The 288,358-nt window shown below is 42.3% G+C and overlaps 3 protein-coding genes and 1 long non-coding RNA gene across 8 annotated transcripts; 1 reads left to right on the top strand and 3 right to left on the bottom strand.

Moving 5' to 3' along the window:
• Nucleotides 1-7,621: 7,621 nt before the first annotated feature.
• On the bottom strand, nt 7,622-116,696 carry DGKQ (diacylglycerol kinase theta). The gene is made up of 23 exons (XM_037373287.1): nt 116,455-116,696; nt 90,161-90,240; nt 79,452-79,551; nt 74,002-74,087; nt 73,148-73,273; nt 70,937-71,090; nt 66,410-66,478; nt 51,105-51,205; nt 49,381-49,604; nt 48,468-48,558; nt 41,678-41,732; nt 40,481-40,542; nt 40,072-40,222; nt 39,172-39,210; nt 37,396-37,511; nt 30,739-30,890; nt 29,232-29,380; nt 28,462-28,643; nt 26,905-27,005; nt 21,662-21,808; nt 19,915-20,026; nt 16,483-16,635; nt 7,622-15,348 (listed from the first exon to the last, which is right to left on the bottom strand). The coding sequence occupies exons 1-23, from the start codon at nt 116,648-116,650 to the stop codon at nt 15,250-15,252; spliced, it is 2,745 nt and encodes a 914-aa protein (XP_037229184.1). The 5' UTR covers nt 116,651-116,696; the 3' UTR covers nt 7,622-15,249.
• Nucleotides 116,697-122,426: 5,730 nt separating this feature from the next.
• On the bottom strand, nt 122,427-136,108 carry LOC119141820. 3 transcript variants are annotated; one of them, XR_005102044.1, is made up of 8 exons: nt 135,880-136,108; nt 129,249-129,434; nt 129,072-129,161; nt 125,817-125,887; nt 125,363-125,548; nt 125,080-125,241; nt 123,698-123,751; nt 122,427-123,201 (listed from the first exon to the last, which is right to left on the bottom strand). It is a non-coding gene; the product is annotated as an uncharacterized LOC119141820 (long non-coding RNA). The 3 variants fall into 3 exon arrangements; XR_005102046.1 differs by lacking the exon at nt 125,363-125,548 and having other exon boundaries at nt 135,880-136,107; XR_005102045.1 differs by lacking the exons at nt 122,427-123,201; nt 123,698-123,751; nt 125,080-125,241; nt 125,363-125,548; nt 125,817-125,887 and adding an exon at nt 128,148-128,294 and having other exon boundaries at nt 135,880-136,100.
• A 242-nt stretch (nt 136,109-136,350) lies between these two features.
• On the top strand, nt 136,351-176,062 carry ACO1 (aconitase 1). 3 transcript variants are annotated; one of them, XM_037374584.1, is made up of 21 exons: nt 136,351-136,369; nt 147,809-147,929; nt 149,675-149,843; nt 154,051-154,188; nt 156,126-156,195; nt 156,313-156,496; nt 159,819-159,958; nt 161,028-161,199; nt 161,669-161,769; nt 162,798-162,914; nt 164,159-164,318; nt 167,552-167,687; nt 168,200-168,284; nt 168,540-168,696; nt 169,235-169,359; nt 169,629-169,733; nt 170,407-170,549; nt 172,197-172,344; nt 172,752-172,874; nt 173,882-174,067; nt 175,345-176,062. In XM_037374584.1, exons 2-21 carry the CDS (start codon nt 147,833-147,835, stop codon nt 175,456-175,458), a joined length of 2,670 nt encoding a protein of 889 aa, XP_037230481.1. In that variant the 5' UTR covers nt 136,351-136,369; nt 147,809-147,832; the 3' UTR covers nt 175,459-176,062. The 3 variants fall into 3 exon arrangements, with proteins under 3 accessions (XP_037230481.1, XP_037230479.1, XP_037230480.1); XM_037374582.1 differs by lacking the exon at nt 136,351-136,369 and adding an exon at nt 136,860-136,965; XM_037374583.1 differs by lacking the exon at nt 136,351-136,369 and adding an exon at nt 137,379-137,542.
• A 3,923-nt stretch (nt 176,063-179,985) lies between these two features.
• DDX58 (DExD/H-box helicase 58) lies at nt 179,986-196,585 on the bottom strand. The gene is given in 25 exon segments (XM_037373808.1): nt 179,986-180,061; nt 180,063-180,246; nt 180,249-180,431; nt 180,981-181,304; nt 182,238-182,432; nt 182,435-182,512; nt 183,201-183,281; nt 183,284-183,317; nt 184,600-184,748; nt 185,597-185,732; nt 186,046-186,107; nt 186,110-186,202; nt 188,365-188,466; nt 188,870-189,035; nt 189,761-189,820; nt 189,823-189,988; nt 189,990-190,024; nt 190,906-190,983; nt 190,986-191,056; nt 192,050-192,076; nt 192,079-192,156; nt 192,990-193,028; nt 193,031-193,114; nt 194,914-195,064; nt 196,412-196,585. Coding segments are annotated over 25 exon segments (2,733 nt in total). The 5' UTR covers nt 196,493-196,585.
• Nucleotides 196,586-288,358: the final 91,773 nt, after the last annotated feature.

Below are 288,358 nucleotides of genomic sequence, written 5' to 3' on the forward strand. Positions count from 1 at the left end.
TGTCCGTGTGCTGGGAGCCAGCAGCTGCCTGACCGTGTTTGGGTGAATGGAGATGAGGGCCGGAGCTGCAGTTTTGCTGGGTTAGCGGTACATGCTGGTTTTCAGCCCGCTTTGAGCCTGTCTAATCCAGGCGGCTTACCCGAGTGCTGCCCCATCATTTGTCCTTCTGTGTTGTTTTCGGCTGCCCTGGGCCATCAGCTGATGGTGGTGGGAAAGTGTTTGCTGTTCCCTCATTGTGGCTGCGCTAAGTCCGCTGGAGCTGCTGTGATTGTGGTGGTAATCCTGTGCAGGTCACCGGGCTGGGTTGGAAGTCAGCCTTGCGCTGAATGGAAATGGCAGTGGTGTGCCGCTTGTGCAGCGGCGTGGCTGTGAAGCGGCACCGAGCAGAGTGACACTTTAATCCTGCCGTGGTGCCCGCTCTTTCTGGAAGACCCGCAGAGAGCAGGCGTGTCCTGGCCCAGGCGCCGGCGTGAGTCCTGCTTGCGTCAGGGGTACAGGTGCCAGGATGGGGGAGATGAGGATGCGCTCAGAGCGCTCGTGAGGGCAGCAGCCACTTCAGCTTTGCGGGAGTGCCTGGGAGCATAGCGTGACACTGCCGGCTGCTGGCCCTGCCTCATAAGCTTCGTGCCGCTCAGCAAAGCGCCCTTTGCTACGGCAGTGCTCTGGTGGTCACGCCTTTTGGGACGTTGCCCAGCGTGCTGGTGCTGGTGGAGTGGGCAGGTGCCCCTGGGGTGGAGGAGGCGGCGGAGGGAGCCTTGGAGCTGCTGGGTGGATGTGCTGGGGCTTTGCACTGGGGCAGGGCTCCTCACGAGGACAGGAGATGCTCCTTGTGTCCCTGGGCAGCTGGGCTGTGGCTGAGCAGCAGCTGTTTGGATGTGCCCTGGCAGAAATTTGGAGGAGTCGAGAGGCAGGTGGTGATGGTGGCAGGAGCCGGTGGCTGTGAAGCTGAGGTGGGTGAGAGGAGAGCAGTGGCAGGAGCAGCGAGAACGCCGGAGCTGCTGGCAGCAGCCGTGTGAGGAGCGGAGGGTTTGGAGGTAGAGGCCAGGGAAGGGAGACGTGCTGCGTGTGTGAGGTGAGGAGGGCGAGGCCGGGGTCCAGCAGGAGTGGGGAGACTCGAGGTGGGGCTCTGTCCGCACCACGCTCCTAACGCCGTGAGCGTGGGCTGAGCTCAGCCCTGCTCTTGTGCTCCTGAGCAAGCTGGGTGGAGCTGCGGTGGAAAGGCGTCGCCAGCTCTGCTGCCTGTGTTGTGGAGGAGGCTGCTGCAGCAGAGGAGCCCAAGCCATCTTGCTGTGACAGAGGCGTGGGAGCAGGTGTGCGCAGGCCTTCCCTTTTCTGTATGTGCAGATGAGTCGGGTCTTTTGAAGTGGCACTTCCCCAAAAGGCAGACATCCTTTGTCCCTCGACAGGCAGAGCAAGGAGAGCACTCCTAGTTCTTTCTGGGTTAGCTGCTGGAAGCCCAGAAGGGGTTTTGTAGTACTTGGAGCTTTTGCATGCTCAAGAGAAAATTAGGTAGATGCCAGCCCTATTCTGGCTCTTCCATCTGAGCGTGCTCCACCTTGTGTTGTCATCTTTGTAGCTCTGGCAGCTTCCCCTGAGCCCCTTTCACGTAACAGCATTCTCTTGCTTTTGCTTCTGGTGTCTGTTGCAGCCCCACTTGGGAGGAGAAGCTGCAGGCTAGGTGTGCTTTGGCTCGGATAGTTCTGGAGGAGGATGTGTCTAGTGTGTAACAAAGGGTCCAAATCAAAGAGGACCATATTCTATTTCAATGCAACTAAGTGCTACCCACAGACATAAGGGTTCTAGAAGTGCTTGGACATTGCAGAAGTCTAACTTAAGTGTGTATGTATCACTAATACCTGTTTTGTTGAGGAGCATGCTACAGCAGAGAAGGCCAAGCCATCCAGGTATGCAGGAGAAATTCGTTCTGCAGGTCCTTCAACCTCAGGTCCTATGAGCTCAGGCTCCTGTGAGCCAAGTAGTGTTGGATCCAGTCCTCAGCCCATGCAGACCCTGCCCTACCAGCGACCCCGTCCGTGCACCCAGGGGCTTGCCCATCAGTCTGTTGAGGGCTTTGTCCCACCTCCTACCAAGCCAAGGCCTTTTGGTGGCCCCCAGGTCTGGCTCGGGATGGTGGCATCACTGTCCACCACCAAGCCCCTGTGCAGAATGCCTCGGGGCCTGGTCTTTACCCATGCTGGGCTGTAAACTTCAGGTTCCTACTTGAATAGGAGAGCTCTGCACCCTGTTCCTGAAGGCAGGCAGACCTTTGCCACCAAGGTTGCCCCCACACTCAGCACCCTGGGATGTGGCCCTGCAACAGTGCTGGGCTTTGTTCCCCACTGCTGGGTGCTGAGGCTTGGTCCTAGGCTGCGCAGCGCCATGCCCCCCCTGCGCTGCCCATGGCAGGGCCCGGCCCCTGCTGGCTGCTCCCCAGCTTGCCCCCAGCCCACACCGGGCCTGGCTGCTGCGCCATGCCTTGGCTGCCCTGCACCCCTTTGCAGGCAGGTTTCAGAGAGACAGACTCCCCATGACAAATTTCCCCCCCAGCGGGCTGGGTCCCTGGTGCCCTTCCTCTGTGGGGCCACTGGGAACAGGTGGGCCACCCCCAGGGCACAGCTTGCCAGTGCTTCCCCAGCATGCATGCCCCCCTCCAGAGGGGAATGGCACCTGTAAAGCAGCACCCCACACCCTCCTGCAGTGCTGCGTGCTGCTCTGGGGGCTGGACCACCCCGCTGCCCAATGAGACCCAGCAATGTCTGCTGGTGATGCACTACTCAGCAGCAACAGTCTTTGGCAGGGCCAGGACAAAACAGGAGCCTCTGGGCACACTGCTGTAGGAAAAGGCTTAGCTTTCTGTCTCCACCAAGGCACAGCCCTAGGACCTGCTTTCTTCTTAGGGTGGGATCAGAAGCAGCTCCTCAGTCCATGCTCTCCACCCTGCAGCATGGCACGGCACCACCGCTGCTCCCAGCACAAGCAGTGGGTGTCTGGGTTCAATGACATGTCCTGGTGTAGGGAAGCACCCCATGGCAAGAATGGAGACAGTTGCCATGGAGAAGACAGCATGAGGGACCATCACAGAAAGCTCTGGAGACCCTGGGAGAGCAGACTCAGAAACCTGTGCCCTCAGCACCCTACCTTACTGCCTTTTTTTTTCTCCCCAAACTGGTAACTTTAGAGGAGGATGACTTTAAAAAACAGAACAACCTTTTTTTTTTTTTTTAATACACGAACCAAACAGTTATAGCATAAGCATCTTTGCATAACTACAGTACACCATTTCTCTTACAATATTTTTCAACCTGCAGCAGTAGCACATGCAGGGGCTGGGTGGCGTTTTCTGAGAGCCTTTCCTGGTTCAGTGGAAGGTTTTGCTATCCTCAGTCAGAAAGTAAGAGGGCAGCAACCTCCAGGTTAACAGTGAGTACAGTTAACGAGACTGCAAATCATAAAGCTACGCCCGTCAGCAAACGGCCTTGTTTGTATGTAAAAAAGGCTTGGCAGAACTAAGGTCCCTGTTTTCGTAGTGTGGTACTTGAATGACACTGCTTCGTTTTGTCCCAACACTCAGCACAAAACTTGGCAGACACCTGGGAGGATATTTGTAATTAACAGAAATTAAAGCAGCTCCCTCTAACTAGCAGTTATAACTGAGACTTTGACCAGGTTTTAGCAGGCTGCAGTTTAAAGTGTATGACCAGAACTGCTGACACACCACAGTTACAAATTTAAAGAGGCTGAAAAAAAATCCACACAATGTTTGCTTACAACCCAAAGAAGCCTAAAGAACTGTTAAATGTTTCTAAAGAAGAGCAAATAAGGCAAGCCATTGTACAGAGCAGTGACACAGGAGTGATGACAAGCCCTGGGAAGGGAACGGCAGATGAGGCGTTAGGAGGAGGATGGAGGTACCAGCAGGAGTCAAAGGTTGGGAAGCTGAGGTGGAAGAGTGCCAAAGAAAAGGTGTCTTCTTGTCTACTGAAGCAGTCTCTTTGCCTGTAACAGGGCTGATGGAGGCTTTTCAGTTCTGGCATTTCCTAGGTGATGTCTCTTTCTGCACCTTTGTTGCAGATGTGTTGAGACTCTGTCAGACAGCCCCCTCAGCATCCAGAAGTTTCCTTTGGACAGGAGATGTCAGGGTGCAGTGGTGGGGATTGTGGCTTATAATATTGACAGTGACAGGAGACTTGCTACCAGCTCTGCTCCTTGTTTTGCAGAGGAGGCTGCTGCAGCACATGAGGGGACACCAAGCCATCCTGTTGTGGCAGAGAAATGTGGAAGCGAGACCTTTGATGCAAGGGTGCGTAGTGGCCCATGTGTCTGGATTAATTTGTTCTGTAGTTGCTTGTGCTTTGGGAATTGCAGGAGGGAAAGCTGCTTTGAGCCAGGAGGTCCTGACCTCAAAAGTGTGTGCAGATGAGCGGAGCTGTGAGGAGCATTCCCAGAAATCCTGGGCTCACGCCAGCCTCCGCAGGCAGCTGGAACAGACTCAAAGGCACTGTTCCCACAGTGGTGCAAGCACTTGCCTGTGAGAGTGGCTGCTTGTGGTAAATTATTAATTTGATTCACAGCACAAGTTGGCTGAGGGAAGCCCTGGAGGTGACAAAGCTTGTCCCTACCCCATTTCCCAGTCTGGGGTGAGATGCTGGCTGCGTGCAGTTTCTCCGAGTGTATTTTCTGACACCTGCCCTGACCCCCCTCATATTAAAAGGGCCCGTGCTAAGTCAGTAGGCTCCTGGTCAGAGGACTTGTCTGGCCAGACTCTGCCTGATCTTTGCAGGCTGTTCTGCTGCCTTATCCAACTGTCTATAACAGTTTCGTTGTTGTTTTTCCTCCCTCTCTCTGTGATCCTCTAGCAGACTTTTAGGCTGAATTTCTTGGTTAAGAAGTGTGAGAGACAGGTTCTGGATAGACCTAGAGTATGGTGCCAGCTACAAGAGAGGCCTGCGAAAACGGGGGGAGATGGAGAGACAGAGATTCATTCAGTAGTGAACTTTGAGCCCAGTTAGTTGGTGAGAAGGCACAGGGTTGCCCCATTTGCATTATTTATGTTGATGTGCTTGCTTGTGTGTGGGTGTCTGCAAAGGCATTGCTCTATGTTGACCTTGATCTGTTTGCAAGAGGCTGGTCCTGCGAATGAGGAAACGCAGATGCTGCCGCTAGTTCCAGTATTTGCTCATTCAGCACCAGCAGGATGAATCCTCAGTGTCCACCAGTTGTCCACAACAAGAAAGCATCTGTTTTAGGGGCCAGAGCTGTCATCTGATGACCAATTTGATGTCCAAAATGGCTCCAGCTGCTTTTCAATCCTTGTGACATAATTACTTGTCTGAAAGTTTTTTGCTTTAGCTGTACTTCAAAGTGTGTTTGTCCAACTGGTGACTAAATCCACTTGGAAGTCAAATGGGGATTTACCATGGCCAAACCATCTTTCCCATTCTTGGACACCAGTTCCCAACGATGGGAATGTGGCATGGCCAGATTGCAAGGCACAACCCTACACAAGCAGGCAGGGTGGGACTGCTGGAAATCATGCTGCCTGCAAACCAGATCCTTGTTGTTGTGTCAGCTCAGAGGAGGGCAGGAGTAAAATCCGCTGGCAGACCATCATCAAAATACCCAGAACATCATGGCATCTTGTGTGTTGAACTGTGTAATCATTATCCTTCACTGAAGCCTATGCTGCCTCCCCCTGAAATGGCAGGTAATTTGACCTGGTACCTTTTCTGCCTGCAGGCCACTTCAGGTGTACTCCATGCAGTTTAACATGGGGTGCCACCCTCTGGATACCCAAACACTCTCTTGTCCCCCAGATCCCTGGAACAGTGAATTTCTGTGTCATCTGGAGCCCCAGCTAGGAGGCTTCCCCACTTGCATTTCTTTCCTTGTCCTCTTTCCTTTTGGCAGTCAGAGCATGCTCATTTAGGCTTGGGCACGGGTTTTGAGGCCTCCCTGCACACAGGTAGGACTGAGGATGTGCCTTTATGCTCACTAAGCAACTTTACTTAAGAAGCCTCGCAGGACACCTGCATGCCAGCATACGTCTGCTGGCTGCATCCTATGGGTGGGCTGGAGTGTCATGCCCACAGCTTCAAAGAAATCTGTCAGGTGTGATGCAAGAGCCTCTAGCAGTGCTCTAAGACGGAGGTTTCATCACCACCTGCTTCTTCCCAGTTACTGGAAATTAGATCACACTCCCTTCCTTTTTCAGGACTGTGTAAGAGGATGAGTTTTTGGTCATGTCTCCTGAAGAACAAAGTTCACCTAGCTCTCTGCATGGTGCTATCTTAGAGATGCACCAGAAGCCCACCTGCAGCATTTGGAAGGATTTCACCACATTCAGCACCCACAGAGATTACCCAGGTCCTCCAGGTACATGTGTTTTACTGACAGGGCAGCCTGGCCAGCTCCTGTAATCGCCTATTTGAAATAGGTGATGTGTAAAATGTGTAAAAGCTGAAAATAAGTGCATATAATGTAAAGAGCAGCATTCTTTAATGTGCCTCACCACCACTAGGACTTGAAGAAAGAGTTAAGTGGAAAACGCTACTTTGCAAAGGGCGATTTTTCCTCCATTTTTAAGGCAAGCTAGTAGTCATAAAGCTTGGTTAAATCATGAACCCTTCAGGGCCAGGAGTTTTGTGGGTTCTTTTTTATTCCTGTACATGAAGGTCAGTAATTTTGTTTGCTTTCTCGCTTTTCCCAGAACACTAGTCCTGATCTGAGTTTTTCTACGTATGTTTTTAAAATGTGATGGTAGCTGCTTCACAGCTTGTTGATTTGCAGCCCAGCAAGGAACAATAAGGTTTACCCTGAGATGCTATGGCAAAACCAAGCTCCTCCCTGTTCTGCAATCAATTGTTTAACACAGCCGGGAGAAATACTGGCTCCACGCCAGAGGAAGAGTTAGTACAGCAGGGACATCCTAAGTGGAGCTGTCAAACTGATGGACCCCATCAGCCATGACAGGCAGGTCAGGAGCTGACAGGTCTTGACCTCCAGGGAAGGGTGGGCTGTCCACCCACAGCGGAGCAGTTTCTGTCTGGGCTCTGCTCCCTGGAGAACCCTTCCTCTTGCGCCAGCTGAATTCCTGGAAGCCAAGCAGGTCTGTGGGGTCTGGCCCTTGAGTTGTGCAGACCAGGTCCACCACCGCTCACCCCAGCCAAGCAAAACGGCTTGCATGGGCTTGTTCCCCACCGCCTGGAAACACCAGGTGATGTATTTCTAGAGGAGTGCAAATAGGGCAAGCAATCATACAAAACGACCTTGGAAGGTCTGGCTCATCATGAAAGTAACGCACAAACCCAAAATGATTAATACACTATGGTGCTATCCACAGAAGGCTTTACCAGTTACACCAAGTGCTACTCCCAGAAATAAGGGTTCTAGAAGTGCTTGAATGTTGCTGGGGTCAAACAGCATGTAGGTGTCATCTTTTAGAAACCAAACCCTACAAAATACCCCTGCTACAGCATAAGCCAGCCTTTACAGAGTAGGACCCCACCTCAAACAGCAAGGCTACAGAATACCTATAAAAGTAGTGCCCTGCTGAAACAAAGTACGTTTGTCTCTGCAGAAGTGTATTTCACTGTTTTTAAAACATGACTAGTTCACGAACATCCAGGGTAGAAGAGATGTTGTATTTTTCACAGACAAATTCTAGTTACAGATCTCTGAAACTTGTAAATAATACTTAGAATACAGAATTTCAAATCAGTGCAAAATGTACAATCAAACACAAAACACATATTGCAAAATATATACAGAATTGTTCTAAGAACATAACCCAAGGACAAACAGATGTTTAAATATGAGAGAACAGTCCATCTTTTATAAATTACCTTTTTTTTTTTAAAAAAAAACCAATTAGTACACTAGGCATGTTATTTCTAGACAAGTTACCACAGCATAGTGACGTGTCTCATTTACAAGACAGACACTGAGAAACAAGTTACATCATTAAAAGCCTGTTTCTGAGACCAATCCACAAGTAAACGCGTGATAATAATTACTGGTTTGAGACACACAATGTGGAAACAGTTTTCAACCACTTTAATGCTTATACTTAGGCTTTTTTTTCTGAGAATTATTAGGCTGATGCACAAAGAATAAGCACTGGAAAATTAACTGTTCAATGGTCAGTTTACCTTAGTATTTTGGGCCACGATGATTTATTACCAATGTATTAGAACATCCACAAGAAATGCTGTAAGACATCTTAAGAGTATCTTGAATTAAAATAGCATTCATAAAACTGCTTGAAGTTGGATGATTTAAACAACCAGAGGTGAAAGACACAGTTATTTAAGCAATAGCTAAGCTGTAATTTGAGAAGACTTAAGATGTCATGGGTGGTTCCTAAGTAGAAGGGACACTGAAATCTGTAGTGAATTGCAAACTCTGTGATGCTTTGCATTCAAAGCAGAGATGCTCCCTTCCAATAATCAGAACTTGGAGCGTCAAGGTATTGATTGCTACTATCTACACCATTGCTAATTAAACTATTCCAAGGATAACTTGCTTTTGGCATGGTCAGAAAGCTGGAGTTATACAGCTATTGCTATGCTACTGATCCCCAAAATTTTGCTTTAAAATAGCAGGGAAGGCTGTATAAGCACCTAAAATTACACAATAAATACTCAGTATTATTCAAGCACCTCTTGCTACCCAATTTGGCAAGACCAGCAGCACAAAGGGATGCCACGGCGAGGCAAGCTGTTAACTGACACAGGCACATGTTGATTTGCGCCTTCTTGCCTTCAGAATGCAAAAGGACTAATACGTGGCACACCCTGTGGACAGTGAGAGGGGACAGTAAGTGCCCAGCAGTCACCAGATTTGTAACTTTTCCCACAGTCAAGCACATGGGCGGGCTTCTCTAATCTTTAACCTGCACTAGTTTCTATGGGGAAAAAGTTCTGCCTTCTACAGCTGATGTTTCTATTAGGAGTTGCTGCCAGAGGTGTAATATGGGATATGCACAATATAAATGAAGCCACATCTTCTGAAATCAAGTTGTCTCCTAAATAACACAGCTGAGCTGACCCCAGTGACATGGTAAAATGGGTGTGTTGCTAGGAGAGCTCAGAGGGATAACTACACCAGTAATGGTGCCCTATTTAAAAATACTTTGCTTTGGGATACATCTTTAATATCTACATACATTTATTTCAAGACTTCAACCCAACTTTTTCAACAACACCGATCTGCTTATAAAACATTCTCATAAATTATCTTCACAAAAAATAAAGTCAATCCTTTGGAAAACATGTTCAATACGACACTTGTATCAGTAGAAATTCTGTCCAACAGGTCCATGGCAGAGAAGTCATCATCCTCATTTAAATCCCTCCAAAGGGAGATAACCAGGTATCTAAACCAGAAGGCCACTATTTCGTTGTCATGGGAAGCAGAAACAATGCTTCCAAAAAACGGAAAGAGTGCAGTTTCAACTGACATGTATGAGTTTACAATCAATAGTCACCAACCTGTAAACATTGAAACTGCCAGTCTAACTGCAGGTCAAGATTAATAATTTGCATTGATTCCACTGCATTCTACACATACAATGGCTACACTGTTAAAAACATACATTAAATAGCAAAAGGAACAAAGGCTTTGAGCTGGATCTCTCCTACCAGCCAAGTGTCAAATCAGTAAATGTTGACATTATAAATAAAACTTGAAAATTACTTTTAAGCATTATAAAATCAGTCTAATAAACCTAAATCTTAGAATAGCAGCCAATTTTTAATTGTTTAAAAATACATATGTGAACTTTCAGTCAGTCAGCTACAAATACACACTGTGATGGGAAGAAGATACCTTCTCTCATTCCCAAGCAGGCTTTCAAGGAAAACACAGTATTAGAGATGGATGGGAATCAAGGAACCCTGCACTCAGAGAAACTCCTAAACAGCTGCATTCTACAAACTTGTTTTCACTGTTACCTGAAAGTGCATTTTTGTATCTGTAGAATCATCCCCATATTTACAAAAAAGTACAAACATTGCAATTTTGCCACACCCTAAGCCTACCTAACCTGCATTTTCTGTTAAGTGCAAAAAGTCTATGAACTGATACATGCACTGGTGCATGGAAGATCAAAGCCTGAAAATGAGGCAATGCTGTCACCATGAATCCAAGGTGTTCAGTAGCTGCCGAGGCTTTGCTGCACAGCTGCTAAATGGCTGAAGTAGAAGCTGAAGTAGAAATTAACGAACAGTCAGAGTGGTATTTTAGAGCAGGGTCTCCATTCCCCTGCTCTTCACACACATTCACCACCACGTACTCATGCCCTTGTTACCAGTTTCAGTATAAAGGCTGGGCCCAAAGCGCAGCAAGGCAGCCTGTCAGAAAATGCAGTTACTGTGAAGGATGAAGGAAGAGGTATGAGGTACGGACTGGAAGAATATACTGCCAGGTCTCTCAAATGCACAACTCTTAACGTATCCCCAGTTTCAGTGCCGGTGTATGGACCTGTGGCTATGCAACACAGGGCACACCTGCTCGCATAGTCAGCACATTACAGAATACCTACGCAGCTAAATCTATTGTGCTGGCAACATAAGTAATTTTTAAGTGTCACAACAGCTCCTTTTACCTTCTCCCACAAAATGAGGCTTCATTCAATGACAGATTTACAAACAGACTGCTGCAGAGTAATGGACACGCATAAATGCTTAGTGATTCCAAACAGTTCTTATTCAAAACAAGAACATTATTTGCTCTTTAAAGAAATGCAATCTGTACAATACTTACAAGAGGGTAACTGTGAAGATTTTCTTCACTGAAAAACATTCTATAACAATTCATTTAGTTTTGTTCCTTACTTAAGTCTTGCAGCGGACTATGCTACAGCTTCTAGTTTTCCAAATGCTACGGTAGCCATTGCCATTGATTTTAGACACACAAAGACTTGATTAAAATCTGGAAAGAGCAAGAGTTCAAATTGTGCACATGCAGTGACTGTACTCTAAGTGCAGTTGTGCTTTCACTATATTGCCATCATGTCTTGTGGAAGAGCACATGCCCATTAGAAGCATCTGCTGGGAAGCTCAGTGGGATCAGTACAAAAGCAAGCTCTGCCTCCTCTCCAAAGCTGATGATAGATCCAAAAGTGAGTGCTATCAGAATGCTGTAACACTGTAAAAGCTGTACAACTAGGCACTGTGACGGGAAATATCATAAGGCCTATTTTTAACAGCATATGTATATAAACACACACATATATACACATATATGAACAAAAGGTTCTTGGCATTTAAACTACACAAATCAAGTATAAAAGCCATGGGTAAAAAGCAGCAAATTTTCTGAAGTAGTACCTGTCATCTCACGGATGAGCTTTTGCATTTCAGTTCTCTTGAGACAGAGGTAATGTGTTTCAACCATCAAAACAGATTTTAACCCACTGACCACCTTCTCTCTTCTGCAGGAGTGGGGTATTGGAAATGAACCATAATTTTCAGGACCCCTCTCTCCCCCATGTTGGCAAAGCAGAGTAGGACACTAGTAGAAGGTCAGGAGTGTGTAATTCAGCAGGGAGACGCTAGCTGTGCCTGCCATGGTTTATAGACAAGGTAAAAAGGCGAGGCAGTGGAGAGAGGATGGAGTGTGCTCAGGACAGCAATGAGCCTCCATCTCTGCCCTGTCCACACCGGTTCAGTGTTCTGGATGTTGATTAACGCCTGTCTTGACAGAACAGAGCCTCTTCCCCAATGCTCTTGTTACTGAATTATTAATAGCACTTGGCTGTGTGACCACTAGATTCTCGCACAAGGTTACTTAAAGACTCAGTGCTGAGAATCACTTATCTGCCCACTATCATGTGAATTGTCATGCATTGTTTTGTTCAACGTAAAGGATAAGTCAAAATGCTTTGTATTAATTGCAAAGAGTTTTCTCTTTAAGGAAGTCTTACATACTATGAAATAAAATACTAGGCCTTCTCAGAGACCATGTATGATGAAAAAATAAAAAAAACCCATAACATAATAATAATAATAAAAAGAAGTCTTGTTATACTGGTCATTACAGTACCTGAAACTGAAACATCTTAACAGAGGGGTTAAATATTGAGTTTCTCCTTTTTAAAACTTTACAGGACCTTTCCTATCTCAACTGCCTAGGAATCTGTTCCGTCTTCAAAACACACCAAGCATTATTTTATGATGCGTAGAGACATTAAACGCCAAGTGTGTTTTTCTTAAGATACATTTTCATTCCAGTGTGGCACTCATCTGCTCAAAAAACATGTGGAAGCTGGTTTCTGGGAAAGAAGAAAAGGGAAAGAAAAAAGAAAACTCAAAGCTTTCCTGTCCTCCCCCAGGATCCCCTCTGGCAGTTGTGAGAACACATTCGTCCTTCTGTGTCACTTGTTGCCACGACGCTATCCTGTCAGTACGCTATCACTGTACACAGGCTGGTCCAGTGTTCCAGAGACGGAAAATCACCATGGAAGGATACACCACAGTAAGGGGCCCTCTGATTAAAATACTGTGACTCAAGAGTCTCGTGTTATTTCAGATACCAGGCACTGAGCAAAGGGAGAGACAGCCAGGCCCTTAAAGAGCCAAGAACACGAACCACGGTCAGCTGCATGCTGCAGAACTATCTACGTCTGGAAAAACAGTAAGACAGGTTTATTTACTTGGGCTTCACAAGACGGGTCAGTACCAGCAAGCTTGGAGCCCACGCATATTTTCTGTAACAAAAAGTCAAGTTTTCCTCTCCATTACTGAATCAGCAACTGGAAAGACCATGCATTCTTTTTGCTGCCCTGAGGACACAAAGCAGCTTCTCTGGCTTTCTGGGCAATTGTAAGCAGCAATCTGTTTCAGATTTCCTCTCTAATTAGCGAGCTTCATCCTGAGAGGGCATACCCTGAAATACAACTTCACTCTTACTAGTTGTAATGCTGGTACTAGGATGTCAGAAAAGCTCCAGCTGATCCTTCAAGACCAGGTTCTGAAGCAGAGACAACACTGTGTTTAATGATCAGGAGATGAGGATTTTAGGTCTGTACTACCCACACCATCTCCTTCATAGCATGAATCTAGTTCGCATGTTGAATAAAAAGGCAAGTTGTAGTCCACATGGTGGTAGCTGAAGAACAACCCTAAAATTAAATTAACAATTTAAACAATAAAACAGGCTCCATTGAAAACAGGAGTCAGTCCTCCAAATACATCTCTACCAGAACACTAAGAACAGAAGGAATCACTAGACAGGAAGGAGAGGCTGTGGGCAGCTGCCATTTTTGCATGGCTCTTTTGTCAGTTTACAGCTTTAGCTGTATCATTCTGTTGCTATAGATTGCTATATTCTTGTAGCACCCACATTCACGCCCTTGTCTGCACTGTGACTGGAAAGTAGAAAGCACAAGTGATGATCAGATTTGCTGAAGTTGGCACAGTGCTTAAGAGTACAGACTGACCAACAAGACCCAACAAGAAGCGCCTCAGAACGTAACTGGCTCCAATAGAATATGGCTTTGGCATATACACTGAAGTCCCCTGCAGCAGCTGGAGCTGTTTTCCTAGATACTGAGTGACAGCAATGCTCCTCAAGCTGTCACTTGAGTGATGAATTCGTGCCATCCATAGCTGAATTAGTTATTACCATGCAACAGAGGACAAGCTAGCCCACTGGCTAGCTAAGTGGGCTCCCAACAACACAGCTTAAGTAGCTCCAAGCAGCAGATGCACACGAGTGGCAAAATGCTGCAGGCCCCCTGCACAACTAGCTCAGAGGGGCCCCTTGTGTACGATGTTGACCTGAGGCGAAAGGTTCAGTCACTGGAGAACCAGTGGTGAGATGAGACAGCAGAGATGTGAGTGAAGATCAACACAGCTATGGCCACGGGCAGTAGACGCGTGCAGTGCATGACAGGAGCAGCATGTCTGCTCGAGCACCAGCCTCTAGCAGTAAGCTCTGAAATAGGTACTGGACCCCCACATCTTCAGCAGATGGGTAAGCACAGAGAGGTGACCTCAGTCTCACAGGAGGTGACAGAGGAACAGCCTCTGAAGAGCACACACTCATCCAAGTGAGAAAAGACAGCCACTGTGCCCCTGTGCCCACACCTGATGACACCACCCACCAAGGACCTGGGAAGGCTGGCCAGGTACATGAGTTTTCATGACAGCTATCACATTCCATTATCTGAAGCCTACAGAATATCACATGCACGCTACAGGCTTCAATACCTCCTAAGGCTCCTCAGTGAAGCTATGCTGTACTTCAGCTCTAACATATGACTGTGCTAATTTACTTAACACTAAGGTATTTCTTTTACCCTAATTAGCGATGATTTTTTTAGTCCTTGAGCTTGAATAACAGTCCAACTGTCACAAATTAATGAAAATGAAACAGCACAAGTAAAGACAAGAAGAGAGGCCTGCTGTCAAAGATAATGGTTTCAGTGATAGAAAAAATCAGTATAATGTAATACTGCCTTGAGTATTCTTGTTCCTTTTTTAAATTAGAGTGGTAGCTGCTGAAATTCAAATAGCTTTTAAAACAGGCTTTGACTGAATAATGCAGGAGAAACTAAGCTGCAGTTGAGAACTTGCTGTACAAGCTACTTCCCCTTCATTCATACTGTCCAAACACTGCTGAAGCGAACTCTCTGAAGTATTTCGACTCAATTGTTCTAGTACTTTATCTCTTCCCCGTGCATGGGACTCCTTTTACAGAAATCTTCTCTCCTGGGTTTTGTATTTTTCTCTTTACAGTAGCGCTGTTTCAGCTGTGCTATTTGGACTGATCCAAGGAGTTCTCAGCAGCTCATTCTTTGCATTTTTTTGGTTGGGAGGGTACTGCGAGCATTAATTTAAAGGAACACATTTTCATTTATGGCACAATGCACCAAAAATTATCTACGGAATGATTTTCTTTAAGAAACAGCTGGGAAAAGAGGAAGAGTCTTTGTGAAGGTAGATGCAGAAATCTCAGCATCTTGGAATCTCTGTTTGGCCTCATTTTCTATAAACATGAAAAACCTGGGAAATGGCTTATGGAAAAGCAACCCAAAGGAAACATTTCAGATGAGACAAGTACATAATAGTTATTTGTAATAATGAGGCACTGTCTTTGAAAGATGAAGTAGAACCCAGTCCTGTCAAAATGTAATGAAAGGCACGCTCATGAGCAACCCTCTTCACTAGTCGTCTGCACTCCGTTTTACCGAACCATCTTCGTATCTACAGTAGGTGTGCTGCATTATTTCTGAACACAGGTCTCCACTTAGCGTCCTCCTTCAGAGACTGACATGCTATCCACTCTCATTTCTCTCAGGCTTCCAGTTTTTTTCTGTTTCTGCTTGGATTTTTTCAACATATGGACCTAAAATGGAAAGTTTTAAAAGTGAATACTGAAATACCTGTAGTCACCTATAAGCAGATCTAAGAGAACTAACTAATACACAAGTAAAATGTTGGAACTGCAACAGAAAAACATTTAAATACGCAACTATCTGAAGGACCTATTTCCTTATAAAGCTATAGGATTAATTGGTTTTTTACATAAACATACATACACATGTATGTGTATGTGTAAGGATATATATGTGTGTGCATATATGTTTATGTACACAAATATACATACACATATATACAGATAACACTATTAGTCACTAACCTGATAGAAAGATAGAAATATTTCTCACTGGAAGGAGAAATCAGGTTTGTTCTCTCTCTCTTTCTCTTTTCCTCACTTTCTTTCAGGAAAAAACCAAAGTTTAACATATTCCAAAATATTTGAGGGATGACCCTCTTTTTCACCCATTTTTCCTCTGCAAGGGCCATCGTTCTGGTAGCCCTCCCAGCAGGGCTATGCATTCTCCAAGACTGCCTGCAGCAACAAATTTGTGTGAGTTAAAAAGGCATCCTTACAGTAGCAGGCAAATGTGTAGACCGGTGTGCACCAGAGTCAACTACTACAAAATGTTTATTTCACAATTTTGATGTCAGTAGAGAAGTTAAATTCTTAGGTAGCTGATGCTCTTTTCCTTCTACATATACATTGAAATATCAAGGAAAACCACACACTGATCACTCCCAGCTATCTTATTCTCAGCACTTTCTCCTCCATGATTCAGCTTTCTCCTTTGCTGCTCTCTGACAGACCTTCCCTCCTCCAGCACTGCCAGCAGACTGCTTCCTACCTGGTGCACTGCAGTACTGCCATGGCCCTCATAACTGTGACCTACCTAAAGATCTCAATACAGGGGAAAAAATTAAGTCAATAAGCTGAAACTCGGGGACTACTACTTTAAACACAAGCGTCATCTGAGCCAGTGGAGTGGGCCCTCAAACCATTCTCTGTAGAAACTGCTACATATTTATCCAACAGCTACCACACTGTGCCAACCAACTCTTTTAAAGTGAAGCATCAGAACACAACGGACAAGCAAGATAGTATGATCATATCCACTGGAGAAACAAAATCAACTTGCTAAGAGAAACCTACAGCCAGTACCTTTGGTCCTGCAGCAGAAATAATAATCTGGCCAGGGGCCTGAATCCAGGGCTCTCCATCAACTTGAACTGGAATTGGTTTTAGCAGTGTTACACGAAAGTATGAGCCTTGGGCTATGCGGATTCCTGATCGAAAACCACCTTGGACTTGACCCTGTGAGGAAGTAAAGACCATGATATCAATCAACCCAATCAACAAGAATCACAAATATTAGCTGCATTAAAACTGAGTGGATAGAATTTTAGTCTCATCTGACATTTTAAGTTTCAAGTAAAAGAATAGGCAAAATCAAAAAATAAAGGCAAAAAAATGCCTTTACTGATGCAGCATTAATTATTTAAGTTAGCACATGAAGAACAATTCAGATAACCCTGCAGGCTGCCAGAAGCAAAATACACAGTTTTGCACACTGAAATCATCTGCACACTCAGGTTGGCCAAGAAGCATGCACACACAAAGGTCTTGTTTGCTTTTACCTCTCCCCTCCATAATGAAGTAAACACATTTTCAAAACAACAAACTATACACAGAGAGTTCGGCACATGTGAAACTCAGAAGTCTATCAGAGTGTTTTGCTAAACTCAACTCCACATACATACATATAAACTAAACTACATATGCATATACTTGGCTACAACTAATGGCTAAGTATTAATTGTAGAAAGTGAAGCAAAGTGACCTTTGCTGCTACACATTCTCATAGGGAATGCATACAGACACCAAACACGGTGGTAAAAACCTTAAAAGAAGATCACAAAACCAGAGCATGAGTTTGTTAACATCTATCTTCCAAAGCAATGGGTACACTCCTTGTTCCTTGTAACTTCACAAAAATTTTAAGGATCTCTACCAAACCACTTCTTCTAATGCAGTGCTTTATATTTGTCTTCTTTAAAAGACCTAAATTACAAAATGGTAAAGTGGGCCAACACCAAAGATTGAGCTGCAGTTTCAAGCACCCACCTTTCAATTTTTGATGGTTGTATGAATTAGTTGTCTCTAGTTACCTGACCACATACACTTTTTCAGCAGCAGATTTCTTAAAATAGTGAGAGAAACATTAAGACAATCACAGAATCATGGAATCATTAGGTTGGAAAAGACCTTCAAGATCATCAAGTCCAGCTGTTAGCCCAGCACAGCCAAGTCCATCACTAAACCACATCCCTAAGCACCGCATCTACATGTTTCTTAAATACCCCCAGGGATGGTGATTCCACCACCTCCCTGGGCAGCCTGTTCCAATGCTTCACCACACTTTCAGTGAAGAAAGTTTTCCTAATCTCCAATCTAAACCTCCCCTGGCGCAACTTGCAGCCGTTTCCTCTTGTCCTGTCACTTGTTACCTGGGAGAAGAGACCAACCCCCACCTGCCCACAGCCTCCTGTCAGGCAGCTGCAGAGAGCAGCAAGGTCCCCCCTGAGCCTCCAGACTAAACACCCCCAGCCCCCTCAGCGGCTCCCCACAAGACCTGTGCCCCAGCCCCTTCCCCAGCCCCGCTGCCCGTCTCTGGACACGCTGCAGCCCCTCTACGTCCCTCTTGCAGAGAGGGGCCCAGACCTGAACACAGGGTTCGAGGGGCGGCCTCAGCAGTGCCCAGTGCAGGGGGACGGTCACTGCCCTGGTCCTGCTGGCCACACTGCTGGGGACACCAGCCAGGGTGCTGCTGGCCGCCTGGGCCCCCTGGGCACACTGCTGGCTCCTGCCCAGCCGGCCGTCACCCAGCACCCCCAGGCCCTTTCCCACCAGGCCCTTTCCAGCCGCTCTGCCCCAGCCTGTAGCGCTGCGTGGGGCTGGTGTGACCCAAGGGCAGGACCCGGCACTGAGCCCTGCTGAACCTCACACGACTGGCCTGGGCCCATCGCTCCAGCCTGCCCAGGTCCCTCTGCAGAGCCTCCTGCCCTCAGGCGGGTCAACACTCCCCCCAGCTTGGTGTCATCTGCAAACTGGCTGAGGGTGCACTCGATCCCCTCGTCCAGATTGTTGATAAAGGTATTAAACAGGGCTGGCCCCAATGCTGAGCCCAGGGGAACACCACTTGTGACCGGCCACCAGCTGGATGTAACTCCGTTCACCACCACGCTTTGGGCTTGGCTGTCCAGCCAGCTTTTAACCCAGTGCAGAGCACACCCACCCAAGTCCTGAACAGTCAGTTTTTCCAGGAGAATGCTGTGGGAGACAGTGTGAAAGGCTTTAATAAGGTCCAGTTAAAAAACATCCACAGCCCTTCCCTCATCCATTAGGAGAGTCATCTTCTGGCAGAAGGAGATCAGGTTTGTCAAGCAGGACCTGCCTTTCATAACCCCATGCTGGCTGGGCCTGACCCCCCTGTTGTCCTGCATGTGCTGCATGATGGCACTGAGGATGATGGTGCTTCACTATCCTTCCCCAGCACCAAGGTCAGCCCTTCTTTTAAGATGGGTGTCACGCTGGCTAACCTCCAGCCTTCTGGGACCTCCCCAGTTAGCCAGGGCTGCTGATAAATTATGGAGTGACTTGGCGAGCTCCTCCGCCGGCTCTCTCCGTATCCTTGGCATATATAACCTGCCATCCCACAGCACTGTGTTGCTAACAGCAGGCCATTGTAAAAACAGGTAATACATGGAAGAATTGAAGTTGCACAAACTGAGTCATAATATTCCTTGCAGAGCTGGCATACCATCTGCTTCACGTACCGTTCAGATCAAGAACATCTACCATCAGATTCTCAGAGACAGGTGTCGGAAAGCCTGTGGCAGATGATTATAAAGCCATCCACCTGGAAGGAATGTCTGCTCTGATGAGGTGATGAGGTATGACAAGATTTTTTGAAAACACACTAAGTGAAGAGTGCGTGGTTTTGTAATGTAAAATAAAATCTTGTTCTTATCCCACGAACGGTTTTGTTTTGACACCATGATACTTGTTGTGAGAAAGCTAGTGTATTCTGTAGTACATATATATGTGCATTTCATCTGTATGTATACATGCATGTTTCTGGCCTCGGTTCAAAGCCTACACAAGCCACAAAGCATTCGCCTATGCCCTTTTAAGAAGTTCTTCGTATTGCTATTACTACTTGTTACCCAACCACAAGTTTCTTCTGTTTCCATTCCATCTGTCATAGTCTGGCACCTTAATATGGACCTTCAGGACAGGCCAATGAACAGGCAACAAGAAGGCACTGCAGTCCATGAGCAGGCACACCAGCTGCAGTTAAACCCCTCACATCTGAATGCTTTCTTCAGAGAAAGCCAACACTGCCCATAAATTCTGTTTATGGTCTATAACCACTTCTGTGTGATGCAACAAGTACCTGAATAAATCATGGTATAACCGTAACATGGAGGCATACTTTTTAGGACTAGGCACTTGCAATGCACTGTCTGTTACAAAATAAACTACTCCGAGAAAATGTATGTTTCCTCTGTTCTTACTGGAATGCCAACTTACCATGTGAACGACGCCAGTCACACCAACAACTTCCAGCAGGCCATCATCAATGCGCGGTTTCTCAAAGCGGCTATCACTCTCAGACCCCCAGAGATCAGCTCCAGACCCCCAGCTGCATAAAGAGCACACCACAGTGACTGCCTGCAGATGTGCCATCTGCCACAGGGCACCCAGCCCAGTACCCTGCTAGGGGTGGCTCGTTTGCCAGACTTCAAAAGCTAGACATTGCTCCCCACCAGCTGGAGGAGACAACACAGCTTTCCTGCGCTGTAGAAGCAGCAAGTGTTTTCCTAAGATTTGGAAGACTTCTGACCAGATCTTTTAGGAGTGAAAGAAGGAGTCAGGTAAGTAGTTTCCACGTGGAAGAAAAAGAACAGGCAAGAGGAAAGTAACTTCAAAGAGCTTTAGTTTGATGGGAAATACAGGCTACAGCTACGCTAACCCTTAACTTCCAAGACTTAAGAACTTAACACAGATCTTACTGGTCTTGACAATACTCACGGAAGCTACTGAGGAGAAACTAAAGCTGAAACAACTAGCAAGTTTTTATTCTTGTACCTGACCAAACTCACTTGCAGTTAGGCAGGTACTCCTGCACTTCAGTCCTCTGAAATGCTTCTCTCGACTTAACACCATGTTGCTTTTCGTGAAGTATCAGCCCTTCTTACTCAAATAATTTGCTTATTGTTTTAGTGCATTGACTTCTCAGTACTAATCGTGATCTTTTCTTCTCCATAGTTCTCATGTGCAACGTATACTTGTGTGTATGTGCATGTGCACATACCTGCGTGTACATGTAAATATATATATTTGAATAAAAAGTTGGAACATTTTCAGAATAAAATGGAAAGATATACAGGTAGTTTAAGGTAAGAGTGTACTTGAAATGTATGGCAGCACTAATTACCTGCTGGTTCTGTGCAAACAGAAAACCTGCCTCTACCAACAGCACACCTAAAGGAAGCCAGATTTCCTGCAGATTTGCCTTCCTTTCCTCCACAGCAGTAACTCTAGCTCCCTGCAGGTTTCAGGACAGCCCCTAGAACCCTGTAGAAGGTATGTGAGCGGTGGGTTTTCCACAGCTACCTGGGTAGCATCATCAGCTCCACATATACTGACCAGATGGCTGTAGTACCTAGACAGTGTTTGACAGTTGAATCCTGACTGGCTTTCACTGCAGAAACTGCTTAGATGCCTGGTCTCTAGCATGCCAGAAAGTGTGTGCAAGCTGATCATCTTTGATCCTTCTACAAGTCACAGAGAAATCCAGTGGACCGTTCAAACAGTCTGGGGGAGGTAGAAAATGGTAGTGGAGAGAAGCCACAGGCCTACAACCATGCCTAAAAAGTCATGTTTCACTAAAAAACTGGTCCAAAAGAAGTCTGAAGACCTTTAGTGAGGAAATCATTCCAAATTGCTGTTAGAACACAGAAGAAGTAGCAAATGTGGGGGGTTTGCCCTGGGAAAACAAGACAGTACTACTTTTATGTGGAGTAAGCTTGTGACTTTCAAAGGATCAGAACGCTGATGTCAAAATAGTATTAAGAGCTATCTCCTTAGCTGCAGCTGCAAAGCCAGTGAGTCACACTGTAATCAAAAAAACCTAGTAACAACCATCTATTAATATAGATCATTTAACATTTTATCTAGCCATTTGGCATTTGATACTTAAATACCAAGCAGCATTTCCACACATAAAGCCACATATACATATTCATCCACACAGGCTCCTTCCTCTCCTTGTTACCTGGGTATATTAATAAAAATGAGTCCTTCTATACTTGGTAATTCCACCTCGTGCTGGTCCACTTGAAGCTTTATGTCTTTGTGAAGATTTCTGGTATGACTTATCTTCTGCAGCCCAACTTTCACATAAACTCCTTTGTTGTGAAACCTAGGAGCAGACACACATCCTGTAACTAAAAGGTAAAGCCCAGCCCAGCACTCTTCCTCATATATATACCAGTACTGTCCTCTAGCAGGTAATTACGTTTGAAGAGTTTTTCAATTAAATGCTCTCCAAATTCTTCCTAATTTTACTGCAGAAACGAGGCACAAGCTACAGACTGCTACTTTATATACTTTTTGCTTAAGGGATGATTCGTGCTGTCCAGGCATGTGGAGATCTGTGAAATTTTATTACAGAAACATCATCCCTTCTTATAGCATTACCTCAATGCAATGCCTCTTTGAAATGTAAACTTCTCCACTGAAAACCTGTATTTTTAATTAAGACCTAGAGGTCTTCAGGAAACATTTTAAAATGTTTTCTCATGCAAATCTAGAATAATTGAGGCACAAAACCTTTGCAAGGCTTTGCTTTACCTATTTGAAATACACTCAGCTGCAGAAACTTAAAACACACTTAGTAATGTTAACCTGTGACAGAGCTCTAACACTTCGAATTTTAAAGTAAAAAAAGAGAAAGATTTCATGGCAACCCTAGAAATGTCAAAATATTTTAAGAATAACACAAACAAATGTTAGTTAAACACAGTAAATTCTTCTAGAATGTAAATCTTTGGATACATGACCTTCAGGGCAACCTTAAAATAAGAAGTGTAATTTCCATTATTTGACCCTAGTAGCACATGGGTGTCATTGGAATCCAACCCTGAAAAATCTCTCTAGGATTACATGTAAATCCTGTAGACATTCAACTAGGGAAAGACAGTCAGTTTAGCATGTGGGTTATAGTCAACTCTTCAGACAGACTGTTCAGGTCTTTTGAATTATTACATTGGGAATTATTAGTCCTACATGCTAATAGTTTAAACAGCACTGAATTAAAGGTATCTTATGTAACACCATTTAATATAGGTTTCTACTCCAGACAAGATGTATCTATACTAAGACAGGTTTTGTCTACTTCGGATACAACTGAAAAATAACACAAAATTGGTGGGAAACACAATACTTCTAAATATTCCCAAGAAGTACTAATTTTTGTTGCATGAAGAAGGAAGCCTGTAGAAACTGAAAGAATACAACTGCAGACACAGTCCTGAATTATGTGACTCCTAAGAGACACTTATGGACCACTGAGGTCCACAAGATCCAGAAACGTTGGGTAACAGCACCCCACACAACGAAGGGTAAATCTGTCAGAGATTAAATCCCATCACTCCTGTCCTGCATACATATTCCACTCCATTTCTGTATTATTAGGACATTAAGACTAAATAATAATGTTACCATGCCAATTTGTACCCAGTGGTTTTGAAGGTGACAGAAATACTTTATGATTAAAATGGTCAGCCAAGTTGGAAGGGTCATCTTCACACATCAGTCACTAGAGACAATCATTACCCCTCTTAGCACATCTACATGTGGGACACAATCTGGGGAGAAAGTGCCAGTGGAAGGCACTTCTAGCAGCAGCCAATAACGCACTAGCTTGCCACTTGGGCAGAAAGAATACGCATCTCCTAAAACAAACCCTTGGTTAGACACATTTTGCAGACAGTAGTTTCACCACAGTTAATTAGCAAGGTGGGAAGGAGGAAGCTGTCCTCGGAGCAGTGTCCAACACCTTATCTGTGCTGAAAGAAATCAAGGTTTATATTAGGTGAGACCCACATTGCAGTCACTGCTGTAAATGACACTGATGGAGATAAGAGAGGAGGGCAGGGCATTACATGCAGCTCATCCACCCCCACGGAGCCACCTAGTCCTTGCATCAGATTGGCTCTAACACTCGCATCATTATGTTATCCCATAACCATCTGGAAGGCTCTCTAGAGTACAGATATGGAAGTAACATCCTACTGCTCAGATGAGTATGAGGGAACCACACAGCTCAGGAATCACCCTTTGGTTTGTTTTTCTACAAAAAGATGCACTACAAGCATAGCCAACACTCATATACTACCTGATGCCCCACTGTCTACACCCATAAAGCTACATACACCCTTTCTGAGGGGCATTCAGAAGGCTGAACTAATTCTTCAGTTTAGCAAATTTAATATCTCAGAATAGATGAAGTTAAAATGTAATCCTCTACAGGGCCAGTTTAATGAATTATGAAAATAAACAATTTTAAGTATTGCATGCCTGTATTTATCCTTGCTAGAGCAAATTGCAAAACACCTGTTACTTTTAAAAAGTCCCATGAACAAGGCTCCATAGACTCAGGGAGACACCACAGCATCAACATACACCGTTGGTTTAATTATCTCTGTGGCTGTTGTCTGAGCATCAAGCACCTCAGGTGGCCAGAGGAAGCAAGGAAGGCTTGCTTGTCCTGCTGCTAACGACCAGAAGAAGCAAGTAACTGCTTTCCAGGCTTTCATGAATACAAAATAAAGAAGCCAGTCCTCAAGAGCTGTAAAGACATGAAGTAAGCTGATGCAGAAAGCCATACTTTTCACAGCTCTTGCCAACTGCTGCACACCTAGAAGGGTAGGTTGGGGGAACTCTTTTTTGAAGGTGAGAGGTAAGAAATCTGCGTGCCAGGCCTTTTTAAATGAACTGCGATTTCCCATGAGCACTAATAAACAGAGAGGTAACGTCCCTCAGCAGCACATCTCTCAGAACTGCAGCACATAGCACGGAAAGCTATCAAGCGGAACAAAATGACCGCCTGCGGTCTAGTCCTGCAATTCAACAAGCCCACCACTGGGTGGGAAACCACCACTGCAGAAGAGCTCTGACCAATAATTGGCATCCGATGGGGTGCATTTATTAGGGTGATTTTACCGTCTGGGAAAAAACTTTACCAGGTTCACATACAGAGGACCCAAAATGGAAAAAAAAATGAGTTAGATGGTGGCCATTGTAGTATTTTAAAACCCACAACTGACAAATTGAACCAATACTTTCAAAACTTTCCCCAAGCAAGAGACAGAACGGTTCTGTATCTTTGTAAAACAATTCCAAACTTGTTTTAAATCATGCAGAATATTCTTTCTGCCTAACCTTACATCCAGGAGACTGCCTGCCATAGCAGTCTCCTTCTAATTTTGGATGGCACAAACAAGATGTGGTCTCTTCTGTAACAGGCAACCCTAAAGACTGCTCCAGGATCCCACGGGAATACAAGAATGAAGACAGATGCCCTGATCCTTCAAGTTTTGCACTAAGAAACAAATTCACATAGCTTTACAACAATGTAAAACCATCACTGCCACAACACACACTATTCGTATCTGCCCTGTGATGCAAGTTCAGCACTGAATGCCCTGGAGGCATGTCATCACTGCACTGTGAGCTGCTAGCCAAAGGTAAAGAGTCCTGAGCAAGTGGAGAGATGCTACAGTGTGAGGCCAGAGAGCACACAGCTCTTAGGACATCTACCAGCTTAAGGTCTTGATTCAGAAGAGCACCCAAGCCCATTTTTCTTTCAAGGACTATCTGCAATTTCTGTTGCCACAACCTGAAACTTCCCATTCTGCACTCAGGAGCTGCCAGTTTACAGGCCAGCAGCTGCTGCATCTGGCATTAAGTAGCCATCCTTCTTAGCTAATTTACTGAAAATAATTTAAAAAGTGCTACTTGCTGGCAAGAGTGTCTACTTGCATATCCTGGGAAAGGGTAAAGCCAGGAATTTTAACAATCATGGTCACAGACAGTCAAAGGCAACAATCATGTGTCAGTACCTCAGTACCAATTCATTATTTCATGTTCCTTTTCCAGATCTTGAATCACAGAAATATACAGTCCTTCAGATTCACAAAGAAAATAATAGTCTTCTCTTCTTTCCCACATGCCCTTCAAGACACCCTGCTGGCTTGGTGTCCAAACAGGCACATAAAAGGACCAAGCCATTGCCCAGTGCACTGCAGGTGCTGAACACCGTGAACTGACTGAGATGAAGATTCAAGGGATGAAAATCACACAGGGCAATAAAAGGCAAAGTATAACCCTTAAATACAGTGGTAATAAGAAAGGATACATTTTTTACAATGCTGCAGCTTTACCAAGTCAGAGTAGTATATTTTAAAGGAAGAATGAACTCTTACATTATATTAATTGCACAAGTAAATCTAGAACAGTTTTATACACTAGAATAGGCATTGCTATATGCAAACTTACTGCACAGGTTTACTACCTATGATGTTTTCAGTCCAGTGGATTGAAAATACAAACGAGTGCCTAACAGTAACTTATGTAGCAAAACCAGTATCCTGTACTATTTCATTTTGAAAAAAAAAACATTAGCAATGCCTGTAAAGATAGACAGCACACTGCACAATAGGTGGGATAACACATTGTTACGCCCATAACCGGTCAGAGAATATTTTTAATAGTTAGAATTTGAATAGAACATAGTTGTAGCTGTCTGTAACTCCCTCTGGCAACTGAAGAAACAATTTAGAAGACATTTACTCAGAAACATAGGAGAAAGCAGACAAAACCAGTGTCTACAAGGAATTACTACCCATTAATTACACAAATGTGTTTCTTGTTCTCATAATTTTCAGTGTTTATGGGAAGAAGAAAAAGTACTATTATGGATTGATCTGCATGCCACGAAGGAGGAAGGTCTCTCTCCACACCTTTTTAATCATGCAGTCTTACTTGAGATACAGAGATTTTTTTTATCCCTATTACCAGCACACAGAGGCTACCACAGCATAAGCAAGGGTGGGAAAGGGATGAAGAGGTTCTGAACAGTATGTTTATTGCTCATGTAGCAGCACTGCCCCCCTCCTGCTAAAGGCTTTGAATAAAAGATATGACTGCTACCTCAAAACGTCAATGAACTCAACATTGGAGTTATTGGGACATAAGTATACTGAATAATAACGACAGGGCTTCCAAAAACTGCTTTGGTGCTCTCTTGGTAAGGAAAAAAACCCCAAAACCAAAAAACCAAATACAACCCCCAAATTCTGCGTCTATGAGTACCTGGCTAACAGAATTGCTCCCTGTGTCAGCTCTGACTCAAGCAATATTGTTTGTAGATACCCGTAGCATTTCAAGATTACCAGCCATAGTGTAAGTTGTGCAATGCCACACAGTTGCCCTTCCTTGTTTCCCCAGGATTACCTGCTGTTAAATTTCCCTGGTTCTTCTTCTCTAGCATGATGAAAGTCCAAGCTCAACTCTGCATCGATGCCAAGACCACAGTAATTGTTCATCTGTACAATCTGACAAAAAAAAATTTGTATTATTTCCTCCTTACATTTATAAATGAATAGGTTCTGAAGTTTTTCAACAAAAGCAAGCTTTGCAGATGATCCTTTCAAGTCACTTGCACCTTGACAGATTCTGGAAAAATTTTCCAGAAACACTACACTAAAAATAAAGCTGTACGGACAACTGCTGACATATGTAGTAATTACTTCCAAAGTCTTCGAAATTTAATCTTAATTGCAAGTAATAAGCATAATAAAACATAAGTAAAAACAAATGCAGAAATAAAACCAACACAACTTCTCAAAGCAATCCTATGCAATAACTATACAAGTTGCTGAACACTAACACCACTATTATTTTTGACATCAGCCATGGATTTATCATGACATCACAGACACTTCCCCTTACTTTGGAAGGTGACCAGCTTACACCATATGAGTGAAGAACCCAACTTCACTCACTCAGCTGCATTTTAAATAGCTCGCTATACACCAGTCTCAAGTTTCTACAGATTTCAACCATTTCTGCAGTTAATTCTTCCTTTGCATGCCAGTCCATTCCACAGCTTTTCTATCCTAGTCCTTGAGTCTCCCACCCTTCACCTTTAAAAAGCAGATCAGGCACTCAAGGCAAATCAACGCCTGCCTCCATCAAGTGAAAAATAGCTGGAACTTGAGCAACTTAAATCTTCCAATTAACAAATAACACCTAGGATTTTCCAGCAACTGGACTAAAATCTTAAACAATTCTACCATTATTACAGTTTCCTAATTTCTTTTTGCTACTCCCTCATCCAATAACTTTGTTTTGTCTGAAGAGAAACAGAACCAAGACTTACACAAAGCTCTGAAGTCACCATCTACAACTAACATTTTTATTTTCCTTAAGAGAAGCAAGTAATACAAGCCAAGGGACAGGGACTTTCACACAAAAAATAAAATGGATGCTAAAATAAAACAGATGCCACATATATAGACAAACAATGGCAGTAAGATGACAGAAGGATTACTTGCTGTATATGCTAGCAACTCCTAGTCATTTTTTAAACTGTTGAAGTCAAGATGAGAGTACTTTTTTGGGGTGAGGGGTTGTGTTTTGGTCAACACTTCAGCTCCACTAGTGTTCTGAAAAGTGTTTGGCGTTCCTTCAAAAGCTTTTCTTATTTGACAAATAAATTTATTTCCAGCTTAAGCAAATACGTATGCCATTGCCACTTTATAATCCTCCACCAGATACTTTTTGTCAAACAGCTATGCAGTCTGTTCTGCAGCCCACCAGTCCTATCAAAACTGAAGCACTAGACACAGAGGTATGCTGTATTCACTAAAGAATAGCTCAGTAAGGCCCAGGCTCAAAGGCAGGTGAGCAATAAAAGATTAAACTATGATTAAAGATTATCTATCCTCTTTGTGATTTTCACTAGAACAGCAGTTCCTAAGAATTAAACCCAAATAGTGCTCAGCTCACCTTTGGAGGCTCAGGTTCTGCAATGCCATTCTCTGCACCTTCAGCTGGCTCTTCTGCATCCAAAAGGATAGTCCAGCGATCCATAAGAACGTCATCCGCCTCATCCACGGAAACCAAAATCGAGTAGGGGTCTTCCCCACTGTAGCCAGCTCCCCAGCGCAAGACTCTCCCTAAGTCATTACCTGGACAACAATGAAGAACCCCAAAATGCAACTGCATTTGACAGCCTAGCTAAAAGCATCAAACAATGCATCAGCCCTGACTTACAAATCAAACTGCATTAGCTCCAAACGAGTCATGGAAGTAGTTAGATTGGAGTGAAAAGTTAACAAGCAGAAAGAATACCTAAGCATTGTAGTGGTCGCACCTGTGCTTAGTATCACATATAGATACACTGTCTCATCTCAAAAGTTTTCACAAGAAGGGATGGAAAAACCTGTTATGGAGTTGAGAGTCAGGGAGCAGCTGAGTTCACTGGTTTGCAGCAACGGCAGATGCATCTGTGGTTGTCAAGGGGAGAATATTTTGCCCTCTCCAGCTCCTGGACACTCGCAAATACCCATACCAACACCACTGCAGCTTGGTTTTCCTTCAGAAAGTGTGACTGACATTTCCTTGAAAAGCTCATCCTGCATTTGCAATCCAACACCAGCCAGAACTGAGTTACAGTATCTCTATTGCAAGTGAGCTGTTTGTCGGACAGGTAAATAAATATAAACCTTCTGAAGGACTTCTACCCTCAGAAGAATGGTGCTTGCTGTAATTCTCACCTGTTCCTAAAGGTAAGATGGCAACTGAGGGCTCTGAGCATGCCAACTTGTGCCTGATCTCTTCCAGTGCACCAAGGACCCAGCCAACAGTGCCATCCCCTCCACACACCAACACTCGGAAGGAGGGGACTTTAGAGAATGTGTGAAACCTTGAGAAACAAAGCAAAGAGAAAAATAAATGTTATAATGTACTACAGGAAAAGCAAAGCCTCTTAATATGCTATTTAAGTAACATATTATTATTGGATTCCCGACACCCCACCCCGCCTTTACCACCGTTTTCAGCATGAACTTCAACAAAGTGAATCGAAAAATAGGAACTTTTAGATAAAGCTGTCTAAAAAGAGTGAAAACCACATGCTTCTGAGAATCTTCACAGCTAGAGTTAAATCATTAATCACTTCCTTTTCCACTAAAGACACAGAGATCTAACTATTCATCATTCCAATGTGAAGACCTGTAACTCTGAATCCTATTGGAGGTGTTGATTAGTTGTGGTTGTGGTTTTTTTACTTAGTGATGGGACTCATATTTTCTTCTGCATAGTACTATTTTCCTGGTCGCTCTTAACTTTTGTGCCTTTTCATCCTACATACCGAGTTATCCGGCAAAGGAATTTTTACTTCCCAATGCACAAGAAGTAATGAACAAGTGGAAGCATTTTGCTATAAAGCTACAGAAGAATTCCAAGGGCAAAACTAAATGAATGAATTACTGAAGTTGCAGCTTGAGCTGCATTAGAAAGGCAACAGAATTAAACAGTTCTAACAAGAAATCTAGTTTCTGCAGCTTGTTTTCCTTGCATCCTGCATAAGCTGTGTTTCTTCCAAGAAAGCTCTTGTTTTGGAGAGCTGTTATGTCAGTCCTTTGTTAAAGCAGTGCTGAAGGAATGAGGCTACTCTGAGTAGGCTACAACCACCACTTTCAGTTTTATGAAGCTGGTAAGAAAGCAGTGTTGATTAAATCAAGGGATCAGTTCCTGCCTCCCTACAAGCGCATTGTGTTCTTCTGTTCCTTATATTTAGGTATGTTGCAGCTGTGATCAGGCAGGCCTTGTTAATTCTGCAATTGTGGCCATGTTTCAAGAGTCAAGATAGAAAATTTTATACTTTTAGTTCCCAGGATACATCAGAGGAAATAAAAGCAAAAATGAGCCCTCATTGGGCAATGTGACATTTCTCTTTCCTCCCCATTAGATTACAAAATATTTTTAACAATTATTAAACCTGTTTTATTGCAAGGTGCATATGACTTTCCCAAGACTGGGCTCCATTAGACTTAACACAATTATACACATCAGGAACTACTCTATTCTCTTTTCTTTAGAGAACCCAAAATTTACATTTGTTTTCATAAGGAACCAGTCAGAAGGAGGGATCCACTGCGCTGGTCTGCAGACACAGAACAGAAGCAATTTACATCTTTGTAACAAGTGAACCTGACCCATTCTTTCAAAAAACAACAAAACAACATAAATAAAACCAGATTTTTAAAAAATATGACTTACCCAGGCAGTGGGCCACCATTCGTAAGTTCAAAGACTTGATGTGGGTTTAGCAGCTTTCTAAAACTGTACAGCAGATCCCGACCTTTTAGACCTCCACTTTTTGGATTCACAAATACAAGAAGTGGGCAGCAGTTCTGTGGTATCTTGGAAGCCTGAAAGAAGACAAGAAAAAGGATTATCCAAAACCATGACTAGCCAGAAAATTATTACTGCATCTCAGATGTATTTCCTGATGTTTCAGATGTATTTCCTGATGTTTCTTTGATGCTTAGTAAAAAAAACCCAGATTCAATAAATAAAAAGAGTCAATGTCCAAACAGTGGACACATTAGCTGCTGATCTTGTTTTTCTGGGAACTGAAGTTTCCTCAACCCACTCCAACTACATAGTTGAGCCTAATGTTAAAAACAAAGGTACTACAAGTAGTCCTTCCTACACATTTTCAGTGAACAGTCTATGCCAAAGACTAGTGTGAGGGATAAGGTACATTCCAGAGTCATGTACAAGTCAAACACTTTCCTTGCAAAGACAGAACTTCCCCCAATACCAATTAAAACACCTGTCTTAAGTCTTGTGGTCATCTTAGACCACGTGTTAATTTAGAGGGACAAACCATTTCAAAGCGAGGGTGTTCAGGGTAGACACTGGCGTGCCCCTCCCCATGAAATAAGATGCTGAAAGCTTCTTTTAAAAATATGTATTTAAAAATTTTAATCCGGAGGATCTGGTGCCCATACCTTACAATCCTCACACCTCTACTGAAGCTGCTGATGAAAGGGCTCTCAAAGCACAGCTGTGCTGCAGGGGAGCCTGATAACCATCCAGAAACCACTCAAAAGGAAGTCACTCCACATGGCAGATGAGGGATTTCCTGGGGTACTCCATGGCCTGTGTGGGAACGGTACCTGCAGCCTCACTGGAGGTCAAAACTTCCAGCCACCAGAAGCACTCCCTCAGGACTGGTTTCCAGCCAGCCAGGCCATAAATCATGCCATAAAATGATCTGTAAATGCTTCTAGAAAGATCAGAAAACACCAGCACACCTTTCATCCATCCTTCCACAGTGCTGTGGGGCAGGTATGTGCCAGAAAAGTCCATCAGGCATTTCAACAAGTGAGCTTCAAAACTGAAATGTTTGCCACAGTCCCTAGGTCATGGTAATTTGGATTTACAAATTGGACAGCATTCAGGGAACAACAACTTGTCATGCAGCTGACAGGATGGATTCAGGGAACACAGCAACAGTGCTAAATATAAGTCAATTTAGACAAGAATGATTCAGGGGGTGGTGAGGCAGCAGCATGACCGCAGCATGCAAACATGTAGAGAGATACCAACAGCTAGAGAGGGGAGGAGGCAGCATCCGGGGAGCCTGTTGGCCACTGTCTTATAAGCGACCAACAGAGCACGCGAACTAAGGTAAAGAATGGAGAAATCAGGACAAATTAATGAGTAGGTCTGTGGGGAAGCAAACTAGAGTCTGATGTTGAGATACCCCACACCATCATCTACCTGTGAGCTGATCTGGATGCTTAAAAATAAATGATTGTTTGGGGCTTCTCAGTATTTGAGAGATTTCCTGAAATTTTGCTTTCCTAAAAGAGCTGGGTGCTAATCCTCTGCAAGTCACACCCTGCCAGATGTGTCAAGGTACCCACAAACACATAAAAATCCTTCTCCTCTGTGTCACTGCCTGCACGAGAAATGCCCTCTGCCATCCAGCGTGACTTGCAGGCATAAACAGAAAACACACCGTGCAGAACACTAAGCAGGTAAGAAGGCTGGTGGAGCAGGTACACATTTCTCTTCACGCCCCTTCCTTCCTGGTCCTCTGGATTCTACCAGGGACATTCAGATTGAAAATATGTATGTTTTCTCTAACAAAAATGAGAAACAGGGCCTGTTTTGGCTGACAGAGACAGAATAGACTCAAAATTTTGTTTTGCTGGAAAGGTTTCACTGCTGGCAGAACAACTAGGCTGGCGAGACAGAGGCTGCAAAGCTGTCCATGCAGCTTTCTCCAGAGGAATCACCTTCAAACTATACTGTGGTGACTGCTAGGTCAAAATACTTCTCACCTCCACATTCACACTTTCTTGGAAAAGGGGAAGCAACTACTCAAAGTGTGCCCAAGCACAACAAAGGTAATACAATTATTTCTGTTAAGCACATGGAAAGGATATTTGTAGCCAGCAAAGGAAGTTGAAGGGAAACAATGCATGCCACTGTCACAAAAGGGAAGGACTTCTTGAGTTGTAAGGTCAACAGCTCAAGGATCTACATATCCCAACAAGAGAAGTGGATTTCCTCCCTTTGAGCCATCACAAGCATTAACAAAAATAGTAAGCAGAGCTCTGGCTTTTCCAGAAGTAAAGCCCTTCTTGTTACTCCATCAGTTCCTGCACCATCATGTGCCATACCCCATTATGAACGGGCCCTTGAAAATCCCACAAGCGATGACAGGCAGAGCAGCTCTGAAAGGAGGCACCATGTCCCATGGGGTAACAGGGCAAACTATTCCCTTCCTGCACTACTTGTTCCAGCTTCTACTCTGTCTTACCTTCCCATTTCCCATTTCTTCCTCTTCAAAGCTTTTTTACTACCTAAATTTCACCTCCCGTCATTTCGGCTTTCTGAACAATACAGGCTATCTGAAAGCTCAGGCTTGTTACAATGCCTGGAAACTTGTCAGGTTTAAAAAAAAGGTGGGAAGGGGATAATAGAAAAAAAATAAATCAGTTCTGCAGCTCAAAGTAAACAAAAACTTTTTCAAAAAGGAATGAAAGAAAAGAAACCAGCCCAACATTCATATTAAACAAATACTTTACTTGAATATGGACAAGAACATTTGATTACCTTTTCTTCTTAAGGAAATTAGTTTCTAAAAATATTGAGTTTGGACATTTAGAAGTGACATGTTGAACACATGTTCAACATATTTATATTACTTGCTTTTACAGGGAAGTTCTAATGCACTGGGTTTAAAACCAAGTAACTAAAATAGTTCACAAGGAACTTCAGGGTATCACATTAATTTCTGAGATGTGGTTAGCTCCAAGGCATTCAAAAGCACAGCTGTGTTTTGGAAAGCCATTTGAGACCTTACCCAACTAAATATATATTGTTGCCAATATGTACTTCCAGTTTCTACAAAACTGCCATCTAAATTCCCTAATTGTCAATTGTCAACATTGTACAAAAAATAAAAGTGAAACATTTACCCTGAATGCTGCTAAGACTCACAAGCAGCTGCCGAGAATGCCTGGATCTAACAAAATATCTCTCTCTAGTGTAAACTGAGCAGTCCTACCACACAAACCCACGTCTGTTCAAGTATCTTCTGAAGTAAATCCCTCACTATACCTGTTTAGACATAAAGAGACCTATGCAGAATAAATAGAAGTATTCTAGAAAGTGCTTAGCCTCACAGTTGGTTTGCTTCCCATCATCATGCTTCATTAAACCTAAAGGATTAAGAAACACTGCTGAATCTCTAGATAAAGGCTAGCTGGTAAGGAAACAATTATTTTTCACTAGGGGTTAAAAATTCTACGGCAGCTTGTACAGAAGCGCAGGGCTGCTGTGTTGCTTTCTGGAAAGTACACACTCCGTTAAAATTACAGACAGACAGAAGGGTCACACTCTTATGCCACAGAATTTTTTTTTAATCCCTTAATAAAGCCCCAGTGGTGACATATAAATGAGCTTGTTACTGGGCAGAAGGGGATGTGTGACTCACAGACTGAGGACTCCCTCCCCCTCTAGCCCTGGCTTCAGTGCTGTGCTTGAGGAGCAAAATCTGCAGAGGGGTTTTGTGTTGGCTGGTGTTAAGGAAGGGGTTTTTTGTTGGCTGGTGCTCAGGAAGGCATTTATTGTTTCTTAGAGACAGCTGAAGGAGGCCATGTGATTTAGACACTCTGACAGTCACTGTGAATTGCTTAATTTGTCAGGATTAGCACAACGCAGCTTCAGGCTGGGGCAAGATATCTATCATCCCCGCTAATCCCCTTTCTGTTGAGTGTACTGTGTAATCACATCTCACAACAGAGGAGAAGACAATGTTCTGTGCCACAGGCCTGCCAGCATGACAACCACGGTGCATCTTCCAGGGTGGTGGGCTGTCTCCAGGAACTGCAGATATCTCTAAGTGACAAGTAAAATTCAGTAATTGCAGGCAGGCTGCCTGCAGCATCTCCCATGTGCAAGGCCCCATGATGCCCCAAGCACAAACGTCCTCCACCGTGGCCAGAAAAGCCATTGCATCTGATGAGGAATGGTGTGCAAGATGTCTCAATGCAACTGGAGCAGCAGCTGGCTCAATGCAGCAGGAGCTCAAGCTTTTTCTTTACTATTTTGGGGGATTGTGGCAGCAGAAGAAATGTGCAAAGTAACCTTTAATGGTATTTTGGCTAAAAGGGTCACTAAACTATCATGCTTTTAAGTTGGACTCATTTGTGTGATGAAGTAGTGAAATGAATGAAATGGAAAAGTTTCACCCATTTGGGAAACCTCCACATCTTTTTCTACTGCTCTTAAGGAACCTAAATACAGTACATCAGAGGGCACTCCACTGCTAAGTGGCATTAGTGATAATACCACAAAAAAGTGTCACTTTCATGCTGATATTTGCCTCATACAATCCTCTGCTAATTTCCTTGTTTCCGGTACTGCAAAAGGTGTTCTTTGTTTTATCACCCATTCTTTTTCTAAGACTACACATGATCCTCTCATTCCCCATTTCTTTGTATTTCACCCACAAGAGGAATGTCAAACACAGCATAAATTTCACGTTGTGTTCAGTTCCTGTATAAGTATTTCCTGGTGCTGTAAATGGTTGCATATTTAACTATAAACAAAGACTAATAGCATCATAGGATAAAAGGATAATTTAGGTCGGAAAGTACCTCAACAGGTCATATAGTCCAACTGCTACCCAAAGTAGGGGCAACAATCACTCATTAGGTTACTTTGGGTAATAGTGAATGGTGTAAGCTGGTGGCCAAAGCCCATAAGAACAACACTTGAAATATTATTTCAGTTAAATCCTGGCTCATTTCAGTGAGAGGACCAAATATAAACAATGCACTCTGAAATGGAAATAAAATGTATGTGTGCATGTACAGCCCCTCTCTCCTTCTTACATACTAGAAATTCATCCCCAGCAGTCCTTGAACTGGAGTTTCTAAAAAATATCCTGCATCAGATAACAAATAGCACTATCCCTATTCTCCTGGCATCAAAAAGTTAACTACAAACATATCCGTTATCAGAAAACCAGACACATGTAATCAACAGAGTGGAGTATATTCAGCTTCACACACTGTTCACCAAATCTAGGCTCATAATGGATTTGCCTAAACCACCAAAAACAAGCATCCAAAAGCCATCCCATCTCCATGCTGCCCTCTGTTTCTGGTAACAGAAACTCTCAAGTCTAGTTTGGAGAAGGAGGGACCTTGGTTTCTAAGCTTCTCACAAAACATAATAACTATGTATGCATAAGAACTAGACTCTCAATTTTTGGGGAGGGAGGATAGTTTTTAATCTGGTCAGGTTCACGTAAGCACTGCCACTAGTATCTGCTCATATAAAAAAAATAATTTTGCCTTCAGAAAACTTTGATAAGCATAGGACTCTTGAAATGGGAAAATCAGGCATGTAAGTATGCAACTATGGTTACTGAACTTGAGACCTTCCCATCAAAAGTTGTTTCATAGCTCCCACTCATTATGTATTCTTTTAAGTTTTAAAGGTTCTGTGAAGTTTTAAGAAGTCAAACCAAGACCCTCACTTCATTGCCGTAACACAACTCCAGAAAGACAGTAATTGCAAGATGCACAACAGCTCAGCACAGAGTAACTACGGCTACACTCTTGAACAGAACCTGCATCATACTGGTTAAAAATCAATTTGCTCAGTGAACCATCTCCCTCTTTCCACCCTGAATTTGCTTTGTTAATATGAAACCTATTACTAAACCAACTGATTCACAGGAAAGTGATTTGAATCCATAAAAATTAATAAATCAGAATCAAGCCTGAATTTATGAAAGGATTCTTCCACTCTTTCAAAAGACTATTCTCCTCTGAAATCGACAATGCAGCATTTAAACAAGGTCAAACTCCCTCTGCTACAGAATGGGGGATAGGTACTTCATGCTACATAGATGCTACATAGATAGATGCTACAGAAAGGAAGATACTGTAAATGTGAAGATTAGCAGTAGTACTCTACCTCATGGTTAATACGGAAACATGTTTAGTCCCCAAAACAAAGTTGTTGTAAGCATTTTAAGATATGCCGGCTAAAACTAAAACCTCACCTAACTTCTTGACCATTGAAAGAAATAAAGAGAAAAAAAAATATTTGTTTTTGTCCCTGTTATAGCTGTATAGCTATGTAGTTGTGTAGTTGTATAGTTACTCCTGAAAACTCAACAGTAGCAGGACAAGTGACAGCTCACAGAAGTATATCATATACATGAAGTGCAGGCTCTGAAGTAGTACTTTTTCCCCATCACACTACTTACAGATACTTCGCATTTTATTCAAAGGCTCCTTTGAATAAAATGTATTTTCATTTACTTACTACAGAAAAGGTCCTAAGGTAGTTGTTTTTCTTTTAAAGACAAATTTTAAGTTCAAACCCATCTCTTACCCTAACTTCAGGAATCACCACAGTGTTCAGAGGCTTGTCATTGACAGTTGTATCTTTAACTAGCATATATATTCTTTCAGCTTCAGAAAAGCATGAAATTTCGAGTACAACAGCACCTGTAAAGAGGCATCAGAAATATTTTTTACATTTTCTATTATTAGGAAATCAGTATCATCATATCACAGCACAAGTTCACTCAGTTTACTCAGGACATTATTCAGTAAAAGTTACTCTGCAACACTTGCAGTTGCTGGTTATTAGGGAATTGGACTGTTTTGCTCTTTAAGGCTTCCTTCATACCCCTAAACTCACCCCAGATTTTTGTTAAAGCAAAGCAGTTTGAGGACAAGAACTGCAGAACAGACCTGATGCATATTTAAAGACTTCCTTTGGGCTTCAGAAGTATGGCCTATTCCCATACTCTTTTATCGTAACTAACAGGCTGTTCTCATCATGTAAAACTGACAAGGGTGTCAGGTTTCTTTTTGTTTCTCATTATTAAAATTCCAGTAGTTTCATTCATTGACAATATCTCAATAAGAATTATTACAAGCAAAGATTTGGCTTGAGAATCAGTTTAAGATCTTTAAGTCAGCTTAGGTCCTGTGTGGGGAAGCTGCGGAAGAAGGGAAGACAGAAGGGAGAAATAAAAGAAAAAAAAATACTGAGAAGTTAGTCTAAAGTAAGATACTTAGTGAGGAGGAAAACAGGGCAGGACAAGATCAAAGTGCACAATGGACAGCATATGAGATGTAAGCTGGTAACACCATCTGGCTGCAACCAAAAGTGAGAGTCAGGAAGTTAACAGAAACATGAAAATACTCAGAATGCGAAAAAACACAATGAACAACAGAAATCACACACAAGCAGAACCACCTAAAAAACATACGCAGGTAAACTTGGTTAACTGAAGCTGTGACATGAGAAGACTGTCACAAAACCAACTATTTTCCATTGACAAATATGAAAAGGAGAAAGCATATCTGAAAGCTTTATGGTTTTCCTTAGGAAAAGTCAGTATTAACTAGCCATGTGGAGATTGCATCAGTGTTCACATGGATGCTACAGAGAGATTCATTTAGCAGTCATGTGAAAGTTGAGCCTATCTGAAACAAATCAGATATGGACACTTAAATGTACACAAGATACATTTCACGCTTTTAACTTTTCCCAAACACAGATCTCCACCTGACCACTGCATTAAAGCTACACAGAGCCACTGCTGCTCTGGGTCTCAGAAGCCTCATGGCTTCTCCGACCTGCCTGAAATAAAATTTGTACAGCAAAAGCAAAGCAACAGCTCGAAGGATGAATGCAGAGATGAGCATACTGATTTTCTTCAGACTCCCCGCCACTGAACCCCCACTTAGCACGGTGCTAGGAAACAGTGACTGTGAAACAATCCATTGAGTTCAAAACCAGCACCAAATGTTACTATTTTAGAAGTCAAAATAAAGAGCAAGCACCTGAAAGGTTTTTAACCATTCAGTGGTGTTAAAACTATTCAGTTCAAAAGCAACTTTAAAACTCATTTTTACAATGAAATACTGCAGCCTTTTGGTACACCAGGCATGAAGCCAGCCTTCTTTTTTTTTTTTTTTTTTTAATAAGGTAACACTAATCCACTGCTCTTTATAAATACAACATGTTACATTTTACCTGAAGCGCTTTTTCTTATGCAGTAAGACTAACCTACTCTGAGCTTAGGGCCTCTAGTATTAGGCTGCAGTTTTGAAAATAGACATTGTTTGCAAGACTAGAAATCTGAATGCTTACCTTGCGCTTGATAAACATGACTCACAGATACTACATTTGCTGCAAAGAGTGAAAATATAAACACATAAAACCTTGGGTACATTTAGAGTAAATATTTAAAATATTTTTAAAGTTACATAAATATAATGTAAATAAATATTAAAAGTTACACAAATACAGGGAGAACCTCCAGCTAACACTTTCCCACTCCTAAGTTTACTTTGCAAGTTCGAAAAGCTAAACTGACTTTCATGAACAGTGACTATGACTTCTTTCTGACATTTAAAATTTAATTCCTCTTGAAGTTACATAAACGATTGGGAAAAATGCTTCATTTCCTGAAACAAAGTGTGACGCATTCCTGACACTGTTTATAGAACACACTGGTTGAAAGAAGATTATGCAAAATCAATTAGACTTCTTAGAAAAAGAATAATTAATTCTTTTCATTGAGTACTTGCCCATATGTGTGTGCACACTGCTCATACTTCTCTGTGACTAGGCACAGAGCTCATCAACAACATGAAGGAGAGCCCACGCAAAAAATGTCAGATGTTAAGAAAGGCAAGGAACACTCATGCACAGGGAATTAAACCACACTGCCATAATCTGAATGGTGTAAGGTATGTACTGTTCACTTCTAAAAAGTGATGTTTTTTCACTAAAAACAATAAATGGTGTGGTTACATATAACTCAAGTAATGTAATAATAATTCTGTGAATAATGAGCTGTCACATCTCTGATGTAACCACCAGCATGTTAAAATCGGTAGTAAAGTCCCCTGTTGAGAGTACAATGCAGACTGATTTTTCAAATAAGGCAGAAAACGTTAAGAAAAAAATAATAAAAAGGAGTTATACATGCTACTACATTTTATTCTGTACAAGTGAATATATCCCAAAATGCACCTGTTTACTTACTTTTGATAGCTAACTCATCCTTGAGAATATTTGTGTATTCTTCAGGGGAAAGCTGAGGTGGAAGGCCACCAACAAATAAATTTACTCGCACAATGGATTTACTGTTTTCCACAATGTAAAATCTTGTTTGATTCATCTGACGTATTGACGTCTACCAAAACAAAGAAAAATAAATGAAGTGACATTTGGCAAAAAGATGCTATGAAACAAAATCCCAAACAGTTCTGAACTTAGCAATCACGTCCTCTACACCTAGAGAATATTATGAACAGAAACAAAATTCAGTCCAAGTATTTAGCTTCTCAACAGATGACCCAGCTACAAGGGTAACTGATTACTTGCTTTTTCTGTAAGAAAGGGGACTGCCTATTGCTTTTTAAAAAGGGTCATGTTTCTTTTTCAGCTTTACCTTTCTGATGTCCTTGAGTCTGTTAAGAATCAGCTCCTGATTGTCCAAGACCATGCGCTGAACTAGAGACAGCAAAAACATTAACCATGTTTGAAAGCACTGTAAGTTATTATCGGGTTCAATTAAATAAAAAACAATATAAAAAAATTAGGGAAAAATCACAACTCTGCATACAACGAACATTTACATAAAGGACAATGCAGACCTGAACTACTACTGTTTATTCAACAGAAAAAACACATATGTGCTTTGCACAGTCTGATTTTATTCACAGTTATTAAAACACCACCCTCCCTTAAAAAAAGGCAGAAACAACTCAAAGCCACACAAAAGACAAGAAGTACTTCAGGAACAACCTAACTGTTTGACATAAGACTTTAAAACTACATTCCCTGACAACTACAGTAATAACGAACTTCTGTATTTTATTAAAATATTAAAACAATCGTAACAACTTCTAGCTAAAGTGAAGTTATAAATGATGCTTTAGAACAGAGTACCAGAAACTAACCAAGGTAAGACATTCACAAGGCTACAATAACCTTATAAAACAACTTAGTGGTAATGCTCACAAAGAAAGCGAAGTATCATGCCAGGATTTGAACTACAAAGATATTTACTCAGGTGTGGCCAGGGCATCATCAGACTACTTCAGTGGCTTTATTTATCTCTCCATGCAGCCTTACAAATAACGAAGCACAAAGGAATGTGAACTTGGAGAACACCAGCTCAGTTCCTGCAGGACCACAGACTTGTTGAGCAATGCTAGACTGTGTATTTCTGTACTTGGACTATCTCAGGACTCAAATTTGCTCTTTTGGGGGCAGTGTTAGGGGGGAAAGAGGAGAGAAGGAAGGGAGCCAGCTGAACTTTACAATTAATCTTTACTAAATAACTGCAGCTAAGAAAACTATGTCAGTTAAAGGCAGCTCCCCAAAACAGGGCTCTTTGCCGAAGTTTCAATACTCACCAGAAACCACTAATAAACATTTATATGATGATGAAGAAAGAGAAGGAAACCATATTTCCACAGGACACACAAGAACGAAAAGAAGCAACATCACTTCTGATCAAGTATTTTCAACATGATGGTGAAGTTTCATTTGTGAAGGCATTTATTCTAAAAAATTGACTATGACCACGTTAAAAGGGGGAAAAAGAGCTAGATGTGTCTTTGGCCAATGCTCCTTCACTTACCTTGCTTACTGCCCATAAGCACTTCCACCAATATGAAATTCTGGAGGCGCTCGGTCTGCCAAAAGATACAACATATAAATGTAGTTTCTGAATGAAATATAATTTTGCCAGATGTTTACATTAATGTTATATTATACGCTATGCACACAGAGCATGGAAAAGTAAATGTTTTTACATCAACTATGATGTTATTCCTTCTAAGCCACTCCTCCCGAGCCAGGAATAATCTTAAACACTGAGCCTACCCCCACATGGCGTCAGGCTCCTGTGCCCTTAACTACACTGGCATCCTTGAGCCCCATGGTGAAGTGGCACCTGTAAAGCACAGGTAACTCTACTCCCCTTCAGTGACCAGCAGCTCAACTAGGGTATTTCCAGAGTGTCTTTCCAGAGACAGCATGCACGACTGGGAATGAACCTGGTCTTTGAGAAGATGGCCCAGGAACCAGGCTTGGCAAAAGCAGGCTGACCGGTCCTCATCTCCTGGGGCACTCCACGAGCACTGATGGAACAAACCCCTCTTCACATGTGCCACAGTCCCTTCTCCAAACGAGAGTGCCAGGGACCACCCGAGATCCCTTGCAGACAGATGAGGAAAGCTGGCACAGCTAAAAGTTGAGCCATTTACTAGGACTGCTACAACCCTGGAAACGTGACACTCAGGACTGAGGAAGTCTCTTAATTTTTGGCCTCGAGACTCAGTGGGCAGATGATCTTGCTTTACATGTCATGAACCGGAGTGTTAAAAGCCTCACCTGCTAACATTTGCTTTGCCTGAAATTTCATGAGTGTGACTTGGAGAGGATCTTCAGCACAGACAAACTCTGGATATTAAAAAGAAATTTCCTGTATCTATCTTCATACAGAAGAAGGAGGAAGCCCTTTAAAAAACTATCAGTATCAGAGAAATTGCAATTGAGCCAGTGAATTCAGTCTCTTACAGTGTAAAACTAGCTTCCCAAATACAAAGATGCGAAGATCTTTCCCAGAGTACCTATCCTGTTTGACTGCGGCTTTTTCCAGATGAGACAAAGACTCCAGACAAGGTTTTCAAAGTTTTGTTAAAAGGTCTGCAGCATTTGGGGGAAAAGACTGAAATCAAATGCTAGAACCATACTACGGCGGAAAATTAGCTCCATGCATTAGATAGCTGTGTACACCTAGACAGAGATCTGCAATTATCACCTACTGCAGACAGTCCACATGCATGTTCCTAAATACCCTGTATATAACAGGTGGTGGTTGCCCTGTGTGAGCATGGCTGTTCCCTGGAACAGCTGAAGTGTGCTGATCTGCTGGTGTGCTGACGAGCCCCAACTGCTGAATGAAACGTGCACGCTGCAGCTTCATGCCTCCACACCTGTGTGGCTGCCTAAGACTGCCAGTGTTTTGGCACACTTGCAAATTCTAACGTGTTTCCTAAAAGTCATGCTATCTTGGCAGCAACTGTATGAAAGACAGGCAAACTGAAAGGGGATCATCTTCCAGGGAAAACATGCATCCACAAGATTACAAGATGTACACAGTAATTTCCAATGAGGTGGGAAGGAAGGCAGATGGTAAAGAACACGGGTGCTGTTCAGCCTTGAGAACTACAAAGATACTGCTCACCGCTGTAAGGAGACAATTCATGCAGCAAAAGCTCAATTAGAGTTCAAGCTGGCCAGGACTGTGAAGAACAATAGAAGGGGGTTTTTAAAATATGTTACCAACAAAAGGCAAATGAGAAATAACGTTGGTGTGTTGCTTGACAAGGTCAGTCACCTCACAAATAGGGATGCAGACAAAGTGGCAACATTTAATGCCTTCTTTTGCCTCTGTCTTTAATACCAACAATGGGCCCTGGGACCACCAAAGCCCTGTGTTGGAAGACTGTGACTGGGGGGATGACAAACTCCTAGTCAACCCTGACCTTGTTCAAGACTTCCTGCTCCAGCTGGTTGTGCATACATCTATGGAGCCTGATGGGATTCATCCCAGAGTACTGAAAAAGCTGGCTGATGCTACGGCAGGACCTCTCTCTGTTATTTTTCAGGGGTCCTGGGAGTCTGGACAGGTCCAAGTCAACTGGAATCTGGCAAGTGTAGACCCAGTTTTCAAGAACGGTAAGAAGGAAGACCCTGGTAGTTACAGGCCTGTCAGTTTCACTTCAGTGCCTGGTAAAATTATGGAGAAGGTTATTCTGGGAATTACTGAAAAACATTTGAGAGACAATGCAGTCATTGGTCGCTGCATGGGTTCACAAGGGGAACGTTCCACATAACCAACTTCCTTTTACGCCAAGGCCACCCACCTAATCGACCAAGGGAAGCCAGTGGATATGGTGGTTTTGGATTTTAGCAAAGCTTTTGATACCATCTCTCACAGCATCCTTCTGGATAAAAATTCCAGCACACAGCTAGTTAAATCCACAACACGTTGGGTGAGCAACTGGCTCAGAAGGTCAAAGACTGGCAGCCAGTCACCAGCAGGGTCCCCAAGGACTCAATTTTACAGCCAGTGCTCTTTAATGCCTTTATAAATGCTCTGGACACAGGAACTGAATTTGCATTAAGGAAGTTTGCCGGTGACACTAAACTAGGAGGAGCTGTGGACTCCTTGAGGGTAGGGAGGCCTTAGAGAGATGTGGATAGGCTATCACCAACTGTATGAACTTTAACAAGAGAAAGTGCTGGATTCTCCACCTGAGATGGAGTAATCCTGGTTATAAATACACACTAGGGAATTACAGGCTGGAGACCAGCCTGTGGAAAGAAATCTGAGGGTTTGGGTTGATGGCAAGTTGAATATGAGTCAACAGTATGTCCTGACAACCAAAAGGACCAGCTGTCCTGGGGGGCATCAAGCCCAGCACAGCTAGATGGTCTAGGGAGGTGATTGTCCCGCTCTACACTGCACTGGTACAGCCCCACCTTGAGTCCTGAGTGCAGTTTTGGGTGCCTCAGTATACAGAGGACATAAAACTATTAGTGCACCCAGAGGAAGGCAACCAAAATGGTAAAAGGCTTCAAGCGCAAGACTTAGGAGGAGCAGCTGAGGTCACTCTGTCTGTTCAGCCTGGAGAAGAGGAGGCTGAGGGGTGACTTCACTGCACCCTACAGCTTCCTCTAGGGGGGCAGCGGAGGGGAGGTGCTGATCTGCTCCCTCTGGGGACCAGAGGTAGGACTCGAGGAAAAGGAATGAAGCTGCGTCGGGGAAAGTTCACATGAGACATTAGGAAAAGGTTTGTCACTGAGGGCATGCTTGGGCACTGGAACAGGCTCTGCAGGGAAGTGGTCACGGCATCAAGCCTGTCAGAGTTCAAGGAGCATCTGGACAATGCCCTTAGTCACACAGTTCAGTTTTAGGTAGTCCTGCAAGGAGTGGGCAGTGGGACTCAATGATCCTTATGGCTCCCTTCCAACTTGAGATTCTGTGATTTTATGTTTTCCTATGCAGAGCAGCGTGAAGAAGTAGAAGACAAGCACAATCGTCCTTAACAGTGAATGCCAGTTTCCCAACAAGGTAAAATGTGCCCCTGTTGAAGGGCTCACCGAGAAAGCTTTAAACTGGATTGGAAGGGGGAAGGGAGTAAAACCAAGCTCATCAGAAATGAGCCTGGGGGTGGCATGCCAGGGCTGCAGGAGAGATCGATAGCACAGCTGAAGTCTATCTATGCCAATGCCCAAAGCATGGGCAACAAACAGGAGAGGCTGGAAGCCACTGTGCAGCAGGAAGACTATGACATTATCGCTGTCACAGAAACACGGTGGGATTACTTTCATGACTGGAGTGCTGCAGTGGGCGGCTGCAAACTCTTCAGAAGGGCCAGGCAAGGGAGGAGAGGCGGTGGGGTAGCTCTGTGTGTCAGGGAAAGTTTCGACTGCCTAGAGCTGAATGATGGTGACAGTAGGGTTGAGTGGTTATGGGTAAGGATCAGGGGAAGGGCCAACAAGGTGGATACCCTGGTGGGAGTCTGTTATAGACCACCCAACCAGCATGAAGAGGCAGACAAAACATTCTACAAGCAGCTGGGAGAAGTCTCATGACCACTAGCCCTTGTTCTTGTGGGGGACTTCAACCTACCAGGTGTCTGCTAGAAACAACAGAGCAGAGAGGAAACAGTCTGCGGGGTTCCTGGGGTGTGTGGAAGACAACTTACTGGCATAGCTGGGCAGGGAGCCAGCCAGGGAGATGCCCCGCTGGACCTGCTGTTTGTGAACAGGGAAGGACTGGTGGGCAATGTGGTGGTCAGAGGACATCTTGGGCATAGCGATCATGAGATGCTGAGAGTTTTCAATTCTCAGAGAAGGAGGGGGGGGGTCAGCAGAACCGTTACCTTGGACTTCTGGAGGGCCAGCTTTGGCCCATTTAAGAACCCGGTTGACAGAGTCCCTTCAAAGATAGTTCTGAAGGGCCAAGAGGTCCAGGAAGGCTGGACATTCTTCAAGACTGAAGTCTTAAAGGCGCAGGATCAGCCATCTCCATGTGCTGACAGCCAAGGCAGTGGGGGAGAAGGCCGGCCTGGCTGAACAGAGAGCTTTGGCTGGGACTCAGGGAGGGAAGAGAGAGTTTAACATCTCTGGAAGAAGGAGCAGGCAACTGTGGAGGACTGTAAGGAAACTGTGGAGAACTACAAGGAAGTCACAAGGTTGTACAGCCAGAAGATCAGAGAGGCGAAAGCCCAGCTAGAGCTCAGGCTGGCCACTGCTGTAAAAGATGTCAAAAAGTGTTTTTACAAATACATTAGAAACAAAAGGAGGGCCAAGGATGATCTTCATCCTTTATTTGATGGGGGGAAGGAGGGGGAGGGGAGGAACACTGCCACAAAGGGTGAGGGGAAGGCTGCAGTACTTGATGCTTTCTTTGCCTCAGGCTTTAATAGCAAGACCAGGTTTCCTCCAGGTACTCAGCCCCCTGAGCTGGAAGACAGGGATGAGGAGAAGCAGAATAAAGTCGCCACAGCCTAAGAGCAAACAGTTAGTGACCTGCTGCTCCACTCAGACATGCACAGGTCTATGGGGCTGGGTGGGATCCACCTGAGGGTACTGAGGAAGCTGGTGGAGGAGCTCGCCAAGTCACTCCGTCATTTATCAGTAGCCCTGGCTAACTGGGGAGGTCCCAGAAGGCTGGAGGTTAGATAACATGATGACCACCTACAAGGAGGATCTGGGAAACCACAGGCCTGTCAGGCTGACCTTGGTGCTGGGGAAGGATAGTGAAGCACCATCATCCTCAGTGCCATCATGCAGCACATGCAGGACAACAGGGGGGTCAGGCCCAGCCAGCATGGGGTTATGAAAGGCAGGTCCTGCTTGACAAACCTGATCTCCTTCTGCCAGAAGATGACTCTCCTAATGGATGAGGGAAGGGCTGTGGATGTTTTTTAACTGGACCTTATTAAAGCCTTTCACACTGTCTCCCACAGCATTCTCCTGGAAAAACTGACTGTTCAGGACTTGGGTGGGTGTGCTCTGCACTGGGTTAAAAGCTGGCTGGACAGCCAAGCCCAAAGCGTGGTGGTGAACGGAGTTACATCCAGCTGGTGGCCGGTCACAAGTGGTGTTCCCCTGGGCTCAGCATTGGGGCCAGCCCTGTTTAATACCTTTATCAACGATCTGGACGAGGGGATTGAGTGCACCCTCAGTCAGCTTGCAGATGACACCAAGCTGGGGGGAGTGTTGACCCGCCTGAGGGCAGGAGGCTCTGCAGAGGGACCTGGTCAGGCTGGAGCGATGGGCCCAGGCCAGTTGTGTGAGGTTCAGCAGGGCTCAGTGCCGGGTCCTGCCCTTGGGTCACACCAGCCCCACGCAGCGCTACAGGCTGGGGCAGAGCGGCTGGAAAGGGCCTGGTGGGAAAGGGCCTGGGGGTGCTGGGTGACGGCCGGCTGGGCAGGAGCCAGCAGTGTGCCCAGGGGGCCCAGGCGGCCAGCAGCACCCTGGCTGGTGTCCCCAGCAGTGTGGCCAGCAGGACCAGGGCAGTGACCGTCCCCCTGCACTGGGCACTGCTGAGGCCGCCCCTCGAACCCTGTGTTCAGGTCTGGGCCCCTCTCTGCAAGGGGGACGTAGAGGGGCTGCAGCGTGTCCAGAGACGGGCAGCGGGGCTGGGGAAGGGGCTGGGGCACAGGTCTTGTGGGGAGCCGCTGAGGGGGCTGCGGGTGTTTAGTCTGGAGGCTCAGGGGGGACCTTGCTGCTCTCTACAGCTGCCTGACAGGAGGCTGTGGGCAGGTGGGGGTTGGTCTCTTCTCCCAGGTAACAAGTGACAGGACAAGAGGAAACGGCTGCAAGTTGCAGCAGGGGAGGTTTAGACTGGAGATTAGGAAAACTTTCTTCACTGTAAAGCATGTTGAAGCATTGGAACAGGCTGCCCAGGGAGGTGGTTGAGTCACCATCCCTAGAGGTGTTCAAATTATGTGTAGACATGGTACTTACAGCCATGGTTTAGTGGGACTTGGCAGTGCTAGGTTTGTAGTGGGACTCAATGATCTTAAAGGTCTTTTCCAACCTAAATGATTCTATAGGCAGTGTAGTTACCTCAAGACACAACCAACCAGAAAAAATATCCTGCATGCCAATAATCATTGTGGTCATACATGTAAATCTGCTTGACCCAGAAAAATGGATGGTAACTTCCAGTACAGAGCAACCAGGTCTACCATCAAGACTACAGAAAGTTTTGAGCATCATAACAGTTAGAAGAGATCATCTATCATGAGTGGACTGACCATAATTTTTCTGAAAAGAAAAACATACACAACCCACTTCAGGGTCACTCAGGTGTTACATGGACATGCTTATGATCTTTTGTTTACCTGCCTTCCAAGTAACGGAAGCACTTCTTTGATTACAGTCTGTGTACTGCTATCTTTATTTACTCGTAGAGAAACATATGCCATTCCCACCCTAAAGAGAAAAGAAATACTTATTTTAGGACAATCATTTGACCTATCCTGTGTGTACCTAACTTGGGAATTTTCTATGGGGGTAGGCAGAAATTTGTATTAGTTGAAGAAAGCTGTTCACTGAAGATGATGGCAGATGCAGTATTAGCCCCACACATGAGCAAAGACTTTCATTTCAGGAAACTGGTCATTAAAATTGCAGCACTGCAAATTATTTTCTCCATATACACAGAATTACCTGCACATCTTTCATAAAATTTGGCAATGTGGCTGCATTAGTACAGTGGAAAAATGTTTGAATTTAATCCCACTGCTCTTAAGAGATGAATAGGTCACCAACCAGTCTTGTTTCCACTGCTAAATATGCTTAAAATGTATATTGTCTCACTGGTATATGAAGCAGATTTTTTTTTTCTTAATTTTGTCCTCCTAGTCTCACATCAGAAGTTATACTGAATTCTTCCTACTTACTACGTCTTCCAAAAAACCATCAAGCTTTCAAGTGACGTGTATGTCAGAATTTGTTTACAGATGCAGTTAATGTAACTTTGCATCTTCTTGCCCAAACACACAATATAAATGTGTAAGTTATGCACAGAACATGTTGCACGAAAAGAAACCCATGAGCATGTTTCCAGGCATGCAAATGAATAACGTGTATTAGTCATTCAGAAAAATAAACAGAAGAACGCTGAAATACAGAAGAAACCACATTCTCCGTTATACTTCTGCAACCTCATTAACTGAAACACACCAGGCTAGACAACAGAGGACAAATGTAGTCAAGCAGGGTAACTTCATGATAAAGGAGGAAAACACTCACTTCAGCCAAGCAGGATAAATTCTGATCACTTCCTCATCTTTTGGTTTGGCTCTGATAATCCAAGCTTCAGGAACAGATTCTCGGAATACTGAGCCGAAGTTGCTGTCCTCAGCAGCATCGTTCCTGTTGATAACATCATCAGACAGCAGCGCCTGCTGCGTAAAGGTCTGAAGCTCGTATTCCTGCTGGTCATCATTTATGTAGTATGCCCTCAAAGCAGCCTCCTACAACACAGCAAGATAAATTAACATTTTCTTGAAAAGATATCATTAATACTTGTATAGCCACAGACATCTATCAATACGTCTACTTATGGAACCAACCTTTAACACGTTTTAAGCACAGAATAGTGGAGAAACAGCAGTGGCAAAAAAAAAACCAACCAAGAGCGAAGTTTTGAAAACAAATTTTAGCGGAAGATACACAACGAAAACTTGTGGTGTCAATGAATCTGAACACAGCCCACGGTATTTCTGTCAAATGAAAGTCATTTTAACACCATAGATGAAATGTAAAAATTCAGCACCAATAAAACTACACACACTGCATGCAAAATTTACTCCACAAGGAAATCCACAAATTATACTTCAATGTGCCCAGCTCTGTGTATTGAATCTTCTTGCACTAAGGGTTTGCTGAAAATTAGTGAACTTCTCAGCCACAAGGTTGCCCTGAACCCACACACCTGTGAAGAGGAAAGGGCTGTCCTTGGCAGATGCAAGCAGTCACAGGAATTTTAACATCCATTACTGGCCCATGCCTGCAGCACCTCTGCTAACACAGACACTGTAGTGGATACAGCCCAGTAAGTCACTTTTGAGAACTGGTATTAATCTGCCCTGGTATTCTAAGTAGCAGCCTGAAAAAATGTGCTTGAAAGGCAAGTAGCACTCCTAAATAAAAGTGTTTTCAGCACTGTACACACTTTTCCTTGAAGATCTTTGACATGCAGAACCATTTTCAAAACTCCTGTTCATTTTGAGTAATCACAATAGAAATCTTAATGAGCCGTAGGTTTAAACTGTTAAAATTCTGATGGAATAACTTCTCCATGCTCCTGTGCCAAGTCCTTTATGACTCTGAGTCCTCACCATGTTCAATTTTACTGTGCACCGCCCCACACTCCCTCTGGGCTTCATTTCTGCACAGCATGGGGGCTCTGCCCAGCCCTGTAAATTAAGGTCTGTACAGAACATTTGGTTTAGTACTAAGTCATGCTTCCACCTCAGATGGAGGACTGGAAAAGCTAGGGAGCGGTTACTATATGACCAACAATTTATTACTCTCACAGCCAAGGAGCAGAGGTAACTATGGCATTCTTCAGTCTTCAAAGCTGATTAACTGAAGTGCAATAGCAGGGGCTGTCCAGGATAAACATCAAACCACTAAACACAACAGAAGAGGAGCAAGATCTAAGGAGCTGATTATCCAGTATTGCTCATATCAGTAAAATCAGACTTCATTGTCACACAGGGAAGGAGAATGACTGCTTAACATGCGATGCGCTGTGGTCTTCTGTTATGCTATAGATACGTAGGCCACCACTTCTTCAGATGCTTTAAAATAACAGCACTACACGAAGAAGTTAAATTACACTGTAACATTATAGCCCTTTACAGATTTGTTGAGTCACATTTGTAAAACTGTTAGCTTTCAACTATTGTAATACACAATCATATGTGCCTTCATCACACTGGAATATTGATCTTCACCGGTTATCTTACCACAACTTCTTCATTTTTTGCAATCCTTGGAACTGAAATCAGTCGAAATTGATTGCGTTTCACTGCATCATTCCCATCAAATATCTTTAATGTTTGTTTACCTGAATGAAAACAATTATTGTATTTCAATAACACACCCCTCAAATCACAAAGCTACCTGAATAGGAAGTGTATAATGGAGCTATTAAAGAATTACTTTTAACCCACAGAAATGTATCTTCATCATAAGCTTTGAGGCAGAGTCTTTGCATTTTAATTTTGTTACTGTTTATTTAAAACAGGGGTACATTTGCTGAGGAAAGTGGGAGGAGTATTTCAAGCATAGTTTTATCCTGCCTTTTGACTTAACTTTTTATACATAACTATACTGCTTGTATTATCACTTCTTCGATCCCAGCATTCCAGTCTCCATTTATTACTGGCGAGTTCAACCACCTGAAAACCAAGACAGAGTGCCATCACCTTCAGAACAGCTCCCAAAGCCCTGCCAGTTCTGACAGCACCCCTCTGAAGAAAGTCCTTCCAAGTACCAGGTTAATTGTAAGGGCAAGAGTAGAAAATACAGGAAGAACAGAAAAACTAGAAGCCAGAAGGTACAGCAACTGAAGGGCTCCAACCCTTTGCCGTGTTTCATTTCACTAAAGCCTTACCAAGTCCGTGCTCAAATCTCTGAAAGGGTGAAGAGTTAAGGATTTCAGGTTCACCTTTCACAAAGATGAGTGAAAACTCAGTCAGGTACTGTCCACTGTCTGACCAAGTTTCTGCCTTATTTAAGTGGCTGTTTTAAGAGCAAAGTCAAGTGTAACCAAATTCTCATAGAACAGTCAGTCTTTGAGACGTTCTAAGAACAAGTGAACATTATTAGTCCAATATATGAGTCCTTACTGTCTATGGAAAGGAATCAAGTTAATCCAGACCAAAAAGGACATTCCATCAAGACAAACCTTGTGTCCTCTCCTGACCACATCTTCAGAAGAGACGTGATGAGCTGTTCAGTTTTGCAGGTTCTTTCATGTCCTCCCCAGAGAGTCCATGCTTCACAACAGATTATGACTCTCTTCACAGGGAGAATCTGCCCTTTTTATTGCAGTGTTGGGCTGAGCTGTTAACAAAAGTCACTCTATATAGCACAATGTTACAGATTCTGACCTCATAACAAACCTGTATGCCTGCATCCATCACAAAGTAATAAAACCTACAGAAGCTATCACTTGCAGACCTGAGATATTAGTAATACTAATTGAAAGCCACATAAACCAGCTGTAACATCGACACAACTGGTTAATCCTGCAGTCTGTTAATACACATTGTAAAAGAGAAAGACATCACATGCTGGAATCTACTTCCATCTTTCTCTGACAGCTTGGAAATACTTTGTAGTACAGCTGAAAGTACTGAAAGCCTTTTGGCCTCAAGTAATTTTGACGTTTAGGTTTGAAGAACCACATGAGCAAACTACCATTGGAGAAGTGAAAAATCAAACCACTCCTAACTGTTGGCTGAAAAAAACCAAGCTAGAAACAGAGGCAGAAATGTGCATCATTGGGTATCTTGATTCTGCAGCGACAGATTACAAAACTGCAGAAAGTAATTGCTTTACAAGGACACTTCAGTGATGCTCTGCTAGCCTTCCAGAGCCACCTGAAACTCAGGTACATCAAGTCTGCTCCACCTATTCCTGTTTCAGTATGTGTTCTTCACTTCAAAGGCAGACACTGTGCATAACTAAAGATTCATCCAATACCATGTTGGAAAACAGCCTTTTTTTAAAGAGACTCTAACTCTCAAAGAAAAATTGTGCTACTTTCATTCTTGTTACCTTGATTTCTCACTATTTTGAGATGTGACAGCTATACTTTTTCATTCTCAACTTGTCCACTTCTTAAGGCCTTTCCTTATTAACAATTCTACTGGGCATGGTACAATGTGTGAGTGAGGACATTCACATTAGGTAACATAAAGATCGAATTGCAGATCAAAGCAATTACCAGTACAGCCTCCCATCCTACTCCAATTCCTCTTAGTCTCCCACAGGACAACAGTTACTATAAAGCTATAAAGCTTTGCTCTTCTTTTGCGTTTATGAAACTACGGTAAACCCTGTATGAAGAAAGAATCTCTTATGTTGAGACCCTGAGGACAGAGCAGGGTTGAAGGTGGTCCATTCCACGTGCCTCCACATTATGAACAGGGAAATGCCAGTTAGCCAGGAGCATAAGGAAAGCTCTGGGACTTTTCTATGGAAACAGTCACAGCCGGGCACGTCTCAGAAGTGTCTGTGCACAGCTGCCCACAACACGGGGCACAAACAGGAGACACTAGAGGTCTGCATGCCATTCCAGGCTGCAGTCTCATCACGCAGAGCTGTTGTGACAGCTCACACCACTGGTGTGCTGCCATGGATAGACACAGGCTGCTGAGGAGTGAGGGGCTGGAACAGTGAGGAGCAGGAGTTTCTGTGAGCCCCTCCACCGTGAGGGCAGTGGAGGCGCTTGGAGCTCTGCCTTGGGAAGGATGGTGAGACAGCCAGAGCTCAGCGTTTATGGGCAGTGGGCAGGCCAGCGTACGGGCCCCATGGCGTCTGGCTGTCACAAACGCCTTAGTTGGGAAGAAGTGGTAGGTAAAGCAGATGCTGCTGCCTTGTGACGACTGCAAGAAGCCTCATGTGCAGGCCCTGGGTCCTCAGAGAGGACTTGAGCCGGTGCCGTAGCTGCTGGGGGGAGAAGAGAGCCAAGCATGAGCAACCCAGGTTGTTTCTGGGGTGTGCTGGTGACGGCATGCCGAGGCAAGTGATGAGCCCATGAGGGGAGATGCTCTGCTGGACCTGATTCTTACGAGGGAAGAACTAGTTGGAGAGCTAAAGGCTGGGGACAGCCCTGGCTGCAGCGGCCATGAGATGGTGGTGTTTGGGAGCCTGAAAGGAGGGGAATAAGGCAAAGAGCGGTATCAACAAGTAGGTGTCAGGGGAAGAGACTCTGGCCTGCTCAGGAGCCTGCTTGGAAGACTCCTGTGGGATAGAGTCGTGGAGAGAAGCGTGGTCCGCGAGAGGTAGTGGATTTTCAAGGACTGCCTCCTCCAGTGTCAAGAATGGTCCATCCCAACAATCAGGGAAGAAAAGCAAAGGTGCTAGGAGCGCTGCACGGATGAACAGGAGCTCCTGACAAAACGCAGCCGTGACAAGGAAGCAGGCATGAGGCAGGAGCAGGGAGAAGTGACCTGGGAGGAATACAGAGATGCTGCTCAAAGCAGCATGCGTGGGCTTAAGAAAGACCGCCTTTATTACTGGCGAGTTCAACCACCTGAAAACCAAGACAGAGTGCCATCGGCTTCAGAACAGCTCCCAAAGCCCTGCCGGTTCTGAGAGCACCCTTCCAAAGCAAGTCCTTCAAGCACCTGGCTAACTGTATGGGCCAGAGTAGAAAATACAGGAAGAGCAGAAAAACTAGAAGCCAGAAGGTACAGCAGATGGAGAACTCCAACGCTTTGCTGTGTTTCATTTCACTAAAGCCTTACCAAGTCCGTGCTCAGTCCATGGAGCACAGGTTGCGGCACAGACGTCTCTGAAAGGGTGAAGAGTTCAGGATCTCATGTTCACCTTTCACAAAGATGAGTGAAGCCTCGGTCAGGTACAGGCCGCTGTCTGGCCAAGTTTCTCTCTCCTTTCAGTGACTATTTAAAAGCAGCATTGCTGGAGACACGCATGGATGAAGAGGGAGCTCCTGACATTACCATCAGAAGCAGGCGCACAAGAGGCAGAAGCAGAGGTGGGTGAGGTGGAAGGAGTACAGAGGCACCATCCCACCGTGCAGGGGTGGGCTGAGGAAAGCTAAAGCCCACAGGGAGCTGCTTGTGGCAAGGGACGTGAAGGACAACAAAAGGGTTTCTCCAGGTGCGCCATCAGCAAAAGGGTGACTAGGGAACATGGGGGTCTGCTGAGGACTAGCAACGGGGACCTGGTCTTAAAGGACGTGGAGGAGGCTGAGGCTCTGGTTGCCACCTTTGCCTTGATCTTTGCTGTTAGGAGCAGCCAGCAGCAATGCCAAGGCTCCTGAAGACCAGTGGGGAAGTGCGGGGCAAGGAAGACTTGCCCTCAGCGGTGGAGGATTAGGCTAGGGAACATTTAAACCAGCAAGCCCACGGGTCTGCTGCAATGCACCCGGGGGTGCTGAGGGAGCTGCCTGATGTTGTTGCAAGACCACTTTCCATTACCTTTGCAAGGTCATGGTGGTTTGTGCGAGGTTCCCGAGGAGTGGAAGAAAGCAGGCCTTACCTTCGGGAAGGGTGGGAAGGAGGCTCTGAAGAGCCGCAGGCTGGTCAGCCTGAGCTCTGTCTCTGGCGAATGTGATTGAGCAACTAATCCTGGAAACCCATTTTTAAACATATTGAGGAGTGGCAGTTGTCAGCACAGACCTATCAAGGGAAATCATACCTAACTGATACGGTAGCTTTCTATGATGAGACAGCTGGCTGTGAGTGGATAAGGAAAGAGCACTGGATGGTTGTTTTATTTACTTTAGTAAGGCTTTTGACACTGCCTCCCTTAACAGCTTCATAGACAAATGGATGAAGTACAGAGTTGGTTAGTAGAGAGGTGGACTGAAAACTGGCTGTACTGCTCAAATGGTTGTCCACAGAAGTATGTAGTCCGGCTGTAGGCCAGTCACCCATGGAATACTCTTCCAGGTCTTTACAGGGGCCAGTATTGTTTAGCTTCTTCACTGATGACCTAGATGATGAGACAGAGTACATCCTCAGTGTTTGCAGAGGACTCAAGACCGGGAGGAGTGCTTGATAGATATGTGCGCTGCCATACAGAGGGACCTCAACGGCTGGAGAAATGCAGCACCAGGAACCTCACAAATTTCAACACAGTGAAATGCCAAGCCCTGCACCTGGACAGATATAACCCAGGCAGCAGTCTGACTGGCTGTAAAGCAGCTTGTCAGACACACCCTGCGGGTCCTAGTGGACACCATGTTGACCATAAGCCAGCAACATAGCAAAGGTGACAAACAGCATCCTGGACTGCATTAGTAACAGCATTGCCAGTAGGCTGACAGAGATGATTATTTACCTCTACTTTGCCTTTCTAAGACCTCATTGGTAGAGTTGTGCCCAGTCCTGGGCTCTTCAGTACAAGAAAGGCATGGATGTACTGAAGCTAAGGCAAGGAGTGCACATGAAGATGATGATGGGACTGGAACATCTCCCATATGAGGAGAGGCTGAGAGAGCGGGGAGTGTTCATGCTGAAGAATGAAGGGCTGGGGTTGGGGTGGGTTCTTATCCATGTGTATAATTAATTGATGGGAGGGTGTACAGGTGAACAGACAAGAGGAAATGGGCACAAATCGAAACACAAGAAATTACATTTAAACCTAAGAAAAAACTTACTGTGAGAGTGGAACAGGTCGTCTAGGCAGGGTTGTGAAGTCTCCCTACTGGGAGATATTCAAAACCCAACTGGATGCGACCTTGAACAAACTACTCTGATTGACCCTGCTTGAGCAGGGCATTGGCCTAGATAAATCTCCACACTGCCCTTAGTACAAGGGATGCTTGTACTAAGAAAGAGACAAACAGAATAAGTAAGATCCCAATAGTCTGGGTTGGAAGGGACCTTCAAAGATCACCTAGTCCAAACACCCTGACATGGACATCTTTCACTAGATCCGGTTGCTCAAAGCCCCATCCAACAGGACCTTGAACACTTCCAGGGATGGTGCATCCACAACTTCCCTGGCCAACCTGTTCCAGTGTCTCACCTCTCATTGTAAAAATTACTTTTTTATGTCCAATCTAAATATACTCCCCTTCGTTTTAAAATGCTTGCCCCTTGTCCTGTCACTACAGGCCCTGGTAAGAAGTCTCTCTACATCTTCCTTATATACCTCCTTTAGATACTGAATGGTTGCAACATAAGGTCTCCCTGAAGCCTTCTCTTCTCCAGGCTGAACAACCCCAACTCTCTCAGCCTTTCCTCACAGGAGAGGTGCTCTAATCCTCTGGTAATTTTTGTGGCTGTCCTCCGGACCTGCTCCAACAGGTCCACGCCTTTCCTGTGCTCAGGACTCCAGAGCTGGATGCAGGACTCCAGGTGGAGTCTCACCGGAGCAGAGCAGAGGGGCAGAATCACCTCCCTCAACCTGCTGGCCACGCTTCTTTTTGTACAGGCCAGGACATGGTTGGTTTTCTGGGCTATGAGTGCACATTGCCAGCGCGTGTCCATTTTTTCACCCACCAGTATCCCCAAGTTTTTCTTGACAGGGCTGCTCTCAATCCCTTCATCCCCCAGCCTGTACTGACACTGTGGCTTGCCCTGACCCAGGTGCAGGACCTTGCAGTTGTCCTTGCTGAACCTCATGAAGTTCACATGGGCTCCCTCCTCAGTCCTGTCAAGGTCCCTCTGGATGGCATCCCTTCCCTCCAGTGAATCAACCGCATCACTCAGCTTGGTGGCATCTGCAAACTTGCTGATGGTGCACTCAATCCCACTGTCTCTGTAACAGTACTGGTCCCAGTACAGACCCCTGAGGATCATCACTGGTCCCCATCTGGACATTATGCTGTTGACATAATCCCACTGTTGACAATCCCACTGTCTGTCACTGATGATGATAGTACATAGCAGTGGTCCCAGTGCGGACCCTTGAGGGACACCACTTGTTACTGGTTTCCACTTGGACGTTGATGTGAAAGCACAAAGGGTTAAGCAGGAAGCAAAAGAACTAAAAGCCTAGATGAAAGTCCAATTGAAGAAGAAAAAACCCCCGCCTTTCTAAATTATATCTGCAACATGATAGGGCTTTGGGCTTCTGGTTTTGCATGTTTATTTCTGGCTCCTTTCATGAATGATGACCTTTGGAAACAGAGCTCTAATTTCCTCTTTCCTATATGACTATTCCTTAAGTACTCATTTGAAAGAGTAGTTAGCTGAAACCTTTTACACCTGTTTAAGAAAAAAAATCTACAGAATTTCCATATGCAACATACACTCTTTACAACAATGGAGAGTGAATTATTCTACTGGAGAAGGGAGCTTGGGGTATATGATACAATACATTGGGACTTTTCAAGCAGTTTTGTTTTTTTTAATAAGAAAAACAATATTACCAGGTTGATTTGGCTTTTCAGTTTTTAAGTTATTCAGTTAGTGACTGTGTCTGTTGTCAATTTTATTTCAGTCACAATAGAAGGAACATTTGAATATCATCAACTCTCACTTCTAAAGTATCCTTGAAACTCTACTGCCATTACATGGAGACTATAGCACACATCAGAAAGTGATCCACAGCTTTAAATCGTGCTGGATTAGTGTCAGGAAAAGTGAAATTTTACAGAACAGATTTCTGTCAGAGTGATCTCCATGGTGACTTTAGCATAGACAAATTTTAACCAAAAGACACACTGTGTCTTGGATGACTTCTTTAGGGCTGACACAACTTGAGAAAACACAGCAAACGCTGATTACTGACAGCACAGTTGATGTTCTGAGTAGAAACTTTCATAACATTATCAAAATCTCCACTGTTTTCTCTAGCAATCCAGAGGGCAGACAAACATCTGAGAATAAAAACATTCATCCAAGTTTTAGTACTTGTTTTCATTCGAACTGCCTTTGTAGTCTGCTAGCTGGACTGAGAGAATCCCTAGCAATTTTAACCACAGATTTTTTTAATGAGCTCTCCACTTCGTATGATCAGCCAAAAGTTGGCTTGACTCCTAAAATAAACTGGTTTGCAAGGAGGAGTTAAGACCTACAGACCAGTAGTAATGTCCTAAGCCCAAGTACATTCCTTAGCTAAATACACAGTATGCTCTAGTCCTGCTTTCCTTAAGGTTAATATGATAATCTGTCACACAAAACAAGCTTAATTTATCAGTGTTTATCACTGTCCTCCTCACAGGGGTCAATTCTACCGCAACCTGATGAGACATGGCTTTCTTGCACATGAGTGTCTGGGGACACATTAACAAAAGAAGAAACAGCTATTTTCTTGACCACAACCAGTCAGGCAGAAAACCACTTCCCAGCTGATTTAAGTATATATCTGTAACATGAAAGTTAAAGGCTGTCTTATGCCAGTCTGATTTGTTGAACTAGCCTTGGAAAGAAGCTCAACTATAATAAATTTTAAAGTTAAAGAAAGCTCTTTCTCCCTCCTGTTCCAATTTTTAAATATTAAAAAATGATTCAATTATAGAAGGGAAGTTCACATACAACTAGTTAGTATAAAAAAAATCTTGCTAACATGCAACATATGCACATACCATATGTTAGTATTCAAATGAGTTACTATTTGATCCATAATACTGATATGTCACTGCCAAATGCCTTTTATCTTTTCCTGTTGGATCAGACTACACAGTATCAGGACTTTCTCCTGAAAAACACATTACTTTTTTTCTTATTATGGCATACTGAGTTGAAAAAAACCCCGTTCTTCATGCTTATGCTTTTCAAGAAGAAAACAACTACAAAAATGTCAACTCCAGGCATAATTTACCAAACTATGGAATCTGATTTCAGAAGCTAAGATACCCAGTTTTCCTGGGAAAAGGATAAACAGCATTTGAGGAGTCCAAAGTTCATGCCCTTTGACTTCCAAATCCCTACAGACAGGGCATAGCTTCTGAAAAGACTTATGTGCAGCTTGTGGCAGAGAGAGGAAAATGATGTAGTCCTAAATATTTTTGCCACTGAAGAAAGCTAGAAGCCTACACCAAACATACTGGTGGAATTTACTCTTAAAAAGACTAAATTCTAGCAACATCATTTAGCAAGAACCATTCTTCCCAGCAAAACCTGTGCTATCCACATGCTTTCTGCTCTTTCCCTAGTCACCGCTACTTCAAATTACAACAGTGTGGACTGGTAAACTTTCGTTATCCACAACCTACAAAGCAGCAATAAAGCAGCTAAGAGTTGTGGTTTGTTGGTTTGTGTTTGTTTTTTTTTAAAAAAATTTGTCTTGAAGACAGCCTTTCAGAACCCCAGATTCTTCCTTTCTCCAGCTGTTTCTCTTCTAGGAGAGCCATTTGCAAGTGTGTCACTTCTCTGGAGCTGTTTTCATGAGCAGCTGAAATCCCCCTAGTTCCAAGATAGTTCTGAATTATGAAGCTGTGTTAATAGCCATCCTCCCATATGGTAGCCACCTCTTCACCCTCCTCCTGCAGGGTGGTTTTTAGATCTCCAAGCATGTGCCGTATGTATCACCACTTAATCTGGTTTCACCTGCTTCTCTCTCTAGCTTTAGAGCTCCAAATCCATTGAAATCATGTTTCACAGGAACATGTGACATGCTTAGTTATCTGTAAGCAGTTTTAGCACAGTACAATGACTCTTTTCATGAAGGCTGAACATTTTCCTAAGTGCCTTTAGAGGAAAAACCCCTCGAATGCGCACACGCTGTCTTTGCTTCTTCCTGAAAACAGTTTGCGCCTTGCAGAATTACAGTGAAGGTCTCCTCTGCACTGTCAGCAGGTTTGGGACAAGACATAAGCAAACACTAAATCAATGATTTGGGTCTGTCTAATACAAAACCACTTCACGTGCCCTACCCAGCAGGTGAACAGCTACCTGAGCAGAGGACTGCCAGGCCAAAAGAGTGGCTGTGGAAGGACGTACTGTGAAAAGTATGTTTGCTGACAGCACAGCAGCCCCTGTTTCTCTCCTCATACAGACTCCTCTCAAACCTCCTTCAGGGAGGGGTTTCTCTGGACGGCTACATTTTGCCCTGCAGAAAAAGGGCTGAATCAGATGGTTCACATGCAGCCTGTGAATGCTGTGAGACACTCACAGGGCAGAGACATTCCCAGGTCAGGGCTGGGCCCTTCCCTTCACTTGTCCCTGTCTGACAACCGCATTGCACATACACACAGCCAGAAAGTATGATGAGCCCTCAATGCACCTTCTGAAACACGTCTGCACACATTTCCAGTAGGCTACTATGGAGAAGCTGTACCAAAGCATTGAGACCAGCAGGATATTAATGCAAAGAGAAGGCATAATCACAAAAACAACCCAGAAAGCATGGATCTCCATGTCATTCTTAAGTATTTACAGTTAAATTTTTTATCTGATAAGCCTTGTCATAAGGACTTCTAAGGCAGGGAATAAATTAACACTAGCTAATAACATTTGTGAATATATCTCCATAGTTTTCTGGCAATGATGCTACAGAACTACAAGAAGATTTTTTCAGTCTTTCTTCTTGAAGAGATTTTCCATAAAATATCTTTAAATTTTCAGGAAGTAGTCAAGAAGAAGTGCTTGTCTTCCCTGAAACAGACATCTAGAGCAGCCAACATTTTGACTACCAACTGGTATGAGACATCAAGGATGAGGGGGGAAGGGATTCAGGGAACAAGAAAGGGACAGGCAGATGGAAAGGCAACCAAGCCAAAGAAGCAGCAACATTGGGGACCAAATGTGTTTGGGGAAGGAGGGGAACTGGGAGACAGGTTGGGGAGGAGCATAAAAAACTTGGTGAGAAGTGAGAACAATAGTGGGCAACATCAAGTGTCAGAAAAGGCAGATGAGTAAGGTTGAGGGAAGAAGAGGAAAAGAAGTTATGCACAATGGGGAAAGTGAAGGAAAAGAAATGTGTGATTTTTCTGAACACTCATTTTTCTTTCCCAGAAGTTACAGGCAATTCAGCCAAGAAAAGGAAGTATGTAACCTCTTCCAGCACTTAAGCCACTAGTTCATTCAACACAGTTGAGTATAACCCTTTTTTAAAAAGTATCTTCAAACGCAGGTGAAACAAACTGCCTTGGGAGAAAAAATATTTTCAGCATGACACACTGAAAAAAAAAAAAAGCTACAGCAATTCAACTTGTAAATGAGTATCGCTTGAAGTACCACTAACAGAAGCTTTTATGAGGAAAGAAGTTGAGACATGGAGAAGCAACAGCCCTCAACCACTATGATGGATAAGCTTTATATCGAGTAAAAGCTGCCTAGGCCTCACTATACAGTAGTCAAGTACCCTCAGCTTTTATTGATTCCTGGCAAGGATTTAGGCCAGAATCTAATGTCTTCTCACATTTCCAGATCCCTGCAGACTGACACACAAGTAAGAGCTCTTAATAACTCATTTCTTATTTCAGGAATTACTGAGATAGCTCCTCTGTGATTCATTTGTTGCATATATACATTCAAACAATGCCCCCCTCCTCCATCTTCATATTACCATGAAATAATAGATTTTCAAAAATTTGCCTTTGAATTCTCAAGCTTGAGAGATTACATCTGTGGTTGCATCTTAGCCAAAACCAATGAATTCTGTCTCCAGGGAAGAAGAAGAATCTCTGCTGGTCGAAACCTAGCTCAGCATCGCATCTCAAAAAGGACAGAAAATGCAAACCCTTGAAAGGCACCCCTAAGGAGAACTTTTAATCCACTCCTTTACCGCCACCCTGTCCTGGTTTCAGCTCGGGTAGAGTTAATTTGCTTCTCAGTAACTGGTGCAGTGCTGTGTTTTGGATTTGGTGTGAGAACAATGCTGACAGCACACTGCTAGGACTTTTTAGTTCCTTGGGCCCTGCCAGCGAGAGGGCTGGAGGGGCACGGGAAACTGGGAGGGGACACAGCCAGGGCAGGTGACCTGAACTAGCCAAAGGGATATTCCATACCATATGACGCCATGCTGAGTATATAAACCAGGGGAAGAAGAAGGAAGGAGGGGGCATTATGGCGTTTCTCTCCCTGAGTAACTGTTATGTGTGACGGGGCTGTACACCTGCCTGCCCATGGGAGTGGTGAATGGATTACTCGCTTTGCTTTGCTTGCATGCGTGGATTTTGCTTTACCTATTAAATTGTTCTTATCTCAGCCCTCGAGTTTTACATTCCTTTCCGACTCTCCACCCCATCCCTCTGGGTGAGGTGGAGTGAGCAAGCAGCTGCGTGGTGTTTGGGAGCCAGCTGGGGTTAAACCATGACACACATCCAGCTACTGGAGGTCTGTCAATATAGAGCAGTTTTATCAACTATATATTCCCAGAATGACCAATAATTATTTTGGTATGAAAATGGACTTTGGGACTCAACTCTTCACCCAAGCAATACAATTAACTACATTAATGACAGCATCCACATGATGTTTATCCTACTATCCCTGTAACAGTCAGTTCTCAAGTTCATGGTTCACTGTGTAGACAAGTCCTTAGAAGCTGGATCGTGTTCTCAGGCACAAGGATTTATAGTCTTTTTCTAAACCTGCTCTGCACATCTGCTAAATCTGTCATCTCAAAAAAAGTAGGATTGTTCTTATGATCATTTTAGCCTTTTGGCTTCAGTATCTTCGTATGCTAAATTTCATGGTTGACTTAACATATTCAAGTTCCCAAAATTAAGATTTAAATCTTCAAAGTTTACACTTCACTCAACAAGGCTTCTACAATAGCAAAGAAACAAAAGGCAATGCAGACCACTAATTCAAATCTTCCAGCGTTAATCTATAGACTTTGCATTCCTTCCTACTGGCTTCATTCCTACAGAAAACCAGGTCTTTACAAGTCAGTATTATTCAACTTGTTCTGACTTGTTTTCATTGTTTTAAAAAATATGCATCTGCAAAATGTGGAGAGCTGGAATTAAGAAAAGGTACAATATTCTGGAATATAATTTAATTCAGATACTCCTGAGGGAGAGCATGGTAATATCCCAAAAGATATGGTAGAGGTACTGAGTCAATACACATAAGCTAATGAGCAGCTTGCTCTTGACCCATATCACACAATGGTATTATCTAGAGACAAGTGGAAGAGGTCCAGCACGCTATTAACTGTGCCTCTGTCATGTTTAATTTGATACATTACGATTTCCCACACACAAAGAAGCACAGAAGCACAACAGCTGGTGGGTGAACTCCTGTTAAGAGAAGTTATCAAAGAAGCCATGCCCTGCCCTGATGCAAGGGCATCAGCCCCACAGGCTGGGGGAGGCACCCAGCAGGTATGTTCACAGGAGAAGCTCTGTGGGTCACTTCACCAGCTCAGGAGGGCACTTTAGGTTGTGGTACTCTACAAGATGCATGGAAAAAGCACTCTGAGATTGTGCAAGATTTTTAGGGGATGTTTCAGGGAGAAACAAAGGCAGGGGAAGGGAGGAATCAAGGTGGTTTGAGGAGGAACAAGGATGGGAAAATAAGAGGTATAAGAAGATACAAGAAGCTGGTCACGTGTAAAGATGTTGCTGGGCAGTGCGCCTGCCTGGCCACGCCCTGCACCTGATCAGCACAGTCAGTCTCATTAAATGCTATTTTTAACTCTCTTATGCCTGCAGTTTCCACTCTTTTGCATGCAAATGGGCTCCTAAGTACAGCAACTGAAGCAGGACCACATGTCACCATGACCCATGTTGTCCACAGTACCAGCAACCAGAGTGACAGCCGTTGTGTGAGCACCAGCAAACATCAGGCTGGACTCAATGGCATGCAATGTAAATGGCCTGGGAGCCACATGTACACGTGCCTGAGTGAGACACCAAGCAGAGGTGACTACTGGAGGGACAAGGAGGTCCAGGATGACTGTTGGAGATTCTGATGGCTGGGGGTCCACTGGGAGACCTGGTGGTGTGTGTCTGTGTGGGCGCATATATCTATGCACACACACATGCACACAGCTACACATGCATGTATATATATACATAAATATATATGTATCAGAACACATGTATGTATACACACACACACTCCCACTAATAGACCTTCATCCTGCTCAGCCACAGAGGGGACAGGTTGCTGCAGCAACTTCACCTCTACTGGGGTACCAGATTTGGAGACCCCTAACACCATTAAACTAAAGCGTTCAAAATTCATCTTGTGTGTGTGTGCGCGCACGTTTGTTTGTTTGTTTTGTTTTTAAAGAGACATTAGAATCATTCCCTACCTATTGAACTTTCTAAATCTGCAAAGTTACTGGGCTTTACAGTGACTTCTGTTTTGTGAAAATGTGTCAAAAGGAAGCAATTTGTTGTAATGCCACTGTTCTATTTAGAAACCAAGTAACAATTCCTTACACTAGCCTTGAAAATGTACCATCTACTGCTGCTTTCTCCACTTCACAGATGGACACTGTGTATGAACAAAAGATGTATTAGAGGCTGCATCTTGCCTTCAATTTTCCTATCTTTTTTCCTTCTTTTGAGAAGGCTGTCTAAAGCTGAACTGTCCTGTACCAGTACTTTCAAACAATCCAGATGAAATATCTGGATACATAATTTGCTCTCTTTGACAGCCATGAGCAAGCGAAATAGCCTTAGCTGATAAAGCATAGAAGTCCTGACACTCAGGCACTTATGTCACTTAAAACACTGGAAAAACTGAAAGTTTCTTAGATAAACTGCAGTTCGTCAGAGCCTGGTCCCACAAGGGAACATGGTGGTGGTTCATAACTTACTGTCATAAGAGACACCAGCTTCAAATCTTAAGAAGTGAAGTAAGACCATGCTTGAGATCACTTCCCTAACCATGTTAATTATTTATTGTGCTGAATTTTTGAAAATCCAAACAGCATTTGCACAATTATCCTCTTAATTGTGTAAGAACTTTAGGCTTAATAAAATAAAATAATAAAAAAAAAACCAGGAAAAGTCATATTTATTAATTTGAAATTTCATTCTTTACAACAACCCATGCAGCTATATTAGGCAACAAGTACCATGTTTTTCTAGTAACTATTATGGATATAGGGGGTGGGTTGCCCTTAAACTGTGGTTGGCCTCATCTTCTGAAAAGTAAGGGTTTGGCTAATAACAACCCCAGAAAACTCCACACACTAAGAATCTAACAGCATAAAAAGCAACCAGCCTGGCTCAATCCTGACACACAGGAATACATACACTTTTATTGCAACATGCCCAAGAAAAAAACCCAAACAACAAAAAAAACCAAACCCACCCCACCCCCCAAATCACCTGGTGTCTTCAGTAAGATTTGGATCTAGCTACCTTAAAAGAAAAAGGCTTTGAAAAGACATGTCTGCCTTTCAAACTGGTTGCTTACCTATGGGTTGTTAACACTGTGTTTTCTGTCCTTCCATTACCAAATTGAGAGAAATCATGTGTTTTACAGGGTAATGAATGGATTGTCACTTGTACCAATCTACCAGTGGAAAACAGTAACGAGATACTTGCAAGACCCTGGATAAATATATTGGACCAAAACTTTGGATAGCAAACTGATACCGAGCATAAGAAAAATAGCCATTTACTACTTTTTCATAAGGCAAAGCAAATTAAGATTATATGAATAAAGACTGGAATGGGTGTGTATTCACCACTTACTAAAACTCTGCTTACTTGAATCTGTCGAAATTTGGATATCTTTGGCTGATGCCTGTATTGACCCATCAACATCGTCATCTTCATCTGTGAAAACAGAAACATTTAAGAAAGGTTTTTTGTTAATTTGAAATAGGGTGTGGAAGTGGGAGGGAAGCATTTTTCATTTAAGGATGGTTTCATCAAAGAAGCTAACACAAAACAAGCCAGTCAAAAAAGCATACTTTCCTCTTCTGCCTATTTTATGATAATAATTCATACTATAAAAACAGCATTAAAAAAGTAAACCTGCACTGTCATGTAGCTATAGTGAAAGTGTACCTGAAGCCCTTCTACTATTAGCTTTAATACTGCATCTACTGCATTTCATCCCTTTCTTAAGTTGCAAGGTTTGCTTATGAATTAAGTATATACAGTTTCCATTATGTTTTATATCACCAAATCAGTTCAGGAATTGCAGTAACAGCTTCCCATCAGAATTACGGGTGTTATAGAAACAACTTCCATAAATGAAAAATAGATCTGCTGACACCCAAAGAGAAAGAAATTACTGCACTCCACAAGAGGACTTTGAGAGCTGCTCACTGCTCTCACTAAAACCTAGGAGCTAACATGTCAGATAATGTAAATGTCACCCTGTAAAATCACACATAACATACTTAGAAAATACTAAATTAAATGCTACTAACATTTACTTCTGTGAAGATAACATCCTGACTGCATTGTCACTCCTGACACACAGGTCCATACAGAAAGACTGGTGCAAATTTAACCATGATACATTTTTCTTCTCTAAGGGTAGTAGTAGCATGCAACATAAGCCAACCCCGTGGGCTGATCGTGTAATAGTATTCATACTCCCACCCACTGAAACTCCCAGTCAGTTCTGACTGGGATGCAAAGCTCCTTAAATATATAAATCAGGCAACACCTTTTAAAAACTACACCTTGCAGTTGAGGGAGAAAGCATGAAATCAATGCACAGAATAAGAGAGAAAAAATAAAATAAAATCAGTAAAGACAGATCTTCAGAGCAAAAGAGGTACTAGGGAAGTCAGAATCCTTACTGAGAAAAACCTTGCAAGAAGCATAATCGCAGCATGTCAACAAGGGTCCTTAGCAGGAGTCCTAAACTGGAAATACCAGGTAACAAGGATTATTTGGGTAATACTTGAACTGACTACAAGAAAGACGAACAATAATATTTCTGGGTTGGGGTTTTTGAAATATAAAACAAGGGTTGAAATACCTTCCCTGTTACAGTTGACAAACAGGTTAAGCTGCAAACTGGAAAGAAATGTAGACAATATGGTCTTGAAATGCCCTGAAATAAATGGAAGCTGAATGCCTTCACAAATTCTACTTCAGACAAAAACAAATTAAAAAAAAAGTAAATACAACGACAAGAAATGAAAGAATTCCTGATTGCTCCCAACTGCCCCCTTTTTCTAAGTTTAGATGGAAAGAAACTGACATTTTTTATTACTCTTTCCCCCTCAGTCCGGATAGTAGGGAAATCTACACTACACTAACAGCATCTTGAAACTATTCCAGTGAAGCTCAAAGACTTCTTTTGAAATACACTAAAACAGGAGTCAGTTGGAGGAAAAGGAGATAACTCCACCATTTCTTCCCCTGGTAGTCCATGAGTTTTGAAAAGCCACCTTCAGCAGAGAGATGTTAACTACATGTTGGCCATGAAGCTTAGCATTTACTCAGTGGCAAAAGCTAATCAGAACAAATGCTTCCCAGCAGGTCAACGATGATGTGCTCATTCTCTGTCTAGGACAAGTAAACTGATACTTCCCAACTATCAGCTTGGGGAGAGCTGTGCCTGCAGCAATTAACTTATCCAGATGACTGGCAACATTTCTTTGGTTCCACAAACCAGTCTTTTCACAATCTGAGAGACACCCCTTGTCAGCTGTGGCAACAGAAGAGCAGCCTCTGTGCATGCCACCGTGTGAAGACTTCTGAACAAGTGTGCTTGCAAGATGCATCCCACAGGAGTGGCCAGAAGTGCTACCTGTCTTCCAACAAAGCTGAAGTGCTCCTTGCTTCCCTAATGTGCATGCAATCTTCAGCGAGGTCTGCCACCCAGAGTCTCTGCCTCCCCCTGGAAAAGCAGCAGCAACTCCCAGGACAGCTCCCCCAAGCTGCTCCGTGGTCAGAGTTGCTTCAAACAGGTCCTGAAGTGTGTCAGGGAGCTGCTGGACCGATGACATGTCTTGGTAACTTCCAGCACATGCCAGGAGCTAGCGGGTTTTTGAAAGAAAATGCAGGTCGGTTCTGTGAACATGGGTGAGCTCCCTCGACATCACAGGATGATGTGAGAATCAGTTTAAGGCAATTGCTGGCTTTGCCTTCAAGGAATAATCTGCGCAGAGGGAAAGACATGCCTAGTGATGGCATTCAGTGCCTTTGGCAGGGACCTGCAGACAGTTGATCCCCAGCAGATGGCTGAAAGCAGCAAAACTTCAGCAACAGGTCTAAAAAAAAAACCTTGATAGGATGTGAGTGGTGTAACAAGGACCCACACATGAAGGCACCAGGCTTGTACCTGAACATCAATGACCTAAGTGCTAAAAATGTCACATACCATCATTGGCTAAGGAAAACCAGAACAAAAAGCCTTATGCACAGCAAACTGTGGGGCAGGTACCACACCACAGATATTCTCCATGCCTTATGCTGAGCCACAACTGTGGCTCATTGACCATGAAAAAAGGAAGATGCCATGTGCTGCGGCAGCTATCAAGTTCAAAGGTACACCTGGGACCAGCAGCAGAAGGGGAGCACCCCCATGGCTTGGCTGGTGCTCCCCCAGGTGTCAGCAGCCCCTCTACCCTGGGAGGCTGCTGCCCACCACACAACAGAAAGCTAAGCCCAAGGAGGAGAAATTTTCACAGACCAGCAGAAAAGAGATCTGGTGTTAGAAAAGAGATTTTTCAGGATATTGCGGTATTTTATCTGGATGTATGCAGGCTGAGCACTACAAAAATACATCCTGCCTTTCCAAATGTGGGGCGTTTTCTTTGGGTTTGTTTATTTTTTTTCATCTCACATTAAAGCACTGGAAAGGGTCTAAGTATTTTCCCTTTGCCATGCATCTGTTTCTGACTGACCTGCACTGCATTCTCTCAATTCAAAGGACAAGACACACATTTAAAATAAAGGAATGCAAAAAATATTATTTCAAAAAAACTTGAGTATATGTAACACAAACTCATACACTTAGCATGTGGCCTAAGACCTTAAATGGAAAACCTCTACCATCACCTGAAATAATGAAGGAAGAGACTAGAAGGTGAAGCTATAACCTTTGATTCCTTCACTCAAGGTGCTCTGTGTTTAATTTTACTTAGAGGTGATTTAAAAGCCTGACATATTAAAAGAACACACTGCTGTTTAAAAAACAAACTTAGTTAACGTCAGAAAAGACTTACACGACGAGGCTATTTAGAAGGTTTGTGATTAACTTCTGTTCATAATACAACTTTATCTTCGCTTAAGTCTTTGGGGAACCTGTAGAATACCTAACAATAGACCTGAACCAAGATTCTTGAGTCTCCCAGCAAAACGAAGCTTATCCATATAGTTTATTTCTGGGTTTTCTTATGTTGGGAGCATTAAAAACTCAATGACTTTGACGTACGTGCAGTACTTCACCTTCCCCAAACAACAAGCATATTCATTAAAAAGAAAAACAACTCACTGAACAAACCCAACCAATGAAAGCAACATAACACCTCCCCTCCCCCTTCAACTTCTATTGGTCACTTCAGCGTATCTAGGTTATGTACACTTAGGGTCATGCAGTTTATGCAGCAGCAGGACTACTGCCATAGCTTCTGCATGTGAGAATGCACGGATCCTGCTACCAGCCAACCACCTTCACCAAAACCAAACGTGCATGTTCAAAGCAGAAAGTTCAAGAACAACCTGTCAGGCTGAGAAAAGTGCAGTTGCAAATATTTAACTTCCACAGTGTACTTTTAATTTACTTTCCTACTTTCAAGCACCAAAAGAAAGGCGTTATAAGAACATCATAATCAAAATATAAATTTGAAAATACTTCAGCAGCTTAAAAAATTCTCTTGTTCCTAAAGAGCTGTTAAGCAAACATACACTCTAGATGGCAGCAGAACATTACTCTGTTAAATATAAATACATGGTTTCCTTTCAGTATAGAAATCTTAAAAAGGGCTAATGCTTAATCAAAGAGGCAAAGAAAAAACAATGTGTACCAGCAAGTGTTTGTTGCAATGGTAACACTAATAATACACATTTTTGGATTTTAGGTTTTCACTTTCTGCATGCTTACTATTTAAAGAACAGTTTTCAAATTGCCCTGTACAAGTAAACAGAATTTTTAGCATTTTGCACAGTGTGCGTTTAAAAATCTTTATCCTGTCCCAGAAATAGCAAGAAGTTACAGTGTTGCCACAAAAGCAGTGAAAACTGGGAATTGTATATATCAGTGATTTACAGTGCTAGGGTAAACATGATCATCAATTAGCTGCATTCAACTGTCAAAGTTTTTACCTGATTCTGTTTGCAAATTTTCTGATATTCGAAAACAATGCAGTTTGCTGAAGTTGCGAGAAAATAACTGCACACAGCTTGGAGGAAGAATCATATTTCTTAACCTTCCAAAAGTACATTCTGGTGTGACAATTACGTAGCAAGCAGCATGAGCCTATAAATAGAAGCATCAATTAAGGACTTAATGAGACACAAAGAAAGCAAATCTGTTTATAACAAAATATGCACTAGAATTGCAAAACCCAGGCTAGGGCATATATAGACCTTTTGTAAATCACTTTCATGAAGTGAGTGACCCATTTTTCACTTTAGATTGTCTTTTGTTCCATTCAGCTTTTATATAACCAATAATCGAAAGTCTTAATGTGAAGAAACTCCAAGTACTGTAAACTTGCTCTATTAAAAACTAAAGTTTTTTATATAGCTATCTGAGGAAGTTTGAAGTTTTGGTCTCAAACCCTGGATCTTCCATTCTATATGGTTATTTACTGAGGGAGGTGGGAAAGGTAGGCAGGTGTCCTGTTTCAGCTGGGATAGGGTTAATTTTCTTCTTATTAGCTGGTGCAGTGCTGTGTTTTGGCTCTGATGTGAGAACAATGCTGACAGCACACTGATGGTTTGAGTTGTTGCTGGGTGATGTTTATACCAAGTCAAGGACTTTTCAGTTCCTTGGGCCCTGCCAGTGAGAGGGCTGGGGGGGAGACAGGACACAGGAAACTGGGAGGGGACACGGGAAACTGGGAGGGGACACAGCCAGGGCAGGTGACCCAAACTGGCCAAAGGGATATTCCATACCATATGACGCCATGCTGAGTATATAAACTGGGGGAAGAAGAAGGAAGGGGGGGACATCTGGCATTATGGCGTTTGTCTTCCCAAGTAACCATTATGAGTGATGGAGCCCGGCTTCCCTGGGGATGGCCGAACACCTGCCTGCCCGTGGGGAGTGGTGAATGGATTCCTTGCTCTGCTTTGCTTGGGTGCCTGGCTTTTGCTTTACCTATTAAATTGTTCTTATCTCAGCCCTTGAGTTTTACATTCCTTTCCAATCCTCCTTGCCATCCGTCTGGGTCAGGGGGAGTGAGCAAGTGGCTGCGTGGTGCTGGGCTGCCGGCCGGGGTTAAACCACGACAGCAGGTTATAATAAACAGCTTGAAAACAGCAATATCCTCTTGCAGATTCAGTGATAACACTGTTAGGAGTTTTTATTCCAAAGCATAACTAACTATTTTCTGCCTTCATACTTGCAAGAGATCTTCCAGCATTATTTCATACACGTACCTTTGAATGTGTGGCCATATAGCACATTACATTTTTTAGACTGTCCTCAAAGACAACCCTTCCCACCTCAGAAATTATGAATCATATTAAAAATACAAAATCCACAATATTTAAAAAGATATTATTCATCATACCTGAAACACTGAATAACCTCCGTTTCATTTAAAATTATTATTACACAGTTTATTACATTTATTACAGTTCCTATTTTATTACTTTTCATTTTACAAAATTTACCTATTTTATACTTAATCTTCACCCCATCTAGTGCTGCTTTGCACTTTCTTCATATTTCAACAAGAGGTAGCATTAAACGGATGGACCAATTGTTATCTACGCAGCAGACTGTGTATCGGTATGTGAAAAGCTGTGGCTTTCATGAGGATTATTTAAGCATACCATTATGTTGCATTGGAATTCAACATGCATCATGTGAACAGAAAAGACAGAAGCCAATAATGATAGCTTAAAAAAAAACCCAGAACATACAGGTTAAGAATTATTCTACACTGAAAGAAGGATAAGCATATTGGAATGGTAAATCTTTGACCTTGCAGAATTCATACGACATGAAAGAAATTCTGATTTCACATAGGAAAAGTAACTGCAGGCTTCTAAGCAGAAATCTATAATGATTAGTCCCTGACAAATTTTAATTCTATTGTATTTACATAAAACTTAACTGTGATTTTGAGAATTGCTCCTTTTAAAGACTAATGGGGGGACTTAGAAAATCAGATTTTCCATGTAACTCAAGTACATATTTATATAAGTACATAAATGAAGTGTATTTATGAAGTGTATATAAAGTATATTTATGAAGTGTACAAATATTTTATATAAAATGTTTAAATAAGCATGTGCATATCTCTCTCTCTCTATATATATATATATATGGTTCCCACAATTATACACAACAGCACAACATACCAGGATGCCACACCATTCACATCTCATGCCAGACAGCACCTCAGAAGAGCCACAAGTTTTTTTGCAAACTTCACAACGAGCACTTGAAGAAAGGTTTCCCTCCCTCCAGTGGTGGTGGTAAGTGTCCTGGAGGAACACATCAAGACTTGGTGTTACACAAAACATAGAGAGGCATCCTCAACCTAACGTACAATCAGCAATTCAAACAGCTCTGGGGAAACAGCAACACAGACTAGGACATAAAGTATTTTCTTACTTTATACAAACTGAACAATCTTGTATTTCACAGAAAGAAGTTTATTAAACTGCCAAAAATAGTTTAATATTTTTAAATATTCTTTTTCTTCACAGTCCACTAAAAACTGTTTATTCTTTATTTAAACAATTATCCTGAACAGGTTAGTATTATGCATATATTTTACAGCAAGAAGGTGGGCAGTCTTGCCTCAGACAGACTGCAGGAAGCCTGAGGAATATGACAATGTTTGCCAGGGATGGAATGCAGCAAACAGCTCAACATATATGGGGGGTGGGGGAAGAGTTCCATGCCAGCTTCTGCAATGCAAGTTTTTAGATAAGATGCTTAATTATTATTTTTTTTAATTAGGACATTATATACATTACACAGACTTTTCAGCACTGCTACAATAAGCATCGTACGTCAGAATTTAAGTTCATTTTGCTATCTGTGATGCATTCTGAAGCCACATTTCCTTTGCCTGCCAATAAGCAACAAAAATACTTTGACAAATGGCAGCATGTGAAAGAAAGGCCAAGGCTCCTCCCCCTCCTCTAGCCAATTTTCACACTGAAAATGCACGACCACTTTCTGCTGCAGAGGCATTCACACTTACGTGGTCCTGGTGCCCATCCTGGTGACACTGTCTGCAGTCACTGCAAGCAAACAGGATACAGTCTGTGTGCACGTGTAGCTCACATACTAAAAGCATGAAAACAAGAAAACTTCTTTAAGCTAGAAACCCCGGGGTGTTTTTGCTTCCCTTCCCTCCCTCCCTCCCTCAGTCCTCCACTACCTTTTCACACCATGCTTTCTTTCCTTCATGCTCTTTTTTGTTCAAAGACAGGCAATGAAGGAAGTTTATCAGCATTGTCCTGTGTGTTGCTCCATTTCCTTTGCGTTAAACTGATGCCACAAGTATTAGGAAAGACTAAGCTCATTTTGCTCATAAGCACTTGCTGTATTTCCTTCAATACAGCAAGTTAAATTTGCAACAACTGTTTGGCTTATTACAGCTTTGTCTCACAGTTCCACAGGAACCACTGCCTACTCCCATATAATCATGCCCGAAAGTCTTACTTCGATTTAACCAAATCCAAAAAAAGCTGAATGTTAGAAGCATTAACAGAAAGTTCTCCTGCATCCAAATACCACCAAGTCTTGAGTGTAAAGTAATGGTCTTCCTGAAGCAATACTCCATTCCCTTTACAAAACCTTTTGCAAAGCATACTGCAGAGGAAGCGGGCACAAGAGTGGGTGCAAAACAGCTGATGCTTTTCTGCTGGACAGCACCTCTGTCCATCCATGGGGCTGTCAGAAGCAGGAGTCAAGAGACAAGACCCCAGCCCCAGCAAAGTAGGAGGGGGGCACTCCCACCAGAACAGCAGCAAGGCAAGTAGCACACCCCTCCTGATGGCAGCCAGGAGCCTTGTCTCGCTCACAGTCCCACAGGAGCCCGGGAGCCACAGCAGAGATCAGATCAGCCACCAACCCACGTGGCACAGCTGCACCAGCATGAACTCGCTGGTGTTTGCAAAGTGATAATGACACACGCTGACATCAGAACATGCAAAATGACCGGAGGACATAATTCCTGGGAAGACTGCAACAGCCAGAAAGCATGTTTTACTCAGGAAATAAATACTTTTTATTGCCAAATGACACTCAATGGATTTAATTTTAAACCTGACCAGAATAAACCAGTATGTTAATCTCAACGATTTGTCCAAGGTGTGTCTGCATATGGCAAATCACCATTTCATTGTCAGGAAAAGGAAAATAATAATTTTTTCAGCACACCCTCCTAAGTAAACTTAACATTGTCTTCCAAAATACCTGTTCTATACTGCAGCTGGAAGAAGTTTTAGTGAAGCCTATGAAGTTTTAGGCAAGTTTGGTTTTGAATAAAGTACCTTCATTATTTAAAAGCTGACTTGAAGTATCAGAAGTGAAAGAAAACAGAACCTACAAAAAACAACCAAACAAAAAAAAAAGCCACCCAGCTAAATTATTATGCTGCAAAGGATCATTCATTAAAAAAAACAAAACCAACTAAAATATCTCAATACTTAGCTTCACTACTGCAAGAGTTCAGAAAGTTCTCTATGGACGTCAGACAGAGATGGATGAAAAAGATCCTCCTCTAGCTGCTTTTTACAGACTTGTGTATACAAATACTCTGGGAAGGCATCTGATTTTTTTTAGAGTAAATGAAAGAAAGAAGCAAGCATCAAATTCCTCAAATACTTTTTTTCTGGTTTTGTTTTGTTGAACAGGTTACTGTTCCAAGGACATCACAAAAAACTGAAGACTGTAACCTGAAGATTGGAAGGTGGCAACTGTGCATGTTACCTACATGACATGAAAGTATCTTGTAAACAGTATTTAATTATATAGAGAAACCACCTTATTTTAAAATCAGTCTCTGGTCTCTAGGAAAGGTGATCAGAACTAATCCCACAGAAGACCATGATCTACCACCACACCAAAGCAAAGCCTCTTTTAACAGGGCTAAGTCAACCACAAGCTTTTACATACAATGCCCCACACCATACGTCTTCACTGAGCTCAAGAACTTTTAGATGAGGGGTGACATGGTCCCTCCTCCACTCACACTTCTCCATATCCATAGATACAACAGGAATATTTTACAGTGTTGCCAATTCAGCTACCACTCAAGTTAGATGCTTTGAGTCATATCCTCACTAATGGTAAAAGTTTCTGTAGACCATATTACAGCTTGAAGGAATGTCCTGGTTTCAGCTGGGATAGAGTTAGTTTTTTTCTCGGCAGCTGGTGCAGTGCTGTGCTTTGGCTCTGATGTGAGAACAATGCTGACAGCACACTGATGGTTTTAGTTTTGCATTTACACTAAGCCAAAAACTTTTCAGTTTCTCAGGCCCTGTCAGCGAGAGGGCTGGAGGGGCACAGGAAACTGGGAGGGGACACAGCCAGGACAGGTGACCCAAACTAGCCAAAGGGATATTCCATACCATATGATGCCATGCTGAGTATAAAGGGGGGGACACCTGGCATTATGGTGTTTGTCTTCCCGAGTAACCATTACACGTGACGGAGCCCAGCTTCCCTGGGGATGGCCGAACACCTGCCTGCCCATGGGGAGTGGTGAATGGATTCCTTGCTTTGCTTTGCTTGCGTGGGTGGCTTTTGCTTTACCTATTAAATTGTTCTTACCTCAACCTTCGAGTTTTACATTCCTTTCTGATCCTTCTCACCATCCCTCTGGGTGAGAGGGGGTGAGCAAGCAGCTGTGTGGTGCTGCGTTGCCAGCCAGGGTGAAACCACAACAAGGAATTAACAACATGTTGGGGTTTTTATCATTAATTCTGCTAACACAGGCACATACTGCTATTTGCTATACATGTATGTATATATGTAAGAACAAGACATTTTTTTTCCCCCTTGGTTTAATTCACATCTGCTGCTTCTAACACCAAATCCAACTCAGTAAGAAAATGCGCGCATGTGAAGGACAGGAGCTGTCACAGGAGTTAAACCCTTAAAATAGCTATCCCACTGATAGAAATGTTAAAGCTTTTTATATGTTAAGATAAGTCAAATCAGAGCACCTACAAAAAGAAGTTTCATCTTTATCAGCCTTTCCATAACCCTCACAATTCTTTAACTTTTAACAGAACAGTGGTCTTCTGTTCAAGCTAGTCATTAAAGTGCTGAGAACTCCTTCATTATTGCCAAAAAACCAAGTTGGTTCATTTCAAATACATAAACTTGGCAGAATAATCTTTAAAACATTAACTGCCTCCCTCTCCAGTAAAATTGCTGCTCCTGGTTGATGTTTAATAAGAAACTTTTGTAAAGGATCCAATGCTAAAAACATGTTTGGGTTACTCCCTTTCTTCTTTTTTTCTTTGCAGTCCTTCTTCTTGTAAAAAAAAAGGGAAAGCAACTCCCACCATCATGAGTCTGAGTTCATCTGTTACCCAGTGAATTCTACAGCAAAAATAGCTGTCCAAAGCTATTAATAATTATCAGCAGAATTTGGAGGCCAAGCGTTGTCATTTTTTCCAGTAAGTGTTATGTACTTATCTCACCAGAGTTTAATATACATGCATGCTCATTTCTGACCACAGATGCCCCATCATGCGCCCACAGCGTTTAGTAATTTTCTATCTCCTGTCAAGGAAAATTTATTTTAATGTAAGAAAGTCCAACAGAGACTCCTGAAGAGTCCAAAACAAATTATTTGAATTATTTTAAAAGTACATCTAATGATGTTAATAATTTGCTTAGAGAAGTTAACTTCATCTTAACCCTCTTTTCTACCTGAATTACGGTAAAGATTCAGGAAAAGTTCTTTAAATTTCAGTATTCAGTAGAGAACATCATAATTAACAGTAGAATTGTACTATTAAGCTCAGTTATTAGAAGGAATCAAAAAAAAGCAAGGAAGTTCAACAATTCCATCTGGATTGAAAAGCCCTACAGCTTAAAACAGCTAGCTTCTAAAACAAATTCTGAAAGTATTTTTGAAGAGTAAAGGAAGAATCTTGTGCATTTTATGAACCTCAGCTGGAAAAGTATCAGAGAAACAAGTTGTAGACTCACTGGTATTCAGAAAACTGGATAGCAAACAAGTCACTCCACAGAAAAGAAGAAAACAATTTAATCCATGCAAGGAACGTCATTCAGAACCTTCACTGAACCAGAAAAAAAATATGTCTGGGCATTTGTAATACCTAAATATAACATTCAATTTCACATGTTTCTTGTTTAAAAACACTTAAATGGAAACATCTGAAAAAATAAATATTCCCTTGCATTGGGTACAATGCTAACACAGTAGAATTAAGAGAGTAAGAAAATGAAAGCAAAATTTAGAAAGCTTCAACTAAAATCACTAAAGTAATTTTCAAGAGTTAGGAGGACATAGCTAGCAAAAATTTTCTTTCCAAATTCTCTCTCATGCCACACAGGTTCTGAGGCTTATTAAGATAGATCATCAGAGACAACTCTGTGGTATCTGTAGCTCTTTGACCATCCCACCCACACGGTAACTATATTAAGCGACAGATTTCCACTAGTCAGAAGAACATAGTTTAGATTCATTATGGAACTCAGAAGACCAAAGCAGAAACAAAAAACACTGCACCATTGTAAGTCTAAATGCCCTGATCAAAAAGAAATGTTTCCCACACACAGAGGTGATCGTATTAAATAAGACATTATCTTTAGCATAACAGCAATTTTGAAAGCATCTCAAATCCCTACAGAAGTGATTCTTCTCTCAGTAGACCCTATCTTTTTTTTGAAAGTCCACAGGTAATATTCCTTTAAAATACTGAATTCTATTCAACCTCACAACATCAACTGAACAACTACCTGATATTCAAGACAGGGGAGACAAGGGAGAATTAAGCAGCTGCCCCATGTCAAAAATCAGTCAAGTACTTATGCTAACACATATTCCAAATAAAAATTCTGGTGTTTGGTTGATTTATTTAATTAATGTTTTTTCAGAGGATCCATGTCAGAACATTCAGAGCAGTATTATTTTGACAAATAATATTTTCAAATATCTTTCCATTCAAGGCACTCATTGCCACTACAAGCAATAGCTATCTGAGACCAGTAACACAGAAAAGTTATATTCCATTCTTTTGTAGAAAGGGGGAGGTTTTAGAAACGTGAATACCTGATGATTCTCTGTATTAACAGCTCCCATTGGAAACAGAAATAAATTACCTCAACAGGAGGAGTCTTTCTTTCGCCATAATAGCTTCTCATTCTTTGCATATCTCAGGCATGACTTCATTACACACGATCAACATCACAGACTTGCTCAGAGTAAATTGGACGAAAGATGAAAGAGCACACACGTTTGATAAAGTCTGTGGTTTACTGAAGATTCCTTAGTTTGAAGTACACATTTCTACAGTCAATGAGTGGATGATAAACAACCCAAAAAGTCTCACAGTGAGCACATGTATGTGTGTGTGTATATATATGTAAGGTGTGCAATGCAAGCAAAGTGTACATTACTGGATAACACACAGGCAGCTATACAAGTAGGGTTTTTTAAGTTACCTTCACATCGAAAGGCAGATGACTCTAATGACTTTCTGCACACAGTGCAAAACTTTCTTTTGTAATGTCCTGGAGGGCCAAAACAGTGTGCAACTGGAACCTGCCAATGAAGAATGGATAAAACATCATCATCCACAACTTTCAAAGTGCCAGTTACAGTTCACAGAGACTGCTTTATCATGTAAGACAGGTCAGTATATACAACGTAAACTTTACTAAGCCCAAGAACAAATATACCAGCAAAGCATTCTTGTAAAAAAAAAATAGTCCATACTTAATAATATATTTGAAATACTTCAAGTATTTTTTTCTAAAAATATTTTTTACATTTTCCAGTTTTAATATGTAATGTATATATTTTTAAGTGCTGTTCAGCTTCCTGATGTTTCACACTGCCACAAAGCCAAACGTTTCCTGTGGGTTCAGTACTGTGTGACTTACCTGAAATCACAGTTCCTTTCTGTATTCTTAACCGAATCAAGGACAATTGAAGAGTAACAGTTGCACATGTACACAAAATACCCTAAAGACACACTCAAGCCAATTTCTAAAAGCTCTGTGCTGTCACAGTCTGGTACTCTCCACATGCCTTTCACCTCTTCTCTGAATACAGCCCAGCCAACTGACTGATCAGGGCAAAGGCATTGGTCCCCCCCTGCCCCTGCAAAGCACCACAGCCTGGACGGTACAGAGATCCAGCTCTTGAAGTACATCCATACTGAGGTTCCTTTGACTGTAGGTAGAAGATGATACATTTCAACTTCCTCTTGCCAAGAGCTGTACCAACAGTTTTAGCAAATGTATTTCTAGCATACTATTCACTTATCCTAAAAAGGTAGAGTTTTCTTCTTGTTTAGTGATTAATAATGAAGACTGGAAGCGACAGTACCAAAACAACAACAGAAAAAATGATGAAAAATGCACAAGAAACATACTTGAGCTTTATACTTGTTCTAGAGACCATTCTTCCTGCAAGACACACATCTTCATTAAATTGACATTCACATTAGATGGAAGAAGCATAATTGCATCTTTACAATTCTATAATCCAAATGACTTCCATAAAAGTTTGCCACAACTTAGGTATTTAGCATTGTGCATCTCACATGCCCTTCCTGATGTGACAAACATACCAGATTTATCTTCTGGTTCTTGCATCACAAAGAAAACCCCATTTCTACTAAAAGCTGACAAATGTTTACTTAGGTGCGAAATGAAATAAATCATGCCCAGTAAAAAGTTAGAAATTATTTAAGATACACATACAGATATCTACTTTCCCTCCCTGATGTACTAGTAAACAACCCTCCAAAGTTATTGAGCAGGATTTTAATTTCTCTCCTTGTGTATTAAGAGTTTTCCTGGGAATATCTAGCAGCAAATCTGACACATACTGGGATCACAGAATCTGATGACCCAGGAAGTTGCTTGCACTTACAAAGGTATTATTCCCACCAGTGCTTCTGCCTCTGAAAGCACGGAGGCAGTTACACTAAACAATCCTATACTTCAAGCAGGTGCAATGAGTAAGAGTAATAAATTTTGCCAGACATAACACAAGGAGAAAGGAACATTACTGAAAGTTTAGTTAAGAACAATCACTAATCTCCAAACTGCAAAGCACATGGTTCCTTCCGTCCTCCTCAGAATTAATCTTTCGGAGGCAAAGGAGGATGAAGAGAGGTATGAAATACACCTATGTTGTCAGATGTGAACAAGATCATGCAGAGCAGTTGTACAGTGACGCAGTCACGAGCTCATTGCCTCAGCAGACTGCACTGTCTGGAGGGATCCTTGGTCCCTGACTCACCAGGAAACTGCCTGTTCAGATCCCAGGCTCCTCGCCACACCTGGCTGTCAGCCAGCCTACAAAAAGGATTTCATATCAGTATCTCCAACGTGATATATTATATAAAATATCCTTGCCTCCAAAAGCTTTGAATTTTTACTTTATGTAAAAGTTCAGGACTTAAAACTACAGACAGACTATGCTTTGTGGTCTGTCTCCTGCTCCTGTCAATCCACACAGAAACTTCATTCTCTTCAGCCCTCCAGCTCTAACTGACACAAAGTTCAGGGTTGGCTTGCATTATTTATTTATTTATTTATTTAAGATCAGAAGAGTCATATAATGCCTGCTTATAAAACGAATATATAACCTTGGGGAGGGGTGGTGGTGGTGAACCCTGGAGAGACTGGGGAGCTGTAATGAAACTATCTCAGATTAAGGCTCATAATCCCTACCCACTTTTATTGCACTTTCATACTTCTTCAGGAGAAATGAAAAACCAAACCTCCCTGTAGAGTAACATAAAAGTTACCTGGCTCAGCTATTCTTGAAGTAAAGTGCCAGAGCTGTTTTATTGCTCTAGCCATTCTAAAAATAAGAGGAAAGTCCAATTGCAGCTTGGTGGGAGAAGGCCACTTGCCCAAAGATCATTCTACACCATGAGTTCAAGTGCACGTCAGCACAATCCCAGCCAGACACAGCAAGTGGGAGGAGTACTGAAAAGGCCTGATGGGATTTTTCCATGAAAGCTTTTCTGCACATCTCTCACCTTCAAGTCATCTGCCTGCCCTACTCGTGCCACAGCCCCAGGCACAGCAGAGCCAGCTGTCCTGTCCCCAAGGCAGCAGTATTCCCCTTGAGATCAGACACAGACAAGACCTCCTCTATCTCTGGAGTGGTCAATAACCTCCTCTGGACACCCAGCATGGGCATCTGATCCCCTCAACAACCCATGTTTGAAACACAGAGAACTTTCCTTTCCCTGGCCATGAGTCTGGCTATTTTATCTTACAACTGGCGTAGAAATGCAGGCTTTTCATTACTGTCACAGAAAGGTTCTGCTGAAAAAAAAAGGACACTCCATATATCAAAGTAGAGTTTTGTGAAAAAACTGCTTCTTTTGGGAAAGACTGTAAGAAATTACTTTGACAGGAGTCAAATTTATTCAGGGTCTGACTGTACTTATCTAGAAGACCTGAGGGAAAGATACCAAACCTAAATTCTGCACGTGTTCAGACCCTGGTAACAATCCTCCGAAGTCTCATGTCACTGTGAAAAAGAAGGGAACAACTTGCTGATTGAAATGTCGGGTGGAAAAAAGAAAAGGGGAAAAGAAAAAGGAAAAGAAAAAAAAAATCTGTTCACCTTAACTTCTTCCTTTCTGAAACAAGCCAAAGAAACTTTATTTATTATGAATGGTCTTTCTAACCTGCTTTCAAAGAGACAGGTATAAAACCACTGCAGAGCCTGGTGGGAAATGGGATGGGAATAAGATGGAAAAAGAGAAAAAAAAAAAAAAAAGCAAGTACAACATAACGAAATCATCTATCACATGATGTTTCTCCTTACAGCTCCCTATATTTCTTTTGTTGCCAAACAAGTTCCAAGCACCCAATACATAAAAAGAACCAAAATTCAGACCAGGAAAGCCAGTGAGGCAGCGTGTCAGAATCTGAAATGTTAGGCATTTTTCTTTAATTTATATCCACCTGTATGAGTACAGCAAAGTACAGACACATAAGACAGCCTACAGAAGGAAAGTTTAATAATTGATGAGAGTTTAAAACTGCTTCTCCAATATAACTACTTAAATTACTTTATGCAAACCACTAAAATTGATTTCTGCAGAAAAATACAGAAAATTTCTGCTAGTAATACCATTAAATGACATCTAAGTGCCCTTACAGTATTGATCAGAAGCCCATCAAAAGACAGCGATAACACACCAGCATAAGCTCCAGAATGACTGCACTCTTGGACAAGATATTGCTAGTTCCTATTTTGTTTCCTGCCACCTGTCAAGAAATCCAAAGCATTACAGAACATACCACATTTCTGTAAAAGTCTGTAATGGCCTGTAACAAAATTTGAACCTACAGAAAAAAAACTTAGAATCTAACTCTCTCAGCGCAACCTGTGCAAGTGTATAGCATTTCTGCATCATAGAGAAAGAACAGCAACAAACTGCTCTTAATATCCAAACTTTGGAAAAAATAGAAAGAATAGAATTGTTTTCTTTTGGTAGTGCTTTTTGAAATTGTTCCTCATCCTGAAATGTCACAGGCTACCAAGTATATAGATAACAGCAGGCCATGAATTTAAGTGCTCTTTTCCACTGCAGTGGTATCACTACGCACAGAGCAGCCCAGCTACCACCCAAACCCTCTAGTTTGTGAATAGAGTCAAGTCAGGTCAAATCTTACTGGTCTGCAACCTTCTGGACACCTCAGTGGGGAAAAACACAGCTCCAGGAAGGCCAATTCTTCAACCAGGTACAGCTGCTTTTGTACCAACTCAGGGAGAAGAAAGTGTTTAGCCTGAATCCTGAACCAGACTTGCAGGCTCAAAGGGGAACAAGAGAAATAGACATACCAAAAGCCCGTGACAGCTGCTGTCTTGGGCAGTCTTGAAAAAGAACAACCTACTAAAAACTGTTACTCAGCCTGTATCTAAATATTATTTTGCCCATGTATCTCCTTCCCCATTACATTTAAAAAAACTCACACTTGGACTTTGTAGGACACTGGAGAGACCAAGAAAGCAGGGTTGCAGGACCTACAGTAGTGTGGGGCTGATCAGCTTCCAAGTCGGAAAGGGTATACAGAAATACAGACACAAACACTTTCACAATAACCTCCAAAGGTTGAACGAAAGGAATTTAACGTAAGGTCACTGGTTTTCCGTTCAAAAACACTGGTGTTTTAAGGACAAGCACAACCAGCACGGAAGCAACCATGCCCATAAGGGTAGTCAGTCACATGCCGTCTTTCACAAAGACTCAACAGAAGGACAGCAAAAATTGCTGATACAAATTAAAATGGTGTTTCTGAAACAAATGGAGTCTGATGTTTACGCTGCAGAAGTACTTCCTTATCTAACACTCCTAGGGTTCACTTCGACACCAAACCCCTTTGCTCTAGAGAGGTAGATAAGGTGATCACATCCGAGTACACCCGTGATTATTCTGTCCAGGTTGCCTAGACCACAGCCTCTCTGAAAGCAGCTAACAGATTTGTGATTTGACTCTTCCCAGTACTGACGTCTTTTCAATTACCTACTTATTACTCAGTAATCACAAAGAGCTCTTTTATTTGCTTGAAACCTCTCTACTTCAGTAGCAAAGGATTTCTGCAACTTAAATATACTGCATGCAGCTGAATACACTCTATTTCTACTTCTGCCTTTTAGAGACAATGTCTGTCAATTACTTGTCAGTTGTGTCCAAACTGACATTCTTCCTCTGAGTACCTGATAAGTCAGTTGGTGCTAAAAAGCAACTTTATGTACACATGCCGTATGGAAGTTCTGAAATCAGGTAAGAATACAAAGTTAAATGGTGTCTCAGCATATCATAGGACAGAAAAGATGAGAAAATCAAATACTTATCAAGTTTTACCTGGGGCTAGGGCAAGGGAACAATGCACACCCCTATGTGACCTCACCTTAACCAGGAATGCTTTTCTCCATCCTACAGATCTCTGTGACAGGACATTAGGCGTTATCTAAAAGCCCTCAAGGACCCTTTACGATGGGAACTACACAGTGAATTCCATACCATTCCAAATCAGGAGTATATGATACTTCTACTAGAAAATGAGACTTGTGTAAGAGCTTTCCACTGCAATTAAGAGTTGCTTGGACTAGCTTTTTTTGTTCTGGAAAGAGAAAACGATATGCAAGAGACAGTCACTCCTTGCTCTTACTGCTACAGAGAAGATCAATGTTGACCTCCTTCTATCAAGATAAACAACTAAAAGAAACAGACACAGTGGCATCCCACACCACTTCTGAACCTGAAGGGTAACTGATACAGCTATAGGGCTCTTCTGGGAGTTCATAGGCTACCAGGCAGCTTGCATCAAGATTCAATAGAGCATAATAAGCTCTCCTGAGTTGACCTCAGGGTTAAAGGGACTATCATTCTGGGGAGGAAAAGGAGGAAGGAAACTTCGGTGCAGGGCCAAGATTAACAGCAAGCAGTTTTACACCTCATTTGGCTTCTAAATAATGCCATGTAGCTGCTACATTGCAAGCAACCGCCTTGCTGAAACAATGCAGGTATAGGTCAAGTGCTGAAGAACTAGACGTGGACCTTCCTGGTGAAGGTGGTCAGGGCTACCCAGCAAGCACCCAGGTCAAATCATAGAATGGTATGGGTTTCAAGGGACCTTTGGAGGTCATCTAGGCCAATCCCCCTTGCAATAAGCAGGATCTACTACATCAGGTTGCTCAGAGCCCCGTCCAGCCTGATCTTGAATGTTTCTGGGGATGGGGCATCTACCACCTCTCTGGGTAACCTGTTCCAGGTTTTCACCACCCACATAGCAAAAAATTTCTTCTGTGTATCTAGACTGCATCTACTGTCTTTTAGTTTAAAGCCATTAGCCCTTGCCGTATCACAACAGGCCCTAGTAAAAAGATCGCCTTGAGGTACAACCATTATTAGGACTCTCTGTGAAAAAAACCCTCACACTAGCAAAGCCTCTTTATCATGGACAAATAGAAGAGGAATAATAAAGAGACAAAAGAACTTAACAAAACTTGGGTTTACAATATATAATATAAAAGAAGAAAAATATTAAGCATGTATTTTGTGAAGTTGAGTCCATGTTACAGCTCTAACTCCACTACCACCATCAAAAAGCAGGAGAAAATGTCCCTTGACTGATGCATGCCAAATACACAGTAATTTGAAAAGAAGATGTAACAATAATACGCCAACCAGCTTATTTACAAATATTGCATTTCAGCCTGTCTTCTACAGCAGTCTTCTGGGAGAAGTAGTAAATATTCAGGAAGCATTCATTCAAGCATTTTTTTTAACCCACACCGATGTAAAACCCCCAACATCTGCAACTACCACCAAAGAATGATTTTCTAAAATTGGATTCTGATGGGGTTTTTTTCCCCTATGTTCTCCAGAACTCCCACCCAAACCAACCACATCAAATTCTCCTTCCCTGCTTCCCAACCTTATTCCCATTTGTTAAAACACTTGAGCCACTTGTAACAACATTCCTTAAAAGCTAATTCTCTGAGGCAGTCACACAAAGATCCCTCAGACATTTCTGACAGCTGAATGAGACCGGGGGACTTATTATTCTAAGGCAAGTTAAGCAGTAACCAAACCTTGATGGTCTTTGTCTCACACTTAGTTGGACCTTCCATTGCTTCTTGGGCAGGGAACAGGGGTAGGGAAAGAAAGTAAACAAACAAGAGGTTGTGTCCCAGTACAGAAGTACTTCAGTGGCAGAAAAATGAGATGCTGCTGTTGTGTGTTCAAAGTACAAAGTGTCCAGTACAGAACAGATTATCAGAAGCATGGTTAGGGGGACTTAGTGTAACCCAAGTACCCTTTTATTCCTCTCTTCTACTTTCAGTTCATGAGGAAATGACCCAAATAACCACCCACACACAGCTGAATCCAGCAGCCATAGGGAGACACGCAAGTCAGCAGGCAACTGCAACACCTGCTTGCCCAGGCAGAGACCTCGTCAAGCACCACAACCTTCCCATTAACTATCACAACTCATGAACACAGCTGCTATCCACATCCTGAACTACAAAGCCAAGTTTTATTTTTAGCATAGAAAGCTTCAGGAGAAGCTGATGACCTAAACCAGCATTTTTCCATTCTAGACAACCTGGCTTTAAGAACAAAAGCACACAAGAAAGTTTCATGAGCAGCCTGTCAACCCTAAGGAAAAACAAGCATAGCAAATGCCCAGCTTCAGTAAAACCACGTTCAATATACTATCATTTCCATTTAGTTTGCAAAGAACAGTTATACAGAAAACATATACACACTTCTAGGGCAAACTTAAGAGTAAAAAATTTGTAATACAGCTTCAATGCCAACCTAACATGGGAAAGTAAAACTTGACATTTCACACCCAATCAAAGAGGTTTTGTTTTCACTGTTACTCTGTTTTGTGTTGGGTGTTTTGGGAGTGGGTGTCCCCATGTCTGTCCGTCCCCCCCCTTTTTTTTGAACATGTATCTCAGAGTAGAAACATAAGGGAATGTGGGAAAGAGAGGGTCTGCATTTGGTACAGTTGCCAAAACCTTACCAGTGGAACAAATCATTTCCCCTGCAAACCATAAAACCGTAAGCTTGTTCAGAAGACTGATCCATGAAGTCTTATTTTGCAACATCATGACCTGGACCCAGTCTAGAACACTGAATACAGGTGATAATGATTAATAATAGTGGAAAAAATGTTCTCAAGGCGAACAAAAAGAATGATCTGAGACTGGATGCAATCATGGCATGGTTGTGACTCTGTGGGCCTTTACTTGACACTGGGAAGGAAACCCTACTCTCAGGAATAAAAGTTTCCATGAAACATCTGCTGAAAAATTATCATCTGACAGTTTGATTTATTATCAAATGATACAGACTCTGATGAGGTTTAACAGTTGCCACCTTCTCTAGATGAAATCCAGGAGGTTAAAGTAAAAAACAACAACTCACCATCTCATTTCTGTAATATACTGAATATTGACGTACTAGAAGCAACTACCAGAAAAAAAATCCCACCAGTGTTCCCTCCTACATTGGACCTTTTCATAAAGAAATAATAAATAATCTGAAAGGAGAGAAGGGAGATTAAGAAAATAAACTTTCCACACATTCTCTAAATGATTACCATTTGCTTTTTGCTCTGTTATGGTTTTTAAGCAAATGCCAAGTTCAATATTTACTTCGACAGAGCCTGCACGCAAAACGACGTCTCCCATATGGCAGACTTCACTTGCACAGCAGACCCAGGATTAATGAAACTTAGATGACCACGTCAGGGAGGACAACACTGTCCAGAAAGAATAGCACAATCCAGTATTTTCAAAACATAGTCATTACAGCTCAGCATGGATAACACAGAAGACACTTTGCAGCTAAATACAGCAACACTGAACTGCAAACAGCTTTTGAGTGCTGACAACCACTCAGATAAAACAAATTCTACTGCTCAGCAACAATAGTTAATTTTATGTGCAAACTATTAGATAAAATTTATGTGTTGGGGCAGGTAAAGAACGGGGCGGGGACTGGTAAAAGAACAAAAAAACCCCACACTGACATCCACAACTAATGCCAGTGGAAGCATTAGTAAGTTTAAATGCAGGATTTTTACCATGCAAAGGCAAAGGAACAAATGCTATTTTTAACAATGAATTATATTTAGAGCACATTCACAAAAGAAGCCGTCACAAATGTTTACAGCTCTAACACTCTGAATTGTTTCCCAGTTGGATTTATCATCCCCCCAAGGGCCCTTGCAAAGATACCTATATCATCTGACTCTGTTCCTTTTCCCATGCTACAACGGCTGCCAGCGTACTGCAACAGTAGTAGTTGCTAATTCCTAGCAATATCATTTCTATCTATGTGTCCCTTTACCGCGGGTTCTGAGAGCAATTATTTCTTACTATTTCACTGGCAACTTCCTATGTATTGGACAAGTTTTTTTCACCTAAGTTATACCTCTCAAGATGAAAAGTATGTGGGGAAGAGGAAGTGTGTAGTAAGCCTAACAGCATGATCATTTAGACAAAGCAAATATAAGGAAAACAAGTGGCTGGCTGATTTCTCTCTATCCAATTCATGTAACTTCAAAATACTGTTTCAGACTTTCCTGTCCTACCCCCTGTATAGGTTTCCACAACATAAAGGAATTTGTAAAGCTTTCTAGGATACAAAGAAGGGAAGCAGATCTGCTTCACAGGTTCCCAGGTCTACACAATGTGTTCCCATAAATGTGCTTTTAGTCAGAGAAGTCTGTAATGTACATGATTCTGATTTTACAGCCGTGTTTCATTTGACTTTTGGATATGGCTCTTTAAGGTATTTGTAGTGTTTTACTACTTCTCCAGTAAGTTTCTGATCTCCTTCCCCTTTTTTCCTTTTCTGTCATCTTTTCCCAAGCGGATAATACACTTTGTCTTCTCATTATTTTAACTTCTTAATGCCTTAGTTGCATCCTATTATCTTCTTTAATGTTGATTCATCTTTCAGACCTTTTAAAAACAATCTCTTAAGCATGAAGTCTTGTGGGAGAGAAAGTCACAGGGCATCTGAAAGCAAGTACTTTATTAATTACCAAAATAAATAAATTTGAGTTATTACCATCAGCTGAAGTCCTGCCCTCAGATTTTTTTTACTTTGAAATCCTATGCTTTTAATGCAATGACTTTATTCTCTGGACACAATAAGCAAGCAAATTCTTAAGGTGCAGCAATCAACAGAGGCTAAACACAGCCCCTTCCCTAGACAGAGAAGCTTTAGTATTTTCCCAGTAAGATGCAATTGCTGTAAAAACATTGGTGGCGTACAGAGAGTTCTTCTTCAGTATGACACACGGTACAGTTTTCTGAGAGGACTGATACCAATCAGTTGGCCCGCTACGTTATTGCAAGGCTTCCAGGTAATGACACACAAGTAAGAATATCTAGTAGTATTTAAAGAATGCAAATAACTGCTCTTCAAAAGACAGACTATCCACAGCTGCCCATAGCAGGGACTTTTCAAAGGAGATGAAACTTTGCCTTTGAGTGGCTACAAAAGCCTTGGTGATGACTAACACAATTGATTGAAGGATTACAACACCAACAAGCCACTACTGTACTACACCATGTTCAATAGTAATAAATTTGTGCCATTATCCCAAGAAAGGGAAAAGGCAATGTGTGCTTTACTCACCCTTACAAGGCTTGGAGCAATACATGAGCATGGTATCTTGACATTCTTGAGGCACTTCTCATGAGACATGAAGTTGCAAACTGTGGAAATAAAATAAGAACCGTGAGCAAATCTTCACAAATAAGGGATTTTGTGAGAAACAAAACAAAAAATGATATGGAGTCAAATACAATTAGGAACATATCTTTTTAATCACACTTGCTCTCCCCTAGGTTTGAGGATGTACATGACTGCCACACTTCAGGCAGCGCGTGAACTCCATCTCACTTTGTTACTAAGGCATTGGCAATGGAAAAGAAGAAGGGTTTAAACCAATACATTACAGGCCTACAGCGAGTCATGCCCTCCCACACCTTCTCCCCATAAGCACCACAATGAGCTCTTAAATTTCAAAATATATTTTAAACAATCTAAAGTCCAAAACAGCTTCTTCGATGTAGCCAAAGCAGATACACACATTTGAAAGTAAACTTATTCTACAAGCTAATGCGTGTGACAGGAATAAATGAGAGAAACCACAGTACTGTTACACACTGAGACTAATGGACGAAGGATACTAAATTAAAGGTCACCATTTGCATGCAGCTTTGAAAGTCAAGAGCAACTAATTATTGCTTCTACTGTGGAAGCACAGGTTTAGAATTCCACCTGATCTCCACAAAGTACGCTTTCAAGCAAGACAGCATTCGAAAAAATCCATTCTCATCGGGATCATATTTTCCATAGCTTCTTACCATGGATTTACATGATGTTAAGCTGTTCCAAGAAAACAAGGCATTCTTTATTCCATTCCCACCACCCTGCATTAATGAGGAGCTAGTAAGCTGTGCAGCTACAGCTTTAGAGTCCTCCTTATTTCAGAACTACCCTTAGCAGTTCCAGCGCAAAGCCTTACACAGATGCTCAGGCTCTGACCTCGTGTGGAAGCACAGACCTCTCCCCGTGCCTGCTGTTGCTGTACACAGGAGGTTTTCACACATGCCTGCTTTTCAGAAGCATGCTGTACTGCTTCCTAAGTTTCACCAGGAATGGAGAAAACCCCTATGCACTTCAAGCTTCCCATCTGCAGGCCATTGCCACCAAAAGCAGACCATTTTCCTTTCCTCTCTTCTCCCTTCTCCAGCTCATTGACTTCCGATTTCACAACACTGCTGCCTCCCATGCCAACTCAAGCATTAAAATCCAGATCCACTTCTCTGTGATTTACCGCTAGTCCATGCCAAGCAACCTTTCCTTTTATCTGGCACAAAAAGAACGATAACCTCTTTCACACTGGCGCTCATCTTAATGCAAGCAGCAGGCAGACATTTGTTTTTCATTAGTCTGCAAATCAAAAAGAAGTAGCACTGCAAGTCACCACTGCGTATAAACACATTATTATTCATCATCCATGGTTGAACGCAGAGTGATTACTGCATTGATGAAAGGAAGTGGGAACGGAGCAGATCCAAACCTTCTGCTGGGTGCTGTGCAGTATTAAGTGCATCTCTAAGGTTGATAGCATTCGTGACTAAATAAGGCAGGTAAGGGGTGGAAACAGTCAATGAAGGGATAATAAATCAGATTCTCAGAGCTGAAAATGCAGATGCCCAAGACAGTTGTACGCGGTCACTATGGAGGAAGGAGCACACAGCCCATCAGCATGTAAGAGACCAAAGAGAACAAAGGGATTGTCCAGGCAGAGGAAACAAGCATCTCCTATTCCAGAACACAGGTATGACCCCACACAGAGAACTGGTGAATTCTTTATCACACTTACGTATATTACAACAACATGGATGTTGATGGACATAACCTACTCTCTCCTCAGGTCTCCACAGCATTTCTATGGATGCTTTCAGAAGGGTCAGCTAGTTGCTGTGAGAACAAGTCTGTAAAGGTTGCAGGAGAGATGCTCCCTGCCCACTACTAGCTAGTCTGAAATGTACCATATATGCCCTGTCACTGACAGAAGACATCTGCCCCAGTCTTTTCCCTGTCTCAGGTGGTGCCTGAAGCTCAGCTGAACCTGTCTAGGTCAGGAGGGCTGGCCCCTGCAGGCAGAAGCATGGTGACAAAGGTTCCCACAGATCCAACCCACAAAAGGCAACAATATGAAGCTTCAAATATAAATAGGCAGCTGTCAAGAACTTCATAAAGGGGTGAGAACTTGTCAAGGAGAAAGCATCAGTGAGTAATGAAATTCAGTGAAATGGCGCAGTTTTCCTTTGTTTTTCTGGTTCAGAAGCAGGCAAACTAGAAAGGAAAGCACAGAGCAAGACGCTACAGACTGCTCCCATAAATTTTATGATCGGCAAGAAGCAGCTGGCAACTGAGGTCTGCAAGACCAGTATCTCCAAGTGGCTACTGGCTTGAAGTGCACATACAGTAACTCAATACACAGGTTAACCAAGCCCTACACAAATGCCTCAGGGAATTCAGAAGGCTCCGAATCAGCCGACAGATGTGAAGCTCCTTCCATGGGCAAGGATCTTGAGAGATGATGTCCATTTATTCAGACAACTCAAGTTGTGAGTTGTGCCTGAACACAATACCACTCAGTTTTCTCTTTGTGGTGACAGAAGCAGCAAAATACGGCCCTGCATAAAGACAGCATCCCATGGTTCAGCTGAGGAAACATCTCGTGGCACAGAAAAATAATACTGAAGACTTATTCAAACCAGCAATTTCAGAAAAGCGGTAAACCAAAAAGTGAATAAAGGTTTCATGCAAGGAGAAAAACAGGAAGGTGCATAAAGCTTTTAACTGCTTGACTGCATATCAAGAAAGAAAACACAAAATAATGAATTTCCAAAAATTTTGTGGAAAAGATTGAAGTATTTGCAAAAAAACAATTAAGAAATATCAAGAGACAAATGGCAGGAGATCAGTAGGGTCCGAACAGAGACTGTAACATTCTCCACAGAAGATTTTCACATGTTTTTCAGTAGGTACTCACACATCCCTCCTCTGCCTGTCACATGCTTCAGATTTGGCAGGGAGGATGCACACGCTGCAGCTACATTTCTTTTTCCTGTCCCACAGAATTCCTCAGGGGGTGCACTAACTCTTACAAGGCACCATTTTGCTTCTCTTTTCAACACTCCCCAAAAAAGGGGGGGGGGGAGGGGCGCAGAAATGGCAGCAGGCCAAACTGAAGTATGAACAGTACTGGGGGGTGTGAATTCTAAATTTGTGTCAGTAGCACTGGAGAGGGAATGCAATTAAGCCTGAAGTTCTGACAGCCAGGAGAGGTTTGGTGTTTTTTAAGGGATGGTCTTTCACCAGGAAAAACAAGCCAGAAGATGCTGCATGAAGTTTCAGAATACGAAATGCAAAATTTGAGGTAAAATCATTTAGCGGAAGAAGACAGGCTGTTCTATTTATAGGCAGAAGATTTCTCCATACAAACTCAGTGATGAGGCACCAGCCCATGCATCTATGGATTGTCTAAGTCACAACAAAGCAATTTCAAATGCAGCTTTCAGATGCTGTATACAAAAGTGATGGTTTCACTAAGGTGTGAAAGGCAGGAGCACTCAGTGCATCCTTTAGTTAAGCATTTTCAGCACTGCCAAAAGTACCTGACAGTATGGATGAAGGGAGAGACAAACACTTGAGGTGTATTGGAAGAAAACAGTGCCTGCAACCTTCACATTGGACTTTCAATACAAGGCATCCATATCCAGGTTTAAACTGAATGGAGCTATAGCATATTGAGGGAAAATGAAGAGAGGCAATTTCCAGATACACTGACAGAATCCACAAAACATGTACCTGCAGATTTGGGGGACTTTTCATGGTCTCTCTGAGCACCTAACTATATGGTCAGGTGTACAGCAGCAACAATATTTGACAATTTTCCCTTGTTCCCCTCCTCTATTCAATAATAAATTACTTCAATTATATGAAAAATTAGATATTCCCAAAGCACAGCAAGAAGCCAGGTGGCCATCAGGCACCACAGGACTGCTCCATGCCCACACCAACCATGAGATGTGGCTTTACAGTGGTCTTTGCCCAAGTGCCTTCACTTCCTAGGGTTACTTCCCCAGTCACATTTTGTTTGACTTGGTAATTTAAAAAAGAAAAAGGCAATATATATGTACAGCAACACACAGTGAATATACAGCCAGCCGCTCTCCAACATACACTTGCAAGGAAATACAAAACATCTCCCTCAGCTGTCCCTAGGAAGGCAGGACATAAAAGCTGGGCCCTGCAGAGGGACCTGGTCAGGCTGGAGCGATGGGCCCAGGCCAGTCGTGTGAGGTTCAGCAGGGCTCAGTGCCGGGTCCTGCCCTTGGGTCACACCAGCCCCACGCAGCGCTACAGGCTGGGGCAGAGCGGCTGGAAAGGGCCTGGTGGGAAAGGGCCTGGGGGTGCTGGGTGACGGCCGGCTGGGCAGGAGCCAGCAGTGTGCCCAGGGGGCCCAGGCGGCCAGCAGCACCCTGGCTGGTGTCCCCAGCAGTGTGGCCAGCAGGACCAGGGCAGTGACCGTCCCCCTGCACTGGGCACTGCTGAGGCCGCCCCTCGAACCCTGTGTTCAGGTCTGGGCCCCTCTCTGCAAGGGGGACGTAGAGGGGCTGCAGCGTGTCCAGAGACGGGCAGCGGGGCTGGGGAAGGGGCTGGGGCACAGGTCTTGTGGGGAGCCGCTGAGGGGGCTGCGGGTGTTTAGTCTGGAGGCTCAGGGGGGACCTTGCTGCTCTCTACAGCTGCCTGACAGGAGGCTGTGGGCAGGTGGGGGTTGGTCTCTTCTCCCAGGTAACAAGTGACAGGACAAGAGGAAACGGCTGCAAGTTGCGCCAGGGGAGGTTTAGATTGGAGATTAGGAAAACTTTCTTCACTGAAAGTGTGGTGAAGCATTGGAACAGGCTGCCCAGGGAGGTGGTGGAATCACCATCCCTGGGGGTATTTAAAAAAGGTGTAGATGCGGTGCTTAGGGATGTGGTTTAGTGATGGACTTGGCTGTGCTGGGTTAACAGTTGGACCTAATGATTCTATGATCGCTATAACTCATGAGCTGTGCAACACTTGTTAACAAAGCAACAGCTATTTACACCCTCCAATATGCCACACTTTTTCCAAATAACCCTTTTTCTCTGTCCTCAAGACAGACTTCAAAGCAGAATCCAAAACTTGAAAGAAGAAGGTGGATTATGTCCCGTGCAGACTCTAGCAATGTGTCTGTGTCCCACACAAATGATGGCTGGGTGAGAATTGCCCAAGAAATACCAAATTTAACACATAATCTTCTCCTATGCATGACAAGACCATCCAGTTCTGAGGAAAATCCTAGGTGGTGTTGAAAATTACTTTTGTTTCCACTCTGAGGAGATACTCATCACAATCCAGTTTTGCTGTTTTTCAAGCAAATTTATTTGTAAATTTTTATTTTAACATTTTAACTTTAACAATTGTATTTATAAATCTAATTTTACATTTGCTAAACACTTTTAAAAACAGAGCTACTAAATTGCTCTCCAAGGAGGATCAAGGAATGTCAACAAAAAGACCAAAATGGATTTGATTCTCTTCTGGAAGTCTGATCAGTTTAACACATGACTGACTGTGCACCTATTCACAGGTGGGTTCTTAAGGCAAGAGCACTTCTCTCATTTCAGTAAGGACTTATTCTGAGCTTAACAAATGCACCTGCAAAGTAAATTGCAATTTCTCCTCCAACTGTCTGTTGCCTGGATTTGTTGACCTGCCAGTAGCCTTCTGCCCCTCTGCCTCTGCTTCTTACATCTCAATTAAGTTGCACCAGTTCCAGAAGCCACAGCAACACCCACTCCTTCTTCCAAAAAATCCCTCCTTTTATGTTCACTGCAAGGTGCCACAACCCATGGGTTTTGCAGGACATGGTCTGGTACTTACAAAGGAACCACCATCACCCTTCATTGCCACAGGTCACATTCAGGACTCTTGAAGAGAGGTCTTGTACCTGAAGACAGAGGCAAGTTCCTGCAGCTGAGTGCTCCTTCCATGCAAACCTGAGATGCACTGGCACACCGCAGACCAACAGCAAACTCCAGTGACTCCCAAGAAACAACACAGTGTTTTGGCCAGCTGCCTGTCACAGAGCCAGTACTAGGAAAATTTCATACCCTGACATTAAGTGACAACACCACAACTCCTCAGTATTGACTGGATGACTTGGAAAACAATAGTTTCTTGTTGTTCATCGTCATCTCTGAGTGCTGTAACTCACTCGCATTTTGTCACCTGCACAAGCTGTAATTCCCAGCAAGGGCCTGCAAAAGTTTATTCTAATCTTTTCAGAAAGGTTATAGATTACTGAATGCCCTAGCTGACTAAAGGGCTTGTTCCTGTTTTTAAAACAAACCACTAGCTCAGCCAGGAATGGCCTAGTAACTCAGAATTGTTTTCCCAGCTATGAGTGCATAATAAATTTTTCATTTCTGGAAAACTTTAAGTGCAATGCATTAAAGAACATACTCAGCTCATTAATGGGAACATAAATAAAACTAAATGAAAAGCAGTCATTCTCTAGGGCATCTTGTTAAATGTAAGACTTGGAAGTCATCCCTGTCTTGGAGAGTTTACTGACTGGATGGCCTGATATATGTAGACGTATTACATAAATGAAAAATCTCTACAATCCTCTACAAAAAGCCCTATAAATTTACACAGATTACATGGAAGAATTACAAGGGTGATTAAAAAAAAAAAAAGGGAAAGAAAAAGCCTTCTTGAATATCTAATGCTGCATGATACTCCTATGGACTCACCAGCAGTTTAGCCACTGTGCAGACAGTATGCACACACCGTGAGTTCGTATAGCAGCATAGAAGTGGCTTTTGTGTCACCCTTCCCCGTTCTTTTCCTAATAATGTCTAGCGTTCAGTTTGCCTTTTTTTCATACACACTGGGCACACATTTCCCTAGATGCATCATTACAACTCCTAACTTCATTTCTTGCCTGAACTGTAAAAGCTGACTCAAGGCTCATCGATTTGTGAGAATTTCCCCCCGACCCCTGCCATACACATCACTTTATGTTCATAGACCCCAGGCAATAAAATGGTAGATTTAATACTGGGGAGTTCTTTTTTCCAGTAGCAGGTGTCTGCAAATGTTACAGATGATCCCTATCCAAACCATGTCATCTTTAAAAGGTTATCTTCAAAAAAACATGAAACACAGTAGATGGAGAAACATGGACAAAGTCTTCATCAGGTATTTAAATGCAACTTTACTCCTCCTGCCCTGAACTGGAATATCTCTCTGTACTCACACATATTTTAGGCTCGAAAATTTTAAGTATTCCTTTTAAGAATCAAATACGTTTATAAATAGCTTCCCAGACCAGATGCAGGTGGGACAATTGTGTTCTCCCCACCTTCAACTTTACAGCAGCTTTCATTCTTTATCATAAGCCCCCACACCCTGAGATTCTCACTCCTTTTTCACACAACAACCTCCAACTCATCACTGCATTTTCAACATCAAACACGACTCATCTGTAATCAAGTTTTCTTTTTCCATCTGAACAAATCCCAGCAGCTACAAGGAGCGTCATCTTCTGTTGACTGAAGGCAGGCAGGTCTCTGAAAAAACAGGACCATGCCTCTTAACAATCCCATCACGTGTTTAAAGACTTAGCCATGGGAACACTGCAACAGGCCCCAAGAGAGGGGCAATTGTTTGAAGAGAAGGGGTACCCAAAAAATCCAGCTCCTTACAGATGGCGAAAGGATAAGTTCACAGACTTGTACTTTGTGATAACTCTGGTCTGAGACCACACTGCTAGCGGATGGGTTGAAGAGCCACCTGCCTCCTGGCTGCAGACTCCAGGGTGCTGAGCACCAGGAGTATGATGACAGTGTTGCTATTTCTCCATTGAACTGCTGGGATTAGGTGGACTCCTTGGGAAGGTGACAGAACAGGCACTTTTTACACTACCACATGCCTGATGCAACAGGCCACCAACTTCAGCAAGAAATCAGAACCATCAGGTTTAGGAGCAGTCTCAGGGCAGCACAAAGGATATGTGGTGCAGTTTCAAACTTTGTGCTTTGCAGTAAACGTGACTATGTTCTAAATGCAACAGGCACTACAGAAAGAATAATGGCTCATGCCATTTTACTCCAGAGGTGTAATTCACTCCAGCAGGGTGAATTTTTCAATTCCTTTTCACTACTTTCAGTAATTTTCATTGTCATTAACTCCAGTAGGGAGCATTACTGTTAAGAGTGCAGCACATCTAACTACATAGTCTGAAGAGTTACAGTCAGACTCTCACATGCTGTAATTCAGCACAACTGCTTTCAGCCTGCTAAAACACAACAATTTACAGAAGCCAAGATTCTTTTACTTCAAGTCAATATACCAGATTAAAAACAAGATATATGTTACATGGTCTCACTTACACCAAGATTAAGGAATGGAACAGGGATAGGAAAGAATGAGTAAGGGTAAATTATCCACTCAAAAATGTTCCCAGGCTTCCTGTAAAGTTTAGTGATAAGAAGAGACATCCATCAGTACTTCTGGCAACAACAATATTTCTCTTAAACAGACACAATTATTACAAATCTTTGTTCTGTATGTCACCAACTTATATAAGGCATCATCAATCCTGAAGAAGAGGGAGTATCTGAATTTGCCTATGCTACATCAAGCCATTATTGCAACCTATTCTGCAATTGGAGGCATTTCCTCTCCCTGAAGTCAGAGCTACTCTTCAGAATATGAATGTTCCTCAGAATTACGAAATGTTGTCCTACTTTTGACACCAAGCCTGACAATGATACAAATTCAGCAATTAACGGAAGTCTCAGCATCTATCAAAGCAAATGACTATGGGAATTCAGAGGTTTTGCATGATTTGCTCCTGAGAAGACAACTGCTGGGAAGAAAAATATGAGGACATTCCTGAGCCCAAAGGATGAGGGGAGCACTGGAATTTCTATCCCCTTATTCTCAGATCTGCAAACTGAAACTCATTCCAAATAGAAAAATATCAGTAGTAACAACTCTGCTCAACTGATGTCAAACAGTCAAATGTTATAGTTCAGATGGTGTGTTATTTCTCTGCCACACAGCTACACTGTCAAAATAATTTCTACAAAAATATTTACTACTTTAGGCATGAATCTCAGTGTGTCTCTGATATAACTATAATGAAAGCACATAAGTAACACATTAATTCTTACAGAAAACTGAGTAGCAAGTAACCTCATGAGCTCAGCTAGTCTGTATTCCTGACAAATGGCAGCCAAACCCGCTCCAAACACCCACCCAGGAGAGACGACCCACAGCCTCCGAACACAGCCAACTCTACATCCTCCAAAGTCCTTACAGCTATGAACCTGGTGCTTGATGTCCAAACCAAACCTCCCTTCTCACAACTTCGTTCCAGTATTTCTTGCCCTGTGTACTCAAGCCATGAAGAACTGTTTATTTCCATTTCTCTTTCAACTATTTCTGCAGCTAGGTAGGTACCTTCGTGAAGCAAGGTGCTGCTTATTTTAACAAGTCAGATGATTATTTTGGACAGTTAATGAATGCAGACCAGAAAGAACAGCAAAAAAAACACGTAATGTGGCAAAACCTACACATTAAGTGTTATTCTTACACCTCCCCTCACAAACAGAAAGAAAAAAGAAAAAAGAGAGTGCTCAGCAAGTGAAAAAAACCAGCTCTTTTTCAAAGACCTCTGGAAATCATTGCTAGAATAAGAGAATATGAGATGTTCTCTTATTACCCCTGTTATTAAGAAAGAGGAAGCAAATATTTGTTCAGTCCAACCACTTTCCCCAGGGTTACCCTCAAACAAAGCAGGGCCCTCTGCCTTCTGGTGGATCACCATCTAGTCCAGAACCTGGGAAGAACTCAAAATTCCCATTTTGTTTACCAGCATTCATGGAGATGTCTTAGCTTCCACCTCTGTTCTGCCAGGGCTCACAGTCATGAAACAATAACACTGGTTTATAAAGAGGCTGGTTACAAGCACTTGGGGAAGGAAGACAGGTACAGAAGTAGCACTTAACATGGAACAATCAGCTTGTACTTTAAAAAAAGTACACCCATACAGACCGTGGCAGAGTGCACTGTACGCTCACTACAGGAGGCATAGCTACTGCAGCATATCTAGAAGGAGGAGAAAGGACAACTGTCTACAGATGGACAGAACAAACCAAACAAAAAATCTAGCAAAGCCAGGGAGTAAACCAAAGCTTTAAAGCTATTATGCAGGACAACAGTAAGAGTCTCCACTTTCCAAACAGTGAATCAGTGGGACTTAAAGGGTATATCAGCACCAAGATAATTCAGGCAAAGTCAGTCTATCAAAAGCAAGTAGGTTATTTCCTCCTCTTTTCCATAGCACATGCCTGACATGACAGAAGCCAAAATACAGGCTTAATCATACAGTGCCTCTGCCCTTTAGGAGCTTTTTCACTCACTTCTGAAGTCATCCCCCATCCTGGAAGCCAACTATTTTGTTCAGCCGAACTGCCTTTGCATTCACTGAATAAATCCATTGATAATTAGAAGACAATAGCTCTGAGAAATGCCCACAAGCTAAGCAGTCATAGATCGGAGAAAAAGATTTGTATTTTTTTTTAATCTCAATGGTTCAAAATTATTATATAAAACATGCTGTTATCAGACTGCTTATGCAGACAGTACCATTCCAGCTGACGGAGGAGATGCTGATTTCATGAGTAACTTAAAAGCAACATTCTCTTTTCACTAGAATTTTGTGGGACTTAACTTTTACATTTGTTACACAGTTTTGAGTTCCTTTTCTACTGTAGCAGCTTGCCAACACAGACACATTTAGCTTTTTTGTTTAGGACTGTGACCACAGCCAGACTGAATACTGTGACTATTTGCTGAAAGGAATGCTGGATGCAGTACATGGACCTTGCCAGCTTATTTCCCAATTCAGCAGAACCATGCAAAGACCTGTACATTCTCTCAGACAAACGCACGACCTAGTTTAAGTTTAGAAGTCTGTTAAGCAATGCTTCATAAATGTCACCAGGAAAACTGTCACTAAAGAAGCCCTGGTCTTCACAGAACATTTCAAACAGCAAGACAGAAATGGAAAAATCTCTGAAAGCTTTAAGAAGTCAGGTGTTAAAAACATCCTCCTCTCTCACTGTGGTGAGAAACCTTGGGCCTTTGCTCGTCTTACAGTTCAGTAAGACCCGCATTGTGGATACTCTTCCTCTGAAAGTCCAGAAGAGATGAGAAACCTGTTCGGCTTTCCCAAGTATTTACTGTGGATTACATTGTACTTTGTATTTCCAGAACTGTCTACATGACAGCGAGCTCTATTTGTAGGTATAGTTACCCCAAAAAAATGTTTTTATAACTTCTGAGCTCTGTAATTTCAAGGCGGCATATTTGAATTCTTATTCATTTGTATTTCAGGTATGCTGTCAGGAAATAACATAGCAACAAGTCAAGCAAAAACAAGACAAGCTACTAAATAACAAAACAGTCAAATGAGTTCAATGATATATCTGAACTGTCAATCACAACAGCACCAATTTGATTGCAGTAGGTTTGCTTGAATAGTGGTAGCTTTAAAGCCCCATAGCTACCCTAAGGACCTCTTACTCTCCCTTCAGTAAGGCTTCAAATATTCTGAAGTCTAACAATAAACTCTATCTTGCTTTTCCATCTTCCCTGGTACAGTAAGCCCAATACTGTCAAATGAACAGCACTGCACCCGTCAGAAAAGCACCTTCCACTGCCTTCCATCTCTGACCAAGCAGGTTTCCTAAATCCTGCTAACCAGATGAAGCTAGAGTACCTACAGCTAGAGGGACAACAAAGGCACCTACACTGTGTGCTCAGTTCTACCAGTGCTTTGCACTCCAAGGAGCAAATAACAACTGCACAAGGAAGCTATACCACAGTAGCAGAAGTAGCCACCTCCATTTTGTCAACAGGCTTTTCTACATCATAACCATACCCAGCAGAAAACCCTAGACACCCTGCCAGCTGTGCCTACAGAAACAAGAGGGGTCCTCCCTCTCCACTTTACATGCTGCAGTATGGCCTCACTTAATGGTCCCATCTAGAGAGGAGCTGTCAACAGCATAATGTCCAGATGGGGACCAGTGATGATCCTCAGGGGTCCGTACTGGGACCAGTACTGTTACAGAGACAGTGGGATTGAGTGCACCATCAGCAAGTTTGCAGATGCCACCAAGCTGAGTGATGCGGTTGATTCACTGGAGGGAAGGGATGCCATCCAGAGGGACCTTGACAGGACTGAGGAAGGAGCCCATGTGAACTTCATGAGGTTCAGCAAGGACAACTGCAAGGTCCTGCACCTGGGTCAGGGCAAGCCACAGTGTCAGTACAGGCTGGGGGATGAAGGGATTGAGAGCAGCCCTGTCAAGAAAAACTTGGGGGTACTGGTGGGTGAAAAAATGGACACGCGCTGGCAATGTGCACTCATAGCCCAGAAAACCAACCATGTCCTGGCCTGTACAAAAAGAAGCGTGGCCAGCAGGTTGAGGGAGGTGATTCTGCCCCTCTGCTCTGCTCCAGTCAGACTCCACCTGGAGTCCTGAGCACAGGAAAGGCGTGGACCTGTTGGAGCAGGTCCGGAGGACAGCCACAAAAATTACCAGAGGATTAGAGCACCTCTCCTGTGAGGAAAGGCTGAGAGAGTTGGGGTTGTTCAGCCTGGAGAAGAGAAGGCTTCAGGGAGACCTTATCGTGGCCTTTCAAAGGGGGCTTATAAAAATGATGGGGACAGACTTTTTAGTATGGCTGTTGCAATAGAACAAGGGATAATGGTTTTAAACTAAAAGAGGGTAGATTTAGACTAGCTACAAGGAAGAAATTTTTTATGATGAGGTTGGCAAAACCCTGGAACAGGTTGGCCAGGGAAGTTGTGAATGCCCCATCCATGGAAACATTCAAGATCAGGCTGGACAGGGCTCTGATCAACCTGATCTAGTAGATATCTCTGCTCATTACATGGTGTGTCTGTGTTTGGACTAGATGACCTGTAAAGGTCCCTTCCAACCCAAACTATTCTATGATTCTATGTGAAAGGAGAGTTCTGCGTAGACTTTACTTTCTCCCTCTTGAAAGACATCTGGATCAGACTTCACACCTGTGAAATGAAGGTGGACACAGAATTTAAAAGATGTGTTATTTTAGCATAGAACAGCTCCCTGACATCAAAAGCTTTTTCTTCTTCGAAGAGATGGAAGACGGCTAGTGCAAAACTCACATCCAGACCCAGAAATCACCTACAACTTCTCTTCTTGAGGATTAGGTCAAAGACAGGACAGCACCTGGGACAAGGCACTGGTTCACTGATGGAAACCCAGAAATCTCCAAGAGGGTTTTAACATCAGGAGAGAGCTCAGCAACTCATCTCCTGACAGTTCCCAAAGAAAAATCCTGCAGAGCAAGAGGCATCCCACTCACAACATGGAGTTGCACAGGGAGCCTGGAGGGACACAGTTTTTGCCCTCTGTTCACTGAGTTTGTCTTTCCACTGTGTGGTTCTAGCATGGTGATGCACACTACTGGGAAGTCACATCCACCATGCAACAGCCACAGACCATTGGGATGGCTGCGACTCTCCTTTCAGCAAGGAGGAATTGCAAGGCCGCAATCTTAGGTGACTAGCAGTGGTACTTAATTACGCTCAAGACAGGGATCCTGAAAAGGAATTGTCTCTGAACCACAGAGATCTGTGTGAGGGCAAACAATTAAGCACCCCAGTAGCTCTTTTGTACAGGCCAGAGGATGAAGGTTGCCCATACAAGCCAGATTGCCAGATCATGTAACATAGTCTGGCTTTTTGCAAGGTCTTCCAGACTGCAATATTTACATAGCTAGAACTGATCAAGTCAGCTTGAAATCTGACAGAAAAACCTCTGACCACCCTCACTGCACCTGCAGTGAAAGGCTATAGCTCCTAACATCCTTCAAGGGAGAAGAGAGGTCTTCCAATGACACCCCACTCAAAATTTCCATGTGATGCCACGAGGGTAAAAAAAAACATCAAATACCAGATACCACTAAAGACAAGCCTCTTGAAGACACTTAAACACTCATCTTTTCCCCTGGTTCTACCTTTAAGCTGGAGCCTTTTTTGTCTTCTGCTGCAGATTGCCCATGCAATCAACTGAACCATAGATAAAAACCAGTGGCCAGAGCAGAGAGGTGCCAGCTCTGCAGCATCTGTAAGTGAAATAGGACAGCAGGGGCAGAGAAGCATGAAATGGTTAAAAACAGAGGAGTGACAACAAAGACCCAGCCAGACCACAGAACCATCTACTTTAGGACATGCACACCAGTGTCATGAATGCTAAAGACATGGTACTTAACTCCCTGCAGCTGTTGTGTGCAACTGCTTCTGCAATTCACTGCTCTGAGGGTGATGCTTTACAAAGAGAAACTTTGTCAATTGTTTATCAGCACCCTCCAGCTGACTCACAGCTACTGGTCAAAACAAAGAGCTATAGCTTACAGTATTCAGAACAGAGTAACACAACAAAACCCACAAGCAAGACTGATCCAGCCCTCAATTTTAAGGAAAATCCACTAAAACAATTTGACATTTACTGCAAGTGTCCATAAAACGAAAACTTCATCATGCTTAGGCAACCCACATAAACACTGCAGGTTTCTACCCCTCACATACGTTGACCTACTATCACTGGTTGCCCAGTACAGCACACAGAACTTCACATACCACATTGTCAATGTCATACTTCAATAGTTTCTGAAAAGCCAGGTGGACAACACAGATGTCTCCTACAAAAATCAGTCCTGTTAACACTTCTGCAATTTTAGACATATTCACGCCAAAATGGCTCCTCACTTATAAAAGGGAAATAACAGTAGCACATCTTCAACTTTGAAAAAAGAAGAATTTGAGTTACTTACATAAACAGGGCAGATCACAGCAGAATTTAATGCACTGTGGGACTTCATAATCCATGATGGCGTTTTGGCAGAAAACTGTGATCTTGTTGCATTTGCCTGGAATCCCTCACAATATTCAAAGATGTGGAGATAATTCTCAACACTACAACATTCAGAGCAGCTTCAATGTAGTCCTGCACCTGTGGAGTGCATCACCAGGGACACACAACATATACCTCACATGCATCCCGTGCACACAGCGCCTCAATGAATTTGCTCAGTGCTCAGGGTGGGGGGAGATGGGACCCAAGAATTCCGTCCAAAACACATCCGAAATCCTTTGAATGAATCAAGGAAGAAGTGACAGGCAGCATTTTACAAAAACCCAGCCCCTGCCTCTCAGTTATGCAACCAGTAAGCAGGAGGGTTGCAATCCCTAGGGAGTGCACTTCCTTCCACCTTGCCGCTTAAAAACTGAACACAGAACATAAAAATGTAATAAAAAATCCTGAAGAGACTAGAATAAAAAACACTGCTAATCTTGGCTACAATAGCACCCACCTATCTCCACAGCACAGTGTAATTTTAAAAGAAACACTGAGTACAATTAAAATGTAGGCCAAATTATTAACACATGTAACCCTATGATAAGTGTTCTTCCTCTTTTAATTTGGGTAATCCCAGCATTATCTAGGGCATCTCATCACTTCCTATCACCACAAAACAAAACAAGTGAAGGAAAAAAAACCACTCACACACAAAAACACCTCCAGTTGCCATGGCAACCTCTACCTCTAATTCCTATAGGGCTTCATTTCCAAGCTGCATCACAGACAGAAGTGTACAAAACTACAGGATTTGAGTGAAAAAGCGAGCTGGAAAGAAAAGGAAAAAAAAGAAAAAAAAAAAAGGCAAAAAGCAAAGAAGCAGGGTCCTGTGCCACTAGGGTAAGAACATTCAGTGTCTTCTTCAGTATGGCTGCTATGAGGGTATTGACATGGTCAGGAAACTAAAGGTAAATGATTCATACAGTGGTGAATCGGAGGAAAATCAAACATTCGCAAGGCACTCCAGAAAGGCTAGCAAACTAAGGTGCTATTTATTTTTTGAATCACCATTCTTAATCTTACTACAAATGCCAAGCATTTCAAAAAGATTCCTGTTAAGAAAGAGCAAGGATTTCAATTCCACCACTTAGGCTTCAGTCATTGGAGACTCAGGAATATACTCACCTGGAATTTAAGCAACAGCCTCTTTCACATGAGTAAGATCATATATAATTCATAGAAGCTGAGCATTTACATCTATTTGGAGAACAGAAGCCTGCAGTGTCAAGTTATATAGACCACTTATGAGTACACCAGAACTTCCAAGGTGCAATAGCTCTGTTCACAAATCAGTAAAATTCAAGATCTACCCCTGAGAAACTGTAAGTTGTTCCTAAAGAGGGACCAAATGATCTCAGGGTTTATTTTGGTTTGTTGTTGTTTGCTGTGAGTTTTTTAATCAATCAGACTGGCAGGGCAAGTTTTTGTATCACTTGCTCTTAATTTATTATGTAACATAATCAGCTATTAATTTATACATGTGAATTACCAATGCATACTTAAAGGTTCTTAAGGATTCCCATGAGACCATGCTTCCCATATTTACAAAAAAGGTTACAGTGACCAAAAGTACTGAATAAGTATAATATATCTCCATTATCTTTCCAAACTTGGGAAAAGGAAGAGGAGGATGATTTATTTTTTAAATAATCTATTTGTTCCTCCTGAAGAAACAATGGTCAAATCAGAAATACACTAGCTTCAAAAAATCTCAAGGTACTTGCCAGACAGGAGCTATTCTGGAGCAAAGAGAATATAAGAGGAACAGAGTAAGAGAGGTCAAAACCAGAATGGACACGATACTTAGCTCTTTTGAAGGAAATTTTTAACATGACAGTATTTTTACCTCCTACTTTGGCCTATTTCTGAAAAAGGGTTTAGCTACGGAGGTTTTATAGTCTCAGCTGCTGTTGGGAATATGCATCACTGGTTAACTGTCTTCTTCACAAGAGAAACTACAGGCATGTAAGTCAACAGCACCAAAACCAAAACAGGAATCTTCTCACTTGTTTTTGTTTTTAAGGTTACATCTCTTCTTTCACACCTCCTTATTTTGGGTCACATGCTTAGTTTCTCACTTAGCATCTTCTCTTTGCAGAGTTAAGTCTCCCCAGCATCCAGGCAGAGGGCTGGAGCACCAAATATAATTGCAAGCACAATTTTTCTCAAGTTTCAACCCCTTCTAGGGAAAAGGGGTTGTGATCACCTTTTGGAAGGGCTGCTATTACCACCAAATGACAACTCTCCAGCAGTAAGAACAGACACACTGCCTCACAGCTCACGTGCACACCTGCCAAGCACAACTGTTCCAGTGTGGGGACCACCACTATATCAAACAGTATCCGTGGCCACCCAGAATTTATGGACCAACTTGCATAAGTGTCTTGAGAATTTTAAATTCTCCAAACATTTAATTTGTGAATATCCAAGAAGTCTGAAATCAGCTTTTCCAGTCCTCCTTATCAACACTGTGAGAAGAGGTTTAATGTGAAAAAGTTTTCCTAGGCCACGCTACTCAGCCCACACCTTTCTTTCAAGTCTAAGGGCTCCTTTCTATATGAGATACATTCCAGGATTGCTAGTCCTAATCAGTTTCCCATGAAAATTTGTCTGTGTGATGATTTACACTCTTGCATCCTAACTAGATTCTGAATAAAATCTTTCACCTCGCAAAACGCATTTTTTTATTCTGAAAGAGAGCACACAGTCTCAAACACAAGTAGCCTTTTTCTACTTTATGTTCAGACCCTTCCCTTATGCCCTCTTCAGGCTTAGAGGAATCTTAGCAATTTCCTTGTATTCTTCTGCCTTCTTTTGAAGCTCCCAACCATGCAATGGTTTCAGCACTGAGGAAGTATTTTTGTTTGGAACTCTTAAGGAACTGGTTAGTGGAGTAATCTTATGCTCACTGGTTAACAAGGTGTACCAGTTATTATCTCCACGTGCTGTAGAGAAAGTACTGCAGAAAAAGGACAGGCTCATTTCCTGAATTACATCATAGCAAACCAAGACATTAAAATGTGACACATTCTGCCAAGGAGAAAGAAATGCAATGAGGAACAGAGATTTTTTTGCTACATATTCTTGCACTTATACTGCAAATATTATTTCATAGCCACTGTAAACTAATGCTATGTGCAAAACACCACACTGCTCCTATTTTAACACCTGAAGTTCAGATCATTCAGTTTCTCCCAAGCACATTTGTTTAGCAAAGTATTCAGAATGTCTGTAGCAGTCTTCTGTATGTAAAACCTCCAGGGATGGATTTAATTGTGGTCAAATACAGTAATTTTTATTCTCACTATTAGTTGCTTTAGCTCTTAAACAACATTATTTTTACATAGCAAGTGGCATGACATATAATACAAGTGGTATTTAAAAAGAAACCAAGCAGGTGAGCAATATCAGCATATGACATTCATAATCCTAAATATACTTCCAAGTAAATCACTCATATTCAATTTTAAAGAGGGAAAAAGCAACAAACATAGAAAAACACAAATACATGTGTTCTTTGCATGTATACATGTATGTGAGTATATATGTATGAATGCATATATACATACACATGCACACACCCTCATTCTTCCAGAACCAAGTGAATAAAAATATTTAAATCAAAACAGGAAGTGAAATTAGGGGTTGACTGTACTCTAGTGAATAACAGACTTCCACAAGTGAAATAACAGTAGGCAACAATATGGTTTAAAAGGAAAAATACTGTGGTGGCACATTTAGAAAAAAAGAAGTAGGCTTCCACTAAGTTCCTTATCACACTGTGACATACAAATGTTAGTTTTTGCTCTCTGCTTTGGAGCGTTTCCTATAAAGCTTCTCTCAAAACTGAAAGGTGCTATTGAACAAACAAAAAACAAACAAAAAAAAGTGGGGGTGGGGTGTGTGTGTGTGTGTGGAGAGAAATCCCAACACCAAAAGAACAGGAAGTGATCAGCACATACTATTGTATGCTTTAGAAAGGTCTATCTGCTATACATACGTCCTGTTCTTTTCCCACTGGAGCTGAGTTAAATTAAATAAATGAATGTAACTTAGCCACTTGTTTTCAACAGATGTTGCAAAAGCAGTTTCATCAAAGGGATTTTCCACAGCCAGCTCAGAATGGACCTAATGAACAACAAGTACCCCAGAAGGAAGACAGTTTGAGCTGATGAAATGCAGTATGAGAAACAACTCTGGAAGAAACTAATGACATAAACAAAAAGCAAAGGTCATCCAGGGACAGCTTGATTCAAAGGTAATTCAAAGCTTCTACCTGAGAAAATTGCTCCAAAATCAAGAACAGAACCAGGCTTCTATGGGATACTAAGCAGAAACGCAACGTTATGGACAAGTTACAAAGAGCATGTAATCAAAGAGGGGAAAACAGACAAGCAACAGGACCCTGCCCAGAGGGAACCCCTGGGAAACAGTGCAGTAAAATTATCCCGGAACGTGGAATTCAGAACAAGACGGGGTGGGGTGGGGTGGGCGCATGTTTATCAGCAGAAACATTTGTCATAAACTGCCACGAGGAGATTGAAAACTAAAAATCTTGCATGTCATCCTCCATTGCACTGTAAGTGCCAGACCCCACTTTAACATCAGCACCTACACTTGGGTAATAAATATCTACTGTACATAACACATCCCCTGTTAGAAAGCAATTGTCAATGCAAAGTATCCTTAATGGGCTTATTTCACATGGAAAAACCCAGGATACATTTTCAGGAAAACACTGAAATAAAAGTAACATCACCACTAAAGAAAAAAACTGCTTATGACTAAAACTGGAGGAGGACAGAGTAACCTCACAGAGACGTGTGCTGCTGAGTAAGGTGCACTACACCCCGTTTCAATACCAACTTCTACATCTATAAAGAAGGAATGAACACCATCTCTAGTGAAAGGGGAAGTGTTACCCAGACGTACTAGTTCGTAAAAAGAAACCAAACCTGAACCAGGGCATGTATCAGCACGTAGCTAATGCACACAAACATCACAGAAAATAGGAACATGCATGTGCTTCTCCACCCTTGAAGTACTGGGGTCACTTCTGATTGAAATGCTACCAAAGTTTTAAAGAAAATGCTGTTAGGTGGCTCAGTACAATTCTTAAAAAACATTTTACAGAGAAAGCCTTAGAGTTCAACATACTTTGTTTATCAGAAAGAAATAACTAGTCAAGCATTTCTATCCCACACAACTGTGAGAAAGAATACAAGGCTTTTTAGACTCCTAGCACAGGACTGCAAGAACTATGGTCCACAGGAAACTTACCAAAGGAAGACTGAAAAATTTTGTGCAAGATTAAAAGAATGAGAGTATTAGCCTAGAAAATGGCCGAGGAACACCTGAACATATTAAGTCTAAGCAATAGTAGATGGAAGATCATCTTGAAAGGAAACCTGCAGAGTGCCAATGGCAGCCACTCCACACTGTGATGGATTGATGAGCACCTTCTTTATAGCTTTTGCCATTTATCACTGAGTCAGACTGAGGCAGTAACACAGATGGTAAGTGAAAGTGCTGTGCAAAGCCTGTTACTGGATTACTGGCTATAACACTTTCTACAGTAAGTTATTTACTACCTAACCGAGTTTCTGGACTGAGATTTGGGACAACACTATCAACACAAAATATAGCTTCCAGCTACAAAAGCTGTGTGTGTACTTGCAAAGCTCCCTGTCCTTTCCTCTGCATCACTGATGGTGACAATATTTTCCTCCAAAGCACTGTCAGAGGGAGGTGGGGAAAAGAAAAGCGTACATTCTTTTAGTACAAAACGGATTATCCTGCAAATCCAGACTGGTAAGTAAATTGCATCTTTCACTGGGTCAGTCAACGCCCCAAACATTTTCCCCCAACATATATGTCAGCTTGACCACAATTCAGCCAAGGTTTCAGGGTTTCTTTGGGGGAATGTTTTTTGGTGTGTATGTGTGTGTGTCCCCAGTTTTTGTGTTCATTCCCAAGATGGATCCAGAGTCACATGGCTCAATCTAAGTTTTAAATACAGCAAAGTCATATCCACATCCTGTCCAAAGTCCTATCAAAAACATCTCAGCCACAAACTCACACTGCATGTCAACATCAAACAGCTCACTGTTGCATGGAAAGACCCCACCACTGATGAGGAACCCAGTAAAGAATGAAGCCAACAAGTCTTGAAAATAAAACTAATTGTGGAATAGAAGCAAGGTTTTACTGCAGTTTTACCTTGTTGCAGCATTTTTAGTTCAACATGCACCAAAAGCAAGCCAAGCTCACTAGAAGGAAGAATATGTTTCCCTTGTGCACTGTAAACATTAAGACTTTCTGGGGAATCTCACACATCATCCACTTCCTTCAAAACTCAGCAGGGTCAAGGATGTTCCAGCTGCCTGTCCCTACTACTGAACTAACTGGAAAGGGTGAGAGCTCAAAGGGATTGCTCCTCCTCCCTTTATTCCCTGCTACTATTTCCATAGCCCTACAAACTCTCTGTTGGTCTAACACCCAGCTTTAAACTGAAATACACTTTCCCTATCTGACTCCAATTACTTAGAACAGTCTTTAAATGAAGTAGACTCCATTCAAAACACGTCCAGAATACACATAGGTAGCCTGCTGCAGAGATGCTGTCTGAGTATCTCCAGGTTCTCCTACGCCACCGAGGCACAACATGGCTTGCCTATGTCTGGGACATACCTGTATGAATCACAGCAGCCTTATGGTTGCCTTGCTAAGTAAGATATTTATGGCACAAACATCACTCCAATTCACAGTTTACATATTATTCTGGAAAAGCTGCAGTGTTGCCAGCCAACATCTAACCCAGATTAGGAAAAACAACAATTTCTGCATCTGGGAACAGGTTTGGGGGTTCTGCTTAGAATACAAAGCCTAAAAACCAACCAAACAAAAACCTTCCAAAGATACAAAAACAGAAAACAAGGATGCTATTTCCCAAAGCATTATTTGAGTTAGTGCTTTCATATCAAGACAAGTACCCTAGATGCCTAAATTACATTTCCCTAGTAAAAACAGACACAAACCATACCAAAAAGTCCATGACAGTTGCTTCCAATAAACGTTCTAATGAAAGAGATATATATATATATAAAAAACACCTAAAAATGGCTTAAAATTCTGTTACATTTGCTAACCAACTTGCTTATTACCCAAACCCCTTACATTTCAACCTTTGGCTATAAAAAACCAAACTGAGTTCACATTAGAAAGATTTATAGCACTGGAAATGCAGCCCCCAAAATGTTCTTCCTAGATTTCTTTTTTTTCAGTCTTTACAGAAAAAAGAAAAAGCACTGTGAGAAGAAAAGTGTTTACTGGTGGCTAAAATAAATCCTAAACTCCAAATTAAAATATCTACTAGCCATTTTTTTAGTGTATGAAATTGGTTCTCCTGTGCACAACCAGTGAGAATTCAACTCTCTTTATCTCTTACATTAACTTCATATATATATAGTATTTTTAAGATGCACACACAGCGTCTTATGCTGCCTCTTCTTTGCCAAGTCTGAGGAAATTCAAATCCACTGAAACCGAAATGACCAGGCTTGGGAAAGCAAGAGCAATATAAAAGAGTAATTGTGTTACAATCCAAACATCACTTACTCTTTCACACTTATCAAAGAAAGTGACAGCTACAAAGAGTAAAGTGGCAAGAAAAATATAGTCTTCTACAACGCCTATACAGGAAACAAATTTGCGGCCAGGGGCGGAGGAGAGACACATAGCTGCAAGCCTGGCTGACCAAGATTAGAACAAATGTGTGCACAAAAGCTTAACACAGTGACATCTTCAGACCTAACTGGACACCTAATCCACATAGGAAGACTACTGCCTTTCCTGTAAAATTTCTTTTATGAAAATACCTTGACAATCTAGCAAAAGAGCTGCAATTCTCCCAGAAGTACCTGGAGGTGGAAGCAGTATCTTCCTTTAAAAGACAGTGATTAGATCTGGGACACTTCGTGCCTTGTACAGAGAGCATCTCTTCTATGCGAAAGGGAAAGACCACTTATATTGGCCCCTGCACTGCCAGAAATGTCTTGAGAATTCATTATACCTTCTTGTATTTTTGCTACACAGCCATGTAAGCCACATAGGCATGTGCCAGTTCACTGAGCAGGATAAGTCTACTGAAAAACTCCATAGACCTGATCATTCACATCTAGAAGATGCCATTTTCCGAGGATCAAAAGCACCATCACAATTAGAAGTCAAATCCCGGTCAATTAGGCCACAAAACTGATACAAGAATTATTTACTTTTTTAAAAAAGATATGTAAATATCTGTAACAAAAATCAAGAAAGAATTTGGAAAACAGAGGATGTTAATAAAGTCTTACAAATAAGTAAGAAGACATGGCCTTGAGAGAAGGAACAGATACGATAAGGATGTCAAGCTGGGACCATGTTAACCAGACCAAACAAAAAATTACTCGAACTATGTGTGAACGATCCTAATTTACATATTAAAAGATCCACCCTGGAGCACAGGAATCTCCCTACTAACAAAGCCCCCTCCCCAAAGAACATAAAAAAAGAATGCTGTACCTTTAAATGGATTCAAGGCTCATAAGAATCAATGAGAATTAAGTGAGACTAAATGAAATGGTAAACAATTGTTCAAAGTGTGTAAAATGCCTTACCACGTGTGAAGAAGGGGCTAGCTTCGTGGATTTACCACTAAGCACCCATGTCTGCACATACGTGCGACACATGGTGTCTCAGTTCTTGTGTGTGAACAGCTCTTACACATCAGGTGAAGAACTGAAATTTGGGATAACACAACTACTCAAAATGGTGATAGGCAGAGGCTTCCTCCCACCTCCTCCTTTTTAACTGATGGAATCTTATCATGAGCATGCTCAGTTCCCTTCTGAGCTTCAAAACAGAAAGTTTCCATCAAGACCAGCTTCATGGAATGTCAACACAAACAGCACCAGGAAACTGAGTATCTGAAGCCATGGATTTGGAACAGAAACCATTGCAAATTCACCTAGAAAAAGGCCACCTGACAGCTTCATTTTGAAGTCTGTAGATGGTTTCTCAAAACGAGTCCAAAAGACAACATCAGCTCAGCTGCAATTACACCCACAATCCTAGACTCTCTGGGGAGAAGAAAAAGGAGATAGCAATTATCCACAAAGTTTTCCACTCTACTGCAAACATTTCCTTCACTAAAAGCAGGGTGAAGTTACTTTATTTTTCATCAGCCTGGCACTCCTACAGATAACCTTTTATATTACTTTCTAAAGAACATCGGTCAAACTCCATTAATTAAAGCAAATGTGACAAGGAGGCAATTATTAAGCAAAATTTACTTAAAATATCATATTAGCTTTTATTAAATAACTCTGAAAGAATGGGCTGACAAGCTGTTCAACAAGGTACAAGGGTGTACACATGGCTGTGAAAAGCAGCCACCACCTGCAAATGACCAACCCATCAGGTACTGTTGGAATTTGTTGCCTAGTCGTAAGTTGTTGGAAAAGACAAACATGACACTGAGCACAGCTGGTTGACAACAGGGAAACAAAAAAAATTAGTTCTTCACCCAAAGGAGACACTGATGTGCAAGGTAACATATTACAGGGGTTTTGCCCACGCTCGGAGCTGGGAATGTTACAGGTAATGAAGACTTAAGGTATTTTTTCTCTCTCTCATTACCCCTCACACAACTTGTTTGGGGTAGAGGTTCCAGATGTAGGTCTAAAAGATACCTTAACTGTACAGCTTGAAGTGCCTCATTAGCACACCGTAACGATCCTTACCCAGAATTCAGCCTGAAAAGCCAAAGGAGAAAAACAATTCCAGACCACAAACTGTCAGCAGCTTTCGAACTAGGAAAAGATCCTAAATTCAAGTTACAGCTATGCACCACCTTTACGAACCTAGTATGTGAACAGGAAAAAAAGTGAGACATCCTGGACAAAAGCTTTTCACACATTTTCTTACCTGTTAACACACCAAAGCTGCCCAGCTCTTCAAGTAACAGTACTGGCACCTGAATGTCCACTTTTGTTACTCCAACAATTTGCCTTTTCTTAAGTCATCATATTAAAAACTATAAAAGAATAGCTTTGTGCATTTTCACAACTTAAATTTTCACTCGACTTCGGGGCTTTTTTGCTGTAAGGGTAGGCAGTGACCTTCTGCTACGCAGACAGAATTACACACCTCTCAGCACAATTTTAAGCAAATATAAAACCATTCTTGCAAGACTTTTTTTGTACCACACGGGAACATGACTTCCACCCAACTTCATCCTGCACCCTCTTCACCCACAACCATGACAAAAGGAAGAAGCTATTTCAAGAATCGCAGGGTACTTACTCTACACCCAGGGCCTTGTTTGATACCACCCAAACAATGAGGCTCTTGTACAAGCCTCCAGGCACGGTCTTGGGTGATGCAGCCCAAGCCATCCAGGCTGCATATGCTCAAGAAGACATCAAGGTGTTGTCTGGGGGTTTTTTTGTTTGTTTATTTTGGTTTGGTTTTTTTAAAGCACGACATGGAGAACCCCTCTTTTCCCTTGTGACACCACTTGGTTTCGCTGCGCCAGAACACAACAAAATTTCGTCATCTCCAGGAACCTCAGCTGCCACGGGAGCCAGCAAGCAGACCTAGCAATTCCTTCTCCCCTCCCTGGCGTTAGCCCAGGTGTAAAATGTTCAAAATCCACGTAGGCTGCAGCTCTTCCATGCCATCAGGCACCACAGCAGGTAGGGGCACCCCCGGGATGGCTCCACTGCGGGCACCAAGCAGCCCGGCGGGCACCGGCGGGTCCGTCACCAGGTGGGCAAGGGCAGCGCTGGGTCACGGCGAACACCCGTGTCACTGCACAGCACCGCACCGCTGAGGTTTGATTATCATTGTTAGAACTGCTGCTATTAGTATTATTACCAGATTTTTTTATTATTAGAATTTTTATCATTATAGTTTATAATTAGAATTATTATTGTTAGACTTACTCTCGTTCGGATTCATTGCTAGAATGGTTATTAATAGTGGAATTTTTAGTATTATCGCTGGTTTCGGACGCACTGTTAGGATTTTTAGTATTATTGCTGTCGTTAGACTTCATTATGAGAATTTATTATTATAGAATTTTTACTATTACTATTGTTAGATTTTTTTACTAGAATGCACTATTTTTATTATTATAATTTTTACCAGCAGTATTTTTTCCCTCCCCCCCGCCCCACCTCGCCCAGGACGCGGCGGCCGCTCCCGGCAGGTCCCGCAGACCGACGCCCGCCCCGGGCAGCCCGGCGACGCGGCGCCCGGCCTGGCCCCCCGCCGCCCCCTTACCCTCGCACTGGTAGCCGGCCAGCCCCCAGATGAAGTCGGTGCAGTAGTGGCAGAAGGTGGGCTTGGTGAGGGTCACCCTGCGGAAGCTGTGGCCCGGCGGGCCGCTCCCCGCCAACACCGCGGCGCGGCCCCGGCCGCCCAGCAGCGGGCTGGAGCCCGGGCTGCCGCCGCTCAGCGAGCGCGTCCCGTCCGCCATGCCCGCTCCTCGCGGCACGGCATCGGCCGCCGCTCGCCCTCGCTTCCGCCCCAGGCGGCGGCGGCGGCGGCGGCGGCGGCGGCGGGGGGCGGGCGGGGGCGGCGCCCCAGTCAGGGCCTGGGCGGGCGGCGCTGCACTGCCGCCTGCCGGCCGCGCCGCGGGCCCCTGCGGTCCGCCCCGAGGGGACGCCGCCGCCGCCCCGCCGGTCACCCTGGCGCGGGCGGCGCTTCCCCAGGGCCGGCGCCGCGCTGCCCGTGAGGCCTCGGCGTGTCCCGGGGTGTCCGCGGCCCCGCCGGGCGGGAGCTGCGCGCAGGGCGCGGAGGCTCAGGTGAAGGGTGTGGAGGAACGAGCTGCTCGGCGGCGGCCTCGGCGGTAACGCACCGGAGGGCGAGGGGCGCCCCTCAGCGCCCGGCGCCGGGGCCCGGCAGTCGGTGGCAAAGCCGCAGGAGGAAAAGCTGCCTGTCAGAAGGTCTCACCGCAGGCAGGCGGCGGGCTCAGCTTGCGACTTGAAACTGTGAGGCTCGAGGAGACCTCCCGTTTCTTACCGCGACATCAAACCGGATAGTTGCGCTACCCCCCAGCCCCGTGCCATTTTGGAACGCGTAAAGCTCCATCTCGTGACATTTTTTGATGATGTCTTGGCAGAAGATGGGTTTGCTGTAGGTTTTGCCTTCCGCTCTCAACATCTCAGCCTTTACGAGGAAAGATAAAGGGTTCTGCCTAGCAGTCTCTCTGTAACACAGATTTTTGTCCTCTGTATTCACTTCACCTTCTTGTTGCTGGTTTTGCAAACATTAACACACTCTGATGTTTCCACGTTGCTAGTCTCCTCCTCTGCCTCTGAACTGCCTCTGTTTCTTTGACCGTTACTACATCAGGCAAAGTATCGTGGCTGGAGTAGCTTGGGACAGGAAAGGATGCTGTGTCTTTAGATTTTGTGTCTACAGATGCATGTTGTTCACATCTCCACTTGTCTGATTGTGTCCCAGATGTCAGCTTCATATTAAGTGAGCATCTCCACTGAGCTATCTGAAACAACATCCCACTGAGCTATCTGAAACAACATCCAGGAACCTCCATTAAGCCATGGAAGACAAGAAAAGAGTAGTTTAAATTTTCATCCCTGACTCTGATGTAATTGTATTGTGGTGAAAGGTTTAATAAACCACCCTGTGGTCCTGTAGACCAGCACTGAAGTCCTTCTAAAGTTAAGTAGCATCTCCTAGTTTTTACCAATCTTACTTTATATCTCCTTTCCATGTTGTTAACATAAGCATACTTATGATCAGGAGCAAGGAGGATTTGACCCAGGGACTAAAGAAGGCATGGTATATCTTTTTACGGTTGGAGAAAGGGCGAGCAGATAGATATAAAAGCTTTGAAATATTTCTAATTGCTCCTACAACATGATTTAGCAAACATACCTAATATACTATAAAGCCTTATGGAGTCCCAAATATACAAGAGGCTGGGGAAGAGAGAAGCAGTGTGAAATGAAACCTCTTCCCTTGACATATACCTGCTGAATACAATGAATGAGCCAAAGTCCATAATGGCAGGCCCCATCTTCCACAAACTCATCCTTGGTTTGATCTTCATGAATATCACAGAGCAAGGCCTCTTGGAACACATTTCTGAGGACATGGAGGAGAAGGCAATGATTAGGAACAGTCAGTATGGATTTGCCAAGGGTCAGTGATGCCTGACCAACCCGACATGACATTAATTTACCCATGACCAAATAGGTAGATCTGTGTAGGAGGGTATAGCAGTGGAACTTTGACTTTAGCAAGGTTTATTACATGGTCTCCCACACTATTCTTCTATCCCAGCTGGAATATTATGGTCCGTCATGGGTGGACAACTGGATGGGTAAAAAAACCTGGTTGGATGGTTGAGCCCAGTGGGTGGGAGTTAATGGGTCATACCCAAACTCTGCTTGGAGGCCCGTAATGGGAGGAGTACTGCAGGGGTCTGTCCTGGGGCCTGTTGCGTTTAGCATCCTTATCAACAACATGGAGAAGGTGACTAAGAGCATTATTATCGGTTTTGCACACGACACCAAACCAAGGGGAACAGTCATTACATGCCATCCAGGAGGGAAGTGGACTGGCAGGAGAAATGAGAGGCAGGCAGGGGGGCAGCACTGTAGAAAAGGTCCTAGGTGTCTCACTGGACAATGAAGCTGTCCACCCTGGCAGCAACCAAGGCCAAGAGCATCCTGGGCTCAGCCACTAGGCTGAGAGAAGGGATTACCCATGTCTCTCCAGCACTCATTAGAGTACTGCACCCAGTTTTGGCCCACGCCAAAGGAAGCACGTTGTCAAACTGAAGCAAGTTCAGCAGAGGGCCACCAGGATGGTCAGGGGCTGGAGCACTTATCCTGTAAGGAGAGGCTGAGGGAGCTGGACTTACTCAGCCCAAAAAAAGACAGCTTTAGGGGGGATCTCATAGCAGCACCCTAGTACTGACACAGAGGTTTTCAAGAAGATGGAGCAACGCTCTTTACAGTGGTGCTTGCTGGGAGGACAAGAGACAAAGGGCAGGACTTCAAACAAGGCATTCAGGCTGGGTATAAGGTGGAACCTTTTCACCTCAATGGCAGCCAAGCAGAGAAGCAGGTTACCTGGAGAACTTATGCCATCTTCATCCTTGGAAGTTTTCAAGACATGGTTGGATAAGCCAAGACCAACCTGATCTGACCTTATGGATGACCCACCTTTGAGCTGGAAAATTAAACTATGTGACATCCTAATGATCCTATGATTGAAAATGTCACACTCAACCATTTCAAATGTGAATGGACCTCAATACACAAAGAAATACTCTCTCTTTTAGAGATCTAGCTTATCTTGTCAGTTGGTATGAGCTGACATAGTTCCTTGACTTATCTCTGTGTGCACCAGGTGAGAGTGCAGACCTTTACAGAGGACACCTGAATTCAGAGACTGCAGGTACATTTAAATTCCTGTTGAACATGGAGAAAGGGAAACTGAAACTTGCAAAAGCAGTCTTTTTGCATGCTGACTGCTTGCCTCAATTCCCACATTGTCTATTTCTGTGCTTTCAAACTAGCTGAGTCTGACTGTACCATTCAAAAGTTGTGATTAGATCAGAAGTGCCAGCATTTTTTTAGATGGAGCTCAGTGCTGTTGCCAGATTTCTTCTCTGGGACTTTCCTCATTCAGGAGAGGAAGCTCCTTCCCTATGTGCTTAGCCCATGACATCATATTCTCACCTAGCTATACAGACCTCTACTCTTGCTTTTCTTCAAGAACTTGTCTACAGAGCATCTTGCCTCACCTGTTCCATTGTCCTGGCCTGCCTTTCTTTTCAACATAGACTGTCTTTATTTTGTATGGATCTAATAGTCCTTCCCCTCTCAAGAGACAGAGGCCACAGAGCTGGAAAGCTGAAACGCACATGAACAAATCTTTCTCTTGATGGAGGAAATATATAGACCTTCCTTTCAAGGGCATCAGAAGCTGGTCCTGTTTCAAAAGCCTGAGGAAGTAATCAATACATCCTTTTACAGAGATGTGAACATGCATTCACTTAACAAGTAATTCAGATACATTACTGCATCATCTTCATGGCAGGGTAGTCACAGGGTTTCCTTGCTAGAAATTACCTGTGGAATCGTGGTTTTTATTGTTAAGGTGTAAATGAACATGTGAGATTTTGGCTATTTGTAAATAGCTGACTCCCCAGGTACATATTTATGTGCTGTAACATATAGGTATGTGTGACCTATACTTGTGATTTAACTTCCCTTCTTATCTCTGAGCAACAAGTCTAACAAGTCAAAACAACCTAGACTGTCTGATGATTGTCTTCAGCTGAGCCTGCCACCACCTCTGCTGCCAGCAGCCATGGAATGTGGCAGCAGTTGAGCCATCCTTCCATTTCACTTGTGTAGTGGGGATGTGGTCCTAGACATTGGAAAAGAATGAGGTGAAGAATTATTGCCCGAGCTGTCACATTCATAAATGCAATAGCCCACTAGAGGGATTTGATACCTGTTTCTGACTCAGAGCTGGTTAACTGCAAGGTTTCTACCGCTTTTATGTCTGCACCCAGGATACCCGTCCAAAAACAGAAGAATGATAAGATAGAAATCCCACTTTAGGAAGCAATTGCAGCATTTGGTGGGGGTTTTTGGCCTTTTGGAAATTTTTTTGTTTAACCTGTCAATCTGTTCTTTATAAGGAGGATATATACCGATCTTTGTAAAAAAGTGATAGTTAAAGTCTTTTTGAAGAAGGAACAGCAGTTTGCATAAGCCAAGGAGGATGGAGTTACATGCAACTAGTGCAACTGTCTGCACTCTCATAATGGCAGGAAGCTGTGCGGCTAAAAAGAACAAAGGCAGGTCTTGGTTTAGAAGTTTCAAACCAGAAAACAGCCAGACTAGAGAAGCAGTTGGAGGTGGCTGGCTCATAGCAAAGCATGCAAAAGGGTGGCTGCTGGTCAGGGTCACAGTTATAGTCACAGCCCTAGTGATGTGAAGCTGGAACATACTTATCACAAGTCAGGCAAGTAAGTGGTTTCCTCTGACAGCTCTGCTGGGACAGAATTACCACCTGTTTTAAGCAGCAGTGCATTCTTGGCTGGCAGCTTACTGTGGTAAAGCTGTGACAATTTGTCTGGGTCAGGCTGTGTGAGGGGGGCATCCTCCAGAAACCGTAGTCAATAGCCAACTTTATATTCAGATCTGCTTTGGAACTCATTTCAGATAACCCTATGTCATCAACAGTCAAAGCACATTATGGGGAAAAAAACACCTTGGTGAATGCTATTAATCCTAAATTCTCATGGGTAAATATCCTGGAGCATTTCCACTTCAGAAGATTTTGTGGAATTCCAGTGAGCCTTCAATTCAGACATTCCCACGTACCCTAGCATTGATTGACTACTTACATCCATGATAGGTGAAGAAGTAATTTCCACCTTTATACTTTAATTGTAAAATCTAGAGCTGACAGAGATCAAAGGTTTGCCTCTCTGAAATATTGCTCGGTGGCTCTTCCAGTCTTTCTATACGTATCTATAATTATAAGTATATATATGTATATAAATGTATAAAATTATGAGATATCCATCATGTCTCAATGGACTGTTTCAAAAGATCTGCATAAACCTCCAAGCTGCAGTAAATATGAGGGGTTTGTTCACAGAGGAATTTTTGCTCTGCAGACTGGTAGAAGAAAGACCGAACAAAGTGGAACAAACTGCCACTTCTTAGATACGCTTTTTTTTTTTTTTAATGAAGGAGTGCCACACAGATGAAAACAGGCAAAATGCTAAAAGCATCCACTTTCTATGTTTTGTGGCAAGATTAGTAAAAAGAGTCAAAATATAATGCCTCTGAAGAGATCGTTTACTTAGTTTTATAGCCAGCTAAATATTTTGCAGTACTTGGTAGGCTATAACCTCATTAAACTCAGGTATTACAACTCTAGGGCAGGCAATACAGGAAAATCCTCATTTTTACAAGTTTCCTGGCTTGGTAGAGGTATATTCTGTAAATCAAGCAAGCTTTACACCTTGGATCTTCTGAATCTTCTGTAACTTTCTTGTTCTTGTATTTCTAGGGATGTTCTCTCTATGACAGATAGAAGAGTGCAAGTTCTGGTACATCACCCCAGTTTATGTACAGAATTAAATGAGTACTATGTGCTGTCAATATCACATCATATTTTTACCCTTTGAGTAATACAGTAAATTTCATTAGTGCCTCCTTGACACTCAGTAAAATGAAATCCAGTTACTCAACTCCTTCATGAAGCAATTTATTTGTAAGCAAGCTGCAAAAAAATTACAATAATCAATCAGGTCAGAACCAGGCACACGGAGGATATATAAGTAGAGGGTGGAAAGCAGGTGGACCCACACGGTGGCTAGTGAAAAGATGAGGGGCAATGGGCACAAATTGAAATAAAGAAAATTCCATTTACATCCAAGAAAAAGCTTTGTTTTACTGTAAGGGTGGTCAAAGACTAGAACAAGCTGTCCAGGGAGGTTATGGACTCTATCCTTGAAAATACTCAAAACCCAAGTGGACACAGCCCTAAGTCACCTGCTCTAGGTGACTCTACTTTGAGCAGTGGGTGGGATAGATGACCCCATGGGTGCCTACCAGCCTCTGTGGCCCTGTGAGACAGGTTTGACAGCAAAGACAGTCAAGACTGGTAGTCCTTCTGTTGACTGGGGCTCATACTGCAGCAGTGGGACCAAATGTGGCAGCCTAAAACAGGTAGAAGGAGCTTCTTGAAAAAGTGGGCTCTCCTGGCCATCGGGTTTCCTCGTTTATTGAAGAGCTCCAAACACTCTCCTCCACCTGCAGAACAGGAGTGGGAGCCATTAGCTTCCCAAATGCCAGATCAGCTTGCTAAATTTCTTTTTCTATATGAAGTTTTGTTTACTTGTTGGTGAGGTGAGAAATCCAATGGTATGCCATCTCACAGCAGAGTGTCAAGCAGGAGCCTTTCTGAGCTTAGCTGGATCTTCTGTGTCATTGACTTCTGTTTTCTGAATTTCTTTCCATACCACTAGGCATTGAAAGACAGGTGTGACATGAAGTATATGTGGAGGTAGAAAAGGAAAATTTAAAATAAACTGTGGCTTCTGTGAACAAAATTTAAAACACAGGCAGGACTTTTTGAATGTATCCTACTGTGGGCAGCCAGTCAGAAGAGCAGGCTTGGGGGGGAGGGGGGGGGGGGCGGGGGTTGGTTTGATTTGGTTTAAACTAGCGCATCAGTATTTGGAAATTGAGGGATAATCTTGTAGAAATGGCTCATGAAGTTGAGCTTCCTAGGCAGAAGTTTCAGATTTTTAGCTTTTTCATCTCTCCATAATTTAAATTGGTGATGTCTGAACCTAAAGCAAATCCTGATGTTTATTTGATATCTTTTTTGCAAAAATCTCACAACTGAAGAGACAAGGAAAATATTAGATCACATTTGTGCACTCTGACCTGCAATGGAAAGCAGAAGAGAAATGCTACTTCTCAAACCTACACTACAAAAAAGTATTAATAAGTACCTAGCATTTAATTAGTTTTCTTTTTTGCTTCATTGTAGCTCTACAGCTTACTTCCTGGAAAAAAAAAAAAAAAAGTCTTTAAAACAATTGTTCTGATCACACTAGAAATAAATCAAGTGCAGACTTGTTGGTCATAAGCACCAACAACTGCCCTTGAGTAAGAGAAGCAAAACCTCAGACATGGAGAGCCAACACAAAGTTCTGGTGTAGTTTCAAGTTATGCAGTAAGATAGCTGGTATGTCTTTCAATATTTGATTTGATTCTTTATATAGCCAGATTAAGAGATTATACTTTTTCAGATAAAGGTTATAATAAAGAACACACTAGACTACACACGCTTTAAAAAAAAAGGGAAAATTAAAATGTTTATCCTCTTGAACTCCAGAAAATAAATTATATTAGATATTAATATTTACATATAAAATATACCACTCCACACATGGTTACAGAGACTTAGATCAAAAGCAAGAGCTTCAGTTTAAATACATCCATCTCCTCTGGTGAAGAAACCTACAGTGGTAACATCAATAATGCAGCTTTATTTTAACAAAATCATTATAGTCAACATAAGTGTTTAATAAAGAGGTAGAGACACTTATCACAGGCAGACATAAATGCAGAACTCCTACAATATTTTAGCATTTACACTTGTTATCTTGGGAGCTTCTCTGGTTGTGCTAACAAAATTGATACTTTTAAATAGTATGCTGTCTCAGAGCTGAAAGGGAAAACAACCCGTGTAACAACAGAGACAGCTTAAGAGGCTGAAGCTTTATGTCCACTCAGCTAGCAAATAAGATGATATGACAGCCAAGGTATTTGTGCTCCAAATCCACTGATTTTTAACATTTAGTAACTTATTTCCAGCTCTTGCATTTCAGCACAAATAACTTCCTGAGAAAGAATATTAGGGATTTTCTCAGAGTTAAGGAATCACTCATCTGGGGGTAAAAAACCCAAACCCAAACAAACCAAACCCAAAAACCAACTAGGGTTTAATTTATTTATTGTACAGCTTGTTAGTTTAGTTTATTTAATCATGTTTTGTCTCTGAACCTAGGGAACACGTAAGCGAATGGAGTAGCTAACTCAGTGCATTCTGAACTGCAAAATAAGCAGAAACACCCATGTATAGAATAACAGATTGCTGTTTAGGTTTGGTAAGAGTTGTGCACACTGAAGAAAAGTTTTCCATGTAGCACAAGTCTGAAGTTGCTAAAACCGCATTGCAGCTTCTGTTTCTGCACTCTAAACATGCATCAGAAAACCAGTATATAAACGACCATTTAATAACGCCTTGTTTCTCTTTACGTCTGATTGAGCCTGTCAGCCCACAGGATGCATCCACTCCTCCACCAGCAAGAAAATAAGGAAACACCACCTGTGTGCCCATGCCCTTCATCCTAGACTCCAGAGTGATGTGGTCATGCAGGAGGTGCTCCTTTGGCAGTGTCACTGGTGCACACACGGATGACAGGGGGTGATGGTCCAAGGGCTGGACAAAAGCATCCCAGATCTAAGGCCTTGGCAAGCAGCAGACCCCCTGAGACAGGAAGTCTGGTCAGCAAAAGCAGTCTCCGGCCACCGCCACTCACTCTGTCCTCACGTGGGGGCATGTGTTTCAGGCTCCGATGCCTTTCCTGACCAAACTTGTTCCTGCTTACCTGTTCTCAGGGTGTTGCTCCCGAGTGCCCTCTGGTCACATCTGCATGATCAAAAGGATCCTGCTGCCAGGAATCACAAGCTCCCAACCTTCCCACCTTGGGGGTCCCAACCCGTGACAAAGTCAAGCCGCTCTTATGCAGCCATCACAGCTGAATTACTAAGAGAAGTCATCACTGTGGACTTAACTGTGACTAAATTATGACCAATTTATAATTATTTGATGATTGAATGATAATTAAGTAGTAATCAAATGGTGATTAAGCAATAATTGAATGGTAATTAAACTGGTTTGATGAGGATTTGACAATGATTTAAGTGATGATTTAAATAGTGATTGGATGGCAGTCAGACAGTCTACTACTTACTACACTTTCAATACTTAAGCTACAGTTGGCTATATAAATGTTGCTAACATACAATACACTTTTAGGTCTAATATAAAACATCACTTACCTTGTTACAGATACCAGATGCTGGGTAAGGAATCTCTCAGCCTCGAGGAGTAACCCTGAGGGGCGTCCCTGCTGAAAGTGAGGCCAGTCAGCTGCCATGCAGGAGAGCTCAACAGGCTCAGGGGGGCTACAGGTATCTATAGCATGAAGTGATCAACTCCTAGTCAGCCATACGTGGTGTATGTGCAGGATGCAGCCATAGCAATTCTAGTTTTGCCTAGTCCCAGCTCAGGCTGGTACTGCTAGCCCCATGTAAGACATGGCCTCAGCTCCTGGGCTCTGAGAATGGCCTGGCACTGTTCTCATGGTGCGCACAGCAGGGCCTGCTTGTTGGCAATGCCTGAACCAAGTGCTGTTCACTCAGTCAGAGTGGGCACAGCCATCACAGCAGCACCGGGCCCCAGCTCTTGCCTTTGCACAAACATCTCCTTGGAAAGACTCTGTTGCTCTCCTGCTTATCCTCCCTGATGCTACGTGGTGTGTTGGCCTTCTTCCATAGCTTCTGCACCAGGTGGCCCTGTACCTCTGCCAGACCCTTCCCTCCGATGGGTAAGGCCAGTGTCACCCCAGACCTGGCCCTGGGGAGGGACACCAGGCACCCCCTATAACCCCACACCTAGAGGGACCCATGCCTTCCTTCTGGAGCAGCATTTGGTCTGATGCTAAGGGGTGTGCTATCAGGCTAGCTCCAGCTGTCCTGTACAGTCTTCCAGCAGTATTTCTGTGCCCCCTTGGTGTCCCCTGTTAGGCTACTGCTGTGCTAAAGGACAGCCACCCCCCCACCCCACCCCCCCACCCCCGGCCTGACCACTGCTCTCTGGTCTAGCTGAACAGGAGCAAATAACAGGGAACCACTGACTCGGAGCTGCTGTGCTACATAATGAGGAAAACACAAGCAAGAGCAGAAGACTATACCTACGAACAACAGAAAACTGGTCTGTTAAGTGCAAAGTCCCTGTTTGCTCCCCCTGGTTACCATTACATTTCCTTCTTCTACTCTGTAATAGAGTAAGTCTGTGACAAAAATGGGCCCTGCTCAGTGCAGTACAGGCTTGGTTCATGGGAAGATCCATACTGTGAATGCTGATGCAAGTACTGGTTTTGTAGGTGTTTATTTCATTGAATAATGCAGATAGGAGGGGGTCTCTGGAGCTCAGAGCAGGGACAACCTCAAAGGTATATCTAACTTTGGTATTGAAGCAGTTCTCTGCTTCCTCCCAGCAGGGCCATTGACCTGCTCTTTTGCCTTGTTATGCAGACAACTTTACAATTTTCTCAGTTCAGGCCTTTGGGAAAAGTGTGACTTTTCCAATCTGTCCTGCAAGTAAAACAAAAATCTGCTCGTGTGCTCTATGACATAACTTGTCAGGACCAGCAGGTGGTCATGGATGTAGTACAGAAACTTCCAAGGTGTGCAGGGCAGATGATGGTTTGGGCAACAGCATGACATCTTGGAGGGTCAGGCAGAGAAGGCCATGTGGAAGCAGCCAACATCCTTAAATTCCCCAGAGGCCAGAGGAAATGAACACCCAACATCAAAATGGGTCCACAGCGATCCTGACCCTTCACATAGCCAGATGGGGACAGGCACCAGCACCTCCAGCAGTAAAGACACAACAGGCCTGGAAGCAGCTCCTGGGAGAGAAGCCAACAGCTCCTCTGCACAGCCCCAACCCAGTCATCCACTGCAGGTGTCAGCCAGTGCAAGGCTGGTTATGGGATAAAAAAGCCATGAACCCTGCAGTTTCCCATCACAGACCACTGGCATCATGAAAATCTCTGCATTGGAGTCCAACCTGGCTTTCCCTTAGAGACCACCAAAACAGAGCCATTGCTTCTTAGCCCAGGGATTTCCTTACAAACCACTGCACTGGCCCTAGGTGCTGCTCCTGGCAACACCTCTGGCTGTTGTGGACTCCCAGGTGTCATGTCAGTTTCTTCTTCTTCCATAAGCACTGTTTAGCTGATCAGAGAATCAGTTCAGCTTGAGTATTTCTGTAAGTTGGACTCAACCTCAAAAATACTTCAATCCCTAGACAATGCCATTGCAGGTGCTTGGGATCTTTTTTCCTATCCGAAGCACTCATGCTACACTCCCTTCTTCACTATACAAATATAATAACTGTTTTGTTTGTGTGGGGTTTTTTTTTAAAGCAAAGCAGCTTATTACATCTTCCTGGAAGGCTCCCCTGCTTCCAGATGCCCACTCAGAAAACACTGGAATATAAGTAATTTTTGCTTGCTCCTGAAAGCTTAAGAGGTTAAAGTTACCAATAAATACTTGAATGCATTATTCATTAAGAAGAATTTCGAAGATTAAAGACACATCAAATAGTTGCTGAGGTTTGGCAGTTTAATTCTAAATTAGTTTCACAGGGAAAAAAATGAGTTTTCAACACCTCCTTCCTGTGTGTTAGCATTATCTTCAGGTTGAGAAAGCAGAATTCAGGGTGGGATTTTACGACAGCTTGCCATTTGCCTAGGGGTTTAGCCAGAGGAAAGAGAATGTGAAATAACAGGGTGTAGTGTTAAAGCGCAGCAGATACTCATTAACTTTAATGCGAATGCTTAGTCCAGAACTAGGCTTCTGTAACCTAGGTAAGTTTTCTTTGCAAATGGACTAAACTAAGTATTGCCAGTGTAATTTTTACTGTGGAACAAGATCATCCAGGGGTGGAATAGCCCCTTTCAGTCATTACCCTCCAAATAACACATTTACAAAATCTCATAAAAGGCAAAATTACACAAGAGCTGCATCAGGCCAATACTAAATGCTATTAGAAGGCGGACATTTAAAAAGAGGCTTAGCTTTAGTGTATGTTGAAAGCACCACAAAATTAAATCTGGCTGTTTAGGAGCTGTTTGCATAGGGAACATGACCAAAGTATCTCATCAGTGTTTAGTAAATAGATTTTCAGTGGTTGTGGTCAGTTAAGGTACTGTATTTAAAAAAAAAAAAAAAAGTGAATGGGTTTTCACTGATGGAAATTAAGCATTCAGCGGCTGGTAGCATTCAGACTAACATTTCATAGTAAGTTCCATTGGGTAGATTGCTCTTGGCACAACCACAGCTTTTGATTAAGGTTTGTGGTGAATAAAGCAGTCTATTCACTGAGAGATCAACAATGGACGTCAACTATTTGCACACAGAGCAGTAGTAGAGGTTTAGCCACTCTTGCGGCATTTTAAATGTTGTGCTAAGAAGCAGGACAAGAAGAGACACTAATCTCTGTTTCCTTCCCTATGTTATCCTCACCTGCTGTGTTCAGTGGGTACACTGTTGGTTAGTGCAACCACTGCAGGAGATCTGAATGAAGGCTTACTTGTACAGAAAGATCTGGACTACCTGCAAAGGGGCAAAAAAGACAACTTTTAAAATAGAAATAGTATCGCAGTGCCTGGTGTGAGATGTAATTTAGCTCTATGTTCTCACTTTTGCTAGGTGTCAGGGTATATCCCTCATGATGCATTATTCTCTGACCCCAAATGCAGGAGGATACATCAGAGAAACATCCATCCTGATTGTGCCAATGATCTGGTCTGGTCAGGAATCCTTGGAAGAAACTAAGTGGAAGATTCTTGAATTGTGACAACTGTTTTTATTCACGATGTTAACTTCCTACAGGAAAAATGAGAAATCAAAAAGCAAAGTACTAGTACAAAAATTTGGGGAAAAATAGGCAATATCCAACTTTTAATTGAAAAGTAGTTAAGAACAGTTAATCAGGCATAAAGATAAGCAAAATGTTATGGACAAACACAGCCTACCATTAGGGTGTAGCAAAGCAATTGCTGCTGCTTTTCTCTGCCTCTTTAATGCTCTTTGAGCAAAACAAGTATGTATAGGCAGTGTAAAATACAGACCTCTTTTCAAGAAGCATGTTCTCTACTGCTTTCTATAACGTGCCAGCTGCTTTTACAGCTATGATTAAGTGTTTGCTTTTGATGCAGGTGGCAAATAGTTAATTTCAAAGTGACAGCAGAATGTTCCCATTTTCACACTTTGGAGAAATTATTAGAACTTACATCAGAAGTTCTCCTGACATGAATATGGAAATCGGGAATAACAGGAGAGACAGACAGACTGGAAAATGATGAATTTCAGGTTGAAAACAAGTTTTTCTATCACCTCCCCTACTGTAGAGAGATCAGTAAGATTTATTTCCAAATGCTTCCTTGTCTTCCTTCATCTCCGTATACTTAGGAAGCAGAAAAGAATGGTGAGCCTTAGTTCTTAGCTTTTGCACTGAACTTGGCTCTACTTTCCTCTCAGTTCAGGAAGGAAAATTTTGGCACAACCTTACACTATCACTGAGTTGTCCAAGGGTAAAAATGGTATTTTGCAAATAAGGCCTAAATAAGCACTGAAACTAGTATCAGCAGGTGGATTAAATATGCACATAGATGAATAACACCTAAGGAAAATGAAATATTCCCTGTTCTTGTATCTTTCATCAGTAATGTCGTAGTTTGTATTTGTTATTAGAGCAAGACTACAACTGCTCCATTTAAGAACAATTATTATCCACAGGAACTCCAAGAGGATGTATGTGAAAGCAGAGCCTTTGCTAAGGTAATAAGACATGTCCAGATGTTTTTCCCCCCTCAGAAATTAGCAACCAGGGATACAGGGAGAACACTGTCCTTTCTACTTACTGAAGTCTTGTGCTGTTTGACCACTGCTAGTGTGTGGAGGCAGTAGGAAAGACAGCTGTCTGCCTCCAGATTTAGGGCCGAGGTGCTATTCTCCCCCCACAGGCTTACAGTAAGTTTTGCACATTATTTTGCATAAGTCCCTTACTGCAGGGCTACAGTGTTGTCTGAGTGGTCTATAAAAGTGAAAAGTGACAGTATGCCTCGTTTCGTGTAAGTCCGAACAGCTCTGCTAAAAGCTGGGCAGCTGCTGCAGCGTGGATCTGATCAAGTCGAGCTCCAGACTTCAAGTATTTAGCCAGTTCAAAGATAGTTCAGTATTTGCTGAAAGAATTATTTTGAGCCTTTTCCATCCTTTATGGCTAGTGTATTAACCCTTGCAGAATCTATCCAGAAATTAACCTATATTTCTATGATAACAGTATTACTTACAAATTGTTTCCTACTCATTTTACTAACAATGCCTGTCGAGTTTCAACACATTTTCTTTTTGCCCCATTTTCCTCTTTTTCTAACCTGCTTTTATTATCAAAGCAATCCTCCTGACTTGTTCTCACACTCTTTATTTGGAGGATCGTTACATGATGTTTATTTTTCTTAACAATCTTACTGCAATTAACTGCAAAATCATCTTAATTTGACTGCAAATGACCAAACTGTTCTGACACCACCCCTGCGTTCCCATCAGACTTTATGTCAAACTGCTTTTACCTAATTTCTACCAGTGACAGCTTTAAAATTTCCATCCCATGTTATTTAAGGCATCCAACAAATTTAGATCTCATATTAACCTTCTCTGCAAAGCAGAAATAATTCTAAAATTTGAGGTGTGGCCATCACCTCTGTTTGTAAAAATTACAGACAAGACAGCATAACAAAGAATCTGCTCCACAGCTTAACTTGCACAATGCTTCACGGAACTCTGAAGGGCAGAATCAGAAATTGTTTTCCTCTATCTGGAGCTACAGAAAGACATATTTAGTGAAACATCTAGGCCTCCACCAGCCTGGGTTAATACAGCATTTAAGACTAGTGACTGCACTGATTTCAGCTGCATTGCTAAAATACGTCACAATGGTTCCCTCTTCTCCCTGACTTTAGGAGTAACTGATGTTTGAAAACGATTGTTTCTTAAGAGGAAAAGGCACAGGATTTTTCAAGTTTGTATGCTTTTATTCACTTGTGAAAACAGCATATCACTTTGGCTAAATCCTCACAATTATGCAGCTCTTCTAAGCTTTTCTTAAATACCAGTTAATCCTAACCCAGAATTTGCTTGTGTTTACACATCAAGTCCAGAATTTTGAACATGAAGTTGATCCCACATTGCAGGAAAAATGTAAACTAAAGCAAAGACAGTGTTACTGTTTCTTCTTCCTATTCCTGTAAGAAACCTCCTTGCTATTGGAGTAACTCCTGAATTGTAAGCTACAAAAAAGAAATACACCATCAACTTACTACTTAGAAGTGAGAGAACTCACCGGAATAGTCCCCACAGGAATTGGGTAAACCAAGTTCTGGATGTCTAGGCAACTACAAATTAATTACTAGTCAGTACAGGGAATGGAAGGATAGTGCTGTAGTGAATGCTAAAGGCTAATGTTTACCAGTCACCAAATGCATGACAGCGAGCATGTGGCAGGCAACAGATGCCTCTCAGGGAGGGGTTAGTCATTCTGTGCAAGTTCTTTAGGCTGGTATAGCAGCAGAGTGAAAACCGGTAGCTTAGACTGGCCACATGATGCACAGTATAGCAGCCTGGGCTACAGAGTTTGTTTCTTCTACCAACTTTCTGCATTAGTTTACTCCCAACTTCATCCCCTTTCAGCTGTATCAGATGAATAATATTTTCTGTAAAGAGTCCTGAGCTCAGTAAGGCAGTGTTACTGCAACAGCAACCATGAACAGCACAGATCCAGCCTGTGTGCAAGAGTATTGTACACTGCAATACCAATACAACATCGGTTATACACCAACATCTTAAAGAAAATTATGAATATGGGTTGTTTTAGGGTGAGCATGCCCAAGAATCTAGTCCATGTTAAAGTCCTCTGTGCCATTCCAGCTATGCAGGAAGATCTACTGGTGGCCAGCAAGACTTCTGCATTTACTGCAAGTGACATCATTAATAGGGACAGGAATTACCCTCCCAGTTCTGTGCTGCGCACAGTTTTTCTTTCTGGTGCTCAGTACAGCGACTATAAGCTGATCAGAGATTATCCACGTCTAAAGAAATTCTGCAAAAGCATTATGTAGTCTGGTGTTGAAGGCAGAGTGCTGACAGTCAAGTGACAGCAGTTTTATTTGTCTCGGTCTCAATTTATGCTTTGATTTTAGGTACATAATCCCGTTCTCAACTCCCTTTTCTTCAATTCACGCAGCAGAGTTAAACAAGAGCTTTTATTCTGCAAGAGAACTGTATGGTTCCTTGACAGTACCCCCGTGTGGATTTCGACGCGAAAGCAAAATCAGGGTCTGAACTCCCAAGACGATGCCCTCTTACTGGTAGTGGGTGACGCCAAGCCTCCGCTGAACCCCATTTAACCAGTAGATGGCAGAACTTAAAGCTTTGTTTTGATACTGCAGCTGAACTATGAACTTCAATAAGCATTATTGCAATTATATCAGTTGAAGACTCATTTAAAGAAAGATTTAAGTAAATCAGTGCCAAGACTAGAGGCAAATAATGTTTATTAAAATATGCTGACCACAGAGATTCCTTTAGAGGAGGCATATTCATCTAATTAAAGAAGCAGCAAGCCCCCACTGATTTAAATATCCAGAACCTGCTCAACTGATCTTCTGAAAGACGCCAGATTCTCTTTTCAGACTTGTACGGTGATGATTTGAACAGCTTAAAACAGTTAAGTGTATATGACTGGTGATGAAATCTGGTCATTAACTCCGTTGTGAGCTGCCAAAGAGATTTGTTTTCCTATACTCGGGACAAGCTGTAGGCCTGTAACACACAAGCCTCACCAGTTCCCAGACTCATTCACAGATGACTCCTGGAGTGAAATGCTTTTACCGAGTGCTGAATTCTTTGAAATTATTAATTTGTATCGTGCAGTGCAGAACATAATATGTTATATATAACATGGTATATTATATACAAGGTGGTGCTTGTGGGGACACAGCACTCCAGTGCAAGCCTCATCAGGCGATGTCATTTTTTTTGCAGATAACCAGGAAAAGCAGGAGGACACATGCAGACTGTGCTACTACGGAACACTTCTTTGGGTTGACTACTTCCAAGGGCAAACAGCTCTGGGTACTCTAGGCTGACAGCTCTAGTTCATTGTCTCCCTCTCATCCCAGACCGAGACAGATTGCAGCAATCCTGTGATTGCTGCAACCTCAGTGATCAGCTAAAACTCCATGGAGGATTAGCACAACACAGTCTACTAACTGCAGTATGTTAAGGCTTCATTGGCTGTAATGAGCTGAATGCAGTCCCCTGGGAATGCCAAGAATTTGTAACTTCTTGATAGGATCAGAGTGAAATATGTTTAGGAGTGCAACAGTTAAATCAGCTAGGGATTGAACAGACATGATACACTCCATGGACTTCCAGGATACTGCTTAGTTAATAACCGAAAAGAACACTCTAGAAGGAATCTAAGGTTAGATCAAGCCTCTTGTACATGGATTTGTCCAGTAAAACAGAAAGGATAAAGGACTGACACATAGTTCCTCATCTGCTGTGAAACAATTCAATGAAAAACCCCTAAAAAACAGGAAGTCACAAGCACTGGGATACTCATGACTACAACATGAGAAGCGTTGTTGCTCCCATTTGCATCCATCCTCACTGCAAGAACTGAAAATCATTTCCTTTAACCCTGATTCAGCACAATGCATGGTTGCCCAAGAAAACCGTTGGACATCCTTGCAATCTGATATTAAAATCAAGAACCCATTTCAGTAAACATCTTCCTTACAAATAATGGCCCTGAGGTACTACTCATCTCCTAGCAGTCTTGGAAAAGAAACAAACCCACCAACTTTTAATCACCTGCTAAATAAGCCACATTATTGTAAACTCAGCCCTGCTGAGAAGAATAACAGCTTCAAATACCCATGCTGCAAGCACTAGCTTGCAATAACCTTCAGACAGCATTACCATAAACCCTTGAATGAACAGCATACTTTCCAATCCCACAATGGCCTGTGTGTCCTTAAATATAATGAGCAGATGCTGCAGCAGTGCTGCCTCTCTGCTGAGAAACCTTCCATCCCACCTGCAACCTCGGGGGCCACCCCCGCAAACATAAAAGAAAATACAAATCTTGCAGATACTCGCTGGGAGAAGTCAGAGCTGATGAATGGATTTCCCATTTCTGTTGCTGACCTGCTATTTCAGTAGTCTTTGCTCTTTGCCCAAGAGATTTTAGCTCACTCAGATTTTGCAGCAACTGCTTTGGTATCTAGGTATGAAAGATTTTATTCGCAATTCAAAACTCTGTGATGCATGTCGGCCTTGGAAGTCTGTTCTGTTAGAAACAACAGCAAAAATCACAATCCTTTTTTGTTTTAAAGTGAGTGACCCAAAGAGTTATTGCAGGACTTTATCTCACCGAGGGGAACTTGCTGAAACACTTTCATTACTAGTAAATAAACATATACAAAAATTAAAAATTCTATCTATTAATAAAAATCTAAGGCTCTAAGTAAAGCACTACGAGGTTTTAGAAATGTTCTGGCATGTCACACCACCAGAGCCATCAAGTATTTTGTGGAGTCCTGAAGAAAACATGGGCCTCCTCCTTCAACTGCCAGACTACAAACGTCTTTATTCTGAAAAACCTCAGTCTTGTGAACCTCACTGGCTGAAGGTTTGAAAAGTGTATTATGAATGAATGTCCAGTTTCATGTCTGTCTAACTTCACCATTTCTTAAAACAAATCATGTCCTAAAAACATGGTCAATTCTAAAAAAAAAAGAACTCAGATGCACATGAATTACTTCATGAGATATTTTTGCTCAACAGAAAACAGCCCAACCTGGAAAAGAATTTGAATGATAACTCAAAAGTATGATAGGTTGTATATGACAGGACATTTAGAGGTAGCAAGTCAGAGGATAGTAGGTGTAACTACAGAGGGGCCCTAGAAGTCTTACCTGTACCTGTATAATCAGTACCAGGTGTGCCAAAGCCAGGATTTCAGTATTTGGTTAAAAAAAACCAGAAAACCCTACACAATATATCTTGTTTGTTAGTTCCCAAGATCCTACCACTGATTCTCCCTGGTCTGCCAGTTCCAGCTGGACAGGGTGCGGGCAGGAAGATCTACTGTGCAGGAACCCAACCCACAGCCCACCAGGAGAGCAGCCTCGGGCATTTTCTAGGTTTCATCTTTCTGAGCAGAGAAAAGCACTGCCATTTTCACTCCTTATGTCAGCATGCTTACCTCACACCTGCTGCTCAGCAGCAAAGCTGGGAAGCAGCCCTGTTTGCTCTTAGCCTGAGCTTTCCTCTAGGAAAAAAACCAACACATTACACATCTTCTTCTCCTCCAGCTCCAACTCTCAGCGGCTGGCACATCTCCTAGCCGCTGCTCTCCAAGACCTTCTCCAGACTCGTAACACACATCTGCTGGCTTTCCACACAACTCCCCCTTCCTATTTATCTAATGATTTTCCTGGAATTAGATGTTTCTCAATTTATTCAGGCCCAGACCATACACTGTGCTGTTGTGGGTGCGCTGGGCACTGGAAGCCAGGCCATATCTCTCTGCTGTGGGGGTGATGCTAATTAGGTCCTGCAGGACACCCTGTACTCTGACATTGAACTGCAGTACTGGCATCACGATATTGATCTCTCCTGGTTTATAAGTAACACGCTGTTTCGCCAACGGCCGGGCCAGTCATCTCTCCCCCAGGCTGCCGAGTAGTGCCCGGGGATGCCTCTCCCATCGCACGGCCACGGGGCAGCAAGCGACCTTGCACCAGACCCCATCGTTCCCAGTGCCGGGGCGCCCGGGCCCGGGCCCCAGCAGTGCGCAGGGTGCTCCCGGCACCGACACCGCACAGCAGGGCCCGGAGGGGGCCGCCCCAAGCTTTGCGGCGCCCGCCGCCGCCATGGCTCGGCCGGCAGCGCAGCCCCGATCCGACCCAGCTTCGGGCCCGGTACCAGCACCCTGCCCGCCCCCCGCGCTCGGCGATGACCCTCCGCACGGCTCCGCGCCCGCGTCTGCCCTCTGGCAAACATCGGCCCCTGCGAGCCGACCCGCGCCGCAGCTGAGGGCAGGAAGGGGAAATACATCCCGCCCCCCGTGCCCCGCCCCGCCCCGCCCCCCGTGCCCCGCCCCGCCCCGCCCCCCGTGCCCCGCCCCGCCCCGCCCCCCCGTGCCCCGCCCCGCCCCCCCGTGCCCCGCCCCGCCAATGCCACCGCGGCCGGCCTTGGGGGCGGAGCCAGCCCGCTCGCAGTTCCTCTCTGCCTGCGCCCGGCGGTAGCGGTCAGCAAGCGGCGGCGGCGCGCTCCTCCTCGGCCCGCGGTGAGTGCGGGCTCCGGCGGGGCGCGGCCGCCCCGGGGCCGCTTCCCCTGCCGCGGCGGCGCCGGGCCCCGCCAGCCGCGGGGGAAGCTGGGGGCCGAGGGGCGCGCCGCGGGAGACCCGCGGCGGGTGCGGGCCCGGGCGGACCGCCGGTGCAGTGGGCCGGGCCCCGGTGCAGGGGCCGCAGGCGGGGTTCTGGAGCGGGCCGGTACTGCGGGGGGAGGGCGGCCCCGGCAAAGCGGCCCTGCGGGCGGCACGGGACCGGGGAGCCGAGCGGCTGGCCAGGCCCTGCCCGGCTGGAGCCCGGCCTCATCGGGAGCCGGGTACGGGAACAGGCAGTTGCAGAGCTGAGAAAGAAGAAAGATTTGGGTAGAGGAGGAGAGCAGAAATGGGAGAGGAGGTGTGCTGCCCTATCTTTATCTAGGCAAAGCTTTTTCGTTAATTTCATGCTGGGACAACTCCAGCCTTTGTTGGTGTTTCAGTAGCACCAAGTGGCAGCGGGCTGTGCATGGTGCCTGTGTGGAGCGTGCGGCAGCCCGGCTGTGCTGCAATAAGGTAACAGAACTGCAACATCGGTAAGGTAAGGCAGGGAAGGGATGGGAGAAAAGCATGGGAAGGTGAAGCCTGTGTTAATGCAAAGTGACGGGTTTTACTAGTTCGGGGGTTTTGGGCAACAAAAACCGTGTGTTTTGCGTTCATGGCACCGGCAGCAGGGGCAGGTGCTCAGTAACAGCAGCAGCCACGGAGGCTGGTAGTGCAGGTGCAGGTACTCGCGTTGTGGCCTAACCTGGCAGAGGGCTGTGGCAGTGGAGATGCCCTGTTTCAGAATCTGGACTAGGTGTGTGTTTGGATTAGTCCTTGTGTATCTGTTCAGTGCATTGCTGTGTTTCATAACACCACCACAGTTCCTTCTTACTTTTTAACTGGTGGTTGTACTTTGATATTTGGTTTCCAGCTCTAAAGCTACCATAGGGATGGGGTGGGGGAAGATGGCGAGGTCAGGTCTTCAGTATTCTTTACTATCAGCAGAAAACTAGGTCTAAAACATAGGATTCTCTCTCCAAACAATTGGAATTGAATTAATATCTCCAAGCGCTCATTGCTGTTACTATTGTTCAGACTGGCTCTATCAATCCACTATACTGAAGTAAAGGAAGACCACCCTAGAGAAGTATTAACACTGGAATGTTTATTTGGTATTGCTTTGCTTAAAAGCAATTGTGCTCCATCAGAATGTCCTAATAAACTTCTGGGGATTGTTACTTCTTCAAAGAAAGTAGAAGGAATTTATAATGTGCGTAGAGTAGGAAGTGCAGCTGACTCTCGGGCCCTCCAGGATCAGTGGTGTGTGTGAGGAGTTACTAAGAAAAATGTCGATACTTTAATCATCCTGGGCTTTGTAAGATAGAGGAAATTCCTGGAGAGGTTTTCAGTGAATGATGGAATCTGCTCACTTAGCAGTGCTTTGCAGAGTCTATCATGCAGAACTGCTGCTGAACTGAAGACTGTAGGACTTTCAAACTGCGTTTTTGTTGTCATACCACATTTGTAATTTAGCATGTTTCTTTCTCTCTGGCTCCCTTTAGCCAGAGGATAATATATTCCCATTTGATATTATTAAATTAAAATGGTGGAAGAGATGAAACAATAATTGCAGAAAACCAGAGAAGAAACACTAATAATACTTAAACAGTAAGAATAGCAGCAAATCTCTTTTGCTAGTATTTTCTGACATAGACTCTCACTGTAGGATTTCATCGCATATTAGCTTGAAATTTTTTCCCTCCTTGAGGTAACAGTCTACTTAAGATCGCTGGAAGGTTATGGTTTGAAGAGTGGTCCCTTTCCTTTTCTGAAAGGACCATCAGAGAGATGGTAAAAAGGAGTCTTAATTTCCAGTCTGCTCTGTTTGTGTGAATAGAAGCTAAGAATTTTTCAGGCTTCTTGCCTTCAGTGCTGCCTTAGGGAGTGGTTAGTTCAGAAAATTTCCTCTAGGTATTCGGCACTTCCTCGCAGGAATTGGGACATCCCACGACTCTAGCTAGGGTCAGGACTCTAGAACCTTGTGAAGGAGGGTGTTTGGTTTTGCTTGATTGTTTGGTGTTGGGGTTTTGGGGGTTTTCTTTTTGTCCCTCCCTCCAAGCTTTTAGTGGAAAATGGTTCTGAAAAAGACAGTTGAATTAAAACTATTTTGTGGAACTTAATTTGCCTTCCCAGGGAGCTTGGCCAGTAAATTCTGGTAACGGCTAGTTGGAATTGATGAAATCTTGTCAGATAGGCACTCATTCTGCTTACAGGCTGAAGCCATGGGTGTTTGAAAGCCAGATTCATCTGTCCAAATAGTTGAATAGCTGCTGTGATTATAGGCTGCAATTTTTGTTGTGAGAAAATTATCTTTCATTATTTCCAGAGCACAAATTCAGGATTTGTCTTGAAATGGCATGAGAAGTTAGAACTTTTTCCCCATGATGCCAGATCTATTTCACAACAGCAGTAATCCTCACATCAGTTCTTCATCCTGAAAGGACTTCTTCCACCTACGTATCTTTAATAGCTCTGAAATAGTTAAGATAGCAAGTTACCAAAAGAAGTTTTAGGGGTACAGAGCTGGTACAGCGGTAATGGTGTGAGTAGAGAGCTGACTCACAATAGCCCTGTTTTGTTTCCCTTTCCCACGCACCTCTGCAGTGTTCCTCCTCCCCTTCACATGAGCCTTTTGAAACAAACGGATCAATACTGAGATGTATTTTAATCCTGCCTGTTGAAATTGACACCAAATTTCAGACTGAACCTTTGTACACACTTACAGTCTGTACTCCAGAATACTTAGTGCTTCCGTGTTAACTTACCGGTGTGAATGTGTTTCTGTGTGTTACACTGGATTTTATTTTTTTTACTAACACTGAAAGCTGGTTCTTTGTTAAAATTGGTCCATGCTGCGTATTTGTTAATGAACAGTGTAAGACTGCTAACGTAGGAGAAATGAGCAGCAAGTTTGTTCAGTGGTAGGAAGTAGGTTAAAGTTCAGAGTTGCTCTTTCAGGGAGGAAAAGAAAAAAAGAAAAATCAAGGCTTCATTTTTCGGAGTTCTGTAGCCTCCAGATAAGCTTCCCTGTATTCTCAGGCATAATTTTTCTTTCGCTGCTCATTTTTCTGCAGCGAAAAGAAAAGTAATCTCTACTTTTTAACTGGGACACACAGTGGTGAGTCTGCTGACACAGCATTCCCTCAACACTTATGCCTGCAATCTGGATTTTGTTAACTGTAAGTATAGCTTGCATTCCAGAAGCTGTCTGAGGTATCCTAGATGCCTGTGCTCGCCCAGATCACCAAAAGCTGGTGAGTTGTGTACAAGAGAAGTGTTTTGACTGTCCCATAAGCAGTAAGTGAACTAATAGTGTTGAAGTAAGGGAGGAGGTAGCATTTGGCTTTCTGGAGGGATGACCCAAGGGAGGGTAATATCCACATCTTGGGAACTGCACATGCTTCTAAACTTCCAGCTCACTTACAGCCAGAGTTAATTTAATACCTAAAGGTTTGATTTCACAGGCTTAATCTCTGAACTAAATCTTCAGTTCCCATATGTGCAACACAGCGCTGCTAACGAAGTAAACTGGTCAAAATGCTTATGACAGCCTGTGAAATACACAAATTATAGAAATATGCACTTAAAAACCTGTCCAGTGCACTGGAAGTGTAGCACATCATGGCTCTGAATAACTCGGTATTTTAGCATTGCAGTTCTAGGCATCAGAAGAAAGCAGTCAAGTCTGCAATCCAGAGTCCTGATTGTGTTCCAGTAGAGTTCCTTGAGTGTTAAAGTTGAAAGGGGTCCCCGAAACTTTGCTTAGAGAGCGTTTATTAAAACTTCCTTTACATATTACTGCATTTTCTTCCAGTGTGCAATAATGGTGTAGTTTATAGTTGCTCAGTCATCAGATGGCTAGTGGGCTTCTCTTTAAGAATCTGTATGTAACGATGGACTTCTGTTGGAGAAACACAAAGATTCTTTCTCAAATATCTTCACTGTTAGCACTGAAATCTTGCTACTGACTGCTTACAGCAATGCAGCACTGTGCATTTCTTATATTGTGTCCTTATCTGTCACATGTGGAATAAGTGTTAAATAGAGCTTCTCTCAATCAAAACAAGAAACCTGTGTTTATTGCAACAGTAGTTGTGGGCATCCACAAGTAATTATAGCTAGATACATTATAAAACAAGACTCTGCTTGTTCTGGTAGTGGTGTTGAACGCTGTCCAAATGCTGGGGGCATTTGTGTTTTGAGTTGGGTTTTTTTTGGTGAGGGGGTGTGCTTGGTTGTGGTTTGGGTTTTGTTTGGTTTTTTTGGTTGTGGGTTTTTTTTAATTTTGTTTGCCAGGTGGTTTTTTTTTGTATGTGTATGTTTTTGTTGTGTTGTGGTTGTTTTAGCTTCCCCCCCCCCCCCCCCCAGGGTAACAGAAACTTTTTTTTTAGGCTTGGATATTTACTTGGATATTTAAACTACAGTTTCTTTTCCCTACCACGCAAATAGCTGTATTAGTTTTTTTCTAAACTGACTTAAGATATGGATGGATTTACTTACCAAAGTTTTGCTACTGCAGACACTTGACTAATAGTGGAGGGGTTGGACTAATAGTGGAGGGGTTGTCTTTCCATATGAAAAATTCTGACTTCTGGCACCATGCTTAGCATGGATATTTTCCTTCCTTGCTTTTCAAGCAAATAGACATGCACTGAGCATGCTGCAGTTCCAACAGGACAGAAGTTCCTACTTGCTGGACCTGCTAAGAGATATTTGTTTATGGCTAAGTGACCTATAACTTTGGTAAACTGGAAGTAGTCATCAACATTTTTAATTAAGGCCCATTTCTGAGTAGAATGTGGAACAATAAGAAGAGCTGTGTAAGGTGCAGGGATTCATTTCTGCGGGGGAACTGAGCAACAGCCCTCAGTTTAAGAAGTGCTGTTGAGCTATATATAAATCTTAGTAATGTCACAAAAAGCATGCTCAATATTGTCAATAATTAGAGGTGCTTACCACATACTTGGCAGCTAAGTACAGATACACATGCGGTGTTAACCAGACTGGACAAAACTAAGGAAAATAAATTGGGGGAGTAGGAGGAGGAACGATAATCACAGTGGAGGGTGGTAAGACGAGATTCAGCATGGGTGGAAAACAGTGTATTTTTCAAGCAAGGCCACGAGTGTTCCCTATGTCCTCTGCCTTGTCAACAGGAGAGGGCTTTTATTGTAGTAGTCTGCCAGCTCACCTCTCCTTTTCCCAGTTTTCAGTTGGAAGTTTCTTCACAGATTTCTTGCAAGTCCAGGCAAGTCTGAGCCTTCCCCCTTTCCTTGATGGCTGATAAAATACCATCTTTGCTTTGCCAGAGTGTAACCTCTTCTAGCATTTCTAGTGTTTTGGTACAGTGTTCAAATTAAACTGCTCCTTTGCTGAGTGTGTGCTTCCCAGTGGTGGCCAAGAATTTACCCACTCTCCAGGAAAAAGGTTTTACTACTTGAAATCTTAGTCAAGCTATTAGGCGTTAAGTTTTGTGAATAGATGTTTGAAATTAACTCTTCCTATTAATAATGTTGGCACCTCTGCATAATTTGGAAGACAACAGCTAAAAAACCAAAGATGGAGTAGAAAAGGCTGTGCTGGAGGCATGTTCTCTTTCCCTGAGTGGAATTAATATGTCTGCACTAAAATGCTGAGTGACTGTGTCTGTTCTGTTCCTCCTTTATGGCCTGAAGCTCAGACAGAAGTTGTCTTATCCAGAGGCTTTTTCCCTTTTTTTTTTTTCTGTGGGTCAAACAATATAGATGTGTCCTTGGTGTTGGAGGAAAATGCCAGATCAGTGGTGCTACTGTAGGCTGTACACCTCAGCTTTGTCCCCTGTATAGCCCAAACCAGGACTGCAGGCACAGTCAGCTGATAGATGCTAGACAATAAAAGTTTAATATTAATAAGATTATGCCTGACAGTTCAAAGGAGCTTTTTAAAACAGAAGACCCTGACCTTTAGAAGGCTGAAGTGATGGAGATTGTCTATTGTGATTACTCAGAACTGGGACGTATGGAACCTGAAGCTATTATCTTTGAAAGAAGCAGCAAAATAGTGAGGTGATCAAGATACGGAACAACTTGTGAAGCCGACTGTCAAGATAGGAACTGATAGAAGTTTTATTGTGGAATCAAGGTATTATGTAACGACTATAAATATGTGACTGAAAATCTTGTAAGCTTGTCACTCTCTGCGGAGGTGACCCAACACTGCTGGACCGATTAAGACATGCAAACCTAGAGTAACCCATAAGAGTTCGAGTTTCTTCTTTTACACTTGGTTTGTCCTCAGACACTGCTGTAATAAATAATAATATTACTAATAAGGAGTCTTTTGTAAACACTCATGTCATGTATGACAGAAAAAGCACAATTTACTGTCAGCATGTATGTTGAAGTGATGTCTAGAACAGCTCTGGCATCTTCAGATATTCTCTTAGGTATAGCAGGAGGCCAAACAGCATACCTTTTCCCTCTCTACGGTCTGCATGAGATAATTTCTACAAGTGCAAAACTACAAGATATATCAGGATGCTTTCTCAATTCCATTAATTTCAGTAAAATTTCAATTTGTGGAAATTGTTCCAAGTCACATTGCTGCTTTTAAAGGATTCTGAAGTGGAGCCTAGGACCCACAATCAAGAACATGCTTTAAGTAATACCTCAATTACTGAACCGAGTTCTTTTCCAATAGAAGGTGGTGTGATGTCACTCATACTGTATTTATGTTGGATACTCAGAACTAAGTTACATCAACGTAAGATTTGAAATCAACACAAGTGACATGTTTAAATCTCCCATGAATATTCTTTTTTTTTAAAAAAAAAGTGGGTTTAAGTTACATACTTTAATCCTTTTTTTGTGGAGATCTGCATGAGACTTCAATGTGCTTTAAGTATATTTGATTTAGTTGATTAACTTTTAAGGGAAGAGGGAACATGGAGGGTACAGACACCTTTTTCCTTCTGTCCCCTTGGGCTTGTGCATACTTCCTAGGCACTGATCATCAGATGGTGTGGTCTTCAGGCTGCTGTAGACATCTCCGTATGTAGTACAGCGGGCAGGTGTTTTTGCACTGATCTTTTGGTGCTAGTAAGCATTTGAGCTCTCATGGTAAAAGCGAAATTCGTTGACCCACTCAATACAGATGAAATGAGGAATGTTGTACTCTGATTTTGCTAGTACAAATGCTTTGTTAAAATATCACAAAGTAAAACTTGCATTGCCAGAGAAACATGAACTCTCCTGTGTCATATCTAGGGATACAGCCAGTATGGAACAGCTGTTACAGCCAGGGGCTCATTATCTACTCTGAAGCACAAATGTTGCATGAATGAAAACCAGCTTCCTTTTTTTCTATTTGGAAAGTTAGGACCTTGGCCAAATAAATTTGCCCCTCTTGGTATTCACAGTTGGAATCCTTTTGCACTTGCTTCTCAGGGGAAGAGGGAGAAGTGGAGCTTGGGGAGAGAAAAGCCAGAAGTCAGACTTTCTGTGGTGAACTGATGTGCAGTCTGTAGGTGAATTGGAGACGTACCGTGGTGAGAGATGGAGCTAGGTGCCACAGGGCTAAGCAACTGCATTGATGTAACAAGGTGAATGGAAAACGATGTTGATAAATAGGGAGTGTAGATTTAAAGATGATCAGTATTAGTACCAGCCCAAATGTCAGTGTTCAGAATTGTATTAGTAGGCACAGGAAAGGCTAAAATAAAGCTATTGTTTGTCTGGTACACCTTATATAAGTCATGCAACCCTTTGAGAAGGTTCCACTAATGAGACTCTGTGCCTTTTTTTTTTTTTTTTTTTTAAAAAAAAAAACAAACAGCCCTCCCCAGTTGAATCATTTTCATCTATTTCAGTCAGCTGAAACCCCTAGAGTCCTAGGGCTGTATCCAGAGTTGCACAAACGCTAAAGAATGTGTGTCTGGATAACTGGAGAGGGGGGAATGGCTTGGGCTGGAGTTGCAGCTCTTTTCCAAGGCCAGGATGAGCTCTGTTTGTGTGGGTGGCTGATGACTGTTAACATTAGAAGCCTCATATTCTGTACTTCTGTCTTCCTGAGGGCCACTGTGTGGAATCCTATTTCAGATGTGACCTCCACACAAACAGTTTTGAGGTTGTTGGGCAGAAGATGGAGTGCTTGCTTTATGTGTGATCAGCTATTACTGTGGTCATGTGGCACTGGCCGCGGTCAATGCATGTGACCCTGTGCACTGCACCAGTCCCAGACACAGATGTCAGCTCCCCTGTGTGCTAGCCTGTTGGCATATTTACATTTCAGTGCCTGCAAAACATGAGTAAATATTCTGTGCTGCAATCACAAGTTAATCTGTATCTATCTCAGTGACTACTTAAAAATTTTGGTGTACTCAATCTGCAGGGTATTGTGTGCTCACATCTTTTTGGCAGATCACTAGCTTGAGTTCTGTGCTGTGGCCACTTGGTTTATAATTTGCTGTCTAGAAACAGCAGTCAGTATGACTGAGGCTTCTTGGGCCCTATGAAATTTGCTACAGCAATGCTGCAAATAGTATTCTTTTTCTAGATCCTTTGCCTCTTTGCAAGGATTTCTAAATGGCTTACCAGGTTGAAAGAGTTGTTCATATCAGTGATCAGGCAGGTGAAAAGAACATGTATTTAGGCCTTGGTCGTCCCACAATTTGGCGTACTTGTGTAACTTGCTGATGAAAGCAGGTTTGTACTGAAGTGTCTCATACTGTGAACTAAAAAAGTTGTGTTCAGGGAAGAGGGTGATGTTGGGCAAAGGAATGCTAACAAGTAGTTACTGTCATAGCATCTTGAATTGCTAATGTGGTTTGCCAGGACACTGGCTTGGGTAGGAAATGTTACGGCTGCAATTTATACTTAAATAAGAGGATGTGAATTGAGTACAGTAGACTCATTAATGGTCATATCAAAATAATGATCTTCTACTTTAGCTGTTGGGTTATCTCAGCATTTTCTATCTTCAGCTACCCTTAGACTTTCCCATGAGAAGTGGGTATGCATAATATAAAGTTCTCGGCTTGGAAGACAGAAAATAAAGCTCATCAGGAGCATAGATGGCAAGGAGACGAAGGAAGCAGTTTATTTTGATCATGCTCAATTGTGGAAGCACAGCTTGTTTAGAAGAGAAACAGCTGAGTAGTTTATGCTGTTTAAAGAAGATGACACCTAAACTTGGTGGGCTTTGTGTGGGATTGGGTATCTGCGGAGCTGGGAAGAGGAATTTCAGAAAATAACTTGTAGGTGGGGACATAAGAGGTGATAGGTTTGGGGTGTGGTGTTTGCAGTCTGTTCATTAGCTTACCTTTCTGCCTTCCCTTGGCATTCAACTTTTTATCTAGAAACTTCCATTGTTTTGTTTGACAGAATTTTGAATTTTTTTCTTTCTTTTGCAGTGTCTTGCTGCTTTACACACTGAACCTTCCTTTGTTACCATTTCTGCTATCTATCCATCTCAGTCTAACCTCTAACTTGGTTGTTGTCTTCAAAATACGTGAAATATGGTTTGTGCTGGAATACTTTACAAATCCCCCATAAATATAATCCACATATTAATATTCCCTGAACAGTCAATGGGACTGACAGATGAAACAGCTAATGCAAGGCCAAAGAGTGAATTAATTTGTTTTTAACACAGATGGGACTTTGTGTGTCCCTTTGCACCCGTCTCCAAGGCCTGTCAAAGGATGTGCATCTTATACCTTGGTTTTTTTGTTGTTCTGTGAAAAACTGGGACAAGGGAAGATAATGTTACTTGAAGATAAGAACGGTGCCACAGGTGAACAACAATAGATCTGGAAATCAGGCCTATGTTTTTCTCTCTCCTAAAAAAGTTTTAATCATGATTGGGAATGTTTCCAGGCACTGGAAGAGGATTGTCCTTACTGTTAAATAGTTAACTTGCTCCTTGGCATGTGTTGGCCTAAGCTGGTGCTCCCAAAGGAGCCCTGGCAGAGTTCAGGTCTTAAGAAGTGTCCTACAAACTGTTCCATTAGGCAGTTTGCATGCAGTTAACCTATTCTGGAGACTGAGAGATATTTCTAGAGTGAATTTGGGCCTGTCTGTGCTAGTTGGCCTTGATATTGGGAATATGTCAGGGTACTTTAGCTTGTATAAGTGAACCCTAAAAGTCCTAGGACCCAGTGGAATGTTCTATCCAGTAAGCCATTAGGGTGCCCACAAAGAAGAAAAGGTCTCAAACTAGAACTATGTTTACAATAGTCTGCTTTTATTTTTGTGGCAACCCTGATGAATCTTTCAGAAATTGGGAGTGTTCCTTGTGTCTCTGATAGTCAGGATTTGTAATCTTAGTCTGTAACACTTTCTGGCTCAAGTAAATTTATCGTGTTTTCTGTTTTGGTTGAATTGTTTTTAGTTTTGGATGCAAGTGCCTGTCTGTTCCACTTTAGACCAAGGCCACTTAAGAAATGGGACCACATTGTGGTGATGGTTCATGGACATAGAGACACAAAGGGCTGCCTAGAAGCAGCATAAAGAACACTGCAGCCATTGAATTTCCTTTGTAAACTGTGTGGTGTATAAATATTTTTCACAATGCTGTTATCTTCCTGCAGACCGTTTTATCTCTGAGGATGTGTTACAAGTAGCTTTGTAGGGGTAAGGGCATGACCAGCACAGACTGTGCAGTACCTTTTTGTCTGGTACAGACCTTGTATGTGGGATATACACGTTGTGGTACTGTGGGGCATGTACTTTGTACGCAGTGCAGATGTTGTGAAAATGGCTCTGATTTTTCTTCTCTGTTTTAGGGACACCAAGGGTCTCGAATAACCATGAGCAACCCTTTTGTACGTATCTTGGAGCCGCTGGACCCTAAACAGCCTCTGAAGAAGTTCTTTAATCTGAGCAAATTGGAAGATGTGAGATACGGTACGTTCACAACACAAAGGAAGCATTACATTAATATTGATGAACAGAACTTGAAGAGATTTTGCAACACTGGATAATATTTGGTCTCTGGAGAGAACTGTGAATTCGGAAGATGGTTCTTGGAAACAAAATATTACCAAAAATTTGTTCTGGGAGTTTAGGACTACAGAAATACTGGCACAGGTCACAGTATTCTCTCAATATAGTATGCACACTGTAGTCTTGTTTTCCTTGAGTGCATGAGGAGTACTAGGCCAGACTAGTATGAGCACAAATATATGAGCACAAGTTTTCTCATATGCTGTTATGCTACTGTGAAAGGCTAGAAAGGACTGAACACTGATATGATGGAATCATCCAGAAAGATTGTTCAGCTTTAAAAAGTAGTGGCTAGGAAGTCCTTTCTGAGGAGGTTTTTTTCCTTATTTCCTCTGACACTTCCAGAATATACTTGGTCATCTTCCATGTGGCACTGGTAAAAATCTTACCATCTCTGCCACTGACTTAGAGAGCAAGTATCTTTAGCTTAGAGGTCTTGATGTTGGGTATTTTTCCTCTTTCAAGAAAGGAACAGGTGATTAAGGAGAAGTCAGGAAGCAAGAGGAGGAACATTTTCTCTGAATGTCAGCAACGCATATCTATTGCAGTGTTTAAATAAGAAATCAATTAATGTTGGGCGTAGTGTGTGAGAAGCAGAGATGAGTCTTAAGAAATAGACAAATATATGTATGGTACTACCAGCTGATCTATTCCAGAAGTAAAAACTCCAGATACTTTAAAGAAAACGGGATGTAATTCTCACTGTCCAGCAGAAAGATGGAATAACTTAACAACAGAAGAATGGGGTGGGTGAGAAAGAAAATTTAAAAAACCCAAACCAACAACAACCAAGAAAACCCGTCAAAAAACAACCAAAGCCCGCCCCAAATGATTCTGAATGACTGTGTCCTGAATAATAGTTGGTTGGGGTTTTTTATGATAGCAGTAATGAGGTCTCACTGTGATTAAATTACTTTTGTGTCTTGGGGGCCCTGTGTAGAAAGTTTGGACAAGCTTCTCAAGAGACTTTCAAATGTAAATATTCTGAGACTAAATCAAACAGCTATTATTACAGTGGACCAGGTGAGAAAGGACAGAGAAACTTCTTCCTTTAAACCCATTGCTTGTAGTAAAGCTGTTAGGACTGCTCTAATGATATTTCATGTTATCTTCTGTAAGCATTTCTATCTTGAAATAAAAGAAGATTAGCAGATGCACATTCTTCCTGCCATTCAGTTTCGTTCTCCATCTATTGAGAAGAAGAGACTGCCTAGACCACCACCACTATGCGTTCCAACATGTCAGGCAGAAAATTATGTTTTTCTAGTGCATTTATATGACTATGTTCAGTGGCAAGAGTGAGAGGAAACTGCAGAGAAACAAGGTGAACACAGTATGTTTTCAGAGTGGCATTGCTGTGGAGAGTGGAAGAGCTGTGGAAGAGTCCTTTCAGGAAGGACGTCTGCTGTCTTACAGGGACTGAGGTAATAAATCTGCTCAAAGAATGAGTGGAACAGGTCAGTTAGCAGCGACCTCCTGACGAAGCTGGAGGCTAGAAAAGGGTATGTGATAATTTGGGATAAAGTCTTGTGAGAATATGGGGACAGCATGTGAGGACCTGTCTGCCCCAGGCGTGGAACTCTGCACTTGCTGACATGTACCCTAAGGTAAAAACTGAATTTGTTTCTTGCCTCTTACCCATGCAGCACGCCTGCCATTTTCTATTCGAGTCCTCTTGGAAGCAGCGATCCGTAACTGTGATGAGTTCCTAGTAAAGAAGGGAGATGTTGAGAATATTCTCAACTGGAAAGTGGTGCAACACAAGAATGTTGAAGTGCCGTTCAAGCCTGCAAGAGTTATTCTGCAAGACTTCACGTGAGTGTGATGCTCTCCAAAGCTAGGAAGAGGGGCTCTTGAAAGGGCAGAAATGCTGGGCTTGGGGTGGAGTGATGAGGTGAGGGAAAGAATGGCAGTGAAATGTTTGGAAAGACCGCTTTCACCTTTCCTGGATGTCATGCTGCAGACAGCACTTGGAGAGGCAAACACTCATGATAAGAGTGTTAAATGAAGCTTTTCTTGGGTGGAGAAATATCTTTATGAAACTCTTCAATATAGAGGGGAAGAAAATGGGATGGCTAAATTGCACCCAAATGAGGCAATTCAGAGTTTAGAGGTTTTGTTGTTGCTTGGGAATAGTGTGGTAGTGTATCTTTCCCGCGCCTCACCCCCCACCCAGGGGCTCTTGCTTTCAGTTCTCTACCCTTTTCATGTCTCATTTATAACCCATATCATATTTTCTCTTCCAAGTCAGTGTTATTCCAAATACATATTTTTAAAGACTGCTCTACTATTGAAAAAATGAGTGTCTAGTTTTTCCCAGGAAAGCAAATTGAAGTTCATACCTAATGGACTCTGAAAAAACTGGGCCTTGTTATTGCAATGCAGTTAGTCCCCATGTGTCAGTGTGTAATAGTCCCTGGTAGATCTGGAAAGTAATTTTTAAGGTGGAACAGTAGCTTTTAACTGTTTTTAATACAGCATTTGACTTGCAAGTCCACTGTCCTTTGCACGTTTGTCCTCTACCTTTGTAAGAATTTAGTTCACCCACGGTAAGCCCCGTGCTGCTAAGCTGTCAGTTGACTTTATTTTTCAGAACAGTAAAGTCCCTTAGCTATCCTACCTTCTCTTACGCATTTTCCCAAATGTTGTCCAGGTGCTAGAGATCCAGTACAGCTGAACTCTTAAAGATATTAGGAAAAACTGGCAAAGCCTCAATTGAAAAAAGTGCTGATTTCCTAGTTATATTGTACCTGCTGACTGCTGTTAACATTTTAAAAAGCTGGAGCAAAGAGGAAGCCAAACTTTCAAGCAAATATTTTTTTCTTTGTTCCTGCACTTTCTTGCCCCCTACTTTCCTGCTGAGTTTTAAAAATTTGCCTGTAAGTCTTCAGAGCAGCAGCAGTCATGAAAAACGAGCTCTTCAACAGACTGCTGAAAGAGATCTTTTGGAAAAGGCAGCTTTGCCAACTTTCCAGAAACCGTATGACAACTACATTCATGTGTTCTGCATTAGAATTATTGAATTTCCTAGATCTAATCATTCTGTAATCGTCATGAGCTCTTCTAAGACTGTAGATGGATGTTGTGTCTGTTCCTTTTCAATTGTTTAAAGTTTGTAAGCTGGCAAAAGAACTCTTCTAATCCCTTCCTCCCACACCTGCCCTCCCCCAAGTTCACCTAGGTGGCTTAACAGTTGTTATGCTGTTGTCCCAGAATATGCATATTCCAAGGAAAATAAACTGCTCTAAAACATCATGTCAAGGTTACATGATGTGGACCCTTTTTTCTGTTTGTTTTTGGAAACACTCAGGATTGTCAAGCTAAAACTCTGGGAATGACAAGGCCTTTTCTCTTCTTCTTGCATCGTTTCTGATATATTTAAAAATTGTAATAGCTTCCTTATTAGAGTTGAAAACATAAACTCTTGCTGCTTTGAGCTACTCTTGCAGAAACGTAATGGTTTTGGTGGGTTACTGAACAATGCCAGATTCTTATGAGCGCATTGCAGACAGCTCTTTCTGTCTCAGCAGTCAGCAAAATCAGATAGGCTTGTAGGCAAGAGGGTTTCCCAAAGTGATTGAAAAATGTCATCTAGTACATACCTCTGTAGAAGCTGAGAATGCATGTGCTGAGAAGCACCGGAAGCTTTATTAAAATAAATACAGAAATGTGTATGATCTGTTAGGTAAGGCAGGTGTTGAAGTGCCAGAACTTCTAATTACTACTCCTCATTTGCTTATGACTAGACTTGGATTGGAAGTGAAGGATGGGCAAAGGACTCTCATGTGTATTACTTTGACCCTCTGTATAGTTTACATTTCTCACTTAGGAAAGAGGTCTTAATATAGGGATTGAAAAATTATTTTGGATGAATGAGACATACAAACAGAGAAAAAGGCTTGTTAATTTTTAAGTCACTTGAAGTTCAAGGGCTTGCAGATTGTCACAAGATATGAGAAGGCAGAAATGTGAATGTTGGCCTGTAGCCTGAAAACATGCTGTTTGAATGTCATTTGTGGTAAGGTCTTTTGTCAGTGGTAAGTACAATAATTTGTTAGTAAAGATGAATGGTGCACCTTATTTCTCCCTTTTGTGTTTGTCCAGAGATCTGCCAGACCAGTTAACTGTATTTTCAGAAGTGGATTTATGCTGCAAAGGTGTTTTGTAGTCATGTCCTTTGTAATTTAAGAAATCTGATACCTTGCTCTGCCAGTTTCACTTGAAGTGTGGAGGGTACCAAACAGCCCTAAGTATGGAGAAGATTTTTTTGTGTTTTGCAAAACTTGGAAGAGACAACCCTTGCTTTAAAATCAGCTAAATACAGATAACAAAGTATCAAAGAAAGAACATTGCCTTTTTCCCCCTCTGCCCTTCTTTTTTGAACAGACTGGGGAGGAGAGAGAGGAACAGAGCAAAAGAAGATAAACCAGTTCAAGATCCCAAAGGAATGCTGACTAGAACTAAGTTTCCAGATTCCCTGCCAAGCTTGTTAAACTGCTTCTGTTACTTGATGAATTTTGGTTTTAGCTTTTCGTTCTTACTCAGGATATAGATACATTTCTGTCCCTTCTGCTCTTCTGACTTTGTTTTCCCAAGGGTACTGTCTCTGCCATAGAGTAATGATCCCAAGACTCAGGGTAAGGCTGCAATTTGCTTTGTATAGAATTATTGAATCATTTAGGTTGGAAAAGACCTTTAAGATCGAGTCCAGCAGTTAACCTAACAGTGCAAAGTTGGCTACTAAACTACGTTCCTAAGTGCCCCATCTACATAACTTTTAAATACCTCCAGGGACGGTGACTCAGCTCTTTCCTGAACATATGCAGAGTAGTGTGAAATGGTTCTTTAAAAAAATAATAAAAGATTATGAAGAAAAAACTCAGCATAGGTGGCATTTTTCTGTGCCCAAAAATCACTTGGGCAAGAGTCTGAGTAGTGTTGTACTAGTTATGCTGTCAGTATCTTTCTTGGGGTGATGGCAACGAGTTATATTACTGTTGGCTGAGTTTAGGAGCTTTTAGATAGGACTTTTCTTGAAATGTGGTCAGTATCCTTTGTTAGAGCTAGCAGTATGTGCAAAGTTTTTCTAAGACATCTGGTTAGAAGCATTGATTAAATAGTCCCGTATGTAAGCAGTACAAGTATTTTGCATCCTGTACAAATTGCCAAATGTGTAGTGAAGTTAAATAGACTTAAGGTGGAATTTTAAAATTTAACTTTAATGTCTTCAGGCTATATCATGTTTTCTTAATGTTTGATACTGTACTGTAGCCATTGAGACTTGTTCTTTTTCCATGGGTGTCGTGATTTAACCCCGGCTGGTAATTAAATGCCACACAGCCACTTGCTCACTCCCCCCCTCAGCCAGAATGATGGGGAGGAGAGTTGGAAAGGAACGTAAAACTCAAGATAAGAACAATTTCATAACTGAACTAAAATAAAAATGAAAGAACAATAATAATAACAATAGCAGTTACCATGAAAAAGGAGGGAGAGGAATAAAATCCAAAGTGGATGGAGAAAAGAAGACAGGTAATGCACAGCACAGCTGATCACCACTTGTTGACTGATGCCCAGCCAGTCCCTGAGCGATGATCAGCAGCCTTAGCAAACCCCCTGCCGGTTTCTATACTGAACATGACATTCTGTGGTATGGAATATCTCTCTGGCTAGTTCAGGAGAGCTGCCCTGGCTGTGTCCCCCCCCCAGTTTCCTGTGCCACTCCAGCCCTCTCACTGGCAGAGCCCAAGGAACTGAAAAGTCCTTGACTTAGTATAAACATCACCCAGCAACAACTCAAACCGTCAGTGTGCTGTCAGCATTGTTCTCACACCAAATCAAAAAAAAAAGCACTGCACCAGCTCCTAAGAAGAAAATTAACTCTATCCCAGCCAGAACCAGGATGATGGGACAGTAGATGTCTCTTCTGTGTCTCAGGATCTCGCTTGGTTTTGTTTTGTTGTTGTTTTTTTCTTTTTTCTTTTCCTAATGGTATCACCTAGCCATTTCTCTTCTGTTTTAGTGGGGTACCTGCTGTGGTTGACTTTGCTGCGATGCGTGATGCTGTGAAGAAACTTGGTGGGAACCCTGAAAAAATCAATCCTATCTGTCCTGTTGATCTAGTGATAGATCACTCCATCCAGGTTGACTTTAACAGACGGTAAGGATACAAAAAAACTCCTAATGGTAATAAGCAAGCCAGATGCAGTTACTGATAATAAAGGTAGTTCCATTGGTGATACTCTTAGCATTTGGACTATAACATCCTAGACTCAAAGTGTTTAAGTTAAACTGTTGTATCAAGTTGCAGTGAATTAGGTGGGGGAGTTTTGATTTTTTTCTGTGGTGCATCTCTCAGCAGCACAAGTCTGAACTAAATGTTAAAGGCTCAGTTCAGACCTGTGGTGATCATAATTTTCCATAATAACACTGCATTATTATTAGTTGCTTAGAAATAGCTTTTTTCCATATGCACTTTTTTGACCCCGTAGGGCTTTTTTCAAAAGGACGAGTGAGAATGTCTCCTTTCTTCCTTATTTATATAAGAACAGACCTAAGCTGCTCTAGCTCAGCTCTAAGGAAATCTTTGCTAGTTCAGTGCCTCCAGGCAGAAGAGCAAAACACTGATTAATATGGCCCCTGTAAGTGCAGGAAAAACATAATGCTGTTCAATCCTCAGCATGCTACGAAGAGACAAGTACTCACTAGAGCAAGGGTCTACTGAACTAATCTTCCAAACAGATCCTGCAATTACATGTTTCTCAGTTTCCTTCCACCTTCCAAACTCCAGAAGTTTTTTTTGATCTGCAGTTACCTTGCCTGCTAAAATACTCTGTGTATTTATTGTCCTCTATAGGATATAATTTCAAAGTGGGCCACGTAAGTTATAGCAATGCAAAGAAGAAAATTCCTGGAAGGTGGAGATTAAAGAACATAAAGAGCAATTTCTCAGTGCCAATATTTAGAGGTTTCTCTTGAACAAAAGTACTGAACTTCTGAGCAGAAATTGTGAAGCTTGCTGCATAGAGGAATGTTGTCAGATAGTTTTCAAATATAATTTTTTCCTACTTTTTTTAACTGTGTACTATTAAGGATATGAATTCTTACTGATGCTGTTTCATAGTTGACAGGGGAGAAAAGGGCCAAAAAATTTTGACTTAACATTGTTGAAAATCAGCTGTCTTTAGCTGTTTTACTAGAGATGCTGTATCTATTCTTAATCTTAACATAACACTAGACAGTTTAGAAACAGACTCAAAAATTAGGAAGACTCACCTAAAGACTGATCTCTGGGGAAATGGGTGTTATAGCATACTCTATTAAACTAAAACCTAACCTTTTTTCTGTTTAATTTGTGTCATATTTTTTTAAGGTCTTTGGGAAACAAGACTCTTTGTGAACAAGATATGATTTCTTCTTTACCATAGGACAAAATCAACTATTGTGATTCTTTTTCTGTATTATTTTAGTAGTAAGATATATTTTATGTTATCTGTAGTATCTAGGACTTCATTTAGATATTTTTTTGCTAATAATTACTTTTTGTCACAGCTTTTTTTGTATTTCTGTTAGGCTTGCGTGTATGTGGAGAGAACATTGGCCAGCCCTTCCGTTCAGGCCTAAGTTAGGCAGCTGATTCAAGTAAAAAGTTTGTTAACCCTGTCTGCTTTGAAGCACAGGGGCTTCAGGCAGCCCTTTTTCGTCAATGTTAATCTCTTTTTAACTGAAGTTACAGGGGAGTTGTTCCAGTTAGCCTTTACTTCTTTGCTGATAACCTCTGATTCAGGTGTTGGGAACTTCATATTGCTCTAACACATAGTGTAGCTCTTCCCAAACTACAAGTTTTAGGCCTCTCACATATGTAATATGCAGATTAGCACTCGCATTTGAACCAGACTTAAGGTATTACTTAAGATTTCTTAAATCCTTTTCACTGGTTGGCTGCAGTTTACAGCTACAGTGAGATTAAAAAAATGAGATTGATCAGCATTAACATTAGGTAATAACTCTTTTCTTACAACCTTTGGGTATATCTGACTAGACATAAATTTAGTGTGGATACTTTTGGATCTGACAGCTGATTATTTTTACTTGTAGATCAGACAGCTTGCAAAAAAATCAGGACCTGGAATTTGAAAGGAACAAAGAAAGATTTGAATTCTTAAAGGTACCAAAAGAACTAATTCTTTGGAATTTGTTTGCATGGAGAAAAGGGCTATGAACAAAAGTTCTTCTAACGCTCATATGCATTGAAAATTTTTTACTCCAATTCCTTCTGTTTCAGTGGGGCTCTCAGGCTTTTAAAAACATGAGAATTATTCCGCCAGGCTCTGGGATCATCCATCAAGTGAACTTGGAGTACTTGGCAAGAGTGGTGATGGATCAGGACGGCTACTACTATCCAGACAGTGTGGTGGGCACTGACTCGCACACCACCATGATAGACGGCTTGGGAGTGCTTGGCTGGGGTATGTGCAATAGTATGTCACGAACAGTCTGTTGACTGACAAAGCTGTGTTTCAGACTGGTGAATTGACCCTGGCTGGCAGGTTAGCCTCCAGCCAGTTGGTCACTCCTGTCAGCAGGATAGGGGAAGAGAATTGGAACAGCGAATGCAGGAAAAAACCTCATGCGTTGAGACAAAGTTTAATAAATGAAGGGAGGGGGGAGGGAAGTACACATAAGCAAGTGGTGCAGAGACCATCACCCACCAGCACACCAAAGCCCAGCCAGTCCTTGGGCAACAGCTACTTTGGAAAAATTCCCCCACCCCCTGCCTCCCAGTTTTAATGCTGAGCATGATGTTAATGTGGCATGGAATATAGAATCATAGAATGGTTTGGGTTGGGAGGGACCTTGAAGATCATCTAGTTCCAACCCCTTTGCCATGGGCACAGACACCTTCCACTGGGCCAGGCTGCTCAAAGCCCCATCCAGCCTGGCCTTGAACACCTCCAGGGATGGGGCATCCACAGCTGCTCTGGGCAACCTGTGCCAGTGCCTCACCACTCTCACAAGGAAGAATTTCTTCCTAATACCTAATGTAAATCTACCCTCTTTTAGTTTAAAACCATTACGCCTTGTCTGTCACTACACTCCCTGATAGGAGTCCCTCCCCATCTTTCCTGTAAGGCCCCTTTAGGTACTGGAAGGCTGCTGTAAGGTTGTTCTGGAGCCTTCTCTTCTCTAGGTTGAACCTGAACTCCCTCAGCCTGTCTTCATAGGAGAGGTGCTTCAGCCCTCTGAGCATCTTCAGGGCCCTCTGGACTTGCTCCAACAGGTCCATGTCCTTCTTATGTTGGGGTTCCCAAAGCTTATGTCGTGGGCAGACTTGCTGAGGGTGCACTCAATCCCAGTGTCTGTATTGCCAACAAAGATGTTGAACAGCACTGGTCCCAGTATGGAGCCCTGAGGAATGCCACTCATTACCAGGCTCCACTTGGACATTGAGTCATTGACCACAACTCTTCGAGTGTGACCATCCATCCAGTTCCTTATACACTGGGTGATCTATCTGTCAAATCCATGTTTTTCCAGTTTAGAGACAAGGTTATCATGTGGGATAGTGTCAAGAAATTTGCACAAGTCCAGGTAGATGGTGTCACTCTTCCCTCATACATCAATGCTGTAACCGTCTCACAGAAGGCCACCAGATTTATCAGGCACAATTTTCCCTTAGTGAAGCCATGTTGGCTGTCACCAATCATCTCCTTATTTTCCATGTGTCTTAGCATAGATTCCAGGAGGATCTCCTCCATGATCTTGCTGGGTGCAGAGGTGAGACTGACTGGGCCATGGTTCCCTGGGTCTTCCTTTTTTCCCCCCTTTTTGAAAACAGGGGTTACATTTCCCCTTTTCCAGTCAGTGGGAACTTCACTGAACAGCCACAGCTTCTCAAGTATGATGGATAGTGGCTTAGCCACTTCATCTGCGAGTTCACTTGGGACCCACAGATGCATCTCATCAGGTCACTTAGATGGTCTCAACCTTGATCTTCTCCTATAGTGGCAGTTCTTCATTCTCTCAGTCCCAGCCTTTGCCTTCTGTGACTTGGGCGGTGTGGCTGGAGCCGTTGCTGGTGAAGACTGGGGAAAAAAGGTCACTGAGTACCTCAGGCTCCTCCATGTCCCAGATAACCAGGTCTCCTGTTTCCTTCTGGAGAGGGCCTGCATTTTCATTAGTCCTCCTTTTATCACTGATGTACCTTTTCTTGTTGCCCTTGATGTCCCTGGCCAGATCTAATTCTGTCAGGGCTTTCGCTTTCCTTACCTGATCCGTGGCTGCTCGGACAGTTTCTCTGTATTCCTCCCAGGCTACCTGTCCTTGCTCCCACCCTCTATAGGCTTCCTTTTCGTGTTTGAGTTTGTCCAGGAGCTCCTTGTTCATCCATGCCGGCCTCCCAGTGTTTTTGCCTGACTTCCTCTGCATTGGGGTGCAGCATTCCTGAGCTTGTAGGAGGTGATCCTTGAATATTAACCAGCTTTCTTGGGCCCCTCTTTCCTGCAGGGCTTTATCCTATGGTAGTCTACAAAGCAGATCCCTGAGGAGGCCAGACTCTGCTGTCCTGAGTCCACGGTAGTATTCTTGCTGTGTACCCTCCTCGCTGTCCTAAGGATGTTGAACTCCACCATTTCATGGGCACTGCAGCCAAGGCTGTCCTTGCACTTCACGTTCTCCACCAGCTCTTCCTTGTTGGTGAGAACAAGGTCCACCATAGTATCTCTCCTCATTGGCTTCTCTGTCACTTGGAGAAGGATGTTACTGTCAATGCATTCCAAGAATTTCCTGGATTGCCTATGCCCTACTGCATTATCCCTCCAACAGATACTGTTTCCAACAGAATTATCTTTTTAATTAACATCATCTTGCATAAAATAAATTGGAAATTATTTCTCAGAACTATTGTTAGATTAAATGGGGAAGAGGATAGGAGCAGTGGTTTGGCATGCATAAGCTACTATTACAGGCAGTTTGTTCTAGCTTAGTATTAATTAAGCTAAGCAAAGGTAGAATGAGGTTTGAAAGTGGAAGATAAACATGAGAAGGTGTTTCTACAGGCAAAAAGTTATAAAACTGCTGCTTAATGCCAGATTGCTAGTAAACATGGGTTTTTTTAGATTGCATATGACTGACATCTTGATACTTTACCTTATTAAATTAGCAAAATGAAGTAGTCACTTTAATTGCATTCACTCTAATACTGAAGGTGTGCTTACACAAAGGTTCCTAGTTGTTGAAACTGTTGATGTTGGAACTTAACAGATGTAGGGAAGATAGTTCTGTCTTAATAAGTAGCTTTTCTATTAGTATTCTATACTCTTGACTCTAATATTCTTTCTTTCCTTCAAAATAACTTGTAAGTTTTTGTTTGGTGACTAATAGTCATGGTCTGCTTACATTTTGCTCACAGCACGCCATGTTCAATGCCGTGTCGGTCATTCTTTGTTTATGAATTGCATGTTTAAGTCATTAAATAAAACTTACACATCTGTTACTATAAAAGCCGTGTGTCCTCAGAGTAAGTTACTTCGATTTAGACAATAACCTATCTAATGGCTGAGGTGTAAGGATGAAGGTATGAAATGGAAAGAAATCAAAAAAGCCCAACCTTGCAGAAATAAGCAAGATGAGGAGTGCCTCAGCAGATAGCTAAGTCCTCTGCCTGACTGCTCTCCTCTTTCACACCTTAAATTGAGGAATCATCAGTCAGCTGTACTTCATGGGTTTATCTTTGGCATGTTACTTACTGTCTTTCTGAATAGTTGGATTATATACTCCTGTTGTGTACAGGTGTTGGTGGCATTGAAGCAGAAGCAGTGATGTTGGGCCAACCGATCAGCATGGTGCTTCCTGAGGTAGTTGGCTATAAGCTGCTGGGAAACCCTCAGCCACTGGTAACATCCACTGACATAGTGCTCACCATTACCAAGGTAATGAACGTGTGTGCCATTTTGCCATTACGGCTGGAAGCTATGCGTAATCTGTAGGACAGAGCCACTGTACTGCATGCTTAGGAGCCCTGTGTGTGCTTCCATGTAGTCATTATGGACTTTTTTTTACACTTTATCATTCTGTGTGGGTTGCAATCAGCTGCCCAAGGACAACTGCAAATTTGATGGGCAAATCTCTTTCTCAGAAGGCAGACAAAACAGAGCGGAGAACTGATACTGTGTGGCCTGTTCAAATCCTCACATGCAGACCTGTTGTGGAACAACAGTGCTTGTGAAAGGGTCTCGTTTCCCTGCTGCCTTAAAAGAAACATGATGTTTTTCTTTCTTGAAGTCCTTACTTAGAATAAGGCGATGTCAAACCTGGAAACAGACAGTAAGTGCTGCAGTCTGATTTCTTTGACCTGCAGGTGTTTGGCTCACATTGTATGTTTATAATACATTTATCCACTCTGTGGATTGTGACTGAATTAAGAATATTACTGGTTAGCATTATTAAGGGTTTTGGAGGTCAGAAATCTGGTACAGGTTGGTCATGGGATGCTGTCTTTAGACAGAACCTCCAAATGGGGAAAACCAATGCTTTTTTTATGAGTTCATCCACATGTGTGTGTTCATTTACAGTTTGATTCACATACTTGTGTAGTTGGTTCTTCCTGTTTCCCCATCTTCCAGGATTTCCTGGCTAAAGACCTCACACTGTTCTTCTCTCCTTAGAATGTCACGTTGAGAAAAATGCAATTGTTATAAGATAGACTGTAGTTTAAATGAGATGAAGAGCAAGTTTAGAAGGAGTACATCCCTGTACTTACTGTACCTTATTATTGAAACTACATCTGTGTCCTCATCCTTGTGACTGAGTTTACCAAAGCTTTGCAAATGGCTAAAAAGTTGAAAGCTGTATTTCATAATGTACATGACTCTTGTTCACTGCATTTGGCATTTCACTCTGAGAGACATGGAGCAAGAAGTAAAGCCTGTATATTTTACCTAGTGTATAATCAGGTCTTTGACACCTAGCAGTGACACAGGCCCTGTGTTTTTATAACAGCACCTCCGCCAAGTTGGAGTTGTGGGTAAATTCGTGGAGTTTTTTGGTCCTGGTGTAGCCCAGCTGTCAATTGCTGACCGAGCCACCATTGCCAATATGTGTCCAGAGTATGGAGCAACAGCTGCCTATTTCCCAGTGGATGATATTAGCATTGGGTACCTGATACAAACTGGTGAGTGTAAGAAGAGACTACGAGTTAAAGGTGTAATTGAAAGCAGGGACTCCAGGTCTATAAGGTGTAGTCAGCAATGGGATTGAATCAAGTGGAGCCTTCTGAGCTTGAGTGCATTTTTTTATCCGTACTTACTTATTTGGGCTGTTTTTTGCTCTTAGGGCTATGTTTAGGAAGAGCTGAGTTTTACTTTTATACAGCTAACTGCCTGCTGCTTAGGTTCCTGCTTCTGTCATCTGGATAAGCTAGGTTCAGGCAGCGCTAAGTTTTTGTTCTGCAAAAGCCACTAAGTCTGCTCAATGGCTTTGTTTCCAATGAATCTCTAGTATTTGTGCTGAAAGGGTCTTGTAGTGCAGTGTACAGCACGAACAGTGAAATAGCCTGTTAAGCATTGATTTGTTTTTCAGTCATACAGTAGTTCCTCAGTTTCATTGCATTTTATTTTTGCTGTGTCTGGCTTTCACCTTAGGCCGTGATAAAGAGAAAGTTATGTGTACAAAAAGGTATCTTGAGGCTGTGGGAATGCTAAGAGATTTCAAGAACTCCTCTCAGGATCCAGACTTCACACAGGTTAGAAACTATGCTGTTCTCTGGCTCCTTGCTTTATGCCCTGCCCTATTTCAATGTGACATTTGTCAGTTTTTCACAGAAACTAAGAAATAGTCAAAGGACTCCTCGTCCTTTGGCTTGGTTCACACATCTGTCTTAATCTAAGGCCCAGTGGCATAAGTTAGCTGTCTCTTCAGGTGTGAAAGCTTGGGCATAGGTATAGACTGGCTCTCAACTGAGCTCTAGCTGATGCAGATTCTGCAATTTTGTTCATGTGGTTTTGAGCAGTTCAGTCCAGACTCAAACACAGCGATGAAGACAGTGCGGATGTTGTCTCTGTAAGCCTTGTCCCAGTTTTACCCTTGTTCTGTTCAGCGAGTTATTTTACTGTGTGAATCACGACACTTAGAAGCTCTGTGTGGTAACCACAGACCACACAAACAGCTTTCTTTGCAAGAAAACCAAGATCTTACTTGAGTCCAGGAAACTCAAGAATATTCCTGGTTCTCTCTACAGTAAGAATTTACCTTGTAACTTATGTTCAGGTTTGCATGATTATTCAAAAATCTTAGTAAATATGAAAAGATGCAGCATACTATAATAACAAAGTTGAAACATCGCTGAGGAATAGGAAAATAGGATATTCTCTGTTTTATAATATACCGAATGTTTTACCCAAGGCCAAGATGAATAGTCTGCTTTGGTTTATGCCAGTACCAGGATTTCTTCACATCATTGTTTTCTGAAGAGGACCCTGCTGCTAGCATGTGAAAAGACATAATTCTCAAAATCATCTGTATTGTTTAGATGCTTCAGTCATACACTGAGCTTTCATAGCTGGGGTATTTTTGAGAGCTGGCAGAGTCTAAAAGTAGAACTGTTCCTTTCTTCTGATCTTTTCGTTCTCATATGTCTTAGATAATTTCTGCAAACAAACACAGTGTGCAGATTTAGCCATGGTTCAGCATCAGAGGTGGCATATCTGTGGCTTAACTGGCTTCAACTTGTTATGCAGTGCTGAACTGCTCTCACTTCCTCTTCCTGAATAGGTTGTTGAGTTGGATCTCCATACTGTTACACCTTGCTGCAGTGGACCAAAAAGACCTCAGGACAAAGTTGCTGTGTCAGATATGAAGAAGGACTTTGAGACTTGTCTGGGAGCCAAGGTAGGGACTGGGATCATTTGGGCATATAAACTAATGCACGCTTCTAAAAGCTGTCTGGTGTTCAGGAACTACATTTCGGGGTTAACTTGTGTGTTGTTTTGTTATTGAAAAGTAAATGAGGATGTCTGAATGCAGTTTAGAAGATGACATCAACAATGGGTAGTTTAAAACTGGGGTGATGGTTCCGTCACATGAAGGTGTTCATGTCTTATTGAATTAGTAGTTCTTTCTGATTTTAGATCAGTCTTAGACCTAACATGGTCTTGACATGCACTAGGGATTTCTGAATAGGCCACGAAGGGTGTTGTTAGTAGAGTGGACCAAGTAGCTGCTGCGCTGAGCTCTGTGCTAACTACCCAGCACTTCAGCTTTCCAAGCAGGTTAAGCCCTCAGCTCCGCAATGGAGTTTTGCATTCAGTACTGAATCTATTCAGCAGATCAGAACTGCATGTGTCTCTGTGACATGGTAAAGACAGAAAAAAAAGACTTCTCTCTACATCACTCAGTCAAAAATGGTCACTGAAAGAAGAGCAAGATTTTAATTTGAATTAATATGCCCAGACAGTTAAGTTTCCAAAATCAGTTTAAATCCTTGGCTGATAGGGTAATCACCCTTGTTAAAGGCAGTATAGAACTCTCGTGATTTAAATCAACAAACTTAAACGACAGCAGTTCCCAATAATTCTTGTTTTGTTATGTTCCAAACACCGTTAAATGACCTTGTGCTTTCAGATCTCCAAACATAATTTTTCATGGTGTGAACAGTGCCTTCTTGCTCCTTGATTTTTTTGAACTGTCAGACAGGCTTTTGCCTTTCAAGTCAGCTCGTAGTATAAGTTTGAGCTGTTTGATAATGATGGCTTAAAATTTTTTTGTGTTACAGCTAGTATCTCAGGACTAGGTTGTGTAACAAGACTATACGTGGTCAGGAATCTGGAGCATATGGGAGCAAGAAGCATCTGTGCAATCTGAAGAAGGATATAGTCATGCAGGAACAAAATACATATTTTGCTGCAAAGGTTGCCTCTTTACCAGTAAACAGATAATAGGATAGACCCCAGAAAAATTGTTTTTGTCTGCCACTTTGACCAGGGATGCAAGGCTTCACCACCAGACCTAAAAATGGAATCATGGATGTGACTGACAGATGCTTCTCATTCATGAAATTCCTAGTTCATACTAATTTCCACTCACAATATTTATATTAACCATATCCTTCTGATTCTTACTTTCTCCTCCTACAGCAAGGATTCAAGGGATTCCAAATTGCCTCAGACCGACACAACAAAATAGTCAAATTTAATTTTGAGGGCTGTGACTTTGAGCTTGCTCATGGTTCAGTAGTGATTGCTGCCATTACAAGCTGTACAAACACCAGTAACCCCTCAGTTATGTTGGGGGCAGGTAAGTTTATTTGCTTAATCTGCAGTAGTTTCTTTCTGACTCTGGCTGTGTGTCCTAAAGACAAACGCAACACCGATGTAATTCTACATGCACAGAGCTGGTTTTGTCATTTGGAGTGCTAAAACTGAGTTTAGTCCCTGAGGGTAGCAGAAGGAATTCTGGAAATGGTAGCTGGAAACATGGATTGAAGAAAATGTATTTTTCCTGCACTAGCTTCTCTACAGGGCAGGCTGGAACTGAATTAACCAGCACCTCTGACACTTGTTAAATGCACAGAAGCTGTTATATAGAGCTGAGAAGAGGTTATTGAAAATCGGTCACAAGAAGCAGGACAGTGAAAAATGGTCTATGAAACTAAGGCTGAAAGTGCTCTGATCTGACCGCAGAGTACAGAACACACACTTAGCTAGGGAGTGTGTGAAGTTGTTACAGCAAGAGTCTGAGGGCAAGTAGGAGGTGAGCAGAGGAGGAAATTTGTGTTCTCAGGGATTGCCATCTTTCAGAGCCTTGTTATTTACATCTTAACTGCATCCAAGAAGTGATCAGAGGTGTGCTTTGTATCCCCCACTTTCTTGCTTATCCCTACTCAAATACTATAAAACATGTAGTCTGAGTTGTTTGTGTTAAATGTCAGGTCAGGAGGTTGTTCATTTTCGATCTGACTAGTCTGAGCAGAAAATTTCTCATTCCAAATGTGTCCTTCTGGCAACAAACTAGGAATGCAGAGTCAGCTCAGAGTTCAGCCTATAGCAGACCAGTTCAGTCCTCTTTCCCAGGTGCTTGGCTACATGCTTACGTATTTCTTTCTCTCCTCCACAAACTTATACATAGATGTTATCTGTCACTGTAAGATCATCACCACATTAGGGCTTCCGAGTTTGTCAGACTGTTTGTAGGATGCAGGCTTGTTTTCTACAAACACTGGAAGGAAAGTGCAATGGGCAATGCAAGGGCCCTTGACCAGAGAGGATTACTTACTGGCTGAAACCACCTGATTTGTCTCCTTTGTTCCTGTCTGGTGGTGGGAAGATCTTGGCTTGTGGACAACCTCTGACAGATAGTTTGCCAATGTGATATTTGTCACCTGTTGTTGGACTAGCATATGTCTTTGGGTATTCTACAGTACCAGCAGCTCACCCTCTTCCCAGGCACAACAGGTTTTTTAACTTCTAGCAACAGGGACAAGTCCATCATAAGCCAGGCTGTGGGGTGGGAAGGGAAGTGGAGGAGAGGCCTGCTCTATTTCTTACCCTTTGTGAGGAACACAATTGAACGACGTCTTGCAATTCACTTGCCCTGGACAGGACAGCCAAATCAGCATACATCTTTCTTTAGGTCCATCCTGGTCATGATCACAGAAATAGGGCTGTATTTCTTCCAAGGATCAAGAAGTAGGTTTCCTCCACAGAGGCTGTCTTTGCTCTGTCCTACTCACCTTAGGTAGGTGTATCCCTCAGTTGTGCCACCTGCTTAGGATATAGTTTCCTCAAGCATTTGGCTTCTAGGTTAATGGCATGCATTTTTTACCCTCATAGCATGGCAGAGGGAATACTGATCTTTCAGCGTGCTTGGCCTTATAGCTCTATGGGTTTAAAGTGTAGAATGCTTTGCAGATACAATTTGGTACTTTGCACACATTCAATACTACTTAACACATAGTGGGCTGAAGAACCTAGTCCTAAGGCTCTCAATGTATGCACTCGGATTTAGTGGGCACTCTTACTGTTGCTGCCTTTCCATCCAGTAGTGCTGATGCTTTGACCTTGACAAGGAGAGGGATAAATTAATTCTTTCAGTCTCCAGTGACTGTACACTAAGTGTTGAGAACCTCCAAGATACCCACAAAAAGCATGGTAATTTGGCTTTCGGAGCAGGCTTTGAAGGGAAAGTAATGTAACGTAGAGTGCTTCCACTAAGTAATCAAGCTAAAAGAAATCCAAAATACCAATAGTTGTTTCAAACTACCACTGTATGTCCTGTGCATTAAATGATGTGCAGGGGCTGTGTGGTTGTGGGGATAGTAAGTGTATGCTGTAGTAGCTTTGACAGCCTAATCTGACTTTACAAAGGTGTTGGACTAAGGTTGCTCGAAGCAACATAAGTTCTGGCATTTCCTTGCCAGTTTTTAGAGTTTGACTTTGCATTCTTTTCAGAACTGGTATTGGCAGGAAAACAAGCCAGCAGGCTATCAGGCTATCAGATCCTAGGATGAACATTTATTTGTGGTCACATTTTCAAAAGCATCCAAGAGCTCCCATTTCCAAAGCTTCCTCTGGCAGCTAAGGAGTCCTAGCAATTTCAGGAATAGGACTGCTTTTTAAAATTCACCTGTCTACCCTTAGGCCTCCAAATCTGTTCATTTTCACACAACACTTAACACACAGAAGTCTCCCAATCATGTCTAACAGAGCTGCCAAACAGCTGACAAAGGCAAAACAGTTTGATAACATCTTCCTGTTGGACATCATGTTGGCTCAAATAAGAGCTTATGTATATTTTCTTACCTAAGTGGGTGTGTGAGAAGGAGAATGAGGCATGGGAATATGAAGTTTTGCATAGTTTGCATAGCTGCTGCTTCTTTTATGCACATCCTGGGAAGGGGTTGGAGGGGACTTGTTTTCTGAACATTCAGCTATGTATGGACAGTTCATTTAAAAGGAAGAAGTTCAGAACAAATGTGTTTCTGGTAATACATATGCTCCACTAAAACATCTCTATGCATATAGTGGTCAGGCAGCACCTCTGCAACAAGATGTACGTTGTGAGATAGCTTGTTTGTCACAAGGTCCAGAGCTGGCGCGCTCAGAGCCATTTCCTTCTGAGGGCAGCAAGTCATATGTGGGCAGTTATTTCAGCAGTGGATCGCTAGACCACCATAAGAGGGAAGTTAACAATTCTTCATTGCATTTATTGTGACATACTTGTCTTCTGAATTGTGTTCTGAGTTTTGAATGTCTGTCTGGTGCCGCAGTGTGAGTACACCTTGTTGAATGCAACCTCCATCAGCTTTCCAGTGGAGCAGAAATTGCAGGCTGGATCTACAGTTCAACAGAGCACTTGAGCTCTAGCTGTTTTTTCTTGAGTTAATGCTGTTGGCTTACTGTACCGTTTCATTGCTGAAAATGGAGCCTTTTCTGTTTTTCAGTTATTTAATGATCCTTCTGTTAACCTGTTGATCCATCAGACTGTCACACTTCCAGGAAAAACCGCAATATACCCTTTGCATTTTTCAGGATTGCTTGCTAAGAAAGCTGTTGAAGCTGGTTTGACAGTGAAGCCATACATTAAAACTAGCCTGTCCCCAGGAAGCGGGGTTGTCACTTACTATCTGAGGGAGAGTGGAGTTATGAGTTACCTTTCCCAACTAGGGTAAGAGTGCTTTCCTTACTGTTGTCTTGTGGCTGCTTAGCTAAAAGCATTGACAGCAAGTGATGCAATAGAATAACTGTTTCCCTGTACAGCTTAGAAGATATGTCACGTGCTGTGTGGCATGATCCTGTATGAGTTAACTCATTGCTGTTGTGCTGGCTGACTGTGCCAATGAACGAGAAGGTGTGTTGCCTGCTGTAGCTTCTTGAAGACTCATGTTCTTAAGCGGGAAAATGGGCTATTTTGCAAGACTAATGGTTTTTAAATAGCATAAATGACACTATAGTGTTATTCATCTTGCTAGATAACACATTTCCCAGATATTCATTCTGTGAGCACAGACAGTCACTGCAATGATAAAAGTCGAGCATTCTCAAAAATGCTGGTTTTGGCAGCAATTCGATTGTTAAAACAGTACATCTTCTAAAAGTGACCCTGCCAACTGCTAAGAGGTTAAACATCTTTCTCCAAAATAGCTTTTTGTTCACTGATGGTTTTTGTGCTCTGTCTAGGTTTGATGTGGTGGGTTATGGCTGTATGACATGTATTGGCAATAGTGGACCCCTACCAGAATCTGTTGTTGAGGCCATTACACAGGTATGCAGTTTTTTCCTGTGCAGCATAGGTAAGCTATTCTGAGCTGTGTTATGCTGTGCACTAACTCTTCTCAGCTGTGTGTGAAGTAAATTCAGCCTGTATTCTGAGGTGGGAGGTGCTTTGGGATTGCTTGAAAAGAGGCAGTTCTGTGACTGTCCAGTCATTGATGTTGCAGCACAGTGCATCCCGACAGATCTGCTGGGTATATGGAGTCTGCAAGCACCTCAGCTACCTTTGTCTCAAACTCTCTTACAGGGAGACCTCGTAGCAGTGGGTGTGTTGTCTGGCAATAGGAATTTCGAAGGGCGCGTCCATCCCAACACCCGTGCTAACTACCTAGCCTCCCCACCACTGGTAATAGCCTATGCAATTGCAGGGACTGTTCGGATCGACTTTGAGAAAGAGCCTTTGGGTAAGACAGTATCAGGATGCTTCTTTTCACAGCTTATAGACTAAACTAGTTGGAATTATGCTCTTCAGAAACATTTGTCCTAGGGAGATGCTGAGTACCTCTGGGACACAAAGCATGCAATTGTTAAGAAACAGAGCAACAAGGAGTCTGTATGATGGAGAAAGGGGGAAGCCAAGCCTGACCAGTGTGCTAATTAAACAGGGGCACCTTTTCAGTGATAATTGGATGACAGTCTGTCATGAGCAACCTGACCTAGTAGACTTCCTCTGAGCAGGAAGTTCATCTAGACAACCCTCAAAGGTCCTTTCCAATCTAAATTATTCTGGAAGGCCCTTGGAAATCACAAAAGAAGCCATATGTACAGGCATCATCAAGTTTATGAGGCCCTCTTCTGTCAGACCCTTGTAGGTGAAATAAAGTGTGTCTCATGAGTGTTAACAGGGTTAGAAGGAACACATACCTAAAGAACACCATGGTAAACTTTTTCTTCCTTAATGGAAAATTTATTCAACAAACATAAAAATACCATTTTCTACAGGAATAAATGCTTCAGGGAAGAAGATTTACCTGAAAGATATCTGGCCAACAAGAAATGAGATTCAAGCTGTTGAGCGTCAGTTTGTTATTCCTGGGATGTTCAAGGAGGTCTACCAAAAAATAGAGGTGAATTAATCCCCTGGACTGTAGTTTGATTGATGTACTGTGCTGTTCTAAAGATGTTAAATAAGTTGGTCTTCATAACAAAATGAACCCCAAACATAATATATATTGTCACAAGAATTTCCCAAAGTGCTTTAAGAAATAGATAGGGCTTTTGCTGAAGTCAAATTTGAGTTTTACCTGGATTCTGAAGTAATTTCCTTGATTCTGAAAACTTAGAAATTGATTCTGAAAACTTAGAAATTGATGGGATGTCTTGGTATGTTTTTCAGACAGTAAACAAGTCTTGGAATGCCTTGGATGCTCCTTCAGATACACTATATACTTGGAATCCTAAGTCAACTTATATCAAGTCTCCACCTTTCTTTGATGGTCTGGTACGTGCACACTTTCCCTTTGAATCAAACAGAAGTGTGTAGTCAAGGTCAAAGGTGAAGCAAAGCCATTTTGAGGGGCCTGGGAGCATCCATCATCATAGCCTGTTGTGGCTTTGGTTCTCAAATGTTTGAATTACAGTATTGTGTTCATTTTAATACAAAGGCATGAGTGAATCTGAAAATTCTAAGGATTCCCTGTCGCTTCAGGGCTTTTGAAAAGTCTTTTTCCTTTTAAGGTGAAAAACTTTTAAATAGTCACAAAACAAGTGAGGGAAAAGGACAGGAAACAAAGCCCACCGTTCTGCTTGCCTGTATTTTGCACCAAATAATTCAGTGTTCAGATGGCTATTTCAGTACTATTTGAAAGAAAATGCAGATTTCAATACATGCAGATGCAGAGTAATCCTGTGGGGTTTTTGTCTGCATTCATGCATGTACTACAGGAAGTCTTGGCTAATTTTTTTGTCTCTATTTTCTTCATCTTGAACTTGCTGACGGCCAGCCAGGAAATCACATTTTGTCCAAAACATAAACATTTTTAATAGGGTTCGGGTTTTTTTCTTTCTTCTAACATATAAAAAGGGAGACCTTATTTTCAGTTTGCACTTTCAAGAAAGGTAAAGGAATTCTGTGGCATTTTCTAATGATTATGTTTTTATTTATGATGGTTTAGACTTTGGCTCTTCAGACCCCAAAAACAATAGAAGGTGCTTATGTCCTGTTGAGTTTTGGGGATTCTGTGACAACTGACCACATATCTCCAGCTGGGAATATAGCAAGAAATAGTCCTGCAGCCCGTTATTTGACCAGCAGAGGGTAAGCACTGCTTCTTGTTACAGACTGGGAAGAGGAAACAAGCCACAACTACTATACCATGTTACAGCCGCACATATCTGGTGGTGTTTTGCATATGCTTGTATACCTTCATGGATGCCTGGAGAATATATAAAAGAAGAAAGAAAAACATTTCTTTCTCTGCTGTTTCAGCAGCTCTCACCAAGTGTGAGAACTTGCACAGAGTATGCATGTCTGTTACACTGGAGAGCTAAAGACTTTTGTATGGACAGAGGGGAGGAAGATAACTTTCAGGCTAGTTTACAGTAAGTGTATTCATAAATAAAGGAATAAGGATTTGTGCCCCTAATGAAACAAAATTATCACGGTCCTTATTGCCAAAAATTGTTTTGGTTTTATACTTGCTTCTTCTAGCATGTGCAACTATTTAATAGATCCAGACTGTCAAGAGCTATAGACCAGGGGTCCTCAAACTGTTTAACCAGGGGGCCGGCGCAGATGCAGTGGCAGGCAGTCATCTGCGGCTGCTTGGTTTCCCCCCCCAACCCCTGGCGGGGGGGGGGGGGGGGGGGGGGGGGGAACGACGGGGGGTTCTGTAAATCCCGGGGGCCGGATTGAGGAACCTGGGGGGCCGTATCCAGCCCGCAGGCCATAGTTTGAGGACCCCTGCTATAGAATATCCAGAAATATAGGTTTCAGTGCAGCTGCAAAAACTGGCAAAGCTATTGTGGTTAGAGTCCAAACTGCTGTAAAATATCAGGCTTTTTCCATGGCCTGGGTTCAACTTAAGGCATGATTAGGACGTGCTGAGTTGCCCTATCCAGTCTTAACAGATAATACTTTTATTCTCTGGTTTAGTACTTCTTATAGCTTCAGTGATCTTTTGAGGAACAGGACTGACATTGTACAAGAAATAGATATTCACTAGACCTAGTAATTCTGGAGGGGAAATTGATTAAAACATGATTTGCTGACAACTAACGTCTCTGGACTCTTTGGCCCTGTGCTGTCAGTCACTTTGAAATCTAAATAGCCCTACAGAAATTACAAAACAGATGTACGTCATAGCTGCTGTTTGGATGTAGCCCAGTGCAAACAGTCAATTTTCAGTCACATTCCAGCATATTCTTTGTTTACTGTTTAGGCTGGAGTGTCCCCTTATTCCAATACCTCTACTTGTGGATTAACTTTTTCTTCTGTAGTTCTAATTTGTAGCAGGGATGCTCTGTGCCTTTTAGATGTTTAGCACAGTGGTGTCTCTACCTTTGTTCTAGGTGCTGTGGTAATATAAGTAACAAGGAAGATTTTCAGTAGCCAGCTATTAAGAAAAGAATTGTATTGTGTCTTCTGACCTAACAGGAACTGTATCCTTGCACCACTATCAGATACCATTTACTAGGGCAAGGGATGACAATACTGTGGAAGCTGCTTTCTGTGACCAAGCTGTAGGCATACTTCTATTTTTTTTACTTTATTTTTTTCCTCCAAAAAAAGAATAAAAGTAGAAATATTGGCTAAATGGATGCTACCGCCATGATGGGAACTATGTTCATATCTGCCTTAAAAACATCAGTTCATTAATTTCTTTTTTTAAAGCACAGAGTGCTTCAGTCTAAAAAAAACCAAAACATGTTTCCTTTTTTTGTTGGGTTTTTTTTCCCTTAATAGCTTGACTCCTCGAGAGTTCAATTCTTACGGCTCCCGCAGAGGGAATGATGCTGTCATGGCCAGAGGAACATTTGCAAACATTCGCTTGGTGAACAAATTTGTTGATAAACAAGGACCTCAGACTGTCCATTTCCCTTCCGGGGAAACTGTAAGTACACTTGCTCCTCTAAACTAAGGCTCATTGACAGTAGAGTGGATTAGTAGTGGCTTTCCTTCTTACAGCTTAGGTCATTTACTTAACTGCCTTTGTAGTAAAGCTGATGAGGGGAAGCTGTATTGACCTCGGGAAGCAGGTCAGGCATACCTACTGCTATCAGGCTTATCACTGGAGGGTATAACCACTGTAAAGTGGTAATGGAAGGTGCAGGTTTGTGCTGGGAGTGAGATCAGACCACAAAGAAGCCACAAATCACTGTGATTAATATCCTTAAAGTGCTGCTTGGCAGAAAGTATGGGCTTCAGCTGTTTATGTGGGGACACTTCTTTCCTTGTTTCCCTGGAACCGTGCTTCCACCCCCAAAAAGTGAATTAAGGTGTTGGGCATTTTCATTCCAGCTGGATGTGTTTGATGCTGCAGAAAGATACAAGCAGGCTGGCCATCCTCTGATTGTGCTGGCTGGGAAGGAATACGGTGCAGGAAGTTCCAGAGACTGGGCAGCTAAAGGACCATTCCTCTTGGTGAGTGACTGCAGTAAACCAGAAGGAGGTCAGTACTTAAAAGCGCGTAGTCAAGAAGACTAGCTTATGACCAGCGTCCTGGGTTGCTCATTCTTACTTCTGATAGCCAGAGCTATTTTGAAATCTCAGCTTCCTCCAAGAGTCATAGTAACGTTGCAAAAGCTGGGCAAATATTCCTAGATCCTGTTCAGACTGGAAGCCTTGACTGATCTTCAGCTAGAAATCCAGAAGGCTACACGAGAAAGGCCATTTTCTTTACTTCTGCTTCCCATAACCCCGTAAACCTTGGGTCTCCTTCCAGCTGCCTTCTTCAGCTCACTTAGCAGGGAAGATAGGAAGTGTAGGAGAAAAGTGGTACCAGTGAAAATGAAATTTAGCGTGGCTTCAATATGCAGATTGCAGGGATGTTTAACAGTATTGTTATAGGAGCCTAACAGAAATCCGCATACAGTGGAAACACCTGTTGCATTCTTTGTCTGCCTATTCTACATTATTTACCAACCTGAACTCTGATTCAAGCTTCCTTGTGGAATTTGTGAAGGCAAAAGTTTTAGGAGAGCTGGTGTGTAAGATTACATTTATCTGTGTTTGGGGGGTGGGTTGAGGGGGTTTGTTCCAGTGGTAATTTTTTTGTCTTTACTGTATTAATATGTAAAAATTCAGAAATTAATTAAACTGCATCCTGGAACTTGTAGTGTAAGAGGGTAACACTTAATTAGCAAGAATTATGGAAATGCCTAGTGGTGCTTTACTTAAAACATGTTAAAGAAGTATACAGGATTCCCAAGAAAGCAACAGCCTGGCAATCAGATTTCTTTTAAAGATTTTTAAAAGTTAACATATAATCAAGTCATCCTGGACAGTCCACTGTCAGACACGATCTGCTGACCCTGCCAGTAGCTGGTAAATGAAATGGAGGGGGCCACAAATGTACCAATTTCCTTCCCATGAGCACAGAAGACTATCCTGAACCATAAAGATAACTATACCTGTTTTGTATTTCCCAGGGTGTCAAGGCTGTACTTGCTGAAAGCTATGAGAGAATTCATCGAAGCAACTTAGTAGGGATGGGAGTGATTCCTCTGCAGTATTTACCTGGTGAGGATGCAGGGGTTTTAAAACTCACTGGACGGGAGCGTTACACGATTGTCATTCCTGAAAAACTAAAACCTCAGATGAAAATTGAGATTAAGGTACGAGACACCAAAGGTCTGAATTTTCTGACTCACTATAATTTCACTCAGAATTAACTGACTCTTCAAACAACTTGCTTTCATATGGCAGTAAGCTTCTCTTACCTAAGGAAGGGAGAATTGTCATGGAGAAAGGGATGAAAACAGTCATTCTAGTAGAGATTTGCTGTGATGGGATATAAAAGCAGCATGAGCAAACTCTTTTACTTAGCACAAAGCAGTCCTGTATTTTGGACCAGTCTTTCAAAGTCCACTATAAATTTTTCTGTCTCATTTAAATGTTTGAAGCACAATAGAATGTGAACTGTAACTGTTAAATTAAATACATTAAACTAATTTATTTAAACAAATTTAAAATAATTCATTGACAATTCAACTGACAGAATACTGTTCACTGCAGCATTAAAAGTGAAGTTTAAGTGTACCCAGCATAAAATCTAAACTTCAGGCCCTGTATTTGAAAGACTTCTTTTTGTCTAGCTTTGCCTCTAAACCTATGCCTTTTTTTGAAAAATATTGGCATCTGTGATAAAATTTGGTTTATTCTTGATTAGAACATCTGTAAAACTGACTTAATTAGCCTAATAGCATCAAAGTCTGCTCTTCTACTGCAGTTAGTAAAACAATGTACTTACTGCATGTTCATTTAATGCAGGTGGTCTCCCTGAATTAGTTTCTAACAATAGGTGTTTACATGTGCCCCATTAACTGCCCTGAAGCAGAGGAACTATAGGTACCAAAGAGTCCGTCAGTTTACCAGTCGGAGGTGAACATTGTGCATTCATCTGGAAGTACCTGACCAGGGGAGTCTTCAGTAAAATACAAGTATTTTATTCACTTCATGCAGTTGTCTTTGTGCTTTTCTGACTCCCAAATGCTAGGCCTCAGAGAAAGTGAATGAAATTAGTATTGCTGCTGTACCTAAGCCAGAAGAATGACTACATAGGAAAATGTTAAGAATTAGCATAACCATTTGAAAGGGTGGTCAGCTTTCATGCCCCTGGGCTTGTATCAATAAATCTAAATGAGACAGCAAATGCAATGCAAGGAAACTCCATACCATGTTTATTACAGTTTGTTTTAAAGCACTTCCCTCTTGAGCAGCTGGCTGTAGTCTAGCATGGGAAGAAATACTGATGTTGAGTGCCTGTTCACTTCAACTTTCCATCACAATTCCTTGAGATGGCAAAACTGTCTTAATAGTCCTTATTTTACTATGATGTCATGTAATATGTGGAAGGTTCTGCTGTTTGAATGACTTTCTTTGACCCCAACAGCTGGATACCGGGAAAACCTTTCATGCCATCATGAGATTTGACACTGATGTGGAGCTCACTTACTTCCACAATGGCGGCATTCTGAACTACATGATCCGTAAAATGGCGGCCTAATCATAACATAAAGCAAAAACGTCCAGGTGCAAGCCTGCCTGCTTCTCGTGAGCACAATGAAACTATGGTAATCATAAATTTGAAAGCGTGAACCATAAAGCAAACATTTTTTTCGTGAATTGTATTAGAAGGCTTGTTTACAATGCTGAATTAATCTGTGTATCAGGAAACTGGACACACTTGTCCAATTGAAGTAAACAGCATTTATTATCTGTTTCATATGGTGGTCGGCTTCACTTACCTTAGAATACAGTGCAGAAGTCATTAAAATACTGCTGGAATCTGTGGAAGTGTTGAGGATCATGTGCTGATTTTATACATTTCGTCCATTTAGTTTGACTCTGAAGTTAAGTTCTATGCTCATATCATATCAGTGGTGCAAAAATTAACTGACAGTATAAAAAATAATTTTTATTCCTTCCTGATTATCTGATAGTGACTAGCTTTCTTATGCAGTTGACCAGAATCTGAATCTAATACTGAAATTAATTATTTAGCTGTTTATTAATTTTGAAAGCCATGAACTTTGTTGTTAAAAATGTGGAAAGGTGGACCTATTGGGGATAATATTTCTAATGCATAAAATTAAATTTATTTTGAAGAAGTTTGGTGTGTTTTGTCATGTTATCCTCAGTACCGCGACGCAAACAGAGCTTTGACTTTAGACTCCTGTCATTGTCCATGTAGGAACAAAGTCATACAAGTCTTGCATTCTCATATTTTAATTCATGTTTCTTTGAATAATCTGCATGAGACACGGTGAATACAAATACTGTCAAATACTGACAGTCTTCTGTAACCCAACAGAATACTTCTGTGATGTACTTCTGTCTGTTTTGTATCTTCAGGTAGACAGGCTACCAAAATTTCAAGATCCTTGTCAGCAACTGATAACTGACAGTTATCAACCAGTGATTACACTAATGCATTCACTGAAGTCAGTGACTGCCCAATCCACAATACCACATGAATCTATCTACAGTGATAACAAATACCCTCTTAGGCACAGATAAACAAGGTTATAGTACTGGTGAAATAATGTAAAACTAATAATAATTGTAATGAAGAGGAGAGGGAGAGAGAGGAATAAAATCCAAAGGGAAAAAAACCCAGTGGTGCACAGTACAATTGCTCACCACCCACTGACCAATGCCCAGCCGGCCTCCCAGCAGTGACCAGTGGTTCCCGGCCCTCTCTCCCCACTTTACATACTGAACATGACGTTCTGTGGTATGGAATATCCCTCTGGCTACTTCAGGTCAGCTGTCCTGGCTTTGCTCCCTCCGGGCTTCTTGTGCACCTGCTCACAGAGCATGGGAAACTGAAAAGTCCTTGATTTAGAGATTATTCTCATACTAAATCCAAAACCCAGCACTGTACCAGCTACTAAGAAGAAAACTAATTCTATCCCAGCTAAGACCAGGACAAGTACTAATTCTTACTCCTAGCTGTATTTAGAGCAACAGCCGCAACAACTGAGTGGAAAAACTCCTTCAAAGTATTCTACTATAATTTTAGTGCAGTTGGCTCCAGCCGTATCTAGAAAAAAACAATGAAAATAGTTCTGAAAGAAGTCGGGAGGATTAAGGAGGGGATACATATTGCACTGTACCTGCAACAAGTTATTCTTGCTTGATTACAGCAGAGCTCCTCTAGTGAATCCAGCAAAGGCCCACTAAGGTGTTGCAGGATCTAGAGCATCTCTCTTAGGAGGACAAGCTGAGAGAGCTGGGACTATTTAGCCTGGTGAAGAGAAGGCTCAGGGACATCTCCACTGTTTGTGTACAAATACCTGAACGGAGGGCACAAAGAAGGTGCAGCCAGGCTCTCTGTGATGCTTAATGACAGGGCAAGAAGCAACAGGCACAAACGGAAACACAGGAGTTTTGCTCTGAACATTAGGACACACTTTTTTACTGGGAGGGTGATGAAGTACTGACTGGAAAAGATTGCCCAGACAGGTTGTGGTGTCTTCATTTGGATATGTTCCAACACTACGTGGTTATGGTCCTGGGCAAACTACTGGAGGTCACAAGATGACCCCTAGAGGTTCCTCCCAACCACAGTCATTCCGTGATGCTATGAAACATTTTAACAGAAAGCTGTTAATGTGGTCATAATCTTGAGCGTTACTTAGTAATAAATGTGCAACTTTGGGTTCAGTTTAAAAAAACAGATCAGATATTCTCAAAGGCCAAGTAGAATGCTGGTGTTCTTCCCCACCCTCCCGTCTGCACTGCGTACTGAAAGTAGGCTTGTTGTATCAAGTTCAATTTTTATTAATGTGTTACCTCATCAACCCTTATTACACTTACTTAGGCTGAACTGCAGGGTTGTTTTAGTCTGGAATCCTTGCCTTCAAACAGTAGGAAAAGACTAAAACACCTCAAATCTCTTAACTTCCCAGTAGTTATTACTGTAAGCTATGAAACTGAAGACTGATTGTTTTATATACCCAGAGTCCCAAAGTAGATGGCTCTTTCACACAGCAAACTGGTACTCAAGGATTGTGAGTTTCCATGTACTTTTAATTTGAAAGTGCTAAACCAGCCGTTTTCAAAATCCTTGTTCCTAGTGTTTTTGGAGGGGAGCCATTAACCAACCGTAAATCATCTTTATCCATTGTTCTGTGTTTCCTTTTTGGAAGCAGCTATAAGAAGAGCGAAAACTAGGCAAAAACTAAGCACAGAGTATGTTACTGTAGGACAGAGATTCAGGCTTCCTGTACAGTGCATACAGCTTGCACAGTGAAAGGCATGGAATGGGGTGGAACACAAAGCTGTACTTAAAAAGTTGTTTTGCTTTTAATGCCCCATAACACTTTAAAAGAGCAGATCAAGTCTCACTGACTAGCATTTGGGTAATTTAAATAAATTTTGGACTCTGAGTTAGGTTCCTGTTCAAGGTGGTCTGTTTTCCTCAGAGTTCAGGTGTTTCAGACACCTAATTCTTCTACATACATACCTTACTACACTATCAAATGCATAAAGTGAGCTGAAAATATATTTGATCTTGTTTCCAGAAATATTGAAGATTAAACTCATTGAAGCTGTGTAGAATCTGCAAGTGCCTTAAAGTGTACAAGTTTAACAATATTTCATAGCTGTGTCTGCAGCAATTTCTGTGTTTCTGAGAGAAATCTGGGATCTGGGTGGGGAGGTGGGGGTTTAAACACGCTGATGCCTAGACTTTGTTCCAATTCTAGATCAACTCTGACAGGAAATCTGCAGAACTAATACTAGTGTCTGGAGAGATTTCAGATCCCAATCTGTGAGACAGCACATCAGGGTAAATGCTGATCACCATCTAAATTAAGCCTTCACTTACATTACAGAGCACCGCCTTGTCTCTACTGGGGCTTGTTCACTTAAGCAACACATAGGAAGTGCTTCTCTCAGGCTGTTGCAGAAGCATTCTCTATTGAAGATGGATTTAAAAGATGGAGCATCTTCCTTACAGAAAAGTTACTGGACATTGTTAATTTTCTATATACCAAGATGCCTAGAGCATGAAAAGTAATTTTCAAGAAGTTTAGAAGTAGCTGAAGTAGTGCTTAGTGTCAGTATGCATAAGCCATGTTGTCAGGTCTGCATGGAGGTACAATCCAACCAGAAGTTACCAGTAATAAAGAAGATTCTGATTCACACAGAATTGCTCGAGGCTGTGGCCTGTCACCTAATATTAGATGTTCAGTTTGTCATTCAACTTAATTTTTTCAGACCAGTATCTTCGTAGCAGCAAAGATGAAGATCTAGCTGCTTAAGCATGTTTGTCCATGCTTATATTAAAACTTGCAGTAAAATATTTCATTAGATAATCTTTTTTAGTGGCCATAATAGCCCTTTTTAATCTAGCCAGATGCTGATGAGGGGCCTAGCATTTCAAACAGCATAAACAATGAGAATTTTTTATACATGCATCGTGGTTTAACGTCGGCTGCTCACTCACTGCCCCTCACCCAGAGGGGTAGGGAGGAGAACTGGAAAGGAATGTAAAACTCAAGGGTTGAGGTAAGAACGATTTAACAGGTAAAGCAAAAGCCGCACACACAAGCAAAGCAGAGCAAGGAATCCATTCACCACTCCCATGGGCAGGCAGGTGTTCGGCCATCCCCGGGGAAGCCGGGCTCCGTCACGTGTAACGGTTACTCGAGAAGACAAACGCCACAATGCCAGATGTCCCCCCCTTCCTTCTTCTTCCCCCAGTTTATATACTCAGCATGGCGTCATATGGTATGGAATATCCCTTTGGCTAGTTTGGGTCACCTGTCCTGGCTGTGTCCCCTCCCAGTTTCCTGTGTCCCGTCCGGTCCCGTCCCCCCCCCAAGCCCTCTCGCTGGCAGGGCCCAAGGAACTGAAAAGTCCTTGACTTAGTATAAACATCACCCAGCAACAACTGAAACCTTCAGTGTGCTGTCAGCATTGTTCTCACATCAGAGCCAGAACAGAGCACTGTTCTAGCTACCGAGAAGAAAATTAACCCAGCTGAAACCAGAACAACATGGAAATGATCATCCACTATGTCATCTTAGTGCAGTAGGATGATACATGCATTAAAATGCTGAGTCCAGCTGGACATTTATTCAACATCAGAATTGTTCAAGGGAAATATTTTTCCATTTCTGAAAATCCATTCGTGTCCCAGTTTCAACACTTTCAATGTTCTCTACTTCAAAGCTTTGGATGTTGATCACTGGTAGATTATCAAATGTCTTGTACTTCACTATGATTCCCTAGTAGTGCTGGCAATTAGTATTTTGGCAACACATCTTGCTTTTTTCCTCAAAACAAACTGGACTGGCTTCTGGTGAGGCTTTGTAATGTAACATTCCTTGAACAGGTCTCCTAGGACAGTGATGAGATTCCTGAAGCAACACATGCAGAAGCACTTAATAGTAGAAACCTCATTTTGTCCTGTCATTCCCCTCACAAATAACAGTTTCCCTAGTAAGGTGTTTCCTGCCATTTGCAAGGCTCATCTTCCAGCCCCCATGGTTCATTGCTTTTTTCCTCATTCATTAAGTACCAAGTACTAGAAAGGCCCGTGTGTGGGCTTATCAAAATCAAAATTACTATGTATCACCAGTCACCAGCTTACTTGAACTTACTTGACTCCTCTAAAAGCTATGCTTGCATGAACATCCCTCTGCAGAGGAGTAGTGAACTCCATCTGCATTCCAAAAACAGCTGGTAAAAAAAAAAAAACAACAATAAAAGGATTTTCTTGATGAAAAAGGGAAGTGTCGGAAGGCAAGCACTCTGTAATGCTCAGCTGTGACCTGAAGCCCCTTAGCACACCACAACGGTGCTTTTCAGAGCAGCACAAGTAAAATAAGCTTCAAAAGGAGAAATTCAGAACTGGAAAGGCCTGAAGTGCTCAGAAAAGCCTCTTCCATGATCACCAGTTTCCATGTGCAGAGTTTTGGCTTTGTGGGCCAACTCCTCCAAATTCAGAAAGAGTACAATAAAAACATCCCAGTGAGATACAAAGAAGCAATGTGAACTACCTGAACTATGGAAAACAAAAGAATAGAATTAAAGGGCTACTCTTGTAAAACCATGATTTGCCTTGCCTTTCAAAACTGAAAACTGGCCAAGGAGGGAGATGGTGAACTGATCTCAGTACTTTGTATGGATGATTTTCAGTCAGCAGAAATGGTGGGAGAAATCTCTCAACTGCAGGGAGATTTCCAATAAAATAAAATAACTGTAACTTCTCAATAGTTTCATTCAGAATTTCTTCTTTGTAACAGTTGTGTTTCTCATTCTCAACCACTTCTGGTTTGCTTGTCACAAGGATGCAGTGCTGGCAAGAAAAAAGACAAGGGCAAACACCATCTCTTCCACCTGTCTATGCCTACTGCCTGCCTGCTTTTTGCTGCTGTGACACAGGCAAACTAAGAACTACAAGGATCTCTTACCAGTTTAGAAGTATTCCAGTTAGAAAAGGTGTTCACATTTGCTTTCGAGCTCCCATTCCCCCCAAATCAGGTTTAAAACAGATGTAACCTGTTTTCTTTGCATCTTTAATGGCTTGTTAAGAATAAACACTATCACCCATACCTGTGAATTCTGGGCCAATTACTTCATTTTAAGACAAAAAATAAGAAAATCACAGGACACAAACCCTAAAAAGACTAAGTACAATGAAGATCACCTCCCATTAAATTATGCTGTTAACTACTTGGGTGAGATGATAATATTGTAGATGCTTCCCTGAAAGACACAGGCAGTTTTATGACATTTAGGAACGTTAAAGAGAAACCAGTATTTCGTGTAGCTCTTCATTCCCCTCTACTGGCCGTACTGTAAAATCACCAAGGCTCAAGACCAACGTTTTGACAGACTCCTTAGACAAGCCAGAACAGAAACAGGGTTTCCTTTTTTTTTTTTTTTTTCTTGAACGTTAGAGGTCTGCACCATGCAAAAGCTTCGGGTACCTGTGAGTAGGTGGGTCGGTAATAAGCCACTAGGCAGGAGAAAGTCTTTAGAAGCCAAAGCGATACATGAAACTCCATCTTGCAGCAGTCCTTTGTAAAATGTCACAGTCAGAACAATTTGTGCTATTTCTGACTACAGCTCTTCTAAGCATACTTATGCTATATGTTTAATTATCTACTTGAGGGATCAGTCCTCAACAGTTCGATAACCTTGTGTAGCGTGGCTAATTTGCGTGGCATAAGAAAAGTCACACAACATCAAGGACTCGGTTCTGTGAACAAATCTGTCATGTCCAGATCATGTGCCCATCATCTGGGCACAGAGGAGCAACAGCAAGACATGCATGTATTACCAACAGTACTTCCAAAGTGCCATTCAGTAGCACTTTATGCCCATTTCCAAACCAAAATAGGTTTCTAAAGTAATAGCTCTGAATTTTCATACCTCTGACTTGGATCATTTTGGCGACATTACCCAAGTGTTCATACAGTACAACAAGGTTGCACTCAGAAGTGTCAACACCTTCGTCAGCACAGATGTAGCAGTTAGCAGTTTGCCATCTTTGTTGCTTTTGAATGCATCCAATACACCTTTCTGCATTGGGAGGTTCATATCTACATTACCAAGAAACTGTATCGGGAAAAAACACTGAAGAGTTCCTTGAGCAAGATGCCTGCATTTGCTCTTACTTAAGTGACTAGAAATGAGCATGTCCTCTTGATCTGGAAAAGTACTTTAAGTTTGCACACCCACCTAGCTGTATACTATACCCACTGAGTAGGAATCCTGTTGACATGCCACAGGTATTGTCATCCTGGGAAACAACATTTCAGACACAACACCTAGCTGATCTTTATTAGAGAGACCCATACAGCCTAGTTATTTTAACCCCAAGCTAACTATTAATTTAATCCATGCATAATTAATTTTGGCTGTAGCTTCTGTTCTACCTTAAAATGTCCTTGTTCCACCAAACACAAAATAAGAGAGGGATCTGTAAAAGGAACAGTGAGAATACCACTAGAAGTAATCACAAGAAGCCATGCCAGTGAACAGTTTCTAAACTTCTTTTCAACTAGCAAAAGAATCCTGCAACAAAGGATCACTGACTATTACTGCCACTTCAACCAAAGATTATGGACAAAAAAGGCAAGCATTTCCTTAGAACTGGTTAAAGGTCTTCTAGATATGGAAGAAAGCATAATGCAAACCTGCATGACCTTCCTCCGTTTAAGAGCACAGATGAAGAACACAGGAAAAGTAGAACAAATTTACCAGTGTAGCTGCTGTAGGTCTAGCAACTGGTATTTCTCAGTGCAAACCTGCATGTGTGTTTTTTGATCTCTTTTCCATGACCCATCAACATGTCTGGCTTTATGTGGTAAGTAGAGGGTTTGCGTCTATCCACTTATTCAAAGCCTGGAAAGCAAATCAGGGAGTAAGATCCCTGTCCAGATGATCTAGTTTGGGAGGAGTAGGTAGATCCTGCCCATGCTTGCCTAGGCAATTAATACTTGTGAGAACCAAAAGCAGAAAAGAAGGTGGAACATGTGCGTCAGGAGGGAACATCTATCAATAGGTGAGAGAGCAGGGGTCACAGCCATGATGTCAGATCAAACCATGCCACAGCTGATTTCCACTTTTCCCACTCTTGCAACTTAAAGGCTGGCTAGAGAGCAAGCAGCATTTCACTGCTAAAAAGTATGCCCTTTTCTCTTATAAAACAACAGGTCACTGAATAATACACCTCTGGGATCCAAAGCAAATAAGTTGCTATTTACAAACTGCACTTCCTCACTGCACAGTGAAAGTAGCACCTTCAGACTGCTCTTAGATAAGAACAAAATTCAGCCAAGCTACAGTAGACTTTTACATCTATAATGGAATGTTGTCAGCTGATGCTTGGTGTTGTTAGTTTGGACTTTATCCCACCTTTTAACTTTCTTCTGGTTTGCAATTCACCCAGCATGTCTATACCCAAGTATAAAATGGGGGTTGGGACTCTCAGCTGATAAAATCTGTTTACAGTAGCCAGAGACTATGATACCTTGCAGTAAATGTTTAAGAGCAACTGAAGGCAGTGATTAGCAGCACACTTCAAGGATGAACTTCTTATGGGAGCAAGATATTGGAAGGGAGAAAAAACATCATCCAGCCTAAATCCTCCATCCTAGGCAAGTATGAAATAGGCCGGTGCATCAGAGAAGTCCAGAGAACATCTGCTTCATGAGGTTTTTTCTTTTTCTTGTTCAAAAACACATGCTAGGGCACAGGTGTCCTTTGGGCTCATAGGAATCCTCTGGGAAACCTATAAATACGTCCTGGTGTGCATTCAGTAATAAAGCAAAGCTACTTAGTTATAACACTGCCACACTGAAGCCAAAAACCTTGCAACACATCTTGTTAAAACTGACTTCAGACCTAAAGTAAAGATCTTGATGGCTCAATGATCAACTATGACGTATAGCAAGAAGTGATGTAAGACACCACCCCTGTAATGTAGTTTTTAGAATGAAAAAAAAAAAACCACCAAAAAACCTCATCCTGTATCAAAGCATCACTGCTTAGGAAGATATAGAAAGATAAATATTTTCTTAGAAAGATCAAATACATGCATATTTTTCTATTTCAAGATCAAAATGGGAACATTCAAATGCGTTTTCACTTCCCATTTTAGAAGCCTTAAAAAGAAACACCTTACAGCTACTAAGGCATTTGCCTTAGCCAAGAGAAAAGTGTGAGTCTGCGTGTTACAGTGGTATGATTCATCCAGGATGCAAGCAAGCTCTTCCAGCTTGGGATTCTCATCTGATTCATCTTTTGAAAGGGCAGTCAGTTCTGGTTCTTTTTCTGGAAGAAAACAGCAGTGTCTTGAACAATTTGCCTTCTTTAATGCAGAAAACAGAATTCTCACCCAAACCTACTTTCAAATTGTACCCACATTCTCTTTAGCATCTATTTTCATTTTCTACACCATTCTTTCGGATCCAAGAAAAAAAAATTATTTAAATGCAAAAAAATCCCCCCGGAAAAAAAATAAATCTGAATCTCTCACATTTCATAGCAAACTGACAGGAGAACCTCTGTGACACACTGTGCACCAGTTCTTGTGAAGGGCACTGCTATTTCTTCTTAGGAAACAACCGACACTAGAGGGCAGACAGCCCAGTGATTTGAAACTGCTGGGTTTGGTTAGAGAACAGTGCACCCTCTTTAACTTTTGATCAGAAGGGTAAAAGGGCCACCTGCTTCTTTCCCAGAAGTCTGGGGTTTGTCCAGGAGCATTGGGCAGAAGGAGGCTAAGCGGTGCACTGGGCAGCGTATGTTGCCTTATCTAATGCTGCCAGCATCCATGACTGTAGGACCATCCCCCTGTTTGTGGGGCACATCCTTACCGACGCTGCTGCCTTATCTCCAAGTTGGGCATGTAAGAACCTACTACAGCATCTAGCTGCAATTACTACTACTTCCTTAGCTCCTGCACTAGAAGCTTGCCATCCCAGAAAGTAAGTTCCCCGCTGCCTACCCTAACACTACATTTGCACCCACACAGACTTAGATCTTCTGAAAAGTGCAAAGTTTCTTCCACAAAGTGCAGAAGAGCAACCACACAACAACTCTGAAGAAAACACTTGGGTCATCCTACCATAAGCCCTCTTCTCCCTTGCAACTGTCACAGGTATTGTGTGAAATAATACCTTGAAATCTGGCTGTCAGTTGCTTCTCTAACTCTGTATATAGTCCATTTTTTCCATTTGTGAAAAATTCCATTAAGTAGGATAAAGCATCTTTGATGTGGATATCTTCACTGATGATGACAGCATCATTGAATTTCTTCCCAGAGAGAGACATACACATTGAAGCCTCATTTTCCATGGGACAGGAGATGAACACAAATTTTATTTAGCTAGATTGAGTATTACAAACCTGTGTTGTTCTTCCATTTGCATGACAACACAAGCATTACAAAGTCTCCTCTACACTATATTGGTTTTAGTATGTTAAGACACAACTCTTAAATGTTACACTTTAGCCTGTGTCAAATAAAATGATGAGGTTCAAAACCTGCTCCTAGGTGAACATACCTGTATCAGAAGGAACAGGATGGCTCCACCTCTGTATGGAATGAAAAAGGACATACACTGACCCACAGGTGTTCAGTGCAAATGAAAAGGTCTCTACAGATGCTGCTTTCCTTCTCCTTATTGCTAGTTGTAATAACCTGCATTTCTTCTGGGTGGCAACTATCCAGTGTTCATATTCCTGTGTTCCAAAATCATTCTTGTTGGTTTGGGACACAGGATCTAGTAAAGAAGGAGGAAACAAACACCTGTTCATCCTGACTAACAAATAACCAGAACAGTTAGCTAGAAGATCACACATTCTTTTAGACATTAATGTTTATTGAGACAATTTTAGATATAATTTAGACATTAAGGTTAGGTCTAAAAAGCCTATGCAGAAAAACACTGTATGACACAATCACAGAGTCACTGAGTCTGAAAGGCATCTGTGGAGATCTTTAGTCCAACCCTCTGCTCAGAGCAGGGTGACCTAGGGCCAGTCACTCAGGATCACATCCAAATGGATTTTGAGTAGTTCCAAGGACAGAGACTCCACAACTTCTTTGGGCTACGTGTTCCAGTGTTCGATCTGCTTTATAGCAAAAAACTTCTTCCTGTTTTTCAACTATTTCTGTTTGGGCACACTGCCTCTTGTCCTGCCTCTTGGAACCATCGGAGTCTGTTTGTCTTCTTCACTCCCTGTGTTTCAACATATACCCAGATGTTAGGTTAAAATTAACGCAGTATAATTCAGCTGAGGATCTGTGTACATACACACACCTGCAGAGTTTAGCATTAAAATTAGAGCTCACTTATCCTATAGGAAGCCTGCAGCACTCAGGAAATTGCATGTGTGTTGCTGCTTGAATTACCAGAGACTCAACAGTAAAGTATTCATTTACTAAATGGTCCATGGTGCTTAAAGGCATATTATCCAAGGGTCTGGTTTTGAGGCAGAGCTAATCACTACCTGTTTGTTGCATACATACTCTATCTGAGCGCTCCACAAAACTTAGTCATCAGGATTCCACAGCAGGGAAGCCAATGGCATTCATGCAAGAGGAACTGTGATGTGGAAACAAGCCTCGGAAGTGTTTCCTTAATTTAGTGTGCAGTTTGAAAATCTCACTTTATTTGTTCTTGGTTGGGGTTTCTTTGATTTTGGTTTGGTTTGGTTTTATTGGTGGGTTTAGTGTGGGGTTTTTTGTTGTTGGGTAGGGTTTTTTGTTTGGTGTGGCTTTTTAATTCTCCCTTCCTGCCCCAGAATATAGTTCACACTCCAATATCTGGAAAGTGTGTCTGGAGGAAATGCAGAAAGTATAGAACTGAGGTAAACAGGCTTAAGACACCCTAGTCGGTTTGCAAAAGCCAGCCTAAGGATAGACAAATTCCTTTAAGTCAGAGCTGGATAGACCAAGGCTGATCCTGAACATAGCCATCCATGCTTTGTACTGCCTGTAGCTCTCCAATTTGTTGATAACAGCCACTTACTGGACACCGCTTAAGAACTCCACAAAAGTGAAAAGATCAATTGATTTCTAAAGGGCTGCAGTATTAGGTGACCCATTCTCTTCTCACAGCCATGCATCTCCCTCTTTGCAAACCGTCACACCACTGCAGCTTCTGAGGCTGCAACCCTACAGACAAGTGTTTCTTTTCTTAGGCAGTCCTATCCTCTCTCTGGTGCTGCAATGCTCCACAGATCCTCCTCCATAAAATTACCTTAAATGTTTTTCAATAGGAAGTCACAGAGATCTGGTAAACAGTGGAAAAAGGGGTACCCAGAGGTATAAAGAGGACAAAATGCTGACCTGAAAAGGTGGACAGGGAACCCCTAGAAACAACTCTGACAGCAAATCAGTAAGGCCACAGAAAATACAAGAAGTGTCAGAGCAGCAAGAGCGAAAGTAAACGTTCACTGAAAGGAAGAAATTACAACATTTAAGAGTAACAATGTAACTGAGGCCCTTCTTGTTTCCCTTAACAGATACAGATTAAGGTACAAGGCTTTTGGAGAAATGCTTAAATAAGAACATACATGCATCTCATCAATGAAATCCAGTTCACTTAGTTTTGAAAGCAAGCTCTTTGGTAGTTTTGTTTCCGATTCTTCAAACATTCAAAATGATTGGACAGTGTCAAAACCACATCCTTAGCTGCACAAAACACAGGCTGAAATCCACCCAAAAATACTTATGATTATCAAAGTAGTGGCATATAACAGGAAAACAGTTGACTCTTCTACCTGTAATCTTTTATTTAGGAAATACTGGTTGAAGGCAAGTAAAAAGGAAGGAGAAGAAAGGAAGTGGAAAAAGAGTGACTGTTCTAGCAACCATGAGGATTCACACTGATGTAATCAAAGACTGAATCCCAGTTACAGGCATGTTGCAGTATCTTACCCACAGAGTAAATCTTCCTCATCAATGCCTCTGTCTCAGACATCAGACCTGAGATAATGTCTGCAAAGTGATCCTGAACTCACATCTTAACCAGTCTGACAACTACAGGCAAGAAATGGAAGGCGGTTGCCTGAATAACTAAAACATTTCCCCGGGCAGCACAAAACAAATTCTTGTCTAGAAGAATGGTATATATGGTGACCTGTGCAATCATAACAATGTTTATTGTTAATAAGCATTACAGTTGCACAGAAAAAAGCAGCCCCCAAGGCAGAACTGCATAAACCCCAGAGATTATGGATCTCAGCAAAGAGAAAATTTGCCCAAATGGGCCCTGCGCTACTGCAGGGCAATAACGAAGTGCATGTTTAAATTCCTTTCAAGGCAGCAGGAAAAGAAGCTCCAGCTTAGTGTTAAGCTTTTAACTTTACCTGACCAATTTGGATAGCTGCCTTAATTATGGTGCTTTACATCTCACATCAAAACAAAAAGGAAGTGTGCTTACTTTGTGATTCTGGGTTATTTCCAGATCTCTGCAGAGCCTGTTTGCTCTCTCCGACAGTGGATGTGGCCTGTATGTCAAGGTAAGAGCAGAAGGTAGGTATGTGCTCTATTGTTTCCTTGATGCTCCTGGCATTACCACCTACAACACAAGCAGTTAAACCTACAATCTGAGCAAACATATCAATAGCAGTGGTTGCTCCTCTGTCACAAATGAAAAAAAAACCCACAAGAGATGCTGTTATCAACTGCCAAGTTGTCACCATCTTCAAAAACAAGGAAACAAAACAGGCAGCTGAAGTAAACATGACTTCAAGGACTGTATCTCGAGAGCCAAGCCTTGTCCATGCTCCTGCCCCTCCCCAAGGCACTCCAGCTTAGAGTATTCAAACTGAAAATAAATTATCCACACACTGAAATTCATAACCAGCTGTAATTTGTCAGTGCTTGTCATACACAGAAACAACAAATCCACCCCCAGAATTGCCCTCTGCACTCATTCAGAGGAGATGTTTCTCAGATGGACCAGAACCTGTCAGCAGAGGCAGTGGCCCCATTTTGTTGTTGCAGAAGACAGCAACAAAGAGGTGACAAGGAGTTTACTAAAGTTCTGAGGCACATGCTTGCTCCCCAGCCCAGAAATCTCGTTTGCTCTCAAGTACTGCAGTCTCCATCATGCTTGATCAGTGCTTTTTGGCAGCTGCAGGGAAGATGTAACATGGGAAGACAGCCTGGATGTGTCCAAGAAGAGGGAAAACACATCTCACATTTTACCATTTTAATTCACAGGCATTGTTAAATGGGTGTTTGAACCGGATTAACACAAAAGGCTTTGCTGACTGCACTGCAAGATACTCTTCTTCATCATTTCCACCACTGACAGGCTGGGCCTTACCTGAGGCAGCTGGTTTGCAGAGTCGTCAAATTTTTGTTTCAGGTATCTGGTCATTAAAACACATTGTAAGGGTGGTTGCTCGTAGTGTTTTAGCACTCATCAAATACCATCAGAGTGAAGATGGAGAGTGAGCTAAGGAACCCCTCCTCAATGCTATTCACAAGAATATGGGGTGTTAGCACAATGACACCACTGCCTGGTCTAACCTTTTCTACAGAGACTGTAGACTGTTTCACCACTAATTCCTTGAACAGAATAAGAAGAAGAGGCAAAAGATGGGATATGAAAGGCAGGGTGAAAAAAGCTAGAATAATGGACTTTTAAGCAAGCCTGAAGGACAGTGACTAAACTAAAAATATCAGATAGTTGGGGCTGGCAGTTTGACCCACGGAAGCTGAGAAAAAAAACCTGCTGAGGCTAAACAGCTTGATTTTCAACTCACATTAATTAAAATATACTAGGTTTGAGGGGCGATGAATTTGTGCATTTAAGCTGCATTTGTCAGTTCACATATAAGCTGTATTTGGAGATCCTGCCCTTTTTCCCTTTTCTGTATACGTCTGACAGCATGGACTGTTCTCTGTCCAGCAGCCTCATTTTCCTATAGCTATAACGATTCGTATGTGGATGTTCAGTAATCAGTTCCTTCAAAATCAGAAGCTATAGGTTGTTGATACTCCCCTAAGCAATTTTCAGTCCCATCTGAGAGGTGGACCATCATTTTCTGACCAGAGGTTGCAAAACTAAAGGCTTTGGATCCTTCCATGTAGAAAAGAAAGAGACTCTGACATTTGAGAATGGCAAGAGGAATCCCACAGCTGCTGCCTGGGACTGCTTCATCTTTGGAAGCAGGGCTGAAAGGAGTCTCAAGAACACTTCAACCTTTTCCAGAGGCATAGGTACACTTTGGCCATTTCCATAGATGCTGCACAACCAGCCCTTAAACTCTCCAAAAGCAGACTTCAGACTCTCCGGAGTCTACCATGGTAATTTGCCATTCTTACCACTAGGCATCATCCTTATATCAACAAGAAACACTCTTGCCACCAGTAAACCCATTACATTTTGCCCTAGTCCCAGCTGACTTACAGGGCAGTTTATTTATGCAGAGGAAGCCACCAGGTAGAATTACATAAATACCTACTTCTTTCAAAATGCTGCTCAAATACAGTTTTCTGTTGTTCATATGCTGGCACTTTGGTTGCAAGACAGACAATTTTTGCCATTTTTCACAACTTTTCACCGTTGTGAAATGATGTTCGTGAATTGGAAGTGTCACAGAAGTTTTCCCACATGCTTTAAATGAAGAATGTGGAAGGTAAAGCACTGGTATGAAAGGGTGTATTTGTAAGCAGGAACCTGTCTCATCTGGATGCCCTGTTAACAAGGCAAGCTGACAAGGGGGTGTTACACTTCCAGACTCTCTGGGGACAAATTTGAACAAATGCTTGCTACTTACTCAGGTGGACAATCACCTCTTTCTCTCTTACAGTCTCAGTCTGTAAAGACCATGTAGCAGTCACTGGGAAGGAAAATGCATTTGAAGTTTTATTTGAGTTCTTTGAAATCACTGAGTCTATTTCTGCCCTTAGCATAGGCTTCCACATCAAATCAAACTATGTTACAGGCACCAGGCACTCTCAGCTTCCATCCTTGCATCCCCATGAAGGCTTGCTCCTCTCACTTTTCCTTCAGCACTCAGGCTCACTGTGCAGGCCACCCAGAGCTCTTCCGTGCCCCTGCCTCAGCTACCCCACCTGCCTCTCCAAGGCCCAGGGCAGAATCAGGCTAGCAAGATGGAAAACACAGGTAGAGAGAAAGAGCTCATTGATCTCTCTTTTGCTGCTGAACTTTGATCTTCTCAACTCAGTACTAAGCTACTGCAAAAGTTCTCTCTGCTGCTCTGATGTTATGGGCATTGCAGTACAGAAGACAGGGGACTCTCAGTGTAACTCATCCCATTTTTCCTTCAGCCTGCATACCAAATTTTTTAAAGATCTGCAAGGATCAGTGAGTAATTTTAGTTCAAAAATCTGCACCAGGGAGTGAGACAGCAGAAGTCAGCATGTGGAAATCTCAATATAAGCACTGGCGTGCCAAGAGACACGCCTGTCTTGTCAGTCGCTGTGCTGCCCTTGATCATTAAGTTCAGACTAGATTTGGATCTAGTCCTGTAATGAAGATTGCTTTAAATAAACAGCTGGGAAAGTTTGACTCAACCTTTACCCTTCCCTATCCTTCACAGCCCTCTCCAGCACAATCATTTTTTTAAGCAGCATGTTTTCTTACCTGTGAGGGCACATATCCGTGCGTTTCCCCATTGATAGCAGGCTCTGCAAGTTCAGTCTGGTAGCTCTGAGCCTTCTTTGGCCCAGGTGAAGACTGATAGATCTTTTCTAGGAGAGAACCATGTTTTTGTGAAGCATGTGGCAACAGAAACGCATGAAGTACATTGTGCCCCATACAGTTGCTATTTAAAGTGACAGAGCTAGAGAGAGTCCTTGCAGTCTACACAGAGCACTCTGGCAGACAAGCCTTCTCAACAGGACAGAAGCACCAGACAAAAATTTTATGTAAATTCAATGGCATACTTTTGTTACCACTCAGCGTGGTTCCTAAAATGAACTCAATTCAAGGTCTCGGCTGACAACTCTCACCTCAGCTGGTCTTTTCCAACTCAGAAAGAAAACACAGGGCTTATTTTCTCCCAAATATAAACACAGTATTCCTTTTAGCCTTCTGCTCTACAGACTTTTGAAGTTAATACTGTTTTAATTTATGGTCTGGTCAGAGGATTTGCACTTATGGAACAGGAACTAGAAACCACTGGTGGAGCAAAATTTGTCATATGAGACATCACAGCCATTGCACAGACCCTTTGCAGCCACATTCAGTTCTCTAAACTGGCTAATATCAGATCATGTATGAATTAGTTACATCAGAGAAGAGATGCACCAACAACAGTCCGGTGTTTGGAGACCTTTTTGATAATATGGTGACAGAACAACTTTGCACTAGAAATGTGGTAAACGAGGGGCAACCCCTAACATGTGCAATGCTCAGCACAAGATCCCTTAAACATTAAAACAGAAGTCAGAACTAAATCAAGTCAGAGATTCATACTGGTTCCTCAGTACCTTCTTTTGTGGCACACCACATCTGCATTCTTCAGGAGTCTAAGGAAATGGAGAATTCCAGCCACAAACTGTTCTAAGATCCTAAGACTTACCTGAAGCTGAACACAGATTTTCGCTGAGATTATTACTCATTCTGCTTTTTCAGAAAATGTCATTGTGGTTTCAAAGCTGTTCTCAGAGGCATGAGTCATTTCATCAACAACATTTTTGCCATTATCTGTACAATCACCAAAAAAATAGGCATGTTATTGAGCCTTTTGATTTAAAAGTGTTGTATTTTCTGGGATGACAGTGTGAAGGAGTCGGTCGCTAGCATGGAAAGATTATATAAAATGATGATGCATCCAGACCCCCTTTCAAGTGAGATGGATAGCACTGAGAATTTTGGGTTTAAAAGACCTGCATACTCAATGAACATTAATCTATCCCATAAAAATCCAGGAAGATAATAGATTGGGAGGAAGGTTGTATCCTCTGTGTTTACTGACAAGATTACAGATTTAACCCAGACACTAACCACAAGCATGAAAAGGACTTAGGAGTTCAAAGAAGCTTTGTAAATTTAAGACTTTGTCCTCCCTTTCCCTCCACCCCTTGGAAGGACCTAGAAATTCTAAAACTATCTCTAGTCTTTATCTTACATGATAATTAAGAGAGGTTCCAAAGATGTTTGCTAAAATTTTCTTTAGACCTATAATTCTTACCTTCTCAAAGAACCCTCACTGGGCTTTAGATGAACAGTTTCATTGCAAACAGAACACATATCGCCAAGTGCTGCTATGGGAGATGGAGAAAGAGCACACTTGCAACCTAATCCAGCTCCAGAAAGAACACAATATCTGCAATTAACTTCTACTAGCAGCTTCTCTTAACTGTTGGCATTAAAACGCTTCCAATATGGACAACCTTTCTTCAGTAGGCTGGCTTTGGCTTTATTAAGTTGGATGTTAGCAGAAACTACCTCAAAAGACAGTGTTATCTTTAACTTATAAAATATAGCTGTCAACCAAATAGTATGTATAACCATCAGCTACATGAAATAACATCTACATGCATATAAGTATTTTCTTATATATTATTTTTATATAATTATTTATTTATTAACTATGCATATAATTTATATATAATAAAATATCCAGATAAGAAAATACCCACTTTTGACTACAACAATAAAAACATTTCAAAATAAGAAATATTGCTTAAGAAGCCACTTAAAAGTAGCTTGTCCCAGTTGCTAATTAAAAATAATTCAAAAAAACATTTATGGTTTGAGGGAAAGTTACTGTAGGTATAAAGAAATACAGTCCAGTTCACCTAAAATCACTTATCTTTCTTAATTATTTTCTAGTGAAGTACTGTATTCCATTTTAAATTTCCCATGCTGCAGGATACTCATATAGGTATTTTTCAAGTGGGTGAAGGTAGACTCAACAACAAAAGCAAAATCTTATTAGAGGAAATTCTGCATTTTTACAAAATATGAACATAGCCACTTGGTAAATGCTGCTTATCAACTTCTCAAAGAAAAAAGTGTATGATCTCCTCTGGTATATTTGAATTGTATATTCACTTTCTAGAATATACAATTACTAATCATATTTTAAAAGGAAACTTTGCATTTATCTAAAGTCAAGCAACCAAAAAGATGGCAAAAAGTGAAGTACAGTAGAAGGGAGGGAAGAAGATGAAAATCTTATCAGCTTGGTACCTTCAGAGCCTTGTATGCTGTCTGATTCTGTTTACCAAAAAAAAAAGGCATCATTCATAACCATATGGGAGGAAAAATACTCAAAAAATAATTTCTGAGAGTTTGTAGGGTAGTACCTGTATTTCATTTTGTATAAGAGACATTTTAAATTTTAAAGTAAAAAAGTTTTCTATTTTTAAACAAAAATGAGCAATGCAGTCTGATGGTATCTTTTTAAATTAGTCTTATTCCCCTGAAAAAAAAAAAAAAAAGTTACTGTCTGGTAAAAGAATAGGAAATGAGCATCATAAAGACAGTTCACATTTTACCTTCTCTCATATCCCACAGTCCACTTGCATAGTAATATCCTGCATTATCTAGTGCCAGCTGAAGGCTTTTTGGCCAGTTTTCCTTACCGGATTGACAGAGACATTCAGTGGGCCTAGTTATGCCAGTTGCTTTGCTTCTGTATTCACTAATCTGCACACACAAAAGAACAGAAGCTGCTGAGTGATCAAAACCACTATTCTTTGATTGGTATTTTGATTTGTTTTGTCTGATGTTCAGTTGAAAGTTGCATTTCCTTCTCACAGAATAAAAGGTCTCCAATAAAATTCAGTCATTTACCTACCACTGCTGCAATTCTGCCAGCATAGGCGTACACTAAACTCAGCCAGGCTACATCAACAGGTAGGCTATTTGCTTAAATATTCACAAGGTCTGAAACATCACAGAGCTGCTCTGTGAATTTTCATCTGGCAAGGTCCTTTGTAATAAGATGTGTCTGCCATAAACCTGTGAAGGTTAACCAATTAAAAAAAAAATCACAGAATGGCAAAATGCAAAAGTACAAAATTAATGGCAGGCCTGATGTTTCTTCAGATGCAATAGCTTTCCAAATGTTACCTATCTCCATAAAGAAATATCACTTTAAAAATAAAATAGCTGCAAACAGCTCTTCTCAGGAGTCACAAGGAGCATGAACACCTAACAGATTCCTTTACACAGCATCAATAACGTCTTATTTACCAGTTGTAAGTTATGAGTGATGGGTAATACCACTTGTTATCAGTCACAAATAACGACACTGAGCTAGAACTGTGTAACAGTACAGCAGTTTCACATCCAAAGGCAATGAAAATGTTGACAACTTCTGTGACACAGCATTTAGCTAATTACTTCAGACCAGAAGTTTCATTTCACCCTACAATCATCCCTCTGGGTGCTGACAAAACTCAAAGAGCCACGCAGTTTCTAGGGGTTGCCACAGTTAAGGTAATAGACTGTGTCCAATCCAATGACAAGAAGGAATTAATTTAGGCAGCATCTAAATGTCACTTTGCCTACTTCCATCTGTATTTTCAGGAGAATTATTACAGTGTGAATGTTCCAGAAAGGGGTCTATTTCAAAGGCATAGCGAGGCACCCATTTCACTGTATATGTGGCATCTCCCAGAGCCCCTGATGTGTCTTCACAGGAGCCTGGACTCTGCAAAGACATACAGCTGATCGCTGTCCATGCCAAAACCACCCCATCCTGCTTCCCTCCCTGCAGCCCCTCCACACGCCACCTAACCAGCTGAGCACAAGGGGTGAAGAATGAGATATGCAGGTGCAGCATACAGCACTGCTGTAGGAAGCTACAGCCACGCAGCAAAGCCTCCTCTAACCAGAAGAAAGTAAAGCCCCTTCCCAGGGGACCACAGCTGGCCATCCTCCTCACTGAGCAGCCTGACAGATGGGCACAAATTCATCCCACAAGTGAGGCAGCCAGCACTTCTCCACAGCAAAACCAGGCAAATACCGGGGGTTTACCATTAACTGTACCTGCAGGACCTCATCACACTCCCTGTCTATCATGCATGTGCTTATGTGAGGCATGGGTGTTACCGAACCAGTTTCTAGCATTGTTGCTTCTATCTGCTTCAACAGCTGTTGGTACAACTCCAGGTTTTCCAGTCTGAAGTCCCAGTTTTCATTTGCTTCTTCCAGCTCACTGCAACCTTTCAGAAAAATGAATTGTTACTGTGAATTCAATCTCTAGCTAGAATAGGTAGGAACAAGCTGAATAAACACTTTCTCAGCAACACTGGATAAATTAAAATTATTTTGGCCTGTAGCTGACAAAAATCTAGGTGATTCACACATAGTTTTTATAAATTGACTGTTTTCCTTTACAGCACTTTTATGTATGGCAAAAAAAAACCCACCCCAAACCAATCCATGCCAGAAGAGCAGTAACATTTGCAAAGAGGAAAAGGAGCTTCACAATGTCACAGCTCACTTCATCCAAGCAGCCATGACCATGCCCTTCCTTCTACACACACAATACTTGGATTCTTACAGACTGTGATACTTTTCCACAGGATTCCCCAAAGCACAAGACACTACTCAGAATCACAAGCACCTTTGTCCCCTTTTCTTTTATTTACCAGCCCTTTAAGTTTTAGTCCTGTCCTTGGCTCCATGTTCTTTCAGAAATCCGTATTGTATTGGATTCAAGTCAGTCCCTGACTGAAAGCAGTGCAGATACCTGCAGCCTAGGCAGTCAGCAAACCGCTGAAAATACTGTCCTGGAACAGACAGTGGCAGGGAATCTTATTTAGAGGGATTGTGTGATTTGCTGTGTAAGCTTAAGACATGGAAGAAAGCAGGGCAGGGTCCCAGAGACCTGATACAATAGAACCTACATGTATAGAGGAAAGCTGGCAAATCCTGGTAATTTTACACCTTCACAATTTCTTCTGTCACATTTTGGAAAGGAAATTGCATTAGGACCTCGCACATCCAGCACTGATAGCTACTGAGCGACAATCATCTCATGTATAAACTATTATATGGTTACTCCTTGAAACATAAGACTTTTAAGACCTCTGAATAATTTTTAGAAATCAGTCCCTAATATAAGACTCTGTCCTTGAATGAAGTTATTGCCACCACATGACACCCACGCACCCCCTGAAACCCATTCGGTTTTCTCTTTCAGAGGATTTTACTACCTTCAATTGTATTTGGTGAGAACAACGGCTGCCTTCTTTCGTCCTTATGCCCCCTGAGACAGACGCGCAGCCCCTCAGCGGGGCTTTATGCTGCACCCCGAGGCTTCACGCTGCCCCGTCACTTCCACTGACTTTCCCCACAGCTGCAGTGGTTGCGGCTGCTTCCCGGGCGGCGTTTCCCAGCCTTCAGGGAGCTGTGCGCCCAGCCCCTGCCAGCCTACCTTCTCCTACCGCATCTCACCTGGATGTGGCGAGACCCGGCCGCAGAAGGCCCAGGACAGCGGGGCAGCCCCCGCGCCCCCGCGTAAGGGGGTGCCCCCCAAGCAGAACCCAGCGCTGGCGGCGGGAGCGGACCTGCGGCAGCCGCGCCAGCCCTGCCACCCCGCTGCGGGCTGCACCCAGAAGCAGCGCGGCAGCCGCCGGATCCCGCTCCCCCGCCTCCAGCAAACACCCGAGGCAGGGGAAGCGGGAGGGGGCGGACCAGAAGCGGCGGCGGCGATCGGAAGGCTCCGCGCCGGCAGCGGGAGGGCCGCAGGCGCAGCGCCGGGGGAGGCCGTGGCCGCCGCCCCTCGCCCTCGGGCGGCCCGGCCGTCACGGCGCGCCGGGTGGCGGCGCGGTTCGGGCTGCCCCGCTGTACCGCCTGCAGCGCTGCGGGCCGCCCCTCGCTCCGCCGTAGCGGCACGGCTGGCCTCGCACCGCTCCCGGGGCGCGGCCCCTGCCCGGGCGGCACCGGGGGAGCCGGCGGGGAGCGGGAGGAACGGCCCCCGAGGGCAGGGGCAGCGGGAGAATGGAAACCCAGGGCAGGCCCGGACACCGCGCAGCTGCCCCTGGCGTCTGCCCCGAGCGAAGGAAAAAGGAAAAGGGGGGGGGGGCTGCGGGGTGGGGTTTGGAAGGGCTGTGAGCAGCCGTTTGCGGCTGTCTGCGTGAGGGCGAGCACAGCGAGGTAACAGGGATGGAGTCATCGCTCTACCCTCTCTGCCTTTTGCCCCCTGAAAACCCTGAGCTCGTTTTTATGGGCTGTATCCTGGTTTTTAAAAGACTGGAAAAACAATTTCTACAGCAAGGCAAGACCCCTGCATGCTCTGAACAAGTGCTTGCTAAGCTGCTAGCGTTAGTACAGCTTGGGAGCATCAAAATGAAAAGGTCTGTCAGACTGCCCTGTAGCCAGGCAGCCAGCATCAAAGGACATGGCTGGCCCAGAAAGGGGGCCAGCAGGTTGTAGAGCTGGAAGCAGCCACAGTTCAGAACTGCTGCTAAACATGACAACTACATACGCTAACCTTCCTCTAACCATCAACGTATAGGGTGGATGCATCCAGCTGTTTGCAGCTTCGTAAATCTCATGTTCAAATAGATGACTGACAGGTACTGGCCTGATAGAACATACCTGCTTTTTAAAGGCAAGGTAATAAAAGACCACTGAGCAATGGGCTTGCTCTGGAAGGATGCGAGGGGGGAGCCCAGAAGGAAGTGCTACCATTGGTATTGCATTTTCTATCTGTTCTAGTCCATCTTTACTCTCAAGCATTTAACAGGTCTTACCTTTCTTTCTCTTGAGTCTTCTCTTTTGTCTGTTCTGTTTAAAGCTGTTTCTAAAGAGGTTATAGGAAATTTCATTTGAAACACCCCCTGTACCACTGGATGTAGCATTGTGGGCCATTGTCCTCTCAGAAGGCCCTGGGATAGGAATGACTTGCATTTGGACTCTTAGTATGAACCCTATGCAGTGAAATGAACCAGGGAAATGCCACAGTCAGCTGAAGGTTATCCACCCCTAGCTGGGGAAACATCAAACAGCTGGGAGAGGACAGTTTCTATGGCAAGAAAAAGACAGGTGAATAAGCCCTAAACGGCAGCATCAGTCACTTCTCCGTTCTTTGTATGTCCCTCCAGTGCTGTGAACAAAGCAGGAGCTCCCCAACCACGCTGTGCTTGAGCTCAGCCTCCAGTGTCATGGTTTAACCCCAGCTGGCAACTAAGTACCCCTTACTCACTCCCCTCCCCCCTGCCCCCAGAGGGATTGAGAGTAGAATCGGGAAGGAACATAAAACTTGAGGGCTAAGAACAATTTAAGAATTGAAATAAAATAAAATTAAAACAGTAATAATAATAATAGTAACGACGACACCAATTACAATGACAATGAGGGAGAAGGGGAGAGGAATAAAACCCAAAGGGAAAGGGAGTGGGTGGGGAGTGATGCACAGCACAATTACTCACCACCTGCTGACCAACGCCCAGCCAGTCCTCCAGCAGAAACCAGCTGGCCCTGGCCAGCCCCTCCTGATTTATACATTCAGCATGATGTCCCATGGTATGGAATATCCCTCTGGCTGGTTCATGTCACCTGCCCTGGCTGTGTCCCCTCCCCATTTCCCGTGCCCCTCCAGCCCTCTCGCTGGCAGGCCCCAAGGAACTGAAAAGTCCTTGACTTAGTACAAACATCACCCAGCAACAACTGAAACCATCAGTGTGCTGTCAGCATTGTTCTCACACCAAATCCAAAACACAGCACTGCACCAGCCACTAGGAAAAAAACCTAATTCTATCACAGCTGGAACCAGGATGCAGAGAAAGGCGCATCAGCCCTCAATTACAGAAGAACAGAAATAACAACTGTTGAGTTTAATATTAATATAAGCAAAGAGGTACATTAATTTTTTCCTCTTGATCATGCATTGTGCCCTCCCAGAAAAGCCCAGATTTCCTAAAACAAAGAACGCAAACTTTCTCCTCCACAACCCCCCAAATTATTATTCTCCCTCCAACCACCTGCAAAGCCAGTATTTCCAGGCAGAGACACAGGCCACCCTCCCCTTTAGCTCTGTGCATATGCCCAAGTACCACATCCACACCTCAAGAGGACATAAATAGTTCAAAATAAATAAATCATATGCACAATTAAAGAATTAATTCAGTAATGAGTCTGGGATTCTGGTTTGACATTATACCTTCCAGCTCCTTATTTGGTATGGAAAGGAAGGACACCGATTGTTCCTGTTCACTTCTATCAAATAAGTGAAGTTGGTTAATTTGCAGCTAAATGATCTGTCAAACAACCTACTTTGACTTACCAGGGATCACTTTTGGTTTTGTTGATCCAGTCTGCTGCAACAAGAAGATCCCTTAGGGCTTAATTTCCTTGTAACAGGGTGGAAGTGTCAGCCTTCAGGCTAGTCACACAGCTCACCCTGCAGGGTGCAGCTACCAGATGGGCCAGTAACAGACACAGTAGAGACCAGTTCGTGCTCAGCAGCTGACTTCACTTTTCAAGTGCCTTTTACAGCTTTCGCTCTACCAGTGACAAGCAATTTTAGGACTCAAGCTCTGTCTAGCACAGAGAGAGTGTGTTTAGGGACTCAAAAATCATTGCTGCAGCTGGGTAGGAAACACCCTGCACCACAGAAACACAGTCCTGTGCTTCATCTGAGAGCAAGAGGGAAACAAACTCCTTGCCTGTCACTTGTCCAGCCTTCCAGACTGATGCACTGCTCTGAAACAAAGCTGGCACAGGGAGAAAGCACCTGCATACAGGAGGTGGGATGACACCTACTGAGGAGGGTGGTTCCAGGCAGTGAGTAGGGACCAGTCACACCAGGCTGGAGATGCATCTAGTGAGAGCAGGTGGCTCTCCCAGCCTTGTGTCTACCTGTGTTGTGTTTGCAGGGCAGTGGTGGAGTGAGCTGTGGCCTGTTGAATCTTTCACACCCATGTCTATGGTGGCTGTTTTATGCTGCTCTCGCAATCAGTGTTTGGGTGCTGCAGTACAAGTGGTGGGTTGCAGTGGATAGGAGGGTGCTGCATTGTGTCATGTGAGAACAAGCCATGGCACTAGGAATGCCTTAATATGCTCACACTGCTGCAACTCATGGTGCTGAGCAGTTTCCTGGAGATCTTTCTAGGCCAGGCTGTAGGAAAAGTGTCAGGTTTTGCCTCTAAAACGCTTGTGGCACTTGGAAGGATACCCAAGTGACCTACCAAATATCCTGCTTTAGAGTGCAGTCCGGTGTCTCATGGCGGGAATGCTGCTGCTGTGGTCCATGAGTCACATTTTTCTGCCATTTTCAGAGCAGAGCCTGTGGCTGTGGGTCTCAGCTTTAGATTTTGTAGGTCCAACTTTCTGCAGGTTGCCAGCTGTAGAATTTCCCCAGGACCACCAAGCAACTGGATACATGGCAGAGAGTAGAGCACCAGAAGTGGTCCTGAGGCTGATGGCCAGCCTTAGCCAGAAATTAAACTGATGGGAGCATAAGCAAAGAAAACTACCAGGCGTAAGTGTTTGGCCAAGCCTGACCTGTCCCTGGAGTAGTAAGGCAGTAATGGGAGAAACTGCCAGAGAACAGTTGTGGAAGGAGACTACTGGGGAGCCTGAGGGTGACAGATGGCAGAAGATGTTGAGAGGGGGAAAATGCTGATTTACCAGTGTTGCTCGGCATGGGTACACAGTCAGCAAATAAGGGTGCTGAATCAGCAAGATGGGGGCAGGTGAGGAAAGCATGAATGGGGCAGGTTGATTATTTCAGAGGGGAAAAGTGAGAGGAAGCAAATATCAGGCCAAAGACATTTACTGGGTAGACTGAGTGTGTAAGGATAGTTGCTGCAGGGACCTACACAGTGTGTGTGTGTGTGTGTGTGTGTGTGTGTGTGTGTCTGCGCACAATGGTCTTTAACGCAGCCACAGGTGCCCACTGAGCACATATTTAACCACATTTCTGAACCCTGGTGGTTTCTAAAATATCAGAAAGTTAAGTAAAAAATTTACTGAATCGTCTTGGAAAGTCTTCACCAAAAGATCACCCCTCATCCCTAAAGCATATGCAAGCCTTCCACTGCAAATAAATTGTTCCATGCTTCAGTAAAAAGAAACATTTTTTAAAAATGCAGTTTAAAAAGTGCTATTAAATATAATCTTTTTCATAACCCATTAACACTTTCCCTTTGCTTGACTGAGTCATCTAAGCACTTAAAAAAATTCCCAATATTTGATGGAGACACTAACTGGCCAACAGTTAAAAACACAAAATAAGCACCGGTATTTGTGGGAGCTTTTTAAATTCTCACACATACACACCTGCACCTTTTCCTGTATTTGGAACAACAGAAGCAGCTTGCAAGTGCAGTGACTGCTGAATGCTGAATGCTGATGCTGAACGCGAGGGAGGACACAGCTTTGTGTCTCCAGTCCTATAACAGGTTATGAGCACAAGACGTAGCTCACACAAATGATTCCACCAAAAAGGATGACTTAACATGCCCAAAGCAAAGTATTCACAAGACACATGTCAAAGCATCCTACCTAAGAGACATTTTCACTAGTTACAGGGGTGTATTATGGAGGAAAATGAAAAGGCAACAGACTTAAATCCTTTGTGTTGAAATTACACCCCTTCACGGCCGTTTTCGTGTGTAACACAACCAGTCGCAACTGAGAACTCTGTAACTTAATCACGGAAGAAAAATTTTGAGTACTAGCGTAGACGAAACACCTCCTGCTCCGCAGGTGAAGGAATCCTTACAACCAGCGCAGCCAGCTGCAGCCAGCCGTAACAGGCAGGCGATGGCGCTCACCTCCTGTCTGCAAGCCTTGAGCGCCGTCTGCAGCTCAGCACGAAGTCTATAAAGAAATGCATTAAAATATAGTACTGGCTAATGTTACTTAATAGGAAAGAAACAAGCCTAGAGCAGACCTCAAAGTAAAACTTCTAACCAAACGCACCATCGTGGCTGTTCTTCAGGAACTGAGATTTCTACTTAATATCTGCTTATTACTTAATATTACTTAATATCTTCTAGTTGTCAGATGCTGAATATTCTTGCTCAGAACTCCAGTCTTTCCAGGACTTTTCTGAAGCTGCCACCTTTCAAAATTACACCCTCTCCTGATATCTTTTTTTCCTCCAGATACCCCTGGTAAAGTTCCACTAAGAGGTGAGGGTCTGCCCCACAGTATTTTAGTACCTTGCCTTTTCTCGTTGGAACTGAGGTCAGAATCAGGCCTGAAATCAGAATACTTGGGTTTCTTTTTTCCCAACTAGATCTTAGACAGCAGCAAAACCCTGAGGAAAATCACTAATACATTGTGAGTATGACCAATGAAAACCTTAATAAAGGATGGGAATAAGAATTAAATATTGAATCAGAAAGAAATATTGGTAATATTTTCCCTTTGTAGATGAAATATGACAATATTATAGTAGTGTACAGGGAAATTTACAACCCAAGACATAATGGAGTAATATAAGGGGTTAAGTAAGCTCCACAAGTCTTTTCCACACTGCTCAAAATGGGAAAAATATCCATCTTGATTAAATAATTTCATATAATTCATAAAATCAAATGTGGTTTTGAATAATTAAAGAAAGCACAGAAAGCTCAGGGTTGGAAGGTACCTCCGGAGATCATCTAGTCCATCTCCCTGCTAAAGCAGGTTCTCATAGAGCAGGCTGTACAGAATTGCATCCAGGTAGTTTCTGAGTGTCTCCAGAGATGGAGACAACACAACCTCTCTGGGCAGCCTGTTCCAGTGCTCCGGCACCCTCCAAGTAAAGATGCTTTTCCTCATTTTCAGGTGGAACTTACTGTGCTGCAGTTTGTGCCCACTGCCCCTTGTCCAGTCACTGGACATCTCTGAAAAGAGCCCGGCCCCATCCTCTTGACACTCACCCTTAAGGTATTTGCAGTCATTGATGAGATCCCCTCCAGGCTAAAAGGGCCCAACTCTCTCAGCCTGTCCCCATAAGGCAGATGCTCCAGTCCCCTCATCATCTTCGTACCCCTCCACTGGACCCTCTCCAGTAGCTCCCTGTCCCTCCTGAACTGGGGAGCCCAGCACTGGGCACAGCACTCCAGATGGGGCCTCACCAGGGCAGGGTAGAGGGGCAGGATCACCTCCCTCCACCTGCTGGCCATGCTCCTCCCAGTGCCCCCGGGATCCCACTGGCCTTGGCCACCAGGGCACACTGCTGGCCCATGGGCACCTCGCTGTCCACCTGCACTCCCGGGTCCTGCTCCGCAGAGCTGCCTTCCAGCAGGTCAGCCCCAGCCTCTGCTGGTGCACCGGGTTGTTCCTTCCTAAGTGCAGGACCCTACGCTTGCCTTTGCTGAATCTCCTGAGGTTCCTCTGCGCCCAACTCTCTGGCCTGTCCAGGTCTCGCTGAATGGCAGTGCAGCCTCCTGCTCTGTCAGCCACTCCCTCCAGGTTTGTATCAGCAGCAGCTTGCTGAGGGTACACTCGGTCCCTTCATCCAGGTCATGGATGAATAAATTGAACAGGACACAGCACCGACCCCTGGGGAGCACCACTGGCTACAGGCCTCCAGCGCAACCGTGTTGCTGATCACAACCCTCTGAGCTCTGCCATTCAGCCAGTTCCCAAAGCACCTCACTGCCCGCTCATCTAACCCACACTGCCTGAGCTTTGCTATGAAGGTATTGTGGGAGACAATGTCAAAAGCCTTGCTGAGGTCAAGGTGGACTACATCCACCGCTCTCCCCTCGTCTACTGAGCCAGTCATTCCATCCTAGAAGGCTGTCAGATTGGTCGGCATGTTTTCCCCTTGGTGAATCCATGTTGCCTCTACCTGATAACCTTCTTTTCCTCTCCATGCCTGGAGATGACCTCCAGGATGGGCTGTTCCATCACCTTGTAGTTTCCCGGGTCCTTCTTCCTGCCCTTTTTGAAGACTGGAGTGACAGTGGCTTCCCTGCAGCCCTCAGGCACCTCCTCTGTCCTCCCTGACCTTTCAAACTTGATGGAGTATGGCTTAGTAATAGCATCTGTCAGCATCCTCGGCAGTCAGGGGTGCATCCTGTCAGGACCCATGGATTTGTTGGTATCAGGTTTGCCTAAATGACCCCTAACCTGATCCTCCTAGATAAAGGGAATATCTTCCTTTCTCCAGACTTCCTCTCCTGCCTCCAGGGCCTGAGAAACCTGAGGGCTGGTCCTGGCGGTGAAGACTGAAGTAAAGAAGGCAGTGAGTAACACTGCCTTCACTGTGTCTCTCATCACCAGGGCACCCACCTGATTCAGTAGTGGGCCCACAATTTCCCTAGTACTTGAAGAAACCCTTTTTGTTCTTGACATCCCTTGTCAGCTTTAATTCCAAATGGACCTTAGCCTTCCCCATCACCTCCCTGCATGTTCTGACAACATCCCCATATTCTTCACAAGTGTACTGTGCCTTTTTCCCCATCCCATAAGCTTCCTTCTTCTGTTTCAGGTTTGCCAGAAGCTCCCTGCCCATCCATGAAGGTCTGCTGTCCCCTTTGCTCAATTTCCTACTCGTAAGGATGCACCTATCTTGAGCTTGGAGGAAGTGATGCTTGAATATTAGCCAGCTCTCTTGGACTCCCTTACCTTCTAGAGTCCTAACCCATGGAATTCCTCCAAGTAGGTCCTTGAAGAGGCCAAAGTTAGCTCTCCTGAAATCAAAGGCTGCAGTCCTACTTACTGTCCTGCTTCTTCCACACAGCATCCTGAACTCCACCATCTTATGGTCAGTGCAGCCAAGGTTGCCTCCAGCCTTCACATGCCCAACCAGCCCTTCCTTATTTGTGAGTACAAGGTCTAGGAGCACATCTGGCCTTGTTGGCTTCTCCACCACCTGTGTCAAAAAATTACCATCAATGCTCTCTGCAGGAACCTCCTGGACTGTGTGTGCCTAGCTCTGTTGTCTTTCCAGCAGATATCAGGATGGTGGCAGTCCTCCTTGAGGACAAGAGTCTGTAATCATGAGGCTCCATGATTACGTGTCTGTAGGAGGCTTCATGGACTTCCTCTTCCTGATCAGGTGGCCTGTAGTAAACCCACAACAGTATCCCCCATGTTGGCCTGCCCTTTAATCCTTACCCATAAGCTCTCAACTCATTCTGCATCCACTCCTAGGCAGAGCTTGATGCAATCCAGTTGCTCCCTCACATAAAGAGCAACTCCACTACCTCTCCTTGCTGGCCTGAATTTCCTAAAAACTGCATAGCCATCCATGACAGCATTCCAGTCATGGGAGCGATTCCACTGTGTCTCCCTGACTGCAATGGCCCTGGGACCGCACATAGAACTCTTATTCTTCTTGTTTGTTCCCTGTGCTGGGTACATGTTGGTGTATAGGCATTTCAGAAAGGTAACTGAGCATGCAGGTTTCCCAGGAGGGGCAAAAGAGGATCCACCATAGCCACACACAACCCTGAGGGAACTGGCCTTCTGGTACTCATCTTGGGAGGCAGCTAAGGAAAGCATGTCACTGCTCTGGTTGGCCTGGCTTATTCCCCAGCTGAATGTGATGGTGTAAGCATTGCCATTTTGGATCCTTCACCCCACACCCTTCAGTTTAAAGCCCTCTTCACAACACAAAGCTGGCCAGCCTGCTGCCAGATATTCCCTTGCCTCTTCTAGGCAGATAGATCCCATCCCTCCCTAAAAAACTATGGTAAAAAAATATCCCATTGTCATAGACCCAAACCTTTCACAATGGCACCAGTTATGAAGGCAGAAATTGATGTGTTACATGTCTGTTTCTGGCTGCACCCTTTCCTCTTACCAGTAAACTGAAGGAAAAAATAACTTGGGCACCAAAACTTTTCACTGACACCTCTGGGGCTTTACAGTCTTCCTTGATTCTGCCCCAGTTCTGGCTTGCAGTGTCATTCGTGCCCATGTGAAAGAGTATCAGAGGACAGTAGCCTGTGCCCTTGCAAGCTGTGGTACCCTTTCAGCAACATCTCAGACCTTAGCTCCTGGAAGGCAACGTACCTCATGTACTTTCTAGTCCGTCCAGCAGATGGGTGCCTCAGTGCCCCTTAACAGTCACCTACTATGACCACCCGATGTTTCTGTTTGTTGTAATTGTAGTGTGTAGTGTAGTTTCTCCACGCAGACCTTGTGGTGTCTATAGGTGTTAAAGCTTCATATCTGTTCTTGGTTGTGATGCTAGAGGGTAGAGAGTGAAGCAGAGTCCTGCCGTTGTGGGTCACCAGGGTCCAAGGTGACCCATTCTCTGTGCTGCCCACTATAGGAGCAGGGTCCTGAAACCACCTCTCTGTTTCTGTCTTGGCCTCTCTAATACTGTGCAGCCTTTTAACCATCTCCTGCAACTTGGACACCTAACGTAACAGATCATCAGCCTGTGCACACCTTGTGCAGGTACTTACCTTTTCTTCAGGAGAAGGATCAGGGCACTCATGGCGACCTGCTGCCTGTACTGAAGTCTCCTTCCTTACTGGCTCCATCTGGGTGGACACATCAGACATCTCAGGGGCTTCCTTTGTAGCAACATTGCTTTTGACTCAGAGGCAAGTGCCCGCCATATTGGCAGAGACCTAGAGCACATCCCTGGGCTGTGGGCCTGCAGGCAGGGTGCAGGGTCCTCCCACGCCAGCGACCATGCCACGCACTGGCTGCTGCTGCCACCCCTGTTTGCCTGCCCTGCCAGCACGCTCCCCAGGGCCTGCTCTATCTGCGCGGTTGCTCCTGGCAAGGCCCAAGCCATGTCAGCATGATTTGCAATAGCTGCCAGCTCCTGGTGCTGGCTCTTCTCCTCTGGTCTCCCTGGCTCTGGGAACCCTCCTGTCTGCCTCGATCAAGCACTCAGCCGCAAAACGTAACCATTGTTATTTCTCACGGACTGAATGATCCTGCAAGCAGAGGCTGCCAAAGAGACGTTAGATACTTGGCAATGCACCTAGCCCAGGTGCTGCATCGTAGTTTGAAGAATGTCTGTGCACTCTGCAGTAATGAAAGGATTAGGAATTGCAGCCTGCTTCGCGTGTTGTCTTCCAGCAAAACCTTTATGCTCTTCTGCCACAATGGAATCTAGCATCTGATCTCACATGACATTACTTACTATTTAATGATTGCATTTAGTTAATTATTAATTAAATATTAATTAATTTAATTATTAATTAAACATTAATTAATTATTCTTTGCATAGTGGGCTGTTACTGAGTAACTTATGAAAATGGGCAGTTTTAAAGATCACCTTAGGTTCATTCTGTAGAAAAAAAACCTGCTCAGAAGGCTATTAAGTTGACTTTCAGGTCTGATACAAGTCTTGATCACCAGAGGGAGTTACAGCATAACATGTTAAAACATTTCTCAGGTGAGTACACAGGTGAGTACAAGTCTTCCACACAAAACATGAGGGACTACAGATCTAATTAATTTTGTATTGACATACGTAGTTGATGTTTCTTAGCTACTTACCATACATATCATATTATGCACTCAGGACCATCAAAGAGGTCTTTTGGGTCTCAGTGCAAAAGAAAATCTTGTTCCTGGGTACTTCACTTTCACCAGCATAGGCATGGAAAGCAGGAGCACGTGCATGTTGCAAAGTGTTGAGGATGTGGGAGGAATGGAGGATCCCTGGGGAGCGAGGTGGGGATGCATGTAAAAAGCCAGGTGGGGAAAAGGGCACTCTGGCTCCCACAGGAACCTTACTTGCTGCCACATCCCCTTGTCCCTCAGCAGCCCTGCTCCTCTGTTTGGATCCAACGTAATCCTTAAACAGAGGCATCAGCCCACAAGCAGCCTTTTTACGAAAGATGACTATGATGGAAAGAAGGCCTCTGAAATTCCTGGGTTTTCTTATTAATATGTTCTTGAGTTACAGAAGGGAAATCCAATTACCCGTGGAAGAGCTGCTACCCATTGTTCACCCTGTCACTGCAACCCACATGGTGCTCTGGCTTACACTGTCTGGCATCAGGTTTGCATGACAAGCCATGCCAAACGCTTTTGCAAAGCTCCCTAGTGAACTTTATGGCCCTTTGTCTGGGCTATCAGAGAGAGGAAAACAGCTGCCTACTACTCTAATCTCTCCCCAGAGGCAAACTGAGGTTTCTGTGTTTTGTGGCACAGGTCTCTGATCATAAGACGAAACATTAAGTTTCAGCTGCCATATCTGAAGATAGACAGGGAAGCTGGAAATTAGGCCAGGCATAGAAATTTTAAAACTGGTTTTAATGCTTGCTTGTAAAACGTTTCAGATAGCAGCTTGTGGTTGTCCCTAGCTTACACCTGCATTCAAGAGGGCACTTTCTGAGAGTACCTGGTCCCCAAACCTCCCTCAGAAATGGAGCTGGGGGAGGAACAGCAGATGGAGAAGGATGTACAAGCTACATTCCACCATCTCATCACCTTTTCACAAGCTGGCAGTATGGATATCAGGCCATAGAGCAGGATTCATGGACAGGGTATAAGGAAGCAGTAATATTTAACTTTACCACAAAATTTTAAAAATATTTACCACAAAATCACTCTCTATGAGAGATGCAGCAACCAGCTCTGTTCAGAGACCCCTCTGTTATTTCTGACCATGACCCTGTGATGCCTGTTCAATCATTGTGTCCTATGATGTCAGAAATCAATCTCTCAAATACACTTATTAGTTAGTCCTACTTGAGGTCTTCTCTCAATAAAGCCAATAGGATTTAGAAGGATGATATTTTCCTTATTTACTCTGAAATAACTAATATGACCAATTTGCTGAATTAGAATAGTGATTTTTATGGATAGACAATATACAAGAAAACAAAAAAGCAATAATTTTGTAAAGAGCATCAATGAAATAATGGAAATGAAGGCTTGCAATAAAAAGCAGTATACTGTATCACAGGTGAGTGAGCAAAGGAAGATCAGGTTATTCCACATGAACATGAATGTATGAAAACATGTAGTCCTGTTCCTTGCTTATCACACTGGGTTATCACTTCACAGCAAGAGAGTCACTGTGAGTTACAGGCATTAGTGAAATTAGTATTTGTATCCTAACAAATACATCTGTCTCGTAACATGTGAAAGACATATTTTTCAGAGCTCTAATTCCTCTTGTTCAACACACAGAAGTCACACAACCCAATGCAAATAGAAAGATTCACACTCAAATTGTTATTTCCCTTTGCTACTTGTCCTTTTTATAAATTTGCCGTTTGACAAGGCACACTGATCACCTATTAACGCCAGCATTAGAGTGTGTTACCCTGTGGGAAGGGGAACGTGTGGGTTAAACTGTGAGGCATGACATTTCTTCCCTTTGTGGTCATAGGACCACTGGACAAGCGGGCTGGCAAGGACCATGGGAGGTCTCCACTCCAACCCCCTGCCCAGAGAAGGCTTTGCCATGTGGCCAGATAGGTTGCCCGGGGCTTTACCCAGTAAGAGATCAAGGCCCTCCAAGGATGGAGGTGGATCCAGCTCTTGCTTTTGTTGTTTCCTGCCTGTCCCTGAAACTCTCCTCAATTCAGAATTCATTTCAGCTGCCACTGATAAAAGGAGTGCCTTCTCCTGGTTACTGGAAGGATTCGTACAGGGCTAAGGAAAAAGAGGCTATAAAGTATTTTGCTTAGGCAGCACATCTCTGAAAAACTTATAGCTTACTACACAATGATATCACTGCAAATAATACTGAGTTACAATTCTATTGCTTGTCATTACTTATGTTACCATTGTATTACTTCACAACAATACCACTGCAAGTAATATAGACTTGTATTTCTATTGCTTATTACTATTAGTATTGATACACAGTTTTATTGTTGTGAAGATAATTCATAAATCAACCACAGAAGCAGTTTCTACTTGCATCATTTCACTTTAAAAAAACCTTTTTAAGGCTGTTCGTAGCACACTGCAGAAATGTTCTTAAGCTATTACCTTTTATTCACTATAAGGTAATTAGGTTTTGATGGGGAGAAAAAAAAAACAAACCAGGGCTGTGGTGGTGTGCTCCCTGCCCCCCTCACCCCACCCCCAACCTGACCTAGCAATGAACGACTAGTCAGGTCCAAGTGGAGCTGGGAGTTTGACCTGAGCAGCATGCCTTTCTCACAAACCAGATAACGGGTACAGTTTAATAAGCAAGCCGACTGGGTGTCACCCAGGGCAAGGCGGGGGCCTCGCAGCCTGGTATTGCTTCAATGAAGGCCGGGAAGACTCCCTCACATCTGTAACTGTAAATCTGTGCTATAAATCTGCCTGTACCGAATCCTCCCTGTTCCACACTGAATCATCGGGCCCAACTGACCTTCTGGAGTCAGTACCTTGTGTAAGGGCCAATCAGCACAAAATAGTTGATTTAATCCCACCTCGCCACAAGTATAAAATCTGGAATTTTAGAGTTGGTTTTTTTTCCTTCGGGGATGAAAACTCTATCTACGGGACAGGTCAATGGGCCTGGGCCTCTTTCCCCCCCAAGCAGGGATGCCTCTTTAGTAAGATTTGCTCCTCTGACTGTGTCAGATATTACCCGGGAAAATATTGCTAACAGAAGTGTTGTACTGCTAACTTGAGCTCAATTTTTGCAAGAACTGTATTTTCCAATGGCAATTCCAAATTTGTTATATCTGTTACCTTAACAAATCATCTATTTTTTCAACTTTGTGAAACTGTTTCAGTGAAAGTCCTTAACTGGACTGTGACAGGCAAACATTGACTCTCAAAGTCCTAAACCTGGGCCCCGACAGGCAAATTAACTCCAATGAGTAGGTGTATATTTAATCCTTCAGACTTAAAACTGTTGACCAGGTCCGAGACTAGGATTGGATCTAGCGGCACCTAGACTCCACTCTGAGAAGGAGTTGAGAAAGCAAGGTGATCCTCTCTGAACATCGTGACTCAACGGGAGGGCTGTCTTCCCCTCTAGCGCTGGCTGCTTGTCACATGCACTCTTAACATGACAAGGCCCACCCTGGACTGGTATGCACATGCTTGTCACATGTCACTCTTAACATGACAAGGCCCACACTGGACTGGTATGTAAGCCACAAGGCTGCTATGCAAAAAATTCCATTTTGTCACATTGCTACTGAAGCAAGATCTAAACTGGGTGTTAGGGCAATAGCAGTTAAGCATATTCGTTGTGGCAGACAGTCCTTTTGCTGAACACCCAGAGCTGTGACAGGATAAATAAATGAATTCCTTAGGGGATATGTGACAGAGGAAAGAAGCATAATTGGGGGAAAAAGTTAGAAAAACGTGATTGTGGTAGAGTGCTGAAGAAGCGTATAATGCAACTGCTGTCAAGGTGTGTGCTTGTTGCTGCACTTGGCACAGCTGTGTAATTAGCTAGTCTATTAAGGAGAGATGCTGCTATTAAAAGCTCATTGCTGGTTCAGACTGCCAACCAAAGCAAGAATTTTGATAGCATTAAACTCAGTGACAAACCAAGCACCTCAATGTCAGCAAATATTTGGCACTCATGTTTTCACTCTAAAAAACTGAACATCATCACAACTAGCATCACAGCTGCCACAAAAAAAGCTATACTTGGATGGGGCCTGCATAAATTACCTGCTTGTCAGGATTTTCTTTCTCTTTGAAAAACCAGTAAAACGTACAGTTTGATGAGCATCTTGGTTCAAAGGCCTTGGAGACTAAAACCTAGTGTTTATCATTAGGATGTGTGCTGAGGCAAGGGGAAGTACAAATGCCTTTGTCTGCACCAGCCTATATCAACACTTAGGATTCACCATAGGGTCTGAGGCATGACATTGTGATGTGTCAGGAGAGGAGTGTGGAGTAAGTGGGAGCTGTAGGTGGGGAGAGGCAAGCTGTCACGGCTGGAGCCAGGATGGGGTGTGCATCCTCCTCAGGCACTTTTCTGTGCTGAGGACCTTGGAGCTCCCTCCTTTTCAGGCAGGGTCTAGTTTGCAGCCCCCAGGGTACACTAGAATTGAGTGATGGGTTTTGAAAGGAGTAGATTGAGGGAAGGGGCTAGAAAGGGAAGGCCAACCTTGATGGATGTAATTCCTGCTGTTGTTGGCATTGACTACATTAAACTATACCCTGTGTGAAGACCTGTAAAGTATTTTGGTTCTGGTTTAAGGGAAAATCTGTGCTGACTTCATAATTATCAAAAGGTGCAGCAGTTAGTGGCTGTAAGTGGTGTGTATGATTGAGTCTGATGTTTGTTGTGCAGCTATTTACTTCTTCTCTTTCTTTAGTGCTAAATGAAATTTCTTTTTAACAAAGGAAAATTTCTGTTTATTTTCAGCAGTTCTTGTCATTCTTAATGTATCTTACACTTCTTAACCTATTCTTCTAGTGTCTTACAAAGCTTGGACGTAGTGGTCTATCAAATGTAGTTCTAGGCATTTGCTTGTAAAATACTTCTAAAAAAACACAAGAGCATGCAGTTTGTCTCCAGCAGTGTAAAAATAGCTGTTCCAGAAAAAATATGGCCACGTTCTTCTGTCAGTTGGCCTACAGGACTGAAATATGGGGGAATAATTTTATCTTATTTTACACTGAAAATGATGTAAAACATCATTATGAAAACTGTAGGATTTGGATTCAGATGAAAGAAAACCCTACAGAGTACAACTGGGAAAAAGCCTGCTGAGATACCTGCAAGTATCTCAAACCCTAAAGTGTAAGCCCTTCATCTGTGTGTCTGACAACAAAATTTGACCTGAAGTGCAAGCACTGCTTTGAGGTTAATGCCAGCTGTGCTCAGACAATTTTGTGAAGTTTTCTGACATTCATGGGTTCAGTGTAGAACTGGACATCTGTAGGATAATTAAATTCTCTAACATGGCAATATTTAAGGCTGATGCAAATTTTGGAAGAGATGTGAATGCCGTGCTTCAGATCTGTCTAATCTCTATCAGTTAGAGATCTGAATGGGTCACAGAACTTAATATGAGGGCCTTGCACCTTCCGAGGAAATGGTACTAGTCTCTGTTGGAGACAGGATGCTGGGCTAAACCAACCTCGTATTTCATCTTACATGATAACTTCTGAAAACTCTTAGAACTTGATTTTGCCTTTTTTTTAGACTTGAGGCCTGTGGTTACTTCCTGAATGTTTCTGTGTGGCTGGTTTCTGGACTTCTTTGATAACATCATATGCCTTTTTCACAACCTCAGTGGCTCCATGCATTCAAAATGTAATTTCTCTGGGGCCGCATCTGTCTCTTGCCACATGGTTGTACAGTTTCCAGAGGTGGTATACAAACAAAAAGCAGCAGCAAGCCGAATTCTACAGTGTGTCCATTCATGCTGTACTACAGAAAACTATGATACAATTGGAGGTTTCCCAGCTGAAATTACATCCTCATTGTCTGCATCTACCAAAAACTGTATGCTCTGGAAACCGTAATCCATGTCCATTTGTTCAACAAAATGTAACTCAAGGACAAGCATGTCAGTAAACCTTCACACAGGCTCAGCACACAGAAGAGCTAGCACAGCCTTCCTTTGAAAAATATATCCCATATATAATTTAACCTATTTTTTCTGAATGAGTAAACTGTGTCTTCTGGTCTGTATTTTCTATGGGAGGAAAAGGTATGGCATTAGACCACTTTTCAAAGAGCACTTTTCAAACTTTGAAATAATTTGAGGAACACATTTTGTATTGGTTTTTTTAATACTAAATTGAGTTGGTGACATTATAGGGCTTGCTTTCACTGTATGAGTTAGACTTTATGTGCCTGTGAACTGTAGCTGTGGGTTGGCCATCTGGAAAAACAAGCCGCTCAGCAACCTTGTAATTTGTCTTTTGTCTGGTTTCTGGTACTGTGGGGTTTTCTTCAGGTTAGTGCTGAGCAGACACTGAAAGGAAGCATTTCTTGAAGAAATTTCCATTTTCTAAGTGGCATCTTCCTTAGTTACAAATTAACAAATAATGTAATGCTGCTAAAAGCTTTTGTTATCAGCATTTCTATATAATTTGATCCCATAAGAGAAAATGTCCTTTCCTTTCCCTTTGCTGAGACCCCAAAGCAGGAGCAATTCACAGACTTAACAACTCTGGAAAAAAGACGTTTTCCTGTGTTGAACCAAAATGTGGCTGCCTGCCACTTACCTTGATGGAAAGAAAGTACTGAGAGGACACACTTAACTCTGTACCTCTCCATCTTTCATGTTACAACAAGTCATAGTTGAGAAAACATCTTCTCTATGGAATCCTATCTCCCTATCCCCAGTGGTGACCAGATCTGATCAAATGGAGGCACTGACATGAGACTTAAATGATTAATGCTTAATTGATTAGGTGAGACATAAACCATCAGGGTTGCCTCTTGAGGGGATGCCAGTATTTAAAACCCAAACAGGAATTATTTAACTTACTGTCCTAGCCAAAATTCAGAGCTTGGCTCATTTTGTTCTTCCTAAGACTTCTGGTGTTGGTCAGCTGGAGCACTGCTCCATCTCAGCTCATGAATTAACCAAGAGGCTTGTATTTCACTGATGATCTTAGTATATGTAAGGCTACTATATATGCTCTTGATGCAAAGGCCAGAACTGACTGTTAAGCTGACCTGGTCGGACATCCTGTAAAGTGTAGGCTTTCCACTTTTCCAACCACTTACTTTCCCTTCAAGTCAAATACTTTTTATTTAAACTACAAACATCACTTTTGAGGGAGACATCCAACTTTGTTTAAAGACTTCAGAGTAATGAGAAATCCATCTCTTCTCTTGGTAAACTCTTCTATTTGATCTTATTGTTAAAAAAAAGGTTCCTTACTTCCAGTGGGGTTTTTATTCTTCATTTCAGTGTTATTAAAATTTATAACACATTCACCTGCAAGACTAATCTATCATACATCTCTCTCAGGTTGACCATAGGCTCTGAAAAAGCATGTAACCTGTTTCAGCTGGGATAGGGTTAATTTTCTTCTTAGTAGCTAGTACAGTGCTGTGTTTTGGTTCTGATGTGAGAACAATGCTGACAGCACACTGATGGTTTGAGTTGGTGCTGGGTGATGTTTATACTAAATCAAGGACTTTTCAGTTCCTTGGGCCCTGCCAGCGAGGGGGGGGGGCGGCGGGGGGGGGGGGGGATGATGCGGGGGGGGGGGGGACGGGGACACAGGAAACTGGGAGGGAACACGGGAAACTGGGAGGGGACACAGCCAGGGCAGGTGACCCAAACTAGCCAAAGGGATATTCCATACCATATGACGCCATGCTGAGTATATAACTGGGGGAAGAAGCAGGAAGGGGGGGACATCTGGCATTGTGGCGTTTGCCTTCCCAAGTAACCGTTACACGTGACGGAGCCCTGCTTCCCTGGGGATGGCCGAACACCTGCCTGCCCATGGGGAGTGGTGAATGGATTCCTTGCTCTGCTTTGCTTGCGTGTGCGGCTTTTGCTTACCCTTTTCACCCACCTTTCCATTTTGTTATTATTATTGTTGTTATTATATTGCTATTGTTATTGTTGTTGTTCTTAGCTCTTTATTTTGTTTAAATTATTAAATTGTTCTTATCTCGACCCTTGACTTTTACATTTCTTTTCTGACTCTCCCCCCCATCCCTCTGAGTGAGGGGGAGTAAGCAACTGACTGCATGGTGCTGGGTTGCTGGCCAGGGGCTGGGGTTAAACCACGACAGCATGTCTCTATGGGGCAACCCCTCCCCAGTGAAGCTTGCAGGACAGGTTTCTCAAGACAAAATTTTATCTATGGAGATGCCAAAAAACTCACTTAAAAATATCCCCTATACCCATAACCAAATTCTATTCCATTTATGTCCCATCCTAAAAAAATAAATAGCATTTTTGTAGGTTAACATCTAAAGAAGAAATGAAATAACAATCACCTATTTTTGTAGGGTAGAGCAGACACAGTGAAAGAAATGAACAAGCAATGTCTTGTTACTTCAGCTGCTGTATCCATCTTTTTGCTTATGTTTTATCATCTTACTCTGCATCTTAATCTAGTATATGAAGAAGCTGCAAATGCAAGAAACTAAGATCAGTTTTGTCTCATCTTCATCTAGGCTGGCTTTTGTCATTTCTTGTCAGGTCCAATGAAGTCAGGCTGAGCTTCATAATCTTATCAAAACAACTTTGACTTAGAGAAATGATCATCGGAGGTAAACCAGGAGCTGATGAGTCACTCAAGCATCTAAGTAAATAAAAGACAAATTAGGAATATATAGGGTTTTTTCTTAAAGCTTGCAGTACTTTACAAAGCAATTTCAGGATTGGAAAACGTGGGATCTCTCTTGTGTCTGATACTTTCCTTGTGTCTGATTTGGAATCCTGTCTGCATCTCTGAACACAGATGAAGACATAGGTGTAGTTTTGCATGTATCACAAAGATCCTAATTTGAAATTTAATTGACTTTGTTAATTGTTCTGGTAAAGTCAAGACTGTGAACCAATTTGTTGTTTTGTTATGCCTAATTTATGTCTGTGTCATTCTCTGACTTTCGCCAGTGTTGTTCATTTGAAAAACGAAGGAAGTGATGACACAGAGCTGAAGTGAACAGAACCTGAAATCGCAGATCTTCCCATTGGCCTTCTTTCAAGAGATGAGGCATGTTTATTCTCACTTGGAGTCTCAAAAATAGGACAATGTCTTTGCAAAATACTTGATGTGACTTTTCCACAGTTGATGGGCAAAAGGTAGGTATCACATATCATGTAATTCTGCACGACCCTTTACCAGAAACACAAAGAACAGTATGTTCATCAAATTTTATCTTCTGTTATTTCAACAAAACTGAGGAGGAAGTGACTAGGAATAGTCAGAGGGATACCAAACTTTAGCAAGAGTAACTACAGTTTTGTCAGAAGAGATACGTAATTTACAAACCTTTTTAGACTAGCCTCATCTTTTGATATTTTTTTCTTTTGACAGCTGCTGTGCACTGCATTCCTTGTTGGCTTATATCACAAGAAGATGGTTAAATTGGTAGATCATGAATTAGCAAAGCAAAGCTCTTCTACCACTGTCGTAAACTACCTGTGGCAGCACAGGCAATCCAACAGGTAGTACCTTACCCCTGTTCACAGACATGAAGGCTGGAAGCCACTAAAATGGCAGAGAGTGCAAAATATGGACATTTATCTTCAGGCTTTAATTATGTCATAGGTTCCTATTTTAAAACTGGAGGTAATATGAAAGTTGTGTGAGGATGATTGGGATCTAAAAAATAAATAGGACAGGGAAACTGTATGTTTTTTCCATGTGTGAAAAGCAAGCCATTTTGCATCTGGTTGAATATTCAAGAAATACTCAATTATCAGCCTTATGGAATAAGTACAATTCCAGCTGAGATTAAGGTGAGATGTAGGTGCTGAGCCTCTTGGAAACAAAGACGCAATAGCATCAGAAGTAATACTGCTGCTGAAGGAAACAATCCTCCCTCCCACTGAGGGATTTGTCTCAGCGCTGCGTGCATGCTCAGGAATTTTCCAGACACCACAGAGGAAAAAAACCAACCCTACTGATTTTTGTCTGTAGTACATAAAGAGTTTGTCATGTAAGGACCTGAACTGTCTTAGTGCTTGTTAGTATATACATATTCTGTCTTTATCATGGGGGTTAAGTGTAGCTGCCAAGATCTTTCAACTTTTTGATATGTGTTTCTCTCAATGGCACAATATAAAAACTGTTTCTTGAAGCAAAAGCGTCTATCATGCTCACTGTTCTAAGGAGTACTCTTCTTAGTATACACAAAGCTAAATTTCGTTGTCCAAGTAGTGTACACAGAATAAGGTATTTTCCCAGCAACAACCAGTGAGAAGAAAAACAACGTTAGCATTTTAATGCTACTAAAGTTTGCTGTGGGACTGGAGTAGTGTTAGATTTTCTCACTGCTGGTTACAAAGACAATAATTACATTGATGTCCTTGACAGCATAGTAAAGCAGAGACATTCTTTTGTCATGTTTCTTAACAGCTTGACACTGAGGGATTACAAAATGAAAATATTCCTTTGAAATCATACAACAGCGGGTCTGTTCAGTTATGCTGTAAAACAGCTGACATAATAGTACATAGCTGAGTAACCTACTCATGCTGGCAGGTTCGCAATGCAAACCACAGTTTTGCTTCATAGTGGTCATATAAGCATGGTATGTCCTTAGTGTACCCAGTAGCCATTAAAGGAGCTTGCTGTCACAAAGCCAGTTCAATAAATGGGTGTGTTTGCTGGGTTGAGTAATTTGTAGCCTGGTTTACTTTGAGTAGGTGTGGTATGGTGCACATGTGATTTGTGACGCAACATTACTTGTCTAGCACACATCATGGTGCAGCACTACTTCTGATTGACAATCTCTCCCTTTGTCTGTTTCTTTTCTTTTTTTTCTTCTCCCAGATGAGGCCAGTTTGCAAAGCAAGCACCTCTCACTGCTAGAAATGGTAATTACAGAAAGGACTTTCAAGGTAATTTTTGTGGGTGCCCTATTCCCACTGGATTTCAGCGGGATTTGGTGTTTGTTCTATTTGGGAACCTGAAGTGAGCGCATGGGACAAGATAAGTTGCTGATGATGAATGGTCAACCTTTCCCATTACAGAGCCATGCCTGTTGCATGCTCTTTCGTTAATGCAACTGTTAAAAATGGCTGGAATCCACTACTGTAGTTAGTGTTGAAAAGAAATAGAGAAGAAAATATGGTTTGAAGTAATTAAAACAAGCAGCATTAGAAAAAAATCCAGATCTGTGTTAGTCTGTCTTAGCATCACTTGTTTGAAGAGACAAAAATATGGTAAACATTACTCATTTAAATAGCTTTGAAAATGTGTTCTGCATTCTCCTCTGTATCTTGCACAGAGATGAACAGATTATAACTAAACTTTTACTGAAGGAGATTACATTAGACTTCTAGTATTCTTGTGGTCCGAGTAAAGTATGTAAATAATAATTGAAATACTAAACATTGAAATGGTAAGGTTTCATTTTGGAGTTGGATTTGGTTGCAACTCTTGCCTTCCAGAATATGCCCAGATGGTTATTCCTTCAAAAAGCAAGGAAGTACCTGAAGGTCCTCACTTGGTACATGAAGGTACCTGCACTTCGTAGCAGCTCCAGAAAATTTGTTATTAAGCTTCAGCCTCCAAACTCATTTTACATAGGTACTAATCTGAAACTGAACTAATTGACCAGTGCTTCTCCCACATAACCAGGTGTGCATGTCTTTTCTGAGAAATTTGGAAAGCATACCCATACCCCACTGAATATTCTGTTGATATCAAACTGTAACAGAGTAAAAGAGGATTCCATCCCTAAACAAATACAAAAAAAATAAAACAAAAGTTGGGGTTACTCTTTGTAAAACCTTCATCAGAAGGAGCAGATCATTGCTGGGGAAAATGTACATCACAAAATCCTGGTGGGAAAAATACTTGGTGTATTTCCGTAGAGTCCAGTTACCTCTACACAGTAGGTTGGATAAGTCAAAGCTGTCAGGTGTAGTAGAGTTCATATTTGTAAGAGGCAAGTTTCATTCATTTAGAGGCAGATCTTCATGATAATCCTTTCTGCCTTAGCCACTGTGTCTTCTCCTGCCTGCTTTTCCAAGCTCATTAGCATTATTCTGTGGCAAGCGGGGAGCAATTACTTTTGTGCTCCTTTCCTTGAGCTTTTATACATATTTCTATATACATATTTAAATTATATATTTACACATACAGTCCAGGGTTTAGGGCTGTCATTGTCTGAAAATCAGCTGCACCTTCCCCAGCTGACCCATGCCCCAAGTGGGTCATGTAATATCAAGCATTATGTTGTGTCTTGCTGCCCTGAAGTTTCTGGGGTTCAGGGGAAGCTGAGGACAAATATGAGCTGTACTGGCTTATATGTAGTATTTGCTTTAGAGCTTGAGAAATTTTGACCACAAAAGATGTGAAAGGAAGAAAATAATAGGGACACAAAAGGAAGATAAAGAGCCATTCAAGTAACACATCATGCTTGGCAAAAAAAAAAAGCATTTGTAAAAGAAATAGTTAATTTTCTCTCAGGTATTATGTTATCTCAGGAATGAATTATACCTTGAGTTGTTCTGTTGGGTTTCTGTTTAATGTTCCTACTTCAGTAAAGCTTAAACACATGTAACTGGAGGAGGCATTCTGAAGGTGATCCTGCCCAAAGGCTAAGCTTTTACAGCTATTATTATATATTTGTTCTTTACTAATTCATTCTTGGACTCACTATTTGTAAATTAGCTTCTTCCTTTGTCATATTTCCCCTTGCCCCATTTTTGTAAATGAACTCTGAAAGAACTTTTCCTTCTTCTCCTGTGTCTGGCAGTGTTTCAAACAGCAGGTTCTCCAGCTTCTGCGAGGACTATGTGTTTATTAAATTAAGGCTTGCAAGGAACGAGGGAGGGAAAGGTGTTTAGGACTAATTCATGCATAAAGGTGTCACAGCAAATCTTAGATGAAGTTTAGATATACCTTCTCAATTTAACAAATGGACTGTTTTCTAGGTCTTCTGTTTCTGTTTAGCCCAAAGATAGACAAAGTTGATATGTGGAGTGAACATGCTAGTTTCTAAGGCAGAAGCAGCTCTTTCCTCCTCATTTGGCAATATTCTAACAGTTGACCCTTGTGCAACCTAATTGAAGGATGCTTCTGCAGAACATTTGGCCTGCCAGAAATCAAATTAGATGGCTGTGTTCACAAAGCAGGATGGATAACAGCACAGCAGAGAGTCTGGATGGCAGGTCTTCAGCACAAGGACTCCCACATTGTGTTATCTGCAGAATTACTCACAGCTGTAGAACCAAATCACAGTTTATGACAAAAGTAGTATAGAGGTAGGCTAGAGTCAGCTGTAAGTCACAGGCAGATGTAAATCAGTCAGCTACAAAGACCAAAGTCTGCAAAAATATTAGGTCCTAATTAGGTATCTAACTTTCAATAGATTTCACCTGAAGACCTCTGAAACATACAACAGGAGTAAATTCACTGCCACCAATGGGTTTAAAGAGACCTGAACGTTAAATATGGAGCACTTGTGCCACTGTCTTTGGCTAATGTCATGTTATTCCTTGTTAAGCAACACTTCAATGCTTGCTACCTGGCTCTTTATTTTTTTAGAGTGTTCTTATATCTAATTCAAGGAAGTTAATACATTCAACCAATTATGCTCTGTAACATAGAACCATAGAACAGTTTAGGTTGGAAGGGACCTTAAAGATCATCTGGTTCTAACGCCCCTGCCATGGGCACGGACACTTTCCACTAGGTCAGGTTGCTCAAAGCCCCATCCACTATACAAATTTTACAAATCAGAATTTCAGTGCCTTGATTGCAGTGTTCATAAGAATTTAAAGATATTTGGGGTTTGGTTTGTTTTGTTGTGGCTTTTGGGGTTTTTTTTGGTGAACACTTCCAGGGATGGGGCATCCACAACTTCTCTGGGAAACCTGTTCCAGTGTCTCACCACCCTCACAAGGAAGAATTTCTTCCTAATACCTAATTTAAATTTACTGTTTTTTGTTTAAAACGATTATGCCTTGTCTATCACTATATTCCCTGATGAAGAATCCTCCCCATCTTTCCTGTAGGCTCCCTTTAGTACTGGAAGGATGCTACAAGGTCTTCCCAGAATCTTCTCTTTTCAAGGATAAACAACCCCGCTCTCTCAGCCTGTCCTCACATGAGATGCTCCAGACCACTGCATCTTCTAAACGTCATCTAAACATTCTCTTAGCAGTATATCATTTACTATAAGGTAGAATCGTAGAACCATGGTATCATTTAGGTTGAAAAGACCTTTAAGATCATTGAGTCCAACCACAAACCTAACACTGCCAAGTCCATCTCTAACCACACATCTACACATCTTTTAAACACGTCCAGGGGTGGTGACTCAACCACCTCCCTGGGCAGCCTGTTCCAGTGCTTCACCACACTTTCAGTGAAGAAAGTTTTCCTAACTCCAATCTAAACCTCCCCTGGCACAACTTGAAAGCTGTTTGCTCTTCTCCTGTTGCTTGTTATCTGGGAGAAGAGACCAACCCCCACCTGCCCACAGCCCTGTCAGGCAGCTGTAGAGAGCAGCAAGGTCCCCCTGAGCCTCCAGACTAAACACCCAGTTCCCTCAGCGGCTCCCACAAGACCTGTGCCCCAGCCCCTTCCCCAGCCCCGCTGCCCGTCTGGACACGCTGCAGCCCCTCTACTCCCTCTTGCAGAGAGGGGCCCAGACCTGAACACAGGGTTCGAGGGCGGCCTCAGCAGTGCCCAGTGCAGGGGGACGTCACTGCCCTGGTCCTGCTGGCCACACTGGGGGACACCAGCCAGGGTGCTGCTGGCCGCCTGGGCCCCCTGGGCACACGCTGGCTCCTGCCCAGCCGGCCGTCACCCAGCCCCCAGGCCCTTTCCCACCAGGCCCTTTCCAGCCGCTCTGCCCCAGCTGTAGCGCTGCGTGGGGCTGGTGTGACCCAAGGGCAGGACCCGGCACTGACCCTGCTGAACCTCACACAACTGGCCTGGGCCCATCGCTCCAGCCTGACCAGGTCCTCTGCAGAGCCTCCTGCCCTCAGGCGGGTCAGTACCCCCGTCCAACTTGGTGTCATCTGCAAACTGACTGAGGGTGCACTCAAAGAAAATGGTAGGTGTTGCTTGAAGAGAGAAGGAGGGGAGACAATATTAGTGGCAGAGTAGCAATAAATAAATAAGTCTAGCACAGGCAAGAAAAATTAAAGGACAAAGAAAATCAACAAGCAATTTGACATAAGCATATTCAGCTTTATTTACACTTGATGGAAGTGTAAATACATGGTCCTGAGTATCTAGGTGTACCAAGAGGAAATTAAGTGAATTCTTCTAATCTATCTGCTATTAAATGTCTGCATGGGCTTTGTTGTGTTAAATTAAATTTCTTTAGTTCTGAAGTATGTTAAATTAAATTGAATCAAATCATTTGATTTTGAGGTAAACACCTTCACAACAATGTTTTGCCATACTTTAGTAAATCTACCTAAAATCCTCATCTGTGGATTCACTTTCTCATCACTCTTCATGCTGTCAGCTGTCCATGCGTTTTATTTGGATGGCAAAATATAGCTACTACAGAAATTTTAAAATCAGAATTTCAGTGCCTTGATTGCAGTGTTCATAAAAGTATAAAGTGTGTTTGGGTTGTTTGGTTGTTTGGTTTTGCGGCTTTTGCAGGGTTTTTTTGGTAATTAATTTAAGAAATTCTGCACGCTTCTGCAGCATCCCCAAATAAAACCACTAATAAAGAACACAAATCCTTGTATGATATGTGTCAGTCATGTTAAATAATTCATACTTTACTATTTTAGGACAAGAAAATAATAACAAATCAAAGAAACCCACCATGTCAAGTACATTAAATGTCTAGAGCCTGAAGTTCCATTGCCTCCCAGTACTTGTCTTTGTAATGTTAGTGATGGCTGTGTACAGCCTGGGAGTAAGTTAAATTCCCCTGTCTTTGCTTTCTTTCCAATTAAAAATAGATGAACACTGAACATCTCTGTTGGCATACAGTCATATTACCTCACAAATTAAACAACAGTTGCCTGGGTCTTCAGACAACAAAAAAACAACAAAACTTTTCACAGCAGGTTTTCTTTGCAACTGGTATTGGACAATAGTGAGAGATTATAGCAAACCCAAATAATAAATTGCTGTGGAATCTCCCTTTTTGTGCACTTTCCTTGCCTGTCTCCTGAGGTCCCCATGAAAGGCTGGATCATGGCATGAGGACAAAGTGTAAGCAAACCAAAGGCTGATGTGCATGTTGGAATTTCTAATGTCATGCTATTTTAATTAACTCTTACAAAAAAACCCTGCCCCCATCCCATGTGACCTTGCTCTCTCAGCAGTTGTGCGTATGAGGGCAGGGCCGGCAGCCTTGCTGGGTAACTGGTGATGGCAGTCTCCTAACAGAGCTCACAGATATCTGACAAATATCACATCAGAGGGAGTGCTGGGGAGAAGCAGACCTCAGGGGCCCCACTGTGTTTGCTGCTCCCATGGTGTGTGGGGCTAAAAAATGCCCAATTCCAGAGCGCTCAGTAAGTACAGCCTTGGCAGCCCCTGCTTCTGGGCACAGGTGGGTATTTGCACAGCCCAGCAGCCTCCACACCACTTTGCCAGTGCTGCCAAGATGTAAATGCTGTCTTGAGGGAGGCAGCTGAATTGCTCTGACCCCTTGTTTAATCAGGGACTGTCAGGATCTCTCACCTAATAAATATCAGTTGAAAATAATAGCTAAGTGTCCACTAGGAAAAAAATCAACCCTCCCCTGGAGCTTAGAAATAAGAAGGAAAAGAATAAAGAATAAACCAAACAATTTTGTTATGTCTTTGTACGGCTCTATAGTGTGCCTGCCTCTTGAACAGTATAGGCAGGGCTGATCACCCCCATGAAAAAAAGATAAAGCAGAAATAAAAAAGGTTTGTTCAACTTCTCAGAGTGGCAACATGAAAGCTCAGATCTGTGGGATTGTTCCCTTGGGAAAAGCAGACTATGGTCAAAAAAGCAGATGATAAGGAATGAATATGGTAAGAATCTATAAATCATAGACAGGATAGAAAAAAGAAAAGAAAAAGAAAAAGTTATCTTATACAGGAAAAAAGGAACAACAGATGAAACCAAAATGTGTCAGGTTTAAAAGGGAATGAAACATTTTCGAGGATGTTGTCTGTCTGTGGAAGTGATTTCCACATGCATTGTAGGCAATGAAACTGTATAAGGATGCCAAGAGCCTTAGACATTAAGACTATAAACCTCTGGCAAAGAAGTCCAAGGTGCAGGTAACTGGAAATCAGGAGATTAGTACCTGAGAGGTGGCATTCGTTGGTTGCCTTTATCTTACACTTTTGTTTGACTTCTGCAATTGGCTGCTAAGTTTGAAAGGCTTTGTGGTCCAAGCATCTTCTGTGAAAGATCACAAAATACAGAGGACAACCAAAAATCAGACCATCAATGTGTGTTCTGGGCACTGGTGTCCCTAAAGTACTGGCTTAATAAAACACCGACCATGACACTGAGCCAGTTCAACAGAGCTGTGTGGACTGCTTGCACCATGTAAGCAAAGGAAAGAACTTGAAGACCAAGACAGATCAACTGGACATGAATTCCAGGGCAGTGCCATAGCTTAGAAGCACGTGCATCTCACCTAGATGAAATGGTATTCCCAGAGACATCATCTCTTTTCTTCTCTTGCTTTTATTTGCCTTACAGGAACATGGGATAGGATGCTTTCCAGGAGCCTGGCTTTGCTCTACAGACTGTTTTAGTACCTGATCCAAAGATTCACCAGTGTTAAATACATAAGAGTCTCCTGAGGCTCCCAAAAAACGTGAGAGAGGTGTGAAATCCTTAGTTCTTAACCAATTTATTAATGCTGCCAGACTTTCAATATTTAGTTAAAACCTATTCTCATACATCAGCAAAATCTAAGCTTACAGAAATGCAATTTATAGGAAAATGCATACGAAGATTCCAGGCACTGTTGCCATACAGCTATAGTGGCTACTCCTTGATTAGTTATGGAGATTTAAAATATAAGGAACCTTTAAAAGGAGCTTATTTCTCTGTTTATGGGTGTATTTTTATTCCAACAAATAAAACTCATTTCTACTTTCACTGGTCATCAGGAAAATAATTTTCTTATACTGCAAGCTTTAAAATAACTGCTATTCTCAAATTGTCTCATGTGTTGTTCATATGCATGATCTTTTGCTGGCAGGACACAGAGCTAGAGGAGGAATTTCTTCCTTCCAGTAGCATATTTCTATCGCTGTTCAGGTGCTTTCTTCCCTTGGATTTAAAAAACTAGAGGAATGACTACCCCTCTCAACTGAGAATGGGCAAGGACTCTGGATACTCTCTGTAGGGGCTGCTGTCATCACCAGTACTGAAGAGAACAGGGATTTTGCCAGAGCAAAGCCAGAGCTTTCCTGAGCAGTATTGTGTTAATAAAAAAAAACAACCTGGAATCTAAATGATGCTGGCACATTTGTGGTGTCATGATTAAATAAGTGATAAGCATTTGCAGGCAAGTGCTAGGCTGCAGAACTTGAAGAATTCTTACTTCCCCATGTGAAGCTCAAACATTCAGATGAAGTCTTTTGAGTAGTGGCATTTTTAAATGTTTAGTTTACAAAAGGTATTAGACAACAAGAAAGCACCAGATGTTCCCATCAGAAATAGCACATTTTTGTATGCTTTTTTAGTAGCTTTTGTCTCAGGTCTTTTCTAATCTCTTCTGTATTGTTTTTTTCCCCTGGCCCTTGTTACCCTCGGTGTGTTCCATAGTTGCATACTGGAATATTTTTGTCATCATCTTCATTACTGATCAACAGAATTTTAAGTACTAATTCAAGTCCATTTAATTTTAAAATACTGTATGGTTCACCTATTAAAATCTAGTTCTTTTCAAATAATTCAGGCAGAGCAGGATTAATTTTCTTGCTAGTTTTCAGACTCCTGTCAACATCTTTTCCAGTTTTATTAAACATGTTTTTTCACTAAATTAACTAAGTTAACTTAATACACACCAGTTCCTCAAATCCTCGCTTTCATTCAGTTTTAATAAGCTACCCCCCCCATGTTTTTCTTTACATGTTGTAATTTCAAATAAACACTCTGAAAACCTGAGTTTCCATTTTTCAGTGGTGTACTGTTTTAAAGATCTACAGGAATATCCTGAGGAGCTGAGAAGGGGAGACATAGCTACGTTCAAGGCTGAGGAACAGGAATGAAGATTTGGAGAAAGCATATAAAGGCTGACTACCATGATGTGGGTGCCTTGCAAAGATGTCACAAGCTGAGAAGATGTATTTTTTGAATATCAGGATCAGATTCTGCTTCGCTTGTCAGATTTGAAGTCTCAGAGATACATTTCAAAGTTCGTAATATAGAAGATGGCATTTATTTATTATTTCAGCTGTGGGGTCCTAGTATGGCCTATCTAATAAGATTTTTAGATTTTTGAAGCACATAAAATTTAGTCATATTTCCAAGTGATGAATTCCTTCATGCGACTTTAATACTTTATGCAGAGAATACATGCATTCCTTTGTATATACCATTGCTGGACAAAACCATTTCTGTTATTGCTAAGCCATACTCCATCAGTTTGAAAGGTCAGGGAGGACAGAGGAGGTGCCTGAGGGCTGCAGGGAAGCCACTGTCACTCCAGTCTTCAAAAAGGGCAGGAAGAAGGACCCGGGAAACTACAAGGTGATGGAACAGCCCATCCTGGAGGTCATCTCCAGGCATGGAGAGGAAAAGAAGGTTATCAGGTAGAGGCAACATGGATTCACCAAGGGAAAACATGCCGACCAATCTGACAGCCTTCTAGGATGGAATGACTGGCTCAGTAGACGAGGGGAGAGTGGTGGATGTAGTCCACCTTGACCTCAGCAAGGCTTTTGACATTGTCTCCCACAATACCTTCATAGCAAAGCTCAGGCAGTGTGGGTTAGATGAGCGGGCAGTGAGGTGCTTTGGGAACTGGCTGAATGGCAGAGCTCAGAGGGTTGTGATCAGCAACACGGTTGCGCTGGAGGCCTGTAGCCAGTGGTGCTCCCCAGGGGTCGGTGCTGTGTCCTGTTCAATTTATTCATCCATGACCTGGATGAAGGGACCGAGTGTACCCTCAGCAAGCTGCTGCTGATACAAACCTGGAGGGAGTGGCTGACAGAGCAGGAGGCTGCACTGCCATTCAGCGAGACCTGGACAGGCCAGAGAGTTGGGCGCAGAGGAACCTCAGGAGATTCAGCAAAGGCAAGCGTAGGGTCCTGCACTTAGGAAGGAACAACCCGGTGCACCAGCAGAGGCTGGGGCTGACCTGCTGGAAGGCAGCTCTGCGGAGCAGGACCCGGGAGTGCAGGTGGACAGCGAGGTGCCCATGGGCCAGCAGTGTGCCCTGGTGGCCAAGGCCAGTGGGATCCCGGGGGCACTGGGAGGAGCATGGCCAGCAGGTGGAGGGAGGTGATCCTGCCCCTCTACCCTGCCCTGGTGAGGCCCCATCTGGAGTGCTGTGCCCAGTGCTGGGCTCCCCAGTTCAGGAGGGACAGGGAGCTACTGGAGGGTCCAGTGGAGGGGTACGAAGATGACGAGGGGACTGGAGCATCTGCCTTATGGGGACAGGCTGAGAGAGTTGGGCCCTTTTAGCCTGGAGGGGATCTCATCAATGACTGCAAATACCTTAAGGGTGAGTGTCAAGAGGATGGGGCCGGGCTCTTTTCAGAGATGTCCAGTGACTGGACAAGGGGCAGTGGGCACAAACTGCAGCACAGTAAGTTCCACCTGAAAATGAGGAAAAGCATCTTTACTTGGAGGGTGCCGGAGCACTGGAACAGGCTGCCCAGAGGTTGTGTTGCTCCATCTCTGGAGACACTCAGAAACTACCTGGATGCAATTCTGTACAGCCTGCTCTATGAGAACCTGCTTTAGCAGGGAGATGGACTAGATGATCTCCGGAGGTACCTTCCAACCCTGACCGTTCTATGACTCAGTGATCATCACAGGTTTCTGGCTCTAAGCCAAGGCTCCAGAACAGCATTTGGACAAACACCATTATCATTCTTCCCTCTTGACTCCTTGTTTGATTCCATTAAGCCTCCCCTCAGGTTAACCTGTAAGAGTAGCCAATGCCCTTTTAAAGTGACATTCCGCATGACATTTTATATTTTGTGGGAAAAATAGTGTTTCTCTTTTCTGAAGATTTCTAGAGCCCATCATTCACTAAGGCATGGGAAGGCACCCTGCAAAGCTCTTAGAAGATATGCTTAAGCTATAAGTTATTTTCATCCTTGGCAAGGCAAAAGACAAGAAATGGAAAAAAAGATTATTTAAATTACCTTTGCCTGTACTATGTCAGGAACTCATCAGAGTTTTAAGTAGCTCTGTAATACAGACACGATCCTTGTTGCACTCTTTTATCCTTGTCTCCAGGAAACTCTTCAAAGAGCTGTCACTTGAATCCCTTCTACTGCTTCCAGCATTCCCCTGTGAAATTAACATAATTTTTCATTCCAGTGTATTTTATCTCAAGCACTTTGGAACCTGCTACAGTGAGATGGAAACTACACTTAAATCTGGCAGTTCAACATACAAAAAAAAACAGAGAGAAGAGCACAGGGGCTGACCACTGTCATTAATGTTTGTGGCCTAAGGAGCCTAAGGTGAATGCTGCCAGCAGTGCTGTTCAGTGCTGCTCAGTGAAAAACCCGGCCTATCTTGGGGCTAATTTATTTCTCACAAGACTTCTAAAGCTTCTGTGTCAACCTACGTGTATGACATTACACTCTTGGTTTTCAACAGGCATTTGGTACTCCGTAGTCTTTTCCTCCAAAATACTATAGGATCTGCTGGTCCAATGTATTTTTTTAAATCCTGAAAAGTAATGTAACAGAATAATAATAGGCATTTATGACTGACAGTAACCAAAGGACCCAAAATCTTCATTATCTCCATTATTTTATTGTCCACTTTTTCATTAGAAGGCTTATACTGGAAAGCAAATCTCTGGGATAATTGTCAGCATTCCCTGTGTTATTTAGTGCAAACGTATCCCATAGGTAGCAAGAATCAATTATATTCAACTGATTAATGTGTACTTAAGAGTTTACAGGCTTGACTGGCCAAAAAGGCTCCCTCCTGCATGAAGTAATTAATAGGAAATAATTAGAATTATCAGCCAAGTCAGGCTTCATGGACTTTCCCTGTGGCCTAAGCAAAAATCTAAAAATAAGTGTATAATGCTTGACTTGCAGATGAGCAAGAAAACCAAGCTTCAAACAACACACTGCACATGATCTGTTAATAACCTCATCGTTAGCTGTAATAGACTTCAGAAAGAGAATGCCTTGTTCACTAATTTCTAAAAGATATGTATGTTTACACCGTAGGACCTACATACTGAACAGTGTCTTTGCAGGGGAATGTCTGCTGAAAAAACAAATTATTATCACTTCTATCAGCTTCCACTTAGAAAAAGCACATTAAAAAGAATACAGATTAGTGTAAAAATTGTGAGACATTTTGTCCTGGTTTCAGCTGGGATAGAGTTAATTTTCCTCTTATTAGCTGGTGCAGTGCTGTGTTTTGGATTTGATGTGAGAACAATGCTGACAGCACACTGATGGTTTTAGTTGTTGCTGGGTGATGTTTATACTAAGTCAAGGACTTTTCAGTTCCTTGGGGCCTGCCAGCGAGAGGGCTGGAGGGACACGGGAAACGGGGAGGGGACACAGCCAGGGCAGGTGACCCAAACTAGCCAAAGGGATATTCCATACCATATGACGCCATGCTGAGTATATAAACTGGGGGAAGAAGGAAGGGGGGGGGGGGACATCTGGCATTATGGCATTTGTCTTCCCAAGTAACCGTTACACGTGACGGAGCCCGGCTTCCCTGGGGATGGCCGAACACCTGCCTGCCCATGGGGAGTGGTGAATGGATTCCTTGCTCTGCTTTGCTTGCGTGTGCGGCTTTTGCTTTACCTGTTAAATTGTTCTTATCTCAGCCCTTGAGTTTTACATTCCTTTCTGATTCTCCTCCCCATCCCTCTGGGTGAGGGGGAGTGAGCGAGTGGCTGCATGGTGCTGCGTTGCCAGATGGGGTTAAACCACAAGACAAGTTCAATCAAAGAATATGAGTACATTTAGAAATTTATATATCTCCTCTTACAGTGCAGACTGACAGAGGGATGTGAAGAGCAGCAACCTGAACCTTGTGGCTTGATGGGTGCTCAATTTGTTAAATAAATTCTAATATATAGGCTGTCATATTTTCAATTCTCAGTCTTGTGTCCCTTCTGCCCGGTTTTGCTTACCATGTTGGTGCATTTAGTCTAAGTTTTTTGCAGACCAGATGTTTTCATAATACTGAAGCTCACTTGGATCCATTGAAATACTTGGTTTTAACAGACATCATAGGTAGGGCAGATGCTCAGCCAACAAACACAGACTTCAGGTGCACTGCAGCATAAAACTGTTGTTCACACGATAATCCAGTTGGATTCAGTGGGTAAATGCTGCTATAGAAGTCAGTGGGTGCTGGGCTAGGGTACTTCATACAATAAGACTGTTCATGTCAGTAAGTTTGTCTATGTTTGTAAACATATCTGTGCCTGGTTGACCCTCCATTGGGTTCATCTTTGAATGAAAGATGCTTACATTGAGGAAGCATACCACATGCTTACTCAAACACCAACATTCCAGAAAAGTCAAGATGTCTTCTATTGCTACTAAGTCACAAAGAAAGAAACATTGGCAAATATATTGGCAATTACATTATTAAAACACATTATATTATTGACTGCATAATTGCTTTCTTATATAGCCCTATTTAAAAAATTGCATGACACCCAACTCTTGTCCACTAAATATTTCATTTATAAGTACTTTAAAATAAATAATTACTTGCTTTGATTGCAGAGTTCATAAAAATCCCTAATTTTTCTCCATTTTCTGACTGGTATCCTATGACTACATAATAGAGACATTTGATAATTAGAATGTGATGGCTTACAGGGGACACAGCTTTGACATACAGCAAGAACAGCTTCTGTTATGAGAAGCTGGAAACAGAAAATTGCAGTTGTCAGTGTAGTCAGATTCTTTCACTATGAAGAGAGCTTCTGTGTGAAGGTCAAAAGACTTTTTTTTTTTTTTTCCTGACATCAAATCTCCTCGGTCTACTGTGAAATATTTAAAACTGGAAGAAAACTAGTCATATGTCAATAACATGTTGGACTTTCTATTTTAGTATTACACCCTAAGCTGTGAAATTCACTACATTATGTTCAACTCAGTGATGTATGCACACACATATCTTAGTCTCAGAATATAGTTTTCCTCTTACAGTGGTATGAAAAAAAGAAATCAGTTTATCTTGCCCACTTTTACAGGAAACTCTTAATTCTAATCCACAGAGTATGATAAGAGGGTTTTTGTCTTAGAATATCTCAAGTTGGAAGGGGTCCTTCAGGATCATTGAGTCCCACTCCCTGCTCCTCACAGGACTACCATAAAACTAAACCATACAATTAAGAATGTCATCCAGACAGTCCTTGAACTCTTGACAGACTCAGTGCCGTGACCACTTCCCTGGGGAGTCTGTTCCAGTGACCAATCACCTTCTCAGTGAAGAACGTTTTTCTCATGTCCAACCTGAACCTACCCTGACACAGCTTCATTCCCTACCTCTGGTCCCCAGAGGGAGCAGATCAGCACCTCCCCTCCGCTGCCCCCCTAGAGGAAGCTGTAGGCTGCAGTGAGGTCACCCCTCAGCCTTCTCTTCTCCAGGCTGAACAGAGTGACCTCAGCCACTCCTCCTAAGTCTTCTTAATTCCTTTTCCTTTCCTTTAATCCACATATAATTTCCCACTTACCTTTCCCATTCTCTGATTTATGCCTTAGTTTGAAACCTGTTCAACCAAACTATGCAATACATTTCACTCCCGGGCACATTCAAAACTTCAACAAACTCTTGCCAGAAACCATTAGCAGATTTATGGAAAATAAAAATTAATTATGGTATTTAAGATAACAACAGTAGCCATTTAAGTTAAGCTCATTTATTAACTGATCATTGGCTAATGACCTGAATCAGAAACTGAACTTAACTGCATGCTATGCTATTCAATTGTGGCTGGTTATTCCTTCAGCCATTATTTTGTGTATCTTAACTTTTCCCTTCAGTATATTTACCACAGGATGTAACAGGTTTTATTTCCAAAGTGCAAGGGAAAAAACTGAGTATGTCCAGAGCTGTTGTCAAGTTTTATAATTCATTCAGAGCCAAGAATTTCTGCAGAAGTGGGATAGTTGTTTTAGTGTCTGTGCTTAAAACACACTAAAGATAGTCACACTGGAAAGCACAAATGAGTCAGTGGACTAAGCACAGGATGACTCATGTGGATCTGACAAGTTCTTTAACTTCTGACTGTCCTCTCAGGCTACCTTTCCACTGATGTGACACCACTGACCTCAGTGGAGCACCCCGATCTGCAATTGAAACAACAAGCTGAGAAGCAGTCCCAGGGTCCCTCCACAACAACCAGCATACTACTCTGAGAGTGTACGTTGTTACCCTTTGATCAAATTTCTCTCTGTAAGCACAGGTGTACAGTTCTCATTAAAAGAACATTTCCAGCAACTTCTCACATTACCTGAATTCCCACATGTGATACTACAGCCCAGTCACTGAAAGCTGGCTTATGGAAATGCCACAGCGTGAAGCCTAACTTCCCTGTGAAAAACAGAGCGCCAGTCTATTAAAACACATGGAATTCTGTTTTTACCAACATCATATTGTACCTGCTAACCCAATTCTGCTTGCATTTCAGAAATCTGGATTCATGGATTACAGACTTGGAAACTAAGAAACCAATGGTACCTTCTGGTCTCAGCGGCTTGCACACAAGTGATTTTAAGGTATCTACTAGGCAAGGTCCCCCCCTCCCAAGAAAACACACCAAGAAATTGGATGTGAACATGAAAGATCTGAATGACCTGGGAGGAAGATGAGGCAGCAGTTCCCACATTGTCCCGCTCCCATGGTGCAGGCCTGCCCACATCTCACCAGGGGTGAGAGCCAGGAGCACACCTGCACCATTTGGCAAAGGTACTTCCCAAGGACTCTGCCTGCTGGTGATGGACATCCCTCCACTGGGAACATGAATTTAACAATGAAATATTTCTAAAATGTTCATGTTTAAGGTACAAAGTTGCTCATACTGACCCTGGTGGTGAGTAACGTATCCCACAGCATTGAAGCAAGGGCCTTCTTCAAATGTAATACTTCTAACCACCCTAAAAAATGTTAGAAGTTATTTTTCAACCAGCATAAATACTTTGTACTTTGAAACCATGACATCATTGCACAGTACTTCTGCTCAGTCACACAAAGACATAACTGTGTGTGGGAAAATACCCTCTTCACCTTGTAATTCTGTAATTACAAAAATTATTAATGTGCTGAGTGGACATCATGGAGTTTTTAATGGAAAATGAAATGAAGGAGTCAATTTGTTACTCTTCTGAGAAAACAGATCTAGAAGAAAATGTTGAAATACAATAAATCTGACCCTTTTGGCTGAGCCTGCAGCTGTGACAGCTTTTCTGAACAAATTACAAAGCCCAAAGTAATCAGCTAATAGTTTCAAATGTCACAACATCAGGTGATAAAGTAGCATGGGGAAAAAATGTTTTTCGTTGGAGTTAAGCTTGGATCAAGTAGCAGTTTACACTTGGAGCCAGCACACCAAGCCATTAGAGCATGCCTGAAAAATGTGCACCTTAGTTCAAAGCAGGACTGCACTGTAAAGCTCAATTCCCATGCAACTCTGGGAAAACAGCAGTTTTGCAGTATGTTTTTTCAAAATAAGCTAGCGATCAAGGAGCCAAAGTCCAGATTTGCAAACTAATATAAAGCCAGATGGAGCACATGCTGAGTTTCCAAAACAGACTTCTGATGGCCACTCTGCTCCAGTGCTGAATTACCCTTATAGTGAAAAAAACACTGTGTTTAAGTAAAATCTCCTGTGTTTTACCTCGTGTCTATTCTTCTTGTCTTTTCACTGGGCACTGCTGGGCAGAATATGTCTCTTTACTTACATTTCTAGCCAGGTGTAATGTAAGCATTTTATTTATCTCTCTTGAAATTACACAGAGAAACAAGAACTGAGTTATGGGACATTTTTAATGAAGAATTACCTTTTCCCTATTGGCTTTTTTCCAATTGAGAATCCATTGTAATGACCTCAGAGTTCTTAATATTTCTTTTTCATTCTTTTCTTAGTTCATCTAACTTTTGATAATTCAGATGGTAAGGCTTTTCAGGTCACTGTGTTCTGTACGGTTGTATTTAGAGACACATACACACAACTCCTGATGAGTCTTTAATGATTTTCTAGAATGTCTCTCTGTCTGTTGTTAATCCACACATTGATAAGCCAAATCTGCAAACATGTGGACTTAAGAGATAGAAAAAAAGTATAAATCCTATTTACATTTTTCTCACTCAAAAAAGGGACCACCTGTGACTGTCTGGAGGAATATGTAACTGGGAACATTTAACCCATTATTTCTGTTTGCCCATGACCGATAAGCCTGTCTTTGTGAACCTGCACAGACCTACCAAGAACAGCCTAAGAGTTCAAAATACAAGAATTGAAGTTAGTTTCATAACTTAGGCTTGGAAATGTATTTTCCCAGGATGTGAGTGTAATATATGGGGGAAATTTCAGCACAGCAGAACAGACCCATTTCACAAATGTAAATAAAGCACTTCTTTGAGCCCCATTACTATGAGAAGTGAGAAACTTCCAATTTTGTTGTCAGACAAAGAAGACATACTGTCTCAATTCTCTTGAGCAAAGAAGCTAAATAATGCTGTTTTACAGCCTCCAATTCAGTTACAGGTTTTGCCTTTCTGTCTGTGTTGACAAAAGGAGATATTGCAAGTAGCTGTATAAACAATGTTCCTTGCATGGATGAAGTCCATTTTTCACGCATACAAGTCATCCATATTCTGAATTATTTATAAAAAATATCTTATTTTGGAATTGCTCAAATCACAGCCAGCATACACATATTTAGCAAAACATGTCTTTAAAATCTATTAAGATGTTTTATCAATCAAAAAGCTTGCTCAAATTCTAATAAAAAAAATTTAAACAACACTCAAACAATTCCTACTTTTTGCAAGCAATTCTAACCACAACATATTGATGCTTAAATAATGCTATTGTGGGTAATTAATTTCTAATTATCAAATTCTAACAATATCTTCAGAAGCATAAATGTAACACCTGCAGGTGTTCTGGTGACTTAAAAAAGTAAAACATGGAAAGATTTGGTGATCTATGTTGCATGATGATATCACCAACTAGAAGTCCAACAAAATTCTCCTAATGATGTTTCCTTGCTTGTCCTACCATACTTGGTTTTATTTTGCTTACAATGCTTTCTCTGAAGGTTTCTTAAGAACTTAGTGCAATGTGTAGTAACTCAGACTCACAAGTGCATATGTCTTTCACACGTAGTACTCCTAGCGTGGTGATTAATGTATGTACTTAACAATTAAGAGTGCTAAATTTCCACTATCATAACAATGTCTATAAGCTCCATGAAATAAGCAGAAAAGTAATAGGTAAAAAGAGAGAAACTGTGTGCAGCACAGTTGTCTCCCAGTGAAACCTTCTGACAGCAAGAGTTTTGCACCCAGTTTCCACCAAAAGAAAGGCCATAACAAGTCAAAAAACAAGCCTCAAACCAGTCTCAAGCATCCTGGCAACATCTAAGACACACTCCTGAAGTAATTCCGTACTTCTTCCTGTAATAGACCCTCATAAGAGTTTGGCCCAACTGTAACTACTAAGTGCAGAAAGAAACAGGAGCCAGCAAACTCTTTCAGGGGCTGCTTGCCCTTTTTGACCACAGTACAGACTTTTCTCAACAATGTCCGGTGCTCACTTATATTCAGCTTTGATAAAAGCATCAGTGAGGGCCTGCTGAGCTGGCTCACTGCAGAGAATATCCCAAAGACCTTCTTTGGTGCCACTCCTAAAATTGTCTGGTCCTATCTCTGTGTTTTTCCCATTCCTAAACCCTAAATCTACCCCAGGCTTAACCCACTGAGTAAGCTGTTAACTCCAGAAGGGATTATGGTGACATGACTCCCCTGGTTACCCTGGTCACACCACACCACTATCACCAGGATACCTTCCAGCCCCCTCCTTGCATCTCCCCATGGTCCTCCCTTTCAAAGGAGAAATAGCTCACACTTGATCAGCCCAAGTATGACCATTGCTCAGCGATCTTAACTAGAAACATTCCTGAATTAGGGATGCCTCCACTTTCCAGAGCACTTTAATAACCCAGACTGTAATCCTAGCCTTAGAGTTTACCTACCGTTCCTACTCATTTGGAAGAGAGGGCAGTAAGAAAACAGCTTTTTGATAGGAATGTAAGTGAAGACTGTTCTCCTTTTTCTTTCATGCCTTCCCTCTCCCTAAGGTGGCTGCCGGTCCTTACCAGTGTCTTGGCACAGTCATCTCCTCCAAGACGACATCAATACCTTCTAATCCCAAGTACGCTATGATCAAACCACATTGCTTTCCCAACTTAATCTGACTCCACCTTCTAAAACTGAAATAAATTACCCATGTTCACACTTTCTATCTTCCCAAAATCTAACCCTAAAGATCAACATGTCCTTAACCTTGGAGATATAAACCAGCTGTAGTTGCTAACATCAGCAGTTAGCGCTGTCAGGGGAAGCAGCTGCACAGCCCATTAGCCTCCTCTCCTTACAGCAGTTACTTCATCTCCCCTTGAGGTCCAGAACAATTATCTCATTCAAGTAATGCTCATGGATGGAGTTTAACCCTGCAGCACCAAGAGCAAGCCTATACAAACAGCAGGAGGGTTGAAGTCAGCTGGCATCAGCCCTGGCCTCAGCATGGTTCACCTTTTGACCACAAGCAGCTGGGGAATCAGCCACCCTTTGAAGCACCTGGAGCATGCATGTGAAAGGCGTGCGTGACCATGGTACATGGGAATGGGAGAGGGTGCCCTCAGCATGCCAGCCAGTGTAAACCTCACACAGGGGCAAAAACTGAACAAAACACACTTGACCCGACTGCTGACTGCTGTGTTTCATGGACACTGGAGGCATGACTTTGGCCTTTTGTCCAGAGGTGTCACCCACCTCCACCACTGCACGAGTCAGCAGGTGAAGTCCTGCAGTTTACAAGACAACTGCAGAGAAGCCCATGAAGATGCTAATGAAAGTGCAGATGTGCCACCTACTGTGCTGGCCTTAGCGATCCACTGCTCAGGACAGGACCTACCTGTGCTTTAACCTCTGTCAGTCTCTTCCCATCACTTCCTGCAGGGCTGTGCAACCAGCAGAGCTCCCAGATGAATAAGGCAGACTCACAGTGTGGTCCTGGGCTCAGCCAGCCTCAGGATGAGATCCTGCAGGGTGCTGCAGGAGGCGCTTGGAACATTTGGCAGAGGTGGGGTGAGGTGTTGGTGGCATAGCAGGCTGCAAGGGGATGTGGAACGTTACAGCGCTCACAGTACATTGGCTGCCAGCTGTTGTCTTTCAAATATTAAAAGACATTCCAAATCAATCACAAAAACTTGAAATTATCCTTTTCTTTCTAGAAATCAACTGAAGAGGGGAAAAAAAGATATTATGTCACACTGTCCTTTTTGCAGGAAGTAAGGCTTGAAGAAAGCCACTAAGTACAAAGTCTTGCAAAAAACTTGAAATATTTGCTCAAAAGGCAACAGCAGTTACAGTTCTAGTGTACTAGCAGACGGTAAAGCCCAGAATCGGTAACAAACACATCCTGTGGTGAGTAATGAGGTGAGTGGCAGTCATTTCACTTCAGTTTACGCACCCACTGAATGACTTCATGCCAGCTAAATTGGAAACTTTGGGCTCCCCCCTTGTGCTCAGAGAAGTTAAGCTTGTCCTCAGGATCACCTGCTGGAAATGCTTGTCTTCCCTTGCTCATTGTCTGCACAAGGAAATCAGACAGTTGATTTTACTGGTCCAGGTTGGTTCCTTGAATTACAGGGGATGGATTTTTGCAAGCATTAAAGACTGAACTGGCTCCTCTTTAAAAGGTGCTGCACCTTCGGGAAAGATGCAGCAAGAGTGCAAGCTTAGTGTCTATTCCTCATTTATCCACACTGCATCTTTGCATATCTTCCGGCAATTTCCATGCTGCTTGCTGAACACCAAAAATAAAACAAACAAAACCAAACAAACAAAAAAAAACCCCTCCAACCAAACACCCTAAGCATTATAAAACCAGGGTGAAAAATCCTTCCTATCTAATTTTTCAGATGCAAGCATGCCTGTGGATTTTCCTCTGACAAATGAAGTTACATACGGTTTTCTCAGGTATAAGCAGAATGAAGCCTTAGTTGTGTATTCCCATTATATTCAGCATGATGCAGAAAACATTAGATTAGAGAGACATTTGTGGACATGCAGTTCCCAGTCTGGCAAAGATACAAGCACAAAAACACTGCCGTGAAGTTCAAGGAGGCAACTTGCTTTAGGAGAACTGCCCGTTACATGGAGAGTGCTCACTTGTTTGGAACCAGAATTGTTAGCTTCTGTTGTGCCTTCTGGAAATATCATTAACATGCCCTCAAATCAACTGTCCTCCAGTTCCGTGTGGGTGTTCAGGGAAAACAGGAAACAAAAAGCATGTGCCTGCTTAAAATAATTATTACCAGGGGCTAACCAAGAAAGTTGTTTCACATGCCATTAACTAAGCACATAAATAGTGTGTGGGGATGAAAACACGTGGACACAGGCAAAGACACACATCATCACATCACATCAATCACACCAATCACATCACACCACTTTAAGCTGTTTCTGAGATCCCCAAGCCAAGACTAGGCCGAATGGTTTTTCGGAAGGTTTGGGGACACCATCTAGCGTTGGCATTTGGAAAACACATGGTGTGACCCAGTAAACCCCTGTTCCACCACTGGGAGACAGGTAGAAAGGTGGCAAGAAGACGTACCGACTCTGTTGCTACATCATTCTCCAGGTCAAAGTGTAAAGCAAACAACCTGGATGACAACAAATGACACATCCCGGAGCCCAGCTTTCCAGGAAATGAGGTACAATGCTGTGACAATTTCAGTGCTCACCTTTTAGCGAATCAGGCAGCTGTCAGCCTCAGACAGCTTTGCTTTGCTAAGCTTTGTGCTAGCTGTCCAGACTGGTCTCAATGAAGCCTTTAGTTTAAAGGATGAGAGTTTTCCCTCCACTTTATTTACATTACTCATAAGAAGCGAGGAGGTTTGTTTTCATAGTTTCTGAAGACTAAGCATTAGAACAACATCTGAATGCATGCATATTTCACAGCCTAGTCTCACATGAGCAGTGTATTTCGTATGTGCATTTCTGCACAGAGGAACCGCCATTACAACAAGGGAGAGGTCTTCTTCCCATCTCCAGTCCCCCTCAGCAGACAACAAGTCTGGCAATGTCACTACTGTCCACGACAGCAGCCTCAGAGGGTGCCACCATGGAGAGGCAGCCCTGAGGTATCACTGCTTCACTACTGCAGAGCTCTGAGGGCCTAAATGACACTGTTAGGAACGGGAATGAGCCAAAGCAGAGAGTCCCCTGTTCCTCTGTCACTTCTGGGTAGAGGCCCTTGGGGTGGCTCATTCCAGTATCTCGCCACAGCCTGGGAAAATGCTATATATTTTGCTTTCTTAGGCATCTCTGTCCCAAGCAGTCTCTTGAACAAAGACACAGAAAAGCTCAAAGCCACATCATAATTCAGGCCCTCCATGGTTTTATTTTCTTTGTTGATAGATCTGTACCAGGCCATCTCCCTCAATCTATCCTGCAAAGCAAGATGCTCATGACCAGGGAATTAAAAGAAAACCTCAAAGGCCAAAATTAAAAAAGAACGAGTGTTATGCATTAGTACCTCTTTTCCCAAGAGTTTTGGGACCCTTTCCAGGCACTCCAACACCATCCATAGTCTAAATACAAGCAGTCAAGGAGATAAAGGCTCAGAACAAAGCATCTCAGACAGAGGTCAGCCTGGTTTGCTTTGTGCCTGCAGAAATCTATACAAGAGATTCAAACATGCAAACACAGGGCCATGCACATAGCAGAAGACAACACCAAGTCAAACAGCAAAGTCAGTGAGAAATGCATGTACAAGAATTCCTTGTGGTTAAATTAAACAATTAAATAAAAAATAAGCATTATTTTAAGCTCTCACTTTCACTATATATATACAATTAGCTCCTGCATAATTCCACTAATACTTTAGCACAGAACTTTAATCTTTTCTTACTTAAATATATAGAACTTAGGACTCAAACACAAGAGAAAAAATCTCATCCCGTGATTAACTCCATTAAAATCTGACTTGCTAAGATTTACTTGGCCTATTATTCTCAAAATGCACCAAAAAAGTCACTCAATATTTGCTGCTTTTATTCCTAAATATATAAACAAACATTTCTTTTCTAACATTTAACTCAACAAAGTTCAGGCAGACTGCAATGAATTCCAGCCCTCATGAAGACAGATTTTTATCTAGACTCAAAGATGCTGTGTTTCTTTCATTTCCAAAACCCTCATGTTTTAAAAAGTTAGACATGATTACGGATACATATGTGTTATTCAAGGGCGAACAAATGAGGTTTTGCACAGTTCTCAGATACACTGAAACCATCCTTAAACTGCTGAAAACCTGAAAGATGATTATTATAGTTATTTTTCATCAAACCTGTATGCAGGCACCATTCCTTGTTTTTTAATTTAATACCAAAATATGATAAGACTCACTGGAAAAAAAGCCAAGTTTGAAGTTAGCAGGGAGTAAAAACAGCATAATACTACATACCTGCTTACTTTTGGAGATGTGATCTGTCCCACTCACATCAAACTTTGGTGGGAAATGGACTTTTCCTTTTATCATGATTTTACTTTTGTTCTAAATGCATAAGCAATTACGTTGTATATCTGCATTTTGCCTGAGAGAGTTCCACCCCTACTGGATTGTAAATACGCTGACACATTTATTTATTTAAATATTTAAGTATTAATTTACTTTCACTGTAACTGATACCCATCCCAAACACAAGTTCCAATAGGTAAATAATCTGAAATCCAGAGATGTCATGGACTGGTTAATGGTATGCAAATAGGTTCTGTCAAAGTTTATGCTTATTTATTTTTCTACCCTAGTTATTTCTACAGCATATGAATGTCTTTTGGCAGTCATTGAAAGTCAACATTTCCACCATTGCTGCTATTGGAAAACAAACTATCAGTTACCCACTACATGTGAAAATATATTCTCTGGGTATGGCATTTCTCTATTACATTTTAGGGAAATGTATGTGTGAGTATACATGCCATTTCTTTTAAAGGCTTGGTGAGCTATAGAAGGCAGGGCCAGGCACTCCAAATGTATAGGTGGGAGGTCTGTGATTCCTGAACCCTCCAGCAAACTGCAGAACTCGGCTGTTCTCCTGTTGTATTCAACCAACAAAGCAGACACAAATCCACACTGCAGCCCAATGCTCTCAGTTTGGCTTGAAAGACCTATGTTGTTGAATACTTTGTCCTTAAATAGGCTGATTACACAGGTAGATGTCAAACAGCACGTGCAGACTTATCTCTAATTAATTTTGTTTTCAAACATCTCCCTAATGTTACCCTCTCTCTCCTGCTTACTTTGCTAGAAAAAGTACAGTTATAAAACTACCAATTCACTTCCTTTTGTTTTCCGGTACTCCCTCTTGTATAGCAAAAACTAAAGCTGTAAGCTGTCTTATGAATGCTATTTTAATAAAACAGTTCATAAAATATGCCTGTATTCCTCCCACTTCTATCGTTTCAATAGTTCTATTTATAGCCACTCACTTCCTTAAGCTTTTAAGTGTTATGAAGACATCCAACAGCATGTAAAGCACTTTGATCCTTGTTTTTCTGCAGCAGGCTGGGAAATCCCCATGAATAATAGTAAAGGAAATCTAGGGGTTTCCCTGAAGATCAATAAACTGAGAATCTTCTAAAGTACTGTGCAGCAGGAGTGCTAACAATCAAGCCAGGAATAATATATACAAGTAGGAGTGATTCAATGGATATGCTGAGGCTAAGCCTTTGCAGGAAATTAGTAAAAACTAACACATAGCTCTTCAAGTAAGGTTTCTCTTTTCTTGCCCTGCACCACATCCAACAAACAAGGAACCACAGATAATACTTAAGTGGCTTTCAGATTTGCATGTAGCAAGCAAGTGGCTGGAGCAGAGATGGACAAAATGTTCAAATATATCGTCACTTCACTGGAAAAAGGAGTAGCACAGGGAGAAAAAAGTATTCACAGATTATGAGTTAATTTATCCAAATGTATCTTAAAAAAAAGCATAGGAAGATTTTTTAAACTTCACAACAATTTGCTTTTCAGCATGTATTCCATTGGGAAATGGTCCCCATTTGTTCCCCTGTTTCAAAACAGAACATTTCAACTCACAGATTTGAAAACGGGACCTAATTTAAGAGTTAAAAAGAAAAAGAAGAATGGGGCTAAATAATCTGGAAGTAACAAAGAGGTATTAGTGAGGAATATGCAAAATTTTTGCTCTGAGGGAAATCCAGATTAGTGTGGTGGCAGTTCTTGCTTTGCTTTGCAGAAAGTAGTTCTGTTTCAGTCAGACTTTAATCAATTTCTGTTCCTTGTTCAGTCAGCAGTTCCTCCCATTCAGTCAGCATGACAAAACTGAATTAATCACCCAGCCCTACCTAGTCTGGAATAACCTTTCTAAGAATAACCTTTCTAATAACAACTGAAATTTTTTGTTACACACAAGTGCAGGGATCCATGTCCTGAAGAGGTAATAACTGATTTTGCTTTATCTCTCTGACTTCAAGCACCATGAGTTCTGGATGCACTTCAGGTTCCCACTGAAATCCTACAGAGGTGTCACACAACCTCCGTTACACCACGTGCATCTGCATTTCAAGCAAACATTGTCTTTTCCCTTACTGAGCAGGTTAAATGTTGCTATGTAAACGGAGGGGATGTTGCTGCCTCATACTACTGCCAGGCAGACAGTGTTCAGTAAGAAAAAGAAAAAGACCTATATGAAAACAAGAACAGATGAGAAAGTAAAGTGTGGCATCATACAAAAGACTATATGTTATATGGCTATTTGAGGACTTGAGCTGGTAAACACTGCCAATAATAAAACCAATGTAATGGGTGAAAAAGAGTTCAGTGTGTTTTGCCCAGCTTCACCAACACCAAATACAGGTCCAGGTCAAAGACAGATGATGCAGCATTTCAGTCATGAACAGTGGAGTATTGCAATACTTTGTATTTCTACTGCCTCCACCATTTTAATGAAAATGCTTCCTCAAAACAGCTCTAGCGGCAAATAAAGAGTACATAACTGGCTGGTAATAACCGTGTCTCAGCCCCAATGCAATTATCATTTTCTTATCCTACATTAAACAGATCTGTAATAAAGGGGGGAGTAATTTTTGGAAAAAGGATATGCTTTCTTATTCTGTCTGAAAGCCACACTTACCATGTCCCTTTCCCCCGCCGCCCACATACATGGCCTTTTTGCAAATGGCACATGTTCAAGTGTGTTTTGAGAGCAGCCTCTGAGCCAGCATCCTGCAGGAAAGTAGACATGCCCCATTTCTGGGCTTGAGTGAGGTGTGAAATATATGGAGAACAATTCCCTTCACATTCAGGTTGGTCTTGGGCTTCTCAGAGATGCAAACTCAGGTTCCTAATAATTTCAAGGTAAAAACATAGAAGAAACTTGCAACCTTGGTGCTGAAGGACAGGACATAGTATGTAATCTCACTTTAGCTGCCAAAATAATTTTTTGGGGCCTTCTTTTCTTGGGGGTGGTGGACACTGAAAATGAGGAGACTGTAAAAGCAGAATCAACAGCAGAGTTTGAGGACAAAGAGATTTAAGAACTTTTAAGGTTTAATGTTTACTGAGCATTTGACTCAGGCTGTCTTGTTAAACTACAAAACTTTGTGCTTCAGGACACAACAGCAAAAAAATATTTTTTAGATTGACATGAGACAAGACAATGGTTATTAATTTAACACACTGCAGGTAGTTTTCCAGTAGTTGGTAATCTTATTTGTTGTACTACCCACCTGAAAATTTCTTTAATGGATTATTTCTTTCACATTCTTTTTACTTGAGTGTCTCTGTGTCTGAACTTATCCTCATGGCAGTTTTCTGTATTTTCCAAGCTCCTAGGAGTTGCGGTTACTAACATCTAAGTTAGTGATAAATTTTAAACGTGCTAAAATTTATTCAGTCATCTGTTGCTCCAATTAACACAGAATTAATAGAAATACTATGTTATTGTGAATGTTAGAAGTTCATACATTTAAGGGACATATGCTCTGTATTTTTAAGCCAAGTGACTGACCTAATTGGTATCATCTTTATACATCTCATATCCTTCTCATAAATATCTTTCATGTTTGTTATTTTCAAGGATTATCTTCCACAAAGATCAACTGCCTTTTATCAAGCAGCCCACAATAATCCTCTTTCTTAGTCACTGAACTGTATATTCATTTCTCTGCCCATATGCTCCCTCGCATAACTTTTTAACTCTTTCTTTACAGGGAAATTGATCCATGATTTCAAGGCATATACATCTGTATGTGCAGAAGGAAGCTTGCCTTGATGTTATTGCTTGGCCTCCTCGGTGTGGAGCAATTCAGGTTTTGGGGTATTGTTATCTTACACTATGCAGTAGGAATTCACAAATAACCACAATAAACTCTGATTCATCTTTCTATTGCTGAATTTCACATTCCCCTCTCAAACACCTGAAAAGAACATTCTTAATCATAAAGCAAACAGATTTTCACTCAGACACCCAGGCTCAAAGTCGGAACTTAACTGTTTACTTTCCTTCACAATAATCCTGTTGGCTTGGTTTCTCATCTCACACTCAGTTTTGAATTTGTGAGTCTCACACACTGAATTTGCTTGGATCCTTTCCATGCTCTTACAGAACGTGCATGGTGTTGTCTGGGCTCATCTCTCTGGACACAGCATGTCTCATGCACCATTTAACTGCAAGCCCTGCTCTTGCTCTGTCCAATGCACAAATGAACGGGTTGAAGATGGCTTCTTACTGAGGAAGGCTGGTGCTTTGGGAAGGCTCAAGAACAGCCTGGAGGGACAGTTCATGTGGTGGAAGGGAGAGAGATCTCCTGCGGTGGGAACTAGTCAGACACCTACAAGGAAGTGTGGGAAAAGTCAGGAAAAGGAATCTGTGGACTCATTAATTTTTTATGTCTGGTGAAGAGGAAGATTCGAAGGTCGTGAGGAGGACAGATGATCCTGACCCAAGTCAGACTTATTCATAGCCCTGGCAGTAGTACAGTTCTCGTATTTAACAGAGATCCAGCGGGGACTTTAGAAAGGATTCTCAGATGACCATGGCCAAAGACAGATTAAAGATCAATATGGATGAAGCTGAATGGCTATAAGAAAGACATCAACGAAGTCTGAGAAAACCTTCCATTGAAATTTTTCTTTGGTTATTGATCAGAATCAGAAAGTCTCCAGGTAGCAGGTAACAGTAAGAAATGCAGAAATTAAATGCATCTTCTACATCCAGAGCTAGAAGGCCAGAGCAAGTTGGTCTGAAACAAAGAAAAGGAGCTTTACCATTTGCTTCCTTGAATTTATGAAATAAAAGCAGGCTTCAAGCAGCAATTTAGCTGCAATACCTGCTGAGTTTAGGAAATATGGAGGGACAGGTGTGTCTGAGGGTGGGTCCCTGCTTAGATAGTTCTCTTCTTGATGCCTATCACTTTTACTATGCATAAAAACTATATGGATTATTTTTTATGTGATATCTTACTGAATTCAAAGAGTAGTTAGAGGTCTTAATAAAATTAACACATTCCATCAGAAGTCTGAGCTACCAGCATGGATAATGAAGTGAAAGCCAGGTAAAAAATAAACAAAACACACACATACATACACATACACCATGCCACACACACACACTCCCACACCCACCCTGAAAAATTTCTGCTCTCATTGAGATTTCTTCAAAATTATTGGGATTTTCTTATTCCTAAATGTTGTTAATTTTTAAAACATATGAAATGTAGCTTTTAAGAAACACTTCCCATCTGCAAGGCATGTTGTGAAAACCACCTTTGCTGGTAGAAAGAATCTCATTGTGAAGGAAGCCCTCCAAAACAAATGGGACTTACTATGTTACGGGATCACAAATGTACTGTCCTTCTAAACACCTATAAAGGTTTCTCTAGAAGCTCTACATAGGCTGGCAATGGGCACCCCTTTTCAGCTGCTAAAAATAAAATCCTAAATGGGAGGTTGCCCCATCTTGTCGGCCAACAGAAGGCCTGCACAGTCATGCCGTTCACTGCAGGCACCTTTTGTGCTTTATGTCACCTGGCTTGTAAAGAAGGAGAGAGCTTGGAGTCAAATCTCGTTTACCCAGTTTCAGCAAGACACCTGATGTCTGTAACTTACCTTGCAAGGTTTTCCACTAGGACAAAATTTAAAGAACAAAGAAGTATATATCCTCTACAAATATCATTTCTGAGTGAAATAAGAAGTCATAAAAATATCAGTCTGGTAGAGGTGGGAACAAGAAAGAACACTACCAACATATTGCAACTGTTTTGGAGGGACTGGATGCAGAGTTCTCACTAATGTTTGAGACTGTCAACAAGGAAACCAGTTTTGATAAAACAACAGCTTGATCTAATATTTACTGAACCAGAATCAAACATGTCTGCTCACTCAAATCAGCACAAAACAGGTTTTCTAAGCCTTCTGAGACATTCCATTATTTGATTTCCTAAATGAAACAAGTTCTACATAGTGAAGAAAACATAAGTTATGCTTTTCTCCTGACTTCAGTCAATACTGGAAAGAGGACGCAGGAAAATACTTTGTGCAAAATAGGAAGGAACTCTGTGTTTTGTGATTCAGGAATAATTACATGGCAATAAAATACAACAAGATCAAGCAAAGTCCTTTACATTCATATCAAAGGCCTTAATTTTCTAGGGCTATCATCCAGCTTATAACTTCAAATTTCTCCAAAATGTAAAACAAATCACAAACCACTTCATGTCAAATCCCTGACCAATGCACGTGATTAGCAATGGCACAATGTTTCCAAACAGTTTATGAGATTGCAAAAGTGAGCCTTACATTTTTAGAAGAATGGACAATTAAGCCACTGCAACTGTTGCTGTGCATTTTGAGTGCATCAGGCTCTGTGTGGGAAAGTAAGTGTTTACTTACAGTTCCTAAGGTTACTGTAGAAGACTGTAACACAGCACGTGACCGGTTTTCTGTGTATGCCTTGAGAGGCTTATGGAGAGTCCCTATTAAATTTAAGAATGAATCAATATCCTGTAGAAATCTGTACAGTCTTCTGTAACGGAATCCCAATTACACAAGATCCTGGGTTAAACAGAGTTCAACTTCATCCTCCTGAGTAATGCTTCATACAAATTTTTGCCTTTTTCCAGATTAACCATCTTTTAAGTTTCTCTTCCCTAAATTGCTGGGTTCAGAGTTACAGGGAAACACTGCCTAAATGAAAACCAAAGTGTAGTCTGCCATTTTTACCTCAGCTGGGAAGAATTTCACCAACTGTACTTAACTTTGTTATTACTAGTATCTTATTGGCTGCAACTCTCGTCTATTTAACCAAAGACTTTGGATGTCACCCAAATGTTCACATAAATTATATTTTACTTAACTTGAGACAGACCTCACTTATATCTTATGGTCATAAAAAGACTTGGCAGTCTTTAATAACTCTCTTCTTTCTAAGATCAGTAGGATCTTGAATAATATTTTCTAGAAGTGATGTGCATTTTTATTGTTATTGATAAAGTGACTGTCAAGATAAAGGTCACAAGCAGAATAAGTTTCTTCTAAGGCACAGTACACAAAGAAAAACAGTTATTATTTCAAGCCACAACACATTTTAATACACTGGGTAGTATAACGATCTTATTCATATGGTAAAAGACTCCTACTTAAATAATGTAGCTTTGCTCCGAACTTAAATGCCGTGGGCTTGATTATGTTGCCTCTAATACCTGTGTAGGCATTGCTTACAAGACACAACAGTGGTGGTGTGGTCTGTACCACTGCAACACTGCTCCAGTTGTCAGCTCCTTAACAAAGTTATTGTTAAAGCTGGTGGGCCTAGTGCTTGGGTGGGGGAGAAAAGGGTGCATGCACACATTCTCTAGTGAAACAGCAACTTGGTTGTTATATATAAAGAATCTTTTTAAACACAGGAAAAGTAAGAACATCGCTTCAAGTGTAGCCTGCAGACTCTGTAACTCATCTTCCTAGAATTTGGCACTTCCTAGAATTTGGGTTTTCTCTATATTTTTAGAAAGTCTGCTTCTGTGGGATGAAAGATCATTGAGAAGGTTAGAAGGCTGTTTAATTTTTCTAGATAAACTCACATACCACAATTCTCCAATGTGTTGTTCAGCTTTACAAGCTTGCTGAACTAGTCAGCAATAGTTAGTTCCATGGAGTTATATCTCTTTTTTCCTCCTTTGTTTTTATTTTTCCCCACTGCCAGGAAGAAGAGAGTTTTCTCAAAGGATACTTCTGTTCCTTTAATCAGCAGCCCCTCAGGCAAATACACCCCAATCATGTGACAGCATTCTCCTAGTGCTCTTTTGTGAAATAGTTTTGTAAAATGTTGCAGATCTCACATAGTGATTGATAGCTTCACTCGGAATGTGTCAGGAGATTTTAAAAAACCCTCAGTTTTAATTGTACATCCCACTTGCCTGTCCTGTTAACATGTTCAGTCACAACAATTCGACACAATGACAGGACCCTTAATGCCACCTGATTTCAGCAGGGTATAAAGACAAAGAAATCAATGGCAATTGCGGAAAACTATCTTTAGAAAACACCACAGGAAATCCACATCTCTTTGAGGAAACATATTCAGTTTAGTACAGTTATGTGTCATTGGGGCACTAATAGAAAGTTGATAACAATACAGATCTTCCCATCATGTCTTGTGAGAGAAGATGGACCTTGACAGCTACAGAACAGTATCACAGTGACACACGACTGCACATCAGCTCAGCACATGGACTACCATTCAGGATGACTCCCTTGTTTCAAGGAGTTTTATTTTCTCAGTCTTATTTTCTTCAGCTCATAAGGAGAGCTCCCTTCTAGCAACCCGTGGCACTTCTGAAAAATGATACATGCCTGCAAAGCAAAGCCACAGAGGACCATGTACACTCACAAGACCTCCACACAAAACAGGTGAGGAAAAAGCTATCAACAGACATTTCCTATGAAATAATGAACTTCCTTATCATTTTATTTTCAAACTGCTACATTTTCATGGTGTCTGATAATCACAGAGAGCTCTTCTCCTCTCAGGATATACAAACCACAGGATTCCAATGACTCACACCAAAAACGCTTTCAAACACACGGAGGACGGAAGGGCATGCTGTTTCTGCATTAAAGCTTCCTGCCAAAGCCCAAAACTATGCACACACAAATATATTTGGACAAAGTTTTAACAACAACGAGAAAATCACCTCACTGTAACCCTTCCGGTGAGACAGTCTTGCCCATCTTATGAACTGCCTGATTGCATCCTGTTTGCCATACACTTCCTTTTCGACAATCACAGCTGAGAGCAAGATACTTGTGAAACTGTTGTTTGCACACAGTGGTGAAACATCGACTGCTTAATGCAAGGATGTAAAACCTGTCTTGACTGATGATCAGCAGAAAAGGTGACTGGGCTGAAATTTTGAGTGTTTGGACAGGGCCTACAATTTATTACATCTTTATATGATCTTTATCACAGTAAGCTCCTAACTGTTCAAGCTCTTAGTCTAAAATCAAAAGTATATTAAAAAGTCAAATGAAGTTGTATCTTCTTGGAACTGTAAAGGTAAATCCTACAGCTGTGGCAACTTCTCCAGAGCAGGAGTACTGAGATCAGTGCTCTGTACTATATAGGAATCCTTATGGGGAAAGCTTAAAGAAAAATGCCTGGTGAGACCAAATATATAGGGTGGTGAAAGTACAGTCTAATGCTGTTGTTGTCACTAAAGGCCTTTGTCCTTTTCCACAGTGCTTCTCTGGACACGTGTCATTACACTCACTTTCTGTTTAACAACTAGATCGCACTGCAGGGCAATTACATCTGTCCAGCTACACCTTCCTCAAAGAGAAGGCTGAGTATCCCTGGAGTATCTGTTTTCACTGAATTTAGGTAATTTCTCAGGCCATGGCTTGGAGTCAGCAGAAGCTCAAACGAAATAGAGCAGATAAGTGTGAATGGTTTACAAAACAGTAAACTTCAGATTCAAATAAACACCAGGGGCCAGCAGAAGACCTGCATTCTGAAATTCTTAAAATAGATTTAGCTGATATTCTGTACAAGACTGAATGCCTGCCTTAAGGGAAAGGTGTGAATGGAAGTCACACAAACCTCTGAGCTCTAAACTAGTCCTAGAAGTGCAGCGTGAGACACTGATGGGCTTATAGAGGACTTCAACTTTTGCAACCTGAATTTTGCATTCTTTGCAGCTGCAGGTCCACTGCTTTCAGTAATTTGAAGTTAATTTGTGTATGCTGCAGTTCCCAGATCCCAAGTGCCGACCCTTTATTGGCGGCAGCTCCATTACTGAGGACAGAGGTAAATGCTATAGCACTGAAACTACACCCTTCATATAGGCAGAATTTCTGAATACAGACAGAGCAGTAGGGATCCTAAGCAAGGGGGACTGGTGATTTGTGGGCTAGGATAATACATATTTAGGGGAAATCTCTGGGTGGCTGACAAGAAAACTGTATGGATAAAATACAAGCATTGCAAGGGTACAGTGAAGACAAGAGGCAGAAGGTCTCACAGTTTAGGAGAATGATAACCATCTTTATGCACCCAATTCACAGACATATTATTATCAGTGTGTGGAAAGCAGATGACAACAATTTCTCTGGGGTGATGAGTACATCCAACAGTTTATGGTTTTGTCACTCCCACAGAGAATTACTGTGCTCATTTCCCTCCTTCTATCAGTTGAATTTGCAGCTGATGGAACTGCAAATAATACAGCTTTTTATTATTCTTCTCCTAAGGTTTCAATGTAAAATTCAGGGAGCATAGAACACCATACATGAAAGATTTAATGGGCTTTCCCTGTTGCCATTCTTGCCTTTAAACCCTTCCGCCCCATTAAAAATTATTATGGGATATTCCTTCTCATTTATCCATATAGATTCAGGCATATTTTCGTGCAGTTACTGTATAAGACCTTTAAAGGGCCTTGAAGAAAATAATTTTATAAATGCATAGTATTATTACTGAAACATTGGGTTTCTTTACCCTATTTGTCTTAAATTCCCATTCAAACTATTCCCTACACAAAAATTTTCCGAAGAAACCAAAATCATAACCTGCTTTTCATGTAGATGATGAAAAGCAGTGGTTGCTGAGCCAGCTGTTAGTTCCTTGTTCTCTACCATCCCATTTGGTAGCTCAAAATCTGCATTATTCTGGGTATTTGAAGGAAGTGTAAACTTAGTATCTAAGCAAGAGGGGTATGTGCATGTTGTAACAAGACAATAGGTCCTTGAAATAAAGGAAAAGCATGCTAGGTGTACTCTGTTGTGAATTTCAGACTTTTAAAGCTGGACTTAAATAAGACTTTTGAAACACGGTCCTGTATAACATTCTCTTAAGTGAGCATCATTTAGATTATACTGTTCTAAGATGGTTGCTGAGCATTTCGGAAAAGGACACTTCAAGCAACGATGACACAAATGTCAAACAGGATGTAAGTATTCACTAAGTTTTCCTGGGTCTAAACCAGTCAAGTATTCAATATTCAACATTCTTGTTAAAAACTTAGATGATGGAAGAATGAATGTGTTTATTGTACCATCCATGTGGTATGAGCTGCAAGGTTAGATGTGATGGAGAGCAAGGTTAGAGTTCAGCATAGTTTTTAAACATTAAAAAAAAGGTCTGGAAACACTGGGTTCAATTTCCAGCAATGACAAGTGCAAAATTCTAGACTAACAATGGCAATCAAATGGTTCAAATGCAGGGTGGGAAAACACAGGAGAGTGTAGCCCTGCAGAAGGGCATCTGGAGGTAGGTGGTTTCTAAATCAGACAAGCCAAAGTCTTACATTGTGGCAAGAAAGGCAGAGAGCTCACACTGAGACATATGATGAGGTGGTCCAACTCAAAAGACCCAAGGAGAACTTGCTTGTGCTCCACTGATACATCTTCAAACGGTTTTTGTGCTCAGTTTTAGGCATCCTCTCATAAGAAAGGTGAGATATACTTACAATTACATACATTGCAAATGGAGATCCATATGAGAAGAATGAAGATGATCAGAGGGCTAGAAAGTACAGCTGATAAGCAAAAACTGAAAGACATGAAGTCATCTGCTTGAGAAAGGACTAAAGGAAGGTGAGAACAAGAGTACGATTGAGAAGCTTACGGAATCTGCACTAAGGGAGGTGGAGATCAGACACTAATGGCGTGGTCTGTATGACTCAGGTCACCTGGAGAATCTGTGAAGACTCCCCACCAAACATTCTTGTAGACACAACAAACAAATAATCCTCACTAATAAGTCTCAGAAACAAGGAGATGAACAAGATTTGTGTCTGAACCTGCTCCAGACCTTCCAGCATGTTACAGAGGCACTGAAGTGGCAGAAAGTTTTTAGGACTTCTGGGAGGAGTAGGGGGTTTAAACACACAAAGATAAGTTGCACGGGTATCTTAATTTGGCCAGTCTTGAAGACCATTTTCCTAGACCCTCAACTAAAACTAGATATTCAAAAAAGACCAAAAATCAATTCAAGTGAAAAAAACTTAGCTTTAATTGAACTAAAATTAGAACACTTCATTAACTGGGAAAACTCTGAGCAACTAGGTCAGACAGTCTAGAAATAGAAAATTTTATATGCATTTCTTCCCCCAACCACTGCGTCTCTGCCAGCAGATACTTGTGTCCATGACTGGCTGCAGCCAACTCATTGGCTTTGTGAGGAACAGTAGACTCTTCCGAGTACTCTGTAGGAAATTCCCTTTCCAGCCCTCTGATGCCTGGACGTCTGGTGCCTACCAAGGCAACAGCAACCTATGCTCCTTTTCCTTCCAGAGGGTTGAAGTCAACCTCTTCACTTCTTAATGGAACACAATATATCACTTAAAACACCCAGGCAACACAAACATCACCTGTCACACTTCATGGTGGAAAGCATACTGAATTAAGACGTCAGTAAACAAGCATTTCTAGAGTGTAAGGCCAAAGGGAACTACCACTGTCATCCAGGCTAGCCATTTAAATAACACAGATGACCAAATTTCTCTGCATTATTTTTTATCTGACAGAGCGGAGCTTTTTCTTTTAAGCACCAAAATTCTAAATTAAAACTTACATCTGAAGAACCTGCAACATTTTTTTAACACAGTGTTCCAAAGATTAGTTAGCCTCACTGCTGAAAATCTGCATTTCATTTCTGATCTTCATTTGTCATGCTTCTGTTGTCGTTCACTGGTTCCTGTGATATTTTCACCTTCCAAGTTTAAGAGATAGAAGCCAAAGGCTTGCTCACTATTTGAGTGCTGACAGGTTGTGATCAAATCATCTCCTGACTTCCTCTTTGGTAAACCAACTATTTTGAGTCTGCTAGTATGGGACATGTTTTTCAAGCTGTTACTCATCCCTGTGGCTTCTTCAACAACCCACTGTATTTTATCAACATCATTAATAGTACTGCAGAAATAGTTGCATCAGTGGCACACATAGAAAATTTAAAAAAAAAAAAAAAAGAGCAAAAAAAAGCCAAAGCTTCATTTCCATTTAATACCTCCCAATACATTTCTTAAGCTATTTTGGCACTGGCATTATGGGGGAACTTACAAACTACCCACAAATATCTTGTCCCTTGTTCCCATTTAGACAACACTGCCTACTTTCTCACTCTGAGCTAACATACAGTGTTACATATATCTAGATATTTAAATCAGATTTCTAAATCCTTAATGCAGTCTCTTCACAGTTCAGCAGTTCTCCAATACTTGTCTTATGCAGACTTTAAATACTAGCCATTACATTTTTTTCTAAGTTATTGACAGAAGTGTCAAATGTACTAGACTCTAAGCTTAACTGAATGGAAATAGGAAAAGCATTTCAATAGTTGCTCCTGAATTTATAAAACTGTGGTAATTTTCTATTTGCATGATTATGTTTCTGAATTTTCATCTTTTGTTTCTGACAAGTTTTTGTTTGTATAGCTCTGTGGGTATGCATCTGTATACAAACAGCTAGTGCAAAAATCTTTTGATTAATATTTTTGACAGGAATAATGCTTTTTGACAAAATCACATTTCAATACAGGGCCCATATTGACAGGATTTTTTAACTTGCATTTTCATATGGTCAAAATTTGCTATTGACATTTTAATAAAGGAAACTCAGATTTCTCAGTTCAAGCAATTTTCAGTGTTTATTTAGGAGATGTTTAGAAACCTTAAAACAACTAATAACAGAAGAAAATATTTTAATACCAAAACACCTCAAAAATTTTTAAAAAGCATCACCCAAAGGTACTTTCAAAGAGTTCGTTCCCCCAGTGTATTTCAAAGGTTTCCTTTATTTCATTCTCCTTTGAAACTGACTGTAATTGTAAGATTTCCTAGGAAACAAAAAATACTGTACGCAGCCAACTCTTTACATTTGCACCTCAGTCAGTTCTCAAAGTGCTGTGGGGCAGGTCACAAGGATAACACCCCCCAATCCCACTCCCACCCCCGATGCTGCAAAACAGGAATGAATTGTAAAACATGGTAGCAAAACAATGACTCACACGGATGCCGGGCATTTGGGATGGTATGATTCACACGCTTTATTGTGACTGCCTGAAGAACGACACAACACCATCTCACAAGGCCAGGGAAACTGCGCCAGCCAGCTGCCCACTTGCAGTTCGGGCAGGACTTACCCGCTAACAGCAATTGCAAATAACACAGTAGAAAAGCACCACTGAAGCCCTGTGCGACCTGCACCCCCAGTCCTGCTAAGCATCTCTCTGGAATCTTTCGGCACCTTGCAGAGACACCACCCAGCAGTACAGCTCTGCTCTCTTAACACCAAGTGCTGCCAGGGTGCAGTGACGACCTCACCAGACCCTCTTCATTTTCCTTGCCAGGGGGCTGCCTGAAGAGCCTATAACTGGCTCAGAGATACCAAAGTAAATCCCAACAGCTAATTTTCTTGCCCTCACAGGACCAGCAGCCTTGCCCCAGTCTTTCACATCTGCAGCCAGTGTTTTGTGTGGGTGGGAGAGCCACTGTCTGCATGGGGAAGTCTGAACTGCTCCCAACATGGTGCGTACTTTCTGTTTACTCCAGCATAGCTGATAGGGCTTTTTGTTTGTTTTTCACCTTTCTTGTTTCAGAGCTCCCTTTTCCTTGAAGATACCACAGGCATCTCTAAGTCTTCCCATGGATTTCTCCCTTCAGCGAAACATGAGACCTGAGCTCCTTTCTCCTGCTCCTGGCACTTACACATGCCTGCTTGAGTTTTCCTGACAGTCTCATGATGAGACCCAGTAAAGACTGAAGTTTCTAAACTGACGTCAGCTGAGTTCACGCATGCAAACAAGTCCCAAAAAATGCACAAAGCAAGAGTTACAGCCTGGTAATTTTTTTCCTGCAGCTTGCATGTAGCCCCAGAGGCAGAAAGAGTCAATGTGATGTGCTGAACAAAGCCATCATGGTGAGAGATTTATAGGGTCCATGTCTACCAAAGGTACAGATGGTGTTGGAATTAAAGGCCCCTACCCCTCACAGTGATTTCTGGATGACTAATCTGATATCTTGTGCCAGCACATGCTCAACCTACTACTTCCTCTGGTCTCAGGAGGCCGTTTTCCTTTCCCCACACCCCTGTTGGCACAGAGGGACCTCAGCCGCCAAAGGGCTGGAATATTTTTCCAATGAACATTCACCTTGGCTGCTTTTTCAGGTGAGAGTATTTGTTTATGGATCTACTTTCTGCCTACAAGACATGCACCAGGTCTCCACAGCAAAGAAAATAATTGCCAGCAAGTGGTGAGGCAGAGGGGGTTTGGTAAGACAACTCTAGGAGCAAAGCACATTTTCACAGGGTTTGCTGAGCTCCATGCTGGGTGTGGCGTACGTGCTGCTGTCAGAAAGCATCCAGGGAAGACTGTGGTATTTTACAGACCATGTTATCAAGTTCAACAATGATGAGGAAGTGTGTGGGTGGCAAGGGATAGGCAAAGTTCCTCTTTTCACAGTTGGCCAATTCCACCACCCTCATGTAGACGGAATTGTCCCCATTGATTTTATATTTACCACGGAAATCCTGCTTGTTGCAGTTCTGCTCAATGCCAGCTCTTCTCCTTGAAGGTTGTTCTCATCAGCCTGCTAACACTTCCTTTACCTGAAAATTTTAACATTAAGTTCACAACACACTTAAGTAGCCAAACCTACTATTTACTTTTTCTGTCTTTTATTTTTTCATGAACAGCAATACATTTTCTAGTGTTTTCTACTATCTGTAGACTGTGCTACCTCCTTTCAAGGTTCTTGTAACCACAAAGGAATGTAAGAATGAGTCCCATTACTATTGTCATGTGCTTGAAGCAATTTTAAAAACTTAGGCAATAGGCAGCTCCATGAACTATTACACTAGATACAAGCAACAAACCTAAAGACCCACTTTTAAGACACTCCCCTGGGTATCACAGCAAGTTGTGTGGTTTCAGATGCATGTTTCTTTAGCTGAAAGGAAGAAGAGAAATCTTGAAATAAGTCACCTCTCTACACATGCAAATAATGAACAATTTTTGCTAAGTCACAAAAGCACTGTCCTTCATGTAATTATCTTATAAGGATCTTTTGAGGCTCCTCCTTCTTTTTTTCCCCTATATGCTTTTTGCATTTATCCAAATATTTGGATCTTGACCGTGAATGAAACTGCCCCAGATGTAAAATTTTCTTCTAGGTAGAAAAAATTACTGATTCAGATAAAATTTGCAACAATAGGCTAACTCAAGACTCAGACAACACTTGTATGACTTACTTTCCAAATCTTCTGCTTCTGGTGGAACCAGAAAATAATGCAAGAAAGGATATTAAAATAAAGTTAACTAAACATCTATAAAAATACTGGGTTTCAGTCACTTTAAGGTTTGGCTGAGCATCTGACTCTATGTATATATATCTCAAGAGCTTCTTAAATAGTAACCTATGTTTTCAAAATAAATATTGTCTGGCAGCTTTGTTTTGCATTAATAGATGGGGCCATGGTCAATTTGAAGACAACCTTTCCAAGATATCAGGAAATAGCCCATGCACTTCAGAAGATAAGTGGTTTCAGAAGCATTACAAATTAATTAGGAGGTCTACCCCTTGTCTCTCATAGTAAGGTTCAAAGAATAATTTCAATAATTCAGGCACAAAGGAAACTGAGGACAATGCCAAAAAAGCCCAGTTAATTCACATAGTCCCTAGTTAGAGGTGGGTCTAGCTCATTAGGGGCCTTTTTTAATATTACAAACACATCTGTCAGAGCAACAGACCTAGGAATATGTTGGAATTTTTGATGAGTTAGAAAAATGTATTAAAAAGTATTACCCCTGAGACTGCCAGAAAAAAACAAGTATCTGCTTTTCTTGACACCTTATGCTGAGACGTCTCCTCATGGCGTAAGTCTACCTTATTGTTAACTATTGGTAACTACCTTTCAGCAATTGCACTGACACACTGTGTGCCCCATAGGAAATGCAGGTATAAAAACCCTCAAGGCTTAGTATTTGCTTAGATTGACATAAACCAGTATAACAGCATCAGGGCCTCAGCTGATCTGTATCAGATTAAATTTTGGACTACATAATATTAACACCATCTCACTTACTCATAATCAGACAAGGCAATTGCCTTCAAGGAAAGTAATTAAACATGACCACATCTAGGACATAGTGTGGCTGGCCTGTGACTCAGCTTAAACTGTGCTTTTTCCTTGCAAAATAAAGACTTACAGGCTGCTGAGAATGAATGGGCTCACTGAGAAAGGACTTTTTTTTTCTTTTTTATAAAAGCAAGCATATTGACACAGAAAAGCTCACTCACTGTAGTCTGCACCAGGCTTTCCACAGCCACCAGCCTTCTGGCTAGCCTTAATTTCTCCTTCTTCTCCCTCAATATGTGCACCCTGCATTAAAAGCTGCCTCACCTTCTTCTAACTGAGATGAACCTCCATCATTGCTTTGAAACTAGGGTGTCTCCTCCCCAGCACATAGAGGCACAGGAGATGCGGTGGGAGCCGTTCTCCAGGTGCAGTTTCCCATGCCCTGACCGCCTTTTGCTGGTGCCATGACGGGCGTGCTGCCATGTGGCTGAATGTCACAGACACTCCCTTCCCCTCGGCACCCACTTTCCACTGCACCTGAGCTTTAGTAAATCGAGCTGTGTTGAGTTTGCAAGGTTATCATGTCTATAATCAAGCCCCAGAGATCCAGCTTTTGTCTCAGAGGCTGGAGTAAATGACAGTCATTATAACCATTAACCACGATAACCACTTCCCCAACTAACCACACACATGAAAGCTGATTTATCAGACACCTGCCTGTTTCTAGCTGCTGAAATACATGCAATGCTCTTCTCAGCAGTATGGATTCTCAGAAAAGTTGTTCATTGGTACTAGTATGCAAAGGGTGTGTCACCTGGAACATCTGCATTTGGGGCAAAAAAGACGTGTTCAGCTGAATTCAGCTGTCTGCTGCCAGCTGGCTTTCCTTGGGTGAAATTCAGAGCTGAATACAGACACAGACAGACAGAAAGACAGTCAAGAGCAGGTACAGACATGACAGGAATATACAAAATTTCTGTGAATGGCACACTTATCTGACCAGGCAGCAAGTACAGCAGGGAGGAAGGTCAAGCAAACACTAGCTAGCTATTTTTCAGACTGATAGAAGCTGTAATACGCACTGTCCAAATTTAATTCGTTCAAACAAATGCCTTGTTGCACTCAATGTATCTCATGGGTCTCGTTTTTACTGCTTTAGGAAACAATATTGGTCATGCTTTCTTCCTTTTCCTATGTTTTGGATTTACGATCTATTTTGGGTTTAAAAAGGGTCCTGGGATTTTTCTTCCTGTTACTCACAATAATTAAATACTGTTTATGTACTTCAGAGTGAAAAGCTTTCCAAATTATTTTTTCCTTTGATTATTAATCATGATCTGCTGGAGATTTGGGGAGCGGGGGGTGGTGGTGTTATCTTTTTCTTTCTTTTTCTTTTTTTTTTTTCTCTCTCTTTTTTTCCATGATTCAGTCCTTTCTTTGTGTTCATCTGGTTGTTCTTAGTAACTTGCATGACAGGCTTACCTTTCACTCCTACAATATTTGGCACCTGTCCTTCAGAGCTTGTTTTTTTGTCTCTGTGCTTCTGCCTTCTCCTTGGGCAACAAAGTAATTTCTGTCATCCTGTTGATTCTATCCATAAACACCTCTTATTTAGTGTCTGTTCCAGCCAGATTAAGTTTTGTTTCCTTTTTCATCTTGTTCTTGAAGTTCTTCTCAACCACTTCTGGTATCTGTACTCCCTTTCATATCATAGATGATATCTTTGGCTTATTATGCTCTCAATATAGAAACCCTTCCTTCGTTCTGTTTTCATTTAGTCCATTTCCCTCCATCCTCTCCCTTGCTGGGGCCTTTAGTCTTAATTACAATACTGGAGGTCCCTCCTATATGATTTTCTCTGAATCTCCAAGGCCATTCAAAATGCAAAGTCAAGATAATACAGGCTTACAATTTTCTCCAAGTCTCTTCTGCTAGCTTTTAGGCCATGATATAATTTTCCTCGTATCCTGTTGTGAGAGTTTTCCCAACACTGTTATTGATCTGCTTTTCTCTCTTGTTCTGCCATTTCATACCCAATGTACCTACCCTCTCTGTGATGCAAAACTGCCTTGCTCATTTACCCATAAGCATCTTTCATAGTTTCGTCCCATGTAGTTTCCTCATTCAGATGAGATTCGAGAAAGTAAAAGCATTGCATACGTGGCTCGCAATCAATAACCTCAGACATACCATTAAAATCTTGCATCATTTTTGGATGATCCCTTTGCCTTGATTTTTGATTTGTTCTCTGGGCCACAAGACCTCAGCCCATGGCTTTCATCAGCCCCCAGGTGTGCCACTTCTCCAGAGCCCACTGGGGTATAAATCACCTGTATAGCCATAGGGGGTGGGCAGCATCCATTTACGTACCAAAGGGTTTGGGCCTGGGGTTATCTGCCTGTTGCCACTTGGTTCTGTAGTGCCAGCTGCACAGATTCCACACATGTGGAGCTATTTTAATCCAGCTAATAGTGAATAAATAAAAATAATTTGGATTAAAACTGTCCTACTCAAACCTGTGTATATTTCATTTAGGTGTCATTATACCCTTTTCATTTTGGAAAAAGACTTGTGTGATGCAAATTGTAGGCAACTTCAGTATTAAAAACTCCTTATTTCAGTTATTCAGTCATTAAATCTTAGCGTTTCCAGATTTGTAAAACCTTTTTCACTCTCATCTGTTAAAAGAGAATGTAAGGGTGGGGATCATGACCCGTGGATCCCTCTTACTGATGTTCAATAGCCAGCTGGCAAATGCTGTTTGTTTATTTATTAGGTATGGGAAAACATTTTTAACTGAACCACTGAACACAGGTGCTTTGGTTGTTTATGCCCGTTCATACAACTCTAAGCCTTATTTAAACACATGGGGAAAGGGTTTCCTTGAGACTCAAGACACCAGGACCCTGGTGTAAAGTATGATTGCTCATAACCTGTCTTAAATCTTCTGTCCTTCCTGAAAGCTCATGCACCCAGAGGCAGAATCAAGGAAATCCAGGCCTGGCAAGACAAAACATCTGAAGCCTGAGGTAGCCCAAACCTTTTCATATATCATAAAGAAAAATATATAGTAAAATTACTACCTAAAAATAAATGGTTTATAGGCTAAATCACAGGATACCACTAAAACTTCTCCAATAATTCTCATTTGCCCCTTTTATTACCTGTTTGGAGGATCATTCCTTTACAGTTTTTGAGGACTTAGCAGATCTTTTAAATACATTAAACTTCCTCTCTCCCTCTGACTGTTTTTTTTCCACTCAGGCCTCTGGATATTTGTCTCTCAGTGATGATACAAACGGATGCAGCCACCCACAGCCTTGTGGTCAGTCCTTCAGAGTCATTTTTGTCTTCTGTGAATGCCTACATGTTAAGACCCCTTTCCAATCCCATTTCCTAATTAACTGCAATGTCTGATTAGAAGGGCACTGGTAGGATTAGCCAAGGAGAAATTATGAAACAAGCAAGCAGGAGAAAAACTGCAGTTGATACTGAAAGTCAGAAGTTGCAATGTTGATAGCTGAAGAATCAGTGTTAACAGGAGAAAAAAAGTTTTGCCTACAGGTTTTCTCTATGCAAACGTCTGTCTTGTTTGGATTTACACATCTCAGCTTCAGATTGCTCACAATTTTTTTTAGGCTGTGACCTAACAGTGGAAATCTTCATTAGTTCATCTAATGGCAACAGACACCAGATTTCTCACTAACAGTGGCCAAAAGTGTACTCAGTCCCAACGACACACATGGGGGCAGCAAGATTTTAGTGCCTTTGAAAGAGAGGGCCATACACCTGAAGCTAATGAATCCATAAAGCTTGATAAATGAATTGTGGCCACTAATTATGTCCTGATTACTTTTGTACTTATTTCAATAATTAAAGAGCATAAATAGCTAGAAATGGCTGGGGAATAATGCACAGAGCCTGTCGTCCCAAACCCAATAGCCAAGACCAAGTCTGGGCAGAGTTCAGTGGTGCACACTGATGTGATACTGGTACACTGCGTATATGCCAGTGCCGACTCTGGGGTGGGACCTCCAAAAGCAGAGGTGCGGGTGCCACGTGCTCTTTGCTGCCTCGCCGTCAACCACAGCAGCAGAATGCACATGTTCTCAGCTCCAGAGGCTTCTGCTGAAAAATCTTGAACCTCTACAGAGGAGAGGTCCGGGGTGCAGAGAAGAAGGCTGAAAATTTTGTGCCCATAGATGAAACTGTAACACCAAGTCAGAAAGTTTCTTACTATGCAATGTTCACCTCAAATACTTGAATATACAAGGTTCACCCCACCACATTATAAATCCTCCTTTTCAACAAACAGGCTCCACTTCAGCCCCTCTACCCTCTGTTGGGTGAAATGCAGCAGAAGTAAGAAGACTCTCGACTGTCTTGCACTTCCCAGCTCACCAAGGTCTGAACAAACCAGGTGCTTTGTGAGACGTTCACAGCCTTCGTGACTGGGAGCATGTGCAACATCAGCTACTGTGGAAATCCCCCTATCGCCTGCCCAGAGGCACTGTCATGCTCACACCACAGGCTTGCAAATCCAGAGGATGACATGTGAGCAGAGGTCATTTGGAAAATGCTTCACCGCCCACCTAAAGGCACTATCGTCGCTGGCTGGCAGAAGGGTCAGAGTTGGGTGCAGGGGTGAGCGTCTCATGCAGAGGTAGCAGCGTGCCAGACAGACGATCTGTCCTAGAGCAGCAGACATTGCTGGAGTGAGGGTGGTGTTTTCAACGCTGAGAAGAGCTGAGGAACAGCTTATGTCCAGTTCATGGAAGGTTTTAAAAGCAAGCAGGAGAGGATTTGAACAAGCACATTCTTATAAAGGTACAGATGAAACAGAGCTGGCAAGAATTCAGATTGTGCATGGTTGGAGGCATAATCACTCTCTGCATAGTAATCTTATTTTTGTTACAAAACCATGTAGCAGTTAGCGTTAACTTACCTTTGCTCTGGTGTTACTACATATTCTCTGGGTACTATTACACATTCTTGGTAAGAAGCAGTCCCTGCCTTGAAGAGTTGATAGTACTGTTAATACACCTTCTTTGGATGACAACCAGTTGACCAAAAGCATGTTAATAACAGAATGAACATGACAAGTGTTTATTCAAATGAACTGTATAGTTTCACTGTTGTGGTATTCCTAACATCTTTAAGATGCTATTTGAAAATACTTAGAGAAGAAAATCCCTTCTTCTGTGTGAAAACACCACAACCGAAATAACGGACTGTTGATGCAGTATAAATCTGGATTTAGATTTTTTGTTTGCAATCTACATTTTATGTGTAATTTATTCCAGTAGAATATGTTTACGTGCCTAGGACTCTTCAAAGTATTGTAAATAGTGTAATTGTAATGTTAATTATTCTTTGCATTTAAATGTTTAGTAAAGTTTTAATTTGACATTGATTTGGACACAGTAAGTTTTCTGTATATTTTATAACATGTGATGAAATTCTGCTATCTAGTATACCAGCACCAAAATCAGAGAAGACAGCAGAAATTAAACAGATGCGTAGTATTCTATTTATAGACTTTTTTCCACATGCTGTATGGCAAAGCTAATATCATGCTTTGGTTATCTTTTCTGAAGTATCCTACCTCTTCAGTTCCTTACTCAGTGTTGATCTGCCAGTAGAATTCTGTGTAAATGGCTGTGTCCTTAACTTCCATTATTTTGCTTTGTTTTTGTAGAAAGAAAGGGAACAGACACCTCAAAGACTGTGGTTGTACAGGCCCACATAACATCAATGCTTCACTGTCATCAGTTTTGCACCACTTCCCAGAGCTGAAACACCTGAGGTGAAAAGACTCAGCATTCCTTAAAAAACAAAGAGGGGGTGTTTTGCCACACAAGAATCAATATTACTGTTATTTTGCACCTTCATATTTTCTTATTCATTCCTTTAAAAGTTGCCTCACTTTGGCTCTCTGAAATTCATTGTGTTTCTAGTCAGACAACTTCAAATCCCAGGCTACTGCCACTTGTTACAGCTTAGATTTTTGACAATTTTAAATTGTTTTATCAAATTATTTCTCCAAGTACTCCAGGTGGACTTCAACTTTCTGAAAAAGAGCTTTTTCTTTTACTTCTAAAAGACTTCCCTGGATTCTTTTTTATAAAGTTAAAAGATACACCTATAGAGAAATGATGCTCAGTTTGCAATGTTGTTAACTTCTGCTACTTCACCACTGGCAGATGTGAACTTAACCACGGTTACTCATACTGTTACCTCCTGTGATTCTCCTCGGTTTGGCTTGAAACAACTGCTGCAAACATACTCGAACGGTGCACTTCAACAGACTGAATTAGCAACCTGGGCCAGTGTGGGAATATCACACCTCTTCCAGGAACGACCTCCCCTTCCCACGCACCTTGTACACAGTCCAAGTTCTACCTTTGTTCAGCAAAGGTCTTAGCTTTAAAGACACTACTGCACTCCACAATCCCACCACGCTCCAAGAGGTGACAGCTGGGAGTTCTGCCAATTAAGGGGTGCTGCCACTAGTCTTGGAGAAGCCAGAATGAGACCAAATGTGCAGTTTGCTTCAACAGGTAGTCATAGAGGGCTTGAAATTCCCTGCACATTTACCCAGATTCAGTCTTCCCGAGAATGAATTGGCTTGGTTCTCCCGATCAGCCATTAATTTATGTAGAAAGGGGCACCTCTCAAGAGGAAAAAGACTGAGGTCTTGGAAGAAACTCAGGATTTGCAAGATGTTTTGATTCACTCTTCCAGCTGCTTACTGCTGCTGTGTGTGTGTCTTTTTGTGCACTGACCAAGTAAATACCTCTTTTTGAAACCTGAAATTCTCAAGAGGTAAATACTTCCTGCCTCCAAATCAAGTTTTCAACATTGAATACAAAGTCCCAAAACTAGTCAGACAAAAGGTCAAAAATTAAGAAAAAAATTATAAGTGGAAATTTGGAAATTCTAAATGTCATTATGAGTTTTGGTTTGATTTTGACCATAGAGTTACTCTCAGTAATATTTAACATGCAAATGATCAACCATAGACCTAATTCTTCATGACCTTTAAACAAAAAGTATTTTAGAAATAAAGATTAGGTATTTTTTTTAATTGTCAACTAAATAAATCATATTGACTTGACAAATTTTCTTATCAGTAACTTTCCATTATGAAAAGTTTTAGTTAGAATATATGGTATCTTTTTGACAAAGGATTATTCTTCTCAAAAACCATCAACCGGATCAATTTACGGATAAAATTAGACCTAGGAACAGGCACAATATAGACTTTCACAGTCCATAAGTAGGTTGAGACACCTTCTGACACAAATCTTTACTTTTGGTGAAGAACTGGAGGTTTACTCTGCAGTGACTCAGAATAGTATCTCCTCCTGTGGTCAAATAGGGAGAACAGTATCAACCATTTTGTTCTCAATATTGGTGTCACTTAAGAGTATTATAGAAAACCCTTACTGAGAGAGCAGAAAGAAGATCAGGATAAAAAAAATGTTTAACTGTGGAAGCTCTCAGGATGACAGTTTGAAGGATTTCTGTGGGGTCTGGTTGTTGTATGAAACTGCATCTGAGCAACGCACTGTCAGTGGAATATACATAGAGACCTGCGTCTCAGGACATGCCTGTCTTTAATGTGCTGTTTTATATAAAACCAAAGATTTACTCTGTAAAGCTCTTATCTGCTCGTTTCTCAGTTATAGTTATACGTTCCTGTGTCACTGAGGACATATCATACAATTCATGATGAATCAGGTGGAGAAAGGTTAGGTAAACATTTCTATTTATTACAACAACCTTGAATTGCATTGAACTTTCTGACAGATTAAATAACAAAATGTACTCACCTTTGTCCTTTAACTCATCAAATTACAGACTACTTTTAAACCTCCAGACAATATTTCCTGGAGAAATTCCTTTTACATGTCTGCACACAAGCACGGCTGCAAAGCACTGGCTAATGGAAATCTTTGCTCTGCTGCCAGCAGCACCGGTACCTTGCACGGATGCAGGCTCTGGAGGAGGAGTGAGATGTCTGGGGCTCTCTCCATCTCACTGCTGAGGGCAAGCCACAGCATTTGGGGGTAAGTTTTCTGGAGCAGGATGCACAAGAAAGTTTCAGCGACAGAAGGGAAATTCCTGGTATAAGGCCATCTGGCACTTTGTGCTGTCACCCATCACTGCCCCCCTCTCAAGGCATTGCTGTCCTTCTTGGTTCTTTTGCTCTCAGCACAAGCAAGCTGCCTGTGAGCAAGCTGCTTGCAGTATGCACACTGTGCATGCCGAGGGCTGCTGCTAAGTGGCACACAGGGGTCCAGAGGGATTATGGAGTCAGCTGGCCACTAGCTTGCTGTTTTTTCTGGTTTTCCCCAGAAGCCAGAGAACTTTCCTTTTGTTGTGTGCTGTGGAGTGGTAGAGGGCAAGGACACTGGGGAATTTTTCTGTTTAATTTGAAGGTGTGTATTAGGTTTCTTACAGCTGAGAAACATGCAACTTAGCTTCAGTTGTAGCTTTCCTCTGTTCCTGGGCCTCCATGTTTGTGTAAGTGGGAGAGGACAGGGAAAATCTGGAAATAATTCTCCCCTCAGCTGTTTGATTTATAAAACCTCAGCATCTCCTCTTCAAAAGAGAGAACTGGTCAGGTCAAGCAGAGGCGCAGTACCATCCACCCACACAGACTTCTCTTGCCTTTTTTCTTTTTATATGCACAGCAATAACTGCACTTTTAGCTAAAAATGAGAAAATAACAAAACAAACAGGCTGAGCTCCAGGCTCAGTTTATAAAAAAGTGTCAAAGCCTTTTAAAACTTTTAATTAAAAATTCCATTCCCTTATCTTTGAGGTGGAACAATTCACATGAGTTACACTAGCTCTTCTTTTACCAGCAAAATTAAATAATACAACCAGCTCCCCATAAAACAGGTTGAGAGTCCTTTGCTTGGTAACTGTAGAAGCACCGAAACTCATGATAAACAAGTTGTCTGTTTCAACTAGTCCTGAGTTCAGGCCCACTAGGAAGTAAAATTTCCCCTTACACAGGATGAAATAAGGAAATCATCAGTTACCTTAGCAACCCTTCAAAAAAAAAAACCCAACATTTGTACCTATCCAAAGGGCAACTAATCTAATTATAAATTATTGTAAAGGTTATGTGAACGACAGTAGCGAGGGGAAGCCATGACTCATTATTTTAGTCTATGGGAAACAGTATTGCCATTGTATTCCTGCACGGGCTGTTCTGGTACTGCCTTCTGTGGACCATCTGCCAAGGGCTCCTATTTACCTCCCAGGACTGACCAAAATGCATCTGCTGAAAAACCTGACCCAGGCTTGCTGGGAGTCCAACCATTTATCTCTACTGGCTTGCAAGTTTTGCACACCGGAGAGGCTGGAGCCCAAAGCAGGCATTTGCTGGTTCAGTCCTATTGCTCCTGGCATGAAACCATCAAAAATATTGAAACTTCCTCCGTTCAAGCACTGCTCAGGGCTGCCGACCCTTAAAATCACCCTCTGCATTTTCATAGCTGCATAGGTGATGGGCAGTGATGTGTATTTATACCATAGCTACTATTTAATACCACTTAACTTACGGTGTGGTTTTGGCTACCATTTCATGACATGTTGGATGTTTGGGACCAAGGAAAGAGTTCTGCCTCCCAGCACTGTTCTGAAGCGCTGAATACGAATATCTGAACATGCTCCCCATGAGCAATTTTACCCTCGATTTACCTCACAGTCAGAGCGAGCACTTTGGGGGTTGTGTCTCCTGAAGCAGAAGAGGTCTCACCACAGACTTCAGCTTTCAGTTTTGCTACAAGTTTTATCAAAAAGATAAAAGCTCCACAAACACCATTGTCTGAGTGGTGGAGAGCAGACACAGTGAAGCACGGGGATGGATGGCAAAGGGGAAGATTCCAGGTTTCACGGGCAAGTTCTCCAGCAGGAGAAGTGCTCTGTTGCCTGCAGCAGGACCATAGTTTAAAACTGGTGAAGCAGAACTTCAGCTTCATTGTTTTCTAAACACGATCCTTACTTAACAGGAAAAAACACAGAAACTTACAGGTTGCATCTTCCTTAAACTGTTTCCTGTACTCCTAAACTCATGTAAAAAATCCTTTCCTTGCCAGGTTGCTTAAAACAGCTAAGAGTCACTGTGAAATAAGGTGGACATCTTCACCCAGTTTTTCAGCCTGCCCTTCCTGAAAAGTCATGGACACAGACTGGGATCCTCACAGATGGGTGGTGGGCATGAATGCCGGGTTAGGTTTCATGTATAATGCCATGACCTTTTGTTCTCCTGGGGTGGCACTGGTTGTGTGAACCACTCTCAGTTTCCAAGTGCCACGGAGAACCTGCCATGCCCTAAAGCAGGCAGTGGCTGTGCCCATCCCTCAGCCTCGGGACCTCCACAGGGGGAGCACCCCAGTCACTTCCCAGTGGGATGCTGGATGTACTCACCAACCTCCACACAATTTGCTGTCCTCTAGAAGGAAATCCCAGAGAGTCTGAGAGACACCACCATTCCAGTATCTAGATACCTCCAGCTGTGTGCTGGCTGTGTGTTTTCTCTGTTGAGTGTCACTTGGAATGTGACACTTCGACACATATGCCACAGATTGCCAAATGCTGCAGGAGATGTTTTCTGGGCTCGGGCTGGGAAAAACTTTTCAGGGAATTCCCTGGAATCCCACCAGGTCTGCTGCATTGCACCACTACAGCCATGCACAGACCATGGTTAGAAGCTGAGAGAACATCTGGTGAGGTGGAGAAGTTGAGAGCTTTCCATTGCTTTTACATAGAAAGGAAATGTTTTTACCTAAGCAAAATGAAGGCAAAAAGCATGTTGTGCTGATGTGGTAGAATTTTACATCAGTTTTCACAGGCGTGGATGGACAGCAAGGCAGCAGCCCTTAAAATGCTGTTCAGAGAAAGCAAACTAAGTAAGACATAAAGGTAGTATGCTTATCTGTCTCAGGGAAAGGCAAAATGATCTGTCAGTAAGAGCCCAAAAAAGAAACCTGGGCTGGGAAGGACCCAGTAATCTTCAGTTTCAGTGGCTTGGGGACTGCTTCCTTCATTCACCTCTCACTGCTAGAGGGCAATTTTTGTACCTTCTCCCATCTTTGTGTTTCCTTAGCACCCCAGAGAGCAAGAAAGACCACGCTCCTCCCAAAGCAGCCTCCCAAAGGTCAGTGAAAAGGACAGTGACACACTCCTTCTTGCACAGCACAGGCCAGGATCTCCTCCCCTGCCCTTTCCCTCAGCTCTGGAGCCATCCAGGTCGTTAAAGGAAATTTCAGCACTCATTTCAGGCACTGCCTGAATGAGGAGCTGCAAAGAGTTTCTGCAAGCTGGGTATAAGCCTTGTTTCATCAAGATATTTATTATCCAACATTACAAATGGGAAATGGAGGTACAGGGGACTTACAAGGTCACACAGGAAACGTGCAGCTCAGCTGGAAATGAAAGCATAGGTCTCCTGACTCCCGTGACCCACAAGTTCTTTCCTTTCTGCAATAACAAAGGCTACTCTGCAAAACGTCTTTCATTCCTCTGAGAGCACAGAGTGTTTTGTCTGCAGAAATGTAAATTATTTATCATTATTATTATTATTACTGCTATTGTTGTTGCTATTATTATTATTACTATTACTATTACTGTTATTACTATTATTACTATTATTATTCTGTCCTTTTAAAATAGCTGTTCAGAAAGTGTTCAAAAAGGAAAATCTCAGCTCTGGGTCATTTTCTTTCTGCTTTAATCTTCTGTGCAAAGAAAAAGGAGTTAAATCTGCATTGGAGGTGTATTGTAATATTTCTCAGTTGTACTTTGAATAACCAGATCTCTGTTCCTCCCAAACTGTTTTAACCCTGTGCTGTGATGTCTCAATATCAGCGGTAATTTAACTGGCAGCCAGCAGGAGGAGAAACAGACCAATGTGTGATTTTCCACATACACAATAGAGCTAAAATTGTTTTTATGGAAAGATGAGATTAATGGGAGCTTGGAGTGGAGCAGAAACACAGAACTGCCCTTGCCAGAATTTCTTCAGTGGAATGCTGTTTGAGTTTTAGGGCTCTGCTGGTATATTCATGGGTCTTCTAAAGCACAATGTGACCTGGCCTGCCAGCCACAGCTTTCAGGCTCGTTGCACATGCTCATGCATCCTCCACTTGACCACCCTGGGTTTGCAAAATGTGTGTCAAGGAGCAAATATATGCAAGCACTGTCACACCTCTCCACACAGGTTTTATTTTCCTTCAACATGCTTGGCTGCTCTGCAGTGCTGTAAAACCTTTGATGGCATGCCATAATTCCTGGCTGCTCTCACCCAAATGGCATCCGACAAAAGGACCTGCAAGGAGGAAAGATGCAGGAAACCCCATGTGTTTTCAAATGTATAGAAGTCACATAGGAGCTGAAAGACCTGGAAGTTTCACTGAGACTGCCACCCTTGTTCTTGCGTAGGCCTCTGTGATTCAGCCACCAGCAGTTGTACGATCTGCTGCTATATAGGAGCATACAGCAAATTCCTTTAAAAGGGTGCGGCCGACAACAGGGATGGAGGCTGCTTGCTTGTCTTGTCAGGACTGCAGCAGCCAGGGTCAGGTGAAACCCTGCAGAGGCATGGAGAGCCCTCACCCAGCAGCTGCCAAGAACAGTGGGGATGGGAAAACCCACCCACCTGTGAGGCAGGGGTGAGAGACTCCATCCGCAGCGAACTGAGAATGAGTCAACGGCACCACTCACTCCCATTCAAGATCCTTCCAAAACCTCAAATGAACTGTGCACAAAGCAGTGCATCCCTTTGATCAACAGGACCTCTTTCATCTGTGACATCCATCTCCCCTTGGCATAGCTTGCTCTTAAAAAAAGGGGTTAGGGTTACCAGTTTCCTTCAATATAGGGTTGGAGGTTTTTTCAGTTGCTTCACATTGGGATAGGTTTTGGTGGCAATGCAAAAAATTAAGTGGGACAAGGAGATGTTGCATCATCATAAATCAGCAAAGTTCATGCAAAGACTATGGAAATACACCCTGAAACTGCTGTATAAGATCAAAATGAGAACAAGTACTAGGATGAAAAATCAGATCTTCATTTGTAAACTTAGCAATTAAACATCTCTTCAAAATTGTAATAAAGAAGATGGATTGCCAGGATGTGAGAGGAATTACAGGCTTGTGCTCCCAATGCCTTGTCTGAATCACTGACATCCACTTCAGGCAACAGTATTTGCTGCAGAAGACTATTTATACTTCAAATTATTTTGAGACTGAGGTGCCTTTGGCACTATGCAGTAATATGCAGCACTATGCCAATAAATGACTTTTGAAGACAAGAATAATGGAGCAATGTCATGTGAGAAGAAATGAGAAAGAGCATATGCCCTGATCCACATCCAAAGCCTTTGCTGCAAGGGAGACTTGGACTCGTACATTTACCAGTGCACTTCTTCTCCTGTCTGTGGTTCTGCTTCAGTGCACAGCAACACCACTGAAACTGTGCTGAGCATCTCAGTGACTATATCACACAGAATCAGTCCTTAAACTACAGTCCCTTTGACATAAGCACCCTGAGAGGCTCAACTCTTCCTGTATCACAAATCTCCAAAGGGCATAGGCACAGCATGAAATACAACCTGTAGCCATTATCACTTAAAAACAAAGAGTAAAGGATAAAGTCACGAGCATAACTTTCAATATACACCAATTGGTCACAGGAAGACCAAGTTTCAGGTTTGACTCCAGAAGAGGGTCAGGCATCCTTTCCCATTAGAATGGAAAGGCTGGGGAAGGGATCAAGCCCAGCTGATTTCTGCTTCGTTGCCAGTGAAACCTTGCTCAAGGGAGACACAGAAGACACCCTCTCTCTTTGAACTATTGCAATGACAACTCTTTACTTAATTTTCCTCCAGGCTGCTCTCAGCATCATAACCACTTGAAAATCTTCCCTTACCCTTGCAAGGAAAAAGGGATAGTGCCAACCTTTCCCAGCTGTGGGCATTTTTCCAAAGCCTCTTCTCTCAGCCAGCCCTTCCCATTCCCCCTCAAGTCTAAGCAAAGCAGAATGAAAGCACATGAGCTTCATGAAGCCGTCCTATCACCCTCAGTTACATTCCTTTGCTACTGTAGAGACCTCAACTTAGGTCTCTAAAAGGGAGTGGTACATTCCTCTCATGTAGATTAATTTCAGACAATCTCTAAGCAATAAGGAAATTGTTATTTGTTCCTTCTTACGTAACTGGTGTATATTTAATGTATGGCTTGAAACAGTTATCAGAGAAATGTGGATGGAATTTAGCACAAATTAGTCTTTTCTTTCTGTGAAGCCTGTCTGGCATTTTGTGTTTGGTTAGGCAGGTGAATCTGTTTTGCTTAATAGTTATGTTAAGGTATAGGTATAAGTTATGTTAAAAGCAAAAATCCAGCATCATTAATAGCAGATACAATGTGTGCCGCCTTCTGCCCACCTGGCTGCATTCTTAAAGGGTACCTTGATATTCTAGACATCTGTAAGCGGCACAGATCCTGTCTTCCTACAGGGCAGCATTGCTGTTAACTGAAGGGAAAACCACCCTTCTAGCAAAAAGCATCTTCCTAACAGCAGAGCAAGCTTCTGTGACTATAGGTATCACCAAATTTATTTGGGGTGATATATTTAAAACAGTTGTCCCAAAATATTTGTCAAATTCTCATCATTTGGAACTTGCAGTAAAGAATTAATTATCCTCTAAATATATTCTCCGAAGAAGTTAAGTTTCTTTAGCTGAAGTAATTCAGCATTAAAAAGCAATCACAGGCTAATTTAGATTGTAAGTGACTTCCTAGGTTGTCTGCTCCAACTCCCTGCTTGAAACAGGTCCGGTCAGATCAGGCTGCTCCAGGACTTTGTCCATTTGAGGTCTGAATATCTCCAAGGACAACTCTGGGCCTTGTTCCAATATTGTTACCATCCTTACATTACAAAAGTTTTTCCTGGTACCTAACAGGGATTTCCCACATTCCAGCATGTGGCTGTTACTTCTCATGTTACCTCTCATGCAGATGTTGCTCTGCATCTCTGGGCAGAGCCTGGCTTCTTCTTTGCACCCTCGCACCAGGCAGTTGCAACAGCAGTGAGGTCTCCCCTTCCCCTTCTCTTCCCAAGGCTGAACCAGCCCATTGCCCCCCACCTCCCCTCATACACCCTGTGCTCCAGCTCCACCCATCATGGGGACCCTCCACTGGACTAATTACTGTATGTCAACATTTGTCCTCTGCTGGGAGCCCAAATCTGGGGAGAACATGCTGGGAGCAGACCCACCAGTGCCGACTGAGCACCTAGGAAGGATCTGCTCTCCTTGCTGGTGCAGCCCTGGATGTGGGGTCTGCTTTGCTGCATGGGTGCACTCCTGCCTCCTGGCCACATTGTGTCCCACCAGGATCAACCAGACTTTTCTGCTGGTGGTTGGCTCCAGTCTATACTACTGCAGGGCTTTGTCCATCCTGGAGGCCCAGCTTTGCATTGGCCTTTGTTCAATGAATCTTTCAAGGTTGCCATCAGCCAATTTCTCCAGCTTGTTTTGCTTGAATAGTATCCCTGTCTTCCAGCATGCTGAGTGTGAGTCCCAATTTGGTGTCATCTGCAAACACTCCAAAAGTTCTGTCAAACCCATCCTCTAGGTCATTAATGAAGGCATTAAACTTTACCAGTACCACTGCCAGTCCTTGAGGCATACCACTACAAACTGGCCAGCAGCTGGACCTCATCCACCATCACCAGTTTGAGCCTGGCAGTCCACCTATTTCACTGTCTACATACCTAGCCTGTATCTCACTGGTTTGGCTGTAAGGAGTCTGTGGGAGGTCACACCAAAGGCCTTGCTAAAGTCAAGGTGTACAACACGATGCTGCCCTCCCCTATTCCACATGGCCACTCACTCATGTCACTGTAGAAAACAATCAAGTTGGGCAGGATTTGCCCTTGGTACGTCTGTCTGACTGGGCTACTTCCAGTCACTTTCTGGTCCTTCCCACAGATGGAAGTGGCTTCCAGGAGGATTTTCCCCATCACCTTTCCAGGGACTGAGCTGTGGCTGACCAGCCTTAGATCCCTGGATCCTCTTTCTTGCCCTTCTTGAAGATGTGTTCAACATTTGTCTTTCTGTCATTGTCAGGAAGCAAAGTAATCAAAGATGGTAGAAATTACATTGGTAGAGATGAAGATGGTAGAAAGCAAGCCTTGTCATGACACTGGCCAGGTCCCTCCTCACCCTTGGGTACATCTCATCTGGTTCCATGGACCTGTGTGTTTCTTACTGGCTTAATGCTTCACTCCCACTGGCTATGCTAGTATGCTCAGGAGCCTGGGTGGCCTGGTGGAAAACCTTTCTGCTGAAAACTGAGCTTAATCCTCCTGGCTAGAATAACCTAGGATGGAATATTTAACCTGAAACAGTTACAGTTTGGCCAAGTAACTGGTAAACAAGCTCCTCTAATTGGAACTGAGTGACTGAATAGGATTAGAGTCAGTGTAAAAGAGATGTATTTTTTCCTTTTGGAAATTACTCAAACTAAAGATTTTGCAGTAAAGCGACTGAGGTAAGAACTCTTGGAGTCACTCAATGTGGTGGTAGCAACACGACCTGTGTATGCACTGTTGGATTTACCACTTCAGCCAGCAAGTTCCTGTGAAAGAAATTGTGAGCTTGACTTGTGAAGCTGGGGGGGGGGGGGGGGGGGGGTGTTAAGTCTGTAGGAAGGCATCTTATTTAGTCTAGAAAGGATAAATACATTATGCATAATGTAATGTATTCCTTATCTATTGAGACATCTTCTATTTTAGAGCACTGAAATTTGAAAGAATAGCAGAGGCGAAATCTTAATGTCTTGGCACATGTTGCTCCTAAATATTTGTGCTGGAAGCAAGTAAGTCCCAGAAGAACACATGCCCATATATATTTAACAGCAGGACAGATCAATAAAACAAGCCTATGAGTCACACCTAAATAATTGTCTGTTCTTTAAATCAGCTAAAGACCACCTCAAGTTGAACACAGAAAATTCCTGTGGTATCCTGATTACTTTTGCACTATCAAGTTGAGATTTTAAAAACTTAATTTTATTTTTAGCATAAAATGTCCTATGGACAGGATTGATGGCTTGCTATTCCAGTCAACAAAACAGAAAAAGAATTTCTTTTCTTCTTGCAAATGCTTCATACATTCCTGAAATTTTCCCCTTCTAACCACAGTGTTTTATTTGGCAATTGAGAAGTATGAAAAGAATGCTTATAAAGCCATTGCTTATCAATCAGGAAGTCAATGGATCTAATTAAACTTATTTAAAAGGTACCCTAAATTGTAAATGTAGCAGATTATCAAATAAATATTGCCACTAGTTTACAAGGTGAACAAAACTGATCAAATACTGCCAGAAAACTTTACAGTAATTCTAGTGTCTAAAGGGGAATAAATTCAATGGATCAAATGTAAAAAAATAAAATAATAAAAAATAGAAAAATGCTAACAATACAGCCTTCATTTGGGAAAGAGGATATTTTTTGCCATAAAAATTGCTGTGAGACACAGCTAAGTTCTGTTCAGGTGTGAGCACATTTCTGTTCTCATATCACAGAAGATCAGTGCAACCTTGTTTGTTTACCCTCAGACTATACATCAAAACAGGCATATAGTATGATCTCCACTTTTTAGGTGTAAGCAATAAGGAGAAGAGAAGCACTGCAGCTTACAAGGATAGCTGAAGCAAAGTGCAGAACTGAGCTCTACTCTCGTAACTTCCAGAACAGTGCTTTAAATGATCTTTCCCAGAACAAACCAGGGGAGACACACTCAAGGAAAGAGGCTGGCTTTAAAATGAATGTGAACACTGCATCTCTAGGACTAAATGAGACTTCTCTGTGTTTTACAACACCATACTGCATATATACCTATCTGATTATAATTTTTTCTCACAGATCTGAGGCACAAATAGTTAATAATCTCAATGCAAATTCAGTAGCGAAAATTCCTGAATCATTGACTTGCTCTGCCCTGTCTGCTTGGCCTTTATCAAACAGTTTTACAGTCCTACCCAAAACTCATTTAAATCATCAAGCTTAAATCACACTGAATTATTGCACCATACACTGAGATGTAAAGCTTGTTCCCTTAGCCCATGTAACATCTCTAGCCAACGCAGTTGTCTCCACTAAGGTATTTCACAGATCAAATCTACAAATGGCTTTTTGTATCTTAGATGATAGCATGCAAAATCCAGTACCATGGGCCAAGGGTGTTTATCAGTCATCTTCATTATGTGATATTGTGATATCAATTATAAACTCCTTTTGGTAAGAGTGGGCGAGACAGCACCATAAGGAAAACTTCCTAAATTGTCAGGGCATAAATTTACCCATTCACATAAAAAGAACTGCTTTCCTTCTTGTATTCAGCTGTTTAATGTCTTCAAATGTGTGCATTTATTGCAAAACAAACCCATAGACAGCTTGATTCACACCTGCAATCAATGCTGGAGTTTAGCATGTTCCTATATATAGAAGAAAGAATTCATCTTGACTTACACAATTTCTGGTTCAGTTTTACAGGAATTATCCTTAAAAATACTTTGCTTCTCATGGATCAAGCTTATACTGGGCTCCATAATAGACCTTTTTCTAAACAGTAAGTTTAGATATGAAAAACTTCAGCCTCTCTGTAAATTGTTAAAAATAATTACTGCCTATCACATTCGTATATGTACTGCATTTAACACAGAATTATTTAATACTATTGTCCCTTGTATGATAACAAAGTGTAATGAAATATTTACATAAACTTAATAATGAAGAATAAATACACTTATGCAAGGTTGTGTAAGATTTCAGAGGACCTGAGACATTCATGACTTTTTAAGGGAGGCGACAGAGCTGTTGATTACATATTGAAATGGGATGAAAATAACGTTTAGATTTAGGTTTTCTAGTTGATCTTAAACCAAAAAACATTTTCATGAACCAAAAGGGGGGGTGGGGTGTGGAGGAGGCAGGCTGTGACACCCTTGAAAACAAAACTACTGAATACTGTATTACAAAGAGAGAGGTAAATGTGTTATTTCCTGCTACCCTGTTATTTCCTTTGACAAATCAGACCTACAGATAACTTAAATCCTGATTAGATGCTAAAGCAGTGGGATGCACACACAACTGCTGCCATGACACTGCAGTAAGAATATCAATGCCACTTCCAGAATATTTTTGCTAGACTTTGAGTTATTGCTGTGCTGTGAAAAAATTGTTTGTTCTTTTAAAACTTTGACTTTGAGTAGTTACTGTGCAGCTTTAAAAGTATTGCACACAGGAAATGAAAGAGACAAAGCTTATTTAAAATTAAAAATGTAATGCCTAGTGCCAAAGATGATTAATTAACAAAATCATTGACAAAATTCTTTCATAGCTTTGCTACCATGCCCAGTCTTTTAATGAGATTCTAATTCTCTGTTGTGAGTCACCTCATGATAATTATGCTATTATCTACTAATCTGAATGCTTAAAAATTATGCTGCCTTCTCAAGAATTTTCATAGCTGGCTTCTGTTACTCAGGTGTTCCTATTTTACTCCTTTACAGCACATTCAAGCTTTAATATCACCAAATATTATGAGAATTACTTTAATACATTTAAGTTCAGTACATGCTGTCCTTCTAAAGGTTATCACCATGTTGACAGAGTCTAAGACTGAGAACCAACAAGCTCTTGCCCATGCAACAGTCACTGAGTGGTCAACACGGAGCACGAAGTGGACCATGGCCCTTCTCTCTCACACGTCATTAGACTACTGCCTCCCCACAGTCAGAACGGCAGGGTCCTCCCTCCCCATGTCCACACATATATACATTGTGAATATAAGCACTTCAGTTTCCTTCCACCTCTCCCTTTGTCACACTCCCTAATCCTTAGCATCTTAATATATGTCCGTAGCTCCTCCCTGACTGTGGGAAAAGTCCATTCTTTTATCTGTCCCCATGCAGAAAACCTGCTTTATTGTTTTATTCCATTTGACATCTGGAGAAAGGTGGTGAAAAATGCATTGGCCACTTAAGTGACCGTATCTTTGGCAAGCACCCTGACTTCTCAGTTTGAGCATCAAACCACAAGGTATTTTAGATAACAGAATATCTAATACCTACCCATCTTCAGAGGATCAGCGAGAGAAATTCTGTCTTTGTTACTGACAAATACACAGTAATCTCCTGTTTGAGATTAGAAGAGCTTGCAACTGAGGAACAAGTGCGTTCTCAAGCCATGCATTGCTGCCCCACTCACCAGCCACAGCAAGCTTCCTGACAATGGTGATGTATTCCCTGCTATTTCATAGACTACAGTCCAGCAAAAATATATACTGCCATTTATTACTGTAGTTTCCCAGACTGTCCGTGACACTAAATGGACACTTCAGTGTCCACAGGCTGGATAGAAGTTACATATTTATACTAGGGCTCTCGTTTGGCAGGTATTAGCCAGGCTCATCTCTGCTTTTTGGCCTGCCTAATGGTCAAATTTTTTATTGTCTACTAGAAGTAATTTACTAAATTGCAAGCTTCCTCCCTCCTTGCAATAAGATGTCACACTCATACACCATCCTCAGCTGTTCATAAGTCACAACTCAAATCAAAACAACTCAAAGCTGGTTCATTTTAAAAGTGTAATCATTGCCCTCACACACTGCCTTTTTTCAGCTGACCGTCACCACTTCTTGGAATCAGTTGCTTTGTGTCAAGCTATTCCTCATTTAAACTTTGTCATTAGATGTTGAAGCTTTGACTCCTGTCCTGCAGTCTCTCTCCTCCAAGGCACTGGCAAGGCCCTGGAGAATCCTGTGTTAACAGCCACCATGAGCTCCCTGAAGATAAGCTCATCTTTGCTCTTGAAACAAAGCACAGTCATAAGCCTCTGTCTGCAAAAAGCATAGGCCAATGACGTTTGCTAGGGTTGAAGGATCCCAGCCTTTCCCTTATCCCCATGGAAAACAGGTGTCAGGAGCTTTCAAACTGCATGCCAGCTTGGTGCGTACTACCAAAAGCTGACCCAAGATCTAGCTTGGCCACAGCAAAAAAAGAATAGTAGGCAGATATTAGATATGTTCCAAAAATGGAGAACAGGAAAAAAGGGAGTTTGTAGTCCATATCAAAATTATGTGGAAGATACACCTGTGCCTGTTGAAGCCTAGTACATATAAACTATGTTTCTTTAGTGAGGATAGACATTAAATCTTTACAGTTTAAAACAGGTTGTTCTAGGGTTGTGTGAATTAGCCTGTCTTATAGCTTTACTGCAGAGACAGCTGTTTACCCTGTTAAGACATAAAAAAGTAGGTTCCACAATAGCTTTCTGATAGGACATGACCAGGAGTATTTTAGGCAATTCTGAAGGGAGGTATGCAGTCCATGTGTGGGTGGGAGACTGACAGTTCTTATTAAGTCATGGGATGCAATCAAGAATGTGTGAGGCCTGAATACATTTGGAGCCATTAGATTACTCATAAAAAAAGAAAATATGACAGGATGCAAAGTCATCTTACATAAATCTCTTTTTTTGTTGTTGTTGTTGTTGATTTTTAATTTTTGGAACATACAGACTTGTAATCCTGTTATATATGTTGTAAACAAACTGCCAGCCATAATGTTCCAAACATCTGATTTAGAGACAAATAGTTTCATTTTCCCTATATTCTTTTTTCATTTTGTGATGGTGGGAGAAGAGAACATTTTTTCTTTAGCACTCTCTGAGAAGTTACCACCCAGACTGTATACATGTGTATATAAATAACAGTATATATCTTTGCTGATTTTACTGGATGATTAAATCCAGAACCATAATTTTGAGAATAATTCAGCAAATCAAAATTAGTTAACATTCACTGCAGCTTTCTTTTCGCTTTATGCAAATTTTTAAAAGACATGCAGATATATTCTTCCTCTTGGAAGAACTGGTCCTTGGGGGAAGCAGAGATTTTGAGACTGGAAATTTGTGCTGGACCAAGGTACCTGTTAAGATCAAAGCAGCCTGTTCAAGTGTCTGCTCTCCATAAGGTAAACATGAACAAGCTTCTCCCACATGCTTTTCCATTTCAGGTCCCTTCTCTGTTGTCACTCTTCACTGTGAATAAAATGGAAAATAACTGCAGCAGTCCTACTAAAGTTGTGTGTGGAGGCAGGGCAACACTGACAAGGGGGAGCAGCAGGATTGGTGCTGAAACTGTGCCAACTGAGAGGGCACTGAATGATTTGAAGAAATCAGTGACATGCTCACTAAGATAATATTTTTAGACCTTGTACAAATGACCAGAACATTGCCATGGTCCCAAGGCTAAGTAGAACAGATTTTATCACAAGGCTATTTCATAGTATGATAAAATATTTGCCTTGGAACCATTTTGTTTCAAAGATGAATCAAGCTATGGTTAGTTCTGCAAAATGTGTGGAGCGTAAAAGGTTCAGACTGTGCTTGACTACAGAGGCTGATGTGTGTGATTCAGACCAAATTGTATCAGAAGCTTACAAACCAAGGCAGCATCCATGTTGCCCCACATTTTTGCTCAGAGATAAATTTCTTTTCAACTTTCCACTTACATGTATGTATACAGCTACTCCACTTGCATAGATATGCAACTCATTTCCATCTTTTTGTGTGCCCAGTTGCAGACTTTGACTTTTAAGCAAATTTCTAAAGAAATGGCTGGCAACTTTCTGGGAAAAGGGGCCCAATTACTAAAACCACTAAAGATATTTGATACTATAGGGGTAGGATTTGTAATTGGACAGTCATGGAAAACACGTAAAATTCTTTAATTATACTTCAAAATGAACTATGGACCTGTATAAGGCAAACAAAAAGTTGTGCAGAATTTAGACATAGCTATCTGTATTTTCACTTGTGCTAATAGAAGTAATGCTAAATGCACTTGAAAAGCCTTGTCTTCTGGTCCACCTTACACCTGTAAATGCTTTCACACTCATTATCTAGTTAAGAGTAGATCGGAGTTTTCAGACAACCGGAGAAGGCCAGGTCACAGGCACCTCCTGCTGGAATTCATACACCACCTCTAAGAGGAGCTGCTCCTTCAGGTCTGAGGTGGGCTTCCACTTCTGCACAAAAATCTCTGCAGTGTTTGGGGGTTCTGTTTCAATGCAGAAAGGGAGAGGGGAAAATTAAACTGCAAAATTTTGACACAGGATAGGAAACTCTTCCTCAAGAGTCTTAATCACAGTGTGCCTGCATTGTAGCTTAAGTTTTATTAGTATTGCAGTTATCTAGGCTTCCCTGACCAGAAAGACATAAAAGAAACAACATATGCAAATAAAAGACAGCAAATACTGTTGTGACTAAACACAGCAAAGAAAAATCTGGTTTGCGGCACCTTGGATTAGTCACATGTTCATCAGGATCAACTAGTGTGATGAATTTGATTACTGCTCGATGTTTTAGATTCAGGGGAGTCCTAACATGATGATTTACTCTCAGAGCAGTAATGACAGGAGTGTGACACCGTCCCACCCCAAGTCACTCTAGTGCTCGCTCACACTCTAAAGTCACATTTTTAATACAAGTTCCCTGTTGCTTCCCAGGCATGAGTTGTCCCTCATGCAAGACACTTACACACCTCTGGATGAAACAAGACTTCCAACTTCATACCCAAAGACCAGCTGAGCAACCTCTGAAGTTACTCCCTTGGAAGATTCCCAAGGAAGGAAGTGCTGCTGCTGCTGCCGGTCCCCATTAGTCAGCGGGACCTTTGCCTCCCCCTTGGAGCAGAATGAATGCTCTCTTCAGCAAAAACCGCTGTCAGTGCTACCACTGACAGATTTTGAGAAGTCTGTTTGCACTGGGAGAAAGACTGCAGGAGCAGCCTCCATCCAGAAAGCAGTATCTCACAGAATGAGCAGAAGACCTTCCCTTCTGCATATACCACTTAATGTCAGAAATCATGTCCTTCTGCTTGTCATCCATGTTTACTTAATTCCTCTTTGTGGGATGTGAATCCTCTCAGAGCAACAGCTCTGGAGAATCACATTATACCACGGAACAGAACCAAATCACACTCTAGGCACCTCCTACAAATTTCGATTTCACAGAATTTAGTAGATGATTTTATTTAAAGTCCCCTACCAGCTTAGAGGACTGTAACTGGTTATTGAATTTGGTGGAGCAGGTACACAGAACAACTGAAAGGCTCTTTCTGATTGCACAAAATAGGAATGTTCCATCAGCTACTGAGCAACTGTATAAGGAAGGGAAGATAGCAGAAGCAGAAGACTGTCTGTTTATTCATTTTTTTCAAGGCCCTTTCAGGAATGAGCCAGCAGTATAGATGCACTGCGAAGTACCTGTACACAGACTCATAATTTATTAGAGAATAAAGAGAAAATAATCTGATCTTCCAGATACCTCTTAATACAAAACTGCCTGGAAGTGATGCCTTTAGAGGGCCAGAAAAGCAGGCTGCACTCCTACTGTTTAAGGGTCATTGCGTTAGGAAGAAATTTTATATTTTAAGGAAAAAGATTAAATGGTACCCCACTCAGTGTATCCTATTATTTTCAGTAGAATGTTTTTTCTCCCAGAAATTCTGCCCTGAAAGGTAATGATCTGACTAACACTGCCTGGCCCGGCAGGAACACAATGCTATCAAGCAATGGGTGGAGAGTAGGGAAATAAAACCTATGTGTTTTAATGAATGTTTCCCAGTATTGGTATTGTACCTGATTCAAGAAAAAAACATATAGTAAAAAACTTAACTAACAGCTTGACTGGGTCAAATGCAATTCCCAAACACCCTCCCCAGATGCAGAGGGACAAAAATGTAAATCTGGACTCCATTCAAACATGCAAACTATCTCCTTCCTAGTGGGTGAGCAAACATCCCATTATGGTTATACACCCGCTAAACAGGGCTGGAAGGGATTGCTGCAGACAAGTGAAAGACCCAGCCTATGGTACAGACAATCCACAGCTGAATTTTGTAACCAAGACCCTTTGTGTTCTGTAATGGGGCAAAAAAGATTTTCACTCCATTAGAGGTCTTGTGCTTTGTACTGAAAACAGGTCTTTCATTCAGCTAGCTTATCACTGAAAAGCTAGTCATAAGACTATACCAAGCACAACTATTACTGAATTTACCAGAAATCACACGTATACATTCAAAGGTATAAATAAACACAGATAAATAGCTGTCCTTCATTCTACATCATAGCTGTCCAAGCTGATCTTCCACCTTCAGCAGTCTGCAGAATCCGCATCTACTTCATCTGGAGCAGCTTTGTTGCTAAGAAGATCTTCTAATATGAATAGTAATAAACATATTTAATTATAAAGCTATGGAGCAAATGTTTAAAAAAAAACTACTTTTTTTTACATTAGACTGGAATTTAAAAAAAAAAAAAAGAGAGAAAGAGACAGAGAAAAAAAGCTGGAGATAAACCACAGAAAAGTTTTCAAGGAACAAAGACTCATATGCACAAATATCCATTGCGCCACAATCACACATGCCTTAGAAGTTCTCTAACCATTAGTTCAGCTATATTCTGAGTGCAGGTATGGCATCTAAGACATGAGAAATGTCTACAAAGTATAATTCCATTGACAAATATGAGTGTTCCTTCCACAGGTGATAACAGTTTGCATGTACAATACTGAAGTTAGTGTGACAGCAGCTACGTGTGTTACGTATTTCTGCTGCTCTAAGATGTGTATGTGGTTCTGTCAAGGACAAGGGAGGTGGAAGTATGGTTTTCTTCATGTATGCTTCCTAATTGATAGATAAAGTTGCGTTAAACTGGCTTAGATCCTATAAACAATGTGCAACTTTGTAAAAATTCTGGGAATTACTTGCCATGGCCACACACATAACCCCAATGTAAAATATGTTCTAGCATCCTATTATCTCCTTTTCCTTGAATTGTGACTATTATAGACAAGCAGGTTAACAGAATTACATCTATTTACCACCAGTAGAAATTATTCTCTTGTCCATATACAGCAAACGCCATTTCTTTGGGATATTTAAACAACTCTACATAGGCAATACTGCAGCAGAAGCCACAAGTTTTGGAGAAAACAAACCACTACCTTTCAAAATACAAGCCTTGACTTTTAAAGAAATGTTTTTTTAAAAACAAAACAAAACAAACCTTTGATACGTCCTTACTTAGTTATTAAACCACCCAGTTAGGAAGACAACAGCTATGTGTTGCTTTCTGCTCACACATCTCCTTGCCCAAGCCTTTCAGAGCTATCACTTAATTAAACAGAGTAGCCCTGATGAAGCAGGAATGCATGAAAGTCCCTCATGAAACACCATATTCAGGATGGGGACCATTAGGCCAAGTTAGCTGCCAATGCAACAACAAAAAGAAAGCATGCTTTCCTCAGCCAGGGATTGATTCAGCTGCACCACTAGCAACCTGGCACCGCTCCTGTGGAGGCAGTGCGATTTGCAGCCTGGTGTGCTGTTGCTGGGGAGTGAAGGATCTCAGGGAAGAGCAATCTGGTTTGCTAATTATTTGGGCATGATTTCTGCATCTGTTTTTTGTTAAAGCCTTGCAACAGCAGCTGTAAGAAGAAGATGAGTCAGATATCCACTCCCTTGGTGCTATGTGACCAGGACAGTCTAGTTAGACAAAGAAGAAAAAACAGGTTTTGGAAAACTGAAACAGTTCACCTGAGAGGGTAAGTGCCGGCTATAGTTCAAAGCAATCTCAGGTGGCACACAAAAGGACAAAAATAAATGTTGTAAGTCACTGAGTTTGTCTTCTAGGTGAATGGAAATCAAGATGCAGAGGGGAGAGATGCTTTTGAAGTGGGTGACAGGCAGCAATGGTGAGACTTAGGAAGGGTTATTTAAAGCATAGCTTCCCTCTTTTTAGAGAAAATATGGAAGAAATTACATTGAGAAAAGGCCTGACATCTGTTGAGGACACAGTCCATGAAAAAGTCAAAGGCTGACCTAACTAGATAATGTCTGGGTTTAGTTATTTTTGAATTATGGTAGTTGTGCTTCTTCTGCTACTTTGCACTCTATTGTTGTGTTTCATGGTGTAATAAACCTATGTAATCTGAAACTTTTCAAAATTACTTTCTGGCCTCCCTTACTCAAGAAGTCTTTCCAACAGTTTGCTATGACTTGCCTCCAGGAATGCTAGACTTCTGGATCGGTAGCTTAGTTTGGGATACAGGAAGTATTTTTACATTGACTTTTCTAGAAGATGTCATGTATTTAAGTCACTACCACAGGGACAGCAAAACTCTTTACCTGTCATTTATCTTTATTTTTGACACCAAAAAAGGACGCTTATTTCTGCTGGAGATGTATAATGAGCAATTTCTCAGAACCACCTTTCTGTTGATACAGAAACTTCACATATCCTTCTTTTTTTGTGATTTCACATCACCTCTGTCTTACTTATCTGTCCTAAAATTCAGAGAAAAAAAACCCACTTGCCAACTTTCTTAAGAATACAAAAACATTCTTCCTACTGATCTCAAAAGCTCCCTGTGGTATACTGTCTTCTGGACCTAATTTGTGTAGCACCTTGCGGTGTCACATTCTGATGCATGACTAATGGTCCTAAATATCATGACAATAAAAATGTCATAGTTTACTAGTGCATGTTAACTTGAGTGGAAACTTTCACTGTGTTTAACAACATACAATAATAACAATATAGAACAGTACAATAGCAATAATGGCCTTCCAATTTCTTTATATACATGCAGAATTTAGAAAACTTGCAAAAATAGGATAGTAACATTTGGATTTATAAAAGCACAGGAAAAACATTCAAATTGTGTACAGAAACTTAGGGAAGGGAATTATTTATTTTTAAAATGCAACTGCTTTTTTCTTCCAAATTATTTTCATGAAATCATAGAATAATCCAGATTGGAAGGGACCTCTGGAATTAATCTAACTCACTGCTTGAAGCAGGTCCATTTAGATCAGGCTGCTCAGAGATCTGTCAAGTCAAATTTTAATTTCTCCAAGGACAGATATTCCATATCCTCTCTGGGCTCTCTTCCAATGTTTGATCACTCTCACGGTTTTTTCTAATATCTAATGGGGATTTCCCATGTTCTAGGTCATGTTTGTTGCATCTCATCCTGTTGCTCTTTACCACTAGGAAGAGTTTGTCTCCATTTTCTCTGCTCCCTGCCCCCAGGCAGCTGCAGACAGCAGAGACATCTCTCCTTCCCCTCTTTCCCAGGCTGAACTAGCTCAGTATCCCACACCTCCCCTTGCACACCCTGTCCTCCAACCCTAACCATCACAGGGACCCTTCTCTGGACCTGTACAGGTCCCTCTGCACAGCAGTCCTGCTCTGTAACACATTGATTGCTCCCACCAGTTTGTTATTATTGCCAGTTTTCCAAGACTGCCTTTCATCCCATCATCCAGGTAGTCAATAGACACAATAAACAGTACTGTAATGCTTCTTCCTTGCCTGTGTCCCAGATTTTTGTTTGGCTGTTGCAGGCTTGTGGATGAAAAGAGAGCCTGTCTGCTGCTGACACAGGGCACAAGCTTCCAGCTTCT

Source organism: Falco rusticolus, chromosome Z, assembly GCF_015220075.1.
Source record: "Falco rusticolus isolate bFalRus1 chromosome Z, bFalRus1.pri, whole genome shotgun sequence".
Taxonomy (NCBI): Eukaryota; Metazoa; Chordata; class Aves; order Falconiformes; family Falconidae; genus Falco; species Falco rusticolus.

What these genes read in the sequence shown, in the direction of transcription:
- DGKQ (XM_037373287.1), bottom strand. Translation starts at nt 116,650, where the DNA reads ATGGCGGACGGGACGCGCTCGCTGAGCGGCGGCAGCCCGGGCTCCAGC. An exon ending in GCTTATGGGCAGTAAGCAAG is followed by an intron (nt 40,543 to 41,677) that starts GTAAGTGAAGGA and finishes TGCTGTCTCTAG; the next exon opens with TTCAGCGCATGGTCTTGGAC. An exon ending in ATTTTTATTAATATACCCAG is followed by an intron (nt 20,027 to 21,661) that starts GTAACAAGGAGA and finishes CTCTTTATGCAG; the next exon opens with CTGGGGGTCTGGAGCTGATC.
- ACO1 (XM_037374584.1), top strand. Translation starts at nt 147,833, where the DNA reads ATGAGCAACCCTTTTGTACGTATCTTGGAGCCGCTGGACCCTAAACAG. An exon ending in ATTGGAAGATGTGAGATACG is followed by an intron (nt 147,930 to 149,674) that starts GTACGTTCACAA and finishes TTACCCATGCAG; the next exon opens with CACGCCTGCCATTTTCTATT. An exon ending in CTTTGAGAAAGAGCCTTTGG is followed by an intron (nt 168,697 to 169,234) that starts GTAAGACAGTAT and finishes CATTTTCTACAG; the next exon opens with GAATAAATGCTTCAGGGAAG.